This window comes from Salarias fasciatus, chromosome 4, assembly GCF_902148845.1.
Source record: "Salarias fasciatus chromosome 4, fSalaFa1.1, whole genome shotgun sequence".
Lineage (NCBI taxonomy): Eukaryota > Metazoa > Chordata > Actinopteri > Blenniiformes > Blenniidae > Salarias > Salarias fasciatus.
This window is the reverse complement of record NC_043748.1, coordinates 14,381,211-14,664,253: the sequence shown is the minus strand read 5'-3', so window position 1 is coordinate 14,664,253 and position 283,043 is coordinate 14,381,211. Positions and strand designations below refer to the sequence as shown.

General features: G+C 43.6%; 9 protein-coding genes and 1 long non-coding RNA gene across 18 annotated transcripts in view; 5 read left to right on the top strand and 5 right to left on the bottom strand.

The window, feature by feature from the left end:
• Nucleotides 1-4,445: 4,445 nt before the first annotated feature.
• On the bottom strand, nt 4,446-16,095 carry LOC115387217 (uncharacterized). Its single transcript, XR_003931350.1, has 4 exons — nt 15,960-16,095; nt 13,368-13,529; nt 5,258-5,368; nt 4,446-4,823 (listed from the first exon to the last, which is right to left on the bottom strand). It is a non-coding gene; the product is annotated as an uncharacterized LOC115387217 (long non-coding RNA).
• Nucleotides 16,096-20,000: 3,905 nt separating this feature from the next.
• Nucleotides 20,001-21,906, top strand: prl (prolactin). The gene is made up of 5 exons (XM_030089687.1): nt 20,001-20,085; nt 20,402-20,514; nt 21,156-21,263; nt 21,401-21,583; nt 21,700-21,906. The coding sequence occupies exons 1-5, from the start codon at nt 20,043-20,045 to the stop codon at nt 21,889-21,891; spliced, it is 639 nt and encodes a 212-aa protein (XP_029945547.1). The 5' UTR covers nt 20,001-20,042; the 3' UTR covers nt 21,892-21,906.
• Nucleotides 21,907-24,372: 2,466 nt separating this feature from the next.
• LOC115386501 (dual specificity protein phosphatase 3) lies at nt 24,373-30,027 on the top strand. Its single transcript, XM_030088823.1, has 3 exons — nt 24,373-24,551; nt 28,768-29,000; nt 29,668-30,027. The coding sequence occupies exons 1-3, from the start codon at nt 24,373-24,375 to the stop codon at nt 29,874-29,876; spliced, it is 621 nt and encodes a 206-aa protein (XP_029944683.1). The 3' UTR covers nt 29,877-30,027.
• A 37,862-nt stretch (nt 30,028-67,889) lies between these two features.
• On the bottom strand, nt 67,890-196,530 carry LOC115386500 (thyroid hormone receptor alpha). 7 transcript variants are annotated; one of them, XR_003931305.1, is made up of 12 exons: nt 196,467-196,530; nt 181,734-181,839; nt 150,143-151,409; nt 110,715-110,928; nt 94,570-94,631; nt 91,914-92,035; nt 88,946-89,093; nt 86,382-86,587; nt 82,376-82,522; nt 80,864-81,122; nt 77,184-79,101; nt 76,890-76,900 (listed from the first exon to the last, which is right to left on the bottom strand). XR_003931305.1 is itself a non-coding variant. In XM_030088817.1 (11 exons), exons 4-11 carry the CDS (start codon nt 110,768-110,770, stop codon nt 78,851-78,853), a joined length of 1,251 nt encoding a protein of 416 aa, XP_029944677.1. In that variant the 5' UTR covers nt 110,771-110,928; nt 150,143-151,409; nt 181,734-181,839; nt 196,467-196,530; the 3' UTR covers nt 67,890-78,850. The 7 variants fall into 7 exon arrangements, 6 of the variants coding, with proteins under 6 accessions (XP_029944677.1, XP_029944680.1, XP_029944679.1 ...); XM_030088817.1 differs by having other exon boundaries at nt 67,890-79,101; XM_030088820.1 differs by having other exon boundaries at nt 67,890-79,101; nt 91,914-92,014.
• Nucleotides 192,396-236,262, bottom strand: nsfa (N-ethylmaleimide-sensitive factor a). 3 transcript variants are annotated; one of them, XM_030088814.1, is made up of 23 exons: nt 236,180-236,249; nt 223,499-223,516; nt 216,439-216,524; nt 216,077-216,176; nt 215,954-215,993; nt 215,401-215,567; nt 215,200-215,310; nt 212,977-213,052; nt 212,559-212,714; nt 212,264-212,463; nt 212,015-212,180; nt 210,191-210,265; nt 209,923-210,110; nt 209,005-209,100; nt 208,756-208,912; nt 208,545-208,678; nt 208,277-208,423; nt 206,733-206,867; nt 206,337-206,450; nt 203,770-203,825; nt 200,447-200,471; nt 199,445-199,450; nt 192,396-192,407 (listed from the first exon to the last, which is right to left on the bottom strand). In XM_030088814.1, the coding sequence occupies exons 1-21, from the start codon at nt 236,189-236,191 to the stop codon at nt 200,450-200,452; spliced, it is 2,256 nt and encodes a 751-aa protein (XP_029944674.1). In that variant the 5' UTR covers nt 236,192-236,249; the 3' UTR covers nt 192,396-192,407; nt 199,445-199,450; nt 200,447-200,449. The 3 variants fall into 3 exon arrangements, with proteins under 3 accessions (XP_029944674.1, XP_029944673.1, XP_029944675.1); XM_030088813.1 differs by lacking the exons at nt 192,396-192,407; nt 199,445-199,450; nt 200,447-200,471 and adding an exon at nt 203,450-203,495 and having other exon boundaries at nt 236,180-236,250; XM_030088815.1 differs by lacking the exons at nt 192,396-192,407; nt 199,445-199,450; nt 200,447-200,471; nt 223,499-223,516 and adding an exon at nt 203,450-203,495 and having other exon boundaries at nt 236,180-236,262.
• A 7,041-nt stretch (nt 236,263-243,303) lies between these two features.
• Nucleotides 243,304-248,585, bottom strand: LOC115386897 (cyclin-dependent kinase 5 activator 1-like). The gene is made up of 3 exons (XM_030089352.1): nt 248,154-248,585; nt 244,647-245,286; nt 243,304-243,918 (listed from the first exon to the last, which is right to left on the bottom strand). The coding sequence occupies exons 2-3, from the start codon at nt 245,160-245,162 to the stop codon at nt 243,427-243,429; spliced, it is 1,008 nt and encodes a 335-aa protein (XP_029945212.1). The 5' UTR covers nt 245,163-245,286; nt 248,154-248,585; the 3' UTR covers nt 243,304-243,426.
• A 2,539-nt stretch (nt 248,586-251,124) lies between these two features.
• On the top strand, nt 251,125-254,154 carry rpain (RPA interacting protein). The gene is made up of 7 exons (XM_030089353.1): nt 251,125-251,305; nt 251,393-251,566; nt 251,654-251,726; nt 252,203-252,314; nt 252,461-252,524; nt 253,781-253,918; nt 254,024-254,154. The coding sequence occupies exons 1-7, from the start codon at nt 251,234-251,236 to the stop codon at nt 254,051-254,053; spliced, it is 663 nt and encodes a 220-aa protein (XP_029945213.1). The 5' UTR covers nt 251,125-251,233; the 3' UTR covers nt 254,054-254,154.
• A 1,856-nt stretch (nt 254,155-256,010) lies between these two features.
• Nucleotides 256,011-261,601, top strand: LOC115386895 (26S proteasome non-ATPase regulatory subunit 11A). The gene is made up of 12 exons (XM_030089351.1): nt 256,011-256,141; nt 256,769-256,870; nt 258,594-258,790; nt 258,920-258,977; nt 259,146-259,340; nt 259,415-259,559; nt 259,634-259,694; nt 259,848-259,910; nt 260,003-260,164; nt 260,250-260,301; nt 260,396-260,539; nt 260,654-261,601. Exons 1-11 carry the CDS (start codon nt 256,051-256,053, stop codon nt 260,536-260,538), a joined length of 1,269 nt encoding a protein of 422 aa, XP_029945211.1. The 5' UTR covers nt 256,011-256,050; the 3' UTR covers nt 260,539; nt 260,654-261,601.
• Nucleotides 261,602-262,454: 853 nt separating this feature from the next.
• On the top strand, nt 262,455-271,140 carry LOC115387778 (homeobox protein Dlx3b-like). The gene is made up of 3 exons (XM_030090632.1): nt 262,455-263,068; nt 266,085-266,269; nt 267,342-271,140. The coding sequence occupies exons 1-3, from the start codon at nt 262,717-262,719 to the stop codon at nt 267,768-267,770; spliced, it is 966 nt and encodes a 321-aa protein (XP_029946492.1). The 5' UTR covers nt 262,455-262,716; the 3' UTR covers nt 267,771-271,140.
• Nucleotides 271,141-279,294: 8,154 nt separating this feature from the next.
• Nucleotides 279,295-283,043, bottom strand: part of LOC115387790 (homeobox protein Dlx4a-like) — an 11,510-nt gene continuing 7,761 nt past the window's right edge. Inside the window, exon 3 of the mRNA XM_030090647.1 lies at nt 279,295-280,272. Within this exon, the coding sequence (XP_029946507.1) occupies nt 280,030-280,272 (243 nt within the window). The 3' untranslated portion in view covers nt 279,295-280,029. The remainder of the gene's footprint in view (nt 280,273-283,043) is intronic.

Genomic DNA, 283,043 nt, shown 5'->3' with positions numbered 1-283,043 from the left:
TATCCAGTTAAAGGTTGTTTCACTCTGGAGTCGACCCTCAGTGACTATTTATAGGTCACCAGTCCATGAGCAACACAGAGAGACACACACTCACACTCATGACAGGGAATTTAAAGCCAGCAGCTCAGCTCAAGCGCATGGAATCTGAGAGGAAACTGGAATATCTACTTTACAGAGCAAACATGCAAATTCCACCAGAAAAACCAGACTCAGGTCAGGCTTAACCCACTTCCAGTAACCCACTGACTGTTCAACATCATGGGTTATTTGGAAAGGATTCACTTAAATAAGTCCTCAATGTGGCAGAGAAGATGCTTCAGGCATGTATATAAAAAAAAGAAACACGTTTCACATTTTATGTCAACAGGCTTTGTTTTAAATGCACAGTTTTTGCATGTTTGTTATATTTTGGAGGAAGTTGTTTCATGAATTTGAAGAGATGTTTTGCAAAGAGGGAAAATCATAATGCAGACGTTTATGAAAACTGTGAGTAAATTCATATTACCAGAGAGCATCCGCCAGTCACTGCTGACCTCCCGGACAGGACATAATGTGCACTAGTGATTAAACTTCACATTGTGATATCTGCATGACGTTGATTCCCAAATCTTAATCCCTTTTAATCTTAATCTCTTGATACAGTCAGGTTGATGTAGCTCAGATTATCTAACAGTGTGAGGCCGTGTACGTCCGCTGATCTCTCAGTGATTGTACCACATGCAAAACCTTCATTCATACATGTTTCTTTTTTTTTTTCCTAACATCATTTCAGTGTTGATGGAAGATCGAGATTGGAGGAAAGAAACATGTTTCTCATGATAAGATCTTGGTTTTCCACAGATAATCCACAAAAGCAGTAAATAACACTGTTCTTCCACTGGGTGGTGCTGTTGTACTATTTTGTTCTCACATTCATGAGCAAAAATACCTTTCAGCCATAAAATGAAAGGACAGTACATTCCTGCTGTTTCTGGGAACTGAGGAGTTTTATTTAGATCACTGGAGCTGATATATATTTTTTAAAATGTACTGAAAAACATTATTGGAAGTGCGCATATATTTCCAAGTATTTCCATTTTTAAAACATCTATTCCAGGAAACGATCAGAGTTAAGTGTAGTGTGGTTGGGTTTAAGGCTGCATTGTTTTTGCTATTTTTAGGTGGAGTTTTTCCCCAAAAAATAACATGTTCACGTGGTTGCCTCAGAGCACAGGGTGAAAGTTCACATCTGTGCAGGGGCCCTCCGGTGTGCATGAGCAGGCTTCCTGTGGAAACTCACACAATGATTTACATGTAGAAGTTCTTAAAACTTCCAGCAGTCAGCTGATTCTGAGACTTGGATTTGAGGTGTACAGGTGGTTGTGGGCTGGAAGTCGGTCCATGGTTTCCTGGGATTCATTCAATTTTTTTATTGTGTTTATAGTTTTGTTCTTGGTTTTAATACAGAAATGGTTGAACTGATACAGTTCCCCAACTTTACCCAGAGAGAAGAGGTGAATAATCTCACTCCTTTCTCCTCAACACAGATTTTTCTTATGTGTATTTATCTATTTTAATACCTGATTTGTGAACGTCAGGCAGGTGGAACCAACGGGTGAGATCCTTAAATCCAGCCAAGACAGGTCTTTAGTACTTCACACTCACACACACACACCTACGGGCAAGTTAGTCACCAATTAACCTCGCGCTGTGTCTCAGGATTGTGGGTGGAAGCCTGAGTACCCAGAGAAAACCCACACACGTCTTCTGGCTGCGAGGCTGCAGCACTTCCAACACCGCCAGGCCTCAGAATCAGACCAGCGTGGATCTGATGCTGGACGTGTGTCAGGACAAATTCTGAGTACCAAATGAGCTGCTGAACTGAAAAAAGATTTAAAACTACAGAAATCCATTATAATGAGACATGCTGGAAATTGGCAGAAATGACAAGACACTTTCAAGTGTTTCATCTCCTACAGTAATTCATTAAATTACTTGTTCATTCCAATGACTTTTTTTTACTCTTTCTTTCGATGTATTTTACAAACGTTTAATTAAAATTGGTTTCGTGATGAAATTGCTGTCATTTTTGGTAGTAACTGTTTCTTGTGTGAAAAAAAAATTTAAATGTAAAAGTTATTAGTGCAGTATTTTACTGTTCAGCCACTGTAAGTGGCTTTTGAACTAAAATCTGTATGACACCCCCAGTGTTTAGATGATTATCATTAAAAGATGAGATCAGCTGATTGTAAAAGTTTCACACACAGAAGCTGCAGAATGTTGTGAATTTCAATAACAAGTGAATGTAGAGATTTCCTGTTTTTCATGGAATGAAGAACTTCACGGCCAGGTTGTGTGAGTTTTATTGAAAGAATTTTAATGTTGATTTGTGTTCTTGGTAATGATTTAGCTTTCTGATTAACAACAAACATAATAGTAATAGTTATATGTGCGCTTTCTCATAAAAAGAAGTGTTTCACTGTTTAGAAAGTTTAGAATTACATTCTGCAGAAAGATTATTTGCATTCATACGTGTTTATTAATGTGGATCTTATTTGTGAACTGGCTGGAGCTGCTTTCTTACACCAACATGCAGACGAGCGCCCTTTGCCCTTTAGGCTCCTCTCTGCACAGGCAGACAGAAATACAGTATCTTCTCCCCCCACCCCCGGCGGTTAAGATCTCCCGAAGGCATTTAGCGTCGAGCGGCTGCACATGGTATATCTGATGTCAAGACGTCCACAGAGCTGTGCAGCGTGCAGGCTGCAGCATTGTTAAAAGTTTGCATGGAAATTAATGATTAATGTGACTCTTTCTTGTGCTCGGTAATAAAGATAAACCTATAGGGTCATACTTTGACCTCAGGGTGTGTGCGTATGTATGTGTGTGTACGAGTGTGTGTGTGTGTGTGAGACACGTGTATATACGTTTGTTCTTTCATGTGTCGGTTGCTGGGGAACATTCTTGGAAACATGACAGGCTGTTTACACAGAAACACGCTCACATATATACACTGTGTACACAAATTTACTTTGTTACTACAACTGGGCTGTGTCAAAGAAAACCATGTTTAAGCGCAGAATGTCCAGTGAAGGTGGTCACAGCTGTAAAATCTAACAATGGGAACACAGACTGGGACAGGGTGGCTTTAACTCCCTCTTGTGGACACTGTCTTCACATGAAAATGAGGCTAAAATGCTTAAAGCAACACTTTTTGCATTGGGAAATCCTTTCACATTTAGCAAGTGTGGGGAAAAAAAAAACAATATTTCAGACAAATAAAGAAAATCAAGGTGTGCATCTTTTCCAGGAATCATTCTAATTTCTCTCATGCATCATCTCACCCTCTCCCTTTAGATCCTCGCCTCAGACCATGAGAAAGATGACAGACTAAATCAGGAATGTGTTGGTGTCATGCAATTAAAAAAAAGTCTTTATTTACCCCCGAGGAGGGACGGGATAGTTCAACAGAGAGTGGCAGTATTGATGTCTGTGAGCAGATCTGGGGCCAGACCGGCTTCTGGCTTCATCACTCAGCACATGAATGTCGTTTATTGGAGAACCTGTCAGCATTCATGTCAACGCAGATTGAATTTACAAGCTGCAGATTTAATCAACTGATGCTTTTAATCTGTTTATTCAAATATTTTTTTCTGCTCTGTGGTTGAATGCAGTGTAGCATTGTAACTTGAAGCTATTTGCACTGCTGGCAGTTGGAAAGTGAAATGACTGAACTCTCATGGAATGCATGCTCATGCATGTTTCCTTAAAAAAAAAAAAATTGTGTTGCAATACTAATTTCAGCCAGAAGATGGTGTGTTGAGTCTGATCTTGATTTAGAAGGATCACAATCTAGTTCCTGCTCATCATGGATCACTTAATTTACTAGAAAACACCACGCCTTTTGAAATATGAGGAAAAAGAAAAAGGTTATTTTCTAATCTCTTTTTGGTTTCCATTTTAACATGATGTATGGGACGGTGGTGGCCAGTGTTGCATACAAGTTTTAGTGATTTAGACGAGTTACAATAGCTGGTGAACCAAGTTAGCAGATCTATGCAGACACAGAGCATTTCTGTAGGATTCAGATCAGATGTACTGCATTCAAAATTGTTAATTTTTTCTTTGTGTCTGTGTGTGTTTTTTTTCTTCTTCAGCTGTTTTCATGTGAGTATAATCCTGGTAAAAATCATCTTACTTTACAACGCAGCTAACTTTGCGGTGGTAGTGTGTGAGAATTTTAGAATATTAGAAAAGATCATACTTTATCCAGTTCTGGATGTAATCATTTCACAATCATTTCTAAATTTCGAGAAAGTACAGGTGAAAACTCAGACTGCGTGACTCAACACTGCTGCCAAATGACCATCAGTGATATTGCATAATCTGATAACGTGACTTTTTCAGTGAGATTAGTCTTTGTTTGGGGGAAACTTTATCTAAAACAAAATGCCAGAAACCACAAGTTCTTTTTATACCAATTATTTGATACTTTTATTTCCATTTATAAGTATTCATTTCAAGTCGACAATTTACATCACAGCCCATCGGCTCACTGGAATTGCCCAGATACTGTACGTCAGCCATGGAGGGACGAAGGGGAGCGGTGGTAAGACTGAGGGACACCAGATAAGGCTAAAACAGAGGGGGGAGAGGGGGGAGGACAGGGGGGGAGGAAACTGTGGTTACTGCCACCAGATCCCAAACTCAGCCCGAATCAACAGTGTTTTTTCACGCTATGATCATCATCATCATCTTCAACGTCATCGTTGTTGTCATCGTTCAGTCCAGTGCTGTTGTGCAGAAGGGAATGCTGGGAATTTGGAGGACTCAGTGCGGTGGACCTGGAGGAGGGAGACGAGATCATTCATTTTCAGTTAGAGCTCAGATCATTTACAATTCAGGATTTTTTTTTTTCCCTTCTAAAATCAATGAACCTGAGGTGAAGCATTGGAGTCTGTGGGACTCAGGTCTGAGTTCCGCTAAAACATAAATTTAAGTGAAAAAATTAAAATAATAACTAATTTAATAACATTAACTGTTTTTAATGAACTGTCAGTAACTTGGATTTTATTTGGGAGCCAAACACCAGCATTACAGAATGTATATTTTACTCAGCATGTTTTTTTTTTTTATGTCATGTTGGCAAAACAAGACCCTGATGCTGCAATAACTACATGCTTGTTGCGGTTTTCAATTTGTAATTGTTGCATCTTTGCTATAAACATGACAAAAGACAAATAAACTGCATTTTGTGCATGAACGAAGCGCTTCTTACATTTGAGGCTGGAGGGTGACTCCTCATGACGTCCCCTCAGCTGCGCTCTTCACACAAGCAGCGAAGGCCTCCATCAGGTCTTTGCAGCCCTCGGCTCCCTTCTCTGCCACACTGAAAGAAACAACGAAGTTGGGTTAACTGACACGGCCACACTTTTCAGAGGACTGATGCTGCTGCCGGATCGGACGCCTGAAGGGCCCGAACAAAGGCAAACAATAGTAAAATCCCTGTAAATGGAGCAGAAATCTGAAGGATAAGACGAAGATTCAATACAAATGAAGTACAAAGGGATGAGTGTGTGAGAGAGACAAGAGTTCAGGCTGGGAGATTATTTCAGGCTCCCATTCAGGAGCGAACACAGCAGCCGACACTGACACAGTGCATTAGGCTGATGGAGCGAAAGTGGGGGAGGGAGGAAGCCGAGGCAGAGAAAAAAGGGAGGTGAAGAGAGCAGAGCCATGTGCACGGTCCCATCTGTTTGATTGGACATGAGAAAGGGAGGGAGCGATGATGCTGCTGCAGTGACAGGATCTGGAGGTGAGGAGGAGGATGGGGAGGAGGAGGAGTTTCCCATTACACGAAGCCGGATGACTGTCTCCTCCTTCAGCTCTCATCATCTCTTTCCACACCTTCGATTACACGTGAAGATAACGGTTCTTTTTTACTGTTGAATGATGGATTCATTCTTAGGTTTTTCTTGTGATGTGCAAATTTCATTTCAGTAATGTACTCATCTAATTTACAATTCAAATCTCTGTTTAAAAACACAGCAGGATAATAACATTTTCCCACCACCATCTTTGGAGTTCAGAAGTTTTCTTGTTTATTTGTGCAAAAGCATTTCAAAGAGGTCTGTTGCAGATACGTTCTTAGGAGGTTTTGCCTCCAGGACAAACAGAGAAATGTGAAAAGTTGTCTCAGCTATGAAGAACCTGAATTACCACCATATGAGCAAAGCTTAAAACGACTTTCTGTTTGCAGTTTGACATATAAAGATGTCTTCAGGCGTCAGAAAAACATTTGCCCATGAAGCTACTGAAATGTCAATAGAGCTACAACACATCAGGCTCGTGTGTGAAACTGAAGCTAAAGGAAGGAGGGGTAAATGTTTTCAGTAAATTCGAGTCCTTAATCCTTCACAGAGCGCTGATGTTCGCTGAAAGTCGTGCTGACTTCGGTCTAACCAGTTTAACACACTAACTTCAACTCTGAGGCGTCAGGCCGGTGGAGTACGGCTTCACTTTGGAGCAGAAGGCAGAAAAAAATGATGGAAAGCGACAACATCTCTTCGCTTTACTGTACCAAGTTCATTCAGAGGGTCATATCTGCGGGTTTATCTCTCTGCATGGTGGCCGGGCGCCTGTCAGTGATGTAACACACAGCTGGCTGCGGCAGATTACCACTCAGCGCTTTAGTTTGCCAGCAGAGATGGAGAGGGCGGTGGACGCGTGCTCATGTGTGTGCGCTGCTTGGAGAGGTCAATGGGATCCATCGGATTGGGTGTAGATTGTGCGGATGCATTTCTGAGGGGCGGGGTGGGGGGGTGGGGTTGCAATTGGCAGAGTCGATGAGTGGCTGCGGTTGATGCAACGCACCGATGCGCCAACCGTTAGATCAGCAGTAACCTGAGGGTGTGCCCTCTCATAATCCACAATATACACACAACGCATGCATGTCTGTTCCTCTAAATGCTGAGAAAATGATAGAGAAACGGTGTGTTTTCTTCAGAGTAGACGCAGAGTACAGCTGTATCTGATCTAAAAGCAGGCTGAATGTTTCCACTTCTCGATCAGCTTTGAATCAATATTGTCCCGAAGATGCTTGCATGCATGTTTAATGAGTGAACGTGAGGATTAAATCCTCAGTGCCGGGTGGTCACATGCACAAACCGGAGGGGGAGGAGGGGAGGGTGGAAGCTGATGTCATCATCTCAGCCATCACGCAACCTCCCGAGAGAGGGCTCGGCTGAGAGAGGTCACGACACGGGGTCGCCGAGCAAAGCTCCCGCGGCCGGACTGATTCGGCGGATTCACCCACGTAACACACGATCACACAGTCCTGGCTCCACGGGCCGACCGAGCCGGACCCTGTGTGTGCAGGGCTCGACCGAGTGGTAGTAAAGTGACGTTACCCCCCTTTTTCACTCGGACATAATCAGGAAATGAATAGTGAATTATTCAGGCAGAGCTGGTCGTATTCGGCCCTCTGGGACCAACATGCATAATGGATGACTGAGCAGGTTCGGCAGTAAAACATGATGCGGCGGCCAAACTGTAGTCAACAGATCATGTCTGTGTGTCGTCTTCTAGAATCGATAAATAAAATGCATCTCAGTACAATTGCTCCTCAACATTGTTGCTTTTAAATTTTTGGATTGCTTATCAGAGCTATTCAGTGTAGTCTCTCATGTACTGTCAAAAAATACAGAAGACATGAAAATACCAAGTCATCTTTTGGAAGGTCATTCAACAACGCTAATAGCTGTTCTGAGGGATTTAATCTCTTTTTTCAAACTGGCTGGCTCAAAAAGCACTGAAGATGTTCTGTGAAAGGCGAATTATGATGGATTCAGATCAAGTTTTCAGTATTACATTTTGTAACTGAGTAATGTGCACAAAAACTAGTTCACTCAAAGCCTTATTAAATAACAATGCAGCTTTTCTAATCATTGAAGTTGGTTTCACAATGGAAGGTGTTCCACCTAATGACCTTCAATATAATTTCTAAGGGTTTTACTTGAAAATGTGCAAGTAAACATTTTAAAATCTACTTTATTGCCAGTATTCTGCTTATGGTGGATTATTCTGTTTCATGGAAATTCATCTCAGTCTCATATTTTGATCACATTGAAAATATTAGGGATGTCTGACATTTCTTGATTTTCTTGTGAACCGTGATAATCTGGACTTTTTGGAATGGCCGTAATCCGGCATATGAGAGTATTAGAGGACAAAATATGACGTACAGGGTTCTCGTGATTAGCATCTCACATCAAGAAAGCTCCCTGTTTGAGTCCAGGCTTGATGGGGTTTCTGTGTGGAATTTGCATGTTCTCCCTGTGCGTGTTTTCTCCTTCAGTCCAAACACTCGCATTCAAGGCTAATTGAGGACTCTAGTTTTGTGCCTGTCTGAGTGGAGGAACACAATCATCTGATGATCCAATTCAAGTTGGGAAAACTAATTTGTACTTGGCACAACAATCACAAACACAAATCGTCCATATATTTAGTTTAAACCAGCAGATAATGGTTATAATTGCCAAAGGGAATTGATGATTACATTACTGTACATTTTTCATCCTCTAAGATGCAGCAAGCTACATTTTTATTCACTCATGTAGAGAGTAAATTTGAAAAATGGCAGCAGGACACTAGAGATATGGGTAGAAACCATCATAAGGAGTGGACTAAGGGGGTTTGGAGCCCTTCTTCCTGGAAAAAAAACAAACAGACGATTACACCTTCCACTCCTCCCCCAGTAAATCATTTGAAGACCTTCCCAAAAAATGTGCTTTGGAATTTTTTCTAGTTTAAGGCTCCATTCACTGCTGATGTGGAATTCTAGCTTCGCCTGGAGGGGCTGTAATGAACACTTGTGGAGTAGTCATTACCACTCGTCTCTAACTGGAGAAAGTTGGGCTTTGGACTGTGCCCACAGTTCAAAAACATGAGAACTGGTAATGTGAGCGAGTTATCATCTTTCTTTCAGTTTTTGGATGCTTTAGCATCATTAACACATATTTGACTTTTTTTTTCTTTTCTTTAGTAATGATCCAAAAGCAGATGTTTAAAAGTCCTGTTCAAAGAAATCAGGAAAGCGTCTGATTTGGTTTGGCCTAATGTTGAGGATGTGATTAAAGTTAGGACACCTGGATCAAGGGTGTGAGTTTACACAATTTTGTAAATCATAACAAGACACTACCGTCTTCAGGATTTAATTCAACACTGATAAGAAAAGAAAAAGCTGACAAAAACTGAAATAAAGACTCTTCAGTGTTGGTGTGTGTAGCTCCATTCAGAGGAAAGAGGCTGGAGTTGGACGCAGCACTCAGATTACTGGCTTCTGTCGAGTCACCAGATTCCACGAATAAAACCACAGGCGGGAATGTACACACATGTGTGCGCATACAACTGCAGGCAGTCGGCAACAGAGGGGCAAACTCCAAACGCCAACATGTGCTCGAAGTCATCTCTTATGAAAATCTTAAGTCATCTTTAGTTAGAACCATGTGGAAAAAGTTGAGGATGTGTGATTGAAACCACACAAGCAGCCAGAGTCTATTAATGTCATCAGTTTCGTATCTCCAAAAGCAATAAGTTTAAAGTAATTTGTGAGTTTTTAAAACTTTTCCTCCAAATGTAGACTCATATAACATTATTGCGCACTTTTTGAACTAAATGTTAGCTTTAAGCGTAAAATATTTATTGCTATCTAAACCTCTTCTTCTTATTTAATTGAAACACATCAATTGTTATATTGTAAAAAGTAGTTAAAACAAGAAAGCACACATAAAGCAGGAATTATCTTCCATATGTTTAAAGCTTCACTTGCTTGCAGCCTGTTGCACACTTCATTGTGTGACTTTGCCTTTGTGACCTTGACAAGGTCGTAACTCCCATTCTTACTCAAAATGAAAATATCATGAAAATGTCACGTTTTTGAGAAGTCCTATTAAAATCATGTTCTAAATTTGAGCTGAAATGCTTTAACCTGATGCAGAGAGGAATTCTTTTTAAAACTTGTTTATCATCTCAACATGAACTCCCGAATCCAACATGGCTGCCGCCGTGTGTCCCCGGCTGGGTGCGGGGCCTCGGCTCATGCGGCTGGAAGGAGCAAGTGTCAGGTGGAGCAGGAACATGATCTATAGCCTGGAACATGTCAGAGATGTCACAGTATCCTGCACGTACAGCCTGCCTCGGACACACATCAATCCGTGTTCTTTACCATTCGGCCGTCTATAAATACTCCAGGACTTCAGGATTTCATTTCACGGAGTGAAGTCCACTTCAATCTATAGCTGGCATGAGAGTCGGTCTGGACGGAAAAAATCTGAAGGTCCATTTGGGCCCGCCAGGGTTTTCTGACTGCGTGGACACTTTAGGAGCTTTAATGAGGTGACCACTTATAGTTAGAGGCTGGAGTCCAAATTGAAACGTAGCCTGTTTGTCTTTAATAAAAACTAATAATAGCAAATAGTTTATAATAAAACCTGCACCACAATATTTTCAATTACCACAGATAAAAATTGAATTAAGCGATGGATTAAGAAGTTTGTGTTGTTGGCAGTTTTCCAGAAGCTGGGTTTGACTGGCAGCGAGGTCTGCCCGGAGAAGAGGTCACCGTCAGCATGTTAAATTTACACGCATGGTCACATGTAACAAAGGAAACCTGGGAACATGCTTGACTGGCAAAGATGAACGAGGTCGAGAACCTATGAGCGGGAAATGTCTGAGCAAAAGCTGATCACTCGTCGTCCCTGCTTTGAGAAGAGCAAAATAAGTAACATTATCCTCTGTTCAGAATTAAAAAAAAAAAAAAAAAATCCTCAACTCTTCAACCACAACCTTGGTTGAAAGAGGAACTCAAAGAAGAAACTGTTTCCGCTTGCTCGCAAATCTCTATTATCTTCACGTTTTAAACCAAATATAGCCTCCTCCCGAAAAAGAAAATGGTGGTTAACCTTTAGCAGCTTCATTAGCGACTGGCTAATTGGCGTACCGCTAAGCCTTTAGCAGCTAAAGGCTATTGTGTCGTTCGTGTGTAGGGCATTGTTCCATCTGTTGCTCGAAAACAAGGCCATGATAGAGTCAAACTAAAGTCATGAACTTAACTTAAACAGTAAAATAATTCGCTTAAGTTGGGCTAAAACAGTGCAACAGATGCAAGTTCACCTCGCCTCCTGCTGAAACGTTCAATAAAGATGCTTTGTAGATCATTCACATCCAAAAGATCTGATCTGCTGCACAAACAAAGTGCTTTTTCTCTGGTGAAAAGAAACCTGACATTGCAGGATGTAGAGGTCATGTGAGAAGGGTCCAGAGCAAGCAAGGTCAGGTTTATTGATACTTAAATGGGGCGACGGTGGCCTTGAAATGAGCACTGGCAGCTTAACACATAACTGCAGGGTCATATTAACAAGGATGGCTGCTGCCTGACTGTCTTCCTGCTGATGGGTGTGTGTTCAGCTGACAGCAGCTGCATTTATATGGCCTGCACATCATCTTTCGGCATTGTGACTGAGTACAACTCTCAAAGCAACTGCAGGTTCAAAACTTTTATAAAAGTGCACTTCACCTCTTAGTTCTCGATAATGTGATAACTTCCTGGTGTTTATGGATGAACAGCTGGACATATGGATGAACACCATTGGAACTCAGATAATGAGCTTGTTTAAACTTGTCCTCATGGTAAAGTGGGCACTCCCTGCAGCCCAAACCCAGATCTTGAGATGAGACCCAAAAGGGCAGCTCTACCAACCCAAACTGCATGTGTGTCACTATGTTGTTGGCATTATTATGAAAGTCTGATACCTTCAACACTGGTACCTAGAAATTATGAAAAAACAATGTTGATTATGAACTTTTAATGAAGAAATGTGTTGAGAAGGTTCTGTTTGGACTCTAGTGTTTTCAGTTTTCAATAGCTGTAAAGAGGCACCTAACCTCAACACTGCAAGTTTGCACACAGTCGCCCAATCAATGTACATTTGAAAGACAACAGAAGTTTTTACTTTGTATCAATACAATGCAATCAATTCCAGATTATCTTAGACAAACTCTGAATATTTGGGATACTTTGAATTATGTTGAGGTACCTGCCATGCTAACATCGTTATGCTGACCACTACTGAACCCGTCCAGAGAGCCCAGGATGTGCCTATGCACATGAAAAAGCGCCGCCAAACAGCAAGGTTCCATTACCAGAACTGCTCGTAAAAATCTCGGCATCGTCTTCGATCCAAGAACAGCTCAACCTGTGCTGGAGAATCTATCTATGTAGACCCTAAACATAGAACACTGTCCAGCTGAAGCATCGAAGGCATCTCGGTGCAGCATTGGCAATTGTACAACTTTAGCATATGATTAGCCAACCTTACACGCCTTGCTTTCCTCTCCAAGTTCAGCCTGCTGTCTTATCTAAAGGCCTCACACTCCAATGCCTTATCAAGACCAGACAGCGTTCACGAGACGAGACGCAGCCCTCACTGTCGTAACACTGGGTTTCCCATGAAAAAGCAGTAATTATTGCAATTAGAAAAATCAGGAATTGTAGCTACATCTCGAGATATCTAAAGGGGATGAAATGTTGAGAGATTTTCGTACAGGGCTTCGAGCTTGGTGTCTATTTACAAAACTGTCACTGGTTTGATGTGTTGAAGAGTTATGTAATTTCAGCTTTTTACTCATACGATGTGTGTCGAAGCTAGCTCCGTCCGGGCATCCCTGACCGTTGACACAGCAAAAAGTGTGAAGGATACATCAGGGACGAACGGAACGAGCTAACGCAGGGTATTCTGGGGAAAGGGAGGCCAGTGACGCAAGCAGATTCCCAGGCGTCATCCATGCGTACGGACATCACCCCGCTTCCACACATCGTTAACCCCTCAGATTGTTCTTCCCGACATGGGGTACCCCAAGTTTTCATAACTTCCACTGCTGTGTTCAGCTGGGATGTCAAATTCAGTTACATCCCAACAGAGGACGATTCGCCGGGTTTACGTGCAAACCGAAGCGTCGCTTCAAGAGACTCCATTTTAACATGGCGCATTGGAGGTCGCCGTTTCTCTTCAATAAGGAGGAAAAATCCAGTGCAAAATTTCACTTTCCTTGCATCTTTTTTTCTCAGCTTGTTAGATAATGGTCAAAACCTTCACGAATGGCCGAGGAAATCGAGTTTTTAGCACGGGGTTTCGCCGAATTTGGTTGATGAGCATCAGAAAAGACAAATGAATGAAGGTATCAAAAGAGTCAATGATGGAGAAAGGATTGCAAGAGGACTTGATCTCTATTTCATCTCCTGTTCGGAAAGTTTGGCCAAATCGGAAAAGACAGATGTGGACATTCATGTTCTGCACACAATCCTTTGCAGCATGCAAGCCATCACCTACCATTTGTCCAGGTCAGCCTTGATGGTCGCACAAGCAGCAGGGACGGGGGCCTCAGCGGGGGCAGCAGCGGCTTCGGAGTCGGACATGTCTGTGGTGGTGCTGGTGGTGCTGCCGTGTGGTGTCAAGGGTGCGTGTCCTGTCCTGTTCCTGTCCTCTGAACGCCTGTAGATCCCAGTCCCACCAACAGAGAGAGAGAGAGAGAGAGAGAGAGAGAGAGAGAGAGAGAGAGAGAGAGAGAGAGACAAGGGAGATAAGAGCCGGTTGGCTAAAGGGGAGGGTAGCACTGGAGGAGGTGGGTGGAGATATAACATGTGAGAGTGGAGCACACGTGTGTACACAGCAGTGAGGGGAGGGGTGGAGGGGTGCAGGATGATTGAAGGGGCAGTGACCCGCAGTGAAATGCAGAAGAGGGGGATTGTGAAACGAGGGCAGGAAGAACGGGGGGCTGTTGGGGTTCCTCGTTGGCTGAGGCTCATCATGAGGTTTGTTACCTTTGGTGCTATTCTAATGGAAGCGGGGGGCGCCAAAGCCAACAGCGGAGTGTCGGCATGGAGCAAAAAATATGACTCTGCAAGGAGAACTGCAAGTTAGGACGAGACACCGGCTTGAAATTCCCTCTGCAAGACATCTGAGCATGTGTGTGTCAGTGAGTGAGTGAGTGAGTGAGTGTGTGTGCAACATGATAATTGCATCCAGTCCTTCTGGGATGTGCCATTTGACCGCTGCCATCTAGTGGTCACTTTGTGCAGTTAGCTGTAGCATCTCTGCAGCTACTGCAGCCTTCATGGCAGCACATGGCTGCCGTTCAGCCAAGGTCAGGAAATACTATTCAGAAAAACACAATGAAAGTGCTGTTGGATTTGCAATTTGTGTCTTAATGCAGTTTAGTTTTCAGTATTTGTAGTTATTCCACGGAGATACACACAAAGTCTTCTTATGTCTGTGATAATTGGATTGCAAACATTTTCAAGGTCAATGTCAGGACCATGAACCTTCAGGACTTGAGCAACCTTGAGTTACCACTAAAATGGGTTTAACCATCAACAGATCTGTAGTTATTTGCCAACTTTTTATGATGTTTGCACTAAAAATGATAAACTTGAGGAAAGTGATGATTTTACGTTTTGTTGAGCCTGACACAGTTCACCAACAAATGTTTTCAATTTCAAGTGACATTAAACTTTTTTTTTTTTTTACCACGTTTACAGGAGTTTTCGATTTCTATTTCTCAACGTATCCTCTAAACTTTGATTTGAAGCCACAAAAAATTTATAACCAATTTTTTAAATTAATTTCAGCATGAAAACAGATTTTCAGGTTTTTTTTCTTTGCTAATATCATGAAAAGCAGGACTTTTCCCACCATCTACAACATTCAGAGTGGCTGTTCATGATGAATAATAAGGTAATTTTCAACAAGTTTAACCAGTTTTCTCCCTTCAAAAAATGCGAAGAACTTTATTCTGAGTGCTCTCCGGAACAAACTGTTGATTCACTGGGACTTCACTTCACCCAACTCCCTTGAGTAATTCTTCATTATCAGTCATTGCGAGACATTATGACCACTTGTGTAACGTTGCATCAGTGGCACCGCTTCGCAGTTGTTATGCAACACAACAACCTGAAGGAGTCTGACTCCAGGGCAACTAATGCCTGCTGTGCAGGCTTGAGACGCTATTGTGAAGCACAAAAAGCTGTTTGGAAGGATTGGATTATAACCATAACAATCTTTTAAGCCTCTTCTTCTTTACCCTTAACCCTAACCCGTTTGTCTCTTTAAGCTTCTCTTACCTCTTACCTTCTCTCTTATGTGACCCTCTAACTGACTTTGGACTTCCTGAAGACCTCTAAATCCCACACGAGGCTGAACCACGCATGGTTTAGATGGCTCCTTGCGTCAATTTGAGTTGTCACCAACCTCTGCAGGAGGCTGATGGGAAACCCATTCCTTTGAATTGAACTGGGTGACATCTAAACCACGCAGGGCTGTGGCACCCCAGGCCCAGGAATGGGAAACATTCCCATCAAGAGAAGCTATTCAGGTGACTTTTACAACCTCATTCAAAGAAATGTTTTTCTGTCCAGCTTTCTCTTCATTCCTAACCTTAGACACACATCCACTTGAACTGGTTTGTCCCATTTCCTGAAATAGTCCTTCCCCCTCATTCATATTCCAGTGAGCAAAGTGCTTCTAAATTACATTAGCATCAAATGTCTACTAATTATTTCCCTGCATGGAAAAAAATCCTCTTTCCACTCCCTTTTTGTTGAATTGAAACTTTCTCATGCATTTAAAGGCAAAATAAAGCAGGAACACATGATAAAGAAGCATGAAAGTGGAATGAAAAAAGTAAACTAAAAACGTCAAGAGTCTTTAAAGTACAGAGAATTCTGGAGAAAAAAGTTTCCAAAGATCAACAGGAGCTTCTCTTGTGAGCAAACAGATGAGTTTGAGTCAGAAGCTCATTCCTCACCTCCATGTGAGCTCCTGTGCATCAAGACAAGAGGGAACACCGTGTACTTTAAGGAGCCCGAGGGGCTTCCTGTGTAGGAAGAAGGTTGAATTAAGAGTGCAAGTAGTGGTGATTCCTACCTATCTGCAGATGGGACGTCCTGGTCCTGAGTTGCTGGAAAAGTGTGTTGCAGCAGTCAGAAGGAAAAAGCCAAAGGGGGATTCTGACGTGCTGCAATCTGCTCTGTAGTGAGGGTGAGCTCAGTGGAAGGGGGTGTGTGCAGCTCCGGTTTATGGTCATGTGTGTGTGCATGTGTGTTCACACTCACTGTGCACACACACACACATACGTGCAGAGTGTGTAGAGCCGAGAGACAAAGGCCGGGGTGTTTGAGGGCGGGAGAAAAAAAGAAAGAGAGAGAAAAGTAGTTTGAACTTTCGGAGCAACAGACTAAAAAAGAAAAAGCTCCTGTTTGAGATTCCTCAAGGGTTAAAGGAGAAGTGAAGGAGGGACCGTGCGTGCATGTGTGCAACATACACTGCATGCAGACAGGCTGTGGGAGACTGCGGCAAGGTCGACGTTTCAGCCCATAAAACTGTGATATACGGCTCCAGCAGCGCTCACAGTGTTCAACCCTGTTCAGTCCTTTCAAGCCATATTTATCCCCAGAATGTCGCTCTCTCATGTGTTTGCATTCGAGACTCCCAGGCTGCGTGCTCACTCTGCAGGAGACAATACATACATGTTCAAACAGTCACACACCCCCATTTTCTCAGTGCTGCTTTGCCAGCAGCAGAAAGTGTTTTCCCCCTCAACATGCAGGCATTCGCTTGTAACATTTCGCCCTCACTGGGAGAGAAAAGGTGGCGATAAGGATCAGAGGAGCTTTGAAAGTCAATCTGTAGGTTACGTGGGAGACGGCCGCCGCGTGTGCGCATGTGCTTGCGTACACATGTGCGATGTGTCATGTGTGGACTGAGAGGAAGACGACGGAGGCTGCACTGTAAAACAGGAAATGAGGGATTCGTCCAGCTCAGCTTATTTAGCTTTGGAGGTGCGGCTTAAAAGCAAAATGTAGAGCAAACATGAAGCTGAACCGCGCCCCAAGTAAAGGAAAAAGGAACTGAAGCTAAAAGCTACAAGTAGATCATTCAGTTTCGATGCTTGTTTATTTACTTTTTCACAAACTTAACCTCAGAGTTCTTCAAACACAAAGATGTCCTTGTTTCAGTAATGTAAACAGGAGGAAGTACATATGTCAGAGAACAAAATATGAAGAAATTCTACTAAGTAGATTAATAAAGTGGAGATGTTTTGTTATCTTCCACCTCAAAATACAGGTAGAGGTTTATTTAATTGGCAAGCTAAGCTGCCAAGATGAGGAGATGATCATTTGTCATATTGATACACTAGCATCCCCACAGCATGATGCTGCCTCCACCATGTTTAAGTCTGACGCTCAGTGTTTGGAATTTAAACCCAAAAGTTCAACTTTGACCTCATTTGAGCAGGGGACATGTTTCCATGTGTTTGATGTGTCTTCTGGAAAACTTTTCCACCATGAACGAGCTTCTCTTTGCTCCTCCTCTGATCAGTGTGTTTCTTTTCCCAGGCTCTGAGAATGCTTGTGTCTTGGTAGGTATACTGAATAACTTTTTTTTTTAAACATTAACTTCATCCTCCACCTGCCTGTTAGAGAGAGAGGCTGAATGGAAATGTGATCCACACTTTGAAAACAGCGTAGTATTTTCTTTCAGTTCTTAATTTTTGCTCTAATTTTACACAAATTTCTAGTTTGTCAGTAAAATGTAGCAAAATATGGAAACGTTTAAGCAGTGTGAAGAGTTTTTTCAAAGGACGAACAAGTTGAAGCCGCAAGCTCGTTTTTACAGTATGGCACGATTATGTGGGAGGGAGGTCTGCTGGAGCAAGGAGTCATGGGAAATACTGAATACGGGACACAGGTGACCTGTTGGACCCTGAGTCCACTGTGACCTTGACATGCTCAGAGGTCTCACACACTTTATGAATGATCGGTTCAAGTGTAAATTGATTTTTGCTTCAGGTTCAAAACACTCAAAGTGTCATTCTGTTTCATAAACACGCTCATGTGTGATTATTGGGGCTGTAAGAGGAACTTATTCTGTCTGCAGTTTGGAACAATATCAATTTTTTTGCAGAAAAATGTGTCTGGGAAACTAAAATTAATGCCAGTGTGAGTAACAGTTCTTTTTTTAATGCATTGCTTCACTGTGACACACTTTTAATGGTAATTGATTAACGCAATCTTTATTGACACAGTGCATTTTTATGACTTTATTGATCTCAAATGCTTCAAATCATCTGTCGGTTGATATTTGAAGACACTGTATCCCCAAGTCAACATAATCACACCCTCACATTCACACCTACAAGACATTCAGAGTCACTAATTAATGCCAAATTTATGTTTATGGACTGTTAAATGAAACTTTGGAAAAAACAAATCAAAAAACAAAGCAAATTCAAACTACACCCTGTGTTCCCCCAGGCCCAGGCTCAAACTACACATATTCTCATTGTGAGGTGGGACTGCAAACCACTACACCACCCAGGGCATCTACCAACACACCAGCCAAAGACAAACCAAAGTAGATTTTCTAACAAGCATGCAGGAGTGTCTACTGTGTCAGATAACAGCTGTTACTGAAGCTTGTTGTTGTGCTTCAGGCCATCAAATTGTGATCCGGTTTGATCAAGTTCAGCTGAAACAGCTGAAGTGTCGATCAGTTCATTTCAGATTGTTTGTTAAGGCGTGACAGAAGCACAATCACATGACTGCTATAAAGCTGATAAATGAACATGATTAAAAAAAAAAAAAACAATGTGAAAAAACGTTAGTATCTAGATGAGCAAAGCTGAGAGACACATACCCAAAAAGACGAACAGCGGATTGCTGCTAAAAGTGGCTCCAAGAGGGGAACTGACTTCTGCATGACACAATTTTCAGTTTCTTTCATTTGTAAATAAAGAAAGAAAGAAAGAAAGAAAGAAAGAAAGAAAGAAAACCATGCATCATTTTCTTTCCACCTCATAATTCCGCAGCACGCTGTGCTGTTCCATCAAATAAAATACCTTTTCATTTGTGATTGTAATGTGACAAAATGTGGAAAAGCTCAAGGGGTAATTGATATTTTTAGAGGTTCTGTGTTTTGATGTGGAGTAATTTATGACAGCAGCATTTTATATAGGTGCAGAGGAAGAAAAATTAAAGCAAAATGAAGAGGGTGAGCCTTACTTAAAAAGCACGTCTGTACTTCCTCCCTGGTTGCTATTTCACATCTGTCCACCAGATGTCACTAATAATCTGACACAGTCCAACTCATTCCAACCTGCTCAGGTAAAACTGAACCTCAGTGCACAACTGACAGAATGAAGATTATTTCTACATAAACCAGCAGGTTAAAACTGTCTGACACTGAGCTGATATGCAGCAACATCACTGAGTTCAAGGAAATAAAATCCTCAGGAACACAGATCATGCATTCTTATTACCTGAACATGATCATTAAAAAATGACTGAGACCTCCAAAACAAGTCTTTACAGCTGACAGAGCTGGAACACTTGTCATATATAAATACACACAAAAAAGAAGAATCATAGATATAATGTTGATCCTCTCACGAGTAGGTTATATTTAATGGAATATAATTGAGGTTATAAGTGAATGGGGATTGTGGGAGAGACATTTTCTCATCACATGTGTGCTGAGGGATCACTTGTAGATTTTCCATCTAATTAGGGGATTAAATTGTATTCCATTTGGGTTGGAATTGAGCAGATGGAGTGAAAAGTCAAAGGAGTTGTGTTGTGGTCCCAAAATTAACATCGCTGCATTATTACACAAGCTTGTGTGTATATTCACGTTTCTGTGCATCCATTCAATTACAGGCTTTTTCCACACACGCACGCACACACACAGACACACACACACACACACACACACACACACACACACACACACACACACAAACACACACACACACACACACACACTGCTGCATCCATTCAAAGCTCCACCACCATGTTTCTCATTAAAAACTGGTCCAAGCGAGTTCCAGACAATTAGTGCAACACTCGCCCGAATGCTGCATAACCAAACCGCTGGAGCCAGGAAACTATAAAAGGAAGGCAAGATGGAGCAGGAGGAAGAAGAAGGGAGCGTAAAAAGAAGAGGAGAGAAATGGCTCACAGGAGGAACAATGGATGCAAACTCTTTATGACAGGTGAGACGATGAATCAGAAAAATGTAGTGTTTCAATGAGTAGATATGAAAAACTTGATCTTTTATGTTTAGTGATGGAAAATTATGCAAATTTAAAGATTTTGGAACTAAAAGTATTACATTTAAATTAAATTAATTATTGCTACAACAGGGTTGCCAGATCTGAGAAACAAAACAGCCCAAAAAAACTTTATATTATTAGTGTCCAGGAAATAATATTTCTTATGAGAAGAGTGATATTTTTGTGAAGTTATGTAGAGATATGAAAGTAAACTGAGGTTCTGGGATCATTTTGATCGCCTGTTTTATGTCCACAGTTTTGTCCATGCTGGCGGCGTGCGGCGCCATCCCCATCGGCGACCTGCTGGAACGAGCCTCCCAACGCTCAGACAGGCTGCACGCCCTCAGCACCATGCTCAGCCAGGAGCTGGTCAGTGTGTGTGTGTGTGTGTGTGTGTGTGTGTGTGTGTGTGTGTTCTTGTATTTCTATCCTTGTCGGGGCCAAATGTCCCCACAAGGATAGCAAAACGTGGAACGACGTGCCTTGTGGGGACCTTTTTCCGGTCCTAAGTAGGAGAAACAGTGTTTTCTTGACCATGTTGTTGTTACTGAAAAAAGTAAAAGTGCAAAAACATTTCTTTAGGGTTAGGCTTTGTTGTGGTGTGGGTTAGGGTTAGGGTAAGGGTCAGGGTTAGGGGCTAGACATGAATGGGAGTCAATGGAAGGTCCCCACAAGGATAGAAATACAAGACTGAGCGTGTGTGTGTGTGTGTGTGTGTGTGTGTGTGTGTGTGTTTATAATATGATTGCACAAACCCCCCCGAATTTTTCTCTTTTGGTCGTAAAAGTGGCTGATCTTTGTGAATCTGCTTGTTGCAGAGTTAGTTTGTGTAATGAAACCCTGCCTCCCAAAAGAGTCCATACATTTCATACATGCTGAGACATTTAACCATTTGGAATAGTCTGTGTCCTGTGAGTCCTCTGAATTCACCTGTCGTCATTTGGGACTACCACTGATTCTAACATGAAGACTTTCATTACATGATCAATCCTCCTTTCTGTCTCTTCCAGGACTCTCACTTCCCTCCGATAGGCAGAGTTATCATGCCGCGTCCTGCAATGTGCCACACCTCCTCTCTACAGACTCCCAATGACAAGGAGCAAGCCCTCCAAGTATCAGTAAGTCGGCCTTCGTCCTTCATTGTCTCCTTGTGCGTCAGGGAAGTAGTGCTAAAAGTACATCTCGATCTCTCACTGATAACAGCCAGCCCATGTGCTTCATTAATATTTGATCTTTTGCTTGATTTCCGTGGCAGGAGTCGGACCTGCTGTCGCTGGCTCGCTCCTTGCTCCAGGCCTGGGCGGACCCCCTGCTCCTCCTGTCCACCTCCGCCAACACGCTGCCCCACCCAGGCCAAAGCCGGATATCCAACAAGATCCAGGAGCTGCGGGAGCAGTCCAAAAGCCTCGGAGATGGCCTGGATATACTGTCCGGAAAGGTGTGCCATGAAACAATATTGAAAAAAACTATAGTTTTGCTGATGCAAAGTGTTTTATGAAATAAGAGTAAATAACTATCTATTCCCTCCACCCTGGCTGCTTCCTCTGCTGTCAGATGGGTCCTGACGCCCGGGCCGTCTCCCTCCTGCCATACAGAGGAGGCAGCGACCTCGGCCAGGACAAGATTTCCAGACTGATCAACTTCAACTTCCTGCTGTCCTGCTTCCGCCGGGACTCCCACAAGATCGACAGTTTCCTGAAAGTGTTGAGCTGCCGGGCGGCAAAGACCAACCCTCAGATGTGCTGAGAGAGTGAAGCCAAGGAGAGTCTGAGCTCCAAGCCTCTTCTGTCAGCCAGCTGCCAATCAGCACGCTAGGACTCCATCTTAGACTTAGTTGTTATCGCTCAGGCACTGTGAAGAGCTCTGGGGTGAAGATAAGGATGAGATGTGAAGCAAACACAAGATCTCAGCCAATTCAAATGTAGTTTAACCAATAAAATAGCGATTGGTTCAAAATCTTCCCAAATACACACGATCGAGATCAGGGTTTCATTCTGGCATGAGTATGTTTTACAGATACAATGGTTAAAAAACAAAAAAAAATAATGATGGGAAACAACTTTCAATCTGAACAAATTTAACAATACAGATTTCTGAATGTGACTGCAAAAAAATATCCAGCACAATGTGAAAATGTGGTGGCCATGGTTATTTGTCCCTACATGGGAATTTAATTACATCCACACTTGGAGCTAAATACAACATTCATACAAGGTGCAGCCTTTAATATGTTGTCGCCATCCAGCTGGTCTGGCTTTAGGAACCAAGACGTCACAGACTGGGATAAATCTCTGTGTAAAATCTCATCCTTATCTTTTTCTTCTGCTTAAACCAGACGGCTTTAAGGTCAGATTCTTTTAGGAATAACTTCTTCCAGACGAGCGCTTCTCGGCAGTTATCCTGCAACATTTGCACTTTAGATGTGACTGAATGCGAACGCCTGTTAAGCTACTGCTCTGAATCCTGCAAGAATAATAATCATTAAAAAAAAAGTCTGTGATTGCATAATAAGACTGTGTTGTTTTTTTCTTTAACTGGAAATTAATGAAACACAAAGTCGAGGATTTCAGTTAAAGAGGAGAAAGAACAGAAGAGATTTTTTAAATCAACCTCCTACCAATGAAAAAATGTGTGAAGCCACAAAAACATTGAAGCAATTCCTACATTTATTGAAGAATGAAGTGCCCCCAAAATGCTTTGAAACTTTAAAAGCTCAAACACTCACAACTCCCCGTTGAACTCTCTTATGTAAGCCTCCATATTTCTGATCCATCAGGATGAAAATTATTCTCTGATCTGTCCATCAACCCATCCGACGAGTCTCTTATTTTCCATAATCATTTCAGTGGACTGGTTCTATAAAGAGGAGGGACTTTTTCTGTCAGAAGTCTTTAGTGTTTTATGTTTGACACTAGAAGAAGTGGACCGATCTGTTTTTCTGTCTGTCACAGTTTGGTTTTGGTAAAAACTTCATTTTGTTGATGAAATAGCTTTACTCTTCTCACACCTGGTCTGTACAAACCTACAGCTGTCATTTTCTTGACTTTGTGTTTGTTTTCTCTGTGATATGTCATTTCTTCCTGCATTTTCCGTCTGTGCTCCTCTTTCCCTTCTTGTTTATCAAATTTTTCACAATTATTTACAAACTATCAAATTTAACCATATACAGTGGTTAAAAATAAAAACATCTTTTACGTAGATAATTCTAAAAAGATAAACACAGGTTATGCAAACAAAGTGAAATAATAGTTGGAATAAAGTGCCATGGCAAGATGTTAAGATATACTGGTTTGTTGCAAAAGATGTCAAAAAAAAACATACACTGATTGATTGAAACTTGCTCTTTCTTGCATGATAATGAACAGAAATGATTTTAAAAAAAAATGGAAATTGAAGAAGAGTAGAGGAGTAGAAGTGTGGAGGGAACCACCACAGGATGATATTGTGGCGTTCAAGCGGCGACTTGCGGGCAAGAAGACGAGGCAAGGTCTACTATATTACTCAACCAAAGCTTTATTGTTAAAACAACCAAGCAAGGGAACATGACACACCAACACCGAGACAATGTAATGGCGGCCCGTAGGCCCCACGTCACCCCCAAAGCAACCCCTCTGGCCCACGGTCCGACACATAATAAACAAAAGGACACAAACAGCACACAACAACAATGCAAAACACAACCATAACGAAAGGAAACACAAATTAACCACAGAATCCCCACATATGGCCCCATAAGTCCCGAACAGGGAGCTCCCATCATGCCCCGGGGCCTCCCCAGAACAGTCAGTTCTGGGGCAGTGGCTCTCTAGCGCCCCTAGCGACCCCCGCGGTCGCTACAATATTATACACTTATATCAGCCAGTGAGTGAACCTCCTCACATTGATTAATGGTTGCTCTAAGTGTGGTTTTCACATGGGTTCGTGCAAATGAACTAAAAAGAAATAATCTGGCTCATTTCTACACCTCATTTCCAGGTGAGCATGTCCGTTTGCCTCCTGTCTTCCTGACGGGGTGGCACCGGGAGCTGGCCGGTGGCCCCCCCGGCCCTCGTGCGGCTGCGCTGCGGCCCTGGCGGGGGGTTTGGTTTCCAGTGTTTACAGCTCGCGGAGGCTTCACAGCCTGAGCGCGCGCGGCGAGCAGCACCGTCACGACCGACCAGCCCGGGAAGCAGACCCCTCTCCGCCGCCTCCCCTGCCCTCATGCGACTCTCCGACCTGCTGCAGAACATGAAGAACAAGCACGGCCAGCAGCAGGTGAGGCCGGCGGCCCCGGAGAGGGCCGACATGTCCAGCTTCGAGGTCTCCCTCCAGCAGCTCAACGACCTGCTGACGGACGACAGCGGCTTCTACAGCTGGCCGACCAAACACTTCCATGAGGTCTACAGCAGGATCTACGTGGGCAACGCGTGAGTCATTCATCACATTATTCCCATTTTCATTAAGTTTGTTTTTTTTTTCTCTTTCCTTCCATCGGTTCACATAATAAAGAATTTAGGTCATGCAGCAGCCCTGGTTTCTATTTTTGGCTTATTTTGACTGCATGTGCAGACATGCATGCAAAAATCCCAGTCTGGTTAGGGGTTGTTGTTATTATTATATCATTATTACACCCAATGTGAAAATGGCATCCTGCAGCGATGAAATATTCAAAGCAGCATTGTTTATTATTTATTTAAGGATGCTTTTAGATCAACCGTTTATGTGACTGATTAATCAACCTGCATTGAACTTATCCACCTGTTCTTGTATTTCCAAAAACAGTTTTATTTCATTTTCAGAAGCACAGACACATGCAGGGAAGCAAGTTGTTGAAATTTTCAGAAGGTGGGTGGGATTTTTTTTTTTCTTCAAGGCGAAATGGAGCAGACAAGGTGGGTGTCAGAAAAAAAAAGAGATAAAAATAGCTCAGCTGCTTTATCAATTCTTCTCTGGTTGGATCCAAGGTGTCTATAGGGGCTTGCTCCAGTTATCATTACAGACTCCTTTGTGTCCCGGTGCACACAGTCGGAGGGTGGAAGAGGAAGGAGACACTTGGGTTTTGTTATTTATAGAGCTGAAAGACCAGAGATGGGTTCTGGAGCCTTATTTGGCTTCTTATTGTTCTTTTTTCTCATAAATTTAAACAATACTGCTCTGTAAGTTCACTTATTCCTTCATTATCGTCAGAAAAGACTTGCTTTATATGTCTTCCTTATTGAAATTGTAGACAAAGAACTTATAAGAAGCACTGACATAAGCTGCAGTGTTTTGTTTAATGAACTGGAGGAGAACAGGATATCTGCTCGTCTGGATAAATATTTCTGCATTATGAATTGTGTTTCAGCCACTGGTGCCAAACTGTATATTATGTTACACTGCAGTGATGGAGCAAGCATCCATCCATCTTCTATAGTGCCTCATAAATTTCAGGATCAATCACAGCCGACAGGCCTCCGGTGCGAACACAGAGACGGTGACACACAACTTCTCAGTCACCAAATAATCTCATATTGGTGTTTGTGCTGGGAAACACACACACACACACACACACACACACACACACACACACACACACACACACACACACACACACACACACACACACACACACAGACAGCCTGCACAAGCTTGCTGCCCTGTTAGACGAGTCTCGAAACCACGATAACCAGTATCAAAACCAGGAAACAGTTTCTCTTTAATCAACCAATTAGTCCAAAAACCAAGACATCTAAGTGACCTGCAGACTTCATCAGCAGGTAGGTGTAATCCTAATCTCTTCAGGGATAACTGGACTCACCTCGAGGCTTTGTTTCTTACACCTCACAGAAAAAAGCAGGATGATTTATCCACAAATAATGAAAATAACAATACAAGTCAGATCATCTTTACCATCACAGTCTGATAAACTGCAGCCATTATGTCTGCAGCTAGTTTTTACAGTCTCTCTGTAAAAACTCCTAAACTCTCCTCCTCTCACCCAAACATCAATGCTCGCTTTATTCTCCTGTAGAGCTGTGGACTGAGAGATGCTAATCTCTTTGTTCAGTGACATTGATCGCTGTTGCCAATGTCTGATCAAATGTCTCTTTTTTTGTGATCTCTGTATGTGGGAATTGCTATTTGGGCCACACGGTTTCCTTTATTGTTGCTTTACAATGAGGAACCACATGGGGACGTTGGCAACAAGCTTGAATGCCAAAGCTGCATAATGCTCTCTGCAGCCAATGTCAGGGTCTTCCTTTGTTCTGCTCCTTTGTGGTCGTTGTAACACCGAACAATTCTGCCGCCCTGGAAAAAGACAGAAAAACAACATTTCAAGGACATATTTACAGATTTAAAAAAAGATGCATTAAAAAGCATGAGGAGTGCTAAAAGGTAAATAACTTCACCTGTAATCACAGCTCGGATCGACTCCAGCGCCCTTTGACTTTAAATTAGACAAAGTGTTATGAAAGACAGGTGGATGGATCGACGAGCAATAAAAAAAAAAACTCTTATGTAAGTTAGATGCTTTACATCTGAAATAAAAAAGTGTTAACAAGTCTGAGAAACTGTCATAACTCTCACACTTGTTTGCCTCCTTCACATACAATATATTCACTTCTAAAATCTGTTTGAAGAAGTTTTTTCTCCACCTGTTTCTTTTTAGATGAAATTGCTTCTCAGGAGTTGAAAGAAAAAGTAATGCAAGGGAAAAAAGATCAATAGCTCAAGTAAAGCCTGAAGTTTTAATGAAACGACATCAAAAAGTGTCACCGAGGATGAAAAAAGATGCCACTCGGCAGGTAATCCTGCAGTCTGTCGCATGTTGAAGACAGAGCATCAAGAAGAGTGATAATTGGGAGGCAGGAGATGTCCAGAACAGAGCGTGTGAATAATTCAGAGCGTGCAGCATACAGTATTAAAGTCCATTACAGCTCTCTCATACGTGCCGGTGCACGGCGCCCTGAGAAAGTTCTGGAAAATGCAGGAAAACACGGGCTCTAAATTTTACATGACGTATCTAAAAGCCTCACAGACAAACTCTGGGACGTGTTTTCTGAGCGGTGAGTCACCGTTGTGTGTTTTAGGAGGGAAAAACCTCCCGTGTTGCTCGCTTTATTCTTCCCGCTTTTCCAAAAGGAGTCATGCAGGACGGAGCAGAAACACTTCTGCTATATTAAAGCAAATATCCTCACAGATATTGTCTGGTGTATATAAATCCCGGCACACTGTCTCGTGAAGCGAGCGCACGCCCACGCATGGCGTTTCTATGGTTTGATCCATCTTGTCCTGATTCCACCAGCGTGCGTCGACTCTATTTTTAGCTCTCCTTGTTGAAGAGGCGCCAAGTGATGCAGCTCTTCCAGAGGTTTCCTGTGAAAAGCTGCACTTCTTCCTTATCGCAGCAGTGATTCAGATGATAGCAGCAGATTCCTGTAATCTCCCCTTCAGAGATGCAGAGATGAGAACCTCGGACGAAAGATCAACAGCTGGATCATCATTCATAATGGATCATGTTTGATGTTGCATGAAACGAAAAAGACAACCCATTCCAGAGGGTTCCAGAGGGTTCCAGAGGGTGTTCCTTTACAATTACGGAGAAAATAAACTACTTTTACACTGGGCCTCATGCCACTTCACCTGCACTTTTGAGTAGAATAACTTCAGAATCTCACTATTCTGCTCTGGTCAATTTTTTTTTTAATCTGTTGTCGAGCGAAACCAGTATCCAGGGTGAACCTGAAAACTCTTGCAAAATGTCTTATGGGAGAAAACCTTCACCAATAGTCTAACCCAGGGACAACCAACAAAGCAATGGAAGATTACAGCGTGTTCCTACTAGAAGTTTCTGAGCCTTTTCTCACTTTTACAGCAAAAACTCTTCTGCTGCTCCTCGATCACTGTGAGCAACAAGAGGAAACAAGCTCAGAGAACTTGTCCTTTCAGTTTCGTGCAGTTCACTTTTTGTTTGTTTTTTGGTGTCTTTCATGTAGCCAGACACATTTCTGGACAAGTTCGAAGAATTCTTTATTTTCAGCTAATCTGAATTAGAAATACATGAAACTGTGTCGTCTGCATACAGGTGGATTGAACAGTAACTGTTAAGAGGTCGAAGCTGATTTACACCTGATTTACATTCACAGTAAAAGCGGGCGCAATAATAAACAACACAAGTGTTTTGAGAGGTAATAAATTACTTTGCACACTTTACATGAATCAATAGCAACTGTATGAACTCCCAGTGTTTAACATGATGGGGATCAAGCCTGATGGTGTGGATCCACATTCTAAATTGAAACACACAACGCGTCTTTTCTCTTTGTGAACGTGAACTGTTGGTGCAAAGTCATGTTTTTCACTCACAAATTGTTCTGCGTGTTAGCGACTGAAATTGCGACCGGCTGTGACCACGGTTGGCGGAACATGCGAGTCTCCCGGGAGCCAGCTTGCACGACTTGCATCGTCAATAAATGTTGATTAATGCAATGAAGCTTTCTAATCAAGAGAGTGCCTGTGGCCTGCAGAAATGCTGCTGCCCCGTCCCGAACCTTCCTACTGCAAGATGCATTTCTGCTATTTCAATATGGCAGTAGAGCGACTAACCAGCAGATATAATGGAAAACAACTTTCTGATCTTCCGTTTATTCGATTGTTTTCCAGATTCGTCGCCACCAACGTGATGCGCCTGAAGCGTCTGGGCATCACTCACATTCTGAACGCGGCGGAGGGAAACTCCTTTATGCATGTCAACACCAGCGCAGAGTTCTACGCGGGGACGGGCATCATCTACCATGGCGTGCCGGCCAGCGACACCGACCACTTTGACATCAGCGTGTACTTCGAGGAGGCGGCGGACTTCATCGAGAAGGCGCTGGCGTACAAAAACGGAAGAGGTGAGTTTTAAATTGATGCAAATGCAGTTCGTATTGGGAATTCCTGCAGCTTTGCAGAAGTATTCAGGATGGATCAATCTGGACAAGTTTGTATTCCGTGCATTTACATACTTTTTATTCTTCTATAAATCTGAGTGAAGCCTAATTCCGCTCTAAAATGACCACGTGAACACCTGAAAACTTCATTCAGAACTAAGTTATAATCCCAATAGACCGGCGGGTTTATTCTCCTTTGGAAGCGGAATTATATGGTAATTCGGCACCACTTCATTCTGGTCGTTCTGCTCGTGCTCCATTGTGATGATGCAATATTTGAAGATGGCGGCCCGCAGTCTGCGTTTCGACTCGTCTGGAGATGATTTATTTATCGGCAGTTTTAAAAGAAGTGGATATGATGAAGCGAGCGGATCGACGGGCGCTTAACAACGCGGACATTTTTAAAGCTGTGACAGCAAAGTTAATCGAGAAACACAGATGAGAGAAACAATTTACTTCCGTCACGGCCGCCCCCTGTCCAATCAGAACGCTCCACAGACCCCGGCGTGAGAAAGGATTTAATCTTTCGTTTTTCCCATGTGAGCACAAAGCTCATGAATATAATTCTGAATGACTTCTTTCGGAATAAACCAATTCCGTTGTGATGTGACACGGCCTGTGTGTCTTCCAGGGAAAGTGTACGTGCACTGCAGGGAGGGCTACAGCCGCTCGCCCACCTTGGTCATCGCCTACCTGATGCTCCGCCAGAACATGGACGTGCACACCGCCCTGGCCATGGTGCGGCAGAAACGAGAAATCGGACCCAACGACGGCTTCCTGCGGCAGCTCTGCCTCCTGAACCAGCGGCTGTCCGACGAGGGGCGGCTCTGGAACAAATGAGGCCGGCGGGGACGCGCAGCGATCGTCCGTAAGAGAGACTGGAAGCTAACGTAGCCGTGTTTCTTTCACATGTTGAACCGCGGGAACGAACCGGGGATCGGTTCTGGAAACAGAGGAGGAAAGCTGACAGCACCGAGTGTATCGACATCGTACCATAATACACAAAAACTACTAACACATACATTTATTATTGTAATTGTGCACACGTGTTAAAGCCGACACTGCTCAACACAAAGTGGAATGTGTAAATTCAGGTACTTTACATTCACCGAGTCGACGCTCACACTGCAAGACTAAAGGCCCAATTCTGATTTAGTGGACAGTTGTGTGGAGAAAAAGTTGAATTTTGAAATCAAAAGCAACAAAATTGTGACCAAATGATGACGGAAAGAAGAACTGATGCATCCTCTGTACAGGAGGTCGTTTACATGTCGTCTGCTATCGTCTTGTGAATGAATGTGACCTCTGTCACTCCAGTGAATTGGTCATTCAGAATGAGTTTCCTTTGCTAAACGTTGGATGCATATTATATCCAATTTAGGACCGAATAGGATGAAAAAAAAATCAGATATATTCTGATGAGACAGTCCGATTTGGAGCTCTTTCTTCCTGCAGTGAGAACATAGCGTCAGTGAGCTTACATACCTTCACTTATATTCTGAATGTTCCACATCTCAGATCTTCATCTTCTGTACAGTTTGGTGTGTTTTCATGCTGCTCACAATATCAGAAAACAATATCCAAGTACAAAGAGTGATGTTACTGTACATTTACACACAAATATTGAGAGAGAGAAAAAAAAGCAAAGATAAGTGATGTCTGCAAACACTGCCGAGTATCTCCAGTGGACACTGTGATTTTTTCCCGTCCGAATTACGTGATTTTTAGACCACTGGGGGAATTTTATCTTTGTAATAAATTACACATCTTAGGGAATCTTGTAAAACCTTTTGACCTCATGTTCAGCAGCCTGCCTGTCTCAATCAGAACTTTATATTGTGGCTTTCTCGCTTTATAAAGAAAATGTACTCAACTATTAAAAAAAAAAAAAAAAAACAGTGAACATGCACTTTTTGAGGTCACTTTGGGAGATTCAACCGTCCACTGATTGTAATTTTAATCACTGCCAGAATGTGAGACCTCTTTGCCAGTGACCCTTAAACCTCTCGGTCGACACCTGTTTGCACATTTGTGTGATTTGAGCGTGTTTTGTCCGCCTGTCTCCAGTTTTGTGTCGTGCATGCTCCGTGTGTCGTCTGTGGACACGGCTGTGCATTTTTCACCGCGCTTTCCCCCCCCCGCCCGTCGTTGTGGCTGCTCCCTGTGAAATCGTCGCCTGCGTCGCGGCGTAGGACGTGTTGTGTCAGTACGCTTTCATCGACTCCCACGCCGCTCTTATGAAGAAGTGCACTTTATCTGATGACACTGGTGATTGTTGTTGCTCGCTTTTCATACATTCAATAATAAATAATTTAAAAAGACGCTGTTGTTTTCTCTTTACCCAACGAATCCCAGCTCGTCCCCGAGAAGACGTGTGTTGATGGAGGGAGTCGGACCTAATGTCCTGCCAGGTCACATCTCACTCAACTGGAGCCCGCTCCTGAAAATTTAAAGATGTTTTTCTCAGCAAATAAAGAAGTAAATGCAAAGGAAGGCCTTCATCCAGTAGAGGTGGCAGTATGTCACCAAGGGCCAACGAGCAAAAGCATGACAGCGAACAACAAGGTGCAGCCATAAGAGAACAACCCACAGCAATCCTACTTGTAGATGTAAAAATAAACACGATGAAGGGAGGAAAGTAGCAGATGAGCGTAACAACAGGTCTGCAGCGGCAGGATAATGGATGAAGACACCGGAGTCATGATCCGAGTATCAAGGAGAACGGTTTGATGTTCGGTACTGGCGCTACTTCCCGCATCATAACAAATGCAGGCAAGTTTAAGAGCTTTCACAGCACAGTCAAGCCGGAGTCACACTGTGTAGAACGGGTCAGTGGTGCACCCGGTGCAGAGGTATCGCCCAACACAAGGAGAAAGCAGAGGTTTCATTGAGGTGTGCATTCAGGGAAAGTTTGCGAAAACCAGAATTAGGGATCCTGACACAAGAGCAGAAGCTCCTTTGCAGATGGTAGAAACAGACTGAGCAGGTCCAATAGCTACTGAGTCTGCTGCTGGATACAGATATGTGCAGTCAATCACTGATGGTTGTTCAAACACACTTTTGTAATACTTTCTGAAAACAAAGAGTGCATGGAATTGAGAAGTTCCTGGCAGACGCAGCACCTTTCAGGAAAGTGAAGTGTAACAGGTCTGAATTTATGTGCGGGGATCTCCAGAGGAAGACTTCAGCACCATATTCCCCTCAACAATACTGCACGGCAGAGAGGGGCTGGGCTGCTCTCTTTGTCATGGACAGGCGTCTGCTATGGGAAGTCAGCTACCCACATGTCTATGGAACTATGCTGTCCAAACAGCAGCCACAGTACGGAACACATGCTTCAATAAGCCAACAGGGAAGATGCCTTACCAAATGAGTTTATTCGGTGAAAAGTGACATTGAGGGGAAAGATGAGTTCAAAGTAAGATTCGTAGGAAGGGGATACTGCCAGAAAATTGGAACTGATTATGATAAAAAACCTTTTTTCCAAACAAAATTTTGATAAGTGTGAGAGCATTGCTCCAAAAAAGAAACTGTTACTCCACCAAATGGAAGGAAAAAAACAGCTAATTATGGATGTGAAGGTTATGAAGAAGGAAAAGATCTGGTGTGTAATCAGAAATTATTAGGTTTAAAACAATCTGATTGAAATTGGAACAGATTTTTTTGTCCATTGGCATGTCCTCTATTGTTGACCTGGCTGTGTCTGACCACTCCTGTGTGTTTTATATCACCACTTTTAACCAGCAGGAGGAACCAGTGAGAAAGGTGAGGAAACACTGCCTCACGCTTATTGAGATTTTCAGAGCACTCCTGCTGATATTTTACCTTCACCGTGTGATTTTATCATTGATGATTTTACCAGCAGACTGAAGTCCTCTCTGGACAAAGTAGCTTCACTTTTAATTAGAACAATTAAAGGACAACCTCAACCCCTGTGGAGAAAAAAAAAAATGAGCAGCTCAATGAACTGAACGGGAACTGCAGAAGTGCTGAGAGGAATTTTAAATTGATAGAACACTATAAGATTTTATGCCAACAACTCAAAATTGAGAATAATGCAGACAAATAGGGATGAACTTGTCATTTCTCTCAACTCATCTCAGACCATAGAAACAGCCCTGTTTCTGTTCTCCACCTTTGAAGACACCAAAGACGTACTTTGTGAGAACTTCGCAGACCATAGAACCAAAATCAAAGACATCAGGTCCAGTCTTTTACCCCAACAGGTTTTATCAGTGAACACAGCTGAACTGTTGTCCATGTCTGAGGAAACAATGGAGCGTTTTGACTAAAATGATATTTCAGTTATTGGCCCTAAAGGCCAGAGAAAGAAAAGGATCAAAACTACAACATACAACTACCACAATCTTACGAATATAGCCAGAGTCCACCCGTTTCTCTCTCAGGCCGGTACGGAGGTGTTAATGCAGCTTTTGTTTAGATTACTGTAATGTACTGCTCTCTGGTCTGGTCTTCTCAAATCTCCAATTATTACAAAATTCAGTCGCACACATGCTTACAAGGACCAGGAGCAGAACAGACTGTTCAGATGTTTAGCATACCTTAATAAACATACCTTTTTAATCAGGCTTTTAATTGACCTATAAAGCTATTCTTATTTTATGCTGTTCTGTTTTTTTTTTCCAATTTTTTTTAAAGATTCCATTAATTTTAGATCATTTATTCTGTTTTATTTTGCATTTTTACTCTTCTAACTGCTAACTTTATTTTACTTATCCTATATTTGACCTTTTATCTGTTTTGTTTTGTAATGTTTTTAACTTGTGTTCAGCACTTTGTGTTGTTTCCGTATGAAAAGTGTCTTACAAATAAGTTTAAACTGATTGATTGATCATAAACAAACTAAATCTTGCAGAGCAGCTTCAGTTGGATCTTGCCTTATCAGCAAAAGGACATCAAAAAAGATTATATCAGCAAATAGACACGTCAACAAAAAATGAGATAAGTTGTTTGATATTGAGAGGGGTCCAGCTGCAGACCTCCACTCTCAGGACCGGAAGTTGATGCGAAGCCTTTCAAAATAAAAGCGAGAATATCGGAATCGTGTATTCGTACTTCCCCATGAGAATACGGTTTATTTCTTGTGGTTTTATTTTTATGTTTGTAATGTAAATATGATTTAAAAGCAAGTAAACTAACAGTCTGGTTGCAGACCTCCACTCTCAGGTCTGCAGCCAGATTGTCGTGACTAAAATGGCACCGTTCTTGGTGAAATTTGTTGACTATGTATAGTGTTACACTGTTACATATTCTTGCTTTTTGAATTAAAATAAAAGTGGTTACAACTTATGAATCAGGAAATAAACTTGGACTGGGAGCCTTTAAGCTGTAGTCAAGGCCACTTAACGCAAGACCAGAGCATCCCAAGACCAAGACTTTAAGGGGCCTAATAAAAGTATGCTGGTGTTTTCTGGCTAAGGAAGGAAAACTAACACTTCTACTTCGTAAGTGCTTAGCCCGCCTACGGGCTTCGCGAGTGGCACACCTCCAATCTCTGTCCAATCCACTGAGACTATACAAAGCTCGATGCACCAATCCCCCGCACGCGATGGCGCAGCGCCACGCCCCACACCGAGGGTACATAACCTCGGATGGCGCTAAGCAAACCCTTCTTCTTTCTCAGCATCTCGATGAGACTGAGAAGCCTCTTCTACGGATCAAGATTCGACTTGAATGGATTCGCCGGCCCGGGACCAGTCGCCATCGGGTGTCGGGCCGTTCTCCTGCCGCTCCTGCGGCATTCCGCTCATCGTACAGGACTGTCACGAGCTCTGCTTCCTCTGCCTTGGCTGGCAGCATCACCGCCAGCGGACCTCCTGCCCGGCCTGCCTCGCGCTGCCGCTCGAAGAGAGCCAGCGGCGAACAGCCTTCATGGGCACAACCTCCTCGGCTCCTGCGAGTGAGGACGACGCCGAGGAGACCACCGCCGCCGCCTACGACTGGGCCGAGATCCCCGGCAGCGTCAGCAGCAGCAGCAGCAGCGTGTCTGTGTCACGGAGTTCGACTCGGTTCGACTCCGCCTCCACCGCATCCCGTCTCCCCCGTGAGTCTGTGGAGCACCTCGCGGGGCTCTTCACTTCAGCCGCCGAGCGCACCGGCCTCGCGCTGCCGCCGCAGCCTCCGGAGCCGGTGCAGCGTGATTTTGCACTCGGGCTGGCAACCCGGTCACGGGCTCGGTCCCGGACTGCGGTCCTATGTCCCGCCGTGCCGTCGTTTCAAGCTCACGTGCAGCGGGACTGGGGTACGCCACTTGCCGCCAAGGGTACGGTGAAGGGCTACCGAGAGTATTCTTGTGTGGAGGGCTGGCCGCCGGTCTCCGGAGTGCCTGCCATTGAGGACTCCGTTCGGCTGTGCCTCCTCCCCCGATCCTCCGCCTGGCCCGGCGGAAAGCCCGTGCTGCCGTCTGAAAGGGACAGGCGCATGGCGAGCTTCCTGGATCGTGGCTACGCTAGCGGCAACCTGACGTTCGCCCTAGCCAATAACATGACCTTCCTCCTGGGCTCTGTGGACAAGATCTGCCACGAGAAGTCCCAGCTTTCCCCCGAAGACATCGTGGAAGTCCAAAATACGGCCGAAGTCCTGATGCGCATGTGCAGAGCCATCGCCGTCAGTGGAGGCCGCGTCATGGCCAACGCACAGCTCGCCATGAGGCACCTGTGGCTTGGTCTGTCTTCTTTATCTGAGCGGGACCAGCGGGGCGTCCTGGGACTCCCCTTGTCCACCTCTTCTCTTTTTGGGCCCGATATACAGGTGATCATCGAGCGCCTGGAGGCAGCAGCACACTGCGGTCAAGCCCGCCCTCATTTCAGAAAGCACGGTCAACCGAGCACTCAATTGACTCTGTGGTGCGCGCATACTCTGTGCATTACGGGAACAGCGTTTTCACAGTGACTTCACAATAAAAGTTGGGTTAAGTTGAATGAGATCTTCCTTTTGATTTGGTTAGCCGAGTTAGTTTTCTTAAGTTTTCACGACCTGGAGTGACAGGCACAGTGAAACTGATATTCTACTGCGACAATACAAAGTATCAAAATAAACACGAACACACACCAAACACGAACAGACGCCCAAAAAAAAAAAAAAAAAAAAAAAAAAAAAAATCCTGTTGGCAACAACCCAGTCGACTTCTCACTGAAAGTAGGCCCCCCCAGGGTGCAATTCACCAAGTGTCATCCAGATCTGATGTGTATTTTCAAAGTAAGAGCCCTCTGAAAAAGCGCATTTTTGACTCATCCAGCCAAATTCAAAGTTGCATTGCTCCAAAACGCCCTGTTGCCGAGCAACCATTCCACTTCTGACTGATAGTACGCCCCCCCAGGGTCCCAGTCACCAAGTGTCATCCAGATCTGATGTGTATTTTCAAAGTAAGAGCCCTCTGAAAAAGCGCATTTTTGACTCATCCAACCAAATTGAAAGTTGCATTGCTCCAAAACGCCCTGTTGCCGAGCAACAGTTCCACTTCTCACTGATAGTCGGCCCCCCCAGAGTCCCAGTCACCGAGTGTCATCCAGATCTGATTTCTAGTTTCAAAATAAGAGCCCTCTGAAAACTCACATTTTTGACTCGTCCTACCAAATTCAAAGTTGCATTGCTCCAAAACGCCCTGTTGCCGAGCAACCATTCCACTTCTGACTGATAGTGGGCCCCCCCAGGGTCCCAGTCACCGAGTGTCATCCAGATCTGATTTGTAGTTTCAAAAAAAGAGCCCACTGATAAAGCGCATTTTTGACTCATCGAGCCAAATTCAAAGTTGCATTGCTCCAAAACGCCCTGTTGCCGAGCAACCATTCCACTTCTGACTGATAGTAGGCCCCCCCAGGGTCCCAGTCACCAAGTGTCATCCAGATCTGATGTGTATTTTCAAAGTAAGAGCCCTCTGAAATAGCGCATTTTTGACTCATCCTACCAAATTCAAAGTTGCATTTCTCCAAAACGCCCTGTTGCCGAGCAACAGTTCCACTTCTCACTGATAGTGGGCCCCCCCAGAGTCCCAGTCACCGAGTGTCATCCAGATCTGATTTCTAGTTTCAAAATAAGAGCCCTCTGAAAACTCACATTTTTGACTCGTCCTACCAAATTCAAAGTTGCATTGCTCCAAAACGCCCTGTTGCCGAGCAACCATTCCACTTCTGACTGATAGTCGGCCCCCCCCAGGGTCCCATTCACTAAGTGTCATCCAGATCTGATGTGTATTTTCAAAGTAAGAGCCCTCTGAAAAACGCATTTTTGACTCATCCAGCCAAATTCAAAGTTGCATTGCTCCAAAACGCCCTGTTGCCGAGCAACAGTTCCACTTCTCACTGATAGTCGGCCCCCCCAGGGTCCCATTCACCGAGTGTCATCCAGATCTGATTTCTAGTTTCAAAATAAGAGCCCTCTGAAAACCTCACATTTTTGACTCGTCCTACCAAATTCAAAGTTGCATTGCTCCAAAACGCCCTGTTGCCGAGCAACCATTCCACTTCTCACTGATAGTGGGCCCCCCAGGGTCCCATTCACCGAGTGTCATCCAGATCTGATTTATAGTTTCAAAATAAGAGCCCTCTGAAAAAGCGAATTTTTGACTCATCCAGCCAAATTCAAAGTTGCATTGCTCCAAAACGCCCTGTTGCCGAGCAACCATTCCACTTCTGACTGATAGAAGGCCCCCCCAGGGTCCCATTCACCAAGTGTCATCCAGATCTGATTTGTATTTTCAAAGTAAGAGTCCTCTGAAAACTGACATTTTTGACTCATCCAACCAAATTCAAAGTTGCATTGCTCCAAAATTCCCTGTTGCCGAGCAACCATTCCACTTCTGACTGATAGTAGGCCCCCCCAGGGTCCCATTCACCAAGTGTCATCCAGATCTGATGTGTATTTTCAAAGTAAGAGCCCTCTGAAAAAGCGCATTTTTGACTCGTCCAGCCAAATTCAAAGTTGCATTGCTCCAAAACGCCCTGTTGCCGAGCAACCATTCCACTTCTGACTGATAGTCGGCCCCCCCAGGGTCCCATTCACCAAGTGTCATCCAGATATGATGTGTATTTTCAAAGTAAGAGCCCTCTGAATAAGCGCATTTTTGACTCATCGAGCCAAATTCAAAGTTGCATTGCTCCAAAACGCCCTGTTGCCGAGCAACCATTCCACTTCTGACTGATAGTCGGCCCCCCCAGGGTCCCATTCACCAAGTCTCATCCAGATCTGATGTGTATTTTCAAAGTAAGAGCCCTCTGAAATAGCGCATTTTTGACTCATCCAACCAAATTCAAAGTTGCATTTCTCCAAAACGCCCTGTTGCCGAGCAACAGTTCCACTTCTCACTGATAGTGGGCCCCCCCAGAGTCCCAGTCACCGAGTGTCATCCAGATCTGATTTCTAGTTTCAAAATAAGAGCCCTCTGAAAACTCACATTTTTGACTCGTCCTACCAAATTCAAAGTTGCATTGCTCCAAAACGCCCTGTTGCCGAGCAACCATTCCACTTCTGACTGATAGTCGGCCCCCCCCAGGGTCCCATTCACTAAGTGTCATCCAGATCTGATGTGTATTTTCAAAGTAAGAGCCCTCTGAAAAACGCATTTTTGACTCATCCAGCCAAATTCAAAGTTGCATTGCTCCAAAACGCCCTGTTGCCGAGCAACAGTTCCACTTCTCACTGATAGTCGGCCCCCCCAGGGTCCCATTCACCGAGTGTCATCCAGATCTGATTTCTAGTTTCAAAATAAGAGCCCTCTGAAAACTCACATTTTTGACTCGTCCTACCAAATTCAAAGTTGCATTGCTCCAAAACGCCCTGTTGCCGAGCAACCATTCCACTTCTCACTGATAGTGGGCCCCCCCCAGGGTCCCATTCACCGAGTGTCATCCAGATCTGATTTATAGTTTCAAAATAAGAGCCCTCTGAAAAAGCGCATTTTTGACTCATCCAGCCAAATTCAAAGTTGCATTGCTCCAAAACGCCCTGTTGCCGAGCAACAGTTCCACTTCTCACTGATAGTCGGCCCCCCCAGGGTCCCATTCACCGAGTGTCATCCAGATCTGATTTCTAGTTTCAAAATAAGAGCCCTCTGAAAACTCACATTTTTGACTCGTCCTACCAAATTCAAAGTTGCATTGCTCCAAAACGCCCTGTTGCCGAGCAACCATTCCACTTCTCACTGATAGTGGGCCCCCCCAGGGTCCCATTCACCGAGTGTCATCCAGATCTGATTTATAGTTTCAAAATAAGAGCCCTCTGAAAAAGCGCATTTTTGACTCATCCAGCCAAATTCAAAGTTGCATTGCTCCAAAACGCCCTGTTGCCGAGCAACAGTTCCACTTCTCACTGATAGTCGGCCCCCCCAGGGTCCCATTCACCGAGTGTCATCCAGATCTGATTTCTAGTTTCAAAATAAGAGCCCTCTGAAAACTCACATTTTTGACTCGTCCTACCAAATTCAAAGTTGCATTGCTCCAAAACGCCCTGTTGCCGAGCAACCATTCCACTTCTCACTGATAGTGGGCCCCCCCAGGGTCCCATTCACCGAGTGTCATCCAGATCTGATTTATAGTTTCAAAATAAGAGCCCTCTGAAAAAGCACATTTTTGACTCATCCAGCCAAATTCAAAGTTGCATTGCTCCAAAACGCCCTGTTGCCGAGCAACAGTTCCACTTCTCACTGATAGTCGCCCCCCCCAGGGTCCCATTCACCGAGTGTCATCCAGATCTGATTTCTAGTTTCAAAATAAGAGCCCTCTGAAAACTCACATTTTTGACTCGTCCTACCAAATTCAAAGTTGCATTGCTCCAAAACGCCCTGTTGCCGAGCAACCATTCCACGTCTCACTGATAGTCGGCCCCCCCAGGGTCCCAGTCACCAAGTGTCATCCTGATCTGATTTATAGTTTCAAAATAAGAGCCCTCTGAAAAAGCGCATTTTTGACTCATCCAGCCAAATTCAAAGTTGCATTGCTCCAAAACGCCCTGTTGCCGAGCAACCATTCCACTTCTGACTGATAGTCGGCCCCCCCCAGGGTCCCATTCACCAAGTGTCATCCAGATCTGATGTGTATTTTCAAAGTAAGAGCCCTCTGAAAAGCGCATTTTTGACTCATCCAGCCAAATTCAAAGTTGCATTGCTCCAAAACTCCCTGTTGCCGAGCAACCATTCCACTTCTGACTGATAGTCGGCCCCCCCAAGGTCCCATTCACCAAGTGTCATCCAGATCTGATTTGTAGTTTCAAAATAAGAGCCCTCTGAAAAAGCGCATTTTTGACTCATCGAGCCAAATTCAAAGTGAGATTGCTCCAAAACGCCCTGTTGCCGAGCAACCATTCCACTTCTGACTGATAGTAGGCCCCCCCAGGGTCCCATTCACCAAGTGTCATCCAGATCTGATGTGTATTTTCAAAGTAAGAGCCCTCTGAAAAAGCGCATTTTTGACTCATCCAGCCAAATTCAAAGTTGCATTGCTCCAAAACGCCCTGTTGCCGAGCAACCATTCCACTTCTGACTGATAGTCGGCCCCCCCAGGGTCCCATTCACCAAGTGTCATCCAGATCTGATGTGTATTTTCAAAGTAAGAGCCCTCTGAAAAAGCACATTTTTGACTCATCCAGCAAAATTCAAAGTTGCATTGCTCCAAAACGCCCTGTTGCCGAGATACCATTCCACTTCTGACTGATAGTGGGCCCCCCCAGGGTCCCAGTCACCAAGTGTCATCCAGATCTGATTTGTAGTTTCAAAATAAGAGCCCTCTGAAATAGCGCATTTTTGACTCATCCAGCCAAATTCAAAGTTGCATTGCTCCAAAACGCCCTGTTGCCGAGCAACCATTCCACTTCTGACTGATAGTCGGCCCCCCCAGGGTCCCATTCACCAAGTGTCATCCAGATCTGATGTGTATTTTCAAAGTAAGAGCCCTCTGAATAAGCGCATTTTTGACTCATCGAGCCAAATTCAAAGTTGCATTGCTCCAAAACGCCCTGTTGCCGAGCAACCATTCCACTTCTTACTGATAGTCGGCCCCCCCAGGGTCCCAGTCACCAAGTGTCATCCAGATCTGATTTGTAGTTTCAAAATAAGAGCCCTCTGAAAAAGCGCATTTTTGACTCATCGAGCCAAATTCAAAGTTGCATTGCTCCAAAACGCCCTGTTGCCGAGCAACCATTCCACTTCTGACTGATAGTAGGCCCCCCCAGGGTCCCATTCACCAAGTGTCATCCAGATCTGATGTGTATTTTCAAAGTAAGAGCCCTCTGAAAAAGCGCATTTTTGACTCATCCAGCCAAATTCAAAGTTGCATTGCTCCAAAACGCCCTGTTGCCGAGCAACCATTCCACTTCTGACTGATAGTCGCCCCCCCCCAGGGTCCCATTCACCAAGTGTCATTCTGATCTGATTTATAGTTTCAAAATAAGAGCCCTCTGAAAAAGCGAATTTTTGACTCATCCAGCCAAATTCAAAGTTGCATTGCTCCAAAACGCCCTGTTGCCGAGCAACCATTCCACTTCTGACTGATAGGAGGCCCCCCCAGGGTCCCATTCACCAAGTGTCATCCAGATCTGATTTGTATTTTCAAAGTAAGAGTCCTCTGAAAACTGACATTTTTGACTCATCCAACCAAATTCAAAGTTGCATTGCTCCAAAATTCCCTGTTGCCGAGCAACCATTCCACTTCTCACTGATAGTAGGCCCCCCCAGGGTCCCATTCACCAAGTGTCATCCAGATCTGATGTGTATTGTCAAAGTAAGAGCCCTCTGAAATAGCGCATTTTTGACTCATCCAACCAAATTCAAAGTGAGATTGCTCCAAAATGCACTGTTGCCAAGCCACCATTCTGACTGATAGTAGGCCCCGGGGGCTGCTGCGTGTGATTTTGCCTGCCGCTGCAAGGCATGATGGGACGCGGGACTGGGTTTTGGGCCATTTCTTGCCGGTTTGCGTATTCTGTGTATTTTATTTGTGTTTCATTTATTATGCATGTGTTTTGTTCATTGTTGTTCTCTGCTGTTGCCGTGTTTTCCTTCATTTTGTGTTCCTTTTTGTGTGCACCGTGGCTCAGGGGGACCTTTGGGGGAGGGATGCGGCCTTCGCGCCGCTGGGGAGGGCCTGTTGCTTGTGAACCTAAAGGTCAAACTCAGTCTCCTTCGTTGTCTCCGCCGCTCGAAATCGCCACATTGGTGTCAGAAGTTGGATGGAGCCACGGCAAGCTTCAGATAGAAGACGCCCGGAGAACGCAGGAAGGATCGCCGCGCAGTGGGGGACTCCGAGCCGGCCCGACGGGTCCAGCGATCGGCCGAAGCACCGTCCAGAAGCGGCGAGGATGGCTGAGGACGGTGGCGATCGCGTGGATGCGGGAGCTCGCCCACCCACCGCTCCAGCGAGAGCCGCCGTCAAGCTGCCGAAGTATGATGGCGCCGGCTCACTGGAGCTCTTCATCAAGCAGACACGAGTCGCCGCAACGCACAACAGCTGGAGTGGCCAAGACACCGCCGCGCATCGAGCCCTGGCCTTGGAAGGCAAGGCCCAGCAAGTTCTCTTCGACTTCGTGCCCGGACAAGAGCGGATCCTGGCCGCATTAATCACCGCACTCGAGCGGCGCTTCGGGCGGCGCACCATAGAGGCTGCTGAAAGGGAAAAGCTGAATAACCGCCGCCGTCGCCAAGGAGAAAACCTGGGCTCCTTCACCACTGACGTCCAGTTATTCGCACGGCAGGGCTTCCCCACCTTCCCCGTAAGCGTGCTGGAGTAACTGGAGTAACTCCTCCATGCATTCCAGCAAGGACTCCCGCCCCAGGCGGCTGCATCAGCATGTGCAGCTCGCTACACCACAGACCCTGGAGAAGGCCCTCTGGGAAGCAGAACTAACCGAGACAATCTCCTCCACACCACGGGTCGGCGCCAAATCACCGCTGCCCCGTGTTCAACTGGCTAATGCCGCCAAAGAAGACGCCCTTCTCCTTGAAGGCGGTGGCGGTTATTCAGCTTTTCCCTTTCAGCGGCCTCTATGGTGCGCCGCCCGAAGCGCCGCTCGAGTGCGGTGATTAATGCGGCCAGGATCCGCTCTTGTCCGGGCACGAAGTCGAAGAGAACTTGCTGGGCCTTGCCTTCCAAGGCCAGGGCTCGATGCGCGGCGGTGTCTTGGCCACTCCAGCTGTTGTGCGTTGCGGCGACTCGTGTCTGCTTGATGAAGAGCTCCAGTGAGCCGGCGCCATCATACTTCGGCAGCTTGACGGCGGCTCTCGCTGGAGCGGTGGGTGGGCGAGCTCCCGCATCCACGCGATCGCCACCGTCCTCAGCCATCCTCGCCGCTTCTGGACGGTGCTTCGGCCGATCGCTGGACCCGTCGGGCCGGCTCGGAGTCCCCCACTGCGCGGCGATCCTTCCTGCGTTCTCCGGGCGTCTTCTATCTGAAGCTTGCCGTGGCTCCATCCAACTTCTGACACCAATGTGGCGATTTCGAGCGGCGGAGACAACGAAGGAGACTGAGTTTGACCTTTAGGTTCACAAGCAACAGGCCCTCCCCAGCGGCGCGAAGGCCGCATCCCTCCCCCAAAGGTCCCCCTGAGCCACGGTGCACACAAAAAGGAACACAAAATGAAGGAAAACACGGCAACAGCAGAGAACAACAATGAACAAAACACATGCATAATAAATGAAACACAAATAAACCACACAGAATACGCAAACCGGCAAGAAATGGCCCAAAACCCAGTCCCGCGTCCCATCATGCCTTGCAGCGGCAGGCAAAATCATACGCAGCAGCCCCCGGGGCCTACTATCAGTCAGAATGGTGGCTTGGCAACAGTGCATTTTGGAGCAATCTCACTTTGAATTTGGTTGGATGAGTCAAAAATGCGCTTTTTCAGAGGGCTCTTACTTTGACAATACACATCAGATCTGGATGACACTTGGTGAATGGGACCCTGGGGGGGCCTACTATCAGTGAGAAGTGGAATGGTTGCTCGGCAACAGGGAATTTTGGAGCAATGCAACTTTGAATTTGGTTGGATGAGTCAAAAATGTCAGTTTTCAGAGGACTCTTACTTTGAAAATACAAATCAGATCTGGATGACACTTGGTGAATGGGACCCTGGGGGGGCCTCCTATCAGTCAGAAGTGGAATGGTTGCTCGGCAACAGGGCGTTTTGGAGCAATGCAACTTTGAATTTGGCTGGATGAGTCAAAAATTCGCTTTTTCAGAGGGCTCTTATTTTGAAACTATAAATCAGATCAGAATGACACTTGGTGAATGGGACCCTGGGGGGGGCGACTATCAGTCAGAAGTGGAATGGTTGCTCGACAACAGGGCGTTTTGGAGCAATGCAACTTTGAATTTGGCTGGATGAGTCAAAAATGTGAGTTTTCAGAGGGCTCTTATTTTGAAAATACACATCAGATCTGGATGACACTTGGTGAATGGGACCCTGGGGGGGCCGACTATCAGTCAGAAGTGGAACTGTTGCTCGGCAACAGGGCGTTTTGGAGCAATGCAACTTTGAATTTGGCTGGATGAGTCAAAAATGCGCTTTTTCAGAGGGCTCTTACTTTGAAAATACACATCAGATCTGGATGACACTTGGTGACTGGGACCCTGGGGGGGCCTACTATCAGTCAGAAGTGGAATGGTTGCTCGGCAACAGGGCGTTTTGGAGCAATGCAACTTTGAATTTGGATGGATGAGTCAAAAATGCGCTTTTCAGAGGGCTCTTACTTTGAAAATACACATCAGATCTGGATGACACTTGGTGACTGGGACCTTGGAGGGGCCGACTATCAGTCAGAAGTGGAATGGTTGCTCGGCAACAGGGAGTTTTGGAGCAATGCGACTTTGAATTTGGCTGGATGAGTCAAAAATGCGCTTTTTCAGAGGGCTCTTACTTTGAAAATACACATCAGATCTGGATGACACTTGGTGAATGGGACACTGGGGGGGCCGACTATCAGTCAGAAGTGGAATGGTTGCTCGGCAACAGGGCGTTTTGGAGCAATGCAACTTTGAATTTGGCTCGATGAGTCAAAAATGCGCTTTTTCAGAGGGCTCTTACTTTGAAAATACAAATCAGATCTGGATGACACTTGGTGAATGGGACCCTGGGGGGGCCTACTATCAGTCAGAAGTGGAATGGTTGCTCGGCAACAGGGCGTTTTGGAGCAATGCAACTTTGAATTTGGCTCGATGAGTCAAAAATGCGCTTTTTCAGGGGGATCTTATTTTGAAACTACAAATCAGATCTGGATGACACTTGGTGACTGGGACCCTGGAGGGGCCGACTATCAGTCAGAAGTGGAATGGTTGCTCGGCAACAGGGCGTTTTGGAGCAATGCAACTTTGAATTTGGCTCGATGAGTCAAAAATGCGCTTATTCAGAGGGCTCTTACTTTGAAAATACACATCAGATCTGGATGACACTTGGTGAATGGGACCCTGGGGGGGCGTACTATCAGTCAGAAGTGGAATGGTTGCTCGGCAACAGGGCGTTTTGGAGCAATGCAACTTTGAATTTGGCTGGATGAGTCAAAAATGCGCTTTTTCAGAGGGCTCTTATTTTGAAACTACACATCAGATCTGGATGACACTTGGTGAATGGGACCTTGGGGGGGCCGACGATCAGTCAGAAGTGGAATGGTTGCTCGGCAACAGGGAGTTTTGGAGCAATGCAACTTTGAATTTGGCTGGATGAGTCAAAAATGCGCTTTTCAGAGGGCTCTTACTTTGAAAATACACATCAGATCTGGATGACACTTGGTGAATGGGACCCTGGGGGGGCCGACTATCAGTCAGAAGTGGAATGGTTGCTCGGCAACAGGGCGTTTTGGAGCAATGCAACTTTGAATTTGGCTGGATGAGTCAAAAATGCGCTTTTTCAGAGGGCTCTTATTTTGAAACTATAAATCAGATCAGGATGACACTTGGAGACTGGGACCCTGGGGGGGCCGACTATCAGTGAGAAGTGGAATGGTTGCTCGGCAACTGGGAGTTTTGGAGCAATGCAACTTTGAATTTGGCTGGATGAGTCAAAACTGTGCTTTTTCAGAGGGCTCTTACTTTGAAAATACACATCAGATCTGGATGACACTTGGTGAATGGGACCCTGGGGGGGCGTACTATCAGTCAGAAGTGGAATGGTTGCTCGGCAACAGGGCGTTTTGGAGCAATGCAACTTTGAATTTGGCTGGATGAGTCAAAAATGCGCTTTTTCAGAGGGCTCTTATTTTGAAACTACACATCAGATCTGGATGACACTTGGTGAATGGGACCTTGGGGGGGCCGACTATCAGTGAGAAGTGGAATGGTTGCTCGGCAACAGGGCGTTTTGGAGCAATGCAACTTTGAATTTGGTAGGACGAGTCAACAATGTGAGTTTTCAGAGGGCTCTTATTTTGAAACTACAAATCAGATCTGGATGACACTCGGTGACTGGGACCCTGGGGGGGCCGACTATCAGTGAGAAGTGGAATGGTTGCTCGGCAACAGGGCGTTTTGGAGCAATGCAACTTTGAATTTGGTTGGATGAGTCAAAATGTGAGATTTCAGAGGGCTCTTATTTTGAAACTACAAATCAGATCTGGATGACACTCGGTGACTGGGACCCTGGGGGGGCCGACTATCAGTCAGAAGTGGAATGGTTGCTCGGCAACAGGGCGTTTTGGAGCAATGCAACTTTGAATTTTGCTGGATGAGTCAAAAATGCGCTTTTTCAGAGGGCTCTTACTTTGAAAATACACATCAGATCTGGATGACACTTGGTGAATGGGACCCTGGGGGGGCGTACTATCAGTCAGAAGTGGAATGGTTTCTCGGCAACAGGGCGTTTTGGAGCAATGCAACTTTGAATTTGGCTGGATGAGTCAAAAATGTGAGTTTTCAGAGGGCTCTTATTTTGAAACTACAAATCAGATCTGGATGACACTCAGTGACTGGGACCCTGTTGGGGGCGACTATCAGTGAGAAGTGGAATGGTTGCTCGGCAACAGGGCGTTTTGGAGCAATGCAACTTTGAATTTTGCTGGATGAGTCAAAAATGTGAGTTTTCAGAGGGCTCTTATTTTGAAACTACAAATCAGATCTGGATGACACTCGGTGACTGGGACCCTGGGGGGGCCGACTATCAGTGAGAAGTGGAATGGTTGCTCGGCAACAGGGCGTTTTGGAGCAATGCAACTTTGAATTTGGTTGGATGAGTCAAAATGTGAGATTTCAGAGGGCTCTTATTTTGAAACTACAAATCAGATCTGGATGACACTCGGTGACTGGGACCCTGGGGGGCCGTCTATCAGTGAGAAGTGGAATGGTATCTCGGCAACAGGGCGTTTTGGAGCAATGCATCTTTGAATTCGTTTGGATGAGTCAAAATGTCAGTTTTCAGAGGGCTCTTATTTTGAAACCACACATCAGATCTGGATGACAATCGGTGAATGGGACCCTGCGGGGGCGGGGGGGGGGGGGGTTCTATCAGACAGAAGTGGAGTGGGTTGTTGGTAACAGGGTATTTGTTATTGGCGTCTGTTGGTGTTTGGTGTGTGTTGGTGTTTGATTTGATAGATTTAGTTCTGACATTGTCGCAGAAGATTATCTATTTTATGCTACGTTCACACCGAAAGCGTCGCGGGCGTCGTGAGCGTCGCTTTTCTATGCAAAGTCGATGGTGGACGAGCGTCGTGGAGCGGCGGGCGGCGGGGCGGCGCATCAGGAGCGTCATGAGCGTCGCTTTTCCAGCGTTTCGAGCGTCGACGCCCACGACGCTCGTCCCCGGCGTCAGGAGCGTCGTGAGCGTCGCTTTTTGAGAGTTGGGAAAACTGAACTTTCGACGCGCTGCCGCTGAGCGTCAACCAATCAGAGACGATCCCTCCGGTGCTACGTCACTACGAGTGATCCGAGCACCGATGCGGGCCAGCCAGTGTTGCTAACTTGACGACTTTCTCGCTAAATCTGGCGACTTTCCAAAGCCTCTTGGCGACGTTTTTTTGTCAAAAGCAACTAGCGACAAATATAGCAACCTTCTCTGGTGCTCTGGAGACGTGACAGGACGTGTCGTTTCTGTCGTCAATGAGCAGCGGGTGCTGCGTGAGCCCCTCCCCCGTCCCAAAGCGCTCACAAGCGGTCAGTCTCAGCAGCGCTCCCCGCTGCAGTCAGAGCAGAGAGGAGCAGACCAGCCAATAGCGACTTTTCCGACGACGACGCGGTCTAGCTTTATTTAACAAATAAAGCCAAGCCGCTCTCCTGATGCGATCCGCCATAGCTGGAAACAGAAATCAGCCTCCTGCGCGCCAATTAACTGACGTGCATCAAGAGCGTCGCGAGCGTCGCGAGCTTTGTGACCACCCGGTGTCAAGCGTCGTGTTTAAAGCGTCACAAGCGTCAGCGTCGAGGCGTCCCAAGCGTCGACGACGCCCGGGACGCGTTCGGTGTGAATGCAGCATTACTGTGCCTGTCAGTCCAGGTCGTGAAAACTTATGCTGCATTCACACCGGACGCGTCGCAAGCGTCGTGAGCGGCGCTTTTCTATGCAAAGTCTATGGTGGACGAGCGTCGTGGAGCGGCGGGCGGCGGGGCGGCGCATCAGGACCGTCATGAGCGTCGCTTTTCCAGCGTTTCGAGCGTCGACGCCCACGACGCTCATCCCCGGCGTCAGGAGCGTCGTGAGCGTCGCTTTTTGAGAGTTGGGAAAACTGAACTTTCGACGCGCTGCCGCTGAGCGTCAACCAATCAGAGACGATCCCTCCGGTACTACGTCACTACGAGTGATCCGAGCACCGATGCGGGCCGGCCGGTGTTGCTAACTTGATGACTTTCTCGCTAAATCTGGCGACTTTCCAAAGCCTCTTGGCGACGTTTTTTTGTCAAAAGCAACTAGCGACAAATCTAGCAACCTTCTCTGGTGCTCTGGAGACGTGACAGGACGTCTCGTTGCTGTCGTCCATGAGCAGCGGGTGCTGCGTGAGCCCCTCCCCCGTCCCAAAGCGCTCACAAGCGGTCAGTCTCAGCAGCGCTCCCCGCTGCAGTCAGAGCAGAGAGGAGCAGAGCAGCCAATAGCGACTTTTCCGACAACGACGCGGCCTAGCTTTATTTAACAAATAAAGCCAAGCCGCTCTCCTGATGCGATCCGCCATAGCTGGAAACAGAAATCAGCCTCCAGCGCGCCAATTAACTGACGTGCATCAAGAGCGTCGCGAGCGTCGCGAGCTTTGTGACCACCCGGTGTCAAGCGTCGTGTTTTAAGCGTCACAAGCGTCAGCTTCGAGGCGTCCCGAGCGTCGACGACGCCCGCGACGCGTCCGGTGTGAATGCCCCATTAAAGAGCGTAACTTGGTTAACCAAATCAAAAGTAAGATCACATTCAACTTAACCCAGCTTTTATTGTGAAGTCACTGTGAAAACGCTGTTCCCGTAATGCACAAAGTATGCGCGCACCACAGAATCAATTGAGTGCTAGGTTGACCGTGCTTTCTGAAATGAGGGCGGGCTTGACCGCAGTAGCAGCACGAGGCTCGCAGCAGCTCACCCCGCACCTCCAGCCCCGCCGTGAGCCGCCGCCGCAGCGCCGCCGCTCCGCGGACCAGCGGCTTCCCGCTCATTGGAGCACCTCGGCACCTGGACAGACCGGACCGTCTTTCCGCCGATCCTCCCGGGGCGCCGATCAGCCCAGACGGTCCCGCGCTCCCGAGACACGGAGCGCCCCGTCCGCTCGACCCGCACCTGCCAGCAAACATGCAAATAAAGGCCGTCAGGCCCGTTACATCTTCCAAAGAGCAGCAGTCCCTCCTCTCCCCCGTGTTAGCATGATCGAAAAGTGCAAAACCCGGCTGGGCCCTTCTCCCTCCCTCCTCCCGCTCCGCGATAAGGCGGCTGAGGATGGTGAGCGGAATGCGCACGGAACCGCCTCTTCACCGGCGCTTTCTTCGCGCTCTGGCCGCAATGCGGCTGCGGACGCGGGGCATAGCAGCGCGCTGGAGCCGCTAGCTTTCCCGCTGTGTGCGTCACGCAAGCGGTGCGCTGCTGATGTCTTTTCAGCGCCCCGCAAACGCTTCAGGCTGCACTCTCCACCGGCTTCGGCTCGAGTGAGCATTTCGAAACGTCAGAGCGACGGCTCCGGCCCGGCCCGGATCCCCGCCGTGGGGTATCCCGGCCCCGGCCGCACCCATAGCGCTCTCAGCAGCGTCTGTCCGCCGACCTCCGCTCGTGTTAGCATGACGAGGCGTCAGAGCGGCGGTGCCGTTACGCCCCGGGCTGCCGACGTGCAGCGCCCCAGCCCCGGCGCCACTCATGCCGCTCCCAGCGGAGTTTCTCCGCCGAGTGGCGGACTCACGCCGGCCCGGGTGTCCGCCGTAAAGCGCCCCGATCCCGGCCTTATTGGTGTTGTTCCCGGCAGCGCTCCCTCGGCTTCCCCCTGTGTTGTCACAGCGGAGCCTCGGAGCAGCGGAGCTCTGCCGTCCCGGGCTCCCGCTATTGAGCGTCCCGGCTCCGGCTTCAGCATCACGGCCAGCGATCTGGAAGGCTCCGACATCAGCACCGAGGACAGCGACCCGGAAAACTCCGGGATCGCGCTGCCTCTGCTCGGGTTGTCCCCAGCAAAGCGCCGGTCCGCGGCCGCCTGGCGGCCGCCCGCTCTCATTCAGGGGACGCCTGCTCCACAGCCCTTTCGCCGGGGGCCCCCCGTCTCCCGAGGCCGGGAGGACGGGTGGGCCGTCCCCGCTGGCCGTGGTACAGCCACTCACGCTCCGGTTTCACACGTGGCGTGTTATGTTGGGACCGCTTTCTCCCTGGCTGTCCAGGACGCTGAGAAACGGTTATGCCCTGCAGTTCGCCTGTCGTCCGCCTCTCTTCAACGGCATCCTTCGTACGCGGCTCGCATGCCCTGCGGGGACGGCCGCTCTCGAGGCAGAAGTAGCCTCACTCCTCCGCCGGGGTGCAGTCACGGAGCTGACCGCGACAGAGGCGCACTCGGGTTTTTATTCCCCCTACTTCTTGGTCCCCAAGAAAAGCGGGGGTGTAAGACCCATTCTGGACCTGAGGGTCCTCAACACTCACATAGCCACCAGGAGGTTCCGCATGCTGACGGTCAAACACCTCCTGGAGAGCATTCGACCTGGGGACTGGATGACTTCGATCGACCTGACGGACGCCTACTTCCACATCCCCATTCTCAGAAGGCACAGAGCCTTCCTCCGCTTTGCCGTGGGGACCAGGTATTTTCAATACAACCGGCTCCCCTTCGGCTACTCTCTCGCCCCTCGCACCTTTACCAAGTGTGTCGAAGCAGCGTTGGAGCCCCTCCGTCGTCGTGTTCTGAGGATCCTCACTTAAATCGACGACTGGCTCATACTGGCGTCCTCTCATCAGGAGGCTGTGCTGCACACGACCCAGGTCCTGCACCACATCGAGCTCCTGGGGTTCACGGTGAACTGACACAAGAGCGCACTCACCCCAGCTCAGAGCATGGCTTATCTGGGGTTGGAGCTGGACTCGCTCTCTATGACTGCCCGCCTCTCCGAGGAGAGACGGACCTCCCTTCTCTCGACCCTGAGGTCTGCAGTGACCACACCCCTGGTCGGGGTTCGTTTGATCAGGACCGTCCTGGGTTTAATGGCCGCGGCCCACCCAGTGGTCCGGCTGGGCCTTCTACACATGCGCAGGCTGCAACGGTGGTTTGCACGCCTCCGCTGCGTGGGAAAGTGGGACGGATGCAAACGGTTCCCGATCCCGCCCCAAGCACGCCAGGATCTCCTTTATTGGATGGATCCTGCTCTCCTAATGCAAGGAGTTCCCCTGGGCTGCGTGTCGCATCACGTCGAAGTGTTCACCGATGCGTCTCTCGCGGGATGGGGAGGCACCCTAGACCACCACGCGGTGGGCGGTGCTTGGGATTTGACTCCCACTCACATCAATGTGCTGGAAATGACGGCGGTGCAGAGGGTCCTGCTCCATTTCCAAGCCAGGCTGAAGGACAGCCATGTGCTCATCAGGACGGACAACACTACGGTGGTCGCGTACCTGAACAGGCAGGGGGGGACCCGGTCTCCCCCTCTTCATCGCATAGCGGCGGAGATCCTCCGGTGGGCGGACCGGCACCTCGCGTCTCTCAGGGCGCGTCACGTGCCCGGAGTCCTCAACGTCGGTGCAGACAGAATGTCCCGGGGAGGCCCACTCCACGACGAGTGGGGCCTGTCCCCGTGGGTCGCAGCCCGACTCTGGCGCAGGTTCGGATGCCCAGTGGCAGACCTTTTCGCCAGTGCAGAGAACGCACAGTGCCCACTCTGGTTCTCGCTCAGGTTGTCAGACGCCCCCCCTCTAGGGGTAGATGCCTTCGCACACAGGAGCTGGCCGTCGGGCATCCTGTACGCGTTCCCTCCAGTCCACCTCTTGACCCCGCTGCTGCGCAGGGTGAGGTTGCACAATCTTCACGTGATCAGGGTGCCTCCGGACACCCCGAGTGCGCGGTGGTTCCCGGACCTGGTTCAGTTGGCAGTCGGGGACCCGTGGCCGATTCCCGACGGGCCCGACGCACTGCAGCAGGCAGGAGGCGCCCTTCGGTCCCGCCCCTTCCTGGGCGGGAGGCTCCTGGCTTGGAGGCTGAGCGGGTGAGGCTGGTGGAACTAGACCTCCCCCCAGCGGTGGTGTCCACCATCCAGAGTGCCAGGGCCCCCTCTACTGTCAAGGCCTACAGGTCTCGGTGGAAGCTCTTCACATCATGGTGCTCGGAGAGGGGCTTGGACCCGGTCTCCTGCACCGTTGGTGGAGTTTTGGAGTTCCTCCAGGCCCTGCTGGACAGCGGTCGCGCTGCATCCACCCTGGCGGTGTTTGCATCGGCCATCACAGCGGGCCACGGCGGTTTCGGCCGCTTTTCTGCACGCAGCCACCCGCTTGTGAAGCGGTTTCTGCGCGGGACGTGTCGGTTGCGACCGCCCCCCAGGCATGTGGTCTCTCCATGGGACCTCCATGTGGTGTTGGAGGGCCTTAAGGGACCTCCTTTCGAGCCTTTGGAGCAGGCGGAGGACCGCTTTCTCTCCTTTAAGGCCGCCATCTTGTTGGCGCTAGCATCCGCCAAGAGAGTTGGGGATCTCTGCGCATTGTCAGTCCACCCATCCTGCATGGTGTTCAGCCACGATGGGGGACTCGTGCACCTCTGGCCTAACCCGGCCTTTCATCCCAAGGTGATCACTTCGGACTTCCAGTCGCGAGTGATCCGGGTCAGGACGTTTGACTCCATGCCTGGTTCGTCTGGGGACGACCCACGCCTGCGGTCACTGTGCCCGGTCAGGGCTCTGCGTCTTTATGTCCAGCGCACAGCTGGCTTTCGCACCACGGACCAGCTGTTTGTGAGGTTTGGAGCCCGGGGGCGTGGTTCCCCGCTGACCTCTCAGCGTCTCGCCCACTGGGTGGGGGGCGCTATTGCAGCTGCCTACGAGGCACAGAATCTCTCGCCACCAGCAGTGATTCGTGCTCATTCCACACGACGTGTGGCTGCCTCTGCGGCCCTGTGCAGAGGGGTCACGGTGAGTGACATCTGCCAGGCTGCCTCCTGGGCCTCTGCGTCCACCTTCGTGCGTTCGTATCTGTTGGATATGTGCACTGACTCTGTGGCCATGTCGGTTTTCGGCGAGAACAGGAGTTCAGTCGTCTAACCGTTTCGGTCCTTCTGGCCTGGCTGCCACGTCCCGGGTGGGCTCGCGGACCAGGGGTTCCCCACCTGCCGCTCGGCTCTGCCGCGGTCTGCGGATGTTGTTTACGGTGTTGCAGGGGCAGGAGTTCTGCCGCTTGCTGTTTTTGGGTTCGCTGCCGCTCCCCGTGCGTGGGACGCGGGCCAGGGGTCCCCCCCTTCACCGCCTGCCGCTGTGGTTTCCCGGCCGGCGTGTGTGTGTGTGTCGCTGTGGCGATGCTTTGTACGTCGTGGGCTGCGCTACATCGCTAGGTGCCCGCCTCGTCCTTCGGGAGTTCTACGGCCGTTCTGGACGTACGGTTTGTTTACTTCCGTCTTATGCACCAATCCCGTCAGCAGGCCAGCTGGGAGTACATTCATCGACCTACGGCCTTCGCCTTGGTGAGTACCACTAGCGAAGCCCGTAGGCGGGCTAAGCACTTACGAAGTAGAATTAGTAGTTACTGGATGTAACTCCAGTTCTACGAGTAAGTGCGTGCCCGCCTACCTGCTGGCCCAGCTGTCTGCTTCCCTTGTTTTTGCTACGTCAGAAGAAGGGTTTGCTTAGCGCCATCCGAGGTTATGTACCCTCGGTGTGGGGCGTGGCGCTGCGCCATCGCGTGCGGGGGATTGGTGCGTCGAGCTTTGTATAGTCTCAGTGGATTGGACAGAGATTGGAGGTGTGCCACTAGCGAAGCCCGTAGGCGGGCACGCACTTACTCGTAGAACTGGAGTTACATCCAGTAACTACTAATTGTATGTCGTGAAAGAAACTGATGCATTTTGTGACGTAGATTGGGACAATGGGTTCAATGTTCTTTTTATTTTTCTGTAGCAAAAAGGGGAGAATTGAAGGACAGGATAGGAGAGGGACAGATGACAGAAGAAACAGAGAAAGATGACAATAAAAAACTGTATTAAGGTAGCAACATACAATGGAAATGGAGTGCTCAACCCAATCAAAAGGAGTCAAATTCTAAATAAGATGAAAAAAGAGGGAATCGAGGTGATATTATTGCAAGAGACCCACTTAACGGAGAAGGAACATTTAAAACTTAAAAGAAATGGTTATAATCAAATATTCTCTGCATCATACAAATCAGGACACCGGAGAGGGGTCGCCATTTTAATTTCAGGTAAAAGTTTCATTTGAAAAAATAAAAGTGAACGGGGATAAAGAGGGTAGATATATCTTGGTTAAGGGAAATCTAGAAGGTGAGTTAGTTACTTTTATCAACATTTATGCTCCTCCGGGTTCTGATTGGCCTTTTTATAGATGGATGTTTGACTTAATGACATCTGAAGCAGAAGATATTTTGATTACAGGAGGAGATCTGAACCAAAGACTTAACTCAAAATTAGATTGCTCAAAAGGTGGAATACAAAATTGTGCAATTAGCAGGAAAATAAAGAGTCTGATGTCTGATCTGGGAAATGTAGATGTATGGCGAGATCATTATCCTACAAGTAAGGATTACACTTATTATTCACCCCCACACAACATATATTCAAGGAATGATTATTTTTTGATGTATAATAAAGACCTGCACAGAGTGGAAAAATGTGATATTGGAATATTGGATCTATCGGATCACAGCCCAGTATATCTAACAATAAAGTGGATGAGTGAAAAGAGAACAACGACCCGGAGATTAAATTCTAATATATTAAAAGGACATATGAAGGAAGAAATACAGAGGGAACTCCAGACATGTGTAGAGGATAATGATAATGGTGAGGTGTCCCCGTCAGTGCTCTGGGATGCATGTAAGGCTGTAATGAGAGGGAAGATTATAGCTAAATCAGCATACTTAAAAAAAATAAAACTGTTAGAATCTGAGAGACTAAATTCAGATTTAAAAAGGCTAGAAAGAGAACATAAGGATAATTTGGATGAGCACACAGTTAAACAAATTTTTTTTAAAAAAGAGAGCAGAGCTAAATGAGATATATGATCGTTAAATTAAAAAAAAGTTACTTTTCTTAAAACAGGGATACTATGAAGTTGGGGGTAAATCAACAAAATTATTGGCCTATAAACTAAAAAAACAGCAGGATAAAAGAAGTATTTATAGAATTAGGGATCCTCACACAAGAGTAATAAAGGACAAAACAGAAGATATTCAGAAATGTTTTCAAGCCTACTGTAAAATGCTTTACACTTGACCAAAAACAAGTGACAAAGCCCAGATTGATCAGTTTTCGAAGAAATTGAATCTGCTCAGGGTAACAGAAGAACAGAATGCGGCCTTAACAGCAGAGATCACTGATGAGGAAATTAACAAGGAAATTTCAAATCTCAAGACTGGCAAGTCTCCAGGTGCAGATGGGTTCACTGCAGAATGGTTCAAATCATTTAGAGTCACATTAATCCCACTTCTCCGAAAGGCACTTAACTGGGTGTTGAAGGTGGGTGAAGTTCCTCGTTCATGGAGGGAAGCCGTTATATCCGTTATTCCAAAGGAGGGAAAAGATGAGCAGGAATGTTCCAGTTATGGACCTATCAGTGTCCTAAATCAAGACTATAGATTGTTTACAAGCATCCTAGCCAAACGTTTAGAAAAAATTTTACCGGAAATAATTATCTTAGATCAGAGAGGATTCATAAAACACAGACAAACCCAGGATAACATCAGGCGCACCCTACACATAATGACACATTTAGTCAAAAATCAGATTGAGACTGTAGTGGTGGGAGTAGATGCAGAAAAAGCATTCGATTCTGTTAGATGGGAGTTTCTGTGTAGAGTGCTTGAAAGTTTTAATTTTCACAATGTGTTTATTAAGGCAATACAGGCACTGTACTACAAACCTATCGCTAGAATTAAGATCAACGGGAGTCTCTCTCAATACGAGTATATCACTTTAGAACAAGGTTGCCGTCAAGGCTGTTCGGCAAGTCCTCTTTTCGCCATTTTTCTGGAACCCCTGAGCAATTGGATTAAACAAAGTGAAAATATAACAGGTATAGACATGGGGGGGGGAAGGATACAGAAAATAGCATTATTTGCAGATGATATTTTACTATATTTATCGAGCCCAAACACGTCCTTCTCAGCTCTCTTGGCAACTCTTACAGATTATGGTCAAGTCTTGGGATACAAAGTAAGTGTACAAAAAACTCAGGCTATTACTTTCAATTACAGAGCAGACAGGGTAATCCAGGAAAAATACAAGATCAATTGGGATTCGAAATCAATAAAATACCTGGGAGTTATTTTACCCCAAGATTTAGGAGCCTTACAATCTGTAAATTATAATTCTTTGCTGTTACAGCCCTGAGGCCGTCTTGTGTCTGTGTGCTCTCCTGCCTTGCACCTCACCTCCCTTGTTCTGACAATCAGCCATGCCAGTGGGCCAGTGGATTCCGATCCCCTTAGCAGCACGCCCTGATCCAGCTTTGTATTGCCCGTTGCCCGTTGTTTCCCATTTGTTAATCGCCTGTCCTGTTTCTTTTTCCCTTTTTTGTAAATAAACCACTACCTTTTTGTGCACCATACCACCCAGCTCTGCTGCCTCCTTTTTGGCAACCACCTGACCGGAACAGGCGACAGCCGATCGTGCCCTCGGCACGTAACACTTGCTTTCAAAAATTAAAGTTGACATCAACAAATGGAACCTGATTCCCTATACAAGCATAACAGAAAGAGTGGAGGTGATTAAACTTAATGTACTGCCAAGGCTCCTATACCTGTTCCAGACTTTGCCTGTTGAGTTAACTGATAAAGAATTCATAGACTGGGATAAAATTATCTCGAGATATGTTTGGCAGGGGTGGAGACCAAGGATCAGGTACTGAACACTACAGCTATCAAAAAACAAAGGAGGACTGGCCCTCCCATGTCTAAAAAGCTACTACCAGGGAGCACAATTAAAAATATTGTTACAGATGTATGATCCATTGTACTCGGCAAGGTGGAAGGAAATTGAGGCAAGCACAACAGATGGGCCTCCAATACAGGCTAGTGGACAGTAATTTGAGAAAAAATATCAAAGAAGGGATCAATCCATGGCTGGGTACGTCACTGAATGTTTGGTTTAAGTTGATAACAAAATATAACCTGAGCACACAAATTAGATTATTAAGGTGGATAGCATATGACTCTGAGTTCATACCAAATAGAATAGACAAAAGATTTAGAAATTGGGAAAGGGGGCCAAGAATATTCTGGGAATTTTTTTAGGAAAGAAAGGAATTAAAAATTTTCAAGAGGTTAAGGATCAATACTGTCTAACAAATTCAGATCATTACAGGTATTTACAGGTAAGGCATTATCTAGAACAAACAACAAGGGGAAACCACAGAGGGGATTGGGCTTGAATTCACTAAGATTTTCTCCTTAACGTATGAATCTAAGATGAGGGGGAAGTTGATTTCAAATTTATACAAGGGAATTGAAAATTTAAAGGGCGATGATATAGTATACATAAAAGAGAGGTGGGAGAGGGAGGTTAAGATTGTAATAACAGTGGATGAATGGGAAAAGATTAACGAACAACAGTGGAAAACAACCTGTTCTCTATCTTGGAGGGAGCATGGGTGGAAGAACATCACAAGATATTTCAAAACACCACCACAGTCCAAGTATCAAGTTGGAGGCAGTGCGGAGTTGAGGGAGCTGGACTTGCCCACTTGTTCTGGAGTTGTCCCTCCATAGCCAGGTGCTGGCAGGAGGTTAAGAAGGTAATGGATAAAGTACTGAAGGTCAATCTCCCACTTGTGTTTGAGATTTTATATTTGGGAAAATTGGGTATGGTTCCTTCTGGATTTGGGGATAGATATATCTTTAGAATAACTTCTTCCAGCTCCTCCCCTCCGGACGCAGATATCGGACTCTTAAATGTAGACGGGCCCGTTTTAACAAGAGTTTTGTTCCATCTGCTATTGCTGTACTGAACAGGGTGCCTCGCTGACTTACTTTCCAATCTATGTTAAATGTTGTTTCTTGTTCTTTGTTGTATATTCTCTGTTTTTATAATTGTCTTATTGTCTTACTTGTGGTGTATGTGATGTTGTCCACAACATCTTGACTGACATGAAAGGCTGTGGAAACAAATTTCCCCTCACGGGATAATAAAGACTTATCCATCTATCTAATGCTGATTGCAGCCAAAAAAGCAATTACCAGGAAATGGTTGAAGACTAAAGTAGAAGACTGGGTTGATATCATACATGATATATACGTGATGGAAAAATTAACTTTCTCTGTGAAACTGGAGTAAGATAAATTTAACAGGAACTGGAAAAATTGGATGGAATATATAAAAACAATTAGGTCAGACTTCATCTGATTTCTGTATCAGTGAAAATCCCCAAGTTCAGAGCTACAGCAGTTAAGTGTTTTTATTTAGTTTATTTTATTCACTGCACTGGTAACAGAGTTTGGTTTGTTAGTGTTAATTCTCTAGCAGAATAGTTTGGACATGTTTTATCAAAACACAGTTGTCTTTTGTTTTGTTGGAGTAGGCGTAAGGAGGATGAAAAAAAAAGTTGAAATAAATGATGAGGTTTATAAACATGCACAAGTTATTGTTATGAGCCTATTGACATTGGTTTATTTTCTTTATGCTGTATTTTATTCAATTATTTATTTAACTTTGTTAATACTGGAATTATAAATGTGCGTGTGTGGGGGGGGGATAACATGTTATGTGTGGAATATTTTGTTGATTTTTTGTTATATTCATATTATATATTGTGTTTGAAAAAAAAAAGTCTTTTGTGCACCAGTTGTATGCTGAATGTTTGTCTTTAAAGTTTAATAAAAAAAGGGAAAAACAAGATTGGGACAATGGAGTAGGGCCTACAAAACCTCTCAGCCTCAGGGCCTACTATCAGGTCAAGGCGGCCCTGACGAGGACAGAAAGAACATTTTGTTATTGAGTTCCAGGATGCTCGTCCTCTGATTGGCCACTAGGGGGCACATTAGGCCTCAAAATCAGGGCGGCCTCTTCCTCTTAATCCAAACCTGCTGTGACTGTGATTCTCATCACTTTACTTTTTTTTCCCACCACATTTGCCATATCGGCTCATCACAATGCCAGGAAATTACTTTCATCATGTCATAATGAAAAGTCTCGTGCAAGCGTTCAATAAACAGAGATGTTTAATACGACGAGACGTCTCACTCTGTCAGTATAAAGACGCTTCATTGTCACAGTAGATTGAGGCAATCTGCAGCCTCTGGTGCTTATCGTCTTATTGACAGGCTTTTATATTCTTCATTTTTGGACTGTTTTAGTAGTTTTGAGTGATTTCAACATTTTTAGTTTCACTGCTGAAGTGCTTTTAGAGTCGTGAACACTCATTTTGATTGTTTTTCCAAGACTGTTTTCTGCAATCATCCCTTTGTTGCCTTTTTAGACACTTCACTGTTTCGCCCTTTTTGAAAAGATGAGCGTCTTTTTTGAGAGGGAGTCGCATGTGAAATGTAATTAAAGCGTGTTTACTCCAGCTTAATTCAGGGAAAGCTTCAGGGAGCTGCTGGAGGGAGCGACGAGCCACATGTGGCTCCCGAGCAGCAGGTTGCCGTCCCCTGACACGGAGTCAAGGTCAAGGTCAAGGAAGCCACCGTTACCGTTGTGTTTGAGCTGAATGTGAAGGAAATGAAGTTAAGTGTTTGCCATCTTCCCAAACCACATGTGTTCTGGTTCATTCCACATGTTTTCTCGACGGGTTTCTTCTTCGTCACTGGTGTTTTCTTTCCTCTCTCGTCTTTTTCTGCCTCGGTTGACACGGGGACACGTCTGCCGGGAATGGAGGGTAACTCTCTTGCATAACAACGGACTGCATGAATGAATCCTCGGGGGTGGGGCGGCCATGCGCTCTCCCAGTTTGTGCCTGTCTGGGCGTATGGGTGGATCCTCGCCATTAAAAAAATTCATTTCCTGCCGGTAGATTCCCCGTTCTGCTGGCCCGTTAAAGCCCAGCGACCCTGCCGATGGGCAAGTCAGCTGAAACTCATGATGAATTGAAAATAAATGCAATTATTTTGAAATGCTCGGATTATATAATAGCTGCTGTTTGATGTTCGTTAGCTAGCAAGAGTGCTAACGTGCTAACAACGTCTTCGGTTTCCCAAAAAAAGCATCCGTCATATGAAATTTTCCCATATTTATCCCCTTTTGATCCAAGAACTTTGTGACAGTTCTGCTTTGGGACACACTGGATCATGAAATCAATCTTTTTTTTTCACTTTCCAAAGATGCCGACTTCATACCGCCTATAAAACATTTCTGCAGAGACGCAGCGAAACCCGTTTCTGTGTAGGACAATTCCAGAAAATTCATATCAGACTCATGTTTCGTCTCTTAATGTGTCTATAACCAGGAAAAATTGCATACAATGCGAAGTGATGGTCTTGAAATTGTAGGGGTTACTATTTCAACAAACTCCTGTTTACTGGGATAGGAACGAATCATCTGAAGTAACTCCTGATAGAAACTCTAAACTATCAAACTGTAAGCAGGATCAGTATTCTTAAATAAGAACGACATATCTGGCATGCTGTGACGTGAATAAGTAACATTCTACCATAATGGGAAATATTACTGCTGAGAACAAATCTTCGACTGTGTTTACACAATCTCAGTGTTTGGAGCTGCCACTGGATGGTTCCCATACTCAGGACAGCTTTTCAGGAAACTCAGAAGTCAAACAGAAAACAGCTGATTCCTCATTCATTTTCAACAAGCTCCTTGTGGAAGCAGGAAACCTCTCATCTTGTTACGAACTAAAGAAAGAGAGACAGCTCGTGGTTTTTCTGAGCAAACATTAAGATCATGAGCGACGTCAGTGAACGCCGGCGTGGTGAAAGTACAGTGGGCTATTTTTAGGCGCTTCGCTGGGAGGCCTTTTCCTCTAGCTGAGAGGAAAAATCTGTAATGGATGTCCCGGTCTGTCAATCTGTGTGTGTGTGTGTGTGTGTGTGTGTGTGTGTGTGTGTGTGTGTGTGTGTGTGTGTGTGTGTGTGTGTGTGTGTTTCTGTGTCACACTCACCCACAGACCACTCATGCCAGTTTGCAGCAGGTCTGTTCCAGCATGAGGAGGGCAGTTAACCCCCCCGGGGGGAGGAGGAGGGGGAGAAGGACATCTCCTTCACTAACGCTCCATCAGATCTGACACCCGCTGTTTTATAAAAAGATGCTGCACTGCCACAAAAGTTGGGACACTGCATGAAAATCTGGAAATCAACAAGAACGCATTTGAAATTAAAATGTCAAAGATGAGGGAAGTGAATCAGCAGATGCAGCATAATGAATTAATACATCAGTTTATCTACTGTACCACTGAATTGTGTGCAGGGTTGTGAGGCGCTGGAGCCAATCCCTGTTTGCCATGAGGACACAGGACAGGTAGTATTAACACTCAGACCTTCTCACCGTGATCCCGGACCACTAACCACTGCTTCACCGTGCATATTCTGTGTTGATTTACTGCACAAACTTTCAAGTTGCTGCTCTAAAAGCAATTAAAACTAGAAACATGGGATGTTTTTTCCCTTTTCTGTTGACTATTATTACAGTTTCATTCTTTTCAAAAAGTGGTAAACTTCTCATAATCCAGCTCTTATGGCCAATAACTGATGAAATTATTAACTTTTTGATAGTTTTTTCTTTCAAAATCCCCTCTCCACCAACATACTCCACTCTTTTCACAGAAACTAAACCATTTGCACATCAATGCCTTTACTTTTCTTTTTTTTAGTCTACATTTCACTCAACCTCCAACTTTTTCTGATAGTTCATCCGTATTAATGCATTCACCTTCACTGTGTGATTCCTGCTGGTTAAATATTAACTGGCAGAATAAAGCGGCTCTGGAAGCGATAGATCTCCAACACAAAGCCCAAAAGCAGCACATCTGGAGGACCCGGGACGTTTGAGGCTGTTTGAGGCCCGGTGACGTCCGTCGCCCCCACCGTCCTCCCAGAGTTCCTCCTGCGTTCGGCCTCCTCATCAGAGCCGCGCCGGGCAGGGATTAGTGGTCGATATGTGCGGCGTGACCGCGTCTCCATCCATCTTCGTAATTGGATTAATTTGTAGAGCTCTGAGTGTAGGTGTGGACGCGTCTGCAGCTGGAAGGAAAAACAGGTGTTATCCGTCTGCGGAGGAAATGTCAAACATGCCACATCGAATTATCTGGTGGTGTAGAATAAGAGTAAAGTGATCATTTAGGCTCTGATCGGTTGAAGTTTCGCCTCCACGGGGGCGCAGCAGAAGAACACGTTGGATGTGTCGGTAATCGGAGAGAAAAAGTTCTACAAGTGCATCACATACGTTCATCTTCACATGAAAAAGACTGAATCTTTTAGTGAAGGAAAAGTGTAGATATGCATACATTCATGCTTTTGATTTTAATAAGGCTTTAGAGAGACAATGCAATGACAGAAAGGTGATGCATGGATGACGTGGAGGGCCAGACCGATCCATGATTGGGATTAAAGACACTCTGGGACAAAGGTGAGGCAGTTCTGTCTTTCATCCATCCACCTTTCAAAGCGTTTTATCAAAACGACTCTGTCATGCAGATCCCAGCGGATCTGGAAGAAGGCACTGCTACAGGCAATTTACAGTCTTCAATTAACCCCAAAATGCACGTTTTTCAACTGTCATCAGAAAACAATGACATGAAAAATCTACTTCAGACGGAGCAGACCGGAGTAATGAGCCCATTCATCATCCTACAATGGACTTTTCAAGTTTCATCTACCTGTAGTTCTGCAGAGAAGAGAGATTTAACATGAATCTGGTGTTTAGTTTCATGTTTTAAGGCTGTTTTGTGACTCATTTTTCCCTCTTTCCCTTCAAGGTTTATTTTATTCTTTATATTGGGATTGATGACATCTGGCTTCATGTCATCTCTGTTCAACATCTCCACTCATTATACACCCACCTCCTTCACTTCCTCTTACTTTTCAATGTGTGCCTGTGTGTGTGTGTGTGTGTGTGTGTGTGCGTGAGCTTCACCCTCATTTTGATTAGTCTGAATGAAGCAGCTGTGTCTGGTTTTCTTTCCATTTTCTCTGTGTGTGACAGCTTCATCCCTTTTGGGTCAAATCTAATAATAATTCTGATAAAGAATAAACATTAAACAGCTAAAATGCAACAGAAAGGCGTGAATTATTGAGGGACAGACATGAAGACCGAGGCAAACACGGAGGCCTCACGCTGAAACTGGAAGCCGTTTTGCAATTTGCATTTGACCAAATGATAAAGGTGATTAAAAAGATAAAAGAGTAGACTTTTTAACAATGGCCTTTAATTGGAGCGGTGGCTTCTGTCTCTGGGCTGGAGGTGTGTGTGTGTGTGGACGCAGAAAATGGTTTCAGTGTGATCCTGTCCTGCCTCCTGTGGTCCAGAACTGTGATGACTTTGTCAGTTGAGCGAGGTAAAATGAAAAATGACATGGTCAATTAGACAGATGTGGCTTTGAAAAACATCAGATCCGATTAAGGAAAACGCATGAGAGTTGATTGGAGCTTAATTAAAAAAAAACAAACAAAGCAAAACATGATTTGTGCCGCTCAAACTGCCCTAAAACCATCCAATGTGTTTACATCTGCCTGCAGCCTCCGAACTTCATGTTTTAAGTCGACATTGCAGAAAAACAGAGCAGCGAGAGAAGCTGTGGTTTAAGATCCTTTGAAGAACATCGAGCTTTTTCAATCAGGCTCCTTTGATTTCAGAATAATGCTGGCAGAACCAGCGGCCACTCCAGAAGCTGGAAAGCCCAGACACTTGAAGTCCTGCCGCCTGCAGGAACACAGACGGAGCAAGAAGAAAAAGAAGCAGCAGCACTCGGCCCTCTATAGTCCTCTGCTGGCACCAGGTGAAGACGATCACACACTCACACACAGGTGAAACACATCCGGGCAGCGAGCAGCAATCAGGGAGCAAAATCCCAAGAAGAAGTGTATTGTTAATGTGCTTGATTAGCCTGAATCTCTGTCTAAATGTTTAAATGTGCTGTGTAAATAAAGCCATTGTTATGAAGCCAGATGAACTTCAGGAGAGTTTAACTTTAGGATTTAGGAGTCCCCGCCAAGCAAAGTCTCCAAAGCAAACACTCTGGCCCGAGTTTTTACTGCGTGTCGGGTTTTATTCTCCGTGTGTTTATTGCATGAAAGTAATTGACAGAAAAGGAAACCGAGCTGGAAAATAAAACTCAATTATCCTCATCAGAAATTGTTGAGTCGTAAGCAAGTTTTCAGCTCTCGACTTGGCCGCACGGCCGGCCACAACATGTGCGGTTGTGTGTGTGTGTGTTTTTTCCACGCTGGGCTCGTCCCCCCTACGTCCACGCCAAGCCCCTCCGCCGAGCCAGACGCCAGGAAAGTTTACCTCACCGTTTAAGGCTCTGGCAAAGACTCAGATACAAACCCAACGTGAATGAGAAAAAAGCTTTGTAAGTTGCCCAAAATGTCAGTGAAAACAACAATCAGAGATGAGCACATCGTTCTACTCTTTAATTAACCTCAGATTATGTTATTGGCACAACTTTTTAATCATACGGATTCAGATGTTCATCGTGCTTTTGACTAAAACCCCCTTGAAACTCTAAACTCTCCTCGGATGCCAAAGGTGAGACGGTTGGTTGAGACTGGAGAGCGTGCGCGCCTGACCTCGCTGGCGAACCAAACCGTGGAAAAAGTGCTTCGCCAACGCGGTTTGAGGCGTTGGGGGTTTACCTCATGGAGGAAGCGTCTGCTGCAGGGAGCAATCACAATCAGCCCAGACAACTCCTGCAGCTTTCTCTGATTACCGCTCATTAGAAACAAGACATTGTCTCCAATTCAGCGGAGAAATGTGGAAAAAGAGCAGAAATCGAAATCTTCCAGAGGGAGAAACTGAACTTATTTTAGCAGAAACTTGGTTCAGCGTCGCTAAAAACTAAAGACGTCATTACAGTTCATTAGTTTTACATTTTGGAATATGGAAGAGACAAATGAACTTCTGTCTATATTCATTTCTTAGCTTTGTCTCGAATGGCTCCTTTAGGGTTAACCCCTAACCCTTACTGCTGAAAAATATCTCTTTTTAAAAATCTGGTCCCTCATCTATCATCGTCTGTTGATAAAATTTCCTTTTATGAAAATGAGAAATTAATAAATCCTGTTTTTAAATAACATTTTATTCATCTTTCCAAAGCTCTTGAACCAGTGTGTCAAATGGAGACATAACTTTTAAAAATATGAGCACTGAACAGAAATATGTTTGTAAACTACATTCTAAAGGATGGATATCGGCACAGCTTCAATGTTTAGAATTCGCCAACACAACCATCAGTCATTCATCAAAAGTCTTGATATCAGTCCCCAAAATGTGCCTTAAACTGACACAAGGTGGAAAGTATTGATAACGTGCCGACGTTTTTCCTGCTGCAAAACTACGATCGCCTTCGAGAAGCAGCCTCACTGCATGATGCTTCCGCCGCCATGCCTGGTGTTCAACAGTAAGTGAAGTTTTGCTATAAATTTTGAGTATTAGCCTCACGGATCCCAATCAGTAAACTCAAAGTTGACTATTTTTAAGCTATTCTGTTTAAACGGTTTGAGTGATGGAGCCTTAATTAAATTTACTTGATGAGAATAGATTTAATTTGGATGTCGCCTTTAAACTGCTTTAAGATGCTCTCCGTCTGCTTTTATACATTCTCCTCCTGCTCTCGGTTCCCTGAACTTCATCTTGTTTGTGTTTTTCTCCTGTAATGCAGCGAGTGCTGAGGGATCTCAGAAAGCCCAGCGTGCGCCGTTGTCCGTCCAATCAATTACACCGTGCCACAGGTGGACTCATTTGAGACCCGCTTCAAGGATGATTAAACCAAACAGGACGCACCTGGAGCGCCGCAGCAAACTGTGTAATTACTTTGGGAAATGAGAACATTTCTAGCTTTGGTTTCTAATAAAAGTGCGAAAGCCAAAGAGAAAAAGAAGCTTTTTCTTGTTTTTTTTCTTGCGAGTTGCTTCAGACCACTCTGCAGAAGAAAATCCCACATATACACACTGCAGCGCAGCAGTGATTGATGCTTGTATTTTCAGTGAGGATCAATGACTCTCCCTGAAAACAATTTGCTTTTTTTTTTTTGTAAATGTCTCAAACTTATCAGAACTCCACTTCATCACACGGTAAATACTGTTTGTTCCAGTTGACAAAGAGATGAATTGATTAAATATTTTCTGCTACCAAGAAATATTGATTTGAATTTAAAAGAAACGCTTTCAAAGTGAGCTGGGATCAGTTTGAGTGACGGAGGAAATGGTTCAAGTTGGAATTTTTTTTTAAACTCGGATCGTTCAGCGGTTTCACTGAGATCAGTGGTTTTCACAGAACATGGGGCGGAGAGCTGGAGGGGTTCAGGGGGATGCCTTTTCCTGTCAGGATTTTCCTCATATTTATAAGGTGAATGTAGGAATAGTGTGTTTAACTGAATTAGAGGATTTAAATGAAAAGAATCTAATGTGCTTCACAAAGAGAGATTTTACGTGTGTGTGTGTGTGTGTGTGTGTGTGTGTGTGTGTGTGTGTGTGTGTTCTTGTATTTCTATCCTTGTCGGGGCCAAATTTCCCCACAAGGATAGCAAAACGTGGAACGACGTGCCTTGTGGGGACCTTTTTCCGGTCCTAAGTAGGAGAAACAGTGTTTTCTTGACCATGTTGTTGTTACTGAAAAAAGTAAAAGTGCAAAAACATTTCTTTAGGGTTAGGCTTTGTTGTGGTGTGGGTTAGGGTTAGGGTAAGGGTCAGGGTTAGGGGCTAGACATGAATGGGAGTCAATGAACGGTCCCCACAAGGATAGAAATACAAGACTGTGTGTGTGTGTGTGTGTGTCCTCCACTCTGAGATCCCCTGATTTGGATGCATTGAGTTGAATCAGGCATAAAAACAAAAAAAAACAAAAACAAAACAAAAGCAACAGCAGCCTTTCAGACTCATCCCCTGAAACAAAGCCCCCCCGGCCCCCCAGTGAGAGAGACAAAGCAGACCAAAGTGATATCAAATAATTTTATAATGTTGAAAATGAATGTCACACAGCCACAAACACAAACAGCTTTGAGCCATTGAGATGCCATTCTCTGATTGTGCCATGAATGATTTGTCACAGAAAACAAGACAACAACCGTGCCCATTACAAACCCACGACCGGCATTAACTTTTTTTTGTTCCTTTTTTTTTTTCTTTTTTGTGTCTGTTTTTGTTTCGTTTCTTGTTTTTTATTTTGTTTGAACTTTTTTAAAATCAAATACACCATCAAAACTCTCATCTCGGGGCGCTTCAACCCACGTCACATTCAGCTTTACATTCAACACTGTGCTCTGCCAACAAAGTTATGGCTGCTTCGCAAGCGGGTTACAGCGGGCCCGCTGCGTGCCGCGGGGGCCTCGCCTCACGTCTCGGGGATAATCGGGGGCGGGGCTGGGCAGGGGGGGGGGGGTTTGGCCGGGTTGTGTGCTACCGCGTAAAGTCACAGGGGAGGGGTGGGGTTAGGGGGTCTGCAAGGAGCAACAAACCAGAACAAGAGAGGACATTTTCATCACGGGAATAGGAGTCGGGACATGGGGACTTAAACTTTTTTTTTTCTTTTGTTTGTTTTGTCTTTTTTTTTCTTATTGAAGGCACAATTTCGTGGCCTGTGTGTTGAAACACTGGGTGCAAACAGCAGCACTGGAGTTTGGAAGAGGATGACATCTTTCTACGCAGATGACTGTGTGATAATTTGAGCTTGGGTTTGGCCAAACGACTCGGGGGGTCCCTCCGGCGCGCTCTTGTCCTGATGAAGCTTCAGTCCTCTCTTGGTTTGTCAGGGCAGAACACACATAGAGAAGGAATAAATACCTGCCAGCTGATGATAAATACTCAAAGCATGGCTTCATAGTTCATGCTATCGATTCCTTATAGACATAACAAAGTTAAGTGCATTGTTTTTCCGAGCCACAATATTGTTACAATGGTAAGCGTTTCTACCAAATTCACCCAACATTAATGACATATCTTGAGCAGTAGGTTATTATTTTTTTTTGTTGATTTTGTATTTTTTTTTTTTTAATCCAGTCTAGCTTACATTTCTGGGACGTGAAAAGGCTTCAACCAGAAACTTCCACACTAAACTGTGCCTGTCAAAACTCAAATTGCTCCTTCGGGCCGCCATAAAGCTGGCGGCCCGCACGTTTTTGAATCTCCCCGACGCTGCGCTCGGCTCCTGTACGTTAGAATTGTTCCATGCTTGAGACTGATCACTCCCCGCTCCTTTACTCTGGTGCAAAGCAGTAACGATGAGGTATGAACAGTTGTATACATCTTTTTTTTTTACTCTGTTTTTGGTTTATCTTGTGATTTTTTTTTTCTGTTACACTTTCATATTTTGAATGGTGAGGCTTACTTTCCATCAAAAGCAATAATCTTGTCACAACATTGAGATCTATATAGAATATATATGTACGTATGGCAGATTTATACATTGCAAAGATGATCCTGGTCTGAGGTTGAGATCGCCATGAGGGTGAGTGTGGGATTTTTATTAGATTTTTTTCTGTTTTTGTTGACCCAGATCAGGAGTAAGAGCAAATGCCCAGCTTAGCAAGTGATACAGCCCAAGCAACTGCGGAGAGCAGGACTCAGGTTCACATTCACTGTCAGTTCCACTAACTGGACGTTGGATTGGGGGGCAAAAAAAGCAAAGAAAACTTTAAATTAGCAAAAAAATTGCAAAATATTTGCACTAAAACTGTAAGTTAGGTGATGTTCTGTGGAAGCGGAAGAAATAAGGGAGTGTAGAGAAAGTATTTGCAAGGGAAAGGGTTAATTTTATATTTCTCACTTAATATTTAGCCATAAATAATTATATTATTTAGTTACCATTAATACCAGTTGAATGTTTCCTCGTTATCAGTGATTTAATATAAAGTCAAGGTGAATCAATTGGTTCAAAGGTATTAGTGTTTTGTCGCATAAAAACTCTGAAAACCATGAAAAATGATAAAAACACAATTAAGTCTGATCTTTTTTTATTTATTAAACATAGATAATCTTTAGTGATGTTCAACTCTTCTAAACACCCATAAAAGTACTTTTTGTATCATCGTTAAGTGACTTTATTACCAAAAAAAAAAGTGTTGGATTTAAAGCGATCGACCCTACACAATTTTTTTTTTCTACACTCCCTTGACGAAAAACCAAAAAATCTTTTAGTTAAAACAGAAAACTTTGGTCCAACTGGTCCTCACACAATACGAAGGGCGAAAATGTGCGTGCTAATGTTCTCTTCAAAGTGCCAACACAGCAGAAATACAATAGGCTAATTTGGTATATGAGGGAAATATTTTGGACTCGGTATTAATAAACGTGTTGGTGATGGTAGGAAGTGGATTCTAGCTGGTAAGAATCACCTGAATTTGGAAAAGACACAAGATACTGTGATGAAATTGACTTTGAAAGCTCTATCATACTGTATTATTTGTGTCTTCAACCTGATTTTTTGTTATTTTAACATTTTGTGAATTTTTTTTCTGAAAGGTACAATCAAGGTGCATACGTGTTAAATTATTGGCTTGAATTCTGTCACCATTTCCAATGAATTTTCTTTATTTTTCTTGTGATATGAGTTTAAGTTTTTGCATTAAGTTTTTTTTTTATATTTTTTTTTTCAAAGAGTTTTACTTTAATTAAAAAAATCAACTTCATGTGTCATACATAAAGCTTTGAGTGCTTCAAATTTGGTGCATACATGGGTTGGAAGATGTTTAAAAAATGGTGGATTTTTTTTTTTTTGAAAATATAGTTTGATAAAATTAAAAAAAAAACAATATAAAAATGTAATCATGATTAAATCTATGCTATCTAATTGGCGGAAGCTAGCAGCTGACAACACAGCAGGAAGCAGAGAAGATAAATCGAGTTTAAAAACTTGAAAAATTGCTTTTTTTTTTGTTTTTCTGAAAAAGTCAGAATACAAATTCAAACCACACTCTAGTTTTTCACACTAAAATGTTTTAGGTTTTCGATGACTTAAAGTCGACCACTGTTACACAACAGTGAATAATAAAGTGCTGCTATATACAACTGTTAGCATTAGCTGGCTCTGGCGCCAAAATTCCTCCTTGTGTGAAGCGACCAGTGGACCTGGATTTATTTTAGCTAAAGGGATCCTGTGTGAAGGGTTTTTATTTTTTTTCAAACGTTATTTGTCGATTAGTGAAACTGAAGGTGAACTGAACCCTGACTCCTGGATGATGTTCGAGCACTAGCTACCACTGCACCAACGATGGTCTGAAAGTGCTTATACAGCCATATTCTCACAGTAAAGCATCAACACAGATAGACAGATATTCACTTACCAAGAAAATCAGATGCAAATCAATCATGACATAAAAGAAGAATCATTAAAAAAAAAAAAAAAAAACAGCTTGTTTTTCCTCTAACCCCCGAAACAAAGTCACTTCATCCCTTGCTTTTACATCACTCAAGATATTCAGTCCTCACACCCCAAGTCTTTTTTTTTATAAACATACTATATCAAAAAGTACTCATCAGTAGCAGTCTGTCACGCGATCCGGGTTTTCAACCCAACCTGCAGAACTCATCCATCCCCAGAATAAGCGGAAACAACGAACACTTGGTGCACAACGAAAGCAACGTCATCAACAACATCGAAAACAACATGAGTGTGGGACTTCACACCGTGTCTTTAATCGTACAATTTTAGTATTTTACATTCCACATGTGGACATATTCCTGCAGGGATTGTCGTCTTTCTCCACCAAAGAGTGCTAGTATGAGTTGGAGTAGGTTTCTGTGCGAGTGCGCAGGGGTGGGGGTGGGGGAGGAAGAGGGAGGGGAGGGGGGTTCAAGGGAGGGGAAAGAGAGGGAGAAGAAGAAGGTGCACACCGAGTGGACGGGGGTCGGGGAGTAAAATCGCGAGAGAAGAGGTGTGTATGTGTGTGTGTTTGTGTGGTGGGGTGGGGGGGGGAGGGTTTTGAAGACCGAGAAAACGGGATGCTGGATGGGGAAAATTGGGATTGGGAGGTGCGAGAGGAGCTGGAAGAGAGAGATGTGAAGAAAAGTGTGAAGAGATGTTAACTTACAGATGTTTTCCCTGGGTAAGTAGTAAATAAAAGCAGTAGTTGAACTGTTCTCAGAGTGGTTTGTTAGAGTTTTGTGCCATGCTGCATCGTCGAGTTCACATTATAGGTTATTGTAAACGTAACATAACCCTAACTCTAATCGAAGAGACCGAGAGAGGAGGAGAGAGAGAGAGAGAGAGAGAAGGAAAGAGAGAGAGAGAGAGAAAACACAATTCTGTGGTCACCGAGCAGAAATTATGGAGACTTTTTGCTTTTCTTCTGCAGCTTGGCTCGGGGGGGGGGTGACACAGGGGAGGGGGGCCGCTTCAACCTGTGCACCACAACTCGGACCACGTTCGAGAAACGCAGAGCAAATCTTTCTCTTTTCATTTATCTTTTTTTTTCTTCTCGTTTCACTTCACATAGATGCGAGCGGTCCACAATTCTGGGAGAAGTTGGACAGAAAACACAAAAGCATCTGAATGCGATCAGGAGCAAATCGCTCAAACTCTCAGGCTGATTGTGTGTCTGCATCCAATCTTCCTGATCGCTCTGTCCACTGCTTATGAAGCACTTTGAGTTACATTCAGAGTAATTACATTAATGAAATCAATGCCTGAGCTCAGGAACACAGCAGAGGAGCTTTCATCGTCTGAGCTCGTTTTACATGGACCGACTTGGAAGTTGGTCCAATTAATCCATATTACCAATTTGTTTGGGGAATTCTAGTGTAATTTCTCCTCACAGGGCAGAAAAAAACTGCATGGTGATTTATGTAATTCGGTATTTGTGCACATGCCACATGAAGGAAGGCTCAATTAATACTGAATATTTGCATGTGTGGGACGAGTCGTTGCTGCGATCAAGAGGACAGTTTTAGTGGGTAATTTGTTTCAGTCATGAGACGCGAGGCGACACGCTGCACACATGACAGCACAAGATCCAGATCTGTTGTCCTTCTCTTGATTCTGATTAATTCCGGTTTGAATGTGCTGCACAGTTTTACACTTTCCCCATTTATGTCCGTCATAGGAACAGATCTGGACTGCAGGCAGGTTGGTTTAGAGTCCAGGTGCCGATTTAATTAAAAAGCTTGAGTGATTTGCATATGATCTCAGTCTCAACTACCGCTTGTGCATTCAGCCAACTTTTCCAGAATCAGACCCTCAGGGGAAAAAAAAAAAAGCTTTTATGATTTCCTGTTTCATGGCGAGGACGTTATGAAGCCATAAAAGTTAAGAAGAAGCGCTCCATGTCTTTTGAGTTTTGCTGCAGCGATCTTTGATTCGTCCCGATTAACAGACCAGATTTAAAGAAGTGAATTGGAATCGCCCGCGGTCTGAACAGCAGAATGATGGCGTCAGTGTCCGGGTTTGAATGGCTTTTTCGGTGAAGGAGGATGGTTTGCTGTCTCTCTGCTATGCTGGTGCATCTGATCATGGCTGAAGGCAGTGTGCTCTGTGGTGCTGGTGTGTTTACTTATTTTAAGAGAACAGGGAGAGGACTTCTCCGGTGATCATTTGGCTGAGAAAGAAAGAAAGAAAGAAAGAGAGAGACAGAGAGAGAAAGAGACAGAGAGGCTGTGCTGCCAGCTCGGGTCGCAGATCGTGACGCCGGCCTCGTCTTTGCAGTCTCCGAACGAGGGCGAAACCGAGGAGGACGGGAGGAGTGGAGGGTGAGGTCTATGGAGGCGAGCTGGTGGTCACCGGCAAGGCAAACGAAGCGCGTCGACGGGAAACTAACACAGGTGTGTAGACGGACTCCTGACACCCTTTGCTACGTGACGGGTCGGCCGGAGTCGGAGGCGCGAGCGGAGCTGGCAGCAGGAGTTCAGCCACTGATAGCTCTAATGCCACGTACAATAACTGTAACATTTATATATATCTATATCTATAAATATATGCTTCTATATACTGTATAGTGTATATTTTGTATTACCGACCTCTGCGAGGCACATTGACATGTCTGAATTACTAAGCCAGCAGTTTTCCTGTCTGAAGCCGCGACTCGCCCTTCTCCCCGCCCCCCCCCACCGCCCCCCCCCCCCCCCCCCCCCCCCCCCACCGCCCTCCCTCCCCCCCCCCAACCGGGTTGCTGCATGGCTTTCATTCACAGTGATAGTGAGCGGAGTACAAACACAGCAGGCCTGGAGACAGCGGGTGTGATCCTGTACAGCTCGATCATCCTATTGCTGCGTGTGTGTGTATGTGTGTGTGTGTGTATGTATGTGTAGGTGTGTGTGTGTTGTGTGCATGCATGCATCCCTGTAAAATCAGCATGTTCTATTTAAATACCCTGCAACATAGATTAGTAACACTGAGAGTGGCGGCGCCTAGAGGCCATGTCACAGTCCTTGGAGGTTTTTCTTCTAAAACCAGGTAATCGGGAGATGAGAGAGTGGATCGCGTGTGTCGGAGAGAGTATTGTTAAGACTGCTACAGACAGGCAAGAGCAGGAAAGATGTTGGAGGAGAAGGCGGGGAGGGGGAGCGGGGAGGGGGGGGTTTCAGGAGGGCCTCTACGGGATACAGACATTGTGGTTTTAGTGCAACAGAAAAAAACCTGATAATTATTTGTCGTGGATGGCAATTGGGGATATGGTTGGTGGAGATCTTCTCAGCAGTGTTAAACTCATGTTGTAAGTTTTCCGGGATAGGACGGTCGCTCAGAAAAGTCTTCTCGATAGCCGTAGTCTGTTTCTGCCGCGACGGCGAGGGAAGGATCTGGAGATGTATCATCGCAGGGTCAGTTTGTTTGTTTGTTTCTTTAATTCTTTTTTTTCTTTTTTTTTTCCTTTGTTTTGTTTTGCGTGGCGGTTGCAAGCGGCTTGGCCTTTGCGTCACGCCGCCACAGTCGCACACTCGCCGTTTCCCTCACCTCAAGCCCCGGGGTGACGCCGGATACTGCTGACCCACTCGCTGTTTTGAATTCACCTCCCAGTCACCACCCACAAGTCTGTTGGCCTGACCCGACGGGGCCGTAATGGCTTCCACTGGAGTCCCAGCTTCCAGCTGTCGTCGTCCTCCTTCCTCCGACAGCTTTCGTGTTTATTAAGTTCAACCGGCACACGGTAAATGTCCCAAACTCACCCACCCCGCCCTCGCTGTCATTTCAGGACCCGAAATAAAAAGGAGAGATTGAGAGGAAAAAGAATTCAGAGTGACTCTTGGTCCCACGTGGTGTGTGATGAAAAACTGGAGATAGAGGCGTCTGCCGAGTGAGCTGTAGACGGTTGATCCATGGCCCGTTTCAGAAAGGAGCAGCACACTCACAGGGTCCATGCTGGCAATTCATGTGTACACTGTGTGCACCTATATATAGATATATATCTGGACGGGTGACCAGCTAAAGGAAAACAAACAAAAAAAAACAAAACAAAACAAAACAAACATTTTACCTCCATGGTTCGTGGCTGCTCATCTCTGTAACCCTGAAATCCACCGTAATGTGTGATTCCACCCTATGATACGAGCATTTCAGAAATTAATGGACTTTCTGGACGATAAGTCGTACTTTTTTTAGTGTTTAGTTGGTAATGCTTTAAATATACTGGTAAATATCATCCATGGCCACCAGATGGCACTGTAGGACAACAGTATGCTGCTACAGAACAATTCTGTTTGACACTGAAGCGCAATGTCGTCAAAAAGCAGAATTTAAATCAAACAGCATAGCAGAAAGAATATGCAAGAAAGAAGAAAACAACGAAGGCTAAAAGCAAAGCCGAAGCAAATTTGACTCAAGTCCAGAAAAAAGGTAAGTGTCTGTTTATGTTTTACTATTTCTCTTCAAATACAGCTAAACATTGAGGTACATTTGAAGACGGAAAAAGACTGATTGAATCTCAAGAACTGCTCCACTTCAGAAATGTTGCTAGTCCGAATGATGAAACTTCAAAAATCTAATAAACACGAAGACGTCAACGTCATCTGCATCAAACTAGATGAGGAAGTTTTCGGAGCGGCACAAAGCAGCGCGACGTCTGAAACACCACCGTACTGCAGATCGGAGTGGCGTTGGATCCAAAACAATCTGGTGGATTTCGCGGGTTAGAGGGAGTCGCAGCGAATTTGAAAAACACAAAGCAGAGGGCGCCTTTATCTTCCATCCTGATGTAACAGCTACAGATGACCCTCAGTTTCTCAGCACCATCCCCACCACAGAAAGACGTGGAGAATCAACGTGGCTGGAACTGCTTTTCCTTTAATTCGTCACCCATCTGTGTGTGTATAATATATTAATGTATATATTTTTATATATATATAGATTTATTAATATCTTCATAATCTGCATGCTGTGTGTGTTTGTGTGTGTGTGTTGCAGACAGAGGGGCAGCTGCACTGAGATGAGAGGTGAGGTAGAATCTGTTGGTTTCAGGCGGGACTTGAAATGGGTACAGGCGCCGTTTGGGGGGGAAGCCTGCAGAGGTAAGGTTCCCGGCCCCCCTCCCACCACCGCCACCTCTCCGTGCTAGTGCTGAACCTAGCGGGAGGACGGCGGGGCGCTGAGGAGGCGGAACTGTGGAGCGACTAAACTATCAGGGACAGCGGAGGGGGTGGGGGAGGGTGTGTGGAGGGGGAGTGGGAGTGCAGCCCGGCGGGATTTTAGCAGGGGAGAAGGATGAGCAACAAAACAACTGAGGTAATACATGAGACAACAACTTAACGGATTTGTGTAATGTGCGCGTGTGAGGTAATGAAAACAAGAGGTATGTGTTGGAGAGGTATTCTAGCTATATAAATATAAGCAGACGTTCACGGTAGGCTGCAGTTTATTAATAATGACCTTGGATGCAAAAGCGATAAGATGCCATGAATACGACTGTGCTTTCAGTTCGAGTACTATCTTTCTAACTAAAAGGACAGTGAGATAATACTGAACACTCTCAGGAACGTGAAATCAGTTTTCAAACAAACTGTGAATATTCAAACGTCACCAAATATAATCTGCTTGGAGAGTCAACTGTTGCTTAGCTTTTATTACTTTCTTATATTTGGCCACTTAGTGGACGTAAAAAAATTAATCGGCTGCTTTTAGCATAATTTTTGGTCTCCATCAACTCCTATTGTTTCTTTTTTTTTTTTGTTTTTTGCTAAAATACATTTACTTGCTAGCCACTATATTTGGTGCTGGCATACATTTGGTTTAACAGTGCCGCTTATAATAAATAACTAATTTAACACTTTGTGAGAGGTGGAATGCTATACATGCTAACATTAGCTCTCAGAGCTGGTACAGGCCACAAATATATTTGAAATAAACTTTGTTTTTTCTTGGGAAACATGGCCTCAAATCATGTTTTAGTCTCTCTAAGTATTAAGAATAGATTTTATATACATCATGAAGAAAACTAACATTAGCTTAGCGTAAACCTGGAAATGCAAAGTCAGCTATATTTTAGACTCTAAATATAATCAAGTTCTACTCTTAGAATTGAGGATTAGTCGCTTCGACTATCATAAAACGAGTGTTTTTGAGACTTTAACCACAGGACAATAATGGTTTTCAGTCTTTGTGATGAGCTAAGCAACTAGCTATTCGCTATAGCTGAATATATAAAGTACAGACTCTCGAGGGCTGTGATTTATTTTTTGATCTACGACTACAGAAAGCACAGTGATGTTCATCACATCTTATAAACTTTCAAGGTACAATATGCAAGATTTTGGTAACACCCCATGTAGCCATTAGGTGGCGATAGTGAGTCACTGTAGCATTCATTTAATGAATCTCTGCAGTCTGCTCTCAGTTTCCACGAGCTTTAACAATCAGACAGGTGAAAGGTCAGAGTGACTCACCACACCACCAAGTGTCACAAAGTGGTATCACCAAACTGGACGGGCTAGAACTACAGTACAAATTCCTACAGCACCATACACTAACGCCTCTGAGGTGACGCTAAAAGTGTATTTTTCTACGTGTTCTCTTCATCATTAGAGATTACTGTTAAACTTTTAAGAAGTAAAAATATTAGACATTATAGGTTTATCGTAGACTATTTGGCCGCTCCCTCCTACAGGGGGCGCCACAGCATGTTGTTATATACTTGGCTAGTTTTTATGCTGGATGTCTTTCCTGCCGCAGACCGGGATCCAAACCCCGGGTCGTTTTCATAAATTATGCTAGTCTCTAACATAACGGTTAACTGCAGCTACGTGACGCACGTGCCAATAAATACTACATTTATAGATGTAAAGTGTTTCTGTTGTATCTTGTAACTGCATGGCTCTACGTTTTCTAGTTAGACTACCACCGCCCACACAATTAACGAGGAAACACATTTTTACAATGCATGAGGTAAGAGTGTGGGGGTGTGTGTTTATATATGCAAGCACTGCAGTATGTGTGTGTGTGTGTGTGTATGTGTGTGTCTGTATATGTCTCTGTGTGTACATGATAACGTTACAGAGAGGTCAGTACGTGAGGGAGGTAGGTTGACGGACACTCACGGGGCCTCGCGGTCGTGGTGGGGCGGACGCAGGGGGGGGGGGGGGGGGGGGGGGGGAGATGGGTGGGGGCTGTTTTGGAGGGACGGGGGTTAGGGCTGTGTGTGTGTTTGTGTATGTGTGTGTGTTTGTGAAGTGCTAATGATCAGGTCCCAGAGATTTCAAAAAAATGGACTACACTTTGTCTGAGGTGTTGGGTGGGTGTGCAGCTAGTCGAGGTAAAACCGAGCCCCCCGGTTTGCATCAGTCGCCGGTAAAGTACAGCTGTTTGTCCATACAGGTGCAAAGAGGAGTTAAACCGATGTGTTTTGCATATCGAGATACTGTACTTCTATGGCAGTGTGTTTAAAACCTGTGAATAAATCCTTAGAACTCTGTATGTGCGCCCCTGTCAGGATGACGAGAAGCATTGCCAGGTTACCAGTGTGTGTCGTATTGGTGTGGATGTGTGTTTGCTGGTGGCGGGCGGTGGGTCTTGTGAGTGTTCGACAAACAAAAACGGGGGTGGGGGAGGAAAAGAAAAAAAAACAAAATAAAAAACAAAACGAAAAAAAAAAAATTTAACAGATCACATTCCCACTGAAGGAAAAATTAAAAAAATCCTTCTTCTCTTGTCCTTCGCCCACGCTTCCTCTTCTACCGATCACCCTGCATGCGTCCTTTTTCAGAAAGGCGGGGTGACTGATTCACACCTCCTGGTCCTCGAAGACCTCCAGGAAGAGCGGGGGGAACAGTTCGTTGGGACACTCCACCTTCATGTGGAGGAAGCGGCTGGCGTGGCACGCCCCGATCATGCGCAGGTCCGTCACCTTCATCAGCAGCTTGGGCCAGAAGTGGGGAATGTTGTGCTTGCGGTAGTTGATGTAGTGCTCGAACGCCAGCAGGTAGGCCTCCTGACACTGCTCGATCTTCTCCACGCTGGTCAGCCCCGACCGGTCTGCAAGGACAGGAGACGGGACAAGTGATAGAAATGAAACAAAACCTCTCTTGGATCAGACAGATATAAGGCTTCAATGTAAGCTTTTGTTCGCTTTGTTTTTGCTTTTTCTTTTCAGGCAACATTGTCCCTGTGCAGTGAAACTGCAGAAATGCTGAAAACGATGTAGTAGTAAGCTGAATTAGTTTTTTTTCCATGAAACCACATACATTCAGAGAACAATACACTATAAACATTAACAATGGTGAGTGCAGAGACCTTCACATGGACGGATAAGAGAGTTGGATTGTTGTAACGGGGGACTCTCAACTACTGAAACTAGAGTCCCGACAGAATGTGGACTCGTTGTTATTGACAAATGAAACAAAACAACAAAAGCTGCCTTTTGAATAGGGCCTTAAAGTTATTTGGCTTTCCATTAAATGGTGAATAGATTTCTCACAAAGCTCCTTCACACTGTTAATCACATTCACACACACTGAAGGAGACCGCTGCCATGTGAAGAACAGCGCTCAAACCTCAAACAATTTGGTGTTCAGTATGTTGCCCAAGAGCTCCTCCACAAATGTGGGATCAAATTTGCAACCTTGCGTTTGAAAGAGAACCCGCTGCATGATCCACTGGGAATTGTCTTTGTGCTTTTTCTTCCAAGTTTCCACTAAAATAGTGGCGTGGGGCTGCAAGATATCCGGTCAAGATGCAATCCCTGATTCAATGAGATTGTTCTTGGAAATGTGCTTTTCTTTCCAAACTGCAGTACTATTTTAAGAGCAAAAGCGTAAAACAGTTTGCTCTTATATGCCACGGGAAATTCACGAGAACAAGGAAGGATGAAGGGAAAAGCACCTGGAGAACACAATGCCCGAAGCTACGCACAATGCGGACGACACACGCTCTTTGAAGTAAGAAAAAGTTGGCGGAGGACACAACACATCCGTTGTTCCAGGCTGAAGAGTACTTAACATGACTGGTGGAGTGATCCCGACATGCAGAGGAGACGCAGCTACTCTGTGAAGTAGCGGGAGATGTCAGAACGACGCACTGACAGGACGCATTTTGTTGCGCCGTGAAGCCCGGTTGAGTAAAAATGTTAAAAAATGAATTCTGTGCACCAGCTGAGTGATGTGAGCCCAGAGGCACAGATCTCTCTTATTATTTATGAGTCGGTTATTGAATATTTTACTGTATTTTTGTCAGGATCGTTTCATTCTGCGAGGGAGGAAGCTTCTGATGCACAGCAGCGAGGAGAGGTGGACCAAAAAAAAAAAAATAAATAAATAAAAACGCATGCAAAACAAAAAATGACAAGACCACAGGTAACAAGAACTGGGATTGAAAAACAAACCAAACGAAACGGGGATGTGTTTTATATCATCAGAAATACGACGCAAAACATGTTGAATGTGTAGAAACGATTACATTCACATGCAGAAAAGGGAAGACTCTCGACAGGACGTCCAATCCCATGTGTGTAACGACGGCTTTAATATTCATGTACAGACGTTTCCATTGTGTAGGTATTCCCATGGATTATCGGATTGCAGTGTGATTTTCCACCGCGCATGTAATATTGATGGCTTCTGCAGTAAGTACACACATAAATAAAGTATTCCTGTTTACATTATATAATAATAATAATCCAAACATATTGTCGTTGCACGTCTCGCTCTACTTCCTGTTGCTTTTTAGACAAGAGAAATGATCTATTTTCTACAATTTATAGGATTTTAGGAAGTTAAAGTCCAGCTGGGTCGCCGCTCACCTGAGCTCATGAGCAGCACGGCCTGCATCAGGGCCACCTCCGAGTCGTCCAGGTTGAACTGCGCCAGGCTCTTGCCCAGATCGAAGATGGCGTCCGACACCACGCCCAACCCGCCGTTCTTCAGCTGCTCGCGCTTCACGGCCATCTCGCCGTTGAGTGTCAGCGTCTCGCTCTCCGGGTCGTAGCGCACGGCGGCGCGGAGCGACATGATCTCCATGCAGCAGCCCTTCAGCAAGATGATCTGGTCTTCACAAGGCAGCTGCGAGAGAAAAGCTTTCTGGTCATCCGGAGGGAAAATCAACACGTGAAAGGTTTCAATTTCCCCCTCTTTACACTGTTGATCACATTTACAATCGAGGCGGCTGGCATGCAAGACACTCAATGTCTTGCTCAAGGACACTTGTACATGTGGACAGATACAGAATCAAACCTGCAACCTTCAGTGAGAGAAAACTCACCACTTCATTTGTATCAAGTTTTTCTTTTCACATTTTCACATTTCTCCTGCTGTTGCACTGCTTGAAGTTTGTTTTCATGCCCTCAAATGTCCAGAAAGTAACTTTAAAAGCTGCCTTGTTGTCTCAAAGCAATTTCTACAGGAGTAGAACTGATTGTCACAAATGATTCTGATGTGTTGGACATAAGTGAGACGATGTTCTGGAGCACTGCAGAGAATAACTTACACGATTTATCGCACAACAAATCCCCTGCTGTGCTTTATGTAACCGGGAAGTCCCTACAATATACATGATGGCTGCACTCAGATAGGTGGGGCACACACACACACACACACACACACACACACACACACACACACACACACACACACACACACACTGGAGTGGTGACTCATCATTTCATCCACAGAGACAGAGTTCGGCAGATGCTCGGGGGGAGGAGGCGGATTATTGTTCGGTATATTCCCAAATGGCGAGCAGCGGGACGAAAGCTGCAGAAACAGGAAGTGAACAATCCAAAAGAACCTCATTCAGATTGAGGATTTCATCGTATTTGCTGATCTGGAAAAACCACATGTTTATTTGTGTGTAATTTCCAAAAATTCAAATCTACACACCACAGCAGTAAAGATGCTGCTCGCTATGGAGCCTCTTTGTGTTTCATGAATCATGGGAAAGACAAAAGCTCCAAAGGAAGCGAATCAACTGAGATATTTATGTTGGAAAGTAGATGCAGAGTAATGGAAACTTCACTGACACTGCAAAATACAGTTTTAAAAATTTGAAGAAGTGGAATATTTTTGTTTTGTTACTTTTCAGCTTTGATTTGGGATTTCTTTAGATAAATGTTGTTAACCTGCATGTTCTCTGAATATAGATGCTCTTTTTTCACCTTTGAGTCGCACCGTGAATCCTAGATTTACCTCGAGTACTCTCCTGAAGTCAAGACGCTTGGCGACCAAACCGTACGCCATGTCCATACACTTCACGGTCCGAGTCTTCCAGGAACCGCCCGCTACCTACGGACGCGCGCGCTTATTCATATCCGGCTCACCTCTGAAAACATGGGCAACTTCTTGGCAAAGTCGACGACGCGGGTGATGGCGGGAGTCATGATCTTGGTGAACTCGCTGAAGGCTTCCAGGTCCACTTTGTCTCCGTCCGATGTGGGCATCATGGGACCCTGGCCGATGTCGTCGGGCTGGAAGCACAGCGGGAGCATCGAGTCATTCTTTCTGAATCAGACCGCTTGTGACATTCAGCATTTCACAATACGTCTCATTATGAGGTTTTTGAGCAAACTCTGAAGTCTCCGTTTAAAAAAAACACTGATGCTGGTGTCAAATTACAAGCGCTGGCTTCTGCATAGCGGCAGCATGTTTGGAAGATAACCAGAGGTAAGAAAGTTGAATTTCATAAGTGAGCCTTTGAGACTGAGCTCTTTACTTCCTCCCATAAATCAGTGACAACCTGGCAGCAATAAAAAGACGGCAGGAGGTGATTTGGTTCTAGAAGAAAGTTCCTGCTCGGTCCAGATGGGAACGTAATGGGACAAACTGGTGCAGCAAACCTCCATCCAAATCTAGTTAGATCGTAAACACAGCAGCGCTTATTATATGTTGTTATGTAAAGTTGATTTAATGTTTAATGCTGAAAGAACGCTTGTTTGCAAAGCTGTTCCTGTAAACGCTGATTGAATTAGTCTGCAAATCTATTAAACGTCCAACCTCTCACCAGTTGGCTCCAGGAATTTTATCAATTAAACAAATTAGAGTTTTATTCATGTACAAGGCCATTTAGCGATCATAAAGCTGCCTGCTACATGTCGGGCTCACGCAGCCGTCAGACGGCAGTTTTTAGAGCAACTGGGGAGGAAAATACTCTCTCACAAAACAATTGATGACAGAAGATTGGCAAAACTTTCCTTTTAACCAGGAGCATGGTTTTCAGGCTTTCTTTTTTTTTTTTTTTAGGCCCACGGGCCTTATATCTGACACCCCTGAAGAAAGGTGCGTGAGAGCGTGAGAGAAAAAGCTGATATTTAATCACTTTGCTGGGTTGGAGCTGTGCGAGGTTTGAGGTTATCTGGTGACTGTACATCGAGTGATTTTAAGTAAAAATTGCAGATGGTTTAACAGTGTTGTCATGAACCATATTCTTTTCAAATATTGCATTCATTCATAAAGAGTCTTTTTAAAGGGGGGGGGTTTCTGGAGGGACCATGAAGGTTTAAATTGCTGGTTCCAGAGGGTGAACATGAAGGAGTCCTGAAAGATAAATATGGATTTATTTTTGTAACTGTGAAGCATAAAAGGAAAAAAAAAAAAACCTCTTGAAAATTAGCATAGGAGAGCTCTACTCCATGTTCAGAGGACTGAAAACTCTGAGCTACAGCTGAAAGCTCAGCTTATGGCTTTTTTTCTCTTCCATTGTACAGTTTTTACATTAAAAAGGGGGCTCAGCTCTATTTTTTATTTTATTTTTTTTGTGTGTATGAAACTGGCCTCAGCTGGTGTTGCGGTGATGAAACACCGACCAAGAGAAAGAAAAACCCCAGAATCTTTCAAAGTCGCTGCTCATTAAAAGGCTCAGAGACTCACATGGTAACAGCGTGGAACCAATTTAAATACCGCCACGCTATAAAAAGACACAGCAGATAGTAGACAGGAGTGCAGAGCAAATTAGGAACACATCATCTGAGTTTAACAGGCTGACAAAAGGATAATGAGAAGAGCCATATCGCAGAGCAACAGGGACAAATAGGCTGGAGTCAGCTTAGAGGGATGTGGTGGTAGCGGCGCACAGCTGATCCTCATCCTGTTTTGATGAAGAGGGATAATGGGAACACGAGCGCCAGGAAGCAGCTTTACACAATGATGGAGCGGCTTTATGGATCACTTGGGGGTAAACTTGAGGGTCATTAGCAGGATACTGTAAATCAAGTCAGACAACAAACGTCTGTAAAAATCTGTAAAAATGATCACGCCGACGCTGAAACACGGCGCAGCGTGTTCACAAGACGCTGCAGCAGTAACTCCTGACGGCCGCTCGGGGAAAAAAAAAAGTTGAACACCCCGAGCTTTTAAACTTTTGTTGTATGCCCGTCTCTTCTGTATTCCTAGAATTGTTGATGTTCTTTGTATTTCTTTGCAGTAAGGCTGTGACGTTGCAGGCTGTACTCTGATTGGCTCTGCTGCTCACTCCCAAATACACATTCTGCTCTCGGGCGTCCTTGTCTCCTTTGTCCAAAAAAAAAAAAAAAAGAAAAAAGAAACCCTTTAAAAATGCTTTTCAAAAAAATAAAAAACCCCGTCTCCGGCTTTATGGAACGGTTGCCTGGTAACTGCCGCCCGACCTTTGTGCCCGAGTAACCATCGGCGTCTTTGAACACGTGAGTCGGCACGAGGGGAAGCCGCTGATGAAACAGAGAGCTGTCCGACTGCCTTTCTCCACAAAATGAAAAGAAGTCGATTTCCTTCATGCTGGAGCTTGATTTTTGAAGTGGAAACGACTCCCAGCACACTGCGGGGAGGAAGCTTTTGGAATAACGAGCTGCATAAAAGAAGGAAGGAACTGCTGTGTGGGTCCCAAACAACGCCCACTCATTTCATACAGCCGCTTCACGTTTTAGGAAGACTTCATGTTTTCCGATGCACTTTTTCTATAAGTCAAGAGAGGCTGAACGCAGTAAACATACAGGATGTGCCACTCCTCGTCGGGCTGCATAACATATCACTGTGCACAGCTGTTTATTCGCACTGTGCATGAACGCTCTGCAGAAATCGAAGAGACAGAATTCTAAAAAAATAATATCATTTTGTGTTTGCAATTATTTCATATTGAACTGAAAGTATTATCCTGTGCTCGCAACATTTGTGTGACTTATTTCCAAACGATGCTATCTATATTGCATGTTCTTCCTTTTCGTTTTATGGTAACGTGCATGCGTAACCTCCGTGCGAGCTGCAAGAGACTCCCTTCTTGAACAAGTGGATAAAGAAGAAGAAAAGATGGATGGGTGCTAATGTCTAATCTCACTTTCAAGCTTTTCCCAAGAGCATGATGGGTATTGTCTGCATTGTTCATGAGGATGTGCGGCATGGGTGTCCAACTCATTTCAGCCCAGTGTGATCACTATGAGGCTTATTCTAAAGAAAAATTAGCACAGTTTGACCATTATGTCATCTTTAACGATGCCTCCTGGTGTACGACACATTAAAATGTTCTCAGTTTGAAACATTTTGCTGCTTCAGCGTTCATGTTTCTACTCATTCACCCTCACCTGAGGGTTTTAGTGCTAATGTTACTTTATCAATAAGGCAGAAGCTTTTCCTCTGCATTAGTCATCCCATTTCTCAGTGATGTGGTCTGAACACTACACTTAAGGAAACACTACAGTCCCACGTGAATACCCTGCAAAAAGCAGCGACATGTATGGAAAAAAAATCCAGTCAATATCTTCTTAAGTTCTTCTCTTTCAGTGTTATTTTGGATGGAATCCTCTGGTGGGGCAGTTCTGGCTCGACGTTTGACCTCCCCCCTCCCCTTCTTAAAGGGTCAAGCTGTAAAATCTTAAAGTCAAAATCCCCCAACAAATATAGAATGCCAGTTCTTCCTGAAAAATGCCTTTCTGTGACTTCTTCCTCTTTCATTGAGACGATGTATAATTCAAATTAAAGTTCTGAAGCAATGAAGGGATCCAGCTGCAGATGATGTGTCTGAAGGAATCCGAGGATCGAGGCCAAACTAGAAAAAAGTCCCACATCAGGATCACATGTCTGTCGCAAGACTTCTGAAAAGACGCTTTTCTAACCAGGGGGAAAGCTTCAGAATCGTGGTTTTTCTCTTTTTGCTCAGGCAGGCTGTATGGTTCTGTCAAGCTCTCTGCTGCAAATATGAAAACTGTTTCCAACGCAAAACAATGTGGATGGAGATTTCAGGCTTTTGGAAGAGTTGGTTCTTCAATTCACCTTTTCAAAAACCAGTTTCTTTGTGGTTATTGTAAAAAAAAAAACAAAATGTTCAGAAACCATTTGCTCAGCTGACCGTCCAAAACGTACCATGAACTTCCGTTTCTGCTTCCAACTGGATCCCTGGGCGTTGGTGTGCCGGTGCGCTTCGGTCACCATGGTGATCAGCTCCCACTCCGCGGTGTCCGGCTCGGGCCTCATGTTTAGCGTCTTCACCATCTCCTCCCGCTTCCTCTTCTCCCGGTTCTCCTCGATGAGGCGCCGCTTCGCCACGCGCTTGGAGTCGTCCAACACCACTGAGGAAGGCAGAGGCGAGAAAACGTTTACGTGACTTCACGTGATTTAGTGGCGATAATGGTTCGATTTTATCACAATTTGCCCGCGATATGAGTAGACTTTTGCCTTTTAATGTCCATTCTCGCCGCTGAACCTAAAAGGACACGGCTGATACTCGTTTACGAGCCGTGGATGGATGACTAGTGGACCAGATGTCTGTAATCACGGAGCTTTGCCAACACGAGCACTTTGCGCCCATTCAGCATCAGTAATATGTTCCCACAGAGACGCACGCTAAATGACTTTCAGCTAATTTACTCGGGATAATGACAGTTGAACCGGAGTGCAATCCAAAAGAAATGTGACTCAAGGTCATTAGCGTATACATTACTTTTATAGGCATCTATGATGTACGTTGCGCAGAATACACAACATCCCTTATTGTTGGGCGCAGACTGAGGTTCGTATAAGCATGTAGGATTGCGTGCACCGATGCTGCCTCACTGAGTAATGAAAAAAAATAAAGGTGGGATATTGGAGTGCTCTGTGCTGGAAGTAAAGCCCAGATGTTCTGAGTTTGTGTTTTTACCCAAATAACCGGAGGAAAGGAAACTATTTCCTTTATCCACAGGAGCACATGTACAGCTAAATTAAAATCATCCCCAGCATGAAGTGGAAGGATGTGGAGAAGTGTACATGTGCTCCGGACTGCATGACCTGATAGTGGACGGATTTTATTTATTTATTTATTTATTTTACATATTCTGGATGATTCCGGTTTTTACGTGACAAATGAGATTGAAATGATTTTTTTTTTAACTAACCTCAATGTAGGCATTTAACTCTTTTTTACGTTCTTTGAGTAGATCCCCATTCAGTCAACCGAGCAATCCCACAATGCTTTGCACTGTTCCATGTGCACGTGATAGAACTGTACTGAGTTTGTTGAATTACTTTTAGAAACAGCAAATGAAACATTCCCCTGTTTCAGAGTTTGATCAGGAAGAGACATTTGTGTGTGTGTGATGTGGCAGCGTCGTCTGCTCTGCATCGACTGGATGTTTTTCTGCTTCTATATTGTTAAAAATACACTGTGCTTAAAGCAATATGTTGGGAATTACTCAACCGACATGTGCACAAATCTCAGAGTGGAAAGTAATCTGATTAACTATTTACATGGACTCTGATCAGATCATAAACAGCATTTCTCCAATTCCTTTGATTGTGTGAATCTAATCAGACAGTAGTGTTTATATGATTACTCTTTATTGCAACCACAGCGGAAGTTTTTACTTTATATGATGCACAACTTAATTTTGCTGCTGTGTTCCAGTAGACAATTCTTTACTGCTTTTTATTGTCTTCTCTAACATTTCCTTATCAAGTCATGCGGTTATACGGCACTTTGTAACACTTGCTTTGGTTAGTTCTGTATAAATAAACTTTATTATTTCATGACTCAGATCTGTTTGATGCACCTCCTGGATCCATATGAGACCTTCCAGCGAAGCAGCAACAGGCAGGTCTGAGTGTGTCTGCAAGTATCGCCCTGATGCAGGTTTCATTTTCGCATCCGACACCCAATAATAGAGAACGTATTTGATCTCCTCCGAGATCCTGAGGTGTGCAGGTGGTGGATTGATATCTTGAGGGGGTAGAAAGCAAATACACTGCAAACACCTTGTGTGTTTTTCTGTGATCGTTTTTATTTCAGTGTTATATTGTTGAGGTATTGTTTTAGTCCATCAATCCTGGATTTACTGAAGCATTACTGGTAATAATTCATGAGGATCTGTTAAAATTTAAACATCAACAGGTTTGGAATCAATTCTCATGTTAAAATTATTTTGGAAAGTGTGTTTGTTTCCATCGAAGTGGTGAATCATGAAATAATTAGTGTTTTCAGGTATCATGGGATGAAGTTGTACAAATTATTCTATTTTTCTTGAGTTGTCTGCACTGTTCTTCATGAATACTAATGTTAAAATGTCTCTCAGAGAAAAAGCTTAGTTTATTTCATTTTCAAAATAAATTACTCCAAGTTAAGTGTTAACTGAATAACCTGTTCTTCTCCTGGGGATATGCGACGCTAATGAGGCTGTGCAAAAGCACAATTAGATCCCTTTTACAATGTTTCAGGTGGAAACGTCTCAGGAAAATTTCATATGTACACAGCAAAGGCAGAAATACCGCAATAATACCGCAAACGACGACACCAATTCATCAAGTTCCGATGAAAATGTGAGAGTGGCGTTGAAAGTGTTGATGGACAGAGTCGCAGCCGCAAGGATGAAAGTATTTACGCTGCGATCGCGTCGCTTTTCCCGCTGGTGCAAATAATTGGACAGAGAAGAGTTGATGAGGCGCTAATAACTCACAGTCCATGGCCATTCCCACTGAGATGCACTTCTTGAAGCGGCACAGCTGGCACTGGTTGCGGGTGATCTTGTCGATGATGCAACAGCTTTCATATTTACAGGAATAGGACGGATGGAGGTTTTTCTGGATGGTTCTGCGGAAAAAACCCTGGGAGATGATAGAGAGGCAATTAAAGAGTGATTGAATTAAAAAGGACAACATGCAACTCTGAAAATCGAGTCCCAAAAAAAAAAAAAATAAAATCAAATGTTCTAGTGTTCCGATCAGCATAAAATTGGGGTGTAAAATGGTTTCAATCACATGTCGGGCTGGTGATTGCATGGTGGGATTCACAGTGAATATCTCTCATCGAGGAGAAAAAACACAGCTGGAGGCCGGCCTGATTGAAATCGCACTGCATTAGAGGTTTGGAGAGACTTTGTTTTACGCAGATAGGTGTCCGAGAAAATGTGAAGAACCTTCAGTCATAAAACTACAACACTTCATTGGAAGAACGCCAATAAAACAGTAATATTGAAAGGTGGATTCACTTTTTTTTTTATCAGGAAGGAAATTACTGAGAATTTTCAAGCGTCTCACTTCTGATGTGGTTCAAGAATAGCTGAAGCCATTTTTAGACAGGCGGCTCTCTGGGATGCCAATCATGGGATAATAGATGTCTTCTCAGCAGCTTTCACACCTGCTATCAAGGAGCCTCCCGCAAAATCCGAGCTGCAAACACGCCGACTCTCAACGGCCTCTGAAGAGTTGATTTTTATTTAGTGTGCTGCACAGAAACCTGAGCACTTCACACTTTAATCATGGATTCTTGCTGCTTTTCAACCAAGCGGGGTGAATTTATCAAAGCTCTATATGCTGCATGTGCTGCGCTTTGCTCTTTTTACTTCCTTCTCATGCTTGAGTTTGCACAGATGCAAAAGTTGTGCCATCTGCAGCTCATTTCCATGCATTTGGTCTTTCATTTTTTTTTTTTAATCGATAGCTTTTGGAGGAGTCGCTACTGAAGTTAATGTCATATATCTGGATTTCACAAATGTCACAAAAGAGAAATAAGGCAGCAGATTTGCTGCAGTTTAACAATGGAATCGATAATCACAGTGCTGCTTTTTTATGAGAATTGTCTGTTAAGTGAGCAGTTTTAATGAGGACAGGGACCATTGTAAGGTTTGTATTTTCTACTTTAGGCAACAGTTTATCCTATAAACATCCAGTAAAAGCCTTCCGCTTGTGAAATTCGCAGCCCTCAATAAAACAACATAAACAGTGCTTCCATGGAGCATGAACTCAGGCTAATAAATTGAACAAGGAAGACCTTCAAACTCTCGGCCGTTATTATAAATTTAAGGAAAATATGTACGATGATAGTGAGAGGGATTGAACTGAAGAACAGCTAATTAAATTCTTTTTAGCTTTAGTTGGAATATCTGATTAAAGAAACACACAAGTTCCTTTGGAGTGAACACATAAAGCTTGTTTGGGAGATAATCTAATCAGAATAATTCATTTAGATCCATTAATGCTTTAAAACCAGCAAATGTTCAGCCAGCATAAATCACTTTTTACATCCTGCTTCAGCCTTATTGATTCCTTTCTTTTTGTTCATACTTTAAAATCATTCAGCTGACTGTTGCTGTTTGAAATCAACCGTTCAATCTTCTTTACGCTGTCAGGAACATTTTTTTTCTCTCCTCGTCTGATGTCAGCTGTCATTTCAGCTCCGGATCGACTTCCTGCACCTCCTGTCAGACGCATCAGAGCCTGCGATGCTTCACACCCTTTATTCCAAAGCTTACATTTTCTCCTCTGGTTTGGGGAGTAAGAGAGAGAAGTGGGGGGGGACGCTGTTTGTGCTGCCTGCTTTATTCCCCAAACACACATTGCTTATACATGTGGAGAAAAGTTTGACGCAGCTGTCAGGAGTTTGACTGTGCGAGTGATGGTTCGTGTCAACAGTCACTTAAATCTGTTGTACTGCCAGAGTCGGCGTGAAGTGATGTAGACAAAGATTCATAATGCAACACAAGACTGCACTGCACTGTAAAAACACCACCTTTCTCAGTCAAACGCTGACGGTTCAGTGGGCTCGTCATTTATTGCTTTTGGTCTTAGTGAAAATAGTTGAAGAGCTACATTACCATTAATGCTGCACTGTTTCAGGTCATGTGAAGTCCTGCATTGTGAGAACAATATAATTTGTTGCTCTTTGTGATATTTTCTAATAACAGTGCATTTTCTCTTGTCACTAATTTACATAATTCTTTTTGGAGTTTCCACCATCAGCATGTCAAAATGCACGTTTGTTGACTTTTCAGATAGTTTTTGAACATTTGTGAGCTTTTCTGCTTCTCAACTCCACCTTGTGATCAGGTAAGAAAAACTTTGGCAGTAAAGAAGTGAATTACGATCTGCTAATTATGATAATTTAGTGCAGTAGGGTTCCATGTGTTGACATGTGGAGTGCATGGAAACAATTACCCCAGTGCGTTTACTGTATATGTTGGATGACATATTTATGTCCTCGCCAGTGACAAACTGAGCAAACTTTTCTTTATGGTAGGAGTGGCGCATGAAACTCAAACTTACCCAGTCCTCCTCACACACCCTAAAGTTGTAAAACACTGTTTTTCCCAGTTTCACACAGAAGATGGATGATCTGTCAGTGAAGTTTAAAACCTGCGGCCTTGTACAGTACAGTGAGTTGGATTAACTACTGAAAAGCTCGGATTGCTTTCTGACAGACATTCAACATGAAACTTGTGAAACAACTGAGTAACAATAGAATAACTTTGCTGGATTGCTCAAAAAGAAAAAAACATTGAGCAAACATTGACATTGAGTGTTGACTATATGCTGATGATACAACTTTGTACAGTTTGTACAGTTAGGCTTTTTCAGGACACTACTTTTCTAAAACAGAGTTGAAAACAGGGTCAACACTGTTAGAAAATAACAGATGTCGGACTCTACCTTGCAACCCTCGCAGGTGATGCAGCGGTAGTGGTAGCCGGTCGCTTTGTCCCCGCACACCACGCATGGCTCGTCCTTCTCCAGGTAGCTGGGGATGTACCCTGGAACAGAGACGCTAAGAGCTATAGGAGAGGAGGAGGAGGAGGAGGTCGAAGAGAAAGACGGGACGGAATGAGAGAAGGGTGAACGAGGAGGTGCCAGCGAGGGCGGGGCGGGAGCGAACAGGTGGGCCGGCGAGCGGTGGTGGTGGTGGGGGACGGAGGGAGCAGTGGTGGCAGTGATGAGGAGATGTGGAAAAGAGGGAGTGGAGGGAAGGCAGGGGGCTGAGCGTTATCACAGGGGGCCTCAGTGCAGCAACCTGTGCACAGGGCCCCGACAGACTGTGATACAGGATGGAGTTCAAACAAAGAGCAGCAAGTCTCCTCTGCACAACACACAGCGGGTGTCATGCCAGCTTATGAGGTTCACACTCACGTTCTCGTACTCATCAAATATGAGTTTTAACTTGCTTTTGTTAATGTTTCTCCTGTGAAGTCTTTTTATGCTTTGAACTCGAGATATGTCTGAACACGATGTTTCCCTTCAGAAGTGTAACCTCTAAGCTGCCATGTTGCTGCACAGCGACCGACAGTCATCTGAGGATGCTCAGAAACACCTTCATCCTCATTCGGGCTGCCCACAGGAACAGCATTCTGCAAACATGCATTTGCACGCTGGAGAACCAGACACCTTCAGACCCCCTCCACCGCAACACAACATACCCAAACACACACATACACACACACACACATACACACAACGGCTTCTCGGTGACAGATGAGTCAAAAGAAAAGTTGACAGGAATTTTTTCTCTCTCTCGTGTCTGAGAATAACAAATAAAGAAATACAAAATTAAACGTCCTTCGCTGTGACTCCTCCGCAACATTAAACTGCTTGAACTCGGATGGATTCAATGCTGCGCACTGTCTGCTTTTGATGGAAACTTTTGGAAGAGAAACTTGTTGTATTGCTTATTATTAACAGTCCCTGGCAACAATTTCTACGCCAGCAAAGTAACAAAAAGTCGTTATCAATGGCAACTCTCAAGGAAACTGTGTTGATCGACCTTTTTAAAATGAGAATAAAATGGCGGAAGAGATGATAAGTTTGTTAAATACATCTGGTTTGGAGAACGAAACATCCCTTTCTCTGGTACAAACGATGATGGAAATTGACGCTGACAGTATGTTCCACTCAGTGACCACACTGCCCCCCCTGTGGTTACTGCTGGAACTGTTCCGCTGGTTCGTAGCTGAACTCGTCAACTTCCGAATATGGATGAAATTAATAGTTTTGGCTGTGACTGACAAGGTGAGCAGCTTCGGCTGTCCACAGCGTTCCTTGATATATGCAGAGTAAGTCAGCAGCGCTGTGTAACGGGAAGCTGCTGCTCCGTCTTCATTTTCACTCCTTGGTATTGTTCTGCACTGCAGGTTTAAACGCAGATGTGATTTATTACGCGATTACTTCAATGGGATTTGCTGCAATGTGGCGAGCTGCCTGTTACACAAGCCTCCCCTGCACACTCATTTCCCTGATTGAATAAACTGTAATGAATCTCTGCTCTTTTTCTTCATTAGTGCCAATTGGATGATGGAGGCCACCCGAGGCGTTCTACGCCAGTGGAGGAGAGGTTACACCTTCACTTCCTTTTAGCAGGAGACCTCCTAAATGTTTGCTTTTCCACTTTTACTTTATTTGATTTGGATGTTGTTTGCTTGATTTTAACGGCGAGGGTCGAGTCTAATGACCCAACGTGTGGTTGATTGGGACCTTCTCCCTCGGTAGTTTGTTTTAACGGAGGCTCACGTCTCCTTTCTGAGGGGTTTGTGAGAAATTTATCTGAAGTAACACTCAATAGTTTTCTGAACTTTTGTTTGGGTGCATTTTCTCATGCTAATGATTTCTTGGGAGTCCTCACTACATTAGGACTGCACCACTGCATGTCATTAATCATTCGTTTCTTGAAATCGGATCTTTCTTTTGTTAATTATGAAGCATCTTTTAAAAATTTGATAAATATCATTCCTGGATGTTATTATGCGGCATAATTCATGTCTTACTTTTAAGATGTTTTTCAGAGCTGATGCCTGCTCACGCTTGGCTTCAGGAAGAGCTGAAAAGTACAAGAGTAACAGGGCTGCACACTGCTGTGATTCACACAAGGCCGATGCCAATTATGAAAGCTTATTTAAAGAGCCAGGTAAGAACCGCCGCAATGAAAAACACTGCGTTTCGCCCTCGACTGAGAGAGCCACCTTTGAAAGACCTCATAAAGTACCTCATTTTAATTTCGACCAAACTCTGGTAGCCTGGATCTTTAATAGTCTTAGCTACAGCTCTGCGAGGTGAGCTAATTTGTGTTCAACAAAGCGTCCGAGAGAAACTCAAAAATGACGACGAGGAGATTATCATATTAATGACACGGAGAACACCTCTGAAAGCCTGGTGGGGAGCCAGCTGCCAAGCGACGGGCCAAACCCCACCACACACACATACACACTCACACACACACACTTCACATCAAAAAATCTCATCACCAACAGAAAGCCTGCTCACTTGCTCGTGAAGAGGAGACACAAACAGCGCGGCCAAGGCTCAGGTGAGAAACGCTTACCCGACATGCTCTTCACCGAACACTGGCTGTTCTTCCTCTTTCTCTTGGGCACATCTGGCCACCTGGGAGGGAAGAAAATAACATCACAGTCAACGGCGCTGCAGACTTGGCTGCATTTCAGACATCCGAGCGCACTCCCACCGCCGCCCTTCATGCATCCATCGGTTTGTATCGATGACTTCAAACTTCAAGACACTGGAAATTACTGAAACTTACAGGAAACAATTTACAAGCCTGTATTCATTCTCGACCACTTTTTTTTCTTCTTTTTTTTTGCCAATTCAGGCATTTAGATGAAGTTGAAGGTCTTGGAAGGATCACTGGGAACCGAGGAATTCAGTGGTAACTTCATGGTAGTTTAGAGCACCGAAAGGAGAAGATAGAACTGAGAATGGTGACGTTCAATTTTAGTGAATGTATCACGTTCCTTTGAAGGTATTTCTGACTCACTTTTCCGATTCTTCACTTCATCACTGTCACCGTGAAAATTCTGCATCTTGGGAGGCTTTCTGTGCTGGCTTTAACTGGTAAAATGTTTTGACACATACAGTGGATGAAGATATGATCCAGATGTCCAAGCGGAGGAATCGCTGTTTGATTCAGAGTTATTTTACATACTGATCCACGGTTGAACTGTCTGTCCTTGAAAAAGAGGGGCCTTTTCCTAGACAACAACAGTGATATCAGAGATCTTTTGCCCTTCAGCTTTCAGACCTGCAATTCGTACCAAAGTCTCCTGACCGTATGGATGTAAAGCTAATGAATGGGTGACCTGTGATGAATGTGATGAATGTGAATCTGTATTACGATAAAATGTCTGCTGATGGGAACGAGTGCAAAGCTTCTTTGATTTGAGAATGTAGGGGGAAATCTCACTGGAATTCATCCCTTCCATTTTCGATATTTCATCCAAGAGTCCCACCGTAGGGTGCTGGTACTGATCAAAGGACTGACCGCCAGTCCATTCCAACTCAAACACAGAGAGAACAAAGCAGGTTTCATTTGGCGGGCATGTAAACTGGGCTCAAACCTGGCACTGTTTCACCGTGAGGCGAGAGCGCTAACCACTACACCACACTGTGAAATAATTCTCAAACTCGACAAACAAGCTTTCATTATCACCTTCAACGCTGGTTTAACACTGGTTTAAAGAAGCCTCTCCAGCAGCCTGTTGTTTGTCATTTCTGAGTTTTCGACACCAACACGGAGACATCGCCCTCCGGTCGGATCGCGCTGCTGACAGTTATGATGCGCCTGGCTGCCGATAAGACGCCTGATCTTTATTTGACCGGAGGGATGTCTGGGTCAGCCGTGTCCTCCAGTGTGATCTTTTATTTTAATCTCTGATTGTTCTTTTTTAAACACAACTACGTGCTTAAAACTTTAATGTTTGATGACTCATTCGGCTTTTTTTATTTTATGTTTTTTTTTTTTTTAAATACACAAAGGTCAGCTCAGGCTTTATGTGTCTTTTTAGGATTACTAAAAACCTTCATACCAGCATGCATCCACAAAGACATGCACATAGATTGTACACGTACACACACACACACACACACACACACACACGCGCGCTCTGCAGGATATAGATAATTCCTTTACTCATCTTTTTCTCTAATTCCCTATCCTTCCTCTGTTCTCACTCTCACAGGATGAAGTCTGTATTTGCTCCTGGCAGAAGATTTGGATTACCATCCTTTCTGTCTTCTGTTTTTTTTTTTTTTCTGTCTATCCACATGCCTGGCTGTTGCCTCCACACCCCTCCCATTCCCGTTTCCTCTCACTCCCCCATAAAATCCCCCTTGTCCCTCCCACTTCTCCCACTCTCGTTGCCAAAGCTATGTTCCCTCAACTTTACTCCCAGCGATTTTTGGTTCCCCCGTCTCTCTGTCTCTCTCCCCCTCTTTCTCTCTCTAAAAAACTACCATCAACAGTATTAGGTAACACCACAGATCTCCCTCCATCCCCTCCCTTCCGGCTGTCAAATCCATTTTCCTCTTCTGAACCAAAAATAAAAAAAGAACAAAAACAAAAAGAGAGAAAAATCTCTCAGTGCTTGCTTGTCTTCACGGTCGATCAAACTTATTAACTTTATTACGGTACACATGGTCAGGCGGCGCACACAGTGAGGAACCGTCCACTCCGAATGCTGATCAATGTGACACGAGCTACTGAAACAGAAAAAAAAAAAAAAAAAAAAAAAAAAAAACTTCTTCATATCGCTGTATTCAGTAAAGTCAAACATAGCTTTACGTCACTGTGGCCACAACATGAGGAATTCACTCAAATTCACGCTGGAGGACAAGTGCTAGAGTTTCATGAGATCAGGGGAACTTTTGTCCGAAGTGCTTCTAAAATATTTCGTTTGGCTGTAAGGCACGGATCAAGTGATCATAAGTAAGTATAAAAACACAACACAAGCATCTACAGAAAAAAAAATGATGCTATCTATTGAAGAAATGCAACAAAAGTGCTTTGTGTAACTTAAAGCTGGAATTATTCAAGAGCGGCCACTAGAGGGACCGAGATCAAACTGAAATACTGTCAATCTGCTCATGCTAGGATTCACGTCTGGTTCAGCAAATCTTCTGGTGTTTCAGGTATTCCATCGAATTCGTACAACTTTTGTCGTTAAACTAAATCAGTTTTTTCTTCCGAACGAACACTGATGAGTTTTTGATGGTCAGAGAAGACTGGAAAAAAAAAAAAAGTTGTGCGACACATTCGAATCGGTGCTGCTTGTGTAGAAATTTGAAAGAATTTGTGTTATCCAAAACATGACACTTCTGCTTAAAATGCAAAACAAACTCTTTTCACCCCATTACCCTGAAACACGAATCACTGGAGTTGAAATGTTGAACTTTCCAGGATTTTAGTGCCCTATAAAAGGAAAACCAGATTAGGATCACTATCCAAACATGACTTTATCTAATCACATGTTTTGATATTTCCTCATTTGCGACTGCTGCATGCAGACTTACAATCGAGCTCGACCCTCAACTTCACAGATAGTTTCTTTAGGTAAACCAGCCTTGAAGCACATGGCATGGATGCTGCAGCTGCAAAGACAAAGTCTACAACTCTGCCCTGAAGGAAACTGCTGGAAGATCAGCAGCTGAAGGCCCCGACAACGAGCATATTGTTAAGAGATCATGGTTTAACTAATTACATTAACAAGCAATAGCGTCTCCCTCAAGAAGAACAAAATCTAAACTGTGTCACTTCTTGTCCTAAAAGTTTAGTTGAGAAGCTTTGACAGTAAGAGCAGCTTTGAGACTTCTTAGATATGATGCAGAAAGCTACAGATTTTCTGCGGATCCATAAACTCCGAGGACAGGCGGTCATTATTAGGTCTTACCAGAGACGTTCGAGTGGTTTTTGGATGTTTAACATCATTTAAGACCTCAAAGAAGATCTGCAGATTGAGGGAAGGAGGAAGCGGAAGCGGCTGGTCAAACAGTCCAGAGGGCAGCGGATCGATGGAGACGGAGGCTGATGAAGCAGAAAGTCCTACTGTAAAGTCAACCTTTGACTCCAGTCCCGGTGTTTAAGTGAGGAATCCTTTCGTTCCTTCTTTCTTCATTAACCTTTGTCTCAACCTTGACCTTCAATCCGCCGCGGAAAGAAATCGATGCTGCCACCATCATGAGGGGCAGGAGTGAAGAGGTGACGACGAGCAATGTTAGATTTCACAGAATTAAACCTTAAAGGACAGAAAGCTATATCTGAGAGTCAGTCAGTGATACATCAATCCATCCGATATGGCCGCTTCCTTCTGAGTGGGCCTGGAACCGATCACTCTGACCACTGGACACGATGCAGGGTACACCCTGGAAGAGGTCGGCAGAGTCACTTACTTCCAAGATTCAATGAAAGGAAGCTTTCAGCTGCTCTGCAAGTAAAGTCCAGATCATTTGGGGCAGTGATGGTTGTGTTTCTGGAAGTTTTTTCCCCCCCATCTGTACGCACAATGCTCTGGAGCTGAGCCAGCGCGAGGTGCTTGATCACGATCATTAACAAGGCCCTTCCCCGCTGATTGCTCACTTTGGCCGGACGGCCAGCTCTTGGAAGCGCCCCGGTTGTTCCAAACATCTTCCAATTAAGAATTATGGAGGGAAATATTCTCCTGGGAACCTTCTGAGCAGAGGATTTTTCCCTTTTAGCCTTTTTAAGCAGCCCCTGCCTTCAATGCAGCTCCTTGGACCAGTCACTTCAATTTAACACAGGTGGAGTTCAGTCAAGGTCATGAGGCGTGTTTTAAAGAAAGTGTTTTAACTCTGGTGAAAGTGTTGATTAATAAGGGCGAAGGATAACACATTAGTTCATCAGAAGTCTCGAGAAACAAAACTACATGTAAGAATCTGATAAAACCTCCCTTTTAATAGCCTTAACAAAACAATGTTGGCGGCAAATGGCTTTATGAAGGCAACTTCAAAAATCATGTGAACAATTAAACAATTAGTGGTTTTATCAGACAAAAACAGTTTAATGTGATCATACTTTGAAAATCCAATTTGTTAATGACCAATATGAAATTCAAGATAAGACTGGACAAAAACAAAAACCAATAACAACGAGAGCTTGTTCCTTTCTGAACTGCTCTTTCAGAGTTGAACTGTTTTAAACCTGCAGTGGGAAGCATGGATGCTAGCACTGGTAGACACACACACACACACACACACACACACACACACACACACACACACACACACACACACACACACACACACACACACACACACACACACACACACACACACGCACATACACACCCACTTCTGACACGTGCACAATCACATTCACACAAACCTGTTGATGCAATACGGCTGTAAGATATGCATGTTGCTCCCTTTGCAGGAATATCCGCAGAAGCGAGCGTAAAGCCAGCAGCCCTTCCTGCCGTTGCAGCCTCCCGGGAGTCAGCGCATGTGTCCCCGCTCAGCCCTGCTCGCATGAAAAACAAGCTGAGGTGGCGGACTTGAATTCCTCAACTGCCGATCTTGCAGCGGATGCCAGAGAAGCACATTAGGTCCGGCTTGAGTCGTTGCGATCAGCTGCAGATATCTGTGGCAACAGCAGCTCTCTGCCTTCAGACTGGCTGCCGTGGAGGAACAGCCGCTCTGTTTATTTTCCTCCCGTCACCTCCTCCTTCCCTCGCTCGCGCCCAACCTCCCTTGCCACCTTCCTCCCTCCTCTCCCTCCCTCCTCTGTACGCATGTGTGGCTCCTGCGCCCTGGTGACATGCTCGCTGTCACCACAACACACCTCGTCGCGCGCAACCCCGCTCGCTTCCTCTCCTCCCGTCACCTGTCACTCCCGCTGATATTTTCAGTTCTGATCCCTGTCACTTTCGCCCTTCATGCTCTCTTTGGTTCCGCCCATTCATTTTTTTTTTATTTTGCTCTTTTCATTTTCTCCCTCAGAACCAAGAACGGCAACAACAACAAAAAAAAAGTTGCCTCTCTCCATCTAAACTCACTTAAGCTTTAATGCTTACTCGATTACGTAACAGCAGCCTGATGCAGTCTCTCCTCCAGTGCGGCTGAAAATACACTGATGCCACACATCAGACAAATTAGGCTTTTCCTTCATCGTTTTTTTTTTTAAAATATTTCTGTATGTTTTTGTGATGAGCGCATTTATAAGCAAATTATATTGAAATTTATTCAATGAAATTAAATGTTTCATATATTTCATCACTCTATTTGTTTACATTTACACTACACACTATACACACGCACACACACACACACACACACACACTTTTTTTGGCTATTACTGTCTCCGTAAATTAATTACAAACTAAATTAACTGTCTGAAGAATGTTCATGAATGAATACTGAAGGATATTGACTGATGATTGAGCTATACAGTGTTTTGTAAAGACTATTGCTGAAGGGTGGATGTGAAACATCTGCAGTGAGATAATCAAAACGGACTTTTTCACCTTCAAAATGACAAAAAACAGACACTTTCGAGTGAGAACTACAAGAAAACTAAATCCTCTGGGAAAACATGACGCACCAAAACACAGAAACACCAGATGAATGAACTCCTATCTAAACTGACCGATGTTGAACAGACGGACACGGAGGCCCAAATTCTAACTTAGTATGATTGTGATTTTAGCTGCAAGGTATTTCATACAGGACTCCCGCCAGTAAACGTGGGGTAAAGTCACTGGGGGAAGCTTACCAGGCACATTTACATTCAGCTATGTAATACCAGCTCTCCCCATTACGACATTTACAGTACGCTCAGTGTGTGTTAACAGCAAGACACTCCCGCTTTAAATTCATATATTCATGCAGAATAGTGGAGGCAGAAAACAATGAAACACCTCAAGGTAAAGAGGATCTCAGTGACGGAAGCGAAGGAGACGGCACTATAAAGATTAAGGCAAACACATTTTGCTACATTCGTTTTCATTCTTTATGTTGGTCGCTATCAAGCCGAGCTGGTGAACGTTGCGATCTAAATCTTCTGATCTCACTGTTTTCAACAAAGGCATCCTGATACCGTCGGCGCTCTGCAGGGTAGCTTATCCCACAGCATCAACCTAAAAATAGCAGCCGTAAGTGTGGAGGTACCCGAATTAAGACACAGGACATGTCTCAGACTAATCCACCCCGTCCAGTCCAGTCATGAGCAGAGGCTGATAAGCTGCCATGATTGTGGCGACTGGGTAAAGCATCATTATCTCCGCTGAATGCCATGAAGAAGATCTGATCTCTGACACCGTGAAAAGGTTCGGATTTACTGGAATTTTTTTTCGCACAGCCATTCCTCTTTGCAGGGAAAACCACGCCGGGCGCCACCGCTTGTCATCTCATGTGATGCAGCGCCGTCTTCAATCCATGCTGCCAATAAGGAGACGGCTCTGACGGTGAAATGGGGCTCGAACCTCATGTTCTGGTGGCATAAAGTATACTATAATTGCACCACGCTTTGAGGTCCAGGAGGATTACTGCTCCCAACATGGGTGGTGTTTGTGCTGATGGAGCCTCCCGTGTATCGTAGCATGTCCCGATCAGCGTTGGCACGCTCACGCGGCGGCACGTAATTGTTTCGCTGCCTTATTGTTTGTGCTGGTGCGGCGCTCCCCTCCGAGACCTCCACCTTGCATATTTTACATGTCTGCCTGCTCCCACACACCTGACTGAAACGAGCGGGTCGCCACGAAGCCCTGCAGAACCCCGATAACGCCACATCCATGTGATCCATTGCCCTCCGTCTGAACCACCAGGAAGCTGCCGATGGCAATTATGGCACATGCTGTATCTCTCGTGGCCATGTCTTTGTGAAAATAGCACAACAAAGGCAAAAAAAAAAAAAAAAAAAAAAAAAAAAAAAACAAAGAAAAGAAGGGAGAAGCATCCCAACCAGCAGGGCCAGAGAGACATTGAATCAGCACAGCTTACGCTCTAAAACAAAGCAGCCCCTTTTTTTTAGGCTCTGGCAGATTTCCAGGTTTGGCCTTGTGCTTTCCTCCGCAACACTGCATCCCCGTGTCAACACCACTGTATCCGCCTAACTTAAGGAAAATTAAAAAAAAAAATCGATCAATAAATAAACGCCTCACCCACTCATAGTGTACGAGATTTTAAAACAAGGGCGCCCTTCATACTGAAACTACAGAACCGTCTGTTCGAACGGGGCCACGTTATCAGAGCGGAGCCTGATTCGGAATTCCACGGCAGGACGTATGACCGTCATGTGGACATTAAAAGTACATCCCATGGAAATTGTTGGGGTTTTTTTTTTTTTTTTTGCACATATTTGGACGAGACAAACACTTTCATTCACTTTGGAATCATAAAAATGGAGAGTTCATCCAAGAGAAAGACACGTGAAACACACATTTTGAAGCCGTTTTTTTCCCCATTCTAAAAAAAATAATAATACAATAATCACCTTGAAATTACTTGAAATAAAGTCTTAATAAAGAAAATCGTATCACAGTTTGCCCTGTGATGATCTAGTGGCCTGAATGGCAAAGAAGGGCTGTAAAACAGTAAATGGAGTAATAATTTGGAGCAGAGGATGACGAGGGATCAAACCTGCGACCTTGTGATCGGGGCTCAACAATGACTTTTCTTTACTCAAAAATGAGGTTATCTGATTAAAGCTGAAAAACTAAGGCAAAGGTTTGTGACGGTGTGACAGTCTGATGGTATCGCTCATCTGTTCCCCTCTTTCTAATGACTCATGGTTCATGTGAGGGTTTTTTTACACAGGGGGTATCGGCGATACCAGCTTCGGCTGTATTTGACCAAGAAAAATCAAAATATTGTGTAGTTGCTACAGTGAAAAGAGCAAAAAGGAGAGAAAATGTTGAGAGAATTTTAATTTTGGGATATCTGGATACAGATAAAGGTGAAGAGGGAGATGTTAGCAGGATATTTACGTATTATTACAAACTACAGTAAATTAAAATAATGACAGTACATGGGGTTGAGTCTTGATTTTGAAGTTTGGACGACCAGGTTGGTTTGGAGAAGAGAAGTGTAAAAACTGGTCACATTCAAGGTCCAAGCTGAAATGACTGACGGTGGTGACCCCTGCGAAGGGGGAGCAGCTAAATAAACATTTACACACTATTGTTTTTCTCTCACATTATTAAAGTTGAGAGTGTCTGCACCAATAAATTCACATTAATCCTTTTTTCCTCAGACAGTGCTTTTGTTTTTCTCACTTTCACACAATTCTCTCATTAAATTCTCTTTATTATCCAGGAAGTGTCTGAATGGTTTTGTGACAGCGAACTAAGTGCCTTGTTTTTGTTTCTCGCCATATTAAAAAAAATGTCACGAAAGACAATCAGCTGCCTCTCATGCAGTCAAGCCATTATTTATTGATTAATTCGGGTCACATATTCACAGAAATTTCAGCACTGGTGAGTGTGATTGCTTTTCTTTGTATTTTCATTGAGTCACTAATTTGCGGTTATTAAATAGGCAGAAATAATCATATTCATGTTCTGAATTTTTGATTGGATATTATATTTCGGTGAAGTAAACTCTGATTCGTTGCAGTTTTTCAGTCGCTTCTCCCTTCCTATTACATATTCTGATAACACGAATTGCATTCTGCATAATTTTAATTTGTGGTACTTTGACTTTTTTGTTTTGATTGCTAGCTGAGTGTGTGTGTGTGTGTGTTTGTTTGCATCATCTCTTCAAAATTTAGACTATAGATTTATAGTCTTTATCTGGGGTTGGTTGGGATTGATTAGTCCTCCCTGTATCCATGCTTTGAAAAACAAACTGTTCATGGTGGAAAAATTGAATTATTTACACATTTCTCACTGTGTCAAATCAAAGGGGACCAACAATTGTAGCCAGATGTCTGACCATGTCAATTCACATCTGAGTGAGAGCGAAACCGACTGCCAAATGTGAATTAATACCTCCAGTGAGCTCAGAAACAACTCAGCCAACAATAATGAGAATGATGGGACGCGTCAACAGCAGCGCGACACAAATATATGACTGAAAGTTTTGGATGGAGATGCTGCGTCAGGGCATATGTATAAAGCTTCAAAGACCTTTGACCCGTGGCTCCTTAATTCAAACCAAGATGTTTCTGCCTGAGACTGAAACCGAGTATTCGTAAATATCCAAACCCCGTAAGTCTGTTTGGCGTTGACAATTAACCTTTAGCAAACACAACCGATCCAAACCGGCTGGGTGGGGTTGATTCTACAAAGATTCGTGGAAGGTTTCTGTAAAATAAAACATTATGTGTATGACTGTGTCCTGTGATCATCGTCAAAATGAAGGCACATGAACCTCACACATTCAGCTGCTTATTTGTTCAACAATAACAGAGTGAGCCTTCAAGAGGTCGCCGTTCTGTTTCAGAAACTATGTTTATCACCGTGTAAACCTACTGCGACGGCGTGGAGTTTCCCAATCGAGAACCGATAGCCTTGATCTTCCACGTACTTTAAAAACCCTCAAAATGCGAAGTTTCAACAGGAGAATGAGATGAACGGAGAAGTTAACGCCACCGCAACACAAAAACGTGATGTCTCCAACTTTCGGATAAAGGGCTAAAACTAGGGAGCATGCAATGCTGCACAGACCTTTGACCTGTGGCTACATGGTTCTTTCTAAGTGAGGCTGAGGCCCTGTCAACATGAGGAAGAGGAAGCCCTCTGTTTCACAAACTGTGTTTACATCATTGTAATCCCACCGCATTCCTAGATGCTCTAAATGTTCTCCAAGATGTTGAAAGTCCTGAAACTCTCCTGACCTCAGCCAAACTTCCATAGCTGACTACAGTAATACCTTCACAGCTGCGCCTTCACGGTTCCTGATGTAGATCACATGACGGGTTTTCTGTGCTGTGCACACTTCAAAGGCGCCAACTTTCTCGTTTCTGCCTCCGTTGATGGAGGAATGCAAGACCGTAATCCTCCACCACCTGCTTGGTCTTATTGATGTGAAGGGAGAGGTCATCGGTCTCTCTTTTACATTCAGGCTGCTGTTGGAGATCCCCGCCAACAGCTGCTGTGCCGCCGCCGCCGCCGCCGAGCTTCGGGCGAGTGCAGCTTTTGCATGCAGTCATCGGTCAGGTTGAAAAGAGAGGGAAAGTGGTTGGTTTTACCAACCGATTTGTCCACAGGCTGTCGTGTGATGGATAACCGTCACGCAGGAATAAACAAAAAGGAAAAAAAAAAATCAACTGAGAAGAAGCTTGGCTTGCAGACACACTGGCATTATGGTAAGAAACCAGCCATATTTGGGGATTACCACAGATTTACATCTTATATTGACTGGAGCAAGGCAGCTGTATGTGAGTGTATAAAACACTCTGATGCCTGACATACAGCAGAAGCAGCAATCTGCCACTTGGTTACCTTGGACGTGAATTGTTAAGGTGAAACAGCTGAGAAGAACTCTTGAGTCAAAGGAAAAATTTTTTTTTTTCTTGATCAATGATGCTATTGTCACCCTGTGTGCCACAATAACTTTGGTCTCTTCACCTCAGACATTCCAAACAGATGCTTATCTGAACAACAAAGCATTCAATGCACATATGAACATAAAGCTGGCTGCAGCCTTCAACACTGCAGTGAATTCTATAAACTTTTTATTTATGGGGACATCTGAAAGTGACCAATGCTGTAGAACATTAGGCGTCTCCATCTGGGAACAAGTGTACATTTTCACTAAAATTTGCAGAAGAAGTGCCATAAATCCAGTATATCTTTTTAGCTGAAGCTCCACGCCTACTCTACTGTGGACAGATGAGGCTTTCTAGCAGCAAGATTTCAGTCTAAAGGATCGGATGGCTTCAACCTATTGACCTGTTTTCTGCTATATATCCTTTTTCATGTTTTTATTCGATCTGGCTCACCGTCGAGGGACGCTACGGTTCAAAACACATGTTGAAGGAACACCCAAAATGTAACAAAAGTTTTCTTTTTCCACTTGAAAACGTTAAACCGGGCCTCAGTCTCTTGGCTGCGGTTCAGTCGGTAAAGTTGATTGTTTTTTTTGTCCCAAATGTTTGAGCCTGCTGAGGCAGTACACCACACAAGTGACGTCCATGGTTTCTGTCAAGAGGTCAGAGTCAGCATTACATACAGACCCGTAATATTCTCAATAACAGGGGAAACAAAAAGCTGAAATACCTCCAAATTCTGGTTCGAAAACAGTCAGATAAACAAACTTTCTTTCTTTATACGAGTCACGACTTTGTATAAAAACTATTTGCTCGTGTCACACACTTTGAATTATATCCACAGCTGTGTTTGCTTGTGAGACTGCAGATAATAAACTCGATATACGGAGCAAGTCCAGAGAGGACAAGCCATTACTAAGCGAAGAGGAATGCTGAAAGCACTGAAGAAGCAGAAAAGCATATTTGTCTATTTTACTGCCTTGCTGCCATTCATACAGTCAACAATATCTGAGCGACGATAAATGAAGAGCGCAGACAGTCAAGAATCCACCGACATTACATATATTCAGAAATCAAACCTTAAATATGCCGACATCCAAAGAAACAACATGCCACTCATGGGATGAATCAATAAAAAGGAGCTGAAAGGACTAATCCAATGCAGCGTTTTAATGCTCACAGCAACCCCCACAAGGATGATGTCTGTCTTCCTATAGCAATTGAAAGCAGCAAAAACACTGAACGAGTTCCATCGTCAGTAGCTGTTTCCAGCGAAAGCACCCGGGAGAATAATGTGTTTTGGCTCTCAAACAGAAATGAAATCAGCTTGGAGACACGAAGGACACGAGCTCTTTGCATCGGGGGGGTGGGGGATGATTGCGCGTGGATGTGCCCGCATACAAATCAAGAATCAAGTGTACAGTATGTCACCGCTTCATTGTAAATCCAGTCACTGTTCAGACAGATGTCAAGAAAACAGCCAAGTGAGCCTGATGCAGGCTGCGAAGCCTTCACTCTGCCTGGGAGCGGGAGGACGCTGCCAGCGTGCGACTGGTTAAAAAGCTCCTGATGAATTAGACACAGCGACAGGGTTGCCTCTGCTGGAACATCAGTTCAACAACAGATGTGGAGATAATTTCTCCCCAAAAAAAACTCCACGATTAACTTGTCGTCAGCGTATCAACAATGAAGAGACAACGCTTTGTGTACAGGGAAGTTTTTCCAAGCTGTTTTGGCCAGAAACAGAATCTATGATTGTTTTGTTTATTAAGAAAGATGGAATATATGATTTTTTAAAATGATAAATATGCTTGCAGAAGGTTATCTTCCATCATGTTTTACATAGAACTGTTGTGATGACGCTCTTGCTTTTTATTCACTGTCACATGTTCCAACAAACTATTGTTAATTTCTGGAGTTCAGAGACTAACGGAACAAATGTTGACAGTTTAGTGTTTGTGACACTGAAGATGTGTGTTTGCTTGGTAAACGGAGCGCGGCTGAGTCCGCTGTTTATATTAACTGGTGGCGAATCAAAGAGTTGGACACGTCCAGCTTTCAGCTAATTAGGATACCGGTTAAGTTTCCACTCTCCCTGGTCTTGAGTGGCTAATGCCCAGCCGGATTCAGACGTCGAGCCGTGCCAACACGCGGAGTTGAAATGAATGGGTCTTTATGAAACTCAGCGAAAAAAGCCAACACCATTACTATCCACCCAAAACGACAGTCATTCACAAAAGGCCCTGTAATCAAGTCTCTGTGGGAACATAAAGACAAAAACTCCCCAAAAACATATGACTTCCCAACTGGCACATCAGGAGAGGACAAAGCAGTCTCCACCGATAACTTCAAGGTCTTGGCAGAAATCCAGGACTGGACAGAACAACGTGCGACCAGTGACCGCAGGACCCGGCGGCGTCACTCAAGGATTTCCTGCAGTTGTAATCAGGATTTGTTCAGTAATCAGATTACTTCCGTCCGTGAAAACACTGTCAGTGTCGGTGGTCACAAGACCCCAGTTCATGAGACATGACACACAGCTTTGATAATCCAGTAACCCGAGGAACAGAAGACGCTCTCCTCACGGTAAACTAGCACAGAGGATTTAAAGGGAACCCAGAATTCCTTTTGCTTTTTTTCCCTCACATGTACATCTCTATCAATGCTGGTTGTTGATATTCTGTGTGTTGAAAGTGTGGAAAGCAAGATCACTTCTGCACAATGGTAATTTGAGCCTGCAGTAAGTGTTACTGCTGTCAGGCTTTGCAGGTACTCTGATATGATTTATGATGACTAAACAGACATGATATCAATGAGGTGATTGATCGTGTTCTGGGATTTATATTACCAAATAACAGAGCTGCCGGAGCTGCGTCGCACGAGGAAGAAAGTTCATTTCCACCTGGTATATTCATGAAACAGCGCATGTGTCTTATTCTATAATTCTGTTTGGTGTCTTGAAAAGCAACATACCGGTTCCTTGTCACTACTGGAGAAGAATGACCTTAATATCAAAAACAGCATGAACATTCAGAGTCTGGGGTGGAAACACGTTAGGAATGTGCTTTCATTTTTCCCCTGTATCTCCTGTGTAAATCCATGAAAGGAAACAGCCCGGGCTCCGCAGCGAACAGTTCACGTCAGGAAAGAAAAGCAAGAATAAGTACATCAGGACCCCTTTCATCAACTAAAAATACCTTCTGCTACCACCTCATTAAGATTTCCTTCGAAATACTGAAAGCTCCTGTGAACTGGACTCAATGAGGGATTTGAATGGATTCAGTTGTGTTATATTGGATTATTAACCGAAGAATTGCCATTATGCCGCGCTCCCTGAGCGGCCCGGCGATACGGCCGAGCCGGGAGAGCAATGATTAGCACTGCTCTTTACAAACGTGCAGGGACACTCAAACCACTCGCTCATTTGTAACATGAACTTAAGCCTCTGAAAGCGCTTTGACATGCCAGTACATACTTCTACATGCACACATACAAACACACACACACACACACACACACACACACACACACACGCGCGCATGGATTCCTACTGTTGAGATGTTAATTGAATAGAGGTGGTGAAAGCCAAATGTCTTCTAACATTTTCACGCTGCACATTCACACACAAACAACTGCATGCGCACACACACACACACACACACACACACACACACACACACACACACACACACACACACACACACATTTCTATTTCAGGACCCTCACTCCAGGCTATGTAAAGTCAAATCTGTGTGTGTGTGTGTGTGTTCGTTCTATGTGCATGCGTTTTGTGCGTGCCCCATGACTCAGGCATCGTGGGGGGAGGGGTTTAGGGCATGAGGCGGCACTCGCGAAGACACGTGCATGCTCAACGACACTCAGTGACCAACACACACATACATACACACGCATGCGCAGCGACGCAAAGTGACAATCCTCCTGTTGATGTGACATATTAAAGCGTCCCGAGCTGTCCTCTGGTTTCTGTGGTTCCATCTGCCCTCACTGCTCCTAATCCAGCTCTCTCCACTGCACTAATCCACGCACACACACAGACACATACACAGGCACGCACGCACGCACGCACGCACGTGCACATACAGCTAAACAGGTAGTTGCTGATTTTTCTACTGAAATATGTTTACATATAATAATTATATAGGTTTATTCCTGTCATTTGTTGCTGCTCGCTATATATTGTCAGTATATTTATTTATGAGTGTTTTTAATCTTTATTTTGTTTCCAATAGTTTTCCGACATATGAAATGATCCATATGTCTATTTTCTTGTCTTTTTAATGATATCTTCAGTTGTTTGTATTAATTATTCAATTCATAATTGTTCGATATTTATTTTGTACTTTTTTTCCCATTGTTTTGCTGTCATGTATGTATGTGTGTATGTATGTCTTCCATTTATCCGTTTACATTCCTCCAAACATGTCGTGTCGCGAGCAATGCACTGATTTTTGTTCCACATCCATTATACTTTTACCCGAACCGCTGCATAGACTGATGTTTCTAAATTGTCATTTTTTGATTTACATTAATTACAAACATCCACTTATGTAGCAAGAATATTAGTGCCACTTTTCAAAAATATACTTTTGCTGAATTCAAAGGCGCTTATTTTACCGTGATTTGTTTCTTTCAACAACAATTTGAGGAATTTTTAATTCCCAAAATTTCTTCACGTTTTGTGCAAAGAGGATCGTCGGCCTCAGATTGTCTTTATTGATCTTAATTTAAGTCAAACTTTCTGAAGATGCTAGCTTCTTTTCTCACTTTCGGTTGCGTCTACCGTTGCATTTCCCGAGTCTATGCAGATTTATTTGATGAAGCAGCGCCGACGGCATGTGTTCCTGCTCCACCTTCCTCCTTTCGTCGTTCAAGAGCAAAAATAATACACCAGATACGGCGAATCTCTATCCTCATGGCAGATACGACGGGATTGTGCAGCGCGTCATGTGACCATTTGTTGATGTTTATTTCGCTGCTGAAACTATTTGAACTTGTTGAAAGTGTTGCTGCATCCATTCATCCCTGAGGCTTTTTTCTTTCATCTGTCATTTCTGTCAAATCGGTAATCTCTGCTTCCCTTTCATGTTTACATCAAAGGTCAACACACACACACAAACACACACACACACACACACGAGGGCAGATGTACGGCCCATCTCACTCACTCACACACACACAAACACATACACATACACACACATGCTCCGTCTCACCCTTTCTCGTCTCCCTCTGATGAGTTGCTATCCTGCTTGTTGGACATTGGCTCCATTTTGCCTCAGTCCCGTCCAGCAGCCAATCACAGGACAATGAGGCGGACCCCAAGCTCGCCAGCCTGCTCAGCATTCGCCGGCGGCCCGTTCAGCAGTCGACCATCTGAGGCTGCGGGCGGCGACTGGCTGGGAGGAGCAGGATGGGCGGGACAGACAGCTGAAGAGAGGGGGAGAGAGAAGACACGAAACCATTGTATCATAAAACATTACACTCCATGTTGAATTCACACGCTTACATAACATTACAGCTGCAGCTCCTTCGCTTCTGCCTCCATGACCACATTAAGTCAGAGAGACATTCCGGGTTTCTGCACATTGGTTTATTTCATTCATCAGGCGTGGATGTCAAATCAGTGATGATCGAAATTAATGTATTCATATGATGAAATGATAAAACGTCCATCACTAAGTCAAACCATGATATCTTGAGGTCTAGCTGCATTGTGTGGAGCAAAACCTTGACTGTAGCGGCCTCTGGTGGCCATACTTAATGTGACTGAAGCAATGAAGGCAGGGCGGAGTGCAAAGTTACAACAATCTTTTTTTTAATTTCAGTTATGCAGAATGCAATGGTATTTTGTGTTGCAATGTTATTTGTAATAAATTCAAACACTGGAGTACATGAAGGATTTGTGTTGAGATTTTATCTTCAAAATAACAGTGCTCTGTCTCCTGTCACTAATTGATGCCAGCTTTGTGCCACGTTCATTTAGTCTTTCTCTTTATTTTGTCCTACTGCAACTGCAAAGACACACATTTTGTTTTGTTTTGTTTGTTTTTCAGTCGGTGTTGAGGGTCACCAGTAAATCACAAGGTACGTCTGCTGCGTTGACAGCGGATTTGGAGTCAAACAAACAAAAGCAACAGTTCAGTCACATGTTGTGTGGTAACATGACAATTACAGTCATTTGATGTGAGAGCGACATTGCACAGACATAAACAAACATTTAGAGATATGATCACTTCTGCATGAAGGTAAGGGACATGGTTGTACTGTGTGCATTTTTTTTAGCACGGCATTTTGGTATTTTTGTGTAAAGAAGTGCAGTGTAGGAGTTCGAATTCAGTGGAAACCTATAATTAAAATATACTGACGTCTATGAAACTGACCTCACACAGTGTGGCAGCTCAGAAACTTAAAGGAGACCGAGAAGAGTCTTCAGGAGAGACGGGAAATAACTCAGAAACACACTGATACTCAGATCATTCACCAAGTAACCTCACTGGCTTCTCTTTGGATTATGGAAGGAACACAAACATGCAAACATTCTGGTGAGTTCAGTGGGAACAGTTCGAATCAATGCGATCACCTTCTCCAGATGCATCAAACTTCTCAGGAAGCAGTTTAACCTGCAGGCTTCTGTTCCATGTAGCACCAAACAGCGCTGGACCTCTCACTTCAGGTCAGTAATTATTTGCTTTTCGGGGATTTAGCTTATCAACAGATGAAAACTCTTTCTTCAGTTACGACTTAAGTATTTCTTTTTCTGCCCATGCTGCGAACTCCAAATCACGTTCTGAGCGGAGTTTCAACGCTCCAGAGGTCAGGCCCTTCAGCTCGTCTGCTTCCACAATACAACCTCTGTCTAACTCCCAAGTAAATCTAATTTACCATAAGCTACTTACAAGTCCTCTGAAAGGAATTCAGGCTAAATTGCACCCTGTAATTTTCATTGGTATGTTTCCAGCTTTTTTTTTTCTCTCGCTCTAAAGTTCAGATCAACATTAACACCCTCCAGAGAGCAATAAAGACAAATTAAAGCATCTTTGGAGACGAACATTCTTCAACACGTGGTTCATTTTAGGGTAATTATGTGTAATTAAAATGGTTTTTGCTCCAATTTTGCAGTGGGTCACAAAAAAAAAAGGAATCAATAAATAAACCACTACAGATGTAAAACTCTGATATGGAAGTAATTTAGATGTTTTATATATTTCCTCTTCAGTCTGGCTTCTGATTTACTGAAACTGTTTATGAATCTTGTCACAGTACGTAAATACTCAGTTTGAATAGTTTATCGTGTCATTAAATGATCTTCACGTGAAATGAAAAATACAGACGCAAGACAGGCTGCCGGTGGTCGGTCATTCCCAATAAAGTTCGATCAAGCAAATGAGATATAGGCTGAAATAGTATTTATAAAGTAATTTAGTTTAGCTTCAAATAATAGCACAGTTAGTTGAAATAGATGTTTTAATAATCTTTTCTTTGATGTCCTGCTGGTTATTCCTACCAAAAAGCAGGTTTTCTTGCTTGCCTCGGCCCATTCAGTCCTGCAATACATGTTAGAACCACAAGGTGGTGTATTGAGTCTTCCAAACAATAAGGAGTTGCTGAATTCAAGGTATAGTTTACATCAGAAATACAAATACTGGATTTTCTGCTTTACAATTTGTAATTACATATAGCTTTGATTTTCCGTCAACGTATTTATACCAAGATAATTTTTATTTTTTTTTTTTTTTGGTAGTACAGGAGGAGCATTCTCCTACAATCCAGTGACATCCAAATATATGTTGCTCAGTGTGAAAAATACAGAGAACACTCTGGACAAAATCTGGACCTCTGACATTACCAAAGAACGAGACGGCTCAAAACTAGGTTGTGCAGAGGATCGCCTGCCGCTGAAGAGACTCAACAGAACCCCCCAGTGGACAGAGGCACGCCTTACATTTTAAAGATTGCCCCTTTAAGTTCCGTGTTATTTCACATTGACGTTCACTCAGCGGGCGCATGTGGTGGATCTTATTTCATCTTATGAAATCAAAACCTTTCATCTGTCTTCTCAGGGAGGCTATTTTCTTCCGATCGACCAGATTCCAGGAAGCCTCTCTTGTAACCGCACCCAGGCTCAAATTCTTGTAATTTGACACCCGCCTCATCGTCTTACAGGCCGCGGGCTTCATCTGGTGCAGGTGGCATTAATAAGGAAATCCAAGACCTGGTGGACTAACCACAAGTAGCTAAAACCGACTCATAGTTTCATAGAGAGCGATGCCGTTGATTTCTTACAGAATGTTAGAGTATCTACCTACGCTGCAGCGCCATGCTGAAGAGCAAGCAATGAAATGCAGAAATGTAGCAGCTCTGCCAAAGTCTACGAGATTGTTCCACCCACCATAGTCTCATATTGAACCATAAATATCTTTACACTTCTCACAGTAACATAAACAACATTGCTTTAGCCAAATATCTCCCCAGTCATTTGAACAGGGATCACATCATTTCAGGGGATTTTATTCATAATTAACGTGCGTGTGGTTTCGTGACACGACGATATTATCGCTGCGCCTGATGTTCATCTCCTCGCCGTAAAGCTGCAGAGCCATGCTTGTTTCTGACTGACATCAGCTGCAGTTACAAATCCAGCAGTGTGCTTTTGACCTTCAAAGCTGAGCTGCATGCTTAAACTGCAGCCCGACGTACGATGTGACAGAGCCTCCAATATGAAGCCAGAATGTCTCAGAATCGCTCCCCGGTGGCCGGCTGGAGAAAAGGCCACGAGCCCCGCCCACCAGGTCGGCAGAAAGGTCAAGAACCAAACTGAAAATTGGACCAGAGCTCAAAAAAAACTTCACGGAAGTTCTACAAATTACTTGATGAAATTGAACCTCATCTACAGCCTGGCCACATGAATGATTTGTTCCTTAATATGAAGTTGTTGTTGTTGTTTTTTTTTTAATGTTTTCCAAATCTGAAACATTACTACAATCTCAACCTAAAGCCAATTTTAACTATGCAGAATACAGTGAATGTCCCAAAGCACATCTAAAACTGTTGTATTTTTTACAGCCTTTTAGAGTATAAACAGATTAATGTTGCTATTTTAACATGAACATTTCAAAAATATTGTTTCCTATTTCTGTCTACCACCAAACTTAATCCAGGTATGACTATTTAAAAAATCCCACTGGTGTCTGAATGAGGGATGTGTTGAAAGTGCTCATTTGCAGGGCTTAGGACTCCCTCCTGCTCCACTGTTGTGAAATGTGCACCAGACTGATGCTCATTTCCATCAGGGGGATCACGACCCTTGACTCCCCGAGAAGGTCCAGGCGGGCCTGGACTCCCAGGACCCCCTGTGGGAAACATCCGTTCACACAACGTTCTGGTTCAGCAGAGCAGGACGGACCACCTTGATCTGGAACGGCTGATTAGAGGCTTCAAAACAAGCTGCCCTGCATGTCCTTGTACCGCGGCCACTGAGAACACATGCTTGTGACTGTCTGGAGGGTGTGTGTGTGTGTGTGTGTGTGTGTGTGTGTGTGTGAGTGAGTGTGTGAATGCGATGAAAAGTTGTGAGCGCTTATGTTTTTACAACAAATCAAAACAAGTCATTAGCTTCCTCGAAGGCGGAAGTGTACCCGCTTATTGGACTAGTCATGTTTTTCTAAAGTTTGACAAAAATCACGCACTCTTAGTTATTAATCATTATTAACTGTGTCATGTTTCAGGGCCCGCAGGGTTCAGGGTGGATTATCCCGCTAACACCATGGACATTTGCCAGAGATTAAAATATTACTGTCTATTCATAGTTTAGAGCAACAGTCTTGATCCCTTTAGAGAGCTTCTGTGCCTTTTTCACTTTTCCCCTTCATGAAAACGTTCGACTGTAAATACAATAATAAACATGTTATACAAGCGTCCATAAAGGCATGACTCACTCTTTATGTATGACTAAAACCCATGACGTGCTCGGCCCACCTCTCCGCTGCAATGCATACGACCATGTGAGGAGCAAGCAGGGCCAGATGAGGGCACCAGCGTCACCACAACACCAGTGGTCTGGATGTGATGGTGTCCTGAGCTGACCCGGTTCCTGCACAGAGCCTGGCATTTACAGGCTGTTCTCATAACATGCAGCACGAGAACTGGAGTACAGCAGCTTATGAAGCGTGGCTGATTTACTTAAGATAGCTTTAGACACTCTGGCGGGGATCGACTGTATGTACACCCATATTTATGTGTGTCAGAATCAACGGTGGGACGGGGTCACGGAAACAGGTCACATGGAAATCATACTTGTAAAGCTTTTCCGTTTGTTTTCTTATAAGAATATCATCCCTTCCTTTGTTTTCTTTCATTTTTTTTATACTTCTTTTCTCTCATTTTCACCTTGCAAAAAAAAAAAAAAACACTTAAATTTAAAGTGTATGGAAGAAAACAAACTGATAATCTGAAGGTTTTATTGAACTGTTTGTTTACATCGTCTCACATCAAGTTGAGCCTGTATCCACGCTAAAAGTTAACAATTACACTTCTGTGTTTTTTAATTGAATATGATATTTTCAACATTTGATGCTTCATTCCAGGATTTTCCTGAATGTTAAGATAAAAAGTATTGTCTGTCGTGGCCCACTTTCTCGACTATTCCCACGCCGTATCCAGCATTTGGAGTCTGTCAGTCTCTTTATGTGATTTCCATGGTTACAGCAACACTTGTGTTCAATTTGTACACAAATTGCAGTGCAATTTCATACATTTCTGTTTGACGTTTTAATGAAAAAGTGCCAGCGAGATCAAAGCCAGTCAAGAAGAAAACGTAAATCACCAGGGACGGTAATGGTGAGAGTGAAAGATTACAGAAAAAATGTTTGCGTTTTGCTCTTCAGCATGAAATCATTTGCTTAAATTTACATCTTCTGGCAGAATGTGACTACATCTTGGTCCAGTTTGGGCTCATGATTCAGTTTTCTGTTGCTTAGCTGCAGAAATGTGCCGTTCCATGAAGGACGTCGATTTATGATCCACCACAATGGACAATAGCAGATATTTTCGCTATTGTACACAGTACTGAGCTAAATGTGTTAAAACGTGGCTTGTCGGACCAGCAGGAAGGCATCCGATTGGCCAGAAATGTAATCAAACAGCCACAAATACACAGGCGGTGATGGTGGAGCCTCTGTAAAGGGTGGTGTGAGCCACGAGCCATCTGTACAAACATGAATAATATTTACTATTACACCTCCCCACAGAGTCCTGATCAAATCGAAGAGGGAAGAGCTGAAGTTGCTTTAAAGGACCAGTAACCCTGAAAAAGCTGCTCAGATTTAATACTTTCACAATGTGGTGAGGCCGCTTTCAGCCCAGGTCCAGAACTCGCATTCAACTGGAGTGTATCAACCGTGTAATTGATATTAATGAATAATCATTAAAAAAACATTCATTCATCCATTAAATATGAAAAATGAAACACAGAGCAGGGGAACCTTAATTTTCAGGTTTCACAAGGTGTGTTCTTGATTAAAAGACATGTAAAGCAACATGCATTGTTTAAGAAATGTGACCCAGATCAGCCTCAGTGTACAAAAAGAATGAAAAGTGAAAGAGAAAAAAAATGCATTTTGCAATGTTTTTATGTTTTGGGTCACTTTCAAGAAATTGTATAATTCCAGATGAACATATTTACATTTAAGGTATAGAATGTTATATCATTTTTAATTTGAACATGTGTGACACTCTCAAAACAGTGAAGGTTTCTGTGATAGGTTTCTTTCCTACACTATTAAATATAAAAGAGGAGAAAAAACGTTCTATGTTGTAGTTGTTTTCTGACAATGTTGTGGCCGTGCCCTGGCACTGAACCTTGAACTTGAGCCGCGCTGCTCCACTTCTCCTCCTGTGACAGTAGATGGCATCAGAGTGTGAGAGATCCCCCATTTTTCCTCCCACGGTGACACCCTGATGCACCCGCTGCCTTCCTCACACACAAACAACACCGGGGACATTCGCATTCTATCTTCCAGACTCTCGTTTATTGTCACTGAACCGCCTTCAGCGCCAGATAGGAAGTTAATAAAAGTAAATCCAGGAGTAAATGAAACACAGGCAGTAAGGTATGATATTGTCAGTAAGGCGACAAACATAAATAAATAGAAAATTGAGATTTAAATGCTTCTAAAATGAGAATACCACAGACTTTGCATTGTAATAGCCCTTCATGGTCACACTTGGAAAGGTTAAACCACCATTTATAATGTAGAAAATCCTTAAAATGCAGAGGAGTTAAAAAATAATTTGCTCTCCACAAACCAATTTCAAACATTATATTATGTCTCTATGGTTTCATTAAGGAAGGGAATGGATTCATTCATCCTCATTTTAACTGCAAACTCCCTGTAATTGCTGTAATAATTCCAAAGAAGATAAAAGTTACTAAAATTAGGAAGCATAACTCCAAACTGCTTGTGGTTGAAGCGTTCACTTACTGTAAGTGAGGGGAAAACCTTTGTGGTCCCTGTAATGATCTCCGCTGCACACTATTGAGTTTTATCCCATGATCTTAGGAGTTATTTGCTTTAAATGACTTTAATAGATGTGCTTTAAAACTTTGTCCGTGTTAATACTACAGGAAGTGTGAAAGTTTTCAAAACATCTGGTTTTTGTTTTTCCAGTAAAGTGTTTACATGTAAGAAATATCAATAAAAACTATAATTTTATGATATGAAACTTCTACTTCATGTTCAGTTCTAAGCTAAAGGAGGTTTTGTATGTTTTCTCTAAAGTTTAGAGAGTGAACTATTTGAACGTGTCAGCAAGAAAATCTTTAACATGAGGGACCTCAGCAGAATGGACTTTAAACGGGATTAAAGAACGAAACGGCCATAAAAACCAAAACTGGGTGGAAAGAAAAAAAAAACTGATCAAAAATTCCCTCAGTGTTCTTTAAATCATTTCCAAGCTTCTCTCAACAAAGCACCAATAGAAAGTGCATATTTAGTTGTTTTATAATGTTACACAGGCTACATTAACTTCTTCATTATTTCTTCATCTTTCATTCATCAAATGAATTCCTTATTTATCATCCATGAATACCCCTCCCTCCCTACAAGAAAAAGTTTTCTGGTTCGACAAACCGTCTCCTTCTGTTTCTCAGAGTCCTTCACAGTTAATTCATAAACGTTACATTTTTTTACTATAAATGGAGGCTTCCAGTCGTCAGTGGAGCCTGTTAAAGCATGAAAACTCAAAGTCATGAGACCTGCCGTGCTGGACACACAGTTTCCTCTCCAGTGGTGTTCAGTGAGGACAAAGTTTGTTTGGAAAAAAAGAGAGAGAGAGAAAAAAAAAAAAGAGTTGAAAATCAGAACTGTCATGTGAAAATAACTTAAAAAAACGGGTGGAGGTGGCCGTGAGTGTAGTCGACCCTGTTCTTCCACAGAGCTGGTGCAAACGTTATATAGGTCAATGACGACAGATCAATGTACCGTGCGTTAACCACAGACAGCTCAGTACACACACACACACACACACACACACACACACACACACACGCACACACACACTCAGCTGTGTACATTCTGTACCAGTCTGTCTGGAAACAGGACGTGGCAATTAGGAGATCATACACCAGTATTATGCAACCCACACACGCACGCACGCACGCACGCACGCACGCACGCACACACACACACACACACACACACACACACACACACACACACACACACACACACACGGACAAACACTCCTTTTTTTTTTCCTTTTACCTTCAAACACACCGTCCTATGGAAACATATTCCCTCCACTATGTGTGCAATAGGTAGGAGCACTGAGGCAAAAACAACACACACACAAATCTGGGCACAGCTGAGCACACACACACACACGCACGCACGCACGCACACACACCTCTAGTCTGTCTCAGAGCAGGCAGGCTTTGGACGGCTTCCAAGCTGATTAGATGGAGTGAAGAAGCAGCGCAGCGTGATCAAAGATGACTGTCTCTTTTCCTCCCTTCTCCCTCTGCTTCTCTCTTTCTCCTCCAAATCGCCTCTCCCTTCACTGTCTCCCGATATGCAGCTCTCCCTGTCTTTACTGTATAATCAAGGCAGAGCAAAACGCAGCAGCGAAAAAATACATTAAAAAAAAAAAAAAATCCTGTCAGCACACACAAAAAGAGGGCAAAAGCTGGAAACAGAGACTTTCCAGGGCCTGAGGGTTCCCTATGACTCGTGTTTTTGACTCATGCAATAATGTAATAAGTGTTATCACCTACTAACCTAATTAAAAAGTGAAAGCATTTAACTTTAGTTCATTTGTTGGCCTCAAACTTTCAGCGTGAAAGCTCCCGACTTCGGATTTTCGAGCCAAAAACTGAGCTCCGACTTATCAGCCGCATGTCAAACATTCCCTTTGTAGATTCCAAAACCCTTCGCAAATATTCAGTTTCATCCAAATACAATTAATGTTTCATGCACTATGAAAGGCACACGTGGGCTTGATAAACAGCGCTGGAGTGCGTGCTCACAGCTGCCTGTCCTGGAGGAAAACACGGCCCCGGAGACTCTCAACTATCTGCCGGTTAGCATATTGTAACAGCTGACATTTGGACGTCTCGCAGTTCACCGGGTGCACACAAAACGTGAGTGGCCTCGGAAAGATCCGCGACAGGACCGGACTGAGTCGCGAGCGCCGCCGAATACAGTCTGCATTAACTGATGTGTATCTATCTTAGCTGATTATGTGTGTGGTGGTGCTGGTGGGGGAGGTGGTGGGGGGGTATCAGCTGCTGCATGATATCTGCTGCTCAGATCTGACAGACCAGCGCGGCCGAAGTCGGGACTTAAAGGGCCAAGCCAGGCTAAAAAGATTAGAGTGTTCTGGGGCTAAGATGATTTTATCTGTGCAAACGAGTTAATGACAATTGGCTGTAAAGTCCACGACTTTTTCTTTAGGCGGTAAGCTCCTTGGAGTTAGAACTTCCAGAGGTTAGCATGCTACAGTGCTAATGTACTAATGCAAAACAGGTCAGATTTTATACCAACATCATGTAATGTTGAGATTATGTGCTATTGGAGGCAGACTTCATGTGACAGTTACAAAGAACTGTCGCGACAGTGAATTTAACAGTGAAATTGTAAATTGAAACTGAAACGCTTATCTGGTTTAAAAACTAGCAGCACATTTCAAGCTAATGAAATGAGCTAGCACCATTTGCATGAATGGTGAAAGTGTTGCATTGTTGCTTTACTGGTGGGTTTATAATGTTGAAAACATGAAGACGTAACAAGAAATGTCAAAATATGGCTGTAACTTTCAATAAAATTGCACAAATAGCACAGTTTCCACAGCTTTTCTAGAGATATGAAGAGGTGTTATCAGTCCAGCGTGGCTCCTGCAGCAGATGAATTTGTTGAACTTGTTTACCCCAAGTGCACAAGTCTCCTATTGTCTACTCAGTGAGTCAGGAGCATCAGAGGCTTGACCGGGACACAGTCACAGCGGATGTTTAGGAAATTACAATCATCCACAAGTACTTTCCCACTTGTTGGAGTTTCCTGGTTGGGCCTGCGGACGCAGGGGGAGAGCTGATTTTCCTCACCGGGGCGAAACCCGATGCTGGCTTCTGTGTTAACTTCTTTTACCGTACTCAGCATTTCCTAGGCAAAACACTGCGCTCACATTGTGACTTGAGGCGCTGCTGCATTTATTTGCCAGTAACCGCAGCTGAAACTGTACGTTCACGCCAACTTAAGGTCTCTCGGCAGCATTTTACACAGATGTGATCCTCGGGTACTTTGAAATGAAAAAGCAGCTGAAGGTTGTCCTCACAGTCACTCCACTGAAATACCCCCTTCACGATATTGATATTATATTGAAACTTGCGCAATATGGTTAGTATTGCAATCATGACAGGAATTATGACAAATACAAACACTATCTTCGTTCTTCTAATTAATAGCACGATTTCTCTTTCCTGAAATTCACACCAGCGTTTTCTTCCATCAGGTGTTTCTGATGTTCCCACGAAATGTGTGGTGACTTTCCTTTTTGTGATCAGTTCTGCATCCAACAGGTATGTAATAATTAGGGCTGCATTTTTGTGGATTAATCTGGATTAATCCCAATTTTCTTCTAAAATGTAGTTCAGTTAGCTTTTGGCAGTATGTATATTGTGCATGTCCATATTGTGATAACTATAACTTTGCAACATAATGTGCAGTTCTATGTATAAGCACACAGACTGATTCATGTAAAATTGGTAAACTTACCAAGACCGATTAAACAATTTCTACATATCAGCCAAACATTAAAATATTTTCTTCATCAGTTTTTCCAACTTGGATTGCAAGGAGAAAAAAAAAAAAAAAAGAAAGAAAATGTCTTCTTACCCAAAAGCAAAAAGGGGTTCAATCTTTCTACGCACACGGCATAAAGTGGTGCCGTAAGCAGTGTTTTTGCCAGTGTGAAAATAAAGTAGCAATTTTCCCATTTATCAATTCATCCGTCCGTCTATGTTAAGGTCACTGGGGTTGGGAGTTATCCAGCACTGGGAGAAGAGAAGGTACAGGCCTGAAGGGTTGGTAATCCATAGCAGCGCCCACAGTGTGAATAGGAAAACAGCTCTGCCCACCTGCGTGCCTATAGCTGTGATTTAAAATGTGGTGTGTTAATATGCTTCGGTGCCGCTCTGATGTCTTTAGGCGCCGGAGCCAAAACCAGGCCTTACGTCAATGCTGCAACGTTTCTGCCGTAGTTTTAAAGGTGCATACAAGCCTGCAGATAAGTGACTGTTCAAACTAGTTTCATATTCAGGCGATGCACTGTCTGCTCAACTCTTAATTTGCCTGGTGATCTTGAGCACTTTGAATTGTCTTGTTGCTGAAATAAGCTCTACGATAAGTGTTGCCTACACTACTTTACATTGCAATACATTAAGGCAATAAGGTGTTGATCTGACTTTTAGTTGAAGCCAAATTGCCCAAAAAAAACTCAATGATGAGGAGTTAAATTAATAATTCAGACAGGAAGCATCATTGCTTTGTGTGCAGAATGTGTGTGTCGCAGTTGGACTCAGACAAATAGACCTGTGCCATGTGGTTTAGATCATTAAGACACAGCCTATAATCTCTCCAGTGGGTCTTTGGACAACGTCAGGATCTAGTCCCGGTTGGCCGTGCCAAGCAGACCTTCAATGGAAAGACGACCCGGAGGCATCCTAATCAGCCGAGCGATTTGGTGGAGTGGCTCTTCTGTTCGGGGGACCTCCGGGATGGCCGAACCCCCCGCCAGATCAAGAGGAGCGAGGCCAGCCAACTCGTCTCAGTCCCCGGCTGTATTCTTCAGGTCTTTACCCAGGAGTTCACAGCCAATCTCACTACCCTTCACTCAATATCGGTGAATAAACTCTGTGTGAGACTTTTCCATTCACCGCTGAGCTGACGTGAACATCATGCAAAGTGTGCCGATTTAACCCTTCGTCAGCAGTTGACCACGTTTGGTAACTTCAGCCTCTTTCCTGTTTAAAGAATTCATGAACTAAATGGTTTCTGACACAGTTTGATGGGTGAGATTTCTGGAACTGGTACAAATAATGACACTGATACATGATTAAACGATTCACGCCTCTCGTAATTAACATTTTTTGCACCTTTGCCTTGACAGCCTAGCACTGTGATGCATTCAATTTGGGAAAAAACCCCCCCAAAAAAACCGCTTCAACATTTGCACTTTTCACATGAAGCTACTGCAAATTTCAGTATAACCATTTTAGGGCTATAGGGGACTAAAACTTTCAACAAATAAAAAAAAAAAAAAAAGATGTTGACTGTCTGCCTTCATACTTTGCCTTTGTTGATGAAGAACATATTCTGGTGTCTACTGTGCATATTTACACTGCATGATATACAAAAATATAGATTTCAAATTCATTGTTAAACGAGATGCCAACATGTGAAATGTACATAGAGTTAAAGACTGAATGAACTGAGATAAGTTGTGTTTTTGTCATGCGGTGTTCGTGCATGTTCTGATTTAAATTTAAAATGAAAGTATATTAAATATTAAATGCAACATTTAGTTCACCTAAATGATTAATTATAAAGTTTAAATCAACTTAGTAAAAGAGGCCCAAACCGAATCTAAGTGCACAAACAGATGAACGTCATCGGCATAAGTCTTTTTTATCATAATATATCATGATCGCACAATGTATATTGAATTTAATCTTTATGTAAGATGAATTCTGTGAAACTTCGTAGTTCTTTAAAAGAATTTTGGTTCGATTAACCTTCGCAGATGTTTAAAATGTGAAATGTATGTGGTGGTTTACGTGTCCTGTCGCAGTGTTAGATCTATGATGTTTATCCACGGCCCCTCGTGCTTCACTGTTTATGTCTATATGTGTGTTCAGATCCAACGAGCCGCGGCTGCTGAAAAAAAATACCACTGGGTAAACATGCATTAATAGTTAATAAGTAAAATGTTGGTGTTTATATATATCATAGAATATTATTCTACAATAATGTGAAGGATGGGAATTTAAAGAGCTTTGGTGTCAAATTTATTCAATTTGAAGAGTTTTTTTATAAATTGTAAAATGTATGTAATTCTTTTACCATATTTATAATAACACTTTATAAAATTGCTTTTGATCTTTGTATGTATAGAAAAAGCTGAAAACTCTTGGGTGGAAGTCTTCGATTTCAATTTTTTAATATACGTCGGGTCTCAATAGAGAGAGAGAGAGAGAGAGAGAGAGAGAGAGAGAGAGAGAGAGAGAGAGAGAGAGAGAGAGAGAGAGAGAGAGAGAGAGAGAGAGAGAGAGAGAGAGAGAGAGAGGAAATATCTGCGCAGAGTTATGAAGAAAGAGAACGTTGTGCTGAGAATCAGACGGTCCAGACAGAGAAGATCAGGGCTAAGTATCTGAAGGTCAAGTTGGAATTATTCAACCTTTTGTCGTCTCCTCCCACTTCACCTGATGGGATTACCACTGCGGCTCCGACATTTTGCTTTTAGCAAAACAAAACAAAACAAAACAAACCCTTCTTTCTTCTACCAATCCCCTCTGCACATATGGTGAAACAGTTAGCCTAAATTCCCTTGTTAATACCTCAAACTGACAAAGAAACTCCCAACTTTCTCCTGAACCCGTGCCCTCCGACTCGTCCCGGTTTTTCATTTTCGGCCCGTCTCTTCCCACTCCCCGATTCTCCGGGAGCCAGCAGTGTCGTGTCCTCCTCCACGCTGCCCCCTCGCTCCACTTTCATTCTTTTATTTACAGCAATCATCTGCTCTGTGTGTTCATTGTTTTCCCCGCACTCATTGACTATGTATGGCTGCTGTTACCCTGCCAGCGACTGTAATTACCAACTGATGGGAGAGTGTGTGCGTGTGTGTGTGTTTGTGTGTGTGTACTTGTGTGGGTGCTCTCTGAGCACACTCGTGTGTGCATTTCTGAGGGAGTGTGCATACATGAGTGAATTTATGTGACTGTGGGAGTCTTCTTCCACACAGCCGTACATACACTAATGAGTCTGAATGCATGAGCGTCGCTCTGCTTTGCATCTTTGCGTGCGCCTCGGCGGGGATCTCGGCGCACGGAGCTCCCCGACTACCTGAAAACTTCTCCATTCTTTATGCATAAGCATGTATTTTGTATCTCCTTCCTCTGCTGAAACCGAAACTCACTCCTTCCCCTCATTTTCTCCCTCATCCCTTTTTATGCCGACTTTGCATTTTCGCGTGGGCGCCGCCTGATTGGCTGAAAAATAGATGAGCTGTTGTGTGATACATGTGTCATTTGGCGAGCAATAAAACATGATTTCAATGCATTTGTTTCAGCTTCATGAATAAGAATTGGAACTGAAAAGTGGGGAGAAGTGTTCATTACTACTGAGCAAGCCAGGAACGCGTTCCTCATGATGAATGTCTCGCGAGCAGGTCGTGATTAAGGAAGAGCTAAACATGTCCCCGCAGCTCACGGCTCTATCGGATCACTTCCTCCCGTCTCTCCGCCTTTCCTCCTGCCGGGCGGACGGCTAGAACCTACACACAACTCCCGCAGAGTCCGGCAGAAAACACAGTTTTGTTAGGAGCGGTTTCCCTGCAGAGTTCCTGACCAGCTGACAAATACTCATATCAGATGTGGACATGTTTACGATTTTGGTCATCTGTCATGTCGAGTTCATTTCTCAACATTGAGCACAAACAGCGAATCCGGCATGATAAACTCTCATAGATGCAGGCAAATCGGCGTCCTTAAACTGTCTGCAAACTTGGAAAAGAAAAATACTTGAGGGGAAAAAAACCCCCTATTCATCGCATTTATTCGCTATTGGACATGTATGCAAAGAATGTGGAGAAATAAACACAAGAAGAACTGATGCAGAGCAGGAACAGGAGCTTATTTGAATCATGTGACCAACTGCTTTTCAGCTCGGAGATGCATTTAATCTGTGGGCCTTCCGCAGCAGGAATAGTTTCTCCATGAGGCGCCTTGGGAAAATGAATTTCTCACCCTTGTTTGGAGTAATGGCATACACCTTGGGTCCTGGAGGCCCCGCGTGTTTCCCATGTCTTCCTGCTCCGACGCTCCAGGATTGGGCGTAATGCTCTGCAGTCTTCATTATTTTTCCAGGTCATGTTTACCTTCCCAACAGGGCGACGCTTGAAATACCCTTCAATTGAGTGTTCTCACCTTTGGGTGTCGTTAAAGGCACTTTCAAGCCTTACTTTTATGCTTTGAAGTCAGTATAAAAATACCACAGAAGCCCTATTTATACAGAATAAAAACTTTTGCAAAGTGTAAAACAGAACAAAATGACTTAGCATTTCCACAATTTATTAGTTATAAAAATGTCTAAATGTAAGAGACAATACTTTAATTGAAAGAGCAGGAGGCATACATGTAATTGTAGTTTGGTTTTGGCACAGCATGCACTTTTTTTTAATTTTTCCTGATAGTATTGATCCTTCAAGATTAATCGACTTACGACCACAGTGAAGAAAACGTGAAAGCGCCTCGAATCTTGCTGATGGGAGATTTTTCCCAGAGAGCTGAGGAGATGCTAACTTGCAGGTTAGTCCACGGCAATACATCAAAAGCGCCGGGCAGCGCTCTATAAAGACCTCAGTTGGCTTTACATTGACTCATGCAATGCGAGAAGTCCTGCCTAACCCTGACTGAGCTCGCTCTATCTGCTGAAATGTTTTCTTTCGCAAGTTCTAATCCGAAGCGCCACATGAAGTGAAACTCCGATGCCGCGCTAAAGCCGGATTCTCAAAGCCGTCATGTAAAGACGAGCGATCGGACCTGGAGATACTAAACAGTGAAAACAACACATGGAAGAGCAGCTGCGGGGAAAGATCAGCTCCAGCTCATGGAGAATTACCACCTCGGAGGTCGATCGCCCTTCAAGCCGGAGAGCTTCAAGCGGACCCTGTCCGTCCGCGCTCCCATGGCGAGGGCTGTCGGGGTATTTAATGAAAGGTATTAGGTGTGTGCTTTGGCGCAGGCGGCGCAATCACTGTTTGGATATGACGCAGATCAAAAACATCAGAGACCACCGTCACAGAGCAGGAGAGGAATCTTAGAAGAGGCACCAGCAGCGGAAATGTGTCAAGAACTTTTAGTGTAATGTGAAGAGTTCAATGAGATTCAGCTCCGTTTTACCTTCAACTATCCAAATGGAGACAAAAATGACCCAGATTTGTAAAACTGACAATTTTACCAGTTATATTGCTGAGTTTTCAAGTCACGTTATTAAAAGTGTTCAAATTCTAAGGTGAAATAATAAAATTTCAGGGAATTTCTGCTGCTGTCAAATGTCAAAACGGGGTCACGGCTGGTCCAAACTGCATGTAAGGGTTAATGGTCTTCCCATGTTCCTGGTGTTGAGCCCGCCCTGTTTCACACTGTGAGCGTCAGGACGGCTCCTGGTGTGTTTAAACACGCCGCTCTGAAGGTCTGCAAGTCGCCACGTTTCTACGAGAAGGTTACAAAAACTTCACGTTCACTGCAGGGAGAAGATTAACTTCACAATCTTTTAGGAAGCGATGATGCCAACATGAAGCTCAATAAGCTGCTTCTTTCATGAATACCTCAGTGATCAAAATGTCACTGTGGATTGATTATATGTGCCTGCTGTAAGTGCAGGTGAAATTTCAGCTGTAAAAAACAAAAAAAAAAAAAAAGAATTCATAGCCTGAAAACTGTATTTATGAATTGCGAAACGCCGTCCTCGATCCGCTGACTGGAAGGGCTGATATGGGTTTCTCACATTATTCTGCCCCGCTGAGCAGTCCGAGTGTGAAAAAGAGACGGAGACAAAAATCCTCAGACTTTTATTTGCGTTTAAGTGGCCTCATAAGCAACACTAACAAACTCGACTGCCTTCAGATAACTCCGTTATTTACAGGTGAAAGCTCGGCGCGCAGCCTTCATGCGATCCTTCACTTAAAGCCTCCATCCACTCATAAAATGAAGTGTTTTTCTTCCTGCTCTCACAGTTTGAGCTTCACTCTGCATAATCACGTGTGAGCCGGAGATTGAAGCTGCAAGGCTGTTTTCACATTCATAAAACTCCCGTACCAAATAATTCACAGCTCCACGTTACATATTAAGCGCCTCTGACAAATTCACTGGCGGGGAGTTATTCACAGTCGAGACAAAAAAGCTTGCCGAGTCTCGCTGTACATTAAAATGACAATAAACATAGTGAATGTTTTCCATTAAGTGGGGCTGTGATAGCGCGGACCGAGCCCCTCCCCTCTCCTGCGAGCGTGAGCATTGTCTGAGCGAGTACAGTAACCTACATAAGGAGGCAGGTAAGGGCAAACACACATTTGCATAAAGTCAAACAATGTAGGAAAAAGTCATGAGAAGCAAACAGAGCACGTGTTTCGCCGCAGTTACAATTTACATTTTTTCCCCTTTCATTCGCCCTTTAATATACAAATAAGTTGTGGTGTGTGCACACCCATGCAGCGTAAAATGAAAGACTGACCTTCTGGAATCAAAGCTCTACCGCTTCCTCCATCTCCCTGCAGTGTCTCATCCTCCACCTCTCCTCCATCCTCCCCGTCCGCTCCCTCTCTAATGATCAGCCGGTGCGAGGGCTGCCAAGAATGTAAGTCTGCCATGGCTGACCTTCCTTTCGCCTCTCCTCTGTGTTTATGTGGATGTGTGAGAGTGGCTGCGCTCCCCCTCGTCTCTCTCCGGCGTCCGCCGCTAATGTTGGCGGCGCGGTGAAGCCGCGCCGCAGCTGCATAGCTGACCCCGCCGCTGGAAACACGTAGGAACAAAAGCAGGGCCCTGACGACGGAATTACGATAATGACGGGCTGTTTGTTCGGCGTGTTGTGTGCATTTAAATTGCGCGGATTCCTCGCAGCGTCCAGTTTCTGCCTCGCCGCTGAGGGGGAAAAAAAAAAGGCTCTCATTAAGAAAAATCCCTCTGCTGTACCTGCTGAGTGAAAACTCGCAGACAAGGGTTTGAAATTTCAAAACATGGCAACACAGCGTGCAGGGTTGGTGTGATCGCAGAGGCGGACCACCGTCCTGCAATGCGCTCATTCCCACTTTGTTTTGTAAGCAAAACAGGAACCGAATTTACATTTTTATTTAAGGTGACAGCATGTAATTGAATTGGTGCGTTCATTTGTATTCTGCGCTGACAGCGGCGTCGGGACAAGGGTCCCGGCTGGGGAACAGAGCCCTGCTGACTGCGAGGGAAAGGCGGGGCGGGTCAGATGTGGACGATCGTCACACACCTGTTCAATTCAGAGCCACCAATTAATCTATCCTGAGGAAACTCTGATAGTCTGGGAAGCATGCGGACTCCATTCCGACAAACTCTGGCTTCCAATCAAACCCGTATTGACATCAGATGACGGTTCTAACCACCTAATCAGCGTATTGCCCTTTAATTAGTTTTCCAGCAAAGCTACTGTTGCTTTATTTGGAACAGGGAAGACGCTTGGCAGCTGCCAGCTCTGATCGAGTGAAGATTTTCCTGAATTGAACGGAGAAAAAAAAAAGCCACCTAAAAATATGTTTGATTTAAATTTGGCTGCCATCTCCGTTAAACTTGCCAGCTTATGCAGAAACACAGCGTCTCCATTCCTCCCTGCAAGGTTCGTGTCAAGCGCCATCTGTGACACGCGTTTGGCAGAGTCAACACTGATCAACGACCTTCTGGAAAGCATTTCTTTTTTTTAAATGATGGAAAGCCTGGAAGGTTGTCCATCATCTTCCTATACTAAAAAAAGAAACAAGAAAAACACCGTGGCTGATTTGAGTTTGGCACGCTTCACGGCGAGAGCGAAACCTGTCAGTAAAGGGCTGTTTTCTGGAGAATAATGGCTTCACGGCAGACCGCAGCGCCGCACTTGACTCATCTTGACTCTGAGTGCTGACAAAAACAGAGCTCACAGAAATCTGACATTCAGGTTTCTGCAAGCTTCACTTCATGTTGAAATGGGCTCATGTTTTTATTTTGGCTTTCACAATAGTCCACCCGGACTCGGCGCGCGGTCCCCCAACTTTCAAGATCAAGACTTCACTCGATGCGCGATCAAAAACAAATAATTCAAGTCGGATATTGGAAACGTCAGCGAACAGCAAATGAAAGAAGTTTTGAGTTTAGACTACAGCAGCATTAACAAGGTTCTTTCTGCGTTTTCTTTAAGACAGCTGTCCGGCCTGCGAGTCATAGCTCAAGACTCTCGGTGGCGCTGATCCTCGGTATTGAGGTGAGGTCAGTTGTGTCTGCATAATCCATGTGTAAAATCCTCGCCGCACACATGACTGTGGTCAGGGGGGGAGAAAAAAAAAAGCTCGTGTCATTTACAGTTGGCGTGTGAACATACCTTCTGCTGCGCCTCATGAGACTATCAGCTGTATGATACGGAGGTCCACCGCCTTATTGACACACTGGACAGAAATGGGTCGAGGTAAACGCCGTCGCGACGAAATTCTCGCACCGAGGAGGACTTTACCGTGCATACGGGTTGGTCATTAGTAAAACCCAGTGCAACTTAATCCGCATCTTACTGCAACATTAAGTAAAAGGTCACAGTTCCTCAGTAAATCACGTAAAGGGCAGAACGTTGGAGACGGAAGCATACAGCCGCCGGAGATTACGCCACGGGGTAAAACTAGAAATTACCAATAATACAGAAAACTGGTCTTCTTTTGTATCTGCAAGAGTTTCCCCCTGGAGTTCGTTCTACCTGATGACAAACAGTTGCATGACCCTGTTCGCACTGTGTTCGCTGAGGGGATAACCTGCGACTATTCCGTTATTGGATGGACTTAACCTGCAGTCCAGCCTTTCTCTGTCTGACCTCCCCTTCCTCGTCTAATCCCTTCCTTATATATAACCTGGAATTCCTCTACCTCAGATTCTCCCCCGGCCAATCTAATATTTGATATTATCAGTTTAAGTCATTCTGAAAAAGCTACGGTGCCGGAATTGAGAAATAAACCTGGGGCCAGCCCGAATCCCACCGCTAAATCCCGCTGCCTGCTGGTGTGTGGAGGAACAGAGCGTCTGTTTCTAACCTTTGCTTCTCGCCTCTCCTCACCGTAGCAATAGATTTTCCACCTGCCCTGAACCGGCGCTCGCCTAAAGGTAGAAACCCCTTTTCCACTGAAAACACAGGACGTCAGCTGCAGCGGAAGATAACACTAAAGGTCACGTCCTTTTATTAAAATAGTGTTTTCTGAGCCGATAAAGCTCCATAATCAAGGCGGCAGACGGATCAGACACATTCGTCTTCACTGACAAAAAAAAAAAAAAAAAAAAATTCATAAACTGCCTTTCCCGACACTCAGCTGCCCAAAACCGCCTCTTTAGTCATGTCGCTGCCTTGCCGGTTGCACTAATAAGAGGCAGCTCACGGTGATTAATGTTATCTAACATTGCATCCACTCTTAATTCTGTCAGTTACCATCAACGGCTTCTGTTTTGGAGCCATCGCTGCCTCACGCAGATCAGACGTTTAGATAATAAAAAGTAGCCTGTCTGCTGTCAGCGTCGACAACAACACTCCGGGTAAAGCAAGAGAAGGCGACGCGTGAACGGAATCAGGGACGAGTGAGTGACATGTAGCAAAGGAAATCAAATCAGCTCATTTGCGCCTCATCGCAAATACATGACAGCATCACATTGCTTTCACTATAATGAAGTATTTGATGTATAAACTCAGCGTCTGATATGTAAAAGTTACAAATTCTTCATTGTAAAATTCTTAATTCTACCTCCATGACCCATAATAGCTCAGTTAATAGGTTTAGTTTGAGCCACCTGAGCTGAAATTTATCAACATGTACATTTGTAATGTTAAATTAGTTGATTGATTAGTAATTTTTTGGGACCAGGTGTCAGATAGATTGAATAGATTGAAGCCAGCATGCATAAAAAAAAAAAATAAATAAAAATCTCTGAACAATGAATAAAATCTGATGTGAACAAACTGTCCCTAATGTAAAGTCAAACCAACAACTCCCGCTGTGCCGCCACCGCTGCCGCCGCCACGTCATGCACGTCGATGTTTGTTAAAAAAAACTGAAGGAGCGGAGAGGACCGGCGCCGCCGCCCGGTGAAAGCGGCCCTTCATCCCCTCAGCGGAGGGTCGCCTCGCGTGAAGTCACGCTCGCAGCTGTCGAGGGCTCTCCGCATTAAGTGCGAGGGTGTAAACAAACAGCTTAACTGCAGGGGGCAGTCACTCTTGACCTCAGGAGGGGCGGCGGCCCTTCGCCACTGCTGCCGAGTTGGATCCTGTGCAGCTTTTCCGCCAAACTTTGTAAACACCTCAATAGGCGTAAAATAAGAAAACTCACTGACAGAGTTTCACATTTCACAACGACCTCCAGATTACTTGTTTATTGGGATTCAGTTCACAGTCCTGAAGATGGCTGTTTGGACCTTTTGCCGCCATATTTTGCTACATCACAAAGGGGATCTTTATTACTGAGTGCTGAGAGGCTGTCATTGAGGGAACGTGCGGCAGTGGGAGATATCGTTGTCAAGTACAGTGACACTGAGCGGTGCAGCTGGATGATACAATGTCTCAATGAGCTTCTTTTCTCTGACTCCCACCCGGCTTTTTTGTTTGTCTTCTTTACCATTCAACATGCTGGAGTGTCGTGTTTAGCATCATGAAGTCTCTCAAGGTTTAGCCGAGGTGGAGTTTTCGACACGGTTAGATTAGTATCGAAAGCAGCCGCTGGTTGTAGGGCGGCTGATAATAAGTTTTCTGAAACGTTGATACTCTCCATGCAGTCCTGTAGCTGTGTGAGACATTCGACCATAATGCTAAAGGAATCCAGGTGCTGTTTATTCCACCGACTGCCTCTGGATTTAACAGCGTTTCTCCAGTAGAGTGTACAATAACTACCATTATCTGGATCACATGTCGAGACATTTTTTTTTCTTTCTCTTTTTAGACAACAGGCACTCCGCGAGCTAAAACGATGAAGGACAGTTTGAAGGTGCTTCAATGTTTACAGCATACTCTTCTCTGTGTGCATCTGCTTGTGTTATATAAAAACAGCACCCAACAGCCGCCCCATATGAAAACCTCCGTCGTGCAAATGGGGCAAAAGAAACCCATAATACGCAACAGCCAAGAGGATCATGGGTCAAACTTTAGGCCACAGGGGCATCAAGTACAAACTAAGTTTATTCAGTGCGTTTCTGAGAAAGTGGAACAATCTGGACCAGTTTTAGAGATGTCTTGCGCACCGACTTAAAGATTCACTCCCTCTGTTCTCGCGTTGAGAATAAAACAAACCCGAAAACGATTTGTTCATTTATTTTCCCAAATATCAAATTAACAAGACTCACGCTGACTCTAAGTGAACCATCATTGCTGCGTTTGAAGACGTTACCACACAGAACCCGCGAGAGTTTGCATTAAACGGACGGATGTTCCAAACAGATGGGCCGAGGAAGACTGGTAAACAAAAAAAAAAAAGAAAGCGCAATCAAAAAGCTCCCCCAGTTCGACGCGAGAGAGGAGGCTGCATTATGAAGTGGAGGAAAACTGTTTTCTCCACAATTATTTTTGTGCATCAAAATTCATGACTTACATTTCCATATATTTCTATAGGGCCTACGAATGTCGTAAATCACTCTCAGCTATTCGCTCTTCCCGGAGTGCTGCTGCGGAGATTCATAGATTGCAAACTGCCAACATCTGTTTGCTCATAAAAAAGTCACAACTCAACAAGAGTCAGAGTTTTATTTTATTTTTAAGCTCTTTTAGCTACTCTCCCACAAGCTGCCGGGTTCTTTTTCTCCGCGTCCTGATGCATATTTCACCTCATATTCACCAGGACTTCAACGTACCTACTGCTGCCGGCCTCATTTCCCGCCGGGATCACCTCGGGGTCGCCCGGCTCTTTTTTAACCTCTGCTGAGTTTTTTTCTGCAAAATGCAAAATGTGATTTTAAATACTTTATGTCCAGACCTTCCTATATCGGGTCCATATGGTTTGGCTATTTTTTTCGGGGGGAAAAAGGGAGTCTACCTGAAGTTAATCCCACGTAACAGGATTTAAATTAAAATTGTGATGAGCTGGTAAATGATTAAAATGGTGAATAAACATGTGGAGCGTGAGGCGGCGGAGCGCAAGACTGGCAGCATCAGCTCAGCTCAGACAAGTTTATATTTCACCCAACTGTGTTCCATTTAATTAACTGCCATTCAGGCTAACAGGGAGTCAGAGATGTCATGTTTCACCAGGATTATATCCTGAGGGATTTGGCTTTCTGATAGAAAGAGAATGATTTCCGCGCGAGCGAAACAACGGCGAAAGAGAATTTTCCACAAAACCAAATTAAAGCTCCGTGCTAATTGTGATTTATTACCCGGCATTCTAAATTAAAAGTTAGAGGACGTTGTTTGTCATAATTTGTACAAACAGACAACAGCTTAATCTAAAGGGAACAAAACTAAATGTAATATATGCAAATGTGAAACAAGCTGAATTTGTCTGGAACAATTTAAAGGTGAGGACGGGGGGGATTTAATGCCCGATCAGGACGCTTCCAACTTGCTGGGAATGAGAACCGCCATGTCTGGAGCCCACTCTACGTGGGTTTGCATGTTCTTTCTGAGCTTAGGTAGGTTTTCTCCCGGGAACTGGAATGCTTCTGACGACACAGAAACCTTGAATTAAAAAGGTAGAACTGTGTGACTGAGTGGAAGTCACACAACAGACAAGGGTGAAACAGTGCTGTCGTCTTATCAGATCAGACTACAGTCTTTATTTCAACATTTTAATGTGAACGTACAGTTCTTGGAAACAAAATCCATCACAGTTCGGTCGTTTATAATTTGATATTCCCCTTGCACCACAATAATACATTCCGATCTCATGAAGAAATATGTTTTTTTTTTTCCTAGTACGTCCCACCTCAGTGTAAATCTGGCTGTAGGTGGTTTCTGACCTGAAATGAGTTATAGAGAGTTCAAGTAAAGGCAGATATATATATATATAAATTGTTTCTTAACTGAATAAGAGGAAAATCTTCAGTATCGGCCTCCCGGTCTGTTAAATTGAATTTAATATAAAACCTAATAAAACCTGCAGAATCCCGATCCAGCTCTACTGAGTTCTATTCAGGGGTCAGACAGTTACGTCCCGGTTCACTGGCAACAAAAGTCGCACTTGTCGCAGGTGGAAATCTGCCAGTAACGTGTCACTCGCCTTAAAATATCGCTTAACATGAGCGTGAAAAAAAAAAAAAAAAAAATACCCGCAGCCGATTTCAAACGAAGAGCAAATGAGGCGGTATTGCGATGTAAAGTCACACATTAGATATTGAAGCGATAGCGAAACGGACACCTTCACACTATATCCCCGCTGGATCTAATCTTAGAGTGACATTTAACTCTATACTGTGCCCCCCTGTCATGTCAATACTTAATTCTGTTATAGGTATGCAATACACGCATGCACACGGTACATGGTGTGTGCATTTATTTTGCGGGTGTGCTCCGTCCCGCGGCCACGTGGCCGCGACAAATATGTCGACGTGGGATGTTTCTGCGAGCCCCGGATGAACCGAATGTTGCTTTTTAAAGGCTGTTAACACCCATTTTATTTCAGTGATGCCTCCCATGAGCCGTGGCAGCTGCGGGATCAGGAAAAAAACACATAAAATACATTTTTTAGAGGTCAGGTGGATAAAAAATACCTGCAGATCTTGGGAGTTATGTGCTTATTTTCACCCAATATGCAGCCCTTTCACTGCAAAGCTTAAAAAAAATGAACCCAAAGTTCCATTTAATAGTAAAGATTTTCAACAGTAGCAGGTGGAAATGTTGATATAAAACCTTTTTCTGCCTCGGAGCTATGGAGATCTATTGTAAACATGGTTTACATTAATGCACAATGCCAAGTCTTTTTTTTTTTTTTTTTTTTTAGGCAGCTGGACTGTGCACACAGAGCTGGAGGCAGAACGCGACTCCTTTCATTCGCCCTGCTGTTTTGGCAGGCCTGAGTGAAAGTGAATGGCACTGGTGTGTATTTCAAGCTGTCAGAGTTCACTGCACATTTAAATTCCACTACCCAATGCTACATTGCAAAACCTCAAAGATTATTCTGAGCTGTATAATACCCCTGAGGTGCAAGTGGTGTGTATGTTCCAGCCAGGGCTGATATATATACACAAGCCGTACCGGACTGTATTGTTCCACATGTTTCTGCCTTATATTGAGTTTGAATTCATAATGCAACAACAGCAAAACGCTCGGTTTGTTGACATTACCACATGCCCAGAACAACAAGAGGGAGTGCCTAATTAATAGAAAATCATCTATTTTGAGTCGCTGCCTCATTCTGGGTGTATTTTATCACATCACCAGCTCTTACAGCAGCTTTCAGGTATTCAGGGACCAATTAATTCATCTTCCCAGGGGATCCCACATGAAAAACCGGTGCCACTGTTGAGTGCCGAGCCATAAGTTGTGCTCAACGTGTATTGATCTTTTCTTTTCTTTTTTTTTTTTTTTAAATTATTATTATTAAAAAGCAGTATGTTGCAGAGTTTGGACAATCTACTGCCCAGCTCAGTTCTCCATCTCCATTTCTTTGGGAGGATTTTGTCACATAATTGAGATTTAAACTGTTCTCTCACCACAGTGGAGTCTGGGAAAGATGGAATCTATGAACTGCGAGCACAAGCGTTAGGATTCCACGCATTAGTTAGAAACCTCAGAATCAGCCAAGCTTTTACTACTTTCTCCAAAGATGGAATTGATCTGACGATCTTTAAATTTGACCTACATTTTATCTGGTTCTACCTGCTTTTACACCTGATTTTCTTTTTTATTATTTGGTTTTGATCAAGTCTACAACTGAAATTTTTAATAAACTGGACCAGAACTCCAAACAATAGGCTTAAAAGGTCAGAAATAACCAAGAATTGGATTTTTGTGGATTGTTCGAATTCCAAGTGTCAAAATATTAGGAAAGTTAAAGAAACATGCAGTAATGTTGTCAATGACATGTAGTTGTGATCCAGGACGCTTTCACACATTTCACACTAAAATACTTCCTCCAGATTGTAGTAGTGTACATGCCAGACAAAAGCCATTCTGTTTCAGTCCACCATGTCCATACTTGGTCAAAATGTAAAAAAAGGTTTTCATATGAAACCACTGTGTGAACCGAGAACTCGCGGTTCGCTGAGCATTTGTCTTCGGTTCCATATTTATCTGGCTCGTCTGTACGTCTTCCACCATCACAGCCTTCACTGAGCTCCTCACAGACTGTGAATGTGGTCAGCAGGCGTCTCGGACAGCGGCTCAGTCACATTCTGAGGATACTGCAGGTGTTTATATCACGACTGATAACGATCGATTGCGATGTGCTGTGCAGCTCTGGCTTTCGTGCTTTTTGAACACTGTGAGGCAAAGTTTCAGGCAGGTGGAAAATGAAGGCGAAAAGACGATCAAGAGGTCCTGGAAGTGACGGCGTCCCCCCCCCCCCCCACTGTGCCCTGATCTGAGTCCATGAGGGTTTACATGAAGAGACGGAAAGATCTGAACCAGAACTCGACCACAGAAGATCTGCCTCAGTTCTCCAAGAGGTTTTGGAACCTTTGCGCAAGTTCCTTTAAAAACTGTGTGAAACTGTGCCTGAGAACTACTGAAAGCAAAAGGTCTTCACACCGCAGAGCGATCCCTCGCCTGATGAGTCACAATTTACACAAACAGAAAAAAACAAAAACAAAAACAAACTATCACCACGGAGGTTCTTGTCCCTCCGATGCCCAACCCTATCCGGAGCTCATATCCATAATTAATGAAGACAAATCATCTGTTTGAAGCCGAAGCCTCTCGCTGATTATTTCCCTCACTTCAAACTCTCCTTTCAAATCATTTGAAGTGTTTTTTTTCTCTATTTTTTTCAATCTCTTGCCAGACTCTAAAGACACCCACAACCTTTTCTCCCGGAGGCCCCTGAGACCCCTTCAGATCCTGGCACGACGGCAGCACAGACCTCAGTCGAGGAGGAAACAGCCCGGCCTTGAATGTCAGAGCTCGGATCCATCTGTCACTCCCAAAACAACTACTTTTCAAATCTACAAATAGTGCTGCAGTGGTTTGCACGCTCCCCTCACACTGAGAAAGTCCCTTGGTTTGAGCCCGGGCTTCTCAAAGTAAAACGTGTTCTCGTATTAATTAAATACTGAATTAGCCTCATCTGCTTCCACAGGTGGCGTTAAGAAGTGACGGAGGAGTCTTGGGTCACACAGCTGGACCCGGGCGGCGCCGCTCCCACGTGGCGATGGCGTTAATTGGTGCGAAGCGGCGGGTCAATGGCGCCGTGTTCACTTTGTTCCGCTGCAGCAGGTGAGACGACTCGCAGTCATTAGGCCGGCGACCGCCAGAGCGCCGATGATAATGATGACTCAACTGATGAAATACGAGCCGGCGTGATGTGAATTAGCCCGCGCTGCACGGACGTCCTCACATCGCCCGTCCGCGGCTTTGATTAAGAGCAGTGGGTTAACGCATGTGTCGCGCATTAGGACACAGGATGAGGAAGAATATAGACACGGACGCGGCGGGAATCGGCCGCCGGAGGAGTGAGTAATGAGCTCCGAATAGCTGGATGCAAACGGGAGCGTCTCCGCGGGGGGAAAGACGGGAGATCCGGCGTTCAGATCATGAAAAGCGTCTTCTGCTATAAGCGAGCAGACGGCCGGGTTGAAGGTTTTCTCACGGCTTCAAGATACCTCGAAATGAAGCGGGGTTTTCACTGGCACCTGGTCCAGGTTACAACCCGCCTTCTGCTCGGTGTTACCTGAAATAGGAGCCCCCCATGACCCCTCTGTGCAAGGAAGGAACAGGTACAGACAGTACACAGATGGGGGAAAAAAACAAGGTTCTTTTACTTATTTAAAAAAAAAAAAAAAAAAAAAAAAAACTTCAGGCATAATAATCGGCTTATTGGCCAAAACAGAGACTTTTAGCCCTCAAATAATGAAATTGAACCTTTCTACAACTATAAAAGCCATTTAACCTTCGAAATGAAGATGAAACACTGGTAAGCTTGCATATGGAGTTTGGTCATGTACCTGCACTGATGGAACTCAAGAACAGAGAAAAGTCTCATTGACATCTGTCCAATCGAACTTCTTATGAAAGGTATGATTAATGTGACTGTATTGATCCGAGTTCACAAAATCTGAAAATATTCCCTCACTGAAGTGTCACCTTCTGATCTTTTGTCAGGAAAATAAGGGGGAAAAAATGAATTTCTCATTTACTTTAAGCTACAAGGAGACAGAACAAACACAGGCAGACACACACACACACACACTCTCACCTACCTACAGTCACAATATAACGTCTCACACACATGCAATCTTGAAAAATAAAGTTAAAAAAAAATCTAAAACACAACTTTTTTTTTTTTTTTTGGTGAACCTTGGCACTAAATCATTCCGTTATGCAAAATGCCTTTCAAAGAAAGCAGCATGCATTTGACGGATGAGCAGCGGAGCTGAACACGCAGTCATTATGAAAGGACAAATTACTTCACGTCCAACAAAAACAACTACTGATTCTAACAAATGAAATGTGTTGCAGTCCACATTCCATCTCCAAAGAGCTGGATTTAGAATGAACACATGATCGGTTGTAATTTTACATGAATTCACGATGGATCAAGACCTGAGTAAACACTGACGCAGATGATGTTAATGTGTTTGTACCTTTAGGGTTGTTCTTTCAAATAACAGGTTTGTTTTCTTTCCGTGTCTTTTTAAAAATGATAACCACATTATTGTGGAGTTACTGTGAATTAAATTCATTCAAACTTAAACTTCAACTTTTTGTTGCATAGTGCAAGATAAATTTGCACAATATTGTCAAATTGTACATTTTCCTCTTTTTTTTTTAAATCAATCCAATGTTTCTACAGTTTAACAAACAAAAACTTTACATTTTTGATTAAAAATAATCTTGTTCTCTGTCTCGACAGAGCTGAATGGAGTAAAACCCAGAAGCCCCCCCTCCCTCTCACTCTCTCGCTTGTTTTATACATATTTTATGTATTCAAATGAGGCTTTAATTCATCGGAACTGAAAGAATCTCGTGCTTGAAGACAACAGGGAAAGCAACCTGCTTTTACCGAGAGTGTCCTGTCGTGTTTTTTAAACATCAATAAGAAGAGAGACTGACCTGCGAGCTGCAGCGAAGTGCAGCGCGGAGACTTTAATAACTGTCAGTGCTGGTGGGACGGAGGTGCCACCGTGCACTTTTGACCTTTAAAGGATCTTTAAATCCTTCTGTCCTATACCTGCTTTATGTAGCTGGAATCTATTCAAGAAGCCCAGCTGACAAAGGCTCCTGGCAAACACGATTCAGAGGTCCAGACCCAGATCGGCTCCTCCTGAATGCAGAGAAGTACAATACAGGCTCGTAGTAAAGACCGTCTGCGAGAGGCTGATAGATGCATCGAGGCTTTGGAGCTTTTTTCTGTGGGAGGCAACTGTTAAATGTTTAATTACTGGAAATGCTGTGTTACCGCGGCTGAGTCTCCGTTTTGCAAGAGGTTTCTGCTGCGTCTATAGGAAACGTAATGTTCCTCGGCGGTCCCCGAGCTAAGTCAGCTACAGTTCACCGTGGCTGCTCACGGCTGTTGTTTTAAAAGGAAGAAAGAAAGAAAAAAAAAAAAAAGCGATCCGATCAGCACTAACCTCTGTCACAACTACTGAGCGAAGCCTGCGCCTGTCACCTCGCGTTGAGGAGACCGCGGCGCTGGAAACACTGATATCATTGAGATGAACGGTGAAACTCCTAAAGGCAAAAACCCTGCCAGGCGCCATCCAGCCTAATGCATTCTGATGAACAGTTCCTGCTGCAAAATTTACAATAGGAGCACATTAAAGCCCGTCTGATACAATGGAAATCTTAAAAATTCAAAAGAACAGAGCGTCACTGTTGTTCTTTTTGTTTTGAAAAACACATTAAATGTGTTTGAAATTGATTGCGAGAATCATCTAATGCTAGTTTTGCCTCATAGTGAGAATAAACCGAGGGTAAGAGCTTTTGGAGAATGCACATCCTTCCTGTTTTGGTTTTTCTTCGGATTCCTTCCAGTCCAAAAATATGCATTAGTCCAGGTGGTTAGGTTGGATGAAGCAGCAGAGTAGGTCTCAATTCCTGATTCAGAACATTCTATGGGTTAACTGCTTCAGGTTTTGGCATTTTAATAAAAAATTAACTTGATATCTGAAAAAGACATTTTTGTCTCGTTTGTGGCAAAAGGACCAGAACATTATTCTTTGGAATTTTAGCAAATACTTGAGAAATACTGTTAATCATTTTCCAAAAGATCTTTTTCAATATAAATGGGACAAACTGGCATTTATTCATAGTGGGTTTAAAATGTCACAAAAGTAGAACAAAGTGGAACTGCCTTTAACAACCCTGAAGGGTGAAAGTGTTTCAAGGAGTGGCTAATAAATCATTAACAGTTCTTACATCTGTGATAAACTCAAGGTTAGTTCAGTTTCCTGAACATCAGGATCTTCAAGGGAGTTTCACCACTGTACTATAAGCTTTGGGAGAAAAAGGTACTAAACCTGCTTCTGCAGTGATCACTTTATACTTTATGCACTATTATTTATTAACCATTAAATCCCGCTGCTGCTGCTAAAGCCCTTCTGTTTCTATATCTAGCAGTATGTATCGTCTAGCAGTCTCTGTGAAATAACATGATCTGACAGGCTATAATCAATGCTAATGAAGTTTGTAACTTTATTTTTAGTTCATGTTGACATTTTCAAGGCAGTACTTTCACATTCGGTGTCAATACCTTTAACAAACACTCCAATGTCTCAACAAGATGTCTCATGGTTTTACAAATTGTAAAAAAAATATTTTGAAGAGTTTAAATGCAGTTATTTACATGTTTGCTTATAGAGAGAGCATTTTCCACTTCTTTGCAACAAAATATATTAACTCAAGATTCCACCTGGTGGCGCAAGATGGTATTGCAAGACTGGAAAGGTTGGGTCTGGTTAGCTTTTGCATTTCAAATCATAAAGTCAAAATATGCAAAACATATTTAGGTTGAGGAGAAGAATGTATTATTCTCAAATTCAGTTTCATATCCTTGATTTATAAACTTTGCAGCAGGTGTGTCTATTCTGTAATGAATTCTATTTTTTATTACCAGCTCAGAGGAAAAAAATATCAATAAACATACCTTCTGTAATAGCTCACAAACAGCTTAAAAAAAAAAATAAATAACTCCATACAAATTGTACTAAAAAAATCTCCACATCAGTTTGCACTACTGCAAAGACTTTCAGTGGTACGACTCCATTACTTCTCTTATCTTCCTCTAGATATTGGTCCGTTAAGAAGAAATATGGCTGGAAACTCAGGTGTGATTAAGGAAAATGACCTCCACCTTCAGCTGGACCGCTTCGGGGGCTGCAAGAGGGAATTTCTTCACGGTAACAAAAGCCACATTGTTTATGTGTGATATGTGATTACAAAGCCTCCAACGGTGACTTAATGCCGAGCTCCATCCGTCCCGCTCAGGGATTATTAAAGAGCTAAAAAAAGGATTTATAGATCATTATCGTGCCCGTAATGTATGGCTGGCAGTCACACATTAGGCCTGTATCAACCGTATTGATTGGCTGCTGTGAGTTAATGTGGAGTTTTCATGGACGCGGCGATCCGTCCTGCGAGTTTTCTGACTGCGGAGAGAAAAGAGTTCACAATGTTCTGGACAGAACTGGGAAGACAGACTGTGCATGCTCACTGCCGTTCTTGTTCTGCATTGCAGTCGGGGAACAATGATTTCCATAAAAACAGGACAGCAGATGACTGTTTGGTGATGTGTTACATGCACACGTGCTCTGCTTCTGGTTTGCCTCCTTTTACGTTTTCTGCGCTGCAAAATGCCGTCCCACCCCTCGCGTGCCTGTTCTGTTCTGTTTTTCTCATTTGTTTGCCTTCAAGTGGGATATTTTTAGGAAGTTCCGTACCATCCCATGCTTTTTTTTTTTTTTTTTACTTGCTTTAATCTGAATTAATCATGAGTGTCCTTTATGTACGAAACAATGGCTGTTACATGACTGTACACCCTTTTACACAAGGTTTCCCCTTTGATGATTTTTTTTTTTTTTTTTTGCTGTTTGTTTTGCACAACAAATCTGATTTTCTGCTTTGTTGAACATGACAAATGTAAAGAAGCACATGTCTGCACAAGTGACCAGAAGCTTCAAATGAGGCACGTCTAGGTATTTAGTTTTGCATGCTTACAAAAAAAAAGAAAGAAAAAAAAAGGTATAAATAGAGATTAAATTGGTTCATAGAAGTTCACCGTGGTGGACAAACCAAACCTATAGCAGGCCTCATAAGCTCATGACTGCCTGAAGAGGATTAAACCTATTTAAATGACAGTTGTGGGATTACAGCTGTCTTCCAGGGTGACAGGAAGTACATCTGACCACAGCTTCACGAAATTAATTCAACATGTGAAAAGTAACAACGTTCTCGAGTATCACGATCTGAGACAAAACAATTGTGAGGGGATTTTTACAGTTCTTGGATATAATTTCAACCATTCGACCTACTGAACCGTCTGTTGGTTTTTTTTTTTAAAACACTGAAAGCAGAGCAGAGTTTGTTGACTTTCATATTTTTCTGCCAATTTTCATACTCATGATGTGTGACACAATCTGAAGCTGAATGAATGAATGAAAGCGCAGTGCAGGCAAAACACAATTCATTGCAGTTCAGCCAGTTTTTACAATACATACACTACGATTGTTGATAAATGCTAGCATGACTACAATCCTCAAAAAGCTTCAATTACTTTAAAAAACACTCCTGCTTTAATCCTCGAACAAACTCGACTCACAATGTTCTACTTCCTTCCTTCTTCCACTGCCTTTGATCACTAAAAGGTGCTAAAATTTGGTTTTCTTGCTTCAGCGGGCGCAGCTGAGACCCGCCGCCGCGTATCTACGGCGCCAATAACTTTTCACTGGTGGATCCACACGGGAGGAAAACTGAATGCTCAGAGGAGCGACGGCTCCGGGTTATTTTTAGGGAAATTGTGGTCAGTGGTCATCGCATGAGTCCATCTGAGCTGCGTTAGGAGGTTCAGCAGTCCATGAGCAACACCGCCACGAGCTGACAGGGGAGCTGAAGTTGAGGGATGGAAGCGGGGACATTTCCAAGTCACCGCACATCTCTGGGGGTTTGATATGATCAATTATTAAAGAATGGCAAGAGTACATCTGTAAATGTGCTCACAGAAGGTTGCAGTCAAAAAACTTGCTGCTCGCATCTGAAATCGATGAAGGTTTCGTGACTGGTTTGGAGGGGAAGAAATAAAATCACTACCAGTGCCGTCTGGAACCGGAACAGAACACGAGTTTGATTTTAACAGAATACATAAACACCTGTTTTGAATTTCTACATTGGTTGCCGCTCTCTTATGGGACCGATATGAATTTTTTCGACTCATTTCTAAATATTTAATGCATTTGTAGCTTCATACATCTTTGACTGCATGACTGAATAAACTCTGAACCCCCCTCAGATCGGGAGGAAGCTACTTTATTCAAAGTTCCTGAGGCAAAAAAGACTCACGATGTCAGTATCTGTTTTTAGGCACAAAAAAGGTGTTTGTTTTTTTTTTTTTTTTAAGGATTAATATTCAACAGTTACCGCTTCTCTTTGAGGGGATTAACATTGAATAAGTCATCCACCGTTCTCTGCCCTTGAATCGTCATCATATTTATTGAGGCGTCAATGTCTATTTACTATGACATTTACATTTTTTGCTCATCCATCATGTAATTCACACTCTCAAGGTGTTTCCCTGAAGTTCTATTTTGTGTGTGATGGGTTTCATAAAAAAAATAAAGGCTGAATGTGAAAAGTGGAGTATAAGTGGAGTATTTGCATACAAATAGCAACATCTTTTCACTCAATGCTTCGATCAAATTTGTTTTTTAGCTGAGAAAAGTCTCGTAGAGCACGTCATGCTATCAGTAGCTACAATAAATCCCTCATATCTCTAGATTGTAGAGTTTGTGTCCTAGATGGTCATTTTATACTGAAGGACATTACACTGAATTTCTGTTTTGCTCTTATTGCAAACTTCACTTTAAAGGTTAGCAGGTCCCCCCACCTCCCTTCCCCCCGACCTCCAATCAACTGGGAAATGCACTGCTGACTGTGTTTTGGTGTCATTTAACATAGCGTGAGCAGCAAGTTAAGCAGAGATCCGCAGCAAGCAGCTGAGTTCAGCGCTCACCTCGGCGCTCCGCCCTTAAACATAATGACCATATCTCTAAATATAAAGTGAAGAGAAGTTTACTTTTTACACCTGAATACGAATATGGAACTATTATGAATGTACTTCGTATGCCCAGTTTTAGTCAACATGGAGGAGAACCAGGAGAAAATGGTTGTGAAAGTGAACAGTCACATTTAACAAGGTGGACTTGCACAAGCCGCTCACTGAACAACCCCATCTGACCCGTAAAACTTCAGCCAACTACATGTTGGGAAAGAAAAAAAAAAAAGACTTCAGAGAGTTTTTTTTTTTTTTTTAATCATCCCCAGGGTGAGGCTGTGTCTGCTGCCTCAGTATATATCCATACATCCACACACGCACACACATGATTGCTGCAATAGTCTCCGAGAGCCCACGGATGACTCATCCATCGCTCCAGTTTCATGGATCTACACACACACACACATACACACACAGGAGCAGACACGGACACACATGTGAGCGCACACACAAAACGAGATAATGAGATCTCATCCAGCTCGCGTTGGCCCGGTGTGCCCTTTAATGCGGCTGCAGAACAAGCGGGCCACTTAGCAATTTATGTGACCTCCCACACGCACTCGCCCGAGCCGCCTGATTGACACGCACTCGCCCGAGCGGCCTGATTGGTCCGTACAGGCGAGCGCCTCCTTGACGAGATCTGAGCCAGCCAGACACGCGACTTGGCCCGTGCACGCGCACGGACGGCAGCCATGACTGGCACACAAACGAGCCCGTGCCATCTGATTGGCTGGCTCGGGGCTCGCCGCCTCTCCGTACCTCGCCGGGTATCCGTGCCACAGGTGGCGGGACGGGAAGGCTGTGCGTTGCCGTGGCAACACGAAGCAAGAGGGCGGGAACAAGCCGCGGAGCCGAGATGTGAGGAGACTGTCAATGACGGCGGGCAACACGTATGTGCTTCCCTCCGGCTGATTGAGCGGGAGGACAGAGGGTTCTTGAGGTGAGGCCGGGACATTGTTTTCAGTGGAATCCCATCCATCTCCGTCTCCTTCTCTCCTCCCTCCTGCTCCTGCTTCCCCCTCGGTAAGCTCTCTATTTCTCTCCTATCTCCTTCCCTATATCCCCACTTTGTCAAAAAAAAAAGAAAAAGAAAAAAAAAAAGAAAGAGCAGTATGTGACCACCTTACCAATGTCCTATATTATGTCAGAGAGAGCAGGAGCGGCGCATGTGCAGCCACAACATTATGACCACCTGTCTAACGTTCTGCTCGTTCCCTCGTTTCACAGCCGGAGCCAGCCCCGGCCCTCCCAACCGTGGACTCTGCGAGACCTCCGGCGTGCGCTGTGGTCTCTGGCACCGACAATGTGAGCAGTAGATCCTTTAAGTCCAGGAAGTTTTGAGGCGGGGCCTTCGTGTTTGTCCAACGCATCCCACAGAGCCGCGATTGGAGTGAGATCTGGACAATCTGGAGCAAAGCGCCTCAGTTCCACGTTCCTGATGCATTTTCGCTTTGTGCAATATTGTGCAGAAATAGATCAGTGCCGTCAGGTTTTGGCAGGTGGTGTCCAAGTAACACCCACGTGGATGGCAGGACATGAGGCTTCCCTTGCAAAGCCTGATCCAAAGCATCACTCTGCCTTCAATGCTTTGTTTTTTATTTAAAAGGTAACCTGGTGAAGCATGGTTCTCGAGTAAGAAATGTACACACACCGCATCACCTACATCAAATTAACACAAAGCCTGACTGATCAGAACGCGCCGCCTTCTTTCACTGCTTCATGGTCGAGTTCTGATGCTCAGCTGTCCATTGCTGGTGCGTTTATTGGAGGACGCACTGGGGATGTTCCTGGTGACGACTGACTAATGTATAAAAATGAAGACGATTGGAGAACGGTTGAAAATGTCAAGCATTGTTCCCAAATTGAGTGACATTTCAAGCGTTTGATCACAGTTATGACGACTGTATGGAGCTTTTAGATGCTGCTGAAATATGAGGCACTTTGCAATGTTAAGTAATTTTGAAATTAGCATTTTTCGTCCCAGCACAACATGTCACATGGCCGTCTTCAAACGTTTCCCTTTAACAAAGTCATGTGGCATATTTGTTTCAGAACCAGAGTTCGCTTCGGTAGCAGTTTGAGGTTTAACAGCTCGTCTGCTGGATCAGACCACTTCAGCCAACCTTCGTTCCCCACATTCATCAATGAGACTATGATCCTGATGCCACGTCAGCCCTCTAGATACAAACTGACCACAGTGGACTGGAAACACAGTCTTGGAGACGCTCCCATTAAAGCTATATGAGTTTGGTCTTTGGGTACGAAATGTTCCCTTGGTTCCTGATCGATCCCACCTACAAACCGGCGCCATGACAGATGAGGCAACCAGAAATATTCACCTCACCCGTCTCTGGTCATATTGTTTAGGCTGATCACTGTGTTTATGTCAGCTCAGTGACGCTGCTCCACATTTAAAGTGAATGAACTCGGCTGACAATGCTAAGATGATTTCTTTTTTAAGAAATCTAGGCCACATAGCATCATTCCCTTTTTGGCGTTCTTGATACAGTGACGGCTCCTTTTTTTTTCTCCGCGAGATGGAGAGAAAAAAAAAAACATCCGGCTTTGGTTTATCTGATCACATATGAAAAGGATTCTCTGAATGATGGGCAGCCAAACCTTCCCAGTTTCCCTTTCATTCAACAGCAGCTTTAGACAGCCGCAGAAGCACGCGGCAATCATATCTATACACCACGGAGGTGAATTCTCCTCTGCTAAATCCCACATGAAAATACAGGATTATAATGAAGCGGTGAAGGTTAAAGCTGGGCAGACACTTTCACATCCTGTGAACTCGCGCTACACATTTTAATTGGCCGCTCTGCACAGCCACGACCTGACCGCTCCGCTCGCACACGGTGCAGATCAGCTGACCCGTGTCGACCCACGCCGAGTTTCACATTTAACGGAATGAAAGCGCCGCTGCTCTTTTTGTTTAGCAACGCCTCTAATGCAGTTAATTTGAGCCAAACAACAGCCTCCTCAGCAATTACGAGCGAAGTTTACTTTGTTCTGCGGCTCTCCGTTAAGTGTGCGAGGTATGGAAACAAAAGGAGATTACCGAGCTGCAGCTGGCTGCAGATTAGAGATGGTCTGAGTTCGGTTCCAATTCAACTTCACATACAATAAAATAATACTCTCCTTTTTTAACAGTAAAATTGTCAGCTTCTGAAGTAGTGTCCATTTATATCTGTAAATTCATTCTATTTAGAAAAACGATTAAATTACACTGCGGCGCATCATCAGCTTAATACCTAACTGAATCATCAAAGTGCTAAATACCATCGCTAAGGATCCAATAAACACTGAAACCAAGTCGTTGTTGTACCTCCGATGACAGCCGTTCCCCTCGCTCGTACATAACTCCTTTAATATCGCGGGTTCCAGTGAAACGCGGTCACGGTGTTAAATATTGCGGTTAACCACGTGTTTAGGCAACTCCTTTCAGGAGGCTGCCGTGAATGTTCGGTTTGGCCCGGGTTTCGACGCGCTGGCCTCAGCCCCTCACGGATTCCCTGAAGCGGTCATCCGATCACGCCGCCGCAGCAACTGGCGAGATGATGACGCTGGTGTCAAATTACAGACGCCTCGCGCAGCATGACGGCGAGCTGCTGGAAAAGAAAGCGGAATCTGATTTAGCGGAGATTTTAAATACAAGACCAGACTGATGAACTGCACGAATGGCATAAATATGGATTTTTTTTTTTTTTTCAAGCGTTCATTACGAAAAGCTGCACTAACGTGGAACCACTGGATGTGGAAAATCCCTGAAAATGAGAAAAACAGATGCTTTTTGAAGTGACAGCAGTGAGTTTCGTGGGATCGCTGGGAAAGTGCTCAAACGGCAGCAGAGCCAAATAAAATTCGCCGTCTGCCAAAAGTCCAACCGATCATTTCAAACCGTCGTGTTAACAGCTCGGCTGGCAGAATGACCCCATCAGCGCCGGCTGATCACCAAAACACCGCCATCTCATCTGAATATGGACGACGAATTCTGTGTTAAAAGTAGGCTGAATTTGGAGAATCTGCAATACCAGAAGGTTCTTTTTTTTTTTTTTTTTGTTCTTTTTGGATACTCGATCGATTCCTCCCTCCCAATCCCGGGTTTCTCGGCCTTGAATTTACAGCTGCCTGCGAAGGTTAACGAACACTGAACCATCTATAATAAATATCCTTGTAGTAAAAATAAACAATTCCGTAGTAATGCAGTTTAATGGTCCCATAGAGGGAGCAGGTCTTTCTTTATGAATACACATTATATATTCTATTATTCCAGCGAGTGTAAATGTCTTGTTTACAACAGCCGTCAAGTCAAAGCCGAAACGACCACTCATGGCCTGAATCATGATCATCTTTGCGGCGATAAGTGCGAATGCACTCCGGGTTGTTTCAATCACAAATGTTCTGTGAGGAGAGACATTTGTTTGAGGTTGTCTCGCCGAGATATATTTTATTGTAGGACAGTTCAAATTCAGCTAATGACCTTTACAGCAAAGCGTTCCCTCCATCCCTCCTTAATCTCCCGTCTGTCTCAACTCTGTATCATGTAATAAGGCAGAAATGCCATTTAAATGTCAGTTAGTGATGCAAAGAAATGAAATGATAAGAAATGAAGAGGGGGAAAAAATAACACCAATGCTTGAAATATTCTTCTGTCATTCAATAATATGAAAGTAGCGGGCGAGAAAACGTCTGTTGTATTTGCGGTATTGCTGACACACTTGCCTGCAGAGCTTGTCACGGAGGAGACAATAAGCACGCTGATAAAGATGAGAAAGGGGGAACTCACCATTGCATTCTTCTCTTTCGTTGTTCTGCTTTTGTTTCGCCTCTCACAGGGTACGGATCTTCTCTTTACTTTCCAGGTTGCACAGTGCCTCTGCGTTAAATCTGCCCGGAGCTTCTTTGCTCGTTGCGTCTTGCCTGCAGAGCGGGAAAAGCCGATGAACTTCTCCTGCTCCTGGGGTAGCTTTGCTTCTCTGGAGGCTCCGCAAGGTGAAGCGTAAACTCACAGGCAGCGGGGGGCAAACTTCTGAGTGTCTTCCGTGATCTCTGAAGGGCCCCCGTAGGCAAGCGCTGATTTATGCTACTGCTTAAGAGTGTGAGGCTTTGTGTATGACGCGACCGCTGCAGGAGCAAATGAAGTGAAGTTTTCCTGCCAGGCTCTGCTCCTGAGTCTCTCGCTTCGCTCCTCTGGAGGCCTCCCTGGCTACTGTTGCTATAATTCTCGCCTCAGAGGCAAACGGAAGATGGCAGAGTGAACTGTCTACAGGGTAGATTGAAGCACCACGCTGGAGAGCACGTGTTACCCGCTGGGCAGATTAAAGCACCAGTATGAATGATGTTGCTGTGAAAAGTTCCCTTATGTTTCCTTGACTTGCGCGGCTATCTAGAAGCTGTGTTTGCTGAGGTATATAGATGCCCGACAGATGATGCCGTGGAGAAGGAGGGACGCCGTTGCCCTTCTTCCTTCCAGTAATAAACCACCCTCCGGCTTCAGGCGAGTGTGGATGGGTTCAATTCAGGCAGTGAGCAGGGCAGAGCTGGCAGGTGGCAAGAGGTCCAAGGTCATTGCTGGTCATCACGGTTGCAGTGAGAATAGTCTGAGAGGCAATACAGGTTGTCACGATAACAACAGTGAGAGGTCACGGTTGCGTTTTCCTTTTGCTCCGTGTTCCAGTCACTGAGTTGGCTGTTTCGGTGGAGGAGGTAGGCAGTGGGAGGAAATCCCTGAGGTAAAATGGAAAAATGTTGCACGAAGAGAAGAAGGAGAAGAAGAAGAAGAAGGAACCAATTCCTCTTCCTTTTCTCTGGGAGGTAACGAGCAGAACTGGTTTTCACTGACTGGATCGGAGCAAGACGCCGAGAGGTAAAACTGTGCTGTATCAATCTTAAGTATGTATATCTTTCTGACTTATATTATCTATATATATCTATATATATGATAAAGAATGCTGGTGGTTTTGCCAGTGTCTCTCTGAAGGTTAGCTCATGCTTGGGTCTGCCTCTCAACAAGCCTCCCAACTGGAACAAGTAGGTTTCTTCAGGGGCTCCACCTGCGGAAGAAAGAGCACAAAAACAGGTTAGACCGACCAAACCGTAGCATTACTTCTTATTCGGTGTAATCACCAAGGACTTCCAGTCTAAAGGAAGGAGTGGAACAGGTTCGGATTGTTGCTTCAGGGTCTGGGTAACTCTGCCCCTCACCCCCAACCAAGACAGAGACAGAAATATGCTTCATTATCTCTGAGGAGACATCTGGCATGCGCTCCGCAGAGAAATACCCATCCTGCTCGGCCCAGAGTTTCTGACCAACTGGGGAGGGCTCACGAGACATGACTGCACCTGTGCTGGAAAAAAAACCCAGATCGATGCTCATAATGAGTTGATTCACCGCGCAAACCAGAATTAACACCTCACAGTTGTGTGCCTCTGCCAGCCAATACATTGCAGTTGACATTAATGCCTTTCCAGACTCATATATTCAGCGCAGACAGCCAAGGACTATAATAAAAGGTATTAACTGTACACTTCTCTGAGATATTGCATCGGCTCCAACATGAGGTCACTATGACCTTGTCTTTTCACTAATTTCCTGGTTCCTCACGGTGCCAAAATAGAGGAATTATGAGGAGATTGTCTCATGAAATTCTTGAAACATTGACATAAAAGGGACACATGAAGCCACCGAGACCTTGACTTTTGATCTTGGCCCTAAGAACCTCATAGCTTTAACCTTTCGTGCCAAATTTAAAGAGATACCCTCGATACATTTCGTAAGTATCGTGATAATGAGAAATAAAGTGTGTTCCCACTCTCGGTGTGATTGCTTCCAAACAAAGTCTGTTCACTTGCAGTTCTGATTGAAGACTGAACGTCGAACTGACTCAACAGCTTTAAAAAGACCAATCACAGGCTTCAAAAGCTTCATATCCCCGAGGGCAGACCATGATCATATTTGATATGCACAATGAAGAAATTCCTGCTGCTGTTTTGATGCCTTTATACATCTTGCTAAGCTGTTGGAGAGTTCTTAGCTGGTAAAACTCCCACCACAATAATCCCACATGCATTGTGCTGCATTTATAAGCTCACCACACAGCGTTTTTGTGAAGGTTATGTTGTAGATACAATGTCACAGCAGCTGTTTAGTATGAGTTCGCTCACATTTTAGTTGAAAATGCAAATGTAAGTGGAAAACTAAAGTTTTTTTGTTTTGTTTTTTTGTGGTCAGTTCCGTCACCGATAGGAGCAGAGAGAGAAAGTCTTCCTCTCCTCATTCTTAAATGCATCATCCTGCTTGTAATTTGACACCATTTCTCATTGTCCTGCTCGACCTAAATACATCACACCTAGAGGGGGGACTAGGAGACAAGTTAGAGGAGTGATTTATGACTGAGGAGTGCTTTTGAAACTATAAATGATGAAAAGGTGCCACCTTGGTGAATTAAAGAAAACTCGAATCAAACAGTGGCTCTGAGCACATGAAGGAGCTCCAACGCTTTTCCTGCTTTTATCTTGTGTAAATTAAATGTACACATCTGAAAGTAAAGCCTAAAAGTAAAGCAGACCCCAAAAACTGCATTTTATGTTGAGTGTGTGTATGTGTGTGAGGGTTTGGCTTCACTGCAATGCATTGTCTGATAGAGGGTCTGCAACCTTTCCAAGATGCAATCTGGACAGCGTCCCAAGGACAGTTGGTCCGAACTAGTGTCCTCCAACATGGATGGGATTCTTTCCATTTCACTCAGGTCACACAGCTTGTTAATGATTTATCCTTCTTGATGCCAATATGAATTCATTTGTGTCAAGATTAACCGAAAGAGGTGTTTTGATTGAGCAAATTTGATTGAAAATGAACTTCATGTGGACTCCTCCATCCTTTCAGTCTCTTGGAATTCCCCAGCTCTGTTGCTTAAATTTAACCTCGCAGGGATCCAAATCGAAAAGACTGCTCCCATACTTTTCATTTTCAATTTGGCAGCTGCTCACGTGCGGCTGTGCAGGATTCCGTCGCCAGCCTGCGCAAATCTGGTCGAGCACGTTTCCCTAAATGACATTAATAGTAAACATATGCGCCACTCTATAATTACACGTGCCACAGTATGGTGCGTTTGGAGCGGCAAAAACAATTAATGTCTGGATCGCGGAAATACTTTAATTGACGCTTCTTTCATGCGAATTCCAGCGGAGGGTTACTCGCACACTGTTAAAAGCACGGCAGACGGAAGAAAAGGAGATCTGCGCGGCGCAGAAACTATTAAACAGCAGCATGTAGTGATGTGTTCCTGCGTATGACACAACTGTTCTGTGCTGGTGATGGATGCTATTAACAAACAAATGCAGAGAGTTCACGCTGCAATAATACCAGGCTATGGGACTTGTTCAGCATGCAAAGCAGCTCCTGGTTGGAAAATCTATTGTTGGCATTCTGCAATTTGAATGCACACAATGTACAGACACACACACGCACACACACATTCCCTGTTAATCTTCCTCCATCTGTCCAAGCTGCTCCTGGGCTGGGTTTCACTCAGACGGAGACGTATAATAGCTCGCGTCCGCCGCCGCCGTTAGGAGTCGAGGCCTTTAATTTAAGAAGATTTTTAAGAGCGTTTTGTATAAATGACAAAGACACACACTATTTTTAAACAGCGTATTTTCCAAACCGAGCCTTAAGAACTCTCCGGGCACGGTTAGTGCCACTTGTGGCGGTTAATGCATCGGCGGCTCTTGATGCATTAACGGCGAGAAAGGATGACCACACACACACTTACTCCCACTCTCAAAAGCTCGCGCTCGCGCACTCAAACACAGCTCACCTATTCAATTAAGCCACAATGTGCTCAAACATCACACCCACACACCGGGACAGAGTTGATCTTGAATGGAGGACCAGACCGGAGCTCGGATTCAAAGAACATTTCTAAAGGGTAGCGATGATTAATTCTGCCGCTAGCCGGAGCGCACTTACATCACCATTATCCATGCGACACATGTCGTCAGTGTGAGCGAAATGAAAGAGGAGAAGAAGAAGAAAAAGTTCATCAAGTTCAAACTGACATTATTTTGACACAGCTCACTCTGAGGGGTTTTATTTCCTTATCTCACGGCTCCTTCTTTTATGGGACGTAAAGAGGCCACACTCCACGCGATCTTACATCTCGTGTGTCGCGCGGGACGGGTTGGGGAGCCGCGGCAATATGCAGATTTCTGACAGGCGACACGACGGATTGCTTTTTGAAGGATGAAAAAGTGGCAGCTGGGCGATGTTGACTCGGGGACGGCACACACTGCCATGTGTGAGAGCGCTTAAAACTCCCGATTTATGGCACTGCCTTGGTGACGTGAACCGGTATAATAACAGTCGCATTCAAAAGTGTCGCTCTTCATGTTGACTTTGTGTCTCTTTGGAATCACTCTGTGTTTATTTTCCATTTCTTCGTGGTTTCTCTTTGTCCCTTCGCATCTCTTTGTGATCGTTCCTGATTCTCTTTGAGTCGTTTTGTGGTCGTTAATGTTTTTTTTTTTTGTTGTTTTTTTTGTTGCTTGACAGTGGCTCTGTCTCTTACAGTCTTCTGTCTTTGTCTTCTTGTGGTTCTTCACTCTGAGTTGTTGCATTGTGTCTCGTTCTAGTCGCTTCATATTTGTGGTTACAGTGAATCTCCGGTTGGTTAGCTTTCTCTCGTGGGTGTTCCTTCATTCTTTCTATTTATATGAGATCTCTGTGTCGCTGCGGTCACTTCATGATTCTTTGGGTATTGTTGGTTCTTCTTTGGGTCATATTCTTGAAATTTGTTTTGTGTGTTTTGGCCATTGGTCTCGTTTCTCTGGCTGTTTGTTTCTTCGCTCTCGTGTCTTGTTGCTGTCACCTCATATCTCTTCGGATCATTTTTTCCTTGTTTCTTTTTTGGCTTTCTCTCCCTGTGTTTCATGTCACTTTACATCGCTTCATTCCAGCTGTTTTGATGTTTCTTTATAGATCTTTTCAGAGTATGTTTATCTGTGTTTACACTTCAGTCTCCTTCTTTCTGGTTGAGGTCTTTGTGCTCATTTTCTGTCTCTTTGCAGTAACCTTGTCCTTCTTTCCGAATCTTTGCGGTTCGCTTAACATACCTCACGGCCGTTTGATATCTGCTCAAAGTTTTCTTGTGGTATCATAGCATCTTTATAAACCGGCTTGTAAAATTTGCTTCACATTTTGTTTCTTTTTCTTGTTGCTTTAATTTCGCCTTTCACACAGTTGTGGTCGCTCTCTGTCTCCTCTCAGTTTCTTTTTTAACCCGTTCTGTTTCATTAATATTTCTTTGTGGTTACTTTGTTTCTGTTGGAGTGTTTTTCTTTGTTACGCCGTGGTCACTTTGCAGCACATTGTGTTCGCTGTCTCTTTTTTGTTGGGGGTCTTTTTTCATTGACCTTACACGATAAGCAATGTCAAAAGCTTTGGTGCAAAGTTTCCAAGGTCTGCCTCCTTACTCTTCATTACTTTGTGGCGAAAAGTACAACTAAAAGCAGCTCACTGCAGTTCTCATCTTTCCAAAAAAAAAAAAAAAAAAAAAAAAACGAATCTCCCACGGAAACAACCGAGAGCTCAGCAGAGGGCCTAATTAACCAGCAGCAGGGAAAGCCGAATGAAAGAGACACCCAGATTAATGTTGCGAGGGGAATCTCAGGGAGGGAGAGGCAGGCATGAGGAAAAGAAATATTCACACAATATGCATCATTCTGTAAGGACGGAGGTGACTTCCCTCCCCCAACAGTTACAGTGACAGATGTACAGTACAGTCTGCGCTCAGTAGTTCACTGGAAACACTGTACGAGAGTCGGGGAGGTAATAGCTAATGGTTGGTTGCCTGCCAAATTAGCTGCGAAAACAGAAAAAAAAAAAATTACTACGGATCTCCAGAATTAACCACTATTTTTCCGGCTTGCTTTGTGTTGTGAGAGAGGAATTCCTATTTCTTTTCAAATGCAGCTACAACCAAAAAAAACCTAAATCCTCTGTAACCATTCCATATTTTTACCTACTGTTTGTTCATTTCCAATTTTACCCAACTAAAATAGACTCAGATGAAGAAATTGTGTCAATGACACACTTTAACATTTCAAAAGGGATTTAAATTTAATGAAAAAATCTAATCTTGGTACGTTGATAGTGGGAAGATGGGATGTACAGGGAGGAAATTAAAAACCTAAATGTTCGACCACAGAGAGTCAAAAACCAATGAAGGTTTTTCTGTTCTCTTGAAGTAAATAGCTCCATTCATGACTCTTGCTATTCAATAAATGAATCTATTTAAATCTAATACTATGACCATTCAAAAGTGGATTTTCTTACGTTTTTCTTAGCATTTAGTAACACACACACGCACACACACTTACAAGAAGAAAGATGAAAAACCCATCAGGTACTCATGTTTTATGCCCACACTGTACCCAAGTAGAAAATTGTGCCATAGAATCGAAGTGAATGTCTTTTACCGTTGTGGCATGTTCGCATATAAAGTAATTACCAGACTCAAAGGAAACGAAAGGTAACACAAAAGAGTCGATTCACTCTGAGGCATGTTCTGATATATAACCTCCTTCTGCATGTGCATTATATAGGTGTTGTGGGAAAGTATAGAAGAAAGCAGGTTAAACCCCGGACAGGTTTCCAGTTCATCAAGGAGCAAAAACCAGTTTATCTGAAGAGGAAATTTCTGAAATTCAGGCTCCGAAAGGCTTTATATTTTCAACAATTCTGTCACAAATTCAAACTAGCAGGATTGTAAAAAAAAAAAAAAATGATAACATATCCATTGATCATGTTTAGTTCACCAAAATTGCAGGAACAAGTAAAGTAAACCTGAAATAATGGCTGCTGGAGAAAGAGCAAGCTTATTTGTGAGACCGAATTTCAAGGTACGTAGACGGCAACATCATCGACGTACGTGTTTGTATTTAATGGACGTTTACATAATTCACACTTCAACAGACCAAACTCTGGAACATGTGCAGCAGGAGACACACCGTGACAAGGTCAGAAAACAGAAAGAATTGGCCTTTTTTTTTTTCTTTTTCTTTTTTTATTTATTTATTACAGAGAGACATATTGTTTGTAGAAAGCCGAACAAATCCTTTCTTTTCTTCTTTATTTTTTTTCCTGGAGTGTTGCAGTCTCTCTGCACATGTAACTCTAACCTTAGACCTGGCAGATGAAAGCAGGACACCAGAAAGGAAAGCTATCCTTGAAGCGTCAACAGAAGATCACACTGTTCTGGCTGTGTGCGCACGTCCGTGCGTGCGTGCCTGTGTGTGTGTGTGTGTGTGTGTGCGTGCGTCTGCTGCTGCTAAGAGGCTGGCACACTGACCTGGAGAGAGTAAACACAGGCTCTGTCTCAGTTTTTGGCGGCACCGAGTGATGAGATCATGGAGTTGTAACTTTTTTTTTTTTTTTTTGCTTTTTTGCAATCCGTGAGTCATTCACGATTTTGGATGTGGGCGGATTAAAGGACAAGAAAACGCCTACTGCTCTGGCTCTTCGTACACTGTCAAGTAACACAGTGTGCTTATTCGGCTCAGAGTGCGTGTGTGTGTGTGTGTGTGTGAGTGTGTGACCTTGTTTTCTGCTCAGCAGTTTAACATTGCTCTGCATCAATCAGAATAAAAGGTTTTTTTTTTTTTTTTTTGCAGCGCTTACTGGAGCAACACTCGCACTCACTCCTAAAAAGCTCCAGTTAAAAAAAAAAAAAACAGAGAAAAGATAGGAGCATTATCTGTGGACATAATTGAAAATGTGTTGCAATGTTTTGAAGCCGCATGTGTGTGTGTTTCATTCTCTTTCTTTTTTTTTTTAATTTGGTAAGTAGCTGGGCTGTAAAATTAGGGTGGTACGCTTGTTAGCGAGCGTTGCGGGACTGCAGAGGGGCTGCGCCAGCCGAGCAGCGCTGCACTCAAAGTACGCATGGAAGTACAGGCAGGCGAAAAAAAAAAAGAAAACCAACCATGTGATCATGTGAAAACTGGTGAAGCCTGTTAAGCAATCCTGCAACCGCTGTGGTGTTGATGTGGGCGTTCACTTCCCACTGATCTCTCCCTCTCTCTCTCTCTCTCTCTCCCCTTTCATCTGGAGGCATTGAGACAAGGTGCACAGGCGGAGTTGGCAAAGCAGGAGAGCAATTAAATCCGGGATGATGCACAACTGAATCGATACCTGGGTGTCATAACTTTTTACCGGTCCTATAAATCACAGGCACAGGTGTAAAACACCAGGCGTAAAAACGGGATGACGGGCATGCGATAATGCCCTTCGATTAGCAGTTGCGTCATAAAATAATCCGGGATGCATTAAATTTGTGAAGAGCTGAAAAAAAAAGGAGGGTAAAGGAGTTGGGGGGTTGGGGGGGGGGGGGGGGGGGGGTGGAGCTTGTTGAGGAGGCGGGCGGTAACATTTTTCAATGTGATGATGTAGATTAGTCCAAAACGGTCGACGATGTATCAGCGTGAGCCTTCAAAGGAACATGCTGGTTGAACACAGCGGGAGGCCCGTTGAACCATTTTCAACCCATAAACTGCTGATTTTTTAATAAACCGGGAGTCAGTGTCAATATTAACACTAGCAGAGATGTGTCTCATGATAGCGCAGCCGTTAGATGGAGTTTAAAGTCGGGAAAATGTGGAACTTCAATGCATGGTGGCACATTAGACCCATGCTGAGGCGAGGAAATACACCCAGAAAGGCTTTTACTACATTTTACATCGTAGAAACAGCTGGATACACGCAATTATTTCATAAATAAACATGCTAAATATTTTTTTTTTTTTTTCAAGTTTGTGTTCATTTCAACAATGACATATTTAACGCTTTTGGAAAATGTGACTCTCAATTTACACTTTACAACTACATGAAAATTAATGATGTTCAATGAAGACAGAGTACTAAAAGATTCTTAAATAATGTCTTGGGATTAAAAAAAAAATCTAAATAGTTAGAATTTTGCAGCTATTACGCATAAATAAATCAAATGAAAGCTTTGCAAACCCTTTGTTGAACCTTGGGTGCTGAAATGCAGATGTGAAGAATACCATATTGTATTTGTATTCAAGAAAAAACTTATATAAAATCTTAAATAAAAAGTTTCATGTTAAAAAATAAAGTTTAAAATTATAACAATTATATATTCTACCATAAATGGAATGGAGGTGTCTGGTTTTCTCCTGCTGTTAATGTTAGTTTCTGCTTTAATCTGCCACCCGTTCGTACATGACACGGCCGTATTTACACACTGAGCGGACCAGCATGCATTAGCTGAGCAAACAGCCCATTAATGGAGCGGCGACCCAACAAAGGTGTAGTTTGCTTTCTTCCCCCCAATCAACTGTTATACACAGTCATGTTGGGGACAGGTGTCCCAGAACACCTTCTTGGTTTTATCTGCCTTTTTGTTGCCACCCCAAAAGTTTCCGATCTGATTAGGATCCGGGGATTAGGCCGGCTAATCCATAAATTTAATTTTGCTGGTCTGGAACCGAGATGCTGCTCGCTTGGTGGTGTGTCTTGTTGAGACACTCATTTCAAGGGCAGCTCCTCTTCAGAACGAGGCAACATGACCTCTTCAAGTATTTCGGTGCGTGCAAGCTGCTCTATGATACCTGGTTTGGTCTCACACGACTGTCAGAGAAGCATCCACACATCATGATGCTTCCGCCACCGTGCTTCACTGCCTCAGTCCTGACAGGTAACAGACGGCCTCTGAAGCTTTCCCACTCTGGCTGTTCTCGATCCATCCTGATGTTCTACTTCTGGTTTGACTTTTCATTTCAAAGCAACAGAGATCATTTTAGTCCAACATATCACTTTCTACACTTCTTTCTACATTTTCTCCCCTCCAATCAATATTTTAATCGAAGTACATCCATCCAGACTCACGAGAACGCATAGCATGAATGTTGATGGGTTTTTTATGACTAGACTGCACCTACTGGAAAATTATTTTTTAGTAATGTCACTTCTACCAAAGCTGAAGGATCTGGTTCATCGTGTTGAGCTGCTCTGCTGTAATGCAGCTCCACACGGCTCTACTGAAGACAAAAAGACGAGAGAAAACAACACTAACAACGTTGGGAAGAAAGTCTTAATGCCCAAAAAACATTAAAATATGCCTAATTTTGTTTTCCTACTTTAATTTTGCAATTTTACCTTTTTAATGCAACAAATTCATGAGCACAAAATGAAAACCTGGCAATAACATACGGTTTATGCAGATGATGTTAATCTCTTTATGGATAATAAGAGTACAGTCTTAGTCTGTCATACGACTGAACTTTTCAAAATTAACAACAACTACGCAAATACAGCTGCTTGAAGATCTGTAAAAAAAGAAGAAAAAAACTTCAGAGTGAAAACGAGTAAAACTTAATTTTTCATCTGCAGTCAACTTTTCTCGGCTCCTCATTAAAATTTTACGGCGCACGCTCGTTTTTTTGATCATCTTCAGTTCGAAGTGCCGCAGAAAAAGAGATGCACCTGCGGCCTTTTTTTCTTTTTTTACAACTTTACAAATGACTGAATCTCTGTCAAATAATTCAGAAGGTGCGTTTGAAATGCATATTTTCAAAGTAAATGTAGCTCTGGGTGTTCTCCAGTTCATCACACTGCAGCGGAGCACATGTGCATGCCTACTTGGGATTATGACACAATTTTGCGTTGAGCCGGAGAATATGCGCGCAAACAGGTTGTGTGGCTAGAGGAAGATGAGCGTGTGGGTTTTGACACGCAGGGCGGGACGTGCCGGCTGTCGCCCCCCCGCTGTGAGGGAGCCGAGCGAGCCCTAATGATGTGAGGAGAGAGCTGGAGCTCCGGGACGGCGTGAACTGCAAACAGAGCAGCTCGTCCGTCCGGCTGCCCGCGAGTTCAGCCGCGCGAGGCAGAGTCTCATGATGAATTTTACAGCGACTCATCAAAGTGCCGGGCTGGATAACGCCGGCGTGGAAACTTACAGAGCTCTCCAGCTTCGTCGTTCGGAGTCGAATGTGCGAGAAAGTAAGAGAAACCGAAAAATCCCTATGATTATTAGTATTTATTAGATTAGGATTATTAGATTAGAATAAGTCTTGTTAATAAATGTTCATATTGCTTTTAAGTGACTGCATTTTTTGGGAATATGCAATTGTAGGATGAGCAGCACACGAAGAGGTTTCCCCAGTTTTTTTCTGTAAATGCAGACATATCTATATACAAAAAAGAAGAATTAAAAAAATTAGTTAAACTATTCTCATATAAACGGCTGAAATTCAAAATGTTAGAAAAAGAAAGTTGAGTAAAAATAACTTAAATTTGGCTCCCTGTTGTTAAAAAATAGACCTTTCTGAACACTTGACTGGACTCAATCTATAAAAAAGACGGCATTATTGAAGATATCATGCAAAACTGTCTATAGGTTTTGGTTTTTTTCAGTTTTATAACATTCTTTGCTTTATTGTATTTAGAATAACCTTCTTGACATGTGTGACATTACCTGATACAGTCCCTTCCTCAGTAAAGGGTAAATCACAGGAAATTTAGAGCCACCAATTCACCTGAAACGCATGTTTTGGATGCTTTCTCAGTAAGAAGTGCCCACAGTAGATCCCAATGAAGCAATAAATTAGAACGCAAACAACATTTCATCAGACTGTTTGTCATGTCAGCTGACAATATTTGCAAGCACATCACTTTCCACCAGATGGTATCACAGTGTAGACACATATGCTCATCTGCCGTCAGAAATAACCACTCACATACTACTGCAACCACACAACCGATCAGCACTATCAGGGCAAAAGACTGCAGGAGTCACATTTAGTTGATAGCTGTTAAAAAAAAATCTACCTAACTTGAAATACGTCTCGATAAATTCTTCCAATGAAAATGCTGCAAATTGGCTCAGAGAATATATAGATAAAAAATTCCCATGCTTTCAGATTCCAGAAGGAAAACATGAATCATGAGATAAGGATCAATGAGACGAGATAAACCTGAGTGACTCTACACAAAGGAGATAAGCGAAGTGAAAATAGCTCCAGTCATAAAGATACTCAATAAAATTATAATGAGCCTCCAATTAACTTTCAAAAGCAACAGAGCACAAAGAGAAAACTCCGACTGGAGATCTTTCTGTGAGTGAAAACCACTACACCATCGCACAGCCCCAAGAGATCCTCCTCTTCATGGTGCTTCTGCTGATTGTTTAGAATTTTGGTAAAAATCTAAGCAGACAAGATAAATATGTATAAATAGTCTTTTTAATCAAATGTTCAGTTTACAGCAGTTTTCCTATGAGAGGTATGTGAGTGTGTCAAAATGCATAAAAACAAAAAAAAAGTCAATAAAGCAGAGAAAATAACATGCGCAATGTGAGGATATATAGATAAATGTGCATAGAAATTATGTTTGTAATGTAATTTAAACATTTCAATCAAGGGATAATTGTTTTTCTTTTATACCTAGTAGCCACAGTTCCAAAGTCACAAGCATTAAAAATCATGGGAAAAGTGTTATGAATTAATTTATTTTGTGATAAAATCACAGCATTATCATAACACTAGTCATGATTTCATGTTCACCGTGATCAGATCATGAAACTTGCTCGACTGTTGGTTTTCACTTTTATTTGTCAAATGTCTGCACGAAGCGGCGGCATGTTCTCATGACAAATGTTCACTGCGAGAATTAGCTGAACAAATAGACACAGGTAACGATCCCTTATGGAGCGGTAATGATACATCTCTGCTCACGCTACGTTTTTTTCCCCCCCGGTGCGTCAATATTTGCTGGGTGAAGCACCTTGGAAGTGACAGGCACCGCAGGTCCTGCATGTTTCATACAGTCCATAGTCTCCTATATCACTGCCTATATGACCTCAGGGGACGGTTACACAAGCGGGCCATGCTGGGACACGGCGGTGACATGTGCAGAACGAGGACGGTCACATGAACCCACACAGACGCAGAGGAACCAACCAGCGCCGCGCGCAGAGGCTGCTATTCGCAACTGGGAGTAAGATACGGCGCGTGCACACGGATGGCACAAATTCTCCCACTATCACACATACTCACACGCACGCACGCACGCGCTGCGCACGCACACACAACACCCACTTGTCAGACTGGGAGCACGGTGTGGGTGACCTTGGATGCCGCTAAGCTTCGCCGGCAGCTGAGCCGAGATCAGGACGGAGAAGGCGGCGGGAGGGAAGTGGCAGCTTGAAAGGAGGAGGAGAGGGGAGGAGAAGGGAAATGATGGGCAGATAATTGAGAGACAAAAAGCAGATGGAGGGACAGGAGAGGGGGAATGAGGAAAAATGAAAAAATGAAAAAATAAAAAAGGCAAAAGGGGATGGGGAGGAGGAGGAACAGAGCTGGAGGTAGGTGTGAAATCTATGTATATGGATTAGCTGGAGATGTCCTCCTTATGGTTGCATAGCAACCATATGAAAGTCATAAAAACTGAACCCTGTGCAATGTGCCAAAAGAGGGAGAGGGAGAGAGAGGGAGAGGGAAAAAAAAAAAAAAAACACCATTCTCTAGTTTTTCAGCCACTCGAAGGCAGAATAACTCCTCTGTTCCACTTCCATATATCAGCCTACGCAAATCCACCACAGCTCTGCGAGCCAGGAAGGAGGTGGTCGAGGCGTGATGGAGGAGGAGCTGTTACACTCCGGCCTGCTGGTGGAGGCTGTCTGTTCTCCAAAACTCTCTCCAATATCTCCGAAAAGCACAACTCCACACTGAAACGTGGAGCAGTTTGTGTACGAATTCAGCATTACCGCCGCGGTACACCGTTGAGTCAGTAAAACGCTGGTGCGTAATTTAATCGACCTGCAGTGGTTCAGACGGTGGAAAAAGTGAAGCCTTTGGACGCCTATAGCGTGCATCGTCTGAAATATAATTAAACACTGTCATGTGAAAACCGTGCTCGACGCCCACTCTCCAGTCGTTTGAACCTGATCATGTTTATCACCACTAAACCTTCAGTATATTACTTTTCAACAGTTTCCAGAAACTTTTTTTTTATACCAACACATTCTCCTGGAGTCTTCCCTGATCAAACAACAAAAAAATAAAAGTGTCAAGAACTGCCACCAACTGCACAAAACTGGCATTAGCGCACACCCACATATACCGCACTTTCAGGAGATTAAGGCGAGCGGAAAAAATGTCTCCTAAGTTATTTTCCAGCCATTGTGGATGACGCTTCATTAAAAGTGAAAATGCTCTTCGGTAATTTATCCAGTGGAGCGTGGCAGTGATCTTCTTCAGCACTCAGTATCCTTGTTTTGATCAAAGGATGATCCAATCCAGCCAGCACTTCTTTCACACAGCAAAACTAATTGCTGAAACAGGGTTGCCACATCATTCACCACCGGGGTAACATTCTTGCTTTAAATTGCTTTTCAAAGTGCTGAGACTTTAGTGTGTAAAAATATCACACATCAAGGAGCAGTTAGGAGCCCTCAGAAAAAAAAGAAGAAAAAAATTCTTCTTTTTTTTTTTTTTTTTTCCTTTCCTCTTCTTGAAAACCTGAGATAATGACACTACACTTTGTGGAGTGGAGACACTTCATTTCAGCCCTCCTCTCCAGTGTCGCGTCACGACAGTCAAGGAAATGAAGAGTCAAAACAAAATCTCGAGTAGAGTTACGGTGGTTTTTCTGTGAGATGCAAAGGCACGATCAGAAGGTCGCTTTGCTGAACCTTAGTTACACTTTCTAATTAATCCACGGAAGTGTACTGTTTTCACTCCGCCACACTCAAGGACACATAAAGATCTCATTTCTCTCTCTCTAAGAGCTGTGCTTGCTTTTACTCAATCATTTCAGCGGTCTCATTTCCATTAACTTTGCCAGAAACTGTTAATTTCTTCTATGAATCTCAGTCGGCGGCTCGACACGCAAGGCACTCTTCTACTTTCATTTGTCACGCAAGTCAAAGTATTTAGCCGAATACATTCAATTCACCTTAAAATCCAGGAGAAATGATTTTTTTTCAGTTTCCACACACAATTTAATCAGATATATACCAATATAATGTTGCAATCTGCGCTCATACCATCGTGGTTTTACCTTAATGCTAAAGTTATCGTGCAAGCAATAAGCTAGCTCGCTTCTTCTGTTACCACGCTGATCTCTGCTGTTCAGTTCCAAGTCTCGGTATTGGAAAAAAAAGAAAAAAAAAAAGAGTGTATGCATTTTTTGGAAAACTTTCCACAGTTTGTAAGTTCCTGTGAAGCAGACTGAAGCCCCTTGTGGGCTGGTTTTGACCCAGAAGGCAGCCGGGTCTTAATCCTCAACAGGGACGGGATCTAATGACTCCATGCAACATACCGTTTAAATAGAATTAAGTATTACAACACTTTCGGGAAGCATATGCAGTGCATTTGTGGATTTCCTAACATGGAAGCTGAAGACCTGTTGGTACTGGATGCGTTCCTGCAAAATGTTCAGTTTCTCAACGTTTACACAAGGCTAAAATTACCACCTCCACTGGTAAGAAGGCAGCTAAACTGAGTTTAAGATAGCATCTGACATGTTGCTACAGCGCGGCGATGACAACACTGGGGGATCTGACTCCGTACAGCCAGGACCAAAACAAAATGTGTGCTTATATACCGTCTCTCGGTATTTTACTAATTCACCAAAATGGAAAAAGCTATTGGAAAGATAAAACGATAACAGCATGTACTCATGTTCTAAAACAAACGTTTATTAAAAGAGGATGCCATTAAACTTAATGGAAGGAAATAAGATAGGAGGAATGTCTTGTTGAGCGAGTAAAGGCACGACACGGAGCTCGAGTTTGTCAGGCGTCTAAGATTTCCTGAGAGTTTTCGAAGAATAAGGAACGTTGTAAATCTGAAACAACAAAAACAACTGAGGACCTTCTAAAAGTATAAAGTAAATAAAGAGAAGAGTACAGCGAAACAGCGAGGATACACAGAGGTAGATTAACCCGACGGTGTCAACCATATAGTGAGAGAGAGCGGCCGTGTTGTTTGGTTCCGAGATGTTGACACTGAGCAAAAGACAGCAGGTTGAGGAAGTGAAGGTTTCCACTGAGAGTGAGGAGATCGGATGGGATTAAGGATGAGTTCACGAGAAGGGCAGAACCTGCTGGGCTGTTTGGTGAGAAAGCGAGAGAGATGAGGCTGAAATGGTCTGGTCATGCATGCAGGAGAGATGATATCTGCTCGGGGAACAGAAATCTGACGACGGAGCTGCCAGGCGAGGAGGTGAGGAGGTTCACGGCGCAGTGAGCGAGGACAGGCGGGCGGGCCGTCGGCACGTGGAAGGACGGCTGTGGCAAAGTGCAGCAGCACAAACATACCTTGATTTATTCCAATATTCCTTCAAGCCTCGGTTTAACAAAACATGCACAAACAGATGTAGGTTTATCTTTTGAGCTGCGCCTAGTAACTTTCAAATAAACTGCTATTTGATTACCTTCAAGCGTTTGATGACTCCACCTGCACTCGAAGGCATTTAATCCTGCATCCGGGCAAATATTTACTTGGATTCTTAAAAAGTATAGCTCAGTGAACTTTCACTCTGGATTCACTTATTGCATGTGTATTTTGCCAAAAAAATAAACGCATTTCTCTTATTTTGCACTTTTTAAAAAAAAACAACAACAACAACAAAATTTTACCACTTCGACAGTCTCAAAGTGCTTCACACATTCACCCATTTACACACTCGCACAGCACCGGAGACAGCTGCTATACAAAGTGCTCTGGGTTCAGTCTTGCTCAAGGACACTTTGACATATGGCCAAAGCAAAATAGAGGATCGTACCCTAGCAACTGCCCCACAGCTGCCCCGGCAGCAAAGCCCTCCGTCGGCGCCAACACCGTGAAATCTCGCCGATTTCAAGATGGAATCATCTGCGGCATCGGTGGAAAAGCAGAAAACGTGTCGCCATTAAATATCTTGTATTTTAAACCGAGTATAGATTAAATGCTGTTCCTTTACTCAGACATGTCATTTGCCGTTCCAATTACCATTTTGAGAGCTGAAGGCAAACAGGAACAGTCACAGTCATTAGTCTCACTACCTAGTCATTAAAATGTACTGATAACACTGATAGCACTGCTGTCATTAATTCAGCCAATGATTCGCTGGCTGTTGCAGCCTAATCCCTGGGGGAAATCTTCACAAAGGAGCCTTTAAATACAGCCATGGAGCCTTTTTCTCACTGGTTCCAGGACAAATTTTACCAGATGCAGGTTTTATCTTTCTTAGCTGCTGATGAGCACTGAGCAGTGAAGGACTCTATCTTGAATTAAGAGAAATCGTATCTATCGAGATCAGTATCTGTTCGGAAGACAAAGGCCGTTGTCCTTTTCCCCAGACAGTCATGGGCGCTGCCCCGGCAACGTATCCACTTATCCATCTCCCGTTATGTCCACTCGCTTTCATCCTCCAAATCTCTTCACACTGGGTGAAGTGTTTGTCCGTCTTTCCAGGAGGTCAATGACCCACTTATGAACGTCTGAGCGGACGCTTATTAGCACGCCTATTCGACGGCGCACATGAGTTAAGTTGTCCTCTTTTCCCGCCGGGGTCACAGGAGTATACCTCCGACAATGTGTCAGGTGCTGCCGGAAGGTCTCGTTTAATCATCCCGTCAACGCCACCGGATTGACGCTCGGTTGAGGGGTAGAGCGCGCGTCGCTTGTCTAATTACAGCTCAGCAACCGCAGCGGCCACGGTGGGATTATTTGGTGGCGTTCGATTTCTCGATAATGTTTCTACGCCGAGTGATTAGCTGAACGGAGACTAAATGGAAGGGTCTGAATGGAAATGCTCTATTTTACGCCATTTTGAAAGGACGTGTTTGATCAGGAAGCCACATTTCTTTATTACCACCCGGGTCTGTATGATTTTATTTTAATAAAAACCACACCAGCAATATAAATCTGTATAAAATATTTTAAATCTTCATTATTAGTTTCTTGTTTAAAAGTGAATAAACATTAGGAAGATCAGTCCCTTTTTGATTTTTATTGCTTCCAAAAACAGCCTTTTTCTTCTTCTTCTTCCACTTGCAGACACTTTTTAAAGGACTTCTGTGTGAAGTTGCTCCATTAATCCACGGACCATCAGTGGATAGAGGATTGATGAAATCCCATCTATTCCATGAGGTAAAGCCTCCATCGGGGCCACGCTATCACTTCCAGGACCTCGTGTTCTTCTTTACACTAAAGATAGTTCTTGATGACATTAGCTGTATGTTTGAGGTTGGCCTTCTCTGCTGCAGAATAAATGTGAAGCCCATCAGAAGCCTTCCTGATAGGATTACCTGGTGGGGAAGTGGAACTTTTATCCACACCTGCCTGCAGGATTTACAGCCTGCACATGTCCGATTGTCTAAAGAAGGTGTATAAACTGTAAATTGTCCTAAGTTGGCAGAGTTTTTTGTAATAAAACACAAGAACCATCTGCTCGAGCACAAATTCTATAAAGTAAGGTGCAGTCAATGTATACTTTGTTGAAGAAGAGCTGTGAAATTCAAAGGAATGAGCTGCACAAACACTCTGTGATTCGCCATTGTTATTGCATTTGATCTGCATGAGCAGATAGCAGAAAAATGCCATGAGCAGAAAAACTCTTGACTTCAACCGCGTTCCTCCACCCTTCAGAAACCTTGTGTTTTCTCTGCGTTTAAATGGATATTGAGGCGTTGAGGAAATCAACAGCTAAAAAGTGACAGAATTTTGTCATTTTCACTTCAAAATATGCTCAAATGAGACATATGCAGTTATTTTCTAACAGTCAGACGATACATTTAAGTGCTATTTTTGTGGTTATTCAGATATAACCTGAGTAAAGTGATTAAAAATTCAAATGAAATCACAAAGATGAACACCAGGGAAAAAAAAAAAATGAAGAAAAAAAAAGCTAAACGTAACCATAAGAAGACTTTTTCTTGATTTTTGTGTATTTTCTTAACATTGTAATTAGTTTTGATGCTTTGTTGTTTCACTGATACATAAAAATAAAGACGTGAAGCACCTCTAATCTTGCTATGGTAACCAACTTTAATTGTTTTGCTTTGTGTTGTGGTTTATGAGAGCATTTATCCATACTATAATACGCAATGTGAAGATGCTCTGAATTATACCACAACTTGTGCAACAACTTCAACTCCGATAAGACGTGAAAAAACCTGCAATTACGCCAGACTTCAATCTTTTAATCTATTTCTTGTGATGCCAACTTTTTTTTCTGGGATGAGCTCATTTCAAGTGTTAAAGACACTTTAACACTTCTTGAAATTCTTAAGAATTTGAAACGTAGAGTTGATAAAGCACATTGTCAGACATTCCTTCACTTGTCAGACTTTAATTAAACATCTTTACATATCAGAAAAATCTTTTGAAAAATGTCAAACTGATTTAAATCACACATTCCAGCTAGTCATGTACTAAATATTGCTTCATGAAGTTATTACTATGTTTTTGTTGTGTTTTTTTTTCCCAGTTTTATGAAGCACATTTGTTTCATTACTCCGATGAAATTCCTCCCCAGTAACATCATAAGTTTTGTGAATAACTCAATGAACGAGTCACGACAAATCCAGGATTCAGAGGCTCGGCAGGCTTCGGTGGCGTGTTTGCAATAAACACAAAGGTCTAAACTAAAGAAAGCCAACAGCCCAGAGGGTTTAAACCTGGAGAGATTTTCCTATCCACCACTTAAATGGACGATTGTGTACACGCCTTGTTTTGTTCTCACGTGTCTATTCTACATGTTTAGTCTGTGAACTTGATAAAACGTGGGCAGTGCGGGCATGTGTGTGAATTGGAACTTGAAATTCAGGATGTTTGAAGAGCGTCTGTCCCTTAAACAAAAAGAACATATGGACTGACTGCATTCGAAGTGAACACGGTTGGCAGTACAAAGAGACAAAGCCTATTTGCACAGGATGAGTCAAGCGGCTTATGTAAGAGGGACTATGACTATAAGTAAAAAAACATTGGAAATGTAAGCTCTAATATGTTCTGTAAAAATCATGGAAGGGTATGAGCAACTGTGAGGACAAATAACTAAAGATTAATGTTTGAAAAGACTGGACATATTAACAGTGTAGAGTTTACAATGTGTTTTCCTTTTGTTTGGAGCCATTAAAGAATTCAATTAAATACAAACACTTACGTAGATGATGTTAATGTATTTGTGCCTGAACATTAGTTCTCCTAAATAACATTTTCCCCTGTTATGCATACAATACAGTTTAGTGCCATGAAAAAAAAAACTGCTATACTGGTTGAGTGCCATCGATTCACTCAAGAGTCGTCTGATGCATGTTTCAGTTTGAGACCAGTCATTTTTAACTACGAGTGCTCCTCCACCCCGTCAAATCTCATGTCCAAATTTGAAAGACATCACCAGTTATTATTTAGGATGTTTCTCTCCTTGAACCAGACCGAGGCATCTCATCATTTGCTGCAGACGGCAATTTGCATTTCATAAGATTATTTTCTTACAGAGACAAACACAAGGCTGTTTTTTTTTTTTTTTTTTTTTTTTGAGCTGGGCAGATATTTGACATGTTATGTGGACCATCAGACATTTGGTTTAATATATGGAAATCAATAAGAGTTTAAATTGCATCCAGCATCTAATCTTTTGCAGTGGTTTTTACACAGCGGGACAGATTTGCTTTCCAACCCAGCGCAAAGTGCTTTAACGTACCCAAAAAAAAAAAAAAAAAAAAAAAAAAGATATAAATCGAAGCGGTTTTACATAAGCTGATGCAGAGCCATTAAAAATGCCTTCACAGACACTAATCCTGGAGATCAGCTGAAGACATCACTGGAAAAATATTATTTGACCACAAACTTAGCATTTTTCAGGCTGAAGAAAATAGAACGGGGGGGAAAAAAAACCCAACCTAAAAATGGGTCATCACACAGATGTCTAGCTGCCAAGACAGTGTCACCTTTGACCTCAACCTGATGATGGGTTCATCCCACGGTCAGCTGTCAGCTGCAGTTCTGATGTTCATATCAACGGAGCATCAACAAAAACACTGAGCTACAGTAGATGAAAGAGGACAAAAAGGGTGATGGGTGGTTGGTTTGCGAAGGGGGAGCGGGGGGGCACTCGGACTGGAACAAGGGCTTACTTGTGTCGTGGTCGGCCCGTATTATGCTGGCCCCACGCCAGACTATCCAAACCTACCCTGGAGGACTTTATGGTTTTGTAAATGAGGACTGGGACACAACAACAGATGACCAAACACGGCTCAAAGACGCTGGCTGCGGAGAGCTGCTTCATTAATGCTTCATGCGGCGGAATATTGTTTCAGAAATGAGCTGGGCTGTTTGTTGTACTGTCAAAGCGCTGGGCGCCCCAATCGCCCCTCCGTCCGAATGGAGCAAATTATGGCGCGATGCATCGCATGAACGCAAACAGCAAAGTCTGCACACAAACAAGCTTGTGTACACAGAAAGAAAGTGACATACATGATGTAAACATGTCCGTTTCCTCGCCCGCAGGCATAGACATGCTAAGAAACAAGACATCTCATTGTGCTTTTATTTGGTGAGCATCACACGGGCTTTGATTTGAGAATTGCCTTTGCCGCGATGGTGCAAAGACAGACGGCGCTTGGAAATACTGTAGATTACAGACTGGGAGAAGAAGCACATGGGGGAATAAAAAAAAGCCAGACACATCTTTTAAATGCAAACGCGCATGATGGATTTCCGAGCTTTGTTTCTCGCTGAAGCCTCAACAGCACAAAAGATGCTTGCCTCTGCTTTTAACGTGGCATCCCTTTCATCATTTGGTATTATTTGGCAGAAAATTCTGCTGCATGTTTCATACTGTGTGACAAACGACAATCATTTAATCTCTTTATTCCTTTTTTTTTTTTTGTTGATTCTGTTCAAATACAAGCACTGCAAACCTGGTGCTATAGATTGAAGTGTAAGCACACTGATCTGAAAGACTTCAGGTTGTTGCTGTCTTTTGAGGTGCACTACTCTGAATCTCCGCTCTGAGTTGCAGAGAAACGATGCAGCTATGTGAAACGCACTACGACTAAGACACCAAGTTAAAAGCCCAAGTGAAATGAGGGATTACGGTTATACAATTGGTCAGCCAAATGCAACGACAGATGCTACGAGACTAATTGAGTTTAAAACCAGCTGAACGCTGTATAGCTGACTTATAAAGTTAAAGAGTTGACCTTTACATGGAAACGATTCCGGGGCTGACTGAAGAGGTTACGCCGCTGTTCAGCAGAATAGCATGAAGCTCGCAGACTCATTGCCAATGCACCAGCGGCACAGCCACATACAGATGAGTCACGAGATGTTAAAGTTAAAGGAATCATTAGAATCTGCACAGAAGCTAAAAGGAAGCTGATCTATCACTTCCCAACATCAACTCCTTTTATCAAGGCTGACACGAAGAAGAGCCCAGCCAAAGTCTAATCGCTATTCAAATGTCTTTAAATGACTGCTGGACTTTATTTGTGGCCAACTTCCTGGCAAGAGTCAGATGCAAGGAAACAGAGGAAGGAAAGAAGACAAATTAGACAAGATGTTCACTTTTCTCAAAGTGCTGATGCTTATCGTGATCTGAAGCTGACATTCAACTCCCTGACTCGCAGCTGAATTTATTGACTTTTATGGGAGAGCCCCAGGAAAGCGCTGAGATGGACATATCAAAAGGCAGTTCTGTCAGTTTCACCAGCACCAGACCCCGCTGATATTCTCCAACCACAACATTTCTGCTCCGCTGTTCCGCGCTCTCTTGTGGCAGTAAATCATTTCTATCAGAGCCACATGTGTCGCTCTGTTTGGCGGCTGTTTCCAATTTTACAAGCAGCGGCGAGGATGAATCAAGATCACAGGAATCAGGGACAAGAGCCTGAAACCACAGAAGTTGCTGTCGAGGATTTGGACTGAGAAGCAGTGCAATTTTTTTGCCGATCACGCAACAACAATCCTAGGAATTTTGCGCATGGGGGCCACTGGTCGGCCAAAAAGGACACAACCAGTTTTCCAGAAACACAAGGGCCGAGAAGCTGACTGCGGTTGTTTAGCTAATGATCTTGCGTCAGAATTTGCATAGCATTGTAGTTAGAAGTGGTGTTTTCTACTCAGATGTTTGGAAACAGGAGCCTTCTTTCAACTGCGTTGCCACAAAACAAAAGCTTCAAAACAAATACAAAAACTGCAACCTGAATATAAAAGCCATATGTCTGAGTTTGGGAAGTTGGAAAAGTCAACCGCAAGACTGCAGGATGCAATGCGATGAACCTCAATTCAACAACTCAGTGATTTTTTTTTTTTTTTTAAGTGAGTTAAACTTCTTATCGAACGCCATCATCTTATATAATCTCAGCCCATTAAAACCCCCTCACTGCTGACTCACGTCCATCCTGCTGTGTTTATGTACGCTGCAGGTGTGGCTCATTTGCATCGAAAGGCCGACCGGCTGATGCATTTGTGTCGTGGCCATCATATTTGTGTTGCGCCCTTTGCATTCCTCTTTTTTGCATTTCCTTTGTGGCTTTTTTTTTTATTCATCGCTAAATATGTTTGCTGTCGACTCCACAGTCACAGGCAGGTGTCGGGATTAATATCCCATGCAAAAAAAAACTTACCTCAAGCTTTTTCTAAACGCTGAAATTGCAAGAGTTATGACAGCAAGGAAAGAGAAGAGAGAAACTCTTTAAATGGCATCTCATTTTATTATGTAAATAAACCCAAAAGAGGCAGATGGTCGTGTAATCTCGCGACATACAATTCAGGCGTCCCCGAGTAAAGACTTCAAATCTGGTCATTTATGCCCCAGTGTAAAAAGTCGAGGCGTATGACGCACGACTGTCTATATGTGTCTTTTCACTGCTGTGATCTCTGACATGAAATGTTTGGGTACCCCCATCCAAAGCATGCTGGGAAAACCAGCTGTGTCTCCCCGAGTTAACGGCGGGTATTCTGACGCACAGCTGGGGCAGAACATTAATCACAACGCTTGTCAGAAACAGTGTTTTGCGAATGAGGATGTCACCCTCGGGCCCAGTAGCTTTCATCCGATCTCGTGTGTGAACCAGAGTGGAAATAAATTGAACATTTTGTACTCTTAACTTTCTCTTTGGATGTCTTTTTTTTCCCTTTTTTGCAACAACTGCTGTGAAAATATAAAGGATTATTGTGCAAATATGAGCGCTCATGTGACTGGCTCCACCAAAATCCTTCCGGGGGGGAAAAAAAATGAAAATGACTGCCGAGTTTCTATTCAGGGATTTTAACGGGGAATGCAGATGTTGTGAAGCGTTCCCCGAGGATCGCCTTATAAAGATAAACTCGCAAACACAATGCAAGAAATGGTTTTGTGGGAATGGCTTTTTTTTTTTTTTTTTTTTTTTTTCAAATGAAAGCAGCGTTCTATTGATTGAAGCTATGAGGAGCAGCTCGACTGGCAGACGTTAAGGTCACTCGCTCTCCTCTCCAGGATCTGCAGGGACTGGGGCTGTTTCATTACCTTAACTCGTAGCGCTCCCAAAGTAGTCATGTGCTTCCTCCTGTGATGCATTCCCAATAATTACCTTTTGAGGGTTTGCCGAGCGCGCTGGGATACAGTCTGTTAATGAAAGCAAGCTCTAAAAATAAAGTGTTTCAGTGGTTTTCTGATGAAAATACACATCTGCTGTACATCAAACACACACACGCCAATGCTGTTGCTGTTTGGATTGAAAGGGCTCCTTAAATCACTGACACTATTCAAATCACATGATGTTTACAGTACAAGCTGTGCTGGCTTATTGGATTCAATGCATTTAAATGGAGCTTCATTCATTACTTGTTGTCCTAATGTCTGATTTCCAAGCCAGATGTTATTCCTCCCGAACTCTTTCGTTCCCCCAAACTTCTTGATACGACGATGAAGGGCTTTCACGTTTTCCACTGCCAAGAAGCTGATTTAATTATTCGCCATGTCTGCTCTTTTATTGTTTTTTTACACGAACGATGAAATGTCAACAGACAAAGTATTTACAGCGAGGTCCGTGCCAGGAGCTAACCATGTGTTGCAATTTGTAGAAGATTGTGGTCGCCCTGTGTCTCCAGCTTGCAGATGTTTTGCATCAGTCGAGGTGAGTTTGCATCTTTCGGGGTTGCGCCATGTCTCATTTCAGCCCCTCCACATCTGTTTGTGGCGGTTCTGCGGTGAAGGTTTGGCAGTTTTCTGCCCATGCTCATTTTGTGTCACTTTTTTTTTTTATTTTTTTTGTGGCGTTTGTGTCTCCGCGCGGTCACTGCACGCCCCGATTGTTGCGTGTCTCTTTTGTTTCACATTTTGGTTGCGTTGTGACAAACGTCTGGGACGAAACCTGCAGACCCACATGCTCCTCGGACGGCTGGGCCTGGCTCCAATACACCAGCAAGAATGACTATTTCTAGACAAACATATCTACTATTTCCTGGACCGTGACTGAGCATTTCATGCTTTCTGGTTTTGCGGGGCCTTCATGACGGAGCACAAACACAGGAACAGGCTTATCTGCTCTGTAGCTTCGACTCTTAAGGTAGAAAGAAAGACAGAAATGATTACATTATTGATTTCCCTCCATAATTCTCCATTTCTTCTATTATCTTGTCTAAATATAGATTTAACTGGTAGAATCGTGCTTTGTTCCTCTCGGGTACGGCGGGTAGATGTATATACTGCATTAGGCTGTAATTTGCCGCAGCAGGGGGGTGAGTGGGTGGAGTTTACTCTGATTTTGCATAATGCTCCTGGCAGTGTGCCGAAGAACCAAATATTAAGTCAACTTGGCTTTAAAAGTGTGGCCTGGTTTTGCTGCGGTTCATGTTAAAGTTTCTTTACGGGATTAGGTTTTTTGTTTTTTTTTTTGTTTAAGCAAAGTTTGCTCTAAAGAAAGACACATTTTAGAACAGCTAATAGGACTTAACCGCCTACGGATTCACGATGAAGAAAAGCGGTTCAAACTAATCCCTAAAAATGGACCAACTGTTCTTACGTCAATGAAATTTTTGTGATGCCACTTATGAGACACTGCAGAGTCCATCGTCCAACACTTTGCGATGGTAAAGCATGTTTTTTTAACTAGTATTTGCTAACCGAGCTTTAGTAGATGGACAGTAAGTACGATACAGTTGGGAAGTCCTGTCTCCGTCTATCTTTGTAGTTTGAAAATAGACTGAACGCAAAATAGAAAAAGATGCTCATGATACCATCTGGTGGTATAAAATGAGATTACAACACAGGAAGGGTTAAGGGGAGTTGCCAGGTCTGTTGATTATTCAAGTTCTCTTTAATAAAGTTCACTTATTTCTTCACCTCACATCCACGTCAGTTTTGTCTTCTGTGTTCAAAATGTGACCAAATCAAATACTTTTGAGCATGAAAATTTAAATATATTCAAGTTTTTTAAATTTTTATATGTACAAAAGCAGTCATTTAGGTCATAATGGGCCTTTGAAATAAAGTCTCATTTGAAGCAAAATTATCATTTATGGAGACATTTGAGAAAAATTCTAAGATGTCAAATTTAATTTGGGGTCAGTTTCAAAAGCAAAAATGAGCCAATTTGGACCCAAATATCACATAAAGGTCAAAAAGACAAAAGTGACAGTAAAAAGTAGTTTTAAGCTGAACATTTGCATGCTTTTAGGTCCACTGCTGTTTTCCCTTATTTGTAAGCGTACATCAGCTTCAATACGAATCCAGGATGATGCGCCTGAAGAAAACACAGCCGTGAAAGAGAGGGCGGTCAGAGGAGGCTCTGGGTCGGGCAGGATGTCCCTCCATTAGCGGGCCATTAGCTGCTGGTAAATGTACGTGAGTGAGTGTGTGTGTGTGTGTGTGTGTGTGTGAGTGTGTGGTCTGGAACAGCATGGATAACAACAAAGAACTATCATCACACTTAATGCTTCGTCTGACCAGACTGCTGCAGAAGACACTTACAGTAAAGCCACTTCCTTTTTCCCCAGCACCGACTAATATGATGGAGGGAAAAGGAAGCCGTGCAAACACTTTGTGTGGTGATGGAGCGACTGTTTGGCATCCAGGTAATTAGTCTGACGAGAGGAGAGTTCTTATTTTCTTTTTTTCAACAACTGCGAGAATATATCCGATAACCTTTTAAGAGTTTCTGTCAGATCTTTAAGCCGCAGAGCCTCGGAACAAGATAAAAGCTCTCTTTTCTAGTTTCTCACAACTAATTAGAATAGTCAAAAATATATAATAAAACATAGGGAACACATCGTCTTGCCTTCTGATGTAGGTTAATGCATTTTTCTTCCTTTGGGTCTGTCACGCACTCACATATTCATGCAGGGCTCGCAACCAAAATTATTTATGCAACATTTAAGCTGGAGGAGCACGTCTGAATTTTACAGAACATGTTCAGTGGCTCTGAAAGGGTTGAACACCCACTGGCCTATATAGCCATTTAGCTGAGTGACTGAACTTGTTTAGAAATAAAAAATGGCAGCGATCGCTGGAGAAGCAAAATGTGATGAAATGAATCCTGATTGCTCGGCTATTGTGGATTTAGATCAGTCTCAGCCTCATTCAATGGACACAGAGGGATTATATAAATGACTCATCACAGTGTTTTTCATGGGACAGATGAATATTTTAAAAAGCACTTATGTATTTTGCATAAATATAGTCTGGCTGCAAAAAAAAAAATGTTCCTCAAAACATTTAAATCTAAAGTACTTTGAATTTTAATGATCAAACTATTGAAAACATGTGCAATAAATGAGAGCTTCAGTCCATTTTTCCAGGGGAACTTAAACTTTTTATATCTGAAAGTTTGAGACAATGATAGTACATCATTAACAGTTAATGAAAATGGTAAAAGAAAACCCATTTCTCTTACATTACTTCTGTTCTGTATTCAACTCACCCCCTGAACATTAATGAATAAATCGGCTCCAGTTTTATTATACATAAAACGTACTAACATATTCTAAAAGGAGTGAGAGGAAGCAGGAAATCAGAAAAAGCCCAGGACTTCTCCATCGCTTATTGAAAAATGACATAATTCACGTCCGTGTCACGCAAAAGGGTGATAGATATCTTTTCTAATATAGCTATATTACATAACACAGCGATGGCTATACTGCCCTCTTTATGAGCCATTTTTACATTACTGTTCATAGAGAAAGGCCAAACTATCTCTCTTATATTTCTCCTTTTCACATTGCTCTTGTAATAAATTTTATGGCCACTAGGGGTTGTCATAAATCCAAACCCTTCCATGCACAGATGGCTCCAGCTACTCTATATTTATTGGGCTTATAAAGCTCCACTTCGAATGTGCTGGTCTTACGCTGCACTTCATGACAACTCCGTGTAATCCCGGTGTGTATCAATATCTGTGTGAAGTCACGATCCCCGGAACTGAGAGGTCACCAACCTTCGAGGGGCTCGAAAGACAATTTTGGAGCGCGGATCCCCCCGCGGTGCCAGACTGCACGGCCTCGACGCATCGGCTGCTGCATAACGCATGAACTGCGGCGAGAGTTGAGCGAGCACACTTGTTCACTTGTTTCCATGTGTCGAGCGGAGCGCCGCTGATCTCAATAATCCAAATACCGCCGGCACGCCGAGCAGGGCGGCTTCACGCGGCTTTTTGGTTGCATGTGAGGAAATCAGGACAATGCGACCCACGAAGATACGCAACATGTGTTGCTAATTTGAATCATGGAGATTCAGTAGTGGGAAAGTAATGCTTTTTCTTTTTTTAGGGGGATGGAGGATGGGGTGGGTGGGGGGGGTGGGTGTGTTCTGCGTGAGACTCTTGCTTACATTAGAGCACATTACATCGTCTGTCACATCACAATACGTCCCGTCGCGTCGCATCCCGTCACAGAGGCACGAGCATCTGTCTGACTCCTGCTCGCTCGGCTCGGCGGGGGGTCCGAGGGACGGGCAGCATACTCTCTAACGTTTTTACCGTTCACTCACGGCATGAGGGGGGCGGGGGTTACGGCTTCACAGCCGTCTCGCACAGTCACGCACCTTATGTGCAGCTCTGCTAATTTAAAAGCTGTGGGTGAAAAAAGCCTCCGCTGCCGCTCACGTTAGCCAAACATCTCTGAGCTTCATCGTTTTACTGCTCTTTTCTTTAGTGTTTTTTGCACAAGTTGCATAAAACTGCTAAAGAATTTTCCAAACGCAGCATTGACGTGATGCATGTATTTAATCATTTCTATCAGATTTGTGCCTCCGTGCGCCCTTCGTCCTTCGTCCACGGTCTGGGAGGCCCATGAAACAAATTCCAGAAATGATCCCATTAGGTTATTAGAAAATGAAGTCCTTCTAACCAATCTCATCGCAGTGGTATGGTAAGCATTCTGTGATAATTTAAAATCAGCTTTGAACTTTTATGAAAGAAGTCATTCAATCCAGATACATGCTTGTTGTAAAAATTCCCCATGACCCCTGAGAAGTGATGCAAACATTTTTTTTAGGTCCCATTCATATGAAAATCTTTTTAAATTAAAGCTTTTGTTGCATTTTGAGTATATGTTTACACAACAATGGTGCTTCAAATTTTCACTTGAAATAATATGGAAAAATACATTCCTCACGTGAGGCTCTCTGGCGTCCACGTGAAGGGCGAGCCCCACACTTTGAGAACCGCTGGTGTCGAGCACCTCCCATAATGCAGCTGTTGAGCTCGACCGCTTTGCACTGCGGTTAAGCGACTCATTTCAGACCACTTTGTGTTGCTTCCACAATCAAAACACAGCATCTGACACCGCCGGCATTATCATGACCGCTTATAGACTCGCTTACACGTTAATTAGACATCATCCTCCCTCTTGCGATAACATGCCAGAGCTTGGCCAACTTATTTATGCCGCGACAAAATCTGCACGAAACGCTGCTCGAAAAACACAGAAATGGCAAATACGCTCATGTCAAAACATGCCCGAGCGCCTAATTAAAAAGTTCTCTTCAAGACCTTTATTTAGCAAAAAAAAAAAAGAGGGGTGGGTGGGTGGGGGTAGGGTTAAGAGCGAAGTCGTCTGCCAGCTTAGTTCTTGTCCTACCATGTTGTGTGCTTTGCCCCGCAGGCGTCGCACAATTATCCCGCTGACTAATAACATGCTGATTTCACATACAGTTCCTGCCTGAAATAACACATCATGCAGCGGCGGCGGCGGCGGCAGTCGACGGTGTCGCCGACACTGGAGAGGAGAAACCCGTCTTCCACTGAACCTTTCCTCAGCCGGATTTTCCCTTTTTCTCCCTAAATGGGATTTCACACCTGAGCTGTCAGATGCAGCCTTCGATTGGCTCTCACGTGCAGCTGACGGTGCACTCTGCCGCTCGGCGGAATACACAGCACAATTTTCTATTTACATCCGGCTGCATGGTTTCAGTGCGTCCTCCAGATTATGTAAATCCTTTTTAAAGAGATAGGCCACTGTGAGTGGGGTTGGCTGGGGTATTCCTTATAGCAAGAGTATTTACCTGTAGTGCAATCCTTGTTCAGAAGAGGTTGAAGAAAAGTGCAAAAGGTCAATATTTTTTTTCTTATTCTTAATCCTTTCCACATTTTCTGGATGTGGTTTGTTTTATCTTCATTTCAAGTCAGACTTCCTGCAATACTGAGAAAAATTCAGCACTATAAAACCCCATTACAGGGTACTTCTGCATATTTTACCTTTTGTTTTTAAGTTTTTAACCTGCTTTGCACACATTAGTGTCAAGTTCCCAAGGTCGCACAAACTAATCAAGGCAGCAGCTCTGTTCTCCGCCACAAATGTCTGTTTTGTCAATAGAGGCTGGTAGATCGATGTTTCCCAACCTCAAGTTCGAGCCCCCTCATCTCTGATTGAGTGCATCTCCGTTGGAAAAATGGGTCAGGAACCACAGCGGCAGTCGATGCAAAAGCACAGGAAAACCTTTTTCGCTCGGACCGGTGATATTCAACGTCAACGCGTGTAACTCCACATTACAGGATTTGAGAGCTACAGCCAGATATCGAGACATAAAACAATCTGAGTTACCTAAACTCAAAGTTATCTCTTTAATAATGCAGCTGAAGAATTAGCATTAGCAGATTTAGGCCCCATTTACACAAGAGAGTTTTCAACACTTAAGTTGCCTTTCTGTTCACGTCTCAAACACTGCTTAGTGTTGACTCCCAAGGTATAATGTGTTGAAAACATCAGTTTCAGCGTTTCTGCCATTACAACATTGTTGTCGTATAAACGTGAAACTTTTCTGAAACGCAGTAACAATACATTTCTTTTATCAAATGGGTTGTCCCACTTACTAACTTAATTCACTTTCTTCTTTGGAAATGCTAAAATATTCCCTGGAATTAGTGATAAAATCACAAGTGAGAACCTACCTGATGCTGTGAAGATGGAGGCCAGTCGTCTCTACTGAGAAAAGCATCTGACAGTCGGACGTGGCCGCTGATATCGATGTACTCTTCCAACGCTGGGCTGGAAAATCTGAATCAGCAGAGACAAAAAAAAAGGGAGAAAAAAGAAAAAAAATTCTAAAATTTGCTTTTGCTGTGAAATGTGGTTAAACATGACAACTGTCGATTATAAACAGATTAAAGACTAATCTTCACCTTTAATCGTGCAGTTTTAGAGAAATCTCATTTTGAAAAGCGTGACTACAGACAGGATGTCTCACATCACAAACACTTATTACAGTTCCAGCGACACGTATCCATTTGATGTGTGGAAAATTGAAATCTGCAGTGAACGCACACTAGACATGGGCTTTAATTCAGGGGAGACGTGGAAATCATTTTAAGCTAACCGAATCACAATCAATAAGCTTAATAATCACACAGCGGTATAGATTTTATTGAATCCGAGTGTTTTACATAAATCTTGGAGTGCGTCTTCAGCGTGGCGTGGGGGTTTAAGCTCGTCCCTGTCCCGACCACACAGAGCCTGGACTCACTGATTGTGTCCAACATCACTTTAAACTCACCAGGGTGCACCAGCTCTCCGGGTTGAATCATTTTGTATTAAATTATGTGAGGCTGGAGAAAATATAGGACACTGCTGTGTGTGTGTGCGCGCGCGCGTGTGTCTGTGTGTATGTACGTCTTTGTTATACTGATTAAGCCGGTTTAGTTTAAATGAAAAGAGAAGGGAAAAGGAAAGAAAAAAAAAAAAATCTAGCCATGATCTGAATGTTAAGGCTCTTTATATAAGAGGGCCAAGTTGAGCCTCAAGTCAAATCACATGGCTCTGATATCAGGGAGAATTTCCCAACTTGTCTCCAAACAGCTGCCTGAACACCTTTCCCTCAGTCCACCGCACTGCCAGCTTTGACCCGCACGGCTTAATGAAGACGGAAAATGCTCTTATTCTACAAACAAGCGAAACAACAACGTTTTGATTGTGTTGCTCAAAAAAAAAAAAAAAAAAAAGAAAAAAAGAAACCAGCACTGACCGTCGTCACTGCCAGGCTATATGTTGCTTCCGCTCCACTTGCCTCCCGTGCAGAGTCTAGTCTGCCTCCCGCCACCCCCGATTAACGCCACCGCTTCCTCCCTTCACACCAACTTATCGTCACGTTCCTCTGCACTCTGACTCCTCACGCTTTTAAAATACTGCAAAACACCTTCGACTGTTAAAACTAATGAAATCCGCCTCGCGGGAAGACATGACGGGAGGAGTAAGAATGGACGGACAGATGGGCCACCAGATGGAGAAAAGTTTGAGCTAGCTCATTAATCAGCCGATAGAGTCATCAGACAGTGAAGAAAATTTTAATCTCTGAAACAATCAACTAAGTATTAAATGTAGCCTCGCTTCATTTACACTCGCTGCTGATAAGGTAATTTTTCCAAGTGAAAGAAGGGAAGCGTCAGAGCCCTTGTTCTTAGTACATGGAGGAGGCTGAGGAGGATGGATAACACAGAGACCATAAAAGTTGGCTTTGTTTTTATCGGAAAGTATGTGAGTTCAGAAGAAAATATTTTCATTTTTTTTTCCCCCAGACTCTAAAATTACAAAAATGTTCCATGAAGAGGAACAAAATCATATATAAGTAGCACTTATTTTTCCAGGCACAGACATTGCTGCAACACAAATTGTTCCTCGCCTCGGGATGCTTCACTTTCATGTTGGTTTTTCTTGTTCTTTTCACACACAGCAGCAACGGAGGTTTTATTCGGTGGTAATGTAGCAGCATTCCGTTGCCGTGCAGTGACATCTAGTGGCCTCAGATGGTACAAACCATTTTCACATCCACCCCTCACTCATCGGGATATTTAGTGGTCGCGTTTGGCCCACGCACACAGTGCCAGACAATATGGCAGTGTTCAAACAGATGGCAGTTTTCATGCAGAGCTATATAAAATGAAGGGAAAAAAGTTTACGTCTTATATAAAAATCCTTGGCTTTATGATCTCTACATTATCGCTTTTCCACCCGATTACTCAGTGTTTACTTCTACTAGACATGACAGCACCCTGGCAGTTCTTGTTTTATCAGAAAAATGTCTTCTTCCGACTCTCAGCGCCGCGGTATGGCTGTGTCTCTGGTGATCGAGCGAGTCACCCTCCAATCCCAAGGTGGGCAGTCTGAGCCCTGCATTGGTGTTTCTATGTGAAAAGGTGAATGTGACTAACACTGGAGTGTTTTCAGAGTGCCAAAACGGTGAAAACACTTTCTTTAAGTGCAGTCCATCTTACAGGAGACCTACATTTTCGTGCCTTCTATCTAGAAATCTACTTTTTGTTTTGTACTGAAGCTTTTTGTCATGCATAGACCACCACTCTGCTGAATTTTTGAATGTCAGTTTTTCGAATTCATCAAAAAAAAAAAACATATTGTACAGGCGAGAGGCTTCCATCACAACAAAGGACCAGTTAGTCATTAGTGTTCCTGCCTCTACAGATACATGCTCCCATGGCCTGGAACATGTTTTCCATTAGGAAAAGGCACCTTCGCATGACACCTGACATGCTGAGGTTCTACTTTTTGTATGATCAAAGAAAGTCTTCTCTTTCCTGCAGAATGGAATACACATAAGAATCGGCTTTTAGCGGTTCCAGTGAGAATTCGAGGGAAAAAGATCACTGACACTGGATGCAGTGTTTATTTACATCACGAGCTGCTGCGAACACATTTAAATCTTTCATTTAGCATTTGGATCATGAATAGTTATGATGGGAATTACTGGCAGCAACTATTATGTGTTCCTGCCCTGACATCCCGAGTGTTGCGGTATGAAAACACATTCATAATACATTCAAATAGAAGTCCCAGATGCTCAGCCCCGAGAGGCCGGTGGGCTCGCAACACACTCACAAAAACTCTGAGTCATGAACGGATTAAAGTTACAAAAAGCTTCTCAAATATGATGATGAGAGGCAGCGAGAAGGCGGATGTTTTGTAGTCTAAACAGTTTATGAATTCAGAATGCACTTTCAATTAAAAGTTATCTGATTGGGACAAAACAATAAATAAATAGCAGGCCGGGTAATGTGGAACTGATGAAATCCATTAGACACAGCTCAGTGTGATTCCTCTGCTCGGAGCATCCAGGAGCGGGAGGGGGGCTGCGCCAAGTGCTTCCAGGGTTGTGGATTCACGTCTGGTGCATGACCTCTCCTGCACAGAGCCTCCCTTATTCCCCTCTCCTCCACTCCTGATCTCCCTCCACAATCCCCCCCCCCCCCCCCCCCCCCTTCCCAATCGCTCTCAGACATCGGGGACGGCACACGGCCAGAAAAATATTCTTTCAGGAGTCTCCGTGCGAGCTTTAGTGTACGAGGCCGCTCAGCCTCCTGCAGGGGAGGAGTGAAGGCCTTGGCCTCTCCGCACGAGTTCACTCCAAGCGGGGAGTCCGTCGTTCTAATGGAATCCCTGGACCGCTTCCTGTTGTGACCACTCCTGACGCCGGTCTCGGTTCCCTTCGCAAAAGGGCAGAGAGTCAACTACATGCATCTGTGTCTCCTCACTGATGTTTCAGTAAATGTGTGTGAGCGAGAACTCCCCTCTGAGGGACGAGGAGCTTGTTAAAAACTGGCTCTCTCGTCCCACTTTCGGATTGTTTTGTCTTTTCTCTCATGGCCTAAAAACAATACAAGCCCCCGGAGAGATGCTCGTGAAAGAAAGCGAGAGAAATTGTGCAGCACTGCGAGCCAAAGTTGAAGGAGGAAAATGAACTACAGCAACAGGAAACGTGCTGCCACTTCTGAGATGATACTGAGTCACCTCTGGGCCAATCAAGCGTGATTCAAACAATGGCTGCGGTGATGTAGCGAGGTTAGTTGAACCAGAGTCTGAGCGGCCGTGCCAAGGTAATAAATAGCAAAACGCCTTCCCTCGGGGCAGCCATGATGATTTAAGAGGGAGGAAACACGTTGGGAGACCATGGTTCAGTGGTTAGCAACCACAACGAGACGAACACACTGCGATTTTGACTCAGGGCTTTTCTATGTGAAGTCTGCATGTTCTCTCTTGGTGTGCATTAGTTGTCTATAAGAAGGCGGTCTTCCTGTCACCTTTCTGTCATGCAGACTGTCCATCTTCTGCTTTTATTCTGTGTGTAATTTTGTATGTTTTTAGGGGACTTGCTGTACCAAGCAGAGTAGAACCACTGACCACCTGTGGGGGGCAGTGTTGCTCATGTGAGAAAAGTACAAGCAACAAAGAAGACATTGTAACTTGAAAGCCAACAGAAGTATCGATCCCTTCCAGCATGTACGTATATAAGCATATCTACTCCATCGCCTCAGCTGGGCATCTGCGCAGAAAAACAACACAAACTTTGAACAGTTTCTTTGACAAGTTGACAATTAAAATGCTACTAGGGACACAAATAGAACAAACAATTCAGCAGTTTTACACCCGTATCAACAGCTACACCTGCGTAGGCGACAGGTAGGTGTATGAGGCCGAGATGCGTGACATTTGAAACGTACGTAGCAATCTTCCCGATGTAACATGCATGTAGTGGTCAGCACTTTCTCCTTGCAGCTTGAATCCAGGCTTGGGTTCTTTTCTCTGTAGAGTTTGCACGTTCTTCATGTGCATACAATGTTTTCCTTCAGATCCTCTGGGGTTTTATTGGTTTTGTTTTGTTTGTTCTTTTCCCAATGGCTTGCCGTTGGGGTAAATGTGAGTGTGTGTGCCTGCTTGTCCGCTCTATTCGCTTTGTGATGGATTGGCGACGTGTCCAGGCTGTACCCTGCCTTTACCCATTGTTAGCTGGAATTGGCTCCAACGCCCTGCGACCCTGAATTCGGGAAAGTGGCATAAAAGATGGATGAATAGACACCGGTTTCCTCCCATTGTCCAAAAACATGACTTGGAGGTTAATTGGTGACTCCAAAATTGCCGTTAAGTGTGTATGTGAGTGTGTGTGCTTGTCTCGCTCTCTCTGGGTTCACCGTGTGATGGAATGGCGATCAGTCCAGGGTGCCCCCTGCTTTCTGTCATTGTTAGCTGGGATCAGTTCCAGCAGCCTGCGACGAGAACTTAGCTGAAGCAGCACAGAAGATGGATGGAAGTTTCCATCTTTACATTCAGTTTATACAGTCAGCAGATAGAACAAAACTATCGTTATGAGAAATATGCCGCCAGTCAATCATCCCCGAGCCGAAACATGAAAGACACAGAGCTCTGGTGTACATGTCTGCCTGGGGACGGCGCACAGAGGTAAATTTGTTAGAGAGAGAGAGAGGAAACTCGCCCTCCTGCTCCGAGCACAAACTGTTCCACTTTGTACCTTTGATCGATGAATGCAAATCACACACTTGCTTTCCACTGAAGTCTCAGGTTCAACCACAAAACACAAACTGTTTAGGAAGTCAGAGTTTTCTTTCGCTACTCAAAGAGTATGTCACATGCACTGGAAACACAGTTCCCTTCAAGTCTCGCAGCATCTTATGACATTAATACTCAATTTAAGCGCTCTGTTGTGGTCCTAAAACAACTTGTCAAGAGACTTCTGGCCTCTCTCAACCCTGATTTAGGGCCATCTCTTAGTCATTTCCTGTCAGATGGAAGGAAATATGTCCTTGGCTCACAGATAGAGGTTTAATTCTCTGTGTGGGAGATGCATGTCGAGATCTGGTGTTTGACCCTAATTGAATAGAGGCTGCATTAAATAAAGATGTTCCAGCCTTAACAGAAAAGAACAGAACATTCCAAAGAAAGTAGTACCAAGGCCCCGAGGCTCTCCTTTAATACCCTGTCTCTGTATGTGTGTGAGCACACTGAGGAGCTGTATAACCTGTTTTATATTGTAGTCAGTCAGGCATTATGTACAGTATGTTCTTCCACCAGGTGATAACTTCTCTGTCTCACAGACCTATCACATTACAAAGGCAACTATTAACTCTTTAGGGTGCGCTTATCTCTTTCTCCAGTTTCTCATCTCCTCTGTACTCTGCTTTGTATTAGCAACCGTTGAAAACAACAAGATATTCCATTCAAAGTTATATATTAACAGGAAAAAAAGCAGCATAATTCTTGAAAGGTCAAAGCTGTTTCTTGATAATGGATTGCCCCCGACTGGAGCAGACACTTCATATCAGGGCTGATTTCAGCATTTCTGAAGATCTCTCACATAACAGGTGAGACGCTGGCAGACGCTTGTCTAAGGTGAGCCAACACAAACACGTGGAATATTTGCAACATGTCAAAAATAGACGCATGCCATTCATTCGCCGCAGAGTTGGAGGATCTGCCCCTCAGTGTCAGCTATACTGAACAACGCCTGTCAACCAACACAGTTTATCAGAAATAATATTAGTATCAACCTCAAAAACCTACTTCTGCTGTAATTACAGCGCTCGCAGGACACAAGCGGACACCCCCACACAGGTAATTTCAGCTGATTGAGTTAATAATACCTCGGCTTTCTGTGACAGCGAACACAGCGACTGTAATGAAGGGATAGTGTGACACACACTGACGGCCAGCCTCAAAATTAACAGGACTGTCTGTCAGGCACAGACTTTACTCACAAACACAGCTTCCTGGATGAAATCCAAAGCAATATTAAGGTACGAGACCAACACTTGTATTACAATATGTCACTGCTCTTATATTCTGATACAATATTTGTACCCTGTTATGACAAACAGGTAAATAATACTGTAATCCTCACATCGCAAAACAATGAGATAGACTCATTTTACAACTTGAGCACACATTACTGGGGGCAACTGGGACTTCAGGGTCTTGTGCAACCACACTTCAGCACATTTACAAGGTGAGATGGGGACTCAAGCCACCAAACGTTGTCTATCTTATCTCACAATATATAGTTCTCTGTATGACACATCGGGACTTTTACTGCCGTGAAGGAAGATTAGCCAGTAGATCATATGACGAACGCTTTAACTCAGCGAAAAGGACGTCTTTCCAGTTTCTGAGTGATTTATAGGTTCAAATTGTTTAAGTTTGATGATAAGAACTGGGATTGGTCAAAGAAAGAATGTCAATCGATCACTGAGTGAGAGAAGGGAAAACCTTGCTTTGTTTTATATATGTATTGATAAGTGGGAGTAACCAAATAATTGGAATGTGTTTACATCCACTACAGAGAGCCTTCCTACCTTATAAGGTAGAAGTCAAAGTTCCTGTGCTTTTAAAAACATCTGGTTTTGTCTTGCTGAACCTGGGGACCCACATGGCCTTTACATCAGCTTTAGCGTGACAGTGCTCTTTTTTACTCTAATTAATCGGAAAGCCGTCTCCCTTTCCCTCCACAAGTGGCTCTCTGAGGACCTTCTGCTGCTGCGTGTTAGGATTGTTGTCTTTTGGCTTCAGCTCATGTTGTGACTGCATCCCTTTCAATGACCATTATTTCTTTTTCTTTTTCTTCATACTGCGCAAATGAAAAAGCATGGAACAAATCAGATTAATGAATATATATACACAAAGACATCAGAGTACTGGGGAGAAAATATATGCCTGTTAGTCTGATTTCTCATAATCAGATAGCAGCATGTCTGATAAAGCATATCAAATTCTGCTGTTTACATGATCAGCTGAATAATCTGATGACTCCAGAAATCAGATAATGATCAGCGTGCATAAAAAGTGCTACTTCAATATATGCCAGTTAATCGCAATAAACAGCTAAATCATAACTCTACTGAAACACGAAGAGGGGATAAATCTGTAGACTTTTCACGATTTGGAAATCTTTAAATCATAATTTCTAGTTCATGATGTGAGACACTTGAATCAACCTGTTCAAATATGGACATTGAAATATCCATACTTGGCATCCACGTGTTTTAGAAAGGGAAAAAACACTAAATCTCAATCCAATACTGTATAGATTTTCTCACGGACCACCACTAACACCACCCCTGTCCTCACGCTACACCTTGCAGGCCATTAAGTCTACAGTGACCGGCATGACCGGCAGGAACGCTGCCCGCCAAGGAACTGAAGAAACCCTGCACCAAAGCACTTTTTTTTCCCGAAAGAAAGGCAGTGTCGGAAAAGTGAAGGGCCTGCAGCAGACAGAGTGGAGGTAATGTTATTAGCTAAAGTGACTGTGCTGGCATCCGTGCACACAAAAGCATGTCGGGATAGCTGCAAAAACAATCACTCAGTTTCCAAAAGGTTGCCAGACAATTATATTAAGAATATGAGCCCGTCAGATGCGAAAAGAAGTACTTTTATTGGATGCGCAATGACAGGGAGCGGCTGCCCGAAACCTTGACTTTAATGAAAACATTTCCCCTCTTCAGGCTCGGCAGACTCGTGCGTGGGCCAGTACAGTTTCACACATCATCACTTTAACAAGGTACATTAAATTACCTCAATACTACTTAGTTACCAAATAAAGGCACAAACAGTGGGAAACTACTGGCTGGACGCGGAGGCCAGCTGCAGCCCGTCGAGGCGGGGGTCAAAGACGCGGCCTCCACCGAGTTTACTCACACTGAAAATCACCATCATCCTGGCATCACTTTGCAGTTTAGATGGGTATTTACCAACACTCATGATATAATTTGGCACGACCGCTAATTGGGGCCTCTTTTTATTTCAAGATCCAGCATGTGGGGAAAGCAGCCGGATGCAAATGAAGGGCTTCAGCTGCAGCTTGTCCTCCTTTTCTACAGTACAAAGGAAGGGTAGCTTAGAGGAAACGAGGACACGTAACACGGCCTATGGTGTCACGATAGCAGAATGTGAAACTCTGATACAATAAAAGCCATAATATCATGATGTAAAATCTTTTTCGAGATCTCGGGTCAACAAACTATCAAGACACCAGAGTCAACATGTTTTTTTTTTTTTACAACATTACCCAAAGGACAATGAAGTCCCTGTGGTAATGCACATGAATGATAATAACGTGAGCACTGAGGGCATGAACTGCGAGCTGCGTCTGGAACCTTTCTACTTACACATACTGTACATGCCGTGACAGTGGTTTTCCACAACCACTTTCTTTAAATCTCCACATGAGATGTTGAGTACACCAACTTAGCCTCAGCTATAAATCCACAATAAACATCTGCATGGAAAGTCCCGCTAGTTTAAATAAATAAGAAGTATCTTTTGAGTCACAATGCATTCGCCATGACTCAAGATAATAATATTTTCCTCGTGACTTGGGATAATACTTGGAGTCATGGCACAATATATTTGTAAACCATTTTTAACAAAATACTTAAGACATAAATACATAAAGACATACAACTTAAGCCGTAACACTTCTTTGATATAAAAACCACTTAATTCATGACATTTTGTTGTTAAATACTAAAGTCATGAGATAATATTACTAAAACACTCCACTCAGAACACAAGCTCACTAAACTCATAACACAATACTATTATGATAAAAAGATCATAATACGTACATTAAAATATAACATAGCTGAGACGCTACAGTATAATATTATTATATTTGAATTATGATACGTTTTTAAAGAACATTTCAGCAAGGATATGGTCATTTCACAATACGATACTTAAATCATGATACAATATCACTGTTCTACTTCTCTCAAAAATAAATCGTCATCATAAAATCAACCTTCACAAAACACATATTGTATATTTGGCCAATCAGCTGAAGTCTTGGAGAGCTCTATGGAGACAGAGCGCTGTTTAATTATACTTCATTAATGTCACAACATCATCAGTTTCATAGAAAATCACCACGATATATCACGATGCAGTCACTATGAGACAGATCGACTTATTACCATGATATTTAATTCATCGAATCACATTATAACGGCACAGCGATCAGTCATGACATGAAGGACGCGGCACTGTCAGGGTCCCGCACCGAACAGACTGCCGGCTGCTTTCTAAGAGCAGAGCAGCTTTAAGTTGTGTAGCAGTTTAAGCTACAGTAGCTTATCTGTGAGATCAGACCACCGGGGCCAGCCTTCCCTCCCCACGTGCAGCACTGATCCGTGACCGCCCACGACCTTGTCGCCGGTTCACTGCTTTTCCTTCTTTGGACCACTTTTGATAGATACTGACCCCTGCAGACTGGGAACACCCCGCACAAGCTGCAGTGTTTTTTCTTTTTTTTTTTTTTCCCCCTCTTTTCTTTTCTTTTTTTTTCCTTCCTGCTTGGTACACATCAACTTTGAGGACAAAATGTTCACTCGCAGCCTGATATATTCCACCCACTAACAGGTGCCTCCAACAACAGACAATCTGTGTTATTCACTCGGGTGTCAGTGGTCAGAAAGTTAATCCTCATCTGTGCACTGGAAGTCAGGACATATTGTTGTTATTAAACACTCGATTGTGCAGAAAAGGTTCGCACACTGGATTAAATTACAGTTTGCTGAATTCAATGGCAACACAATACAACACATGAATGTAAAAATAGCATAATATAAACCCCTGAAAGCTGATCTGATGCCATGACAAAGCATTTCTCCTTTCTTTTTTATTCCCCCATGTAATTAAGCGGCTATACCGAGTGCTGCCACAGAAAGAGGAGCCGGTGGACACACCCAAACACATATGCAACGCTATAAATGTATGTATGTTCCAAATTTACTTTGGGTACAAAGTGAACCGATCACTGCGGGCTCCTCCTCCTCCTCCTCCTCCTCCTGCCCCCCCCTCTCCCTCGCTCTCCCCCCTCCTGCCTACATCTGTGTGACGTGAGCAGGCGGTGGGACCTCGGGGGACTGGGGCAGCGGCTGCCTGCCTCCACGCAGCTCCGGTTATGTAACCGATCTCCCATACACACACACACACACACACACACACACACGCATGCACACACAGAGGCGGGCGGGTGAGTGGGGGAAGCTGGTTTTCTTTCCTGTCTCTCCCTTCCTCGCCCCCCCACCCCTCCCACCTCGCCCCTCCTCCCCGCTATACATTAAGCCTCAACCTCAGAAAACCAGGACGCCGGCCTCACAGCGCCGGGATGGGGAGGGGAGGGGGGGAGAAGACGTCAAAAGAGGTCACGTCTGGCTGCTGGCAGAGATTACAGCGCCGCATGTATGCATGCATGTATATGGACGTGCGCACTATTTTTACAGAGGCTCTCTTCGCTTTGTGACTCATTTCAGCAGCGTTTCTCACCGCCAGTCCTTTAAGAGGGCTATACTCTTTAATCATTTCAGATGAGAACTCCCTTCAAGCCGGCACGTACCTGCCTGGAAAATGCATACTGCCGGCACTGTTTGCATTAGTTATCTTGTGCTGGTGCTTTAGATAGCGTTCCCCACTCCCTTATGTGAAAGTACATTTGAATAACGGACTAATAAATCCAGAGACCACGCTGATTGATATCTAGGTTACTGGGGAAACTTCTGTAAACAACAAGAGCGAGAAAGCTTGAGTAATTTTACCTACTCTTGGCTGTTCCACTCCCGGGGAAGAACATTGCTTTTCTTCTTTCATTTATTATTTTTAGGTTCATCCAGAGTTGCTTGTGCTTATGTGACAGCTTGACAGCACACTATTTGAAAATGTCACACGCGTGTTAAGCAGACCTACTGAATTTTCAGACAAAAAGGAAGACGAGGCAAATGAAGGAAACTGAGTGTAAAATGTCACGCTACTTCCAGCTGAGGAATATTACATGATCGGGGATAAAATGTGGAGTGACAGCAGCCTGGCGCGGGAGGCACGCCAAGAGGGCAGCGGCGCACAAGTGCAGGGGAGCCCAAAGTGGAAAATGTACAAAAACATCACAGCAGATAACAATCCTGATCATCTGTGAAGGATCCGTTTCATAAGTTTGATTTCAACGTAGTCCGGGGGGCTACAGCACTGAGCTCGCAGTAACAAAGACATAAAAAAGACACATCTATAAATAGACAAAAACCTCTAAAAATAGACCCATAAAACAAAGAGAGATTCAACAACTGCTACTAAAAGGCACAAAATGATCTAAAAGTGCAATAAAATTCTCAACAGACACTAAAAACCCAGCTACACACAAGCAGGAGATGCAACACTGACACTTTGTTTACCACAAAAGCACCAAAATTCAATACACATTAGTTACAAAGAAGCACAAAACAAGTACAAAGAACAACCGCAAGATTGCAAAATGCACCCAGAGATACGAAAAGAACCACAAAACATCTAAAAAGACACAAAATATCCCATAAAATGATACAACGCAGCATTATAATGACAACAGGAGGAGCAGAAACAAAATGACTACAAATAAATGAGAAGAAGCATCTGGAAACATCCATCCGTTCGTCTGCTACACCCCATTTACCCAAGTTGGTGTTGCATCGGACTGGCGCAGGCGGCGGCTGACACCACCAACGTGAGGCGTCTTCATGAAACCCAAGCCGGCAAACGAGACAAACAAACACCAGGCATGCAAATCTGTCACGCGCGGATGAGAAAAATAAACAAAAACAGATGCAAAGCACCCAAAAAAAAAAGAAAAAAGACAGATACACAACACTGTGGCAGAGACAAAAAGTGCCTGCAGACGAGCAAAGATCACAGAATAACTGCAAAAACATGCAAATCCATCCAAGAACTCCGCAAAAAAAGGCGACAACACATTAGAGAAGATGCATGAAGATGATGAATCTGTGCAAATTGACTAAATGTCATCAGGACAACATCAGGAAGCAGACGGGAAATTGATTTTGAAAAGCAATAACTTTAACAAGTTTACACAAAACACACTCAGACAAAAATATTTTGAAAGAAAGTTTCAAAACAACGCAAGACGAGGAGCAAAAATCACTCAAAGACAAACATGTTCTAGAAGAGGCTAAGTTACTATAAATCAATGTGTACTGTTTCAAAATGTAGACAATTCTCAATAAACATCGCATTAAAGATACAGCAATAAAGACAGATGCAGTCAAAGAATATGCTAGAAGACTAAGAAGTGACAGAATGGTCACAAATGGAAAAAAACTAAAAACTAAATATTAAGAAAATTGCATGGCAATGCCAAGAGATGATCAGTTAATAAAGTCTACCTAAGTGCCATTCAGAGATGCCAAAATGGGGAAAACAATTACTACAAACACATTCAAAATGAAGTAAAATGACTAAAAAGCAAAACTATCTAAAATAAATTGACACAAAACAGCACAAACATAAATCATTTTCTGTAAGCAAGGATGCAGAACAGTGATCAAGAGGTGTAAAATGACTAAAAATGTTAGAAATTACCACTAAGAGGTGCACTAACGCCACAAAATCAGAGGCAAGGAGAGAGAAAAAAAAAAAACAACCACACTGAGGCAGGCGGGATACAAAGAGACACCAAACAAGAAAAACATATTGTTCAAAACAATGACAGAGACATGCAGGACGACCACAGGGAGCCATGAATCATCTCAAAAAGTGACTCAAGTCTTTCTTTACAAACATGCAATATGCCAGAGACACACTCTGAAAGACGCTAAATCACTATAAGAGAGAGAGAGAGAGAGATGCAAAACAACTTCAGATTGAATCTGAGTCATCTCAAAACTGGGTGGGGGGGGGGGGGGCTGTTTGTACCCCCCCACACCCGTCACCCCCCCCTCTCATAATAACAGTCCATAATATTAGCACCAATGACAGCAGTGCTGTCTGCACCCTACCTTCATCCTCAGCAGGAACACACTCACAACAATCCTCAGCTGACAACCGCTGTTATGTGCAACTCAATCCATGATATCAAACACACACACACACTCACACACCACGCCTCAGCCTGTAGGAACAGCTATAGGCTGCGAGTGGGTGAGGTGGGGAGGGGAGTGGAGGAGGAGAAAGAGGAGGAGGGGGGGTAACATTTCATATTTCATGCAGCCCTGTCACACATGCATGATTCATATCAGCATTTCAGGCATACTTTCTGCTCACTTTTTTCAGGACAGAGCTACTTGCAGTGTGTCACAGCAAAGGAATGCGAACTGTAAAAAAAAAAAAAAAAATCACAGCTACAAGACGTACATATGAATATATTTTGAAAAAAATAAATAAATAAAAATACTGTATGTGTATGTTTGCGTGTGTGTGTGTGTGCGTGCGTGCGTGCAGGGCTGTGCTGTGCATGCTGGATCCTTGTTGTCACCTCTCCGGCGCAGAAATGTAGGTTAACAGGTTCCTCGCCGCGGCGATCACACAATGTACTGACAGCGGAGGAAGCACATGGGGCTGATAGTTTCCAAAAAGGGCACACGGCCGGAGGAAGGGTGAGGAGGGAGGGAAGAGGAGGAGGAGGAGGAGGGGGGGGGGGAGCTGCAGTGCACCGCCGTCCCTACCCTTACCCCTACCCCTACCCCGGGCCCCCCCCTCCAGCATTAACATATAGGTAGAGTACAGTAGGCAGCAGGGCGGCCGCGGCGCTGCGCTGCGCTGCGCCGGGTTGACGTGAGGACAGCACTCACCTTGCTCCGCCGTCCCCGCCGAGCCGCTTCCCACCGCGCTCCGCTGCAAGTGCAATTAAATGTCACGCACACACACATACGCGCGCACGTACATACATATCGAGCCAGATCTCAGCTCCTTTCTCACGCGCGTGCGGGCATACACACACACGCGCGCGCGCGCACATACACTGCCGCCTCCGGAGCGTCAACGAGAAAGCAGCGCGCGGCGGGTTAAACACGTGAAAAGGAAGCGAGCCGGAGAAAGAAGAAGAAGAAGAAAAAAAAAAGCCGCTTTACCGTCTACCGTCGGCGTCAGCTAATGCCTCTCCCCGGTGTTAGCCTCCTCCACCGCCGCCGCCGCCGCCGCCTCCCACCCACCCCCCTCGCTGCTCCTTCTTCAATCCGCTATCAGGTGCGTGGAGACGGGAGAGACGCGTCCGCCGCCCGGGACAGCCAGAGTCATGGTCACGGTGCGCGGAGGGGAACTCTTGCAGCGGTCTGCTCGCTTTCTAGTGTCGGTCCTCCCCCATGCCTGTACAGTACGGGTGAATGCGGGTCAGGAGGAGCGGAGCGGAGCGCAGCCTCCGGGGGGCGAGTCTCCACAGCAGGCTCCGCAGCGCCCTCTACCGGCCGCGGCGGCGCGCTGCGCCCCGGCCGGGTTACATAATGCCGGGGGTGTGAGAATTAAAGGGGAATGATTGATCAGAGCGGGGCCGGGTGGGCTTCACCCAGGCCGGGGACGAGGGATTATAACCTCTGCTGCCACAGCTGGCTCTGTCCCTTCATCCCTGCAGCCGAATCCAGAATTAAGAGGAAAAAAATAAAACATCTGAAATGGTTCAAGAAAGAAAAATTCCTTTAAAAATCTTTTTCTTTACAGTTTTCAACAGTTATCTCCAGGCAGGACAGATTCATGTCACAGTGTCATGTCAGAAAGGTTCCCACGTCTTTTAAATATTCTTGTCAGAGCGACAAATTAAAAATTGGAGTATTTTTTAAAACAGACAAAAATCTAAGAAAAGGTTTAAAAAAAATAGTCAAAAAATAAGTAACAATACAAAATGTCTAAGAGAGTCAAAAGAACGTTTGCCATTCAAAATTTGAAAGTGCAAAAACAGCCAAAAATGCTAAAAGAAAATAAAGAAAGAAAATCTAAAAAAGCCATAGTGGCTAAAAGCAGCTCATAGGTCTAAAATAATAAGAAAATGTGAAAAGAAAAAATGTCCACCATGTCTAAAAGAGTAAAACTGGCTTGAAAATCTGAAATAAATTTACTGAAGTTACTCAAAACTGCTTAAAGAGCCAAACTGAACTTAAATGGCAAAGGTCAAAGGTCAAATGTGAAGTAACATAATCCACTAAAATAACTAAAACATGGTGCAAATGTTAAAACCTATTAAAAAAAATGTAATAAAACCTGTGTATGAAATTGAAGTTTTATGTATGAGCCGCTTGACCTCATTTTAAAGGTTTAACTTGTTTTGCTGCTGCAGACCTTTTACAAAATTATACGGATATCTTAAGTTCAACACACAATGAATTTAAACAAAAAAGTAAAAAAAGATTGATTCAGATTTTAGTGATACATTTATTTCACCAACACTGTTAAACAATCGTGACATTGTTTCTTTTTCTGCAAAGTTACATTAAAAAGTAATATGAACAACATGTAGTATAGAAGATATTTAAAACACGTCCAGCCTTTCTTCTTCCTCCTCTTCTTTCCTTCAGTTTTCCAGGCAGAGAACACTTCACCCAACAGCATCCAGGTTTATTTATCCAGTTAGTGAAGAGCGGGTGGAGGTGACTCTGCTCCATCTCCCAGAGGACATTACCCAGCACATCACCTTGTTTTAAAAATCATTTCTAAATAGCTCCTGTCGCATTACGATTCATTTTACATGCGCAGTGATTTTGGTGAAATGACTTGGGAACCATGAGAATGCATGAAAATGGGCAGACGTGACTGGAACCTCAAGAGGCTTGTTAGCAGCTGAAGTGCATCTTTATATTTCTTAATTCGGAGGACAAGTAATGTCAGGTGGTTTCGGGGTCGGCGTCCTTGCCTCTCAGCAGCTCTGGTTCAGGGCCTTGCTGTCTAGTTTGCATGTTCTTCCTGGCTGTGCATGTTTTCTCTCCTGTCGCAGTTCAAAAATCAACATTCATTCTCTCTTCCGAGCCTAAAAATCAGGGTCAGGCATTTCCTCTGTGACTAAAGGTGAAAATTATTAGTGAGATTCAACATTTTAATGAGAATCTAACTAAAACGTTGCTAACATGTACACAGAGTGGTGCTGTGTTATTACTGTGTAATAATACTTCAATATATGTCATGTTTGGTATATTGTGAGCAGTGCTGTATTCATATATTTTGCACAATTAGTTTGTGTTAATGCTCTTAGCAATCCTTTATGCCATATTATCTCTCATTGTGTTATTGTTCTTTGTTGCAGTACTTCAATTTGATAGATTTGGATGTTGTGCAATAAGACGGGAGTGAAAGTTCATCAGTTTGTTCAGAGGATGACAAACGTCTTTCTTTAAGCCACTTTTCACACTTTTGCTGTGAAAGAAAGCCACCAGAATTTGTGCATGATGGTAAGTTTGATTTACATGGAAATTCAGGTTTAGGACGTGTAAAATGTTTAATATTCGCATTTGTAGGTTAATAAAACATTTTAGGAAAGTTATATGGTGAATTTTCATTTCCTTTCGTTATAACTCACACATACATGACAGTATTTTGACTTTGATTGAGAGAAGAACTTTTTGAGAACATCCAGTGAAAATTTAGCATTATAAGTTATGAAATGCTATTTAATACATTAAAGAGCTGTTTTTCAAGACTGACTCAAAAATCACAAACGTTAAAGAAGCTCTGTCCTGAAATATTCTTTAGAGCAACACAAGTGTTGAAAATTGACCTAAAAAAAGACTTAAAAGGGTGAAATGCAAAATTATCTTAACTTCTATCTCAAATTCACCCCAACACAAGGCCTGTAAATAGTTTGTTATTCCTTCATATTCTGTAATTCTTCAAAAAAACAAACCGCTTGTGAAATATAATCTCCTCTTCCTGAGCACACACTTGAATAAAAAAAGACCAGACAAGCAGTGGAAAGCATCTTTTTCCTGTGCATATGTTTTTTTTTATTGCAATAATACATCTGCATGTTGATATATATTTACACACACATACACACGTCGTCAATGGTACGAACAAAACACTGAACACATGACATGAAAAGAGAAAAAATAAAACACAAATTAACAACCAGCTGTCTAAATGTCTCTCTCTCTCTCTCTCTCTCTCTCTCTCTCTCTCTCACACACACACACACTTACATCCTCACACACAAGCAGCGCACATGCACACGAACCCACACAAGTCAGGATTCCCACCACCTATGAAGAACGGCCAAGATAAAGTACTAAAAGTATGTTGAAAGTGCAGAATATATTTAAATCTATGCAATGTTTTTTTTTTTTTCCCGAAACACTGATGTTGCCATGGCGACACTAGCTAGACTGAACTGTACTGCAACACAGACAGACAGGCCAACACCCCAACATTTACTTTCACGAGTACACACACCTGGATAAAGTCTTCAGAGCAACGGAAGGAAGAAGAATCATACTGACATCGTACCAAATAGACTCCTTCTCATGATATACTGCCTTTATGTCTATATATACTATTTACAGGACGTTGGCATACTGTATAGTTAAAGGGATTACATTTACACATGGAACAGCATCTTTTTTTTTTTTTTTTTCTCTTACAGCCACTACGCATTTCACTAAAAGCCTCTTCGAGATTCGTATTTTCCGTTTTTGGCCACGTTTATTGGGCTTATACTGATTTGTGAGGATACACACCGTTAACTAACGATAACTACCTTCAGCGGGACGAGCGACAGATACCACGAGTAAAAGAGCTAAAAACAGAACTTTTCTTCTTTTTCACGCACGATGCACAAAACAGCACTTTTTTTTTTGTTGTTTGTTTTTCTTTTTACAATCATCTATTGTAGATTTCTTTACAGATAACAGATTTTTAACAGTACAACTTCCAGTGGGTTTCTGTGATATGTCGATAACTGCGGATGACTCGGGAGGGAGGTGGTTTAGTGATATTGGAAACATGCTGAGATATTGGAGGGCTTCTGCGCCTTCCTTTCTTGGATCGGGTGCCTCTTTTTGAGATGAAGATCTCCTCCTCTTCCTCCTCTGGACCCATGAGCAGCTTGTCGATGGAGAAATGTCTGAGTTGCCCCCTTCTACTCGTAGAAGCTGCGATCGCTAGAAAAAGAGAAGAAGAAGAAGGAGAGAGTCGATGACGGTTTCCTGCAGGTTTTGTTGCCCCCCCCCCAAGCCACCTCCCCCCACAACACACTTCCTATTTACGAGGGACTCTATTTACCAGCGCCGAGCGTCAATAAATCAATCAGAATTCATTTATGAAGCGCTTTTATACAGCACAAAGTGCTCTGTGCTATCAAAAGGGTGACAGAATGCACACACACGCGCATGTACACACACACACACACACACACACACACACACACACACACACACACACACACAGTGTGAACTGCGAACTAAAACAAAGGAAATGGGAAGTTACATATGTAGGCAAACACAAGAGGTGGGATAGGAACTCTGAAAGGAAAACATTTTGTACCTGAGAAAATCTAGATTAGACGATATAAATCACAAAACATAGCAAACTATATATATTTTAAAAATATATTTCTAGTTAAGAGTAGGACTAGTTACTGAGCTGAAGCGTGAACAGGCAGACGAGGTTCATCATGTTTATTTCTAAGCATCTGGAGTCACGTTAACAGACTGACGTCTCTCATTTCAGCGTCAGACAGGTTGAGTTTTTTGATCATCCAGACACTCGTCCTCAAGTAGACAGAAGTTTAGTAAAATAGTAACCAGGCCAGTTTGTGTCAATGCTCACAGGGACGAAAAAGAGACTCTTGAAACTTTCTCATGTATTTAAAGAAAGGAGCTTAAGAAAATTTTATTAGTCACCAGTGGGTTACTGCCCTGAGTGGTGCTACAGTAATGTTCTGGATTATTATTCCCGACACTGAACATGTGTCTTCAGATACAGAAGCAGAGAAAACACGATCTGCTGCGTCCCCGGACTTCGACCTGTCTCATTCTCTCTTTGTGTTCCTGACACACCTTCTCCCCCCCCTCCATCACCACCGCCACACTCTCCAGAAGCAGCTTATCTAACCTGCCTGAGCCCCGAGCTGTTTGCCAAATGGCCACTGGGCTTCCTGAAGTGATTATCTCCGGCATCTGAAGGGTGTTTTTGTCTGATAGCTCCTCATTGTGAGAGGCGCGCGGCTTCGTTTAGCAGTTCAGGGCAGTTCTGGCCGAGATGTAAGGGTACGGAGACGGCTGACCCCAGGACGTCTTGGGCCTTCGCTCTTCTTGGATTGGCTTCCTGATCTCATCGAAACCGATTAAATGAAGGAGTTTCACGTGTAAACATTCAGAAAACGATGCAGTTCTCATGTTGGGCCACGGTGTGTGGAACCTGGCGGCAGCCCTCTGTTTCCTGTTTACTCTGGGCGTCTCTCTCTCTCTCTTGTTTCAGGTTTGCGTTTGGCCCCTCGCTCTCGTCTCGCTCCCTCCTCTCTCGCTCTCTGCTGATCCGTTTCTTCTGCGTGGAGGAGCTGTGGTCTCCTGTCGCCACCGAGTCACGTTGCTCGGTCTCGTTTCCCTCCGCCGAGCTGCGTGCCAGCCTCCTCGAGTCTGAGAGGCTTCATCTCGTATCTCGTCATGTTACTGACCTCCATCTGAACCCGGCTGTGTGTGAGTGTGTGTGTGTGTGTGTGTGAGCCGTGCGTGATTAATGAACACTTCGTTTCTCCGTTCTGAGCTGTGCGTTTAACAAAATGCCCGAAAGTCATTCACACTGTAGAAGAGCGCTCTGGTGTGAAACGGCGAGAATGGCGGTTGCTTTACCTCCTCCACCTCCATTCAGAAGTATCTTGCTGAACTAACAAAAGGCTCGGTTTGCTGCGAACACGTCGGGCAGCATCTGCACGTTTGTTTTGCGTAAATCTCTTGAAGGCTGCCTGTCACTTCTGCATATTTCTTCCCACGGAGCCATATGTGAAGGAGGCGTGTCCATAGTGTGTGGAAGCCTTTGTTTTTATTGCACATCACTGATGATATATCTGCATGCAAAATGTCACCAATGGACCTCACCATAAACACGCTGTGGCGAAGAGGGAAAATATTATGAAGGATGCTAACAAACTACAAGCATCCTCACATGAACAACAGTGGAAAAAAAAAATTACTAAAATAAAGTGATGTTAAAGAGGCTTTAAAGCATCAACTATATGGACTTTAATGGCGTAAAACAAACAGAGGTGCGGCTTGAATGTAAAAAGCGCCGTCACTCTGCTGTGTTCATTCTGCTGTGCGCTGTAGATTTTATGGCGAAAAATGTTTATTGTGTTGCAGATTGTGTGTTTTATGGTGTGGTTTTACGAGGCGGCTGCAGGTGGAAATTCACCCCGCGAAGTTTTACGTTTCTTCTCAGAAACGCATGTCAGCAACACGCGGCCAGGGACACTGTGAGCGGAAAATGATTGAGCTTGATGTTATTTGAAAAAAAAAAAAAAAAAAAAAAAAAAGCAAGAAGCATAACGTATGAAGGAGAGTGAGGTGGATCCAGATTGAGAAATGGATGCTGAAGGTTAGAATTTTTTGAGTCATGATGATTAGTGAGAAAAACGGAGTGTAGATCAGTGTGAGGAATAAACTGAGGACGGAGGAGAGAATAGACTGTCCTCTTTATGGCTCTCCAATCGATTTCTAACAGTGTTGATGCAAGGAACAAAGAAAAAAGACCACATCTGAACCTAATACGTACTGCAATTACCTTTAAATGATGAAAAATAAGGGCGTTTAAACATAATTCTGAATTAGTAGCTCTTAAGTAGTCTGGAACAAGGTGGCGTTTTAATAAAGAGGAGGTCACTCTGTGGGTCTCACCTTGAAAAAGCCTGCAGGAGGCTCGAAATGAAACCAGCGAATGTAAACAGGAAACATTAGAGCTTCCTCTGCAGCCCGGAAAAGTTTCACTATTAAGCGTGTGTGCACTTTTGTGTCTTGCTGGAAGCATTTTACAATGTTCTTTTTTTTTTCTTCTAAAGCAGTTTCCTAGAGGAATGGCTGGGAGGCTACAGGTTTTCTAACATCTACTCATCGCTTTAGTTGTTGACCTTACCGGTGGCGCCGCCAGAGAGACTGACAGCTTAAATTCGGATTTGGTCGCCTTCATTCAACCTGGTGATTACAAGGTAGAGCCAGTGAGGTTAGGCGAGAGCAGGTCACTGATTGTTAGCCTTTTTCTGCAGAAGCGTGGGCGATAAGAACAGCTACTGCGCGCGAAGAAAGAGAGCGCGGCCTCGAAAATCAATAAGAAAACAGCGGCTTTCTGGTGCATAATGAAAACAAGGAGGGGAGTCGTGAAAGGCAGACGGATGAGAATAAAGGAGGAGGGCTTAAGCTGATGGAGGTAATGAATGTGGAGGTAATGGCGCGGAGCAGGTGTACTCACGCCCCCTCGTCTCTGAGCAGAGTCAAGAACTTGGTCACTCTGTAGTCTGGATCCATCTGGAGGGAGAATCAAGCAGAGAGAGAGAGAGAGAGAGAGAGAGAGAGAGAGAGAGAGAGAGAGAGGGGTGGAGGGATTGAGCGGCGGCGCAAATAACAGGCTGGACTCGATTGGAGGGGCTTCGCAATTACATCAGAAAAAGCCCGGCGACGACAAGTGGCGCCGTTAGGAGAGGTAGAAAAGATCGCAAATCAAACACCGGGGGCGTCACGCGGCTTCGACAGGAGCGTGACGCACACTGCGGCTCAGAGCAGCTCACATTTATATACATATAAGACATGTTTACATTTTAACACCAAAAAAAAAAAAACGTTCATGATCAGGTCTGATGTTTGCATAAAGGTTATAAAGTTTAAATAGAAAACCAACAGAAGTCTTTGAAATTCAACGTTAAAAATGAGGTTCAAGCAAAGCTGATCCTTAGTTGACAAAAGATAAAAGCAAATGTTTCTGCTCAGCTAACCTTAGTGTGAAAAGAGAAACGATTTGTTGTGAATTAGAGGTGACGTGAAGAGACTGAGGAAGTTAAAAGGAGAAATCAAAGTTAGACTGTGCTTTGTCTTTATTTTGAGACAAGCAAAAGCAAGAAAATTATTAAAAAAAAAAAAAAAAGCTAGTTTGAACTGAGCTACTATGGTTTCAAAGAATTAAAAAAAATAATAATTTAAAACATATACGCAAACATATCATTAGCATACGGAGAGTACCGGTACTCATACTCATCCTTTAAAAACTGCTTTTGGCGCATCAGTAGTTTAAAACCAAAAATATGTTCAAAAGAAACGTTTGTTCAGCTATTTTGTGAAGACAAAAAAAAAACAAAAAAAAAACAGAAAAACTATTAAATTAGCGTTTGTGCAAAACTAATCTTTGCATCTTTGCATTACAGAAAATTTAAAAGACAAAAATGATTTTCGGTTTTATAAAGAAGCAAAGTTGAAATAGTTTTTGGACATTTTACGAGTTAAATCCCTTTTAAAACACAATCGAGGTGTTTTGACAAAGTAAAGTCATATTTTATTGTCAAATTAATGAAATATTTTAAAGAAACTTTCGCATCTCTTTTTCAGAACTCTTGCTTTTACAAATTAAAATCTGACCACAGCCTGTCGGTTAGTAAAAAGGAAGTGACTTTAATCACCAGGGAAAACGTTTCAGCAGTTTTTTTAAGATGATTGGTGGATAAATTAGATGAAAACTTCCTGTTAATCATTTCTGAATAACCGGCCGAGTTGCATCACGGCGGGTGAGTTTTGTCCACGTGACGCACCACGTTTCAACAATGTCACTCAGCTCTCTGTGGTTTTGGCTTCGCTGCAGAAGAAGAAGAAGAAGAAGAAAAAGGAAGTCACGCTGCTTCCAAAGAACACCAAGCCAACAAAAACTTGCTCTGTTTCATCTTCCTTTTTGTGGGTTCAGCGAAAGAGAGAGAGAGAAAAAAAAAACGGAGCGCTGGCCTATCATGCAGCAGGAACTGGTTTCTGCGAACCACAAACACGATCAGAGATAAGGTTTGGCTGAATTCACTTGATCAAGCTTCCTTTGATGGCTGCGGTAATTAGAACATGCACCCATTTGAAACAGCGAGGGTGAAAGAAAAAAAAAAACAAAGCCAGCACCGTTTGGGGTCGTCTGCAAGAACAAAATCCACTGATCTGTGTTTTAAATCGCGTTCTCTGGATCACTGTAATCAGACTCTTATATCATTAAAAAGCCATGAAGTCGAGTTATTCCGAGCGATTTGCATATTTTTCTGTACTATAGGTAAAAAATATTAATAAGTACATCAAGAAGAGGAAAAGAAACAACAAAATATCATTAAAAAATGGATTAGTAAGGAAAATGTGGTGAACTGGTGCCGTTTAATCATGTGTGTCTTTATGATGAAGGTTTTGTACAAAAAGCAATACATTAAAAAAACCATTATGTAACACCGATATTTATTCCTAAACTGCCTGCATGTCATCTGTTGTGTGTGTGTGTGTGTGTGTGTGTGTGTGTGTGTGTGTGTGTGTGTGTGTGAGTGTGTGTGTGTGTTTTTAATCCGTTTAATTCATCTCCATTACTCTCAGATTAAATTCAGTTGTCGGCATGTTTAAATCCCGTATCAGTTCATGTCGTGATTTTCATGGCATTAAAAGTTAAGAGGAAAATGTAACAGCTAAAAGCGGAGTGTATTTAATGTTTAGGTACGTTTGGGTTTTCTTTTCATAGTAACCAAGAAACCAATGTAACTCTTGAAAAATGAAAGAATCCAATTAATCCTGAAAAAACCGTGATGTTAAACATGCTTCTAAACAGGAGAGTATCGTTTCTGGCAGGTTTGGTTTCAAAGGTTTCAATATTCAGGTGAAACGGTGAAAAAAAAGGACTAAAATGTGCCTTTTTTTCATCATCATTTCATCATTTCACCTCGAAACGGCTCCATCCACGGCCGCCGTTCTGTATACATTATCCACGTCTGTCTACTGTCATCACGTCGCCGTCGCCTCCGCCGCCGCCGCACGTACCTGCAGTGACATCTCTATGAGCACCAGCAGCTTCTTGATGCCGATCCAGACGCGCTTCCCCTTCAGCTGCTGCGCGATGCTGGCCCGCTCCTTGTCCGTGAAGCTTCCCAGCAGCTGTGGGAGGGAAGACGGCGCCGTCAGCGGAAAGGCGGAGGTCTCCTCCTCTGCCGCCGACCTTCAGCGGCCTCCGCCGAGACTCCAACAAAAGGCCTCCTTTAATTTATGCTGCAGACACTTAATGTGTTTCAATGGAAATATCTTCTTTTTTCTCTTCCACCACACAAGGCTACAAATCTTTCAAGGCCGCTTCTCTGTATGTTTAATTCCACACCATCATCTGCTGTTCCTCAGTGCGTGTGTGTGTGTGTGTGTGTGTGTGTGTGTGTGTGTGTGCACCTCCAAGGCGTCGACCAGCTGCTCCCCGGTGGAGATGTTGGGGATGTGTATGGTGGTGCTGAAGGCGTCCAGCATCTCCATCTCCTGCAGGACGTCCTTCCTGCTGGTGGTGCCGATGATGAGCAGCTTCCGGCCCTGCGACCAGGAAGAAACCCCGTCTGAGTGGGGAGTGTGTGTGTGTGTGTGTGTGTGTTAGAGGGACCTCATTTTGATTGCCTAAATTTAGAACTCTTAGCCAGGCGTCGACGTACTGGAAGTTAACGCTGCGTTATAATTTAATGGCTCGCCTCGTCTGTAGAGATTAAAAATTCAGCGATGCAATGATAGAAAATCATCTGTGCTTCTTTCTTTATTTCTCTGCTAACATTCCACCAAGTTTTTCCTCTGTAGAGCTTTAAAGAAAAAAAAATCTCTATTAAAAACGCTGATTCCCACTGCTGACAGGTCTCCACTGTGGCTTCTCCAGCTAAACAGAAGTAATTTCCCAAAGCAGATCAATAAGGTTTTTTTTTTTTCCCTCTTCTTTTCTTTCTGGCAGAGCAGCTGCTTGAGGGTAACGTCACAAAGTATTGGATTATTCTCTGCACACTCCATCAAGGTAAACAGACACTTTAACATTCTACAGAAAAACAAAGAAAATCGGATGTTTTCATGAATGTATAAACCTCCCTGGACTCTGCGGACAAGAGGAGAAAAATGGAGACGATTGAGGGGGAAAAGAGACTTTTGATCGCACAAGTGTACGTTGTAATCTATTATTAAGGCTCCAAACCTGACAAGCTTTTCAATGCTTTGCAGGTTTAGCAAGATAAGAATGATTGAAATGTGATAAGATTAGAATCTTTCAGTGGAGTAAAGACGAGCGCAGCTGCAGCCACATGTAAAAATTATATACACAAAAATCCTGCTTTAAAATCTCTGATTTTCCAAAGTCTTCTGGATCTTGTATCTATTGCATTTAAGTGTTGAAACATCCCTCAGTCACATTAGAGATCTTGTTTCAATCATGTAAAGAACTCTCTTCTTGGTTTAATGTTTTAATTTGATCTAAACTGAGTCATTTAACAGCAATTTTCAGGCACAATCAAACAAATGTGCGTCATGTGTTTGTAACAAAATCATTTTATAAAAAGTCTGCGAGATGATTTTTATTATAATTTTACGAGCCTCTGGCGCCCCCTGTTGGCCTCTTTAATTTATGCAAAAACAAACCTGTGACTTCTCTCAGGAGTTAAACCTAAAACTGTCTCTGATGAAATAAATGAAATGAAACAAACAGATCAGAGCGACACTGACAGCCCAACCTTCTGTATTTTAAAATATTCTTCACGAAACTGTTACAAAACCTTCCAAATTAAAAAAAAAAAAAATCTTGGATTTTGAACCTTTTGAATCATTGCATCCTGTTTTTATTTTCATATTTTCATTGAAATAAAAATCAGGGTTTTTTTTTTAATCTGATTCGTCTTAAGTGTGAGACCCCGCATTGGGACCCGCTGCCTGTGTGTGTGTGTGTGTGTGTGTGTCTTCAGACGACCTCTGACCTTGGGCGGGGCTTTCTTCAGCAGCACCAGCAGAGCCTGGAGGACCAGGTTGGAGAAGCGGGGTCCGATGGGGACGTAGTCCAGCAGGCGCTCGATGTCGTCCACCACCACGCAGCTGAGCTGAGACTTGTAGGCGTCGTCGAAGACCTGGGACGAGTGGCGGCGAGGAGGGGGGGTGAGTTAACGAGTGGAAAAAACCCCGGGGGGGTGGGGGGTTTGAGAGGCAGCATTAAAACAGATTACAGTGTTCTGCTGGGGAGGCTCTTACCTTTTTGATTGCCTGGCATTTGGAAATCTCTGAGTGTCCAATCATCTTGTCAGGAGAGCAGATCTTGATGAAGGGGAACTGCGAGTCCTCTGCAATCTTCGCCGCCAGCGCCGTCTTTCCGCTGTGCGGCGGACCTGCAAAAAGCAGAGAACCCGTCTGCCCGATGCCGTTCTTTCTAAACGTCCGACCTCCGACCGCCTCGCCGCCCTACCCTCCAGCAGCACGGCCACCAGCGGCGTGCGGTCGCTGTTCTTGGTTTGCTGCACCAGCAGCTCGCCGTCGTCCAGGACGTGGGTGACGGGGTCGCCCCATTTGATGATGCCGTTCATGATGTAGCTGGAGTAGTCCTCCTGGTTAGTACCGAACGCCTGGCAGGGAAAAAAAAACAAACAAAAAACATGACGGGTTAGAGCTCTGCGCGCACGTCTCAGTGGAGCCGAGGGTTAGAAACAGTCCGTACTGGTTTGATGTCGTTGTTGAGCGACCCGAAGAAGTCGGCTCTGGTGACCTGCAGCTTCTCCGCCCGCTCCATGTCCACCTCCACTGTGGACGTAGCCTAGAAAAAAAACACAGAGACGACTCCAACATTGAAATTATAAACGTTCAAACTCCTCCTGGATCAAAATCAGACTATTAGGTTTAATAAAATCACATTTACAACAGTTCCTCCCATCTATCCCACAGCGATTATAGTTAATATTCAAAGGGAAATATTTACATATGTATTAACCTAATTCATGACTAATTTACTTATAATTTTAAATTAATCTTTCCATTCTTTGCTCTGAAATTGTCTTATATTCACTCATGTGGTTTGAAAATTTTCATAAAGACAAATTGAATCAAATAAATCTCATAAAAGGTGCTGCTGTTCAATTATTTCCATGATAAATGCAAAATATGTCCTCAAAAATAAGAAATTTCATTGTTTTTACCCCCAAAATCTACATTCAGGTTTCAGTCCCGGTGAGGGTTTTTTTCTTCAGTTGACGGTTCAAGCAACCACTCATGTATTAATGGCCAGCAAACTAAGAATTCTGGCCACTTTGAAAGGAATACAACAAATAATATAACAAACTGATACTAATGTAATAAAGTAGGAATTACTACATTATTGGCCAGTTCCAATATTACATTACATTATTGAAACAGTTATAAAAATTAATTGAAAATGTAATAATTAATAATTAGACCTATTAATGCAAAATTACAATATTGGCTACATTTTCAGACGTTTCAATGTTACTTAAATGCTGTCGTCTTACAAAATGAACGGATAAATGTTATTAATACTGTCTTGGGTTACATGTAAAATAGCAAAATATTAGAAACTTAGAAACTAAAAACTGAGCTGAGCTTTGGGGAAAGGCAGAGTGACCTTGATGTGTCGGTTCATGGCGGTGGACTGCGCCGCCCTGACCAGACCCTCCAGCTCGGCGCCGCTGTAGTTCTTGGTCTCGGCCGCCAGCTCCTTGATGTTGACGTCGCCGGCCAGCAGGTTGAAGCTCCGCATCTTGTTGGTGTGGATGGTGAGGATCTGGACGCGGCCCTTCTCGTCGGGCAGACCTGGGGGTGGGGACGGCCGGGGTTCAGCAGAAGGGAATGGGGGATCGTTCTGGCGTGAACGCCGGGGGGTTTTCACTCACCGATCTCCATCTTGACCTCAAACCTGCCCGGCCTCATGAGGGCGTCGTCGATCAGGTCGGGCCTGTTGGTCATTCCTGGAAAGATCGACCAACAGAAAGGAGACGGATCAGAGTGATCGCTGTATAGAGCGAGAAAGACAACGGCAGTCACACATGAACCTCTTACATGAAGAGATCCGGCAGGAATCAAGAGACGTCGTTCAGACTGTGTGAAGCGTGACTGGATGAGGTACTTATTGATCATCGGCCGCACTCGATGGAGTTTAATAGTACTTTATGATCCCCGCAGTCAAACGGCTCTTCCCACTGTTCAAGCTCTTCAAACTTCATTTTAATCTGCGTGCTGCAAAGGTCAACGCGAGTTTTACTATCGCCGAGAGGTAATTTCAGCTTTGGAAAATACAGGATAAAAATCATACAATAGGCAAATAAATGAAGATCTTTATAATTATTATAAAGCAGATCTGTTGGAGCTGACGAGCTGATAGTAGAAACTCAAACTGTGCAGTCAGACATGTTCAGTGTTTTAGTGATTTACAAATCAATTTTTTCGGTATGTTTTGTTTGATCTGTATCAAGAAAAAAAAATGAAAACAACAAAACATTCTCATTTAAGTCTCATCAACATTAAAATCGTCATCACTGACTTTTTTTTACTCACATAGAATAATCAGGCCATTTATGAACTCCAGAAAATACTAAAAGAAAACTGGAAAACTGATCTTCGGTTGGACATTTATGACAAATTCACAGCCAAAAAATCTAAATAAACTCACGTGACATCAATATAATTAGAGTTATCAAAGCATTTAATCTTAATTGGGGATGATGCGATATTATTTAGTAACGTCTGAATTTGTTTCTTTGATTGTAAATTCGTTAAAGTGATGCTCAACACTGAGGGACTTCTCGCTTGTGAGGGATTTTTTGGTTTTTTTAGAATTGTGAAAACTCATAAAATCATAAACATTTTTGGCATTGGTTTAAAATCAAATGCAACGTGCACAAAAAACTAGGAGAAACATGCTCAACAATGCAACTCGAAATCCAGTTTGGCCACTTTAAAGCTAGGGTTGGCGATTTGAATGAGATACATTTTTTTAAATACTGGTTAAAATGATCTTTATGACCCGATGGGAAACAATTCATAGTGTGTTCTTAAAGTAGTTTGGAAAATATCCGCTATCTACAGCAGGAGTAAAACGGGAAAAACAGCAACCAATCGTCTTGACGGGACACCTTTTTTTAAACCAATCAAATCCCTTCGCCGTTCGACCTGCCCCCTGCGCGTACATGTCAATGGCGTGCACTGACCCTGATTCAGTGCGCGCGGAGAAGGACGGAGCGTCGTTGCAGAATGGCGGAGAAGAATGTTTGGGGCTTTACTTACCGGTGAGTGCGCCATACTTGGCATAGTGCAAATAAAGAAAAACGAAGAAACGAAGCGCTGAGGACAGGTTACGCCAGGGACGCACTGGACGCGGAAGTGCTGCGCGCACTGCGCGCACTGCGCGCACTGCGCGCGCGGAACGTCTCTGCGTCCCCGCTCCCAACGGAGCTCCTCCAATGGGGTGGGAGCTGGGCGGAGCCTTGGGGAGATGCTACATTCGTGCTACATGCTAGTTTTCCAAGATCGCCAACCCTAGCTTTAAGTAAATAGCCCATTCTAATGTAAGACAACGGCACCCAGAGGAAAATGCACTATTATTTAAAACAACAAAAGTATTCTACAATAATAACAAGGCTACGTTTTCCACTGTGTATTACTGACTCCAGACTCCTGCAGGTTCAGTGTTTGTTACACTGACTGCGCTGATTTCTTACCGATGACCAGGATGTTGTTGAGCTGCTCCACGCCGTCGATCTTGGACAGCAGCTGGTTGACCACGGTGTCGTGCACGCCCGTGCTGCTGGCGCCCGTGCCTCTCTGCTTGCAGATGGCGTCCAGCTCGTCGAAGATGATGATGTGGAGGCCGCTGTTGGCTCCCAGCTGGGAGGGAACAGAAGCTGCTGTGATGCTGCTTTACTACTACTGTTATCACTAATCAAGCTCTTCTGAAAGTCCCGTCTCACCCTCTTCTGCTCCTCTTCGGCCTCGGCGAACAGTTTCCGGATGTTGGCCTCTGACTCGCCCACGTACTTGTTGAGGATCTCGGGGCCGTTGACGATCTTGGGCTCGCGGGCGTTGAGCATCTTCCCGATCTGCCGGGCCATCAGAGTCTTACCGCACCCCGGAGGGCCGAACAGCAGGATGCCCTTCACGTGCTTACAGCCTGGAGGAAAGATGGGAAAAAAAACAAAAAAAAACAGGACGGGTCAGAGGAAGGAGGACGAGGCGGAGAGGTCACGTTAGGCGTCGGCGTCTCACCCATCTGCTCCACGATGTCAGGAGGAAAGACTCGGGAAGCGAAGGCTCGGCGGAAAATGTCGGAGAACTCCTTGTCCAGACCGCCGATTCCCATCTTCTCGAAGTTCCAGTCGGGGTTGATGATTGTCTGTCGTGCTTCCTTGGTCTTGGCCTTACCTGGGAAAATACACACAAGGAGAGAGGATGCAAGTTCAAAACTCATCAAAAGCATCGAAATCAAAGCTACATGTTTGCTTTTTAAATCGAAAAGAAGAGTGTGAGCTGGTAAAACTGTATTTCTGAGTGTGTTCCTGCTGCCATCTTGTGGACAAACACTATAACTGCAGCTCCTCGTGTTCAATCAGCAGCAGAAACAAACGCAATTTAAAAAATATTTTCTAAAAAACAAAAAATACATCATCATAAAGAGGAAACGTACCGACAAGTGTGAGGGAGGAATTCTCCGCCTTTTCAAAAATCACCTGGCTGTTTCCCACCATCAGACCGATGTCGATCTGCACAGAGAACAAAGTCACTCAAATTACACTCAACCTTTAATGTGAACCTTTTTCATGAGCAATGAAGAGTTAAGCTCTTTAAGATTGCTTTTTTTTTTTTTTTTTTTTTTGTCAGGACTGAAACCTGCCGCCATGTTCCCTCGGCCTGATTAGGAGACCTGAGCCCCCCTCTGAGAATCCCAGCAGCTCTGCACAGCGCTACACAGCTTACTTCCCTCCTTACACACATCACACAGTCACTCCTTCAGACATTTCTGTCGTCTCTTCCTCCTGTAACATTTTATTTGACTGTTCTTCCTCCTAATAAAACAGCTTGAGAGGCTCAGATAGAGAATCTTCATGTTTAATGGCCCCTGAGTGTGACTTGTTTTAAGACAAAAGTACAAATACTGATACGGTGGCAGTAAAAGAAAGATATTAAAGCATAAAATGAGAGATTCGTGTTCAAGAATAAAGATAATATGCATTTCATGATGTCTCACCAGTGCGCACATTTATACTGATGTCTAAGTATCCAATGTTAATGCAGCAAAAACATAATTTGACTTTACCAAATTATTATGGGTGCACAATATAGACTTGTGTTTAGATATTTTGTCGATATTTCATCAAGTTTCTTTTAACAAACCCCCCCAAAAATTGAGATTTTTAACAAAGATGTTGAAATGATGCAATTATTCCATTTATAACTATTTCCATTCAAAACTGAGACAAGCTTTGGAAGCAACATCCAGCTTGAGCTGGCTCTGCAAACTGACCAGATGGTCTGAATTGTTGCCTGCTGTCACATTCCTCTCAAGGTAAAATGCCTGTTTTCTGCATAAGCATCATTTCTGTAGCCTCCAACATGTGGCCGCTCAACATATTGAACATTTATCATTATAGCAATATCAGTGTTATTAATGGGTAATAGGCATCAGGGGAGACTGACTGCATTGCGATAAGGTATGTTTTAATGCACTGTGAATTCGAGCTCTGCAAATTCGAACCAACAGAATCTCAGCCTTGAGGAGAAAGTGTGGAAAATCGCTAGTTTTGGCCGTACGCCTTATGTTTGACACCCCTGCTCCGAAGACATAAACCAGGAGGGAAAAACTGCTCTGAGACACATTTTCCCTCTTTTCAATCTCCTCCTCGACGTACTACTTTAGAAGTCATTGAACTATATTACAGACACTTAATTTGCACACGGGTGTGATTGTCTGCACTGTGAATCAATCAGTGTAGTGAATCAGGAATGTTCACCGGTTTCCTTTCTTATCCGTGAGGGTCGCATCTCGCTGATTCTCAGATTCACATTTCAAGATGAATGCATTTCCATATGAAATGCATGCAGAGTGTCAGTAATGAGCGTGACGCTCCGCGTTCTCCTGCCGCCACGCAGCTCGCTACATAAATGTTTCTTTGGTATGAGGCCATCCAGGAATTTTAATCCCGTGTGGAAATCACACCGCGTGTCGGAGTACTGTATGGAACAATCAAAGCCACTGTGTTACTCTCACTTTGTCCTCGCACACGTCTGCACCGGGGAATCTGATGGTATCTGCGCCATTACGTCGCTCTAATTCAATTCCCAGCCGCCTCTCTGGTGTTAAATTATGCAGACGAGACGCTTCTGTGCGGAGTAAACGGCAAAATGTCACATGCTACAGGTGGAAATCACGGCCGGACTCTCCATCCTGAACCAGCTCACGTATTCATCATTGAGTTGGTTTTATGCGTCTGATCCTGCTTGTACTCACTATAAACTAATTAAAATAATGATCCGTCGTTAGTATCACTGTGGTTTTCATCGTGCATTGATAAAACCGCAGGATTAGTTGTTTTTTTGTAGGACTACACGACAAAGGAACTAGATTTCCTTGAGGACAGAAACAAGCAGGAGTGTTTATACTGGTGTTGCTGGGCGATACCTCTACTCTGAGTGCTTAATAATGCAGCTACAAATCCTTAAAATTGTGTATTTCTCACCTCACTCACTAAAATATAAGAATTTTTTGATTTCCTGTTGCTTCTTATTCATCATGCTACACCTCTTTTTCCCTGAAAACACATCAAATTCAGCTCATTTAAACTGAGCAGTGATGTGGAAAAGTTTCACATCATTTCTAGATAAAATCAAACGAAACTCTTTTTGCCGTCACCTTCTGCTGCTTCTTTCCCGAACCCGGCTCTCCCTTCAGGATGCTGGCGTCCATCGCCTCGATGTCTTTCACCATCAGGCCGAACAGCTTGTCGCAGAAACTGAACACGAGCTGAGAGAAGGGCAGAGGCACGGAGGACGATCAGCGGACCGACGCCCAGAAGAAGAAGAAGAGGGCGCGGCGGCGGCGGGCGGTACGGACCTGCTGGGTGACGGAGAAGGCCTGGTTGTTGAACTGCTGGATGAACTCGGCCGCCATCTTGTCCGAGTCGTAGGGGGAGGAGTCGGTGCTCTTCTTCTGCAGGAAGTCGATCTCGATTGTCATGGCGCCGATGCACTGCTTGGACTTGTCGAAGTTGTAGTTGGCCACTGAGGAGACGGAGGGTCGGCGTTAACGCGTGAGAACGCTCTCCTTCAATTCTGCTTTACTGATGAAAACATTTCTGGCTGTATTTACCATGGTTTTTTGATTTTAGCTCTTTTAATCATTTTCAGAAGATTGTTAGATTTGTCTCGGTCATATTTTTTCAAAAGAAACAAAGCGAAAAACCGCTTTTCTGTTGCTTCTTTACTTCCTTCCATCCATCTCTCTCTGTCCCATAATTCCCCCCTGAAAACAGGCTGCACTGAAAGATTTACAGCCATGGCAGCCGATGCAGCCCCGATCAGTCACTGAAAACTGGGAAAATTCAATCAGATTGATGGATTTACGGCGCGCTTGTTGTTCAGATGCAGACAAAAGGAGGATTTTATACCTTCCACTTCCTGGCCGATGGAGAGGCCGGCCCACTTCCTCTGCAGGAGAGACGGGGGACAGACACGTCAGAAGAAGAGCGAGAGAGTTTGCGTTGTTGTTTGTTTTTTTGTTTGTTTGTTACCTGCGGCAGGCTGAAGGCGATGGAGCCGGCGGCCACGGTGTGGTGGGTCTTCACTGTAAACACGAACTTGTGGTTGGGTGTGGTCTTCACCGTCACATGTCTGCGGAGAGGAGACAGACGGTCACACTCCCGTCGTCATGCACGTCATTTCCACGGCGATGGAGCCTTTTTCAAAAAGTTCCACCTTAGGAACATGAATCCCAACTTTTAGAACTGATAAATGAAATGTCATTCCTTTCTCCTCTCTGGTGATTTTGCACTGTGGGCATCAGATTAGTGACTGTGGATAACAGTCGTGTTCGAGGTGATACTCGACAGAAAGCAGCGATGAAGAGGCCATGGTGAATACTCTGAATACTCACTGTCCGGACTGCAGATCCTTCTCGCTCACCACGGCACAGTTAGTCAGCGACAGCTCATCTGTCGGGCATCGAGCCGCCTGCATGGTCTGCAGAGAGACAATCAACAACCATTAACTATTTTTTTCTTTTTTTTACATTTGCTTAAAGACTTTCCTCACTGGGAATAACATCACTGCTGAAATTACCAAAATTAATTCAAACTGAAATTTCATACAAAGCACATGCCAGTACAAATTCCTTCGTATTTATTTGACTTTATCTTCAATTGTTTGTCATCTTTAGTGATTATAACCTCACCTGCCCCCGACTCAGCAGCGACTAACAGCGAGTGGTGAGCAGGGGCCCTTTGGGGGGGGATGTCGGATGTGTCACTGCAGTTTGAGAAGGAATTAAATGTCATCCATCCCTGGAAGCCCTTTTCTATCCACTACACAGCAACCGAGTCCCTGTTTTGGGGGATTCTTCACATTATGTCACTGCAGACATAAAGAAGATGAGGGGGGGGTTCTGCTATATTGTCACTGATACGGACCGATGATGTCCCTTTCTGGGGGTCCCAGCTGATTCCCCACCTGTTGCAACACCTCTGTATATGATGAGAAAGATTTTTCATTTTCCTTTCCTGGATCAGAAATGTACAAACACACGATTCAAAAGAGCAAAAGCTGCAGCGATGCAGATCTGCAGAAACATACGACTGGATCGCAGCTGATATTCTCTACAATAAGACTCTCACTTGTATGAGATTCTTTACAAAATATTTTTAAGAGGACATTAGCATACTTTTTAATGGCTGAAAAAGGTACCAAGATTTATAAATGGTTTTCAAAAGACAATGCAAACTTGATTGACTGAATTTCAAAGCAATTCAATTCTTTTGTTCAAATAGCTTTTCTAAGCTTATTTATTTTTTTGTGTTTTTTATATTCTTTTTTATATTTGAAAGGTGAAATTGTGGCAAAAAAAAGATGTTACAGCCAAGAGTATTTGTTAAACAAGGTTAGAGCCCCTTTTCTCTGTTTCCAGCAGATATTTCTCATATAAACAGTGTTCAAACAAGTCTTTCATCTGAAGTCTGTTATTCTCTGAACATCGGCTGACAAAACACAGCAAACTGAAAGTTCAATCTATTACTATATCAGTATTTACGCAGGTCTCTAAACAAACCTTCGGTATCTTCACTCAAATACTATATTTCCACATTACTAAGAATAATTCCATCCTGAATCAATCTGTTTTAAATTTGAAAGGACAATCTGAACTGCAACAAATGATCTGAAGAGCAAAACTAAAGACTATAAGCTCTATAAATGACATGATAATGACGCTCTCGGGAATGAATAACACAGCAGCAGAAATAAAGCTTTCACCTTAAGTTTATAAATAGAGAGATGAGAACTGTTCTCGCACAGGGATGTGTGTGTGTGTGTGTGTGTGTGGAAGCTTTCCACACAAAGGATCAAGCAACCCTGTTCACACCCTCGACAGTCTTCTTCCATCAGATCTAAAGTCAGAATCCACGGAACAGCCGGGAGAGGAGATCAGTGATTGAAGACGTTACGAGGCCAGGAGGAATCAGAGAGAGGTTTATTATTAATGAACTCAATCAGCCGTCAGAGACAAACAGGCCGGTGACAGGATGTGCTGTTTGAGACTTGGCTCATACGGAGAGCAGTGCAGCCGACACGCCGGTGAGGAATTCGTCATTTCGGCACGTCTGTTTCTCCACCGACGGCCCATTTTTCCTGCTCGTGTCGGCGGAGAACAAACTGATATCTTGACACAGATGAAATACCCCTTGTAGAACAAGCCTGTCGTGAAGGGAGGCAGGGCGGATCGACAGAGAGAGAGAGAGAGAGAGAAATTCCTTTGCACGCCACTGCGGAACGAGCGCACGAGGCGGTATCCATGGTAACTGCATTAACCTGCGAGGAAGAGCCCCTGACGATACATCAGGCTTTACTGCTGCCTGATTCATCCTGAGGGCTGGAAACGGCTCTATGTCCCTCGGAGGACGCACGGTTTATTGCGCCACCAATACTTTTAAATCAGCTGCAGGTGAGGTTTCACAACAGGAAAACACCGGAGACATTCCACAGGTTACCTGCTCCGTGCTGATTCAATAAGAGACATTTTCGCCCAAGCAGGACTGAAATAACTGCAAGGAATGCAGAGATCAGTTCCAGTGTTTTGAGGTCCATCCAGTCGATCAGATTCATTCACTTGGCATCGAAACTACCGATATGAATGTTAAAATGTGAACCACAGCGGATCGAAGTTGACCCTTGCCTCAATCCGTGGTCAGCGCAACTGAGGACCCGGAGAGGCAACCCTGCCCCCGAGCACAGGGGTCTCTGGAGGTGAGGATGAGCGGAGATGAAGCCTTTTGCTCTATCATCGACCCTGAAGCGAGTGTGTACAAGTAGGAAAGGTGTATTAAAACTGCAGCTGACGAGGGTTTCATACATAAGCAAACAACACTGATGCTCGAGAGAGCTGAGAGGTGATGAGGCAGAAAAACTGGGATTTAGGAGGAAAAAAAAAATCACCAGATTCAGGAGTTTAAGGGAGTCCATGCCTTGCCGCTTCAATGCCTGGGCTACCGTTGCTCCTTGACAGTGGGGATCTGAAAATAATGAGGCTGCAGTGTCTCTGCCCAAGACTTCTGCCTTGGAGATGTTCTCCGGCTGCAGATTACAGCGACGGAGAAGGTTCATAGACGTGCAAGAGTAACGAGTTCAGGGAGAGGCGGCGCCCGCAACGCTGGTCGCAATTCAATGCGAGCTGCACCAGGGACTCGTTAATGCGACATGGAGTTAGATGAGCCATTACAGGCGGGTTTCAACTGCCGGCGCTGCTGCAATATGGGCAATCTGCAGAGATGTTAAACAGCAAGACGCAATATAATCTCCGTAGCGTCTTCTGAGAGTTGATCAGAAATCACTATCAGCAGGTCTGACGGCGGGCTGACTGAGTCAGGCGGTATCAGCACAGGAGATGAGGAAACCCAAACGGTACTTAGGGAACCTGCTCTGGACCAGAGCTGACATAAAGCTGAATATGACTGGGTTTGTCTGTTTTTAGGCAGATACCCCCGTCAATCCCTTGAAGAGCAAATCTGGGTAAACGCCAAAGTTTGAATGTAATCCTTTGTGAGCTGCTCTAATCAAACAATATTGCCAGAGTTTCCATCCACACCGCTTCGTCCAGTCCAAGTTCGCCCGAGTCGATTTCAGCTGATAGCAACATAACTCAGACACTCATACCTACAAACAATGCAGGACATCAATTTACTTTACATGCATGATTTTGGACTGTGTGGGATGGAATACCTGTAAAAACCTCATGTGCTTGAGGGGAAAACATTAAAACTTGAAAGAAAAGTCCTCACAACACTTAAACCGTTGATATTCTCTCTGTTTTTGGGAGTGACACATCTTGAGTTTGTTTCAATCAAAGCGGCTCTGCTAAATAAAAGAGGCCCAAATACATCTCCCTGTGGGACTCCAGAGGGAAAAAAAAGTGATGCTTGGTTTCTTTTGACTTGATGTCAGTTCTAATCTTTGATGATATTTGAAATCAATAAAACTATAAAAATGCTCAAAATTGGGTTTTATTTAACCTTTGAAGGTAGATAGAAATCCTGTTTGGTTGAGGGGGTTAGAGCCATTTCCACATAGTACCACAACATTTCAAACAATCCCCTCAAGACTGTTACATTGATGTAAAAGTCAGGTGAAAACAGCATGACCAGTGGATTACAGTTCCTTGGATTACCCAAGCCATCTGTCACACAATTAGAGACTGTTAAAGCTGCTGCCACTACAGAGACGTACGATCAGTAGTTATAGGTGGTACCTCCAGTGAGAATATCACTCAAATGAGGCTTTTTTTCTCCTCTTTTACAGCTAAAGTGTTGGTGCTCTTCATTTGGAGACAGAAAGCTGTTACATGGGCGAACCTCCAGATCCAGATCACAGGCGAAAACAAGTAACCAATCTAATCTGCTCACTAAAAATCTGCCAAATCCATGTGTAATCTCTGTGGTCTGTGTGCAGACAAATCACAACTGACATTCTGGAAACAAATCACCATTTTTTTTAATTTTTTTTTTTTAATGTAGCGCCAACAATTAATTGTGAGAGATTTGATCAGCTGGCTTCGAGAGGTTGTGGGTGAAGAAGCGCCGACAGATAAACACTGCAGTGCTGGCAACGTGCCCACTTCACTTACGCCCCGCCGGTCCGGCCAGACAGAGGTGAAACAGAGCAAGACGACTGTGCCAGAGAGCCCGGCGCTCCAAATTAATATCAATTCTTCCCTCCTATCGACTTGAGGTCATTGAGTAGATATTTTAGAGAGAAAAGCAATGAGTACGAACCGCTATGAAGTCTTTCATTAAGATCTTGGTAAATTAAAACAGGCAGCTTTGGGGAAAGGAATAAAGACACATCAGAGGAAGCTTTAAGTATGGGAAACCTCATTTCCTGATGCAAAACTCAGATTCATCTCCTTACACCCTCGAGCAGGGATCCAAATTATTTTCAGGTAATCTGTTGAGTATTTTTTGGAAAGATGTTGAGACCTTTCTTTTTTATTAGACGTCTCTTTCATCGAGAGGTGCTTGAAAAAGCCTCTAGAGGCTTCAGTGAAAATGAGCTTTTAGTACCAAAATCCTCTCAGGATGGTCCTGAGTGAAGCTCGTCGCAACAGCCCATCTCATCACAAGTCAAACAGACCTCGTTCAAACGGTGGAAACACGAAATATGATGAGCAATGCACATGTGTGGATCAGATTTCACTGGAAATGATGAGAACTGCAAACATTCTGTGCAACACGTTCATCAAATTTAACATTTGATTAAAAATGAGTCCATCTGAGAGTCAGTTCAGGGAAGAATATTGAATTGCATTCAAAGACATCAGTTATTCTCAACTCGTGGACAAACAAGGAAAAGTTTAAGGACTTCATAAAATTCTAAGCAAATGAACCTGTATTCCTTATTTTCACTTTACTTGCGCAGTATTTTTGAGTCTTGTGTGGTGAGAGGAGATTTAAAGAGATAAGGTAGAGAGAACAGATCAAATCTTCAAAATGTTAAAAATAGCACAGATTGTGTAAAAGACTAGAAGAGTAAGAGAGTTGAAACAGCTAAAATGAATAAACAGCTACGAAAGGTCAAACTGGTAAAATAGCGAAAAATGTTAATATTTTTCTTAAAATAAAGAGCTGAAATGGCTATAACACCTGAAACGGTTCAAACTACTAGAAGCGGCCAAAAACACTGTAAAACGGTATGATATGTAAACAATTTTTTAAATATTTATGAGACTTTTTACATGAAACCTGCTATGCAGTTCTTTCATGAGTTGTGTTATTGCCATCTTACAGGTGAAAACCGTTAATTTTATTGAATGGAACGTGGTGAAAAACGTCTGTTTTGGTAATAAAAGGTTGCAGACCTCTGGGGTAACTGATGAAAAAGAAAATGAGAAAGATGATGGAAAAACGACACTGTGGCGATGGAGATGACAACCATCACTGTCAGCACAGAAGTCAGTGTGGATGAACAGCAGATGTATTTTATTTGCATATTCTCCATGAGGGTTAACCTAGTTAACATCTGGGTAGCCCAGAAAACTGTCACCAGCATCATAACGGGGCCGTGCCACGTTTGACGTCAATGATCTAGTTTGAATTCCCTGCTTTCTCGACGATACTATCCATTTGATTTAGAGGTGGTTCAGGATTTAGCAGCAAAATAAGGAAAAGTTCATGCTTAAGTGTGCATATTACAGCTCATTCTTCTGCATGTGTGATTTGAAATGCTCATTCTGGGGTACGATGGTGACGCGTTTCATGCAACAACTATGCAAAAATGTGAAATACTAGCAAATTAAAAAAAGTAGTATTGAGCAGACCTACAGAGTGAATAAGGCCGAGGTTTATTCCAAGTGAAAACTCATTGTTTTTGCGTTTTCGTTTCAGGAAATTTTCGCTTTTAGACAGCAACATTTAGAAAACAATGAACATTTCCATATAAACAGCAGAAACGGTGAAAACAACACGGTTGTTGCCATTGTTTGTTTTTAGAATTATCCCACAAATAGAGAAAACAATACACTATGAACATAAGAAGAACAGAAGTGTACAAAGTTGGACTGCTATTATAGGTGACTCTGGACTCTAAAGCTGCCAAGTCCCAGGAGGATATGGACCGAGAGTCACGACACCCTGGAGGCAAACTGTGTTACTGTCTATCTACACGTGCACCTGCAAATGAACTCCATTCATACAAAGGCAAGTAATGTAAGTAAGTAGTTATATATATATTTGATTCTTAATTTGAAAATTAAGGCAATAGTAGAACATTTGATGTTGTTTCAGGTCCCTTTTCGGTAAATGCATGGCACGATCTGTCTGCAGATTATGTGAATAGATGGATGGATGGATGGATGAAGGAATGAATGAACAACTGCACAGGTGCAGAGAATCATGGGAGATTCATGAGGTCATTCAAAATGGCCACCCAGTGAATCTCGGATGAATTGCTGTTCATCTTGTTTATTTTTGGCGTTCGCTGAGATTTAGACACTACTCACGCAGAAAAGGTCGTCTTTAACTCGTCCAGGGGAACATTTTACTTATTAACAAGCAGACGAGTGTGAATTTTGAGCGCTGAGAGTCAAAGCATTTTTCAAAAGGCGCACCCAGCGCTATTCTCTTGTTAACAGGAACCATTTTCACTTGAAAACATTGACGTATACACTGGACCTCACTCTTCAATCCAAACTGAACAACAATGGCCGCCTTCACTGCTCCAGTCATAGTTTATACATCCATTTTTTTCCTACAGAGCATGGATCTGATAATTAGTAAAATCCGATCTCAATTTAAACAGCTAAATCTTAACGCAGCGGCATCGATGCCGCCGGACTGACGGTCGAGTCCTTCATACTGCCGGGGAGCCGCAGACTGTCTGAGCAGAAACAGCAAGTAAGTATTCCACATGATGAGGATGATGGCAGCTCGCTTGGAGAGCCGTGTATAAATACATACCTTGAAAAATATTACGACCTTGTGGGCGCCAGCGTGGGCAAGCAGAGAGGAAGGACAGAAGACAGTGTTTGAGACGGACGAGCGACTCAGAAAAGCAGCTGAGGTGTGAAGCAGTGGCGGCTGCAGACGGAGCTGCGTCCACATGGATGGAAATGTTCATGCAGTTCACACACACACACACTCACACAACTCACACATGAAGCATCCCTCTTAGATTTTTGTGGTTAAAAAAAAAAACAAAAAAAACTGTTTTTGCAGCTTTTGTGGGGTTGTGTCGAATTCATGCAGGCCAGAGTTGGGGTTCTTTTATTTCTTAGCTTCCAGACATTTTCTCACCCCAAACCTGGTGGATTTATTTCTTTCTTTTTAATAAAAAGAGTATCTTCCCCACATTAGAGACAAAGTGCCAACTTTGTCACTGAGATCAGAGAAAGTCAGTAGTTTTGCTCTCTGATGTGTGAATTGAGGGTTGTAATGAATGAAAGGGGAAATGACACTCGGGTGAATGAAATCATCAAATAGTTTAGTTCAAATCTCTGCCTGATGAGTTTAGTGAATTATGGGTTGGGTTTGAAATTTGTTAATCTGACGTTACTTTTCTGATGGTGCAGAGAGAGAGCAGTGATTGATCTGCAGCGGATCAGCAGGCATGCTCACACAGACAGATATTCACAGCAGAGTAACAAGAGCGAAACACAGGAGCAGATCTTTAGCAGCAGTCGTCTTGATTCTTTTCCCCGTGTCTGTTCGCCCGGAGGAAGCTCTGAGCTCCTCTGACAGGAGGAGTTGAAGGACGTGGAGATGCGGCCGACTCCAGGAAGAGTTCCACTACGGTCTTTGTGAAGGAGCAGAGACGTTACAGCCTCATTTCATCTTTTACTTTTTGCTTACTTTTACTTAGATGACTTTTTACTTCCACTCTCCACATCTGACGATATATATCTGTGCTGCCTCCTCCATCTGGCTCGTTCCTTGTTTGAACCTCTCTGAGGAGGATTCAGAGTGAAAGAACTGAAGCAGATGACGGAAACAGCTGCAGCGCTGATTCAGCAGCTGTCACCGTCGTCTGCTTCAATTCCTTCACTGAAACCGCAGGAGGAGGCAGAATTAACAGATCAATTATCGCTGCGGATGCATTTCAGACAGGTTATTTCTAGTGTTTTTAAATTCAGGAAATATTTAGGTTTCTGCCTAAAATTTCCTTTCTGTCATGATCTGTGTCATTGTTAATGGCTAAATTGCCACAAAAAAAAAAAAATCAACTGCAGGAGAAGAAAATGTTGGAGAATAAAAACACATACTAAGTTAAGTGTGTCTTTCCATGCATGACCCGAAAACCAAATAATTTCCACATTTTTCTTGTAAATAAGGTCATCTAATGCAGGTGAAACTCTCATTAGAACACTCATGTTTGTTTGTTCCAGATGTTAATCTTTCACGATCATGCACTAAACACCAAGTGAACAGCCTAATTTATCTTTTTTAACTATATGTAAGTAAATCTGGTTCTGCATGTCCTGAACTGACTGAGTGCTTCCTGTTCCTACATAGTATCAAATCATCCTATTATCATTTATATCAAAAATATATGAAAGAACCAAACTAAGAAGGTCTATTGTTCATGAATCAATGTTAAAGCAACGACAATAATCAGTCATGAAAGCAATAACTCATGAAAATATGAATAATCTGCTGGCAATATTATTAACTTTCCAGATCGATATATCAACAGTACAGTAAAATATGGGAGCTGTGATAAAAAAAGAACAAATTAGTAACCTCAGTGATGGTGCCCAATTTGTGCCTTTATGTATTATTGGTTCAGATATTAATAAAGTGCCTTTGCTTCATTTGAGGAAAAAATGCAGCTTCGGTCTGAGTTTTATCTGCTGAGTGTGGATGTGACGTCAGTTTGTTGCCCAACCTGATATTTTCTGTGCTGTCTTTCTATAGTTGCAGACACTGAACACATTTCTCTCATTTTTCTGCTCTCATAACATTGTTTTCCAGTCATCTCTTTGGAAATCCTGTTTTTTTGGGGGTTTTCTTCACTGAAGCGGTTTGGGCTTTGCCTCCTGTTCCTTCTATTTATTATTTAAAGAGCGTCTCCTCACAGGGAGTGGCTGTAAAACCCCACCGCCACTCCCTTCATCTGCCCTGATCTCCTAAATATTCCCCTATTCCAAGCATTCCACTGAATTATTCATGCTGCTGTGGCTCGCGGGGGGGATCCAGTCAGATGTCTGCACCGCCGATCGATGAGTAACGACGCCGCTGCCGCAGAGCCGAGGCAGGAGCGCGGCATCGCTCCGTGGAAGTGAAACCTCCAGGTTTTCACGTGGAGAATCAAATAGCTGAACATAATTTCACTAAAGCTGCATTATTGAATGTTTCCACGTGAGCTAAATTTGTGATCAGCAAAATCAATTGAGGCTGTGCTCGATTACAGCTGCCTCTTTAGAAAGCAGTGATCTATCCTCAGCTCATTTGGAGGAAGATGCTCTAAAATCCAGACATTGAAGACACTGTAAAGTTTTAGTGCTGTGTCCAGATGTAGTAAATGAGCCAAACACTGGCGAGAAACTACTTTTAACAGTTAATTAATTTGATTTAGATCCGTTTTTAAAGCTAAAAAAAAGACTCTGGGCTGCTGTCTGCTTTGCAACTGGATGAAGAAAAAGATCAAAAGTCACATTTTTCATTAAAAAACAATACAAAAATAATGTAAAAATAAGCTTAACTTTCTATCTAAGTGAAGCCCACCCATGAATAAAACTCAAAAAATTAATCACATCAACTCAGCGCACACTTCCAAACATTGACTTGTATTTTATAAATCACATCAATTTCTAAAAAGCCTTCAGAACCAACTCGACACTCTTCTGTTACTTTGCATTTGGCACCTGTGGAGAAGTCCCACTCGCCCTCTCTGAGCACATTATGAAATTAATGAGCGCCGAATGTGAGCCAAGTCGACTCGCCGTTTATATAAATCGCGTTAAGTAATTTCCGGCCCTTGCAGATGGTATTAAATCAAGCGCTCTCCGTCCAGCCGGTGCTGTCATCGCCTTCATGGGCAGCGATGTGGCTTCCTCATCGGACTTAATTGGTTTTAGGCGCCCCAACAAATCACAAATATAGATGTTTTTTTAATTGCACAAGCTGGAAAGCTTAAAAACATGCAGAAATACGCCTGCTAATTTTCCCCTTGCTAAACGAGAAAACTGAAACTGTCATTTTCTGTGATTTTCAGGCCTCAATAATTTCTAGTTGATTGAAATAGATCAAAGCCAGCATGTGAATTCCAACTTCAGACTCAGTATCTAGTTTCATTAAATTCTTGTTTTTATTACAGACTGAGGATTACAGGCATTGTGTGCCAGAAAATACTGAGAGAAGTTCAGGCTAATAGATTAATAAACAACGCATAATGTGATTTTCAGAGGTTCTTTTAACCAAGAGGGGGGCAGATTTATCACCTGGCTACCAATGACTTTTATTTGCAACATATGTACAACAATATACTAAAACATAATACAAAGTAAAATTTTATTTTGTAAAACGTTGAACATTTTGCACTTCTGGGGCTCACGGCTTCACCCAATCGCTCCATGATGAACTGACATTTCAGCTCTCCTGTTTCCATGAAATGCAGCAGATGTACTGAACTGATCATCTGAAAAATGCCATCATCATTGTGACTTGACTTCATGATGGTGAATTTACTAAAATGATTTGTTTTATAATTGAAATTGTTCACATTTCAATGTTATTTGAAATCTTTCTCTTAATAGATTGTTGTTAATTAGCACTGAGATCTTGAATTGACCCAAAAATGCATTTAATCCCAGAGGTCCAGAGTATCCAGCAGGTGTGAGTGTATGGGTGTGTGTATGTGTATGTGTGTGTGTCAATTCCTTGTTGTTTGCACAAAATGAGTGTTTTCCTCAGCTGCGAGTTTGAATGTGCGAGAGTCCAGTAGAGTGTGTGTGTGTGTGTGTGTGTGTGTGTGTGTGTGTGTGTGTGTGTGTGTGTGTGTGTGTGTGTGTGTGTGTGTGTGTGTGTGTGTGTGTTCCGCTGGCCCACAGCAGAGTGGAGGAGCTCTCTAAATATAGCAGCAGCTCTGAGCTGACTGAGGAAGGCCCGGTATCCAGACAGCCGGGGATTAACCGTTACTCCCGTTAGCTCCTCTACGCTCAGCCGGTGGCCCACACACACACACACACACACACACACACACACACACACACACACACACACACACACACACACACACACACACACACACACACACACACACACACACACACACACACACAGCAAAAAAGTATAGTGACGTCTCTTCCATTTATTAAAAAAATTAAATAAAAAAAACTGAAATGGAACTTTTCTCTGATAAATAACGGAACTAATCCTACATTTGAATGATGCATTTATACTGAATTCTCAGAACGTCGTAACTGTTTTTTTCACTTGTATTATTAATTGTGAAAAATTCAGCTATTAAAATTTGTTAAAATGTGTTAAGTCAAGAGAAATTACGGAAATTAGGAGCGACAAAGAGGAAAATCAAAACAAAACTGACACGACAGATGTCTCAAATACACAAACATACATGTGCACGTGTGCAAATAAACACAGTACTGTAATATAAATCATAATAACATCTATAATTCAGTGTCAAAAATTCCGCGTGATCAGAGATGTGAGGCAGCTGCAGCTGTTTCTATTTCATTCATATTGTTCATCGACTGCCTCAAAAGCCATTTTTTTCCTGTCTGTAGTGGGATGCAGAGTGTGTAACAGTGCGCGACCTCGGCGCTGCAGTCGGCTGCCTCTCAGATTGGGTGTGGGTGCAGCAGAAAACAAACGGCGGCCTCTGAGTGTGGATAAGCGATCTACCTGGACTGAGACGAAGCTCTCGTTTCGAAGGAGACGCAGAGGAGATGAGCTGCCGTCCTCTGCAGCCCACTCACTCCTTCCCTCGCAGGAGTAGGCGTTTCTTTCTACAACCGCAGCTTTAAAAGCACCTGATCATGAGCTATTGATTCTGACACGATCGCATTGATCGGGCCGTCCTTGAAAGCACTGATTCTTTAAAACCCCTGCAGAAATTTAAAGCAGCTTCAATTTACACACATAAAAAACATCCTCAAATGTCAAATTGAGGTTGTTGATTCAAATATTGATTGAAAACCTCCCGACTGAACGTTCCATGGAAGACCAGCTTGTTGTTTAGAGTCTAAACAGGAAACATTTTTCCAGAGACCAGCACACACTGACTCAGTCAGCCAGCCGTCCATCTCTGATACCTCTGTATCTAACTCAGGGCGAACATGCAAACTCCGCAAAGAAAGACGTCGAACAGCAGGCATGGTCTCGCTAACCCTGCATCCCCACAGGGACCACATGAGAAAACTGATTGATTAAGATCCTGAAATGAAGTACGCTCAATTACACTGCCTTCGATACAGATTGTGGGTGATCAACTAAAAGGAATAGATATTAATAAGTCCATCTTCTCCTGGGACCTGGCAGTTTTCTAGTGTACCCAACTGGGTCGTCTGTCCATGTTAATGTTTGTGTACTAGCCACTGTGCACGTGTGTGTGTGTGGTTTCAATGCAATCAAACAACAGCAGCCAACAGTGCTCCTACATGCAGACTACATTTTCTGCTGGTTCTGTGTAAGCAGAAATTGTTTTTCACTTGAAACGTTGTGTGAACGAAGCCTGAGTGACATCAAGTGCTTAAGTGTTCAAATGAGGGTTGAACGTGCGTTAGGTTTCATTTACAATAAAAAGAACTGCAGGAAGTGTGATCGTTTTCGTGTTCATTTGCTTACATTTCCCATGGAGCATGCAGCAAACACAAAATGAAATTGGACACCACAGGAGTTTGGTATTTTGCAGTAATAACATATTGCAGCATTACAGCACTTAAATCTGAATTTGGAAAAGAAATAAAACTCCACACGAGGCATGAGTCAAAGAAAAAATTGAGCCAGATTTTAAATTTGCACCACTGTTTCATTGAGACGTAAACAATAAAACATTTCCAGACATTTCAAATAAAACACACCTGATATTCTATCTTCATTTGTGCAAACTTTAACTCCACCAGGATCCATGGACTCTTTCTATGCAATGATCTTTTTGGAAGCTTTTAATGTCAGATACTGGGGAATAAAGAGCTCCTTCAACCACTCGGTGTCATCTAAGGTTCAAAAAAGTGACATTTAAACCGTGTCGTTTACGAAGGTCTGGATGTTAATCTCATGATTATCTAGTTCAACAGATAAACTAAGGCTACTATGGCCCACTTGATAGAGTGAAACCAAGACTGGTGTCGCAATCCTGTCCTTGGGAAACACATTCAATCCCTCAATAATCCAATAGAGGTCAATTACCCTGCATGGCGGCCACCGCCACTGGTGTGTGAATGGGGGAATGTGAAAATACGCCACGGAGGCCGTAGAGGTCCATTTATAATAATTAATGGCATAATTAATGGTGGAAAAAGAAAGAAAGAGAAAACCAAACTGTTTGATCAGATGAGCACTGACAGGCTCGCTGCATCTTCTCACTCAGTCGGCGACAGCAATGCTCAGAGCAGAAATCTGATTTTTTTTTTGTGTGTGTGTGTCTGCAGTGAGGCCTTCAGAGCCTGGATGTTCGTGTCAGGCCTGTAAGCGTGCACACACACATGCAAACGGCTCCTGCTTTACAGATTAAACAAAAGCCAGGCCACCTTTACGATCCCATGAAGAGGAGATGGAATATTCTATCAACCGGTAAAGCTCATTGTGCAGTGTAGGATTCAGAGGATTAGTGCGTGAGGATTTTCATTTTCCATGCATTCAATTCGCTACATTAGCCAGACATTTCCTGACAGCTAAAGATGATTGAAGATGGTTCTAAATATGGATGCCTAATTAGAAAAAAATTACGGAAAAAAATTAATGTATAATATAAGGAAATGGTTTGTAAATTTTAACCAACACCTTATTATGAGGACAAATGTGTCAAGCAGCAGTGAAAGCGACAGCTTAAACAACAGCCCGACAAATTAATTAATACATTATTCGTCTTAAAATAAAATGTGTTCAGACTGTCTGATTCTGCTCTCATGTAGGAAATATTGATGTTACTCTTGTTACAAAAGTGAATGTTGGAAAAAGATACTACTACTATCCATCTATTTATGTTCTATATCAGTTTACTGGAGCCGATTCCAGACAGGACAATCCCTGACAGGACAAATACAGAGAGACATTCACATCGATGGCAAATCTTTGGTTACCAACTAGTCTCAAATACATGTTTTTGGACTGTGAGAGGAAACCTGAATACCTGCAGACAATATATGCATGCTCAGGAAGAACAGGTCGTTAACCAGATATACAAGTGCAGGCTTAAAAGAAATTCAAAAGATATGAAGCAGTAATAACAAAATATCTTACATCTTTAATAACATCTAGTGATGTACCACTAATTAACACTGTGGTGACTGGCTCAACAGAAGCTTCTTGATCTACTGATGAAAACACCAATAGCATGAATATCAGGCCAGTGCAACATCTACTGTTATGCTAAAAGCATCGATGAATGACTGATGATCAGATTGTGAGGAAGTGTGTGCCAACAGTCACTATTCAAGCGATGACTGGACAATGTCTGCACGGAGGATATGGAATTAACTAAAGCACTGGTGGCAGATCCAGATCTTCAGCTGTACACGTTTCTTCTTACGTCTCGACAGAATTATCTGAATAAAGTGTTTTCATGTTTTCATTTTGACGGGCCGTCCGATGCTGGGTCCATCACGGTGTCACGTTGTTGAACCGTTTGCTTTGTCCTGACTCGCTCTGACAAACTGCAGTATGCAGCACAGCAACAGCCCACGGTCTGCTGGCCCAGTGAGGATGAAGGGCACACGTGTGTGTGTGTGTGTGTGTGTGTGTGTGTGTGTGTGTGTGTGTGTGTGTGTGTGTGTGTGTGTGTGTGTGTGTGTGTGTGTGTGTGTGGCCAAACAACACGCCACTGGACACTTTTGACTCATGCATGCTGGATGACCAGGAGGCTGAACACGCCATCGCACAACCACAAAGATGTACTCAGTCTCATCTGAGGAAATGTAACACGCTTCATAAATCTATATTTTCAGGACTGAATCCAGCACCAGATATTTCCAAAAATGTGTTTGGTCGCCCTGTTGAACATGGATGGCTTTACATTCAGTAGGTGTGACAAATCAAAATGTTGTATTTTATCCATCCAGGTCGACTCCTTTGAGTCTTGTTATCTTTATTAAAAATTAAGTTAAATTATTTGTGGTTCGGATGCACTGAACCTTATTTATCAAGCTAACAAGCCTGCTATGACACAGTTAGGCTTTGGCTACTGTCAGGCACTAAAATTACTCCATTATATTTCTGAAAAGGACATGCAACATGTTCAATACTCCCTCTGTCACCATGGTAACGCATAAAAAAATACATTTGAGCTGCTATTTGGTCCATTTCTTGTGTTAATTCATTCTTTGTCTTGTATTTCCTCACGCAGCCTCTCCTGTTGGTGCACTGGGTCAAATCCACACCTTGAGTTAGAGGGACCATGGTTCAAATCCCAGTAGGATACTGTGTGAAAAGTAGCCATATGGCGCAGGTTCCAATGTCCTGCTTCGTTTAACATCAACCGAATGGACTGTCTGATATTCTCTTTAAAGGATTGAGTCTCTTGATGTCTTTTATTTTAGCCGTTCTGGTCGCCATCTCTTTGTAGTTGCTTTGTTACAAGGTTAGATAATACTTCAATGATCTTCTATAAGGCCACAAAAAGTCCATGCTCATTAATTTGCTTTATCTATAAAGCTTACATGTTTTAGACAAGCAAGAAATAAAAATCATCCAATACAACATTTATTACTGGATGCAGATGACACTGCAACTTCAGTACAGTTCACAAACTGCTCCTATCCTGGAAATAAACCTTTGCTGCAGACCTCAAGCTTTTCTCTAATTGAAAGAAACTCTGGTGAAAAACTCAATAGGAAAAAATGCACAGTCATCTTAACGCAAAGCAGCATCGAGCGAGTGACTGACCGGGCGCTCGCGGGTGAAGCACCTCCTTCACAAATCAGTCACCGGTCCGACTGTAAAGACACGCCAGCAGGTTGACTGTTAAAAACAGTAAATCCTGCGGTGGCAGCCTGTCTGAGTTCAGGGCTGCTCTGGCAGGTCAGATCCATTCAGCTTGGTGCAGATTTCATCGTTTTTCCTCTGTGTGACGGTGAAACAGCGACTGAGGCCGTCAGAAGGCCATCCCGCCGTCAGGCGAAGTGCTTCTCCTGGCGGAGGAATGTCGCAGCCTTGTTTTCCTACTGTGACACGGACGCGAACGTGCGCACGTGCAGCTCAGCGCTCTTTGGCTAACAGCATCGACATAATGGCCCGTGCACACGCCTCGCTCCATACTGAGCTGGCGGCGAGGTGATCAGGAGATTACCAGGCTGGGATATGCTTAATGCACCAACAAAACAAAAGCGCACGCTCAATTCATAAACGCTCGAGACTCCACTCCCTGTGCAGTGCGCGATGGCGAGGTCTGCAAGTGTGACGCTGCAGCCGACAGCCTCTCATCATGACTCTGCATATTACACACACTCCGGTCACAGTGTCACCAACAGCGTGGCCGACTAAACACCTCCAATTAGCTCATCCAGGATACGGCGGCCGGCTTTCCAGTGGCTGATGCCGATCAATCACTTGTTTTATGAGAAAAACATGTAGTCATATGAAAAGTCTGAAGCATCGCAGCATTTTAAATGAGTCAGCTTCTAAATTGTTTGCTGATCGTTGGTTGAATGAACAGACCGTTCCGAATATTCATCACCTCACATAGATAAAACTATAATGACATTTATTTGTTATAGAGCCAGTTACAACAATGTAACCTATCTGGAGTTGTTACTGTTGGAAAAGTAATTGAATTTCTTCAAAAGAGTCTGAAATAAAAAAAGAAAGAACAAAATAGTGTTGTCTCACATGTATTTAAAATATGCGACTGGCAGAGATGCTAGAGAGGAACCGCAAACTCAGGAAAACAAACCAGGAGTCTGCAGAGGAAAAGGTGAGACAGGGCTTTTTTTTTCTTTTTTCCTGCTGGATGGGCATGTTTCCGAAAGATGTGTTTAGGCCATTTCTCTTCCAGCTGAGTGATGCTGAAAGTGAGCAGATTGCATCGGTTTATTTCAGCTTCTTTCTATTATTTAAAAGAAATGCTAATAAAGCTGCCATGTTGGGTGTGAAATATTAATCAAACGGGCTTCAAACTGCTGAGGTCGCTTCACGTGCAGCGCAGGTCTTTTCAAAGGTTTACAGCTCCAGCTGCACCAACAATATCATGAAGCTGGTGTCAAATGACATGCACTTGGTGCAAAATGTTGACAGGCTGGAAGCTGAACAAACAGCAGATAAGGAGCATGTAGAGAGACAGAGGCTGGTTGGTAGATATCGTGTTCTGAAGGGAGAAAAACCTAACAGGACTGCTCCTAAAAACATTCAAACCACTCATGAATGAATTTGATTATTTCAAGTATATTTTATCTGCTGGTATCATTGGGATTAGCAGTGATCCCTCATGTGAGGTTGTGGCCAATAGAGCCAATGAAAGCTCATTTAAAAACACAGATTTCACTTCACATGCTTGAAATTAAGTGTTGGAATTGGGGTTAATATTCATCTGTTGTTAATGATATGGAGCGCACAACCTGATCTATGTAAGATTGCATAAATTAATTATTTCAGTCTAACAAAAATGTAACTTTGATGAAGTGGCCTTTGTAGAGGTGGCCTGGAGTTATTTCCAAGCATCATGTATTGACTCTGCAATTAGTCTCAAATCAATCCTGTATAAGCATGAGGTAGAAACACACAAAAGTCAAGATATAGTAATATTTTTGCCTAAAAGGTGACAGATTCCAGGATGATAATACACTGTTTTATTTTGCCTGGTTGGTTTTAACCAAAACTGTGCAACATCCATCAGTATCACTTTATCAGCTCACAGCCACAGCGGCTGGAAACAGGATCGGATCAACTTATTGCACTGTCAACATGTCAACCCACTGCATGGTTTTATCATAGAAACAGTATTTTTTTTTTACAAAGAAAATTTTATAGAAAGACTTTAATGTAATCACTGTATAATCATATAAACAGAATATAAACAAGTACAATCACCAAAATAAATGCACTTATCTATTTATCTCAGTACATTTAGCACAGTCATAATGTCAGTGTAATAGAAGACATAAGTTTAATCACAGAAGATACAAGTTTAATTTCTAAATTGATGCAGTGAAACAGGATATGTAGCAATTTAAGGGGATAAATCAAAATAGGGAATTTACATTGCTGGGTTACACAAAAGAACCCACTAACCATGTAAATGTGGTCTTTTAGAATAAATTGTTGCTTTGTTTAACCCTGATTTTACAGCTGTGACTTTACAACTGTGACTCTTACAGGGTTATAGATTTGTGCCGATTGTCACAGTTTTGCTTCCTCAAGGATTCGTGCAGGTGGCCTTTGATCCTTCCTGACTATAATATAATTGTGCATGGTCATCCAAGTAAACTGGCTTTGCCTTTGTTGTGCACACATTAAAAAGTATCATATTTCCATATATTAAATCCCCATATGGAGCACGCAGATTCCTGTGGTGAACAACTGCTCTGGAGAGCATAAGGCCCGTTTTAAAAACCATTTCAATTGCAAACATGTCCATAAATATGGACATGCATGATACAAAAATATACAATCTTCAGGGTTTCTCTACATTTAGATGCAACATACTGTGATTTATATGAGAAATTTCCATTTTAGGGGTTGTTTGCACTAGAAAGTAACAATTATATTCTGACTGTAGCCTTGTGAATTTGTGGAAATCAGGGTTTTGGTGAGTTATCGCCATGCCTGGAGGCGGAACCAGGGGCAAGGCATGTGATAGCAGGCTCGTGAGGGCAGGTGGACACCTGACACCATCCTCTGTGTGCACGGACAGGCTGCACACAAGCCCCCAGATAAACATGCGCACAATCCATCCGTGCGCTCCTTCTTCAAAACTGCGCACATCGAGGCGCAAAAAAAAAAAAAAAAACAAGAAAAAAACAAGCTGCAGGCTGGAGGCTGAGCACGCAGCTGCACCTGCCTCTGATTTCATCCATATCATTACAGACTTGCTGACACGCTCGATCAAACGGTCCACACGCACGGACCGCAAAAATGAATTCGTGCCATACGATTCGTGCGTTTTTACGCAAGGCTCAAGGGCACGCGGGGAGCCCGGGATTAAAGGAGCGACACTCCGAGGAGAGGAGACTGGGAGCGGGCTGACGGCGGGGGAGACACCAGCTCCCGTTACCGGACATGTCCGGGGCTCGGGGGGCTGCAGAATAACACCGGGAGGAATAAAGAAACACGCTCTGCGGTGACATTCAGGAGGTAAACGCACCGTGACTGCTGACAACCCGGAGGAGAGCCGACACTCGCTAGACATTTTCAGCCACGGTCCTTTTTTTCTTTATTCTTTTTTTTTCCCATGCATGTATAACTCTGCGACGCGGAGGACGTTCATTTTCTTTGGAGGGATTTTTTTAAAATAAAGCATCTGTTTCTTACCCGGGTCGCCATCTTCGCGGTTGCGGCGGATGAAGCGGATGCAGCTCGGCTCAGTGAGTGATGGGACGGGGAAGGTGGAAGGAGGCTCGACAGGCGGAGCGCCTTTATGTGGATTGCCTGAGCACGTGACCAGCAACACGGAAGAGACTGCGTCATCCAGACGCAAAGCATCATGGGAAATGAGGGCGAACTGTCGCCATAGGAATGAATGACACTAAATCCTCAAATGTTTATAAGTAAATTATACGTAGATAAATATATTATGCAACAATGAAATATTAATGAAATATTTAATATCTATTTTTAAAAGTTAAGCTTTGGCTTAAAATTATGTTTTCTAATCCAATCAATAAATTTCATTTGTTGACTTATAAACACAATTCATGGATCATTCATGAAAATGTATATGCAGCAGAAAGCTTGTCAACTGAGAAATGGCAGGCACTCAGTAAACTTGGAGAGAAATACTGTGGCAAAGCAGATAAGAAATTAATTTAAGGTGTATTAAATCTGAACATTTTCAGAATGTATTTCTCTGAACTTAAAGAAAGGAAAATGTTTATGCATATGCTTTCATTTAACTAGTACATATCAGACTGGTACAGTGTCTGAATCAAATGTCTGCTGCTGGCAATGCAAATAAGGCAGGAATTAACATTAGGACTAATTCTTAATACTCAGGTAAACCAAAAAGCTTTCATGCAACATCACAGTGAAACACATAATACTCAACAGCATACACTGAATATTAATGATGACATTTGAAGCAGGAGTCTGCAGTAAAGCCAATGTTCACGTGGCTTTTGCTGACTGTAGTAGTTTGGTTTTTTTTAAGCTGTCAGTTCTACTCAGTGCATAAGAGATAAGCAACACAAACACTGTCGGTCAAGAGGAAGGGAGACAAAGTGCTGGAAATGGACATCTAAAGCAGTGACAACAGCGGTCATCAAGAACTGCTACTGTGGATTTGATTTAATTTACTCTTCATCTTCTGCTATTTTCTCAGCATCCATCACCTGAAAAGCACAGAGAAATGGACAGCCACACACACATTCACATTTGTCTACAGTCACAGATTTACTTAAAATGCATGTGTTCATGCTGTGGGAGGAGACCAGAGTATCTAGAAAACTAATGAGCACAGGGAGAACGTGAAAACTCCATATCTAAGGGCTTCAAGCTTAGACTCAAGCAAAAGATATTCCTGCTGTGATGTAGTAGTAGAACAGTAGTGTCAATTCAAACATGAGTCTATGCTGGATTTCTGCAACACCCGATGGACTGATGCAAACCTGGATAAAATTCCACTAAAACCAAGGAAATTATTGTGCTTTTCAGAATATCTAATGGGAAAGTGAAGTGAAGAAGTTCTCACTTTCATGTTCACCTGTCCTGGTCTATTCATACCTTTTTTCAAGAGTCTCTCTCTGGTACAACTGCCTCCTTTTCAGAGACGTCTGCACCAACTGAAAAGATCTAAAGCGTAAAGAACATCCCAAAAATCTCGGCCGTTCAATATGCTCTGCCTCTTCTGTAGAAAGACAGTTTTTTTAAAGAAATTTCAGTCACAGTGATCAACAGCTTCTTTCCACAGGTCATTAAAGCTCTCTCACCAGCTCTAATCATCCCACCGAGAATCCCAAGCTTCATTATATTCATCTCTAATGCTGTGGTCATATCACTGATTGATGCACTTTATGGATAAACCTCAAAGAAATTCATTCTTCAACTTATTAGACTCTGTTCTCCAGGAGTCTCAGCTGCAGCTGCTGGTTTCCTCAGTAACTCTCTGCTACCTTGCTGTGGTCAGATTAGGAACTGCTTCAAGAGGTTTCTGGCACTCATGCATTCAGCCATCTTTTTTCCTTGCTCCAGATCACCATGGTTTGGACAGGAAAAGTGCCCTTCTTGGACGACGACAGTCTGTGTGAGATGAAGACAGTGGTAAGTGATGGCACTGCATTTGAAGGAAATGCTGATAAATGGGTTGGAAACTCAAAGAGAAACTGGAGGAAGGTTTCAAGGCAGAGCACACCATGGACAGATGGTCCTAACATGTATGACTGCTTTGTGGTAGAAAGTCGGGGTGCTTGGAGAAAAAAACCAACGGGAAGCTTACCATCAGCCTGTCATAACTCTAGAAAATAAAAATTAAAAAATCTAAAAAAAAAAAAAAAAATCACACAACACCATGCTTGTAAAGGTTTTTTATATAAAGTACCTGTAACAGTTGATCAAAGTATTCTTATTTCCCACATACATATTCATACATCCACATAGTAACAGATTGCAGCATCAGCACTCTAGTAACACTAGTAGCCTTGACTTTTGTTCAACAAAGATTCTTGTTTTCACAATATGATTCACAAATGAAAAGGAAGGAAAACTGACGTCGTCATCGTCAGAAGTATCATATGTTACACAATAGTTTTCGTCTTGTACGTGTTGAGAGATAAAATATGGCACGTAGTTATGAGTCGATCGATGGTGAGAGCGTGTGAAGGAGGGGGCCGTCGTCAACCCGCGCTCTTCTGTCAGATCCTGGAAAAAAAGGTTCATTCAGCGGGTTTTCTTCAACCCTCGCCTCGTCTGTTTTTCACTGTCCCTGCACTGCAGACAGGACTGGAGCAGGCGGAGGAGAAAATAGCGGAAAAACAGTGAGAGGAGTTTCTCACAAGTACATCATCACTTCAGCTTGTTTGTCAGAATCTGGCAAACTCAATCATGGACATAGAAGTTTTGTGGCGTGTGCGTTTCGTCTGTAATCAGGCTTGAGCACGTTTTGTATTGGAGTTAGTAAAAACTGATGATCAAACTTTCTGAAAAAGGCTTTTGTTGAGATCAAAGTTTCTAAAGTATTTTAAAGTAGTTTCAAGTTATCTGGACTTTACTTGAGATTTTCCTTTTTAATTCCATCCCTTACACTTCACAGGTTATTATCATAAGATTTGACTTTTCCCATTTAACTTTTGAAATCATAAAGTGAAATTATATGCTTTCTGAAATTCTTTCTTTATTGTAAAAAAACAAATTTTAAAAATTCCAATTTTGAGATTTTATGCAAATAAGGATATAATATAAATTCAAATTCATGCTGCACTGGGTGTACATATCAAGATGACAGCAAATGTAATGTTTCAGCTAGCCTTTGTAATCTTAGGCAAAACGTTTCAATAATTGTCATCGAATACTTCTTTTTCACGTTTTACATTGAACAGAAACTAATAACACTGATAACAAAGTCGCCTGCTCATTAGCCGTTGAGCTAATCACAGCTAAGCATTGACTGCTGTCATGTGAGCTGTCAGACGGCATCATCCAATGTTTCCCTCTTTTGATAACAATTTCCTTCAAACATTGTTAAAAATGATCAATAGAACAGAAAGACTGACAGGAGATACAGAGCATAGCAAATCAAGAAGTCCCATCATGCCATATTTGCCTTTACCATATTACAAATATATCTTTTTGATAATGACATTACTGTAATGCATAACTGGCACCTTCTCTCGTTCACCTAAATCTTGTTAGAGCGACTATTTGTGACCTTTGGACATGTAAGGATCCCGTCGACTACTTGCAGTTTGGGTCAGTAATTAACCACACATTATAAATGTATATATATTTTTATAAAAAATGAATTATTCAACAGTCGTTTTTGGGAAATGCCATTGAAAGAGATGCTACTTTGTTCAAACTGTCAGTTCTGAGGAAGGGTGTGTAAACAAGCCAGTTTGCCATGGATTCATTCTTCGTGTGCATATTTGTCTGATGAGGTCTGATGCTGGATCAAGGCTACATGTTTGTTGGGACGGCAGGGTACCCCGCTGCAGCCTCATCACGAAATCACAACCAGTGGTCAAACATCACCTGCACCGTGGAGACACCCAGTCTGGAAACAGGCATGACATTCTGTTCCGGTTCAACATTTTGAATGATTTCAGGAATTGCTCTTCAATCTGATTTGGATTTGTCTTTAAAGCAAAAAAAGAGGAACCCTCAGTTTGCTGGCAGAATGTTGAATGCTCCCAGTTTTGGATGACTCCAATTTTTGGCAAACATCTCTGCGAAGTGACACATAAAACTTCACGGTGTAATACATCACAAGCTCTCCTTCTCGCCAGCTGCATCCTCCTGAAGAAAGTCTCTAATACACGAAGTTGCGACATTATGAAAGAGCTTATTCACGATTCCTTTATAGTCTTCCTTGTTCAGCAGTCAGAGACTCTGAGTTGGCTCATGTTTGTTTCTGTTTTTATGGATTTTTTTTGTATGAAATAATGAGTCTTTATAGAATGATATGGCACAAGATGTCTGCCTCGTCTGAAGGCAGAGTTTTTTTTTTTCAAAAAAAGTGAAGACAGTTTATTGGCAGGGGTTAGACCCAGTGATGTGACATCGGCCAGGGTGGGAGTCTCGCCAAAAGGGAACATGTGGAACATGTGCATCATGTGCATGTCCTTTTATGTAAGTGTAAATCTTTTTTTTTTCCCACGTGAAACACCCTGACGTTGTCCACAAGTATCCATCATGGCAGTTTATTGGCTTGCAGCTGAAAGCATCCATAAACAGATTTCCAAAGCAGACATCATCTGGGTTGTTTTCAGTTTTGAGGCTGAAAGATGTTCAACAGACACTCGGGAAGTGGGGTCAATCAAAAGTTGAAGAAAGTCAAGATTCAGAGCAAAATGTACTAAAGGTTAGCGTGGTAAACACAGGTGTAAACTTTGAGATTTCGTGCCCAGATGTGTGGAAGCTGATCTACTAATGAGGATGCTCAAAATAACACAGAATGCGCTCAGCTTTTGTCTTCCTGGATATGGAATGTCTGGAGTGTTTGTTCCAGATCTCACAAAATACTAGAAGTTTCTCCTCATAGCACAACGCACTATGCAATTGGGGGATTTTATGTGAGTACGTCGACATAAACGCAGGATTTATAACATCTGATTGAAGATTGTGTTTGTTTTGAACTGATTTGAAAAGCTGGAGCCATTGGGCTCAGTCTCCAGCTGAAATGCTGCTGACATTTGAGGAGGCGCTTTCTCAGCTGGCTCTCCATGACTTTTATTTGCTAACATTATCATAAGATATTGTCTGTTATCCTTAGTGTCTCAATATTTATACAAGGTGTTAGTAAATCAGGCTCATCGCTGTATTATTTAAATCGTAGGATCAAACATTCATATGGCTTGAAACTGAAGATTGTTTTAAAGGTGATTTTTGTTAAACCCCTTCTTTTCAGATGAAAGAAGACTTTCCTTTCTTTGTGCCGTCCTGTTTCCAATCTATTGAATTATTTCAGACCCTGAAGCACCGTGAGACCAACCCGACCGACGGAAGATATCGATGATCTCCACTCTCACACACACCCCTGATCCCAGAGTCCTGGATGTCACATCACTCGCTCTAGCTTTCAGCAATCCGGTGCGGCGACCCGCTCAGTCTCTCCTTTAACATGAGGTGCGGTGTGCCCAACACAAAGCAGCATGCTAGGAAACCTATAGAAGCACACATGCATGTCAAACAACTTGGTGAATAAGTAAGCCATCAGGTCAGTGGACCAGAGAGAGTCTTTAAATATGGGGCGACTGGACTGAAGCAGTTCAGACCAGACTGGTGCAGATGGAAAGAGAGAGAGAGAGACAGAGAGCGAGCGAGAGAGAGAGAGAGAGAGAGAATGTGTGTTGTCTTAGTGTGTCCTGGTTGCTGTGGCGAGCAATGAGAAGAGGAGAGATGGGCAGGTTGTGGGGGGACTTCAAACAGCGAACCAAGGTCTCTGGAGCCCGGCGGCAAACGGCAACATCGACGCATTGTTTTGGAAGAAAAGTCCCGTCTACCCTTGCCCCCCGCCACACCTGTAATATAAATCACATTTTGCAAATCTTGCTGGCCGAGACAAGCCGCTCTTTGGACGTGTCCTTCATGAACCAGTCACTCACACGGCACACCATCCAAGTGCAGCAGAGTTTTCAAAAGGAGCTCCTCTTTTTCTTTCTTTCTTTCCTTTCCTTTCCTTTCCTTTCCTTTCCTTTCCTTTCCTTTCCTTTCCTTTCCTTTCCTTTCTTTCGAATGGTCAGCACCAATATGGACTGCAGGAAAAAGTGCGGGGGTGAGAGAAAGAAACGCTATCCCCTTGTAAAATGTGCGCTGGAGGGGGACAATATTGCAATTTCCCTTGATTTTATCACTGTAAACAGCGTGCTAATGGTTCATTTTCATAACACGTGCCACAATAATTAGTATTTTATACTTTTAAAAATAGATAACTGGACTCCCGATTCTAAGAAGATTCTAACTGGATAAGCCCGTACAGTACTTGACGTTATATGCGGGTGGATTAATCCACTACAGTACTATTATATCAAATAGGGTGGAGAATTTGACAGTCTGACAGACTCTACTTCATCTGTGTGATGATATTGGTTCATGTTTACGTTGGAACGGTGGGCCTCGCTGAGCCGCTTCAGGTGAGTGCAACAAGCCTGGGCAGGGCTACAGGAGAAGGGTAACGTGGAGTTGGCAATAAGCAAGTGGTCATGTGCAACGACGTATGAAGTGACCTCATGCAACGTGGTGCATTTCCCTATAGATAAAACACCTGGATGTTAAATATATATACATATATACTGCAAGTTGATGATTATATATGTATATATACAACATTTTCCCTTGATTACTTGAACCTGTGTTGTCTGGCGTCTCAGGCTCCTTTAATCAAAGCCAATTAGTGTCATCTACTGTATTTTTTTTTTTTTAACTAAACTGGCAAAATTCTTGGACTGAAAATCCTTCTTATCTCAGCCTTCAGTGTGACAAATTCTGTCCATACGTCTAATCAAACACAGGTATTAAAACTCCAATTTATTGACATGTGCGCCAACAGGTGGTCTGTCAGTCTTGATAATCTAATCAGATTCAATCGTGTTGATTTACTAAGGCGGCGGTGTTGGAAGCAATGCAGCAGCTGTGGCTTTGAGTGATTTCTAGGTGTAAAGTTAAATACTGAGTTCAGTTTTTCCTACTTCTAGAAGTCAGTTAGAGCCTTGAATGATGCTAATGCTTCATTTTAAACCAGAAGCTTTGTCTTCTGGATTTGAAAACATGACGTGTGGATCAACTTGTGGAGACACCAGACAACAGCACGTCTCCCTGTCAGCGCTACGCTGCATGAAACTAGATTTCCTGCCCTCAACCTGTGAGCTTCCTGTCCGTCCATCTTTCCTGCCCCACCTCCCGGCTCCCCTTTATCGGTCAAGGCCGATGAGGAGTTTGGTTTTCTCCTCCTCCTTCTTGCTCTCGTTTTTCAGATCGGCAAACACCTGGGTAAAGAAGTGTGGGTCGGTGTTGATCTGGAGCATCTTGCCGCTCATGCGGTTGATGATCTCCAGGCAGCGGTCCCAGAAGGCCTCCTTCTCTGCCTCCACCAGGAAGGGCTTGAGCGGGTAGGAGATTTCGTTGCCCATGTAGGAGTAGGACAGGTAGAGGCAGGTGAGCAGCGAGGCCTGCAGCTCGCGCTCCGAGGCCACCTCGGCCGAGACCACGTCGCGGCACAGCATGTAGAGGAAGACCACGTTAGCCGGGGTGATGAAGCCCTGGTCCTGCCAGCCCTGCAGGAGGAGGGATCTGTCCACGCTGCGCAGCCACAGCACCGGATCCGTCGGGGAAAGACGCTTCAGTCTGTAGCACCGGCGGCACAGGAACTCGCCCAGGCTGCGCATCAGCTCACTGGTGGAGGCCTGGGGTTGAAGCGTGACAGATAGTCAGAAAAGGGAACAAGGATGAAGCCTCTTTGGGGTGACTCTATCTCAGTTTTTTTTTTTAAGTGTTTCTCAAAGCAACTGAATCAGGTCAACTGGTCAAATGGGTGAGGAGAAGGCTTCTATGTGAAAGTGTAAACCTTACCAAAGGAGGATGTTTATGCCACCTTCTCTCACCTATTATCAACATTATTCTTTCTCTTCTGCCAACCAAACAGTCATAGTCAGTCCTGTACGACCTCTTTGTTACCTCATGGGATTGAAACAACCGCAATGAAGAGCGTTAAAACACAACAGAGAACCACATGATGCATTAAAATGATAAAACTTTAGAAAACACCAAAGAGTTGAAGTACCTTAACAATTCAAACCGGCACAAACTGATAAGTGCCACTTAGGTCAGGTGCGAAGCATCTTCTAGAGACATATGAACAAATCCATTTGACCTGATTCACTTGCTTTTTGTCTGGTCTGTCTCAATAATGTGGACGCACAGTAGCCGCAGTGTTAATGCACCACATTAGCTGAGCTGTCAGATCTATGTGGGTCATTATCATGACTGATTCCACAAAACAGCTGAGATCAACTATAAACATGCAGACGGCAGCAGACAAAGATGAGTTGCTGTTGATTCAAGACTGCTGATGCACCACGCTCTCTGTGGTAACAGGCTAATATTCCATATAGCCGGACATCTATAGCGTTACCTGGACTATGACACGTTTTGGTGTGCCGGCTGCAGTGGACGGCTGGATCCCCGAACCCGTGAGGGAATTCTTTTTGGCAACCACAGTAGCTACGTTAGCCAAGGTCTTGGAGGTGGGCAGGTGGGAGGAGGTAGTGGTGGTGGTGGCTGAGGGGTCCTGGCTCGACGTGTAAGATGAGAGGTTCGCGCAAGACTGAGACTTCTTCAGCTTGAGGCTGTTGGAGGCTGAGTTGGCGGTGGCGGCTGCGTGGCACTCCGGGGAGCTGCCTTTCCCGCCCTCCCCGCCCTCCGACTGCAGCTTCTTGGAGCCCTTCCTCTTGGCCGACACGGCCACGATGCGTTTCCATGGCAGCACGCTGATGATGGAGGGGCGTTTGAGGGACTTCGCAGCTGCGGCGGCAGCATCCTTTGCGTTCTTGCTGTTCTGGACGGCAGTGTAGTGGCCCACCGTGGCCGGGCCGTCCTCGAAGAGCGCCGCCTTGCGGTAGCTGGGAGACAGAGACAGCACCGTACCCATGATGCCTGGTGAGGATTAACGGAGGTACAGGCAGTGAACGGGCGGGGTAGGGGGGACAAGCTCTTTGACGTGGGCAAAGAGCTTTAACGAGGGCAAAGTGTCTCACTTCTGGAGGAGGTTAAACCTGTGGGAAAAGGAGAGGAGAGAGCAGAAGAAGACATGTAATCCATTAGTTTGCACTGCAGAGTCACACAGCCATGGAGTGGTTAGCACTCATCCCTCACAGTGAGTACATCCCAGGTACTGCAATTTTCTCCCACAAACCAAAAACATGCACATTCTATGGATGGATGGATGGATGGATGGATGGATGGATGGATGGATGGATGGACCTTGAACCTCTCACAAAGATGAGGTTTGATTAGATATGGCGAAAGCGCCAGGTAAAGCTCATGCATAAACTCTGAGAGCACATCTGCTGAACACACCTGTCAAAACAAACCTGAATGACCTTGACTTTTCAAACCAAACTCTTTAAAACACAACGAACCTTTAAACATCACTTAAAGCCAGAGCAAACTTCTTTAGAAAAAAAAAAAAAAAACACTTGTGGTTCTTTAATCCTTCAAATTACACCTGGATTTTTAAATGCTGAACTGAGTACTTTAAAGAGTAAACACTTCATGCTCTGAACCATCCCCTGTCAATGAGTGGATTGATCAAAAGTTTCGGTGGAAAATCTCCTCTAATCAAAGATGAAAAAACATGTCAAAGAGCAAAACTTAATTCAGAAGCCAGTAGGAATTAAAAATCAGACTGATCACATGCCAATCATCTCTTAACTCTCCTCAAAGTATTACACTGCAGAGGGTTGATGAAAGATTTTTAAACTTTATGCACTATTTCTGAGAAGTCTATAAATTTGACACATTTCTCTGTGTGATCCTGCTTTTTATGTTTTTGAGGTAAACATGTCAGTTAGCTGCAAAGAAGAAGAAAAGATGACTAGCGAGAGCAAACGTAAAAAAGGAACCTTTGTTAATGTTTACGCTATGGAATTGCATTTATAATCACTGGCATAAATTCATAATAATTTGTCTGGTAAAAAAGGAGGAAATGCGGATGTTTCCATATATGGTCACTGACAGGGTGAATGGACTTTAATTCTCATGTTCTCGCCCAGGAAGACATTTCCACGGGATGCGGATGGGGATGTTGCTGTTGCCTAGCAACTATAATCTCCGAGCACCCTTCATACCCTGAGAAAAACCCTCAGAAAGCTTAAAAAAATACAGACTTTTTCAGTTTTACTGCCTCCTATGGCATGTTTGGTAATGTGCATGTGTGTTTTATGAATGACGATATCACCTGAAGCAATGGAGGTTTTTCTATGTGATATTTACAAAAATGTAAGTTTGCAGAGTCGGAGCCAGAAAGAGGGGCTGTCTCCTGTTTAAACACAATTTCTGGGGCCATAATCCATCTATTGTCATTTGATTTCCATTCATATTTGTGAGGGTTGAGTAAGTATCTGAGATGAGGAATTTCACAGTCAAACGTTTTCACGTTGAGTGAATTGGATGACAATCTTGAATGGCCTATTTCCTTTCATTTATCTTGCTTCCCCTGAGACAAGGCACGTCTAATTGAAACTACTCTTTTTATTATCAGAACGAGGATCATGACTCTTCAGATTCCCACAGACATTCACAACTCACAGACATGTCAAACTCACGTTAAGTTAAAAAGGATGTGTTTGGATTGTGTAAGAAAGGACACCATGAAAAGCTCACAGAGAAAATACCGGGACAAGAAGCTGAAGCTTATCTCAGCTAACATTGTCCAGGAGCGTGGTCTACCTGTGGCTCTGCACATAAAAGGTAAATAATGTTGTAAAAAGGCTTTAAAGGCAAGCTGAAAGTGGATTATCCATCCATCTGTCTGTCAATCCATCAATCAAAGAATCAATCAATTAATCCACCTATCAAACAATCAGTTAATCCATCCATCTGCTGTCTGTCACCCCTCTTTCCAGATTATTATTATTATTATTATCATTGTGTGTGTATGTGTGTGCGTCGTTGTTTTTGCTGCTCTTTTTTGTTTTCCTGACGGCATCGATGAAAAAAATACGCGATCCTTTTCAAACTTTCCCAAAATACAACCACAGATCATAACATCCCAAGTAAAAGTCACAGAAATCAAGTCGGCTCAAACCTCCTGAACCTCAAATCCACTTGATGCTCAGGATCTCTTAATTTCTTTTCTGAAGACAGTTTTGATCCATTCCCTTGAGGCCCTGTCTTAATCCTTCAGACCTGTGGAAGACCTCAAACTGTGGGTGAAAACATCGCCTCATATTTGTGAAAGTGCTTTTCTCTGCCTGTATTTTATCCCACAGTGTCTAAAATCCACATAAAAGCTGCTTCACTTGATTTTTTTGATCAATAAACTGTGAGTAATCCTAAGAAAACCACGCAAATAAAACAATTGTTGAATGCCTAAATGCACCTGATGGAATGTTAATGAGCAGAAGTCAGGCTGAAATGTTTTTTTCCATTGTGTTCCTGTCTGAGATGAGCCGTCAGAGCAGTGATGTCTACCTTTCTGCTTAAAGCAGCATATAGGAGGCATGCCCGCTCACACGGCCCTGCCACTGCTCATCAGTATTATATAAGAACCAAGATAAGGCCCACAGAGGCAGGGAAAGAAATGTGCGCAAGCATCCATCTTAGCTTCAAAATGGAAGCCTTGGACCCCCCCTCCCTCCCCAACACAAGGCAGCTCCAGCACCACCAGCTCCAAAAGCTCGCGTTTCTCACTAATCCCAAGCATAAACGTGATGAAATGAGATGCGTTTCCCTTTTATTACGCAGGATTAGTCATAAACAACATGTGATGGATGCTGGTGGTTCAGCCTCATCGGGGCCTTCTCATGGGGTCGATTTATATTTCATCAAGTGGAAGCAGAGAGAGAGAGAGCGAGAGAGAGAGGGAGAGGAGAAAAACATGATGGTGCATGCATCAAAACAACCCTCCGTGGTTTCCTACCTTCTGATTATTCAAGTCTTCTCGTGCGATCCATGTATCACACCTTGACCCCTCCTTTTTTATGCGGTCAAAATGTGAAAGCGGCTCTCGGTATCCCGATCCGGATCGGCTCGAAACCCGAACGAACCCCCACCCAGTCACAGGCCGACAGAGGGGGTTTGTCTCCCGGGTGGGCTTCTGCCTTCTTCTCCTTTTGCCTCTCGCGCTCTCTCTCTCTCTCTTTTTTTTCTTCAAATCTTCACAGATAAAGAGTGCGTCTCTCTTCGATGGGGATGCCGATGCGTCGCTCCGTCGCTCGCAGCGAGTGGAAAGATGTCTTCCATTGAGAAGCGACGGATCGCTACGGCGCTCACAGCTCGGACATAAATAAAAACAAACCCAAATCAACACAAAAAGGAGGTCAGAGAAAGAAAGGCAGAAAGAAAGACGGAGAGGGAGCGATGGAGAGAGAGAGAGAGAGAGGGAGGGAGGGAGACGGGGGGGAATGGCCACGATGAATCCAAAAATAGACAGCGGCTTATTCCCTCAGCCATGAGAGAGAGAGAGAGAGAGAGAGAGAGAGAGAGAGAGAGAGAGAGAGAGAGAGAGAGAGAGAGAGAGAGAGAGAGAGAGAGAGAGAGAGAGATGCGGGCATCTGCAGTTATTCGGGTTGGATGTGGGTGGGAAACGGCGCCCTCTGATTGGCTGCTGCCTGGATGCTGCCGCCGCCGCTCCGCGCCGCACGCGGACTGTCGCAGCCGCGTCGCTCCAGCCATTGGCCGCCGGCGCGGCGCGCGCAACCTATCGCAGGAGGCGCTGTCCGAGGTGCTGAACCTGCTGCTGCTGCTGCTGCTGTGGTGGTGGCTGCCGAGGAGGAGGAGGGGGAGGAGGCGGAGGAGGAGGCTGGTGGTGGTGAGGATTTTGTGAATCACTTGGAGTAGGCCGAGCCCCCTCCAAACGCTGAGGGTGCTAAATCCGCCTGCAGACAAACAAGCTGGTCTAAGCTGGAGCGGCACATATGAGAAGACCACCCCCGCACCAAACGCTCATACATCAACAACAGATGACTTTATTCAAAATGCACTGAGCTCTTTCGAGCTTGTTGTTTGATCAGAGGCACATTTTGCCTTCCGACCCGTCAGCCTTTGAGAGTCAACAAATAAAAACAATATGGCTCAGTGACATGACATTCACGGCTGAAGGAAAAGAATCGGATTCACATATTTATGAGTACAACAGAGATAGACAGATAGATAGAAATGCTGCAGCACTGATCCACATAGATGGCAAGATAATAAAACAGAAAATAAAATATCATCTAAAGATGTGTATATGTAATATGTACAAAGAAATGTTAATCTTTACAAGGCAAGTGATGAACAAATATATGCACTGCGAAGGGTTTGAAGGGACAAACTGTTTGCTCTTTCTTTAAATCCTAAAGACAGATCTTGAGAATTAACTGCATTTGGGAGACGTAACATTGAAATGAATTGAGCCTGCATGTTCTTCTTGAACCTGCATTGATTTGGTCTTCATACTTCAGCTTTCTCATACAACCATTAAACAGTGATGTAAAGCTGATTAGGGATTGTGTTCACGTCATTGCAGGTGTCAATTTGAAAACTTTGAAGATGTTCCTGCTTCATGTTTCTGCTTCTCTGTAAATGTCATCTGTGATGAATCCACAGGTCACCTACTCTGGATCAGTATGGACAATGAGTGAATAATCATTTCAATATTTTCTGCAGAAAAGTATCTTTGGTCCAGAGAGAAGTAAGGTTATGGTCCTCAAAGACCCCGGACATCAACATTTTCAAATCTGGGGTTAGGCCCATGAAAACAGACTAAAAGATTTGAATTAATGTAGTTATATGTGAAGAAGACCACTTGTTTTTCTGAAAAATGAATTTATTTGAGCATCCTGATACACTCCTTCAAAGACCATTTATAAGCATGGCCAGAAGAATTTATGTGATTTTAATTGACTAAGTTTTGTGTTGTTTTAAGTTCATTCAGTTTGGATTTGTTGACAGTGAAAAAAATGACCTTAATGTGTCAGAGCTGGGAATGTTCAGATTTTTCTCTGGGAGTGTGCAGAATGGACAGGATTAAGACTGAATACATTATCGAGACGGATTATGTTTGGTGGGATAGAGGTTTGGTCATATTTGGAGGAGAGATGGCAGCCATGTAGAGAAAGCCATGCTCAGGCTGGCGCTGCCTGTCAAGAGACGGTGAGAGTGAGGAGGGTATTAGAAGATAACCTGCTGAGGCAACTACTGACAAGAAAATGCTGAAAGTAGAATTGTGGGGGGAAAAACAACTTCAACATTCCTGTGTTTGACATTTGTTTCTTTGCAGGCTTTTTTCCACCCTTGGACCTAAAACACAATAGCCCTTCTCTAATTAATGCAAAGTATGGACGAAGCACCTCTTAAAATGTACTTTAAAAGTGTCAATGTGTGGTATTTGGACTGTTTTGGTTTTTCATGTATGTCCTTTGTTTCCTGTACTTTCATGCATTATTGATTACTTTATTTCATTGATTATACCTGTTTTATTTCTTATGGTCAACATTATTCCTCTAAAAGTTTCATTATATGTTTGGCTCAGAAGATCCTAAAGGATTAGGATACAAATAGTTATTTAATTCATTTTAAGGTATTTAATTTTATATTAATTTTACTTTATTTTTCTTTATTATCTGTGGCCACCATACACTGGATTTTCCCTTAAAAGGTGAATTTAGCTCCAAATGGCCGAAACATACAGTTGACACCTTCAAACGAGAAGGAAAAGCAAACCTTGTGTGAGCAAGTGTAGTTGGAAGAGCTGCCTTTTATTATTATTAATTGTTTGTAGGACAAAAGTATATCTTCTTTGTTTTATATTATCGTTTTATTATGTTCGTTTGAAGAAAAAAGAAAAAACTACATTTCCCAGCATACCCTCGGCGGAAGTTAACTCCACATCAACATCCGGGTCATGGGGTTATAAGCGGGATTGTTTTGGTCAAGATGGCTGGAATTGCTTTTGCTTGTTTGTGCTCAACATTTATATGTTTGTCTTTATATAAAATATAACATATAGACACCAGAATGGACGCTTTTCAGAGGCACCGCTCACTTTATAAGGGAACCACGCCGCCATGGAAAGAAGCGTACCGCCAGGTGAAGACTTGAACCAGGCTAGCCTGTTAGCATGATGTTAGCACGGAGCATTTTTTGTAGTTTGACTTTTCTGTTTTTGTCTTTCAGCGATGCGTAGACAGACTGAAAAACAGCCGATCGAGGTTGCTGGAGCGATACCGGCAGATGGGGGAGAGCCAGCAGCGGAGCATCGTCCAGGAGGTGATGGAGGAGGAGTGGAGCGCCCTGCGGTCCGCGGACCACAGACTGCCCTCTCTGTGGGGGGCGGACGGTCAGGCAGAGGTCGGTCTCTCTCCAACACATCCAGCATCCCTCACTCTGTGTATGTCCCTTTACTTAAATGCAACTTTTTTTTTCTGATTTCAACAGACGTACGGTGTCATGAAGGAGTATGATGAACTGGCGGTACTAGAAGAAATCCAACAGGAGCTCATGTTTCAAGGTAATCATCACTTTATTTATCAAAAAGATATGAACCGTCGTGAGACAGGTTAGTTTTACCCTACTGATGATGTGTTGTTGCAATAGTAATCCTGCTCTAGTGATAGGAGAAGCGCGTGGTAATACTTACAATCAAAAAAGTTATTTTTTTTTAAATTGTCATTTGTTCACCTTTGAATAACTAATAGAAACAACAGCTATGAATTAATAGGAATGTTGTGTATTTACCAGCTACAGATGGAAAGATGACAGAGAAGACACAAGCAGTTTGTTGTTTACCTTGTATGAAATTGAAGAAGGAAGGTGTACTAGTTTTTTTTTTTTCCAATATTCTGAACACTTTTGAACTTAATCTCTGATTAGAAGTTTTGTTGTAACTGCAATAAATCAGTGAGTCACACTTGATTGGAAAAGTCAAACTGTTTTCAGAAGCATGATGTGCATGGCTTTTGTTTTTTTTTCTTCTCCGTGCTCCAGAAATGTCTATGATCGAGGAGTATGAGAGGAACCTGCAGTTCGAGCAGCAGTACATTTCATCAGTCGTGGAGGAGATGGAAGAGACACATATTATTTGTCCAGTATGTCGAGTGTGAGTCCAAATTTGACTGTTTAAACACAATGTGGAGGAAATTTGGTACTCCAGCAACTAGATTTACCCCTTTCTTTGCACATCATTAAGTCCATCTTGTGATCAGATGCTCTTAAATAAACAGCAGCTTGACTCTTCTGTGGCAGGAACAACCTGAACATCACCAGTTGCTTCATCTCCTGTCCCTGTGGCCTTCACCTCAACACTAAGGTTTGTTAAACTTCAGTCAGTCAATAAATTGAATTGTTTCTTAGTGTTTCTCGCTGGAGTTAAAGTTTGGACTTGCATTCAAGCACTTTGGGACAGAAAAGCTCTTTTTCATAAGTGTAACTGTTGGTGTCACACAAATGGAGGCGGGAGAAGAACTAGGCTACGTTCAGACTGCAGGCTGAAGTGACCCAAATCCGATTTTTTTTTTTTGCCCCTATGCGACCTGTATCGGATCTTTTCCTGACAGTCTGAAAGACACAGATCCGATTTTTTTCAAATGCGACCCAGGCCTTTTGGATATGTGGTCCTAAATCCGATACGTATCTGATCTTTTGCCATGCGACTTCAGTCTGAACGGCCAGGTCGCATTTATCCGACCTACACGTCACGATATGGGGCACCGAAGAGGCGTGTCTTACCTTGAGTGTTAAAAAAAGGCGATCGCAGACGTACATTAAGGGAGTTCTTGTCATCCGAAAATTATTATTGAACTCCGTATCATTAAAGCCTCTCATCACTGTCCCACCACTCCTGGCTGCGTTTCTCTGGACGGATGTTGCTGCCACTGCCCAACAAAACGCCATCGCCAAAAACTTGGCCCTCTTCCTTCTCATTCGCTAAATTCTGCAGCGCCAGGACAATGGAGAGAAAAAATAATAATAATATCCACATGCTCGCTCGCTCGCTCACTCACTCACTCACTCACTCACTCACTCACTCACTCACTCACTCACTCACTCACACACTCACACACTCACACACACACAGAAGGAGCTCGTCGCAGCTGATTAGAAGCGCAGCGCTCAATGATTGCTCAATGTTCAATTGTAAGAATGCGTGTTTGATCAGTTCTTAAATAAATCATCGACGCTTGAAAAGCTACAGATTCTGTATGTTGTTTGTGAGTTCCGCAAACACTGAAGCGCGCTGCTGCGAGACGTCGTTATGTCCTCTTCTGCGCATGCGGGACACTTTTGGGTTGTATTCCGTTCAGATGGGAGATCACATACAAGTCCCATTTTATTGCAAATGTGAATGAACTCGCAAAAAAATCGGATTTCACAAAAAAAAATCCGAATTGAGCATTAAGCCCTGCAGTGTGAACGTAGCCTAAGTCCCTGATTTGAAACAACTGAATCGGTAGCAGGGTGTTTTCTTTCACTTCAATTTATTTAATGTCAAAACGGATTGCTAGCAAAAGAATACAAATGAAATTATGTCATTTTAAGTGACACGTCTTCTCTGCTCCTCTGCAGCAAAACTTCCCTCCTGACGTCCTGCAGCAGCTCCTGGAGTCCAAGATGTCGGAACACACGGACGACTGTCCACACAACCCCGCTTTCTTTGTAGCTCCCAACACGGAAAGCTCCTCCAACCTGATGATCAGCTGCAAGGTACAATGATGATGATGATGATGATGATGATCCAGTTTAACGATGTTATCTCAACTAATTTCTGCTGATGGTTGTGAAAATGTTTTGGGTTCTCTGTTCTTGCAGGTTTGTGACTTCCTCTCCATCGTCCTCTGACTTCAGCCATCACGAGCCTCTTTATTCATGACATTTTGTTTTTGGTTTTTTGTGCTCTGCATGTTTCAAGAAATAAAATATATTTTTGATTCAAAACATGATCGAAGGCTTCTTTGAATATATAATAAAGATATGCACTTTTTTGTATTGTGTTGTCCTGTGTTGCAGCATTGTGTGATTGCTTGGAATTATACTGGCAGACTTCTGAATCTGTGTTGCGTTGGTGCAACTTTCAGAGTATTGTTACAGAATGCACAAAGAAGTGAAATATGTTTTCCACTCCAACTCGATAAGCAGGCCAATTTGAATACATTCTGGTACTTTAAGGTAAATGGACACAGAATTTTAAACTTGAACGTCTATAATTGACAAGTTCCACACTCTTGAAAATGTAGGATTTAAAAAAAATAAAAAAATACCTGACCCTATAATGGACAGAGGCTACAGACAGAGTGTACCTTGAGTACACTCGCCTTATTTGTTTGATACTTAATCTTCAGAAACATGGCATGCCAATTAAGTTCTTTTATATTTTACTAAACTTAATATTTCAAAAAGAAACCCTGCATGCTGTGATCAAATGAGTCGGAGTGAAAATGTACCTATTCACGCTATATTTGCAGTGGAGGAAATAAGTATATAACCCCCCCACCTGATTTTGAAAGTTTTCATACTAATTAAAATTAAATGAGCAGTCGCTGATTTTTATGGCAGCTTTATTCTAACAGTGATAGAATTAAAAAAAACTACATGAAATGAAAAATACAGATTAATTTGCATTTCATTGAGGGAAATTAGTATTTGGCCCCCTTCCTTGGCTGTATGTTTTGGGTCATTGTCGTGCTGTTAGACCCATCCATGACCCATTTTCAGTGTCCTGGCAGAGACAAGGACGTTGTCACTCAAGATTCTGCGATGCATGACCCCATTCATCTTCCTGTCGATGCGGTGGAGTCGACCTGTGCCCTTAGAAGAGAAACAGCCCCAAAACATAATGCTTCCACTGCCATGCTTGACGGTGGGGATGGTGTTCTTGGGGTCAAATTCAACATTTCTCTTCCTCCAAACACGTCGAGTTGAGTTGAAGTGGAACAGCTCCATTTTGGCCTCATTTCATCACAGCACCTTCTTCCAGTCTCTCTGAGTCATTAATATGTTCAGTTTTGTTCCTGACATCTTTAGACAGCTTTTTGGTCTTGCTCATGGCGGAGATGTTGGCGTGTCTCTGAGTCTGTGGGCAGGTGGCTTTTTATACAGGTGACAATTTGGAACAGGTGTCTCTCATAAAGGTAACGACTTCACTGAGATTAGGAGTATGTCAATGGTTTGTAGGAGCCAACATTGCTCATGGTTGGTAGGGGATCAACTGCTTATTTCCCTCAATGAAATGCTATTTATTTAGTATTTTTTATTTCATGTAATTTCATTTTTTTTTTTTTACATTTTTTAAAATATTGTTTCTATCACTGTTGAAATAAAGCAGCCATAAAAATCAGAGACTTTTCTTTTATCTTTTATTTCTTAGTATAAAAACTTCAAACTACAAAATCAGTTTTGTGTGTGTGTGTGTGTGGGGGGGGGGGGGGGGGGTAGTGGCGGGTTCAAATACTTATTTTCTCCACTGTATATATGTTAAATTCTGGAGACTATAACAATTGGATTTGCTTGCACTGATTCCAGACAGTCCCCCAATGCTGTTAATATGTCATATACAAAAAAAAACCTATTACCAGACAGACGTCAGAAAGAAAACACACATTTATTTATTTATTAAATAAATAAATACATAAATACATAAATAAATAAATAAATAAAGATTTACAAAATATTTGCATTTAGAGGGATGCAGTACCCGATGCTGCCTGTAGGAGAAGAATTGGTTTAATTGAATGCAGTACCGGATGCTGCCTGCAGGGGGAGCCACGCCGGACCATGTGAACGACTCGGCCGGAAAAGGGGCGGGCAGAGCGGAGCGGAGGCAGGCAGGCAGAGGAACGATGGCAGCCGCGGCAGTGGCTGAGTTTCAGAGAGCACAGTCTCTTCTTGGAACAGACCGGAATGCCTCTATCGACATCTTACACTCAATCGGTAAGGCCCACCGGGTCGGCGCGCTACTTATATATAGCATAACTTGACGTCCAGAGCCAGAGGCTTCATGTTTTCCCTCCCGTTGTGAGGCAGGAAAGTTAGCCAGCGTTGCTGTTAGCCGCCGAGCTAAGCTAAGTTAGCCAGCCCGCTGCTCGCCGTCTCTTTCTCTTAGCGCTTTGCACAGTGAGTCAGCAGCAGCGGGCTAGCCGGTTAGCACCACACCGGCTAGCTCATCAGGCAGGCTAGCGGCGGCTCGCCGGGGCTCATTCATTTGAACCCGGGTGACAGCCGGCCGCTGAAGCGCCTACTGCCGTTAGCTGCCATCTCTCGTCTTGTCCGATATGATGCCAGGCCGTGAAGGAAATCACGATCCGATTCTCACACATCTCCTTTGTCAGCTAGCCGGTGGAGAGTAGGGAATGTACCTGTACGATGCTTAATGATGCTGTCACTGTCATTAATGCTTCAAATGTGACAGTTCTGATATTTTTTAGGCTCTTTACCTTCCTGGCTTCTCCCCATCTACCTGATTAATATAACCTGACTTGAGACTGTGATACTAGCGTTTGTGATTCATGTTAATACGGATCAGATTACATCATGATTTCGTGTGTGTGTGTGATGTAGTGAAGCGGGACATCCAGGACAGCGATGAGGAGGCGGTGCGTGTTAAGGAGCAGAGCATCCTGGAGCTGGGCGGGCTGCTGGCGAAGACGGGACAGGCTGCAGGTAACCACAACAACACCATGTCCATCCGTGCTCCATGACGCACACACACACTCACACACTTTAGTAAAAGCTCAGCAACCACGAAGATGAGATGCAATTCACTCAGCACGACTCACTTGGCAACATTCCGTTTGATCTGATCATTTCATATTCAAGAACATCAATTACTTGATTTCACTTTCATTTCACTTGGACTGACCAGGTTTCCTGGTTATGTAATGTAACCACACTTTAATAACTCCTTTATAGTGCATGTGTTGGACAGCAACATTAAGGTGCTCCAGGGAGCTGACGGAGGTCAAAGGTCATGCTCGGTTCTTGACCTATCCACCATGGGAGCCAAACCTGCCAACTCCCATCACTGTCTTAATCACACTTTATCGGTAGCCACGCCAAATTTAAGGGAGTTTTGATCTAGAACAGTAGCTCCCAACGTTTCTGAGTTGCTACTCCCAAGATATACCTTTGTTGGTGTTCATGGGAAGCCGTCTCACGCTTCTTTCCCTCTCCTATCTGTGTGGATGGGTACAGTGCTGTTGGATCAGTGGCACCAAAATGCGGGTTTACTTCCTGCTTCTGGACACAAACCTCATGCAGGCATAATTCAATTAATTCAAACTTGTTTGAACAATCAAGTTCAATAGGAAACAAGTGAAACTACTCGCCATTTCACGTCTTGCTGGTTCATCCTATCATCCGGCTATCCCCTTGTAGGTGTTGGCTCTGAGGTTAGAGCAGAGAGTTTGTGACTGGAAGTTGGGCTTTGAATCTCACTGAATGTTGTATCAGGATGATCATCAGGTGTTTAACTTGTACCAAGTCCAACATGCAGATCACAGCGAGAAGGTGCAGCAAGGAGTCGCTTCACTTTCAGAGCTGCACAATATTTCACCAATTTGTTGATACTGTTGTATCAGCATGTACAGTATACACATTAAGAAGTGACTTCACAGAAGTCAGTTACTCTGAACTGAAGTCCTCAAGCTGCTGCTTTTCTGAAATGCTGCTTGTGGAAACTCAAGAAGTGACATGATTCAAGAGAAGATAAAGAGACAGTTATGTCACAGCTGGTGTAAATGAGGGGCAAAAGAAAGAGTATAGTTACTATCTACTAGTTACATAGCAGCGTTAGTACAGACACTGAAATGAATCCCAGCAAGGTTCTGCTTTAGCCAGAGCTGCTGTTTTCATTCATTTGTCTGATGAGCCTGACAAAGTGCTCAGTTTCTTTACTGATATTGATCTTTTGTCATCTTGAGTTTAGTAGGTATATTCAATTTAAAAGTCTAATATCTATGATTTACCTTTAAATACCTCAAGAGGGAGCTCACGTACCACAGTTTGACAAAAGTCTGAGCCACATTTAGGAGGAGCTTGACCGTCAGTAATAAACAAGCAGAGATAAATTCTCTCCTGGTTGATGTGTCAGAATAATCTGAAGTCAGAAACCGTCCAGTAGGAGAGCTGCATTGCGGGAAATGTTGCTTCTTGTTGATACAAAGTAAACATTGTCAGTGAAGATCTCACAGGAGGCATCAGTGGCCTCTGATTGGCTGCTGTCCTCATTTTATTGAGTCGAAGTTCTGCAACTGTTCTAATCATAGCAATAAAATGGAAATATAACCCCTGTTCAGTGTTCTAAAGGGAGCTCACATCAGTCCTCATGTCCAGGAACTTCATTTGAACCTCCTCTGACTTGTCACTGTCATTCTCCCCTCCTCAGAACTTGGCGGCCTGCTTAAATATGTCCGGCCCTTCCTCAACTCCATCTCCAAGGCCAAGGCAGCCCGGCTGGTCCGCTCCCTGCTGGACCTCTTCCTGGACATGGAGGCGGCCACAGGCCAGGAGGTGGAGCTCTGCCTGGAGTGCATCGAGTGGGCCAAAGCCGAGAAGAGGACCTTCCTCAGACAGGCGCTGGAGGTGAGCTCTGCTGTTTTTGTTCTGAGATGTTCGTGCTTTTCTGTTGGTGTGGAAAGTTCCCGTATTCTTCTTCCAGTGACATGAAAGGACAACACAACCATCTCTCTCTCTCTCTCTCTCTCTCCTCAGGCCCGACTCATCTCGCTGTATTTCGACACAAAGTGCTACCAGGAGGCGTTACAACTCGGTGAGTGTCGATTTGACTCTCGGGTAGCTTCAGCCCTGCGAGGCTCGGCATTCCGCCTAACGCCCGGTCCACACGAGCCACAAACTATTTTTTTTTTCTCAACGCCACGAATACAAGTCAAAACGGTGTAGTGCAGGTCACCCGGTCTAACCCCCGCCTCCCCTCCAGGCTCCCAGCTGCTGCAGGAGCTGAAGAAGATGGACGACAAGGCGCTGCTGGTGGAGGTCCAGCTGCTGGAGAGCAAGACGTACCACGCGCTCAGCAACCTCCCCAAAGCCCGCGCCGCCCTCACCTCCGCCAGGACCACCGCCAACGCCATCTACTGCCCTCCCAAACTACAAGCAGCTTTAGACATGCAGTCAGGTACCACACACACACACACACATTTTTTTCAGCAAATTGTACACTTCCAGGTCTAACCTTCACGCTGTTTTCAGGGATCATTCACGCGGCGGAGGAGAAGGACTGGAAGACGGCGTACTCCTACTTCTACGAGGCCTTTGAGGGCTACGACTCCATCGACAGCCCCCGAGCCATCACAGCCCTCAAATACATGCTGCTCTGTAAAATCATGCTCAATGCGTAAGTGTCCGCCACGCCGCCGCCGCCGCCGGTCCGAGTCCCGCCGCTAACCGTGTGCGTCGTCTCGCTTTCAGACCGGAGGACGTCCAGGCCCTCATCAGCGGGAAGCTGGCTCTGCGGTACGCGGGCAGACAGGTATCTATCCCCCCTCCTTTGGAACATGGTAAAGCTGCAGACTGAGCGGCGGCAGCTTTTTACCAACATTCAGCTGAAGAGAAACAATGAATTGTTTTGTTTCGGGGATTCGGTTTCTTCTCCGGCCCTCACTCCCTCTTTGTTCGTTCGCAGACGGACTCACTGAAGTGTGTGGCTCAAGCGAGTAAGAACCGGTCGCTGGCAGACTTCGAGAAGGTTGGTTTGCGATCTTCACTCCAAACTTGTGGTTTCGCCTCCCGCTCCATTCACTCCCCTCTCTCTCCCGTCTCTCTCTCCCCCACCGAAAGGCGCTAACGGAGTACAAAGCCGAGCTGAGGGATGACCCCATCATCAGCACCCATCTGACCAAGTTATACGACAACCTGCTGGAGCAGAACCTGATCCGGGTCATCGAGCCCTTCTCCAGAGTCCAGATAGCACACATCTCGTCCCTCATCAAGCTTCCCAAGGTGAGATCCGATCGCTCTGCTCCGGTTCGACTCGCTTCCCAGCAGCAACGCTGAAGTTTTTTTTTTTTCTCTCTTTTCTTCGCAGGGAGAAGTGGAGAGGAAACTATCACAGATGATTCTGGATAAGAAGTTTCACGGTGAGCCGCTGCAGACTGTGTGTGTGTAGAAATGTGTGTGTTGAGGGGATTCTGGTGCAGTTTCAGACTTCTTTGTTCTTTTTAAACTGAGCAGGTATTTTGGACCAAGGCGAAGGCGTGCTGATCGTCTTCGACGAGCCGGTGGTGGATAAGACGTACGAGGCGGCGTTAGAGACCATTCAGAACATGAGCAAAGTGGTGGATTCGCTCTACAACAAAGCAAAGAAGCTCACATAAGGTCCGTCCTGAGCGTTAACGTCTTCCTCTGTTTTTTTTTTTTTTTTTTTTTCATGGTTTCGTAGTGATTCAGCTGCCCAAACAAACTCTGAATGTTTCTCGTTGCCCTCTGCAGAGAGTTTGGAGCGGCGCGGGCCGGCCGGACCCCGTCGGACCGCTCGCTTCACCTTGGGAGAGGGGGGGAGGAGGGGTTGCGGCGAGGACGAGGACGCCACAGAAACCCAGCCGGCAGGCGGAGGAACCAGCGGACCAGCTGAACCAACCCGGCCCCTCCCCCCTCCTCCTCCCTTCTTCTCTCTCCCCCCTCCTCTCACTGTTTCTTCCTCCAATTTGATTGGAGGTCGATCAGACACAAAGTGCTCCCCCCTGTGGACAAAACCAGGCACTGCGCCTTCCCGCTCCCCTCCACCTGCGGTTTCTTACTCTGTACATAATTTTTTTTTTTTTTTTTCGATTTTTTTTTGTTTTTCGTTTCCTCTCCTCGTCCGTCTCTGCGCTGGCCATCAGGGAACCTTGTAAAATACCAAAACACAAAACAAAACACACCTGTATGATAACACAAGCCGAGCCCACTCCTCGCTGTCGGGCCTGAAACTGAATGTTTGAATCTGAGAAAAAAAAAACAAGCTTTCACTGAGAACGACCCCCTCCTCTCCCCCCACACTCACTCACAAGGCATTCTGGGATGCGTGGACCATACAGGGAACTCCTCCTCTGTCCACTCGGGACCATTTTCTCCTCCCACACCGGGGGTCTCCTGCAGCCCCCCCCTCCTCCTCCTCTCATTTGTATATAACATCGCCAAGCGCTCCTTCCATTCAAGGCCTGATGTTTATTCACACTGTCCCCCCTTTTTTTAATGTGTAAGAACAGTAAACCTGCCGCAGAGAGCTCGGCTGGTCTCTCACACACACACACACACTGACACACACTCGATGAGTTGATTGGGCAGGTTTTGCTGTAGAAAATCAAACTGTACATTTCTGGGAACTTAATTTTGCAAGGACTCGAGGGTTTACCATATATGACATAGAGAGAAATGCTAATAAAAAAAAAATGAAACCTGCAAGTTGTGTGATTTTTAAAATCTGATTATTCGTCGTCATTCACATCACATCTAGAGAGATCTACTAGTCTCTGGATGGTATTAGTCTGCTGATGAGCAAATGGATTTAAGAAATAGGGTAAAGACATTGAATTGAAACAAAGTGTTAAATAAATGTGAAAAACCAATCTGGTTAAAATTGGTTAAATACACAAAATGAATAGCTTTTAAAATTTCAACAAGTTATACTTATTCTTGTTGGAAGTACTGACCCATTTAAAGTCAAACGTATTAAAAGTCAGAATTTTTAAATCAGGTTTTATTGTGACTTTGAAGGTGAGCAGATATCAGTGTTAAAAAATGTTCTCAATGCTACAATATGCAATTTAAAATTGTCACTGAAGCCTGGAATTGAATTACTGCAGTCGTGTAGATTTTTTAAAAAAAAGGTTTTTAGAAGGGAAACTGTGACACCTAGTGGTGAGAGTAGGTCATAACAGGATGAAACTTCACACTGGGAGAGAAACTTTTCAGAAGTTTAAAAAAAACAGCTACTTGTATTTCTTTCTTTTTTTGTGCAAAACTATGGATAATCTCGTGTTTTTCCTTGAATTTATTTTTTCAACACCTCAAAGTGGACTGTGTGCTGTTTTCCCCCTGTGGAGTTCATCTGAAAGAGTTAATCAGCTCTAAATACTGAGAACAGCTGTCTTGCACATCTGCATTCGAGTGAATCTGTTTTAACTGACAAAACCTTCCTCCCAGTCTGCTCTGATCTGATCTGATCTGATCTGCTGGGATTCCTGTGCGTAAAAGTTCACTTTCCTCCAAGTGTCTGTGCGCTGCGGCGCAGGCCCGAGGAGAGGCTTACCGGAGGTTTCTGTGGGGAGAAGAAGGGAGCCAGACAGGCGGCAGCCGGCTCTGTCTCGGCCTCAGGGCAGAGGCACGGCGAGCCAATGAGAAGGAGACATCCACTCCTCTGCGTCCTGCCCGGCTCGGCTCAGCTCGGCGCGCCCTGTAATTAGGAGCTCTGGTTGGGTTGGGCGCCGCCACCGTGGACAGCCTGGCTGCTGCGTCAGGGGAAGAAAAACGGGTGAGAGCGCACACAAGTCTGCAGGCGATCCGGCTGGAAGATGAACGATCAATCCTCCCCTGCCTTCGAGGAGAAGAAACCGAGCCTGCCCGTGGCCGGGAGCTCCATCTCGGCCACCAAGAACTCCCCGACCCTGCCGGAGTCCTCCTCCACGGACATGGGCTTCTACAGCGCGCAGGACTTCTACCCCGGGCAGCAGCAGCAGCAGCAGCAGCAGCAGCAGTACGCGGCTCAGCACATGAACCCGTACGCGTACCACCACTACAACCTGAACGGGATGGCCCCCGGTGGAGGCTACCCGGTCGGGAAAGCGGAGTACCCGTACCCGCACGCCGCGTACCGGGAGCACGGCGCGTTCAGCAGGGAGGTCCAGACCGCGCTGCAGGACTCCGGTGAGTCGAAAAAGTTAACGAAGGCGGTGAAATATATCCCCAGATCTTCGTTTTTTTTTAGGATCAATAAAAGAACAAAGCGAGAATCAAAAGTCAGAAAACTTGCAGCGATTACGCACCGCTGAGGAAATCTGGCTGCGTAAGATCCTCCAGAGCCGCACTGACCACCTGAGGCCAGCTCACGTCTGGATCCGCTAACCCGATAATTGCGCACGACTTTTACGCACGTAGCAGATTTAGCTGCAGTTTGTCCTGAACTTTCTGTACGCCGGATTTCTCTCATATTCTGAGAAATTTGAAAATTCTCACGGTATTCATTAGAAAAAAATCCACAGACTCAGAGTTTTATGTCAGCACGGACGTCAAAGCGGGTGCTTGATATACGTGAATGTATCGCGATCTGAACATGCGCAAAGGTGGGAAGAAATGCAGTTGTTTCCAACTGTCTGTGCAATTACTGAACAGCAGATTTGAATTGATTTACTTATTCGATTGTCATATTGAAATACACTAAGGTACAAGTACATTAAAGTCATCCTTGGAAGTGTTTTACGTATCGCAAATCTTATTGTTATAAAAAAATATCGTGAGACTTCCTGAACTAACAGTGGGTATTCGGCCAGAGCAAAGTCAAAACACTTTTAAAATGTGAAAGAAAACTGCAATTAATCACGATTAATTCGCAAAAAGTTAGTGATGAACAATAAATCCAATCAACTTACAGGAAAGAACTTTGTCATGTAGAAGACAAACACCTGAAGACATTAACATCATCACTGGATACTCAACAAAAATAGACTTGTGTGCATTTAAGTTATTCATGGTTTTTTTCAATCAATATTTATAAATCATATGGAATAAGTGAGAAGAAATAGAGGAATGAGGAATTTAAAAATTCGACCATGATGGTAATGAATGTAGAATTAAGAAAAAAAAAAATCAGATGTTGAACAATCAAAGGTTAAGTGAATATTAGTTGAAGGTTGATTTGAAATGCTTGAATACTTGCCAATTACAGGTGTATTAAAAAATCTTCATGTGTAAAAATGTTTTTTTATCCACAAAGAAAGAGTAGCTGAGTGAACAGGAAGATACCACAACTCTGTCGTCATTTTTGTTTTCTCAGGGTGATCGGAGGATAGTTTCTCCTCGTGTGATGTGAAGAATTTTCTCATCCGCATGAGCAGTGTGTGTGTGTGTGTGAGTGTGTGTGAGTGTGTGTGTGAGCGAGCCGGTTTCTGCGATTCGATTCCGGGGACAGCGTGCAGATGGGCCGCAGGGCCTTTGGGTGGAAGCCAGGGACGAGTCCTCCCTCTTGGCTTTTCCACTTCGCTCGTATTTGGAATGAAGATCTAATTGATTTACAGGCGGCTGGTTTACCTGAGCGGCAGGTAACACTAAATCGTCTGTGCAGAACAAATAAACTGTGGCAGTGTTTCACTGAGCGGGATCCGGCGGTGGCACCGTCTCCACACACACTTCCTGAGACAGAGAGGAAACTCACACACTCCTCCGGATGGATTTGGCTTTGCAGCCTCAGTGGTTTGTTTTCTGTCTCGTGGCTCGAAACAATCCCGACAGATTGGTGTGTGTGTGTGTGTGTGTGTGTGTGTGTGTGTGTGTGTGTGTGTGTGTGTGTGTGTGTGTGTGTGTGTGTGTGTTTTTGTGACATTCCAGCTGGGAGGCGACTTCTGGAAATGACCCCGGGGGACTTTGGCCCTCGGCCACGCACCTCGGGTGTCACGATGCGTCAGTCAGCCTTGACCTTTGAATCATCCGGCAAACACTCGTCTTTATCACGCACAGGGCCGCCGCCGACACGCCCACCTCCAACAAACAAACAGCACACACAAGATACATTCCACACGCTACAGTCAGGTGCAGGGAAACACACACACACACACACACATATGCACAAACACTATATACTCATATAAACATACTGTATATAGACACATATACTCATAAATACAATGACACACACACACACACACACACACACACTGCTTGTTTTATTATCAATGAGTATGATAAACTGTGTAAGTGATTAAAACACTAGTTAATTATTAGAGCATAAAATTAAACACTAATCTTGTGATTCCAATGTTTACCTTTCAAGATGTTACAGCATAAATTGATATTTTTTTAAAATAAAACTCATGATGGAAATTAAATTAATATAACATAAATAGATTGAATGGTATCAGACAGTGGGATGAATTTTGCAAGTGAATTGTGTGTATTTATGATGAATAAGAATAATGATTGAAGTTACTGGAATCTTTCTTTGCTAATAGTTATTATCTAATGATGTTTAATCATATAGTTATGCATATATTGCCATTTAAACTAAAACATATTTGATCTATTTATTTATTTATAGTGAGTAAATTTTTCTTTGAAGAAAAGATTGAAACATTGATTTATTGTTTATCTATCTATTCAGTGGTGAACATGTGGTTTTCCTGCTGATCTCTCCACGGAGTGAAGTTTGTTTTCAGGATGAAAGAATCTGCTCAGCTGCTCGTTCTTCACTCCAACGTTCAGTTTTCACACCGCATACCCTTCATGAAACAACCAGGATCCTCAGAGGTCAAGGGTCAAGGCTCGACCCGATGCACTAACCCACCAAAGTTTCCACACTGGTATGATTTACAAACGGGTGGTGAGGCGAGTTGCGGGGAGAGCCGGCGTCCATCACATGTAAACAAATACGTTGGTTTTTATAGTTGAAGGAGGAGAAAATGAAGAAATCTGATCCAAGAATAGCAGCGTGAATTGTGTACGAGCGGGCCTTCAGGCTACATGAAAAGCACCTATAAATTTCTGTCTCCCTCCCCAGCTGTGGGACACACTGAGACCAAAATTATAAGTCCGGAGCGCTGCAGGAATTTCTTTGAAATTTCGGGGCTGCAGCAGCTATTTCGGTCCGGCCTCTGCGCCGAGTCAGATCATTGTTTATGGAAGTGTCAGAAAGTCTCACGTGGCTTCTGCTTTTCGCTCTCTCTCCCCTCAGTGAAAGAGGAGCCCGACGTGGAGGTCCGAATCGTCAACGGGAAGCCCAAGAAGGTGCGCAAACCGCGGACCATCTACTCCAGCTACCAGCTGGCCGTCCTGCAGCGGAGGTTCCAGTCGGCGCAGTACCTGGCCCTGCCGGAGCGGGCCGAGCTGGCGGCGCAGCTGGGCCTCACGCAGACGCAGGTGAGCGGGCAGGGACGGGTTAGCCGAGACTTCAGTGATTGAACCGGTTCAACCGTCAGGCGAGAGAGGGTTACCACAGGTAGTTAACGCTTCAGCCGGGAAGTCGTCACATTTACCAGTTTATGTCTTGGCATTCTGTTCCAAACCATCGGTTCTCTAGAGGAAGGCCTCGTGCCAGCAGGAGTCTTGAAATACAATAGTTTCAAAGCAAAATAGCTAAGAATTTAATTTAAACACAGATTTTCATCAACAGATGTGTTTTATGTGATGGAGAACAATTGAAATTATGCAATACGACTCATAAAACATGAGTGTAACAATAATGGAGAGAGTCTGCAGGTAGCTTGAGAAGAGTGAAAAATTCTCCTCCTGCACCTGATTCAAGCATATATTTTAGAGTAAAAAACAAATGTAAAAAAGCTATGCATAAAAATCAACATTACTCACAAAGAACTACTGCAATAAATCTGTCAGGCCATATTTAGTGAACTTTTTTTTTGTAAATAAATCATATTGTAGAATAGTAATGCTCAATAAAGTTGATCTTAAGGAAGAAATCAAGCACATTTAGATAATTTATCAACTAGATTTCAAGAGATGTGATTGTATAATTGAATATAATGTCTTTCCACCAAGCTAAGCTAAGCTAAGCTAGGCTAGCTAGGTACTAGATAGTTGCTATAGAGCTACTATCAACAACAAACAAACAAACAAGCGGCGTCTTTCCATGGAACAACTGGAACCTGCACGCGACTTGGCCCGAGGTGTTGCCAGTTATTGGGCATTGAACATAAAGTGCTCATATCTGTGACGGAGAAGAATGTGGTTCTGCTGCGTCTGCTGGAAAACACCACGGGCCTCTCAACTCCTACGCAGCGAGCGCTTCACTCTGAACTCACACTCTCACGCCACAAACATATTTTTCCCACGTTAAGCTGCAGTTTTCAGTTCAAACTCGGGAATTGAGGTGCAAGCTTCAGGCTGCATTTGGATTTTGTAGCTTTGCATGAATATAAGACTTGCTGTGACGGTGGAAACAAATATCCAGACCGTTTTTTCCCCTTCGTTCCAGGTCAAGATCTGGTTCCAGAACCGGCGCTCCAAGTTCAAGAAGCTCTACAAGAACGGAGAGTTTCCACTGGGGGAAATTTCTCTGGAACAGAGTCCGGAAGCCAGCGATTCCATGGCCTGCAACTCTCCTCCGTCTCCGGCCGTGTGGGAAAACAACAACGGCGGCAGCAGCAGGAGCGGCGACGGTGGAGGAAGCGGCGGCGCCAACGGCAGCGCCATCAAGAACAACGCCATGCTGGAGCCCACCAGCAGGGGGCAGGGTCCCTACCAGCCTCCCGTCGACCCCTCGTCCGCCTACATTGGGGAGTACACGCACCAGAACTGGTACCAGCAACACGGCGCGCATTTAGGCCTGCAGCAGTCGGGCCAGACGCATCACGCCACTCCGCCGGCGCCGGCGAACGCGCAGAGTATGGGAGCCGTCTACTGAAGCTTGAAGAGAGACTCACGTGCGTTTCGGCCGGAGCCTGGACCGCGGTGGAGGGTCGCCGGTGTTTTCTTTCCCAGGGGGGAGGGTCGATCGGAGGCTCCACCTGGCAGCGACGCTCCGATCCCAGTTTGGACTGTAAAAACTCGGCGCCTGCATCGCAAAAGAGGAGTTTCCCCTCTGATCCACTGTTCTCATGTCTATGAACTCGCAGCCTCGCGGTGATTCTGCTGACTGACTCATACTGACAGCTTCATTCAAAATCACTGTTAACAGATGATATTTTGTATATTTGATATATGACCATATTTATGCTACAGCCTTTTCCTTGATGTTTTTATCTTTTAAAAGTGGCCTTAAATTAAAAAAGTAATAATAATATTATGATAAAACCAAAAACTACTGAAAACTTGTAAATCAAGAACAAACAATCCATCATTTGTGACTCATTAGCGATTTTCCAAAGAATAATAAACTATTTGTTTCAGAGATAATAGAAGGATTATGGTCATTTTAAACATATATGAACCAGGAGTTCATTGGAATTACTTCAAATTACTGTACTACTGATTTTATTTAAAGGTAACACAAATAGCAAAATGTGTCCTTCAGGTAGAGAGGATGACATTTTTCTCTCACAATGATCAATGAAAGCCTTTAAAAGCTGATTTTACAACATACAATCCCATAATCACTGAGTTTAAGGGAATCTTATTTTCTAACTGGAGATCTATTTTCCAGAAGTGCTGCCAGGCGTACAACAATAATCCTATTTTTATCTGCTGAAATGATTATCCTGTCCTGTTTTGACATCCTTAATCCCTTAATGCCTTCGAGGTGCAACTAAACACTCGGTACCTGATCTACTGAAGGTTTGAGCGTACAGGCTTAATATTGCAAGCACACATGTAGAATGCTCTGAAGGGTGCGATTTCTTTCACAAATGTGTTCTAGTTTGTGCAAGTTTATACTCACGGGTTCATTTAAAGCTTTGACATTTAAAACATTTGCATAGTTTGAAACTGTGTCTGTTTTTTAAAATGTTGAAAACGAAGGTGAGGCAGAGACAATTCCTCAGCTGACCCGCCATGACTTTTATTTGCGAACTTTATGACAAGATAATTTTTTAAATCATGCAGTCGTACACACATATTGATTTTTTTTTCTTTTTCTTTAATGCGCTGGTATGTTTGACACATCCACCCCACATATCAAAACCCCATTTCGTTTGGTGCTAATGAGGGCTCAGTGTTCGATCCCAGCTGTTATTTCACTTCATCGTTTTTATTGATCAAGTGAAACAAAAGTAGAATCTGTTTATGTGTGCATGCAGTTTGCCTTGCTTCAATCAGGATCTCAGTAAATCAAACCCATACACTGACTATATCTGATTATTGTGCAATAACATGCTTCTTTTTATACTTGGCAAGTATATAATAATTTCCTTTGAAATATGATCATTTTGACTGTGTGATCAAATAATTCTACATTTCCCACCTGGCAACACTGGTACTTAGAGGTTAAGGTTTAGATTGGGTTTAAGTAGAAGCTTAAGGAGGGAGATAAACTTTCAAAAGTACTTTATGACGAACCTGATTCCAGCTCAGCTGCTACAAACTAGAAAATATTGTGACATTATTCCAGTAATTCACTACTTTAATGTTTCTGTCAAGAAAAATCATTTCCTGATTTGGAAATGCACGCAAAAGTTTTCCGTCAGCATGTAGCTTAAATTCTTTGACAGAATAAAAACATCTATTGTTACTGTAGCAGAGAAACCATTCTTCCATCATAAATGCAAAACAGTTTTGGTGTTTCTCTAACGTTCATGCATATGGATAGACAGGGTGCAACTTCCCTGAACAAAAACAGATGTATCGTGTCAATGTAGTCCAAAGTATCTGCTAGTGGTACAAATGCAAAAGTCACATGCAAACCAGGAAACATTTTTGTTCTGGCAGAAGAAGTTCCCCTAGAAGAGGTTCCTTGTACAATTCATAAACACAGAAACTGCTAAAAAGACTCATGTTATATGCCGATGACTCAGTCCTTCTAACAACCACCTTCATCGGGTCTGGTATCAGTGTAGTGACGTTCCGACCACTCACATTTCACAGCTTATCAATCTTGCTATCCCTGCCGAAACTTTACTAGCAGCATGTACGAAAAAGAGCTGATCCAGTGTTAGCGTGGGAAAATGTAGCTGACATTTGGCCACCATTCCGGTTTTCTACGTGAATTTTTCTAAGTCTACGTGGGTAACAATAGAGGTAATGGGCTGATGCCGAAAGGCGTAGGTTTAAATGAAGTTGGTGTGATTCATACTGAGGAGGCGTTTTTTTGCAGTTTTATAATCGTAGAATTAGGAATGAAGATGAAGATTTGAATTGCGTCCTGCTCAGGTGAGAAGTCTAGCCAGGTTAAAAGAAAAAACATGTTTTGTTCTTGTGTTGGAGCCTTGTTTCTTGCTTTTCTTCCAGTTTTATAAACTAAGCTTTGCACCTTTACAGCAAATCTTTCAGTTGTCTAGATCATGTTTTGATATGACCACGTGCTCCAGCATCAGATTCAAAGTCTTGCAATTGATGGCTTACGTGTCACATTGGCATCTGCAGCATGTTTGGCTCATCCGACTTCGGCATAGAGGACAATTAAGCTGTGATGGATGGAAAGAGGAGCAGATGATTCTCATGAGATAATCGCCAATCACTCTGTTTTGGGTTTCGGTTGTGGGTTACGACCACCAGTTGATATGTCAACCACCCAGACAGCTGTCAGGACTTTGGTTTAGAATACGGAGACACAAAGATGGAGTAGATCAAGAATCCCCGAGAGGATCCGACGACTTGAAGGAATTTTATTGAGTGGTGGCGAAGAAGTGAGGCTGAGGCCAAATATGAGTCAAACTTTAAAAATGCCAATAAATGCTCTACAGTAGGGTTTTTTCATGAGATCATTTTTGCCTCGGTAACATCTTGGTATTATCACGATCTGAGTCTTCAAATCAGGATTTCTCTTCAAACCTAAATCGAGATGTGACCTCGACACACTTTGTTCCCTCGGTATTGACATCTTTCAACAGTTTTCATATGTTAGGCACAAGCAGCGACAAACCAATCTGCATGTGTAAGAATACATTTACTGCTGACAGACACTTTACAGTCCTCCAAAAACCATTTATGAGGTCAAAAGTTGGAGCAATTTGGTGCTGAAACATAAAAAAAAAAAAAAAACAAGTGTATATATTCCATTCCTTTTTGCTGTACTCAGGTTCTTTATTTATAGTGTCAGTTGTAGATATGAAGTAGAGCCATAGTTTGTGCAGTTTTGTCTCCTGAGCACGACAAAATAAACCGTGTTTTGTGTATTTGAATCATCTTGCTAATGTGTCGGTTTTTTTTCTCTATGCTAACGTGTGAGCGCGCCGCAGACAAACATCGGGGCGTCTCGCTGACGGTGCTTTCCTGGTGCGCCTGTCACGACTGAGTCAGACTGCAGGTACAGGTTGCGCCCGTCCATATATTTTGTGCTCACACGCCGTGTGCGTGTAAAGGAGTTTGTGGGAGGCGACAGCGCGGCAGACACTCTGGAGTCTCTGGATGCTAATAACACACCGCTGACACTGAAAGAGACGGGTGTACGCCGCTTTCATGTGGCACACAGTTGGAAAGGGGAGGAGTGTGTGTGTGTGTGTGTATCTATGACAAACACACCACTCTAGGCTCCAAACCAACCAAACCCAAAGGTTACCCAACAAAAGAGGGCGTGACGAGGAACAAACACACAGCCAGGGATGCTTTAAAACAACGTTATTCGATATTTATTTCTTTGAAATATTGATTTGTCATCTCTTAAATTCTATCCGTTCTTTACAATGCTGGACGTAAAGACCAATACACTTCTAATTATTGTACAAAAGATATTAAGTTGCAGTCAATTAACTAAGCATACAGGCTGGATCGGTTTATTCCGTACTTATCAATTATAACCCAATACCTTGTTTCATCTAAAGAAAAAAACAGGGTGAACTGGAATGACTGGAATGCAGACTGCGTCTTTCAGCCAAACACTCAAATTGAGATTTACATTAATCTCGTCAACCCCCACGTGCGCCGATAGCGACATTTAAATCAGTTCACTCTGGAGTTTGACTGGACGGATGCGGCAGAAATGCTGAGCAGTTCCTGAGATGTTCAGCTCAATCTGCAGGAAAAGAAGCTTTAGAGGCATTTTGAAGACGGATCCCAGTGGAAGGGTGGCAGGCGGCATCCAGTAGCCTAGTAATTAAGACAGATTACAAAGTCTTCAAAGGGGCTTCTGGTCGGGTGGTGGAGGGGTGGGTAGGATGGACCACCATCATCAAAGTCTCCGTTTATAAACCAGAAAAACACGCTAAGTGAATAAGTTGTGCAAAACTTTGGTATTTAGCTGATGTCAACCCTACATGGTCTTTTTTGGAAAACCAAACCAAACCAAAACTGCAACTGTGTTTTTGCCGAGTGGCTTTTTTTTTTTGCTGCCATAAAGCTGATGCCTTGTCAAAAAATATAGATGCAGGTCTCTCTTGAAGAGGAAAATAACTTTAAATACATGGTGTGGAAGTCAGAAAGTTTTGATGTCGTCATTGGAAGGACGACGATCAGAACACGACGAAGGTGTTTGTTACCGCTGAAAATGCAATCTTTGTAAAACGGCTCCCACAGTACAGCTTTCTGAAATTGCCACTGTGATAAATAGTTCTGCACATCTGCACATAAACAACCATGGCGGACTCTAATGTGGCATCACTTCCAGTCTGGATTCTCGTTGTCATGCAGACGGAGCCTAACACTCGGACTGCAAACCGACCGCTTCCCATACGTCCGTAAAGTGTGATAACTTTAGAAACTGTGATTTCATCTCCTGAAAACAGAGATTTTGTGAGGAACATCAGCGTGCAGGGTGCAGACCCCGTCACCACAGATCCACTAAGACCCCCTCCATGTTTGTGGAGGCTTCTGCCTTCCTGTGCTGAGCCCTGGGCTTCCAGGTGTCAGGGAGGAATGCAGCCCAACATCACAGGAGACAGACGGAGAGGGCAGACAAGGACTTGTAGCGACCTGTGACGACTACTCCACGGGAAAGGGGGGAGAGAGAGAGAGAAAAAAAAAAACTTTTCACCACAGTCATTGTGGATTTCTCTTCTAACAGACACTCGACTGTTTATATTCATGTAAAGACAAACACGCCAGGTGGTGATGTGATTTTTTTCTTTTTTTGTGGGTGAATTTTGCAGAACTTGCAGTATTTCTATTTTTTCTTTCCTCTCCCGGATGACGCCTGGTAAAAGTCAGGCGCAGCGAGGTTAGCTGAGGTGACGACGTTACACCTCTGCTGGTTGGCGGCGGCGGCGGCAGGCGGGAGGGCGGGAGGGCGGCGGGCTGAGGAGGGCGAGACGAGGCGATGACATCAGCCGCCGCGAGCCGGGGCCGAGAGGAAGGAAAGTTTATAACTGCGTCGTGAAAGATCGGGAGCTGACGTTACTTTCCTCTCCCTGCCTCCAGGTGTGATCTCAGACAGACGTGCGCTTTTGAAAGCCGATACCGAAGACGACACCTGTATTTTTATTTTTTTGCTAAGCGACACTCGTCAAGTAGCACAAACACTTTTAGGTAGACCCAAATACCAGGTGAAATGCTCCAACATGTAAATAAAATGCAACCTTTTGCACGCATCTGGAACGAATTTGCATGAAAAATGGTAATTGGCCGATACCGGCTGAACGCATCGGTCCAACTCTTCTCCACGGCGCATTGCATGTGCGTACAAACATAAAGCCACACTCCCACACACACACACAAGCAAGGCTCTGCTGTATCTCAGTTGCACTTAAGCGCGTATGTGTTTTTTGCACCGCATGGGTCAAGTTTAACGAGCAAATATAAAGTGACCCCTGCTGTTTACGACTCGTTTTAATTAATGTGTTTTTTTCCCCTCCCCGTCTCTCTCTCTTCTCTCTTTCTCTCTCAATAGGTTTCATTCATGAATCTTTCTTTCTCGCGCTCTGCTTTCTACTCCACAGGGGCTCCCATACTGTCATCTGCCCAGTAGCAAGATTTAAAGTCTTTTAGTTTTATAGTTTTTTTTTTTATTTTTTACATTTTTGTCCTCACGCAAGCTCTTGAGGTTTGCCTGTCCGTTTCCTGCGTTCTTCCGACACAGTGACGCTCTACAGCTGTGACGTTCAGATGTTTCTGATCACCTCGACTGTTTCCCGTCTTCAAAATCTCAAATATTCGAGGCGATGTGACGATCCTTTGCTCTTCTGTGCAGCTTCATCCAGCTGATGTTTTCAGGCCGGAGAAGGTGGACAGGAAACGTGCAAACGACACACAGGTGGCCACAATCAACAATAGAGGGGGGGGGGGGGGGGGGGGGGGGGGGGGATCAAGAACTAAAACACCTGAAATAAGAGGGAGAGCGTTGTGTGCAAAAAATAAAACTAGAGCATACCAAAACAAAAAGCAACGTGACATCAACTAAAGGAGACTCGCTAATGTCCACTGGGATCACGGTTATGTTTCTGTCTCAACGGCCAAGTAATGATTAATGCATCGCTTCATATTTGATAAATCTATTTACAAAACTGCTCACATACTACACACACTTTTTTCTTTTGTCACTTTAATCCGGGTTCTTCTCTGTGTTGCTCACAAGTAGGTCAAAATCTCTCCGTGTGGAGTCTCCACTTGTCCATTGTGGAGGGAATTTAAGTGTTTTTTTATATATATTTCTAGGTGTTTTTGTGATCTTTAATTCATATTGGTTTTTGCTCTGAATTTGAAGACACATGATCAGCAGTGAACCACAGAATCATCCAGTGATTCAGTCATGTTTACTAACACTCTGACCAAAGAATTCAGGAAAGTTTTAGGTCCGATCCCTGCAGTTTATATGAAAAAGATCTGGATCATGTGTTGAAGCCCCCTGGTTTTGGGATTAGCACGACTCAATTATCAAGAAAACTTTGAATCACTTTTATTTTCCATATAGTACGCAAGATCATCACCGTTAAGCCCTAATTAACTGTGTTCCTCTTTATACTTTCGCCTTGTCCTACATCTGGCTCAAAGTGCAGATATGCCAATTCCACCGTGACGTATCATGTCCGTCATCTAATTTCCCTCGTAACAAAGTACTTGATTACATCTGTCCAACCCTGGGAGTGCAGTTAAGGTGTGGTGAAGTGCGCTGGCGCCACACTGGCAGCAACAGCGAGACGCTGACATTTTTCTCAGGATAACTCTGCTAACGGGACGTGCTGAGGATCACGTCTGACAGACAGTATGGGGCGTACCAGGAGGAGTTTAGACTGGATTAATGTGCGACACACAGTGGGATTTACAGCGTTTGAAAAATGGAGATGCAAATGGAGAGGCTCTTCCTCAGCTGGCTCCACACGACTTTTATTCAGAGACTTTTTCTTAGGAGAACTACATCAACAGGTGATGGAAGTAACATATATCAAACTTAGAAACTGCATGTTGGATGTTTGAATGAGAAATCACCTGAATTTGCATCCTTATGCTCTACACTGCTTCGGCCATAATTAAAGTGGCCAGCAGAGGTCACCATACAGCCTTCTGTCTGACTGCAGAGAGACGATGCCACACCACCATCAGGACCCGACGTCAGTGTCTCATTTGTGCCGAGAGCGTCGAGATCTAACAGGACGAGTGACATGTGAAGTCACGGTGAGAGGGGGTTAAAGAACAAACTGTGTTTGAGTAAATTAAAGACGCAGCGTAACAAAAGCATTCATTTAAACCGTAATCTGTGCAGATACAGCTATAATTAAGCTCTTGAGGTCGACTCATTCCCCCTTTTCTCTGGAGCACGTGTTTCCCTCATGAAGAACACAAACCTCACATGACCCGATTAACCTGCTCTCGTCTCTCGCTGTAGCTCCAGTTTTCATGTGGGGCCGTTCGCTCTGCGCTCGCCGTCCTCGTCGCCCACCCCCTGCTCCAGCAGACATGTTCTCTCGGCCCCCGCCGGGCTTTCATCAGTTCATTAGGACAATACGACGTGTCTGAAGTATTCCATAAAACTCTACGGTGTGAACTCAGCCGGAGGCAACAGGATGCAGTTCCCAGTAGCGGATTAAATAAGTCTGAAAATTCCACTGTGTGGCCCGTTTTTTTCCTCGAGGTCCGTTTGATCCTCGCAGGAAAAGGAGAGAGATCTGCGATGTGTAAACTATCGCCCGCAAACATGTCGCTTCCTCAAAACATTCGGACATTACAAAGCCGGGCAGTTAATATGTCTGAGTTTGGGGGATATCGTGGCAAAAACGTTCCTCCTGCACACGTGTTCCCCCCCCCCCCAAGAGACAGCAGCCAACCGTCTCCAGGTTTAAGAGGAAGAGGAAGAAAGTTTCCAGCGTGAGGCCCAACGGTGTGTTTACACTGCGGCGGCCAAATCTCTTCCCGAAAATGAGATCGCCTCACATGCTTTGGTAAATAACCCCTTTATCTAATTCTTCAGTGAATGGCACCAAGAGAATGATTTCACTCATGAAATTTCGAGTAAAAGAGTGCTTCTGCTCAGACCAAAAAACAGTGTAATATGGTGTTTATTGACATTATAACTACTTCTAATGCCACAGCATTAGAAAGGAACGAGCCAAGTCCACTTGCAAGCTGTAGATAAAGTCTATAACAACCCACCTAAAAGAAAAAAAAACTATATATCAGGTGTGTTTTGAGCTCTGAACAAAATAGCAGACAGTCGACTGTCTGTACGTGCAATGACAAATCATTTTATTGTTTGTGTAAAAAGCTATAAATAGATTAAAATGCAATATAATATCCGCTCAGACTTTTTATGAGAGCATGTATTACTTTTACTGTGGTCATAACTACAGGTGCATTTTGATAAGTTAATTATTTCTATCCTCACAACATTCAAACAGAAATAAATATGGCTGTTTAAATAATGTGATTCATGAAATAGTCATTTGAAATGACTGCTTTGATTTTCACGACTTCTAAGCTAAAATAGAAAATACTGAAAATTTTCACTGTTTGGATTAAATTAAGTTGAAAATGAACTTTTTCATTGCATTAAATTTTTTCATTCAAGTTAAAAAAAACCCTATTAAATTACAGCTAAACAGTCACCATGCCTTTGTAATTTGTTTACATTTGTATTTAAATATAATGGCAGAAGAGAAATATTTTGTCTTTAGTCAGAGTTGATTTTGCAAATAAACTTGTGTTTTCACATTATATGAAAGTCTACGATGCAAAATCTATCTATCTATTATGATCTGTTTTTATAAGGAGTTGTAAATCAGCTCGACCTGCTGTTGATGCGCTGAAAGGCATTTTCTCAGCTGCCCCCCCACGACTCTTATTTGTGGACTTCATCATAAGATCTGTTCTGTCTTGTACCTTTTCTTCCTGTAGGTCATGAAATCTTTCCTCAATCTCTTCAGTTGGTCATTTTAATACTAGTCTGAACTCATAATATCACTCACGCTATTCTTAGTTGATCAGCTACAAAGCTAAAACAAATTAAATATGCAGTTTAGAAATTTTTTACAAAATATCGCAGTAAATTAGGCCCAAAGTCGTCTTTATCTGACCTGTTGTTTTTCCCTCGGACCATTTAACTCGTGATGTTTCTTAACTCGTGCCTTGAAGCAACACAGAATAAATGTCTTCGGCCACCAACACGACGACCACACGCTTCATATGCTTCGTGCAGCGGCGTCCGTAGTGCTAATTTCTAACGTCCACTGGACAAATCAATCTGTTGTGAAGGGCTTAGTCCGCCGTAATCCATTCTGATGGAATCCACCACTTCCTCGTCTTCTCCTCCGGGGCTCGGAGCACAAGGATATTCTCTCGTCTGACAATTACAGATAATTACAGCGTCAGAGTGAAAGCTTTATTTAACAAGCTGTGTCCCAAATTACCTATAATTGACGTGGTCATTTTATAAAATCATTGACGATGTTTGACGACTCCTTTTCGCGTTTCCAGATGTTTGCGGGGGCCAAAGACGTGACCCGATTCCTCTGATTTACGACTCCAGAGAAAATGGCTCCGGGCCACTGGGGAGTACAAAGACCCTACGCTGCGGAGGATTATGTTATTTCAGCTATACTGTTACCCAGGCTGGAATTTGATATGAACTTAAAGGTGCAACAACAGATTATTCCCACTGTTGGATGGAGGTTACATAAACAAAACCCAAAGGGTGGAGCTCGCCAGCGGGGTTTGATTTATTTCAGATGACAAAGCTCTGACTTACCGACAGCCAATAAATTATTGGCAAAAAATATCTGTTTAGGGTTTTAGGAGGCTGTCGAATGGATTCCATTGAACTTTTACAGACATGATTTACCACCTATGATGTTCCAGCTGAGAATCAAAGGCTGGATGAACAAAACAAAAACAAAAAAGGATGAAACGTGATCATATTTCCATTTCTTAGACTCTTTGATGGTCCATTATCTACCAGTAAACAACCTAAACCCAGTAAAAATGCATTCTGAACACAAAAGACAAAAGATTTTAAAGCCAAATTGCTGCAATTCTTTGAATAATAGATTGTAAAAGTAAAAGAAAAAGCACTTTTTTCTTTAACTATCTTTCTTTGATATTGCCTTTTGGAGGCACATCAGAGTCAACAGTGAAAATAATTCATTCAGTTTTACACTATAATTTTTTTTTTTAAATTTCATATAAATACCATTTAGGTCTTGAAATATTATTTAAAAAAACACCTGAGTGTGGCAACTTTCCATGTAAAGGGTTAATCGATCTACTCTGGCAAGGAGAAAATACATGAGTGAACACTTTTGGATGAATTGTTCTTTGAAATGTTTTCCTGATCTGACAGAATATCTGCAGTATTTTTCATGACTTTGCGGTCCTTTAACTACCGCAACACCAATTACAAGCAGGGAAAGGCTTGTAAAAACATGGTGTGTATGGTGTGTGAGTGAAAGAGGTTTCTGGTATGCAGCAGTGACAATAAATTTCAAGCATACAGCATGGCATGAAATGGGTCACTCACCACATACAAAACTTGAAAACAACATCCTCACACTGAAGCACGGTGGAGGGAGCATCATGATTAACGGCTCCCACAGCCAAAGGACCTTAAAAATCTTTTTGTTTTTTTTTATAGGAACACGGGTGAACTTTAATAATTTTGCTCAATAAAGACATAAAATAACATAATTGCCTTTGCAGAATTGGGTAAATCACGATGGCATTGTCAAGACTTTTGGCTCGGATGTACATTCGGCCACATTTTATGAGCAATTCATGCAAAAAGCAAAGAAGATTCAAAGTTTTTTCTTGCCAGTGTGTGATTTTTTTTTTTTTTTGAGGTTTTACTTGAAAAATACAAAACAACAATCAGCTTCACAACTTTCTTTTCTTCAACTCCTTTTAATCCGATCTGTTTTTAACATTAGCAAACCCAAGGGCTCACCCAATCAGTACAGCTCAATAGAAACAACACAATAATGCAGAAAAAAACCCTGAAGAACCTGTTTTTTTTTTTTTTTTTTAAACACATGTACCTCCTGCCCAATAGGAACCCCGACGAAAAGACAGAGAACAAAAACCTCCTGAAATGTTCAGAATGAGTGACGCAGGGCTGGTTTAGCTCGGAGCTGCAGCATCAGTTATAGCTTTATCGAAAAAAAAAACGTCTTTGCGGGCAAAGCTGCTCTGGAGGCAGAAATAACTCGACGGACGACGCTGCAGGAAGCAGGATTCATCCAAAGTGAAAGAAATGCCATTTTGACCCCAAAACGAACCATATTGTGTAGCTTTTCCCCCCTCAAAGGCTCCTTTAGACTGAAAACTGATGTCGCCTACAGTTTACATGAAGTTATTCAACTTGTGACATTTACCCAGTGGCTTCGTGACGAGAGTCGACTGCTGCTGGCATGAAGCAGCGGCGGATACATCTGGGAACCTCTGAGCTCAATTCAATTTGTTTCAAATTGGAATGATTTTAGTGGTTGTTTCCTACCGTCACTTTTTTTTTGTAACTTTTTAGTCATTTTAGGAAGTCCACAGCAGCCACATCGCTACAGTTCAAGTCTCTATTTTTGCCTCCAGAGTGGCTCCGACTCTCAGCATCGTCCCTTCCCACTCCAGTTTAGCTCGGCGTGTAAAAACAAAAAAAAAAAAAACAAAACAAAAAACAACAAAAAAAAAAGAAAGCAATCCGTAATTGGTCCTGGAAGTGTGTGTCACATCATCTGAGTCCTGGGCATGGAGTCCTGCTGGTGTCCCGGGTACCAGTGTCCAAAATTGTTCATGTAACCTCCCGAGTGCACCGGCGCGCCTTTGGGCGCCATGCTGATGTCCCACAAGGTGCACGGGGAGGAGGAGGAGGACGGGGGCGGGGCCAGGTGGTCCCCCTCAGGGCCGCAGGGCCCGTTCTTCATGATCTTCTTGTATTTGGAGCGTTTGTTCTGGAACCATATTTTCACCTGGAAGACGGAGAGACCGAGAGAAGAGGTGAGGGATCCGTGACGTACATGACGTTTCAGAAATATGATCTATTATATTCACTTTTTAAAGATTTATATACTGCTGTTCATTCTACTGTTGAGGCAGAGTGCATCAAAATAAATGACATTTCACCACAAAAATCTCATTTTTTCATTTGTTATCAAATCTCCTGCAAAACTCACGCAAACTGAAATCTACTCGGCACGATTTATGCAGGATCTTCATAAATCACCCGTCACGACAGCTTCACGTCTCACGGGCTGAAGGAGCTGCGTGCCGGCGCAGGATATCTGGCAATATCAACATCGCGTGTGAAACAAGTTGGGAGGTCTCTCTGAGTTTCACCCAGAATTACTCAATTCAAAGTGCAACAACGTCACTAATCCTCCTCCGTCTGCGCAATAACACGACGAGTCTTTTAATTAGTCATTTGTTCAACTGTTTATTGGACTTTTTCCATCCACAGTATGCCTCTTTTCTTCCATTTGTTTATACTATGTGAACATTTTAAGGTTTTTCAGACTCAGCTTGTAAAGATGATCTTCGGATTGAACCTGTGCTGTCTGGTATCTGTGCACGTGACAACAAATATGTCCCCTTTCTCTCCCGACTATTAGCCTCACTCATTCTCACTTCAATCATTTTTTTTTCTCTCTGCGGTTGGAGATAATTCGGTTTGTGTTGTTGTAAATATAATTGGCATGCTGTCTGTCTGTTTCCAGCACTGCTTGCAAATTGGGCATTAAATTACACGGATGTGCCTGTTGGGTAATCTGTCAGCTCGGCGCGTACGCATAAATCAGGAACATCTACGTGCAGTGGAAAAAAAAAAAAAAACTGTTTCGAACAGGTTTGAACCGCGGGAAACAAACTCCCACCGGCCGCCGGAGCTCTGAGGAAAAGCAGAACCGGAGGAGAAACACCCGCTTTGGTGGGAATGATTCTCCTGACTGTGAAGATGGAGGAGAAAACACCAGTTTGTGGATCTTATGACGATGACTGAAAGTGGTTTTACTCCTTTTTTTTAATTCGTGGAAAATTTGACCCTTTCCCACGTTTCACGCCCAGATCATGAACGGCCAAGGAGTCGTGGAAAGAGAAACGAATTCTCGCTCCATTGTTCCTCGCGACCTGCTGACGTCAGTCACGGCCTGTGAGGAGTTATTTGCATGAAAAGTCAAGCGCCGCGCCATAAAACTCCAATCGCTTTGCAGTTGCCGCCCGTAATGTTGCTAGTAAGGAATCAGCTTGTAAACTGCAGTTTCCAAATTTTTCTATATTTAGTCAATGAATGGCTTGAAAGAGAAAGTTTTAATGATAGTCTAATGCCGTGTCTGTGACTGTCACCAAACCGCAGTGCCTGTAAAATAATAATTACCTGGAGTGGCACCGCGCTTTGTATGAGAAGTACGTGGAGCGGCGCTTATGAGGCCGCGAGTCAATCAACAGCACGTTAACTTAATGCACCCTCGGCGAGAGGATTTCGCCTGTAATTATTGGTTTCATATTCCAGCAGCAACACGGAGCTGACAGGCCGCCTGGGAACCCGGCTAATGACGCTGACGATCGGGGGTGAGGAGGAGGAGGAGGAGGAGGAGGGTGGCGGAGAGGCGGGCCAGGTGCCGCAGACAGGCCGCGTCTCCGAGCACCCCGCCTCACCTTGTCATATTTCTAACCTTGAAAATTCAGTTGACCGCTGCCTCGAACCTGTTCAAATTGACCATCGTCCTACGATCGTCTCAATTACACCCACGTGGTCGCTTTTGCACTTTTCCAAATTATCTCATTTAGAGTTTGAATTTTTCCAAATTATCTCATTTAGAGTTTGAATTTACTGGTATTTATGACTTTAAAAATAACTTGAAAAGGCCTTTGAACAATGAAAAAATATATTTGTGCCCAATAAAAGGTTTAATAGCTCTATATTCCTATTTTCTGCGCAAAATATACAATAAATGCAAAGTTTTATGGTTTTTGCTATTTTTTTAAACACTCAAGTTTGTAAAAAAAATCTTCAAAACTTAATGATTTGATGAGAATTACAGAGAATATCACTTTTCAGAAAATTCCACACTAGTGGGATCAGCTGGAGTGGAGATCAGCTACTCTGACCGTCCTGAAAATTTCAACGTCACTGTCAAACTGATCGAGCAAATCTGCTGCAAAGACTTATGGGTATTATAGCAGCTGATTTAACATGAAAGAATCATTTTCATTCTTTAAATCAAATCAATCGATGTTTTTTTGTAGTAACATCATTCATTGTGTTTGTAACAATTTCAAACTTTAATTCATTTTAGATTGAGGAATTCAAATATGTAAGTTTTTTGTGTTTGTGAAAGGAAACTGAAGGCTTTCAGACCAGGAACGGCTTGTTGAAGCTTCAAGCAGCTCCTTCAGTTTTAGCTTTTTGAGGAGGGGAAACATCCAAACTGCTACGTGCCGTTTCTCAGCTGCCTCTGGGAACTCGAGAGATTTCAATGTGAAAGTGGTCAGCGGCTGGCTGGCAGCCTAATGTGGTGCACGATCACTATCTTCAGCTGTGTGTGTGTGTGTGTGTGTGTGTTTATGTTTCCGTCTGTAGATCTGTATGAAAATGCACACATGGTCACATACGTCTGAGCACGCCCACGTATGTGAGGAACGCGCACGCCAAGCTAATTACAGCCGACTGTGTGTTTCTATAGAAGCTGGTTTGTGTCTGCTTCTGTTAACCGCGTCGCCGCCGGAGGAACGAAAACACGTCTGT

Excerpts from the sequence above, each read along its gene's own strand:
- prl (XM_030089687.1), top strand. The coding sequence starts at position 20,043 with ATGGCTCACAGGAGGAACAATGGATGCAAACTCTTTATGACAG. Across the intron at positions 20,086-20,401 it reads ATGCAAACTCTTTATGACAG|TTTTGTCCATGCTGGCGGCG; the intron begins GTGAGACGATGA and ends TTATGTCCACAG. Across the intron at positions 20,515-21,155 it reads CCATGCTCAGCCAGGAGCTG|GACTCTCACTTCCCTCCGAT; the intron begins GTCAGTGTGTGT and ends TGTCTCTTCCAG.
- LOC115386501 (XM_030088823.1), top strand. The coding sequence starts at position 24,373 with ATGAAGAACAAGCACGGCCAGCAGCAGGTGAGGCCGGCGGCCCCGGAG. Across the intron at positions 24,552-28,767 it reads AGGATCTACGTGGGCAACGC|ATTCGTCGCCACCAACGTGA; the intron begins GTGAGTCATTCA and ends ATTGTTTTCCAG. Across the intron at positions 29,001-29,667 it reads GGCGTACAAAAACGGAAGAG|GGAAAGTGTACGTGCACTGC; the intron begins GTGAGTTTTAAA and ends TGTGTCTTCCAG.
- LOC115386500 (XM_030088817.1), bottom strand. The coding sequence starts at position 110,770 with ATGGAGCCAATGTCCAACAAGCAGGATAGCAACTCATCAGAGGGAGAC. Across the intron at positions 92,036-94,569 it reads TTCGGTGAAGAGCATGTCGG|CTCTTAGCGTCTCTGTTCCA; the intron begins GTAAGCGTTTCT and ends CCTCTCCTATAG. Across the intron at positions 79,102-80,863 it reads CGTGCTGCTCATGAGCTCAG|ACCGGTCGGGGCTGACCAGC; the intron begins GTGAGCGGCGAC and ends CTGTCCTTGCAG.
- nsfa (XM_030088813.1), bottom strand. Across the intron at positions 212,181-212,263 it reads CCGAAGAGGAGCAGAAGAGG|CTGGGAGCCAACAGCGGCCT; the intron begins GTGAGACGGGAC and ends GTTCCCTCCCAG. Across the intron at positions 203,826-206,336 it reads TCATAGAGATGTCACTGCAG|ATGGATCCAGACTACAGAGT; the intron begins GTACGTGCGGCG and ends TTCTCCCTCCAG.
- LOC115386897 (XM_030089352.1), bottom strand. The coding sequence starts at position 245,162 with ATGGGTACGGTGCTGTCTCTGTCTCCCAGCTACCGCAAGGCGGCGCTC. Across the intron at positions 243,919-244,646 it reads CAAAACGTGTCATAGTCCAG|GCCTCCACCAGTGAGCTGAT; the intron begins GTAACGCTATAG and ends CTTCAACCCCAG.
- rpain (XM_030089353.1), top strand. The coding sequence starts at position 251,234 with ATGGACGCTTTTCAGAGGCACCGCTCACTTTATAAGGGAACCACGCCG. Across the intron at positions 251,727-252,202 it reads ACAGGAGCTCATGTTTCAAG|AAATGTCTATGATCGAGGAG; the intron begins GTAATCATCACT and ends TCCGTGCTCCAG. Across the intron at positions 252,315-252,460 it reads ATTTGTCCAGTATGTCGAGT|GAACAACCTGAACATCACCA; the intron begins GTGAGTCCAAAT and ends CTTCTGTGGCAG.
- LOC115386895 (XM_030089351.1), top strand. The coding sequence starts at position 256,051 with ATGGCAGCCGCGGCAGTGGCTGAGTTTCAGAGAGCACAGTCTCTTCTT. Across the intron at positions 256,142-256,768 it reads CGACATCTTACACTCAATCG|TGAAGCGGGACATCCAGGAC; the intron begins GTAAGGCCCACC and ends TGTGTGATGTAG. Across the intron at positions 258,791-258,919 it reads TCCTCAGACAGGCGCTGGAG|GCCCGACTCATCTCGCTGTA; the intron begins GTGAGCTCTGCT and ends CTCTCTCCTCAG.
- LOC115387778 (XM_030090632.1), top strand. The coding sequence starts at position 262,717 with ATGAACGATCAATCCTCCCCTGCCTTCGAGGAGAAGAAACCGAGCCTG. Across the intron at positions 263,069-266,084 it reads GACCGCGCTGCAGGACTCCG|TGAAAGAGGAGCCCGACGTG; the intron begins GTGAGTCGAAAA and ends CTCTCCCCTCAG. Across the intron at positions 266,270-267,341 it reads TGGGCCTCACGCAGACGCAG|GTCAAGATCTGGTTCCAGAA; the intron begins GTGAGCGGGCAG and ends CCTTCGTTCCAG.